Source organism: Stegostoma tigrinum, chromosome 21 (genome assembly GCF_030684315.1).
Source record: "Stegostoma tigrinum isolate sSteTig4 chromosome 21, sSteTig4.hap1, whole genome shotgun sequence".
Lineage (NCBI taxonomy): Eukaryota > Metazoa > Chordata > Chondrichthyes > Orectolobiformes > Stegostomatidae > Stegostoma > Stegostoma tigrinum.
This window is the reverse complement of record NC_081374.1, coordinates 10903156-11191513: the sequence shown is the minus strand read 5'-3', so window position 1 is coordinate 11191513 and position 288358 is coordinate 10903156. Positions and strand designations below refer to the sequence as shown.

Sequence of the window (288358 nt, the reverse complement as noted above, 5' to 3'; positions counted from 1 at the left end):
TGTCCAGAAATCTGTCAGTCATGGACTTGAATATTCTCAATGACTGCAGTCCTCCCAGTCACAGATATCTAAAGATTTGTATTCATTGAGTGAAATTCACCCTCATCTCAATCTCAAATAATCGACCTTTCATCTTGAACTTCTATCTCCTACTTCTAGACTCTCCAACCCGGGAGAAAAAACTCTGTCAAGCCCCTAGAGAATTGTATATATTTCAATGAGATCATCTCATTTCTTCAAAATCACAGACAATATCAAGCCAATCTATTTAATTCTGTTCTGGGTAGCCAATGGTCTAGTGGTATTATCTCTAGACTATGAGTCCAGAACCACAGCTAATGTTCTGGGGACTTGGGTTCAAATCCTGCCTCTGCAGATAGTGGAATTTAAATTCAATACAAAATATCTGGAATAAATCTACTGATGATCATGAAACCATTGTTGGGAAGAACCCTTCTGGTTCACTAATGTCCTTCAGGGAAGGAAATCTGTCATCCTTACCTGGTCTAACCTACATGTGACTCCAAACCCACAACGATGAAATTGACTGTCAACTGTCCTCTGAAATGGCTTAAAAACCCACTCAGTTGTATCAATTGCTCAAGAAGGTTCAAGAGGTTGCTCACCACCACCTTCTGATGGCCAACTAGGAATGGACAACAAACGCTTCCCGACCAGCAGCACCCATGTCCCACGAGTGAATGAAGAAAAGAAATCTTTCCTCAAAGGATAGCAAAGCGAGAGCTGTCTATTTTCTGTAAACAATCGCTTTGGAAATTTGACTATAAGCAAAGCACAGGTGTTACTCACATCTCTGATCTTAGCATATCCTCCTGAGGTGTCAGCCCTATCTCTGAAATGAAATTAACAACATCTTACAAGAGTCAGGTGATAGGTTCGCCATAAATCTTTCTAAACTACAAAAAATGAAGTGAGAAACGTCAGATCATGAAGAAAGATTGTTTTGCACTGCATCGCTTTTTTAATTTGAGGAAATTATTTATTACTTTTTATCAGGAAGGAAATGTTTGCATTGTTGTTCAAATCCTCAGCGTGTTTATATATTTCTCTCTTTCCAAGATGGCCTCTTTGTCAAAGTGTTTTTTTGAACTCTCCATTCACTTACTTTTCCAAATTAAGAAAGTCATTACAAACTGAGCAAGATGTGCTTGCAGTTGGAGACAGAGAATTAAGCCAATGCTTTTGTAGAACGAACCAAATAAACACCATGGCTATAAAAACAGAAGTTGCTGGAAAAGCTCAGCAGGTCTGGCTGAATCTGTGAAGGGAAATCAGAGTGAACGTTTCGGGTCCAGTGACACTTGCTCAGATCAGAACTGATGGCAGCCAGGAAAATGTTAGTTTATATGCAGGAGATAAGGTGGAGAATGAGGATAGAGTCCAAAGAAAGAGAAGAGTATTTGGACAGAGAAAGGAGTGGTCTGACTGGGAGGGTGGGTAGCTGTTAATGGGCACTGCTAATTGCTAACAATAGGTAGTGTGTAATGGCAGACTATGTGATAATAAGGCCTAGTGTGGGGTAGGGGTCTAGGACATGGGAGAGTTCAGGCCCTAAAATTATTGAACTCAATGTCGAGTCCGGATTGCTGAAGGGTCCCCAAGTGGAAAATGAGGGGTCATTTTTCCAGCTTGCATTGAGCTTCGCCAGAACACTGCAGCAAGCCTGAGAGAAAGATGTTGGCCAGGGAGCAGGGTGGTGCATTAAACTGGCAGGCAACTGGAAGCTGAGGGATAATAGGAACTGCAGATGCTGGAGAATCCGAGATAACAAAGTGTAGAGCTGGATGAACACAGCAGGCCAAGCAGCATCTTAGGAGTGGGAAAGCTGACATTTCAGGCCTAGACCTCAGGGTCTTTTTTGCAAGCAGAATGTAGATGTTCTATGAAGCAGTCACCCAGTCTATGTTTTGTTTCCCCAGTGTAGAGGAGACTAGATTCAGGGAAGTGCAGGTGAAGTGTTGCTTCACCTGGAAGGTATGTTTGGGCCCTTGGATACTTGGGAGGGAAGAGGTAAACAGACAGGTGTTGCACCCTCAGCGGTTACAGAGGAAGGTACCGTGGGGCTGTTCAGGGTGGGTGGGTGTTGGGTCTGAAGGAAGAGTGGACCAGGGTGTCCCAGAGGGCACGGTCCCTATGAAGGCAGACAAGGGGGCGGGGGGTGGTGGTGGAATATGTGTGGTGGTGGCATCTCTTTGAAGGGGGTGGAAATGGCGTCTGAGATCTTCTGGATCTGGATGCTGATGGGATGGTAGGTAAGGATAAGGGAAATCCTATCACTGTTGTGGGAGGGAAGCGAGGGGGTGAGAGTTGAAGTGCGGGAGATGGGTTGGACAGGCTTGAGGTCCCTGTTGACAATGGGGCTGGGGAAACATTGGTTAAGGTAGAAGGTGGACATTTCAGAGGCACCCTTGTCGAAGTTTCTGATTTACATCTGCAGTTCTTTCAGTTTTTAAATACAAAGGTTAGCCCAAATGCAGGTTAAAGGCTAAAACTCCTGTAGTAAGTAAATCATCTCCTTACTCCCCAAAGTCATGTCCACCAGCTACAAGGCACAAGGCAGGGGTATGATGGACCACCTTCCACTTGCCTGGATGGTTGCAGCTCCAACTATACTCAAGAAGTTCAACGCCATCCAGGACAATAGGCCCACATCCATAGCCTTCAACATTCACGCCCTCTCCCACCAAAGCATCTACAAGATGCACCACAGCAATTTAGCAAGGCCCCTTAGACATCGTGTTCCAAACCCCTGACCTCTACCATTGAGACAGCAGACAAATGGTACCTTGTCACCTGCATGGTCCCCTCCAAGTCCCACAGCATCCTGACTTGAAACTAAATCACTTTGTTCTCTGTCAACGACTCAGAATGCTGGAACTCACTTCCTAACAGCAACTGTGGGTGTCCCTACACCCCACCGACTGCAGTGTTCAAGAATGCAGCTCAAGAATGGCAATTAGAGGTGAGCAATAAATGCTGTCCCACCCAACAATGCACATAAACCATCAAAGAATTTCAATTCCAAAGTGGATAACCTCTCCTCTACCTGAATCTGTTTGCTATGGCTTTGGCCCTTCCCTTCATTTATCAATATCTTTTTGTGTTGTTATTGTTACTACCTATATTGCTGGCAACATTGCCTATTTTAGAGTCACTGTCAAATTGGATATGTAGCTTTTCATCCCAGCATCTAAGACATTAATAAAAATGGTTAGTGTGACAGCAGCAGCTCAATAGCCTCTCAATGTTAAAATACTCCTAGCTCATGTTCTTCCATAAGCAAACATCATTCTTGTTCTGAGAGTCTATCACTCTCTCCACCAGGCGCGCACACACACACACACACACACACACACACACACACACACACACACACACACACACAATGTTTGGAAGGATGTCTGATTTGTCCATTTGGACAGATATCAGATGACAAATGAACACCGTGCAGCAAAGTTTCTGCATTGAAAGAAAGACTCGCAAGGAATGTAGAGTATTAACCTTCAACACTTATCAATATAATTTGCTACACAGTAGCTCACCTGTCTATAGAAACAGAATATTTTTCAGGCGGGGAAATTCTAAGGAGAAGGGCAGGGATGATGGCATCTGCAGTGGACGTCAGGAATGTTGGCTGGTCCACAGCCACATTTAAATCATCCAAATAAACCTGACACCTGCTCCACTGATACAGTCACGTAGCACCTTGTGAGGCCTGTCATGATTGTTAAAAAAAATCAATTTTCAACTTTAATTATCATTTGATCATCTAGCACTTGAGACAGTTCTTAGGCTATTTGTCATTTTTTTTTGAAAATGGGAGGAGATACATATTAAGAAAGCTTCATTAAGCACCTGACCAAGCTTGTGAAACCAGTATAGGTGAAACAAAGACAGGCTGAGCCAAAATTATTTAAAACCGAAACAAAAGTCAGGTGTGAAGGAATCCTTGGCTACTATTTTTGACTTACACGTTTCTGGAAGTTTTACATACTGGAATGATACCTGGAAGGAGGAAGGAAAGAAATAATTCTGCTCAGTTAGTTAGAAGGATTTGAGCTGGAAATACTGAAGCGTTCTGTAAATTGAACTTGGTCTCCAAAAGCCAGAATGATTCAATCGTATCGAGGTGAAATTTTCGAAGGTTCTCATGGTTTTACCTCATTAATGAGAGACCATTCCTCACACAGTTGGTCATAATGACTTTTCATCTCTCCCTGACACACTCTGCTGCATAATTAAGATCACCAGTCCTTTGGTTTAGCCTCATTAGTTTGTTCAACCAGGCAACATTGATTGAGTTCAGTGAGAAAATGGACTCATGCTCCCTAGTGCCTTGGATATTGTAATGCACCATCCTATTACAGGTATAAATTGAATCAGCTAAATTCAGTGGTAAGTATTTTAAATTGGAATTAGAAATTTGAAAGGAACAAAACTCCTGGAAAGAACTGAGTGACCTTTGGCCTTGCATGGAGTGGACGTGATTGAAAGGCTATGTTTAAAAGAGAGACATTCCTGGTGACACAGCAAGACTGAGACCCTGGGCAGCATGTGACACGCAGCCAAATGCACTGTGAAGATTTCCTACTGGCCTTCTAATTAAAAATGAGACAACTCCATCACGGTCCAGTGTGTTGCAATATTAACGGGCTGGTTTCTCTGTGTTAAAAAAAGGTGGTGTACATGGGAATCTGTAACTCACTGTAAGGGCAGTTGAGACAGAAGCCGTCATAACATTTAAGAAATATTTCGATGTGCACTTGCATTGCCAAGGCATACAAGGCTATGGGCCAAATACTGGAAGATGGGGTTAGAATCGTTAGGTGATAATGGGAACTGCAGATGCTGGAGAATCCAAGATAATAAAATGTGAGGCTGGATGAACACAGCAGGCCCAGCAGCATCTCAGGAGCACAAAAGCTGACGTTTCGGGCCTAGAGCCTTCATCAGAGAGGGTCTAGGCCCGAAACGTCAGCTTTTGTGCTCCTGAGATGTTGCTGGGCCTGCTGTGTTCATCCAGCCTCACATTTTATTATCTTAAAATGGTTAGGTGGTTGTTTTGACCAGTGCACACTCAATGGGGCCAAAGGGCCTTTTCCTCACTGTAGGCCTCAATTCCACCAGGTCTGTCCTGCCATTCAGTTACATCATGGTCAATCTGTACCTAACTACCCTCACTAATGTCACATCCTCTAATATTCTTGCCTCACAAAAATCAATCAGAATTTAGAAATGATCTCTTTATCTCTGCTCGGGCCATCTGTTGGGTCTCAGGGTGAGATTTGACATAGGTTTTTCCAATAGTAATTGTAATTTTAAAGACCAGGAGAGATTCCCAGTTACCCTGAGTCTGTCCTGAGTTAGTTAACGTAAGGTGGCAGTTGAAGATTTCCGGGTGATTCTAGTGAAAGCAAAGCAAAATTCTTGACTCCTAATCATTGTCCAGTCACTCAAAGAGGGCAGGAGTGTGAAGGGTGGATGTGAAGTTTACAGTTCTATGCATATCCCAGCTGGAGTACTGCGTTCTGTTCTGGGCAACAGTTCAGGAAGGATCATTGCCTGACAGTGGGCACTGGACGGATTCATTCACAAAAGGGTTAAGTAATGACGACGCGCATAGACTAAGCTCATGTTCTGTTACATTTTCAGGGCTAAAGTGACACAGCTAAGGGGTTGGTTAGCTCAGTCGGTTGGAAGGCTAGTTTACATTCCAGAGCGATGCTAACAGTAAGGGTTCAGTTCCTGTACTGGCTGAGGTTACCATGAAGGACTCTCTGCCATCTGATGCATGGCAGCCCTCAGGGTAAAGCTACCAGCCACGTTTTCTCTCTCTAAAGAGCGAGGCTATGGGGACTTTTTGTTTTGACAGTGAGGGAATAGGGGCTGACTGAATTGCTCTACAGAGAGCTGGCATGGATTCAATGTGCTGTAATGACTCCATGATCCTGTGATAGAAGAGGAAGGGGTTTTCCTGATGATGAAAGGAGTTCATTAGGTAGGGAGAGAAAAATTTCCTTTGTTAGGAAGCACAGGAGAAGGGGACAGAACTTTAATATTTGAGTCAACTGATGTCAGTAGCAATAAGTTCTTCACATGAAAGAAATCTGGAACACAAATCTGTTGATGTTGTGGATTAATTGATCTGGAAATAATGCAATTGTCTGTACTGTGGAGATCTTTAGCCTGAGTCTGCCCAAACTGGAGAAGAAGTATCTGCAAAGGTGCCAAATGGACCAAGGCACTTCGACAGGCCCAGATGCAGGCCAAGTGCAAACAGTGGTAAGCCTGTAGGAAAGCCCCGAGTATCCCAAGCCACCCACCTACTTTAGCAACCCCCCCCTGCCCACCTGCAGCAGGGTGTCTGCGTCCATCATCGAACTGTTCAGAAACCTCACCTCAATCCCAACAAATGACCCAGGAGACATGGAGACAGCATTTCTAAATTCTCTTCAATTTTTATGAGGAAATGATTATTAAAGGATAGGATACTAATTAAGGCAATTAAGGTACAGATTGGCCATGATTGCCTTGTATGGCTTGGCATTGCAAGTGCACGTTGAAATATTTCTTAAATGCTATGAGAGTTTCTGCCTCTACCCCTTTTCAGGCAATGAGTTACAGATTCCCATCATCCTTTGAATGAAATCAAATTTCCTCGCATCTGCTGTAAACCTCCTAACCCCGGTTCTTTCACCCATTCTTCATTGCTATTTTGTAAATACGTGTGGGGGTTGTTATGATCGCCTGAAATAGCAGCAAAACACTCTCCAGTCCCAGAGCACCATCAAGGAGCTTGAAAGGAGCAGGTCATCTTTAAAGGGTTCCCAGCCTTGCCAAAGTCTCAGACGGAAGGACCACCAGCAACATGTTCTGGGCCGTACTCCATTTTGATGCTCATGTGGAGAGAATTAGGTGCAACATTTACAAAGAAATGCATTTGCACAATTTCAATTCAAGTAACGATAAAATGCCGCAGCTCTATCAGCTGGGACATAATGGGTCACATTCTCCACTTTGAATTGAAGATTGTGGGTTCACATCACAACCTATTGACTTGAGACCAAAATTCAGATTGTCAATCCAACGTAGTGTTGAAGGAGTGCTGCACTGTCAGAGGGGGCATTTTGCTGTTGATGTTAGCCTATGGTGCCTTTCTCCCCCTCAGGTAGACATTGTACTGCCATTTTGGAAAGGAATATAAGAACTATCCCTGGAATCCTGGACAAATATTTATCCTTCTGCTAACAATTGTAAAATAAGAACAAATTGTCTAGTTGTTATCGCATTGCTGTTAGTTAGACTTTACTACACGTAAGTATATTGCTGAAATTCAGGCGTGCTTTTGTTGGCTGTAATATGCTTTGGAATCTGTTGAGGGCATAAATGGTGCTATATAAACGCAATTTGTTTTCACATTGGTTCATCCAAAGTTCCACATGTGATAGGAATCAAATAAGACAGTTGTAAAGCTGTTGGTCAATTTCTAAGATTTACAGGGATCAAACCTGTCAAGAGAATCGTTAGGATTAGTGTCAATTTGTGTGGGACAATGGATCCTTCCAAATGGATAATGACTGCAACAAATATATTTTTTTTTAAATTAAAGACTAACAGCTCTGATGAAGGTTCAGTGGACTCAAAATCTTAAATCTGTCTCTCTTTCTACATAGATGATGCCAGCCCCATTACATTTCTCCAGCATTTCTGTTTTTGTTACAGATTTCCAGCATCCGCAGTTTTTTGCTTTTATTTTATCCATCTCTGACTGTCTGGTTCAGATTTCCACCGCGTGTCCTCGCTGAGACCTCCTGCTTCCTCTGATCAAGGGCTTGTTTGACTGCCATCAAGAGTCACCGTTCCTTCAGCTTGATGAATAATCTCACGAATAACAAATGCACTAACTGTGCAATCACAAGTGATCCATTGAGTATCTGCTCGGCAATTTCCATGACGATGCCTTTATGAATTCTATTTGATATTTTATTTACTTATTGTCATAGAGTCATAGAGATGTACAGCATGGAAACACAAAGTTAAATACAGTGATAAATGTGGTAAAATGGCACCACTCCCTGATGCCAACTTAAAACACAGAAAAACAAACCAAAACATAAAACATAAAGGCAAAAAAATGAAGAAATAAAGAAAAAGCATTCACTTTTACTGTTCTTCTTATTAAGTGCTCTGCCATGGACCTGGTAGCCAGGTGCGAGTCCCTTCCGCCATGCCACTGTCAGTGGAACAAAAGTCACTATTCCTTGGCACCATCTCACCTCTACCGGTGGCCTCACTAGGACCTCACCAACACCGATGCCACCGATGCCTCCAGCAGCCCAAACTCGACTCCACTGCTGCCATGAGCCTGGTTCAGGCCCACCTCGCTGATGCAGCAGAATACAGTGCTTCTTACAAAGCTGACTAACTATTGCCTTTTCTCAACAGGGGATGTGTGCCATCTCTGGCCTCCCAAAGGATTTCTTTAATGAGGGCATCATGAGATGTGACCCTCACAGAATTGTCCTGGATTTTCTATGAATTGAAGACTGGCCCCCAGGGGTCTAAGCTGCAGTGAGCAAACCTGGAGATAAATCAGCAGGACTCTGAACCAGATTATAAGTAGAATGGATGTACATATTATAGTTTTGCAAAACCTCTCTTTGAACACTTTCCACTAACAAGGTATAAAAAGGCACAGAGGGATAGGTTAAAGGGGCTGTGCACTAAAGTCGACAATCAGTTAATGATGGTCTGATTGTTTTTTTGAAGAAGAACATTAACTCTGACTCTTCCTCTCTTTCTCTCCACAGGTAGCATGGCGGTTCAGTGTTTAGCACTGTTGCTTCACAGCACCAGGGACCTGGGTTAAATTTCCAGCCTTGGGGTGACTGTGTGGAGTTTGCACATTCTCCCTGTGTCTGCATGCATTTCCTCCAACAATCCAAAGATGCTCAAGTTAGGTAGATTAGCCATACTAAGTTTTCCATAGTGTTCAGGGATGTGTAATTTAGCTGGATTAGCCATGGGAAATGCAGGATTAGAGGGTATATGGATGGGGAATGCTCTTTGGAGAGTCAGTGTGAACTTGTTGGGCCAAATGGCCTGTTTTCACACTGTAGGGATTGTATAAGGTGCTGCCATACCTGCTGAATTTCTCCAAGAATTTCTGTCTTTGTTTGTATCAGATCTTCGGCAAATGTAGTTCTTTGTTTTAGTGTTTGACAATCATCTGGTTAGATAAAGAAGCATCTCCACCAGCAGGATGATACCAGAAGAGAGACCGTGTGTTACGAGGGTGAATGGGTTAGTAGACCAGTAGCACGAGAGGTGGCAAGTTATCGAAAAGGGTGCCAAAACCTTATATCGAACCAGTGACGATATTCTCACTAACACCTCCCGGCAGATTATTATTGCTGCTTCAGTTTGGTATTGATTCTGCTGAGAGATTTGCCATCATGAAATTTCACATTTTTTTTCCTGCCCCATCCTCACGTAACCTCTATACCTTGTCTACAACTGCTGTCTGATATCCATCATCCAACAACTAGGTTGAATCCTCTTTCTGCTGCCCTCCATTGGGATATTGGGAGCTTTTTCCCCTCTGCTCAAAAGACTGAAATACTGCATTTTCTTCCACGGATGTCAATTTTTTAAAAGTTCTTTCTTTCTTGCAATTTCAAGCACCTTGTTATCTATCTTGTTGTCAATATATGGAATTTTTCTTTTATCAGACAAAGGCCTTTACTATAACGCCTTGCTTAAATCTTTACACATTGTCCAGATTGTTGCAGGGTGTAGGAAAGGGGATTGAATGTAGCACCTTATGATTTTGTTTCTTGTTGTTAACATGCATGTTTCCGTGTAGGTTAAATGGGCATCAGTTTGGTTTCACAGGTCAGCGCAACATCGAGGGCCAAAGGGCTTATACTGCACTGTAGTGTTCTATGTTCTATGTTTCAATTTCACAAAAGTGCTTCAAACTATCTCTACTCTTCCTCAATGCTCTAAAATCACAGCCATACTCTATCATTTGTCCAAAATGAACAAAGTTATGAACTTGTTCCAATGTGACATTGTCCACTTCAATCTTCGCTCTGGTTTCTGCTAATGTGTTCCTTCTAACTATCATTGTTCATGTTATTTTTGAGCGTTCATTCTGAAAGGGCAACTGGGGGAGTAAGCGTTGGATTTGCATACATAAGAATGAGTTTTCAAAAATACGAACATCAATTTCTGAAATGTGTTTTGCATTGACGTAATTTACAATAAATTAAATAGCTGAACTTGGCAAGTGGAAGAGATGAAATAGTGATCTTCTACCAGACGCAATAAGACAGGGGAAAGCATACAGCCTCTTTCTAAAAAATATATATATTTTGATTATTGAGACAGAATCGTTTGTTGGATGGTGCAGAAGCTCATTAAAGGAAGTGTGATCTAATCTCTCGCACCTTAGGCAGGAGGTAGTAGGGAGGAAACAGCTGGGGATGTGCTCTGTAGCAGCAGCAGCATGTGTTAGAAATGAACCTGCACCGGAGGGCACAGCTCTTTGAACAACTTCCCTAACACCATTATGTATCAAATCAACCAAATTACCGAGAACGAGCTGATCGAAGGATTACAGCAGGCAGATCTGCATCAGTAACCCTCACAGATCTAGTGTGTATTAACTACCAGCAAGGAGACAATGTCATTGTCTTTTTGTTAGTGAAAGATTTCAGGGGTAGGATCAATGTCACTTCTATCAGTGATCAGTCCTGCATCAGTAACCTCCACATTTGGTGACCTATCAGTCAGAGACCCATGTCCCTTCGGAGAAAACACAATTGTTATAACTGTTGGGGGGGGAAGTATGATTTTTGTCAACACAAAGTCATAGAAATATCAGCACAATAGGCCTCTCAACCCCTCACACTGCATACTAGCATCTCTGACCTAATAGAGGTTTATGAAGTCATGAGGGGCATGGATAGGATGAATGGGCAAGGTTTTTTTCCCCAGCCTGAGGAAGTCCAAAACTAGAGGGGATAGGTTCAAAGTGAGAGGGGAAAGATTTAAAAGGGGACCTAAGGGGCGACTTCTTCATGCAGAGGGTGATGTGTGTTTGATATGAACTACCAGAGGAAGTAGTGGAGGCTGGTACAATTACAACATTTAAAAGGTATCTCAATGGGTACACGAATAGGAAGAGTTTAGAAGGATATGGGCCAAATGCTGGCAAATGGGACTGGATTAATTTAGGGTATCTGGTCAGCATGGACGTGTTGGACCGAAGGGCCTGCTTCTGCACTGTACAGCTCTATGAATCAATAATCCCCTTTTCTGGGGTGATCTGAGATCCAAATCAGTACTGGAACTTTGCACATTTTCCCTGTTATTTGTATTCGTTCTGCAAACTGCAGATTGAACCCTCTCCTAGATCATAAAATCATTCCTGTTTTCAGATCCAGTCCCACTCATCTGTCATTTTCTCTGTAATCCCCTCCAATCCCACAATCCACTGAGATTCCTACAATCCTGAATTCTGCCGTCATTACACCATAAGATATAAGGGCAGAACTAGGCCATTCATCCCACCAAATCTGCTCTGCTATCACTGAAATCATGGCTGATCTAATAATCTTCAACTCTATTTTCCAATCTTTTCACTGGATTCCCTTAGTGGTTAAAAATTTCAGCCCTGAATACACTTAACAACACAGCCTCAGCAGCTCTCTCCAGTAAAGAATTCCATGAACTTATTGTCTTCCGAGAGAAGAAATTCTACTTCATCTCTGCCTTAAAAATGTAACTCCTTACTCTGAGACGATGCTATGTGGTCCCAAACTCTCTCACAAGGGGAAACAACATTTCTACATCTATCTTGTAAAACTCCCTAAGAGTCTTAAACAAAAATCAGAAATTGCTGCAAAAACTCAGCAGGTCTGGCAGCATCTGTGGAGTGAAAGCAGAGTTAATGTTGCGGGTCCAGTGGCCCTTCTTCAGAAAGGCAGTGTCGGCTTTTGCTTCAGACCTCCAGCATCTCGCAGTTCTTTGGTTTAATTTACCCTTAAGAATCTCATTTATTTCAGTAAGGTAGCCTCTTGTTCTTTCAGGATTTAAATGCTGCACAGTCAGCAACTGTGCCTTGAGTTGCAACGGCACTAAACTCTGGAATGCTCCACCCTTTCATTTCTTGCCTCTCCACCTCACACTCCTCTTTTAAAGCTTTCCTAAAACCTACCTCTTTGACCAACCTTTTGTGCTCCTGTCCCTTATCTCTCCTTATGTTCATGAGTGTCAAATGTTACGTCATAATGTACCTGTGAAGTGCTATGAGGCATTTAATGTAGTTAAAGGGCCATTTAAATACAAGTCTTTGTATAAATGCGCATGAATGCTATATGGTTATATTTGTTGCATTAAATTTATGCATGTATATGTTCCTGATCAAAAGTGGAATGTTAGCAAATGCAGACACTTTCTACCTTTCTGTTATCAGTCACAATATCTTGTTGAATAAGAACTACTTCACAACATTTTTTCTGAATCTTCTGTAGAAACTATTCACAGCAGTTTTATCGCATTGCAATGCAAAACTTGCTTGTTGCAGTGCAGGGAGGCAGTTTGGATGGGGGGGATCTCAGGGCTAGAATGGAGCCTGTCTCTGATTCTCTATCACAGTCCTTTACAAACAAGCACTGAAAGAGAAAGATCTTATCATCTTCTTGCGCACTGGTTTTCTAGGCCATTGTGAAGTGTGCTGATTTCAGAATGTAGTGCGCAGAAATACAACTCGATATTAAGCTGGGTGTCACTCACATCTTGTGACAAATAGTGAATCTTGTTCAATCTGTCTCTCTCAAACACATCAAGTTGTATGAAGACAAGTGTGATATTTTACAGAGCCAGGCCTGGGTGATTCCTTTAACACTGGACTTTATATAAAGACCTCCTGCTATTTTTGTACTAAAGTGAGAATTTTCCCTCACTGGTGCCAAACAAATCCATCACTAATAATCGAGATCACAGATAAGTGCATTCCCTGCAACTTTGACACCAAAGAGTATTAATCTTCCCAAAAGATGCTGGAAGTGTGACACATTATAGAACAAAGGATACTGGAAAGTACAGAGAGATATATGAGGTATATGAAAAACATTTATATCAAACAATTTATGAAATATCATTGTGATTGTTTGTACATCCATTCACTTTCCGTGAAAACTGTGCATTTTTTAATAATTCGACTTTGATGCTGTTTGCCTTGAATGTGTGCATATGTTGTATTTCCAAGAGCAAAAGACATATCAACATAGCAGCTAACTGTTGGGCAGAACATCATCTGTTTCAAGGCAATTCAGTCTGCTATCTGCTCAAAGCCACACAGTTTCACATAAAAAACAAAAGTCCTTGACTCTGAAATAATGCATGGGGTTTCACAAGAGAAATAACGGCACCGTTCTCCTCAAAGAACACCAACCAAGTCGCACCACGCTGTCTGGATATTGGGAATTGCAATTTTAGAACTCAGAAGGACATAAACATGCTGGTGGAGTGGGTAGATAGATGACAAATGGATACAGAGATGTGTGATGTGATTCATTTCTGTAGGAAGAACATTGAAAGGCAATATAAAGTAGGAGGTAAAATGTTAAAGGGAGTGCAGGAATGGAGGGACCTGAAATGTAACTGGCAATCACTAAAGGTTACATCCTGGGCATTTTTGTAGAAACATAGAGAACAAAAGCAAGGACATGGTATTGAACTTTTATAAGATCCTGTTAGACCTCAGCTGGGGTATTGTGTACAGAGCTAGGAGTCACATTTTAGGAATGTTGTGAATACATCGGAGAGAGTGCAGAAGCAATTTACAAGAATGTTTCGGGGATTTGAAGTTTCAGTTATGATGATACTTTGAAGAAATTTGGACTGTTCTCCACATAGCAACGAAGGCTAAGAGGTCAAAATCATAACCATGTTTGATAGAGAAGATACAGAGAAACAGTTCCTACTCATAAAGAACCAGAGGGTACAGATTTAAAGTGATCTACAAAAAGTGAAAATGATGCAAGCAAAAACTTTTTCACACTATGAGTAGAGCATGGAATGCACTACCTGGAATATGGAGGAGGTAGGTTCAATTAAGGCATTCAAGAGGACGATTATTTGAAAGAATGTGCAAAGGCATGGGGAGATAACAATGGTGAGCAAGTAATGATGTTTATTTGAAGAGCTGGTATCTTGATTGGCCAAATGACCTCCTACTGCACCAAAATATCTCTGTGGGCAATGAATACTAGGCTAGCCAGAGATGCCCATATCCTTTGAATGCTAATTTGTGAAACAAGACTTATGCATTATTTTTACCTTAATGGATCAAAGTTTCAATTAATTTGGTTAGAAGAACTGAAAAATGTGAATATTTTAACATAAAAACGAGACCTCATCAATAATGATTCGATGACAGTTGGATGGAGTTCTCTCTGTTGTGTGGTAAGGGCAATTGAGAGAAAGTCAGGAAAATACAGCAAGAATGAAAAAAAAACAAAGTCTCAATGTCAAGAAGAAGTTTTCCAATTTTCCTCAAAATCTCCAAATGATGACTTCAGAACATTAATATTCAGCGGTCACTATCTTATGAGATGATTCATATCTCATGACTAGCCCAATCCACCTTATTTTCACTTCACATCCCAATCTTATCTCTTTCTCCAAGATGGTGCAAATTCCTGACATAAATCTCAGCTGGTATCCAGCGGCTGCATTTCACCAGTTCCTTGTCTTGGGCCATCATCCAACTGTGTCTTCATCACGATATCACTGCACTTCATGCTCCATGATCACCATCCACTTTGAACTTCACCTGCACAAGTCAACAGTGACAAATGACCAAATTCGCAATCTCACTAATGCCCACTCTTGGGGCCAACTCACACATTACTTCATCCCTGCAAACCTTTGGAGCTCAGGGGCATGTGTACTTCTGCCTGATCACCTTACATTCTGAGACACAAACACTCATCTCATGTCTCTATGAACAATATTCCTTATTAAAACTTATAGCTTGTTCTCTTAGCCATCTCTCACTTTGCACTTATTTGGAGGCTTGTTGCCTCTGTGACTTGCATTGTTTTTTAGTGGCAGGCAGGAAAACACCAGGGTGGACACTGAACAGTCAATGAGCCCAAATGGCATGGAGACGTACTGCATGGAAATAGGCTCTTCAGTCCAATTTGAAATGCCTCTCAGATCCCTTTTAAATCTTTCCCCCCCACATCTGAAACCTATGCCCTATAGTTTTGGACTCTCCTACCCCAGGAAAAACACCTTGGCTATTCACCCTATTCATTCCCCTCATGGTTTTATAAGCCTCCATATTGTCACCCCTCAGCCTCCGACGATCCAGGGAAAAAAGCCCCAGCCTGTTCAGCCGCTCCCTATAGCTCAAACCCTCCAATCCCATCAACATCCTAGCAATTTCAAGTTTAACGACATCTTCCCCAAAGCAAGGAGACCAGAATTGAATGCAGTACTCTAAAAGTGGCCTTACCAATGTCCTGTACAGCCACAACATGACATCCCAACTCTTATGCTCAATGCATTGATCAATGAAGGCAAGCATGCCAAATGCCTTCTTTAACCCCCTGTCTATCTGCAACCCCATTTTCAAGGAGCAATGCACCTGCACCCTTAAATCTGTTTGTTCAGCAACATTTGCCCAGGCCCTTACTATTAACTATATAAGTCCTGCCCTGATTTGTTTTACCAATATGAAACATCTCATATTTATCTAAATTAAACTCCATCGGCCACTCCTCGGCCCATTGGACCGTCTGATCAAGATCCTGTTGTACTCTGAGATAACCCGCTTCACTGTCCATTACACCACCAATTTTAGTGTCATCTGCAAACTAACTAACCAGACCTCCTATATTCACATCCAAATCATTTACATAAATGATGAAAAGACATGGACCCAGCACAAAGTCTTGCGGCACACTGTTGGTGACAGGCCTACAGTCCGAAAAACAACCTTCCACTACCATCCTCTGTCTTCTCTGTCTACCTTCAAGCCAATTTTGAAACCAATTGGCTAGCCCCCCTCTGGATTCAATGTGATCTAACCTTGCTGACCAGGCTACCATGCAGAACCTTGGTGAATGCCTTACTGAAGTCTGTACAAACAATGTCCACCATTCTGTCTTCATCAGTCTTCTTCGTCACTTCTTCAAAAAACTAAATCAATTTAGTGAGACACAATTTCCCACACACAAACCCATGTTGACTATCTCTAATCAGCCCATGATTTTCCAAATGCACATAAATCCTGTCCCTCTGAATCCCCTCCAACAACTTGCCAACCACTGATGTCAGGCTCACTGGTCTATAGTTCCCTGGCTTTTCCTTACCAACTTTCTTAAATAATGACACCATATTAGCCAATCTCATTTTCCAGCACCACACCCACGGCTATCAATGATACAAATATGTCAGCATGGGACAAAAACCAAAGTTGCTGGAAAAATTCAGCAGGGCTAGAAGCATCTGGCAACTTCTGTTTTTGGTTCTGATTTATAGCATCTGCAGTTCTTTCGGTTTTTATATCAGCAAGGGGCCCAGCAATCACTTCCCTAGCTTCCCGCAATGTTCAGGGATACACCTGATCAGTTCCTAGGGATTTATCCAACTTTATGCGATTTAATACTTCCACCACTTCCTCTTCTGTAATGTAGACACTTTTCAAGGCATCACTATTTATTTTCCCAAGTTCTTGAGCTTCCATGTCCTTCTCCACAGTGAATACTGACATGAAATACTTGTTTTGTATTTGAGCCATCTCCTCTGGTTCCACACATAGGCCACCTTGCTGATCTATTCTCTCCCTAGTTCCTCTTTTGTTTTTCTTGATCAGAGTCTCAATTTCTCTAGTCATTGCATTTTCCCTACACCTACCAACCCTACCCTTCACATTAACAGGAACATACTGTCTCTGAACACTCATTAGCTCATTTTTGAAGACCTCCCACTGTCCCACCATCCTTTTACCTGTGAATAGCCTCTCCCAATCTACTTTTGAAGATTATTGCATATTACCATCAAAATTGGCCTTACTCCAATTTAAAAATGTAACTTTTACAGCATGTATATCCTTTGCAATAGACATTTTAAAACAAACAGAATAAGGCTTACTGGCCCCAAAGTGCTACCCCATTGACACCTCAGTCACTTGCCCTACCTTATTTCACAAGAGAAGGCCAAGTTTTGCTCCTTCTCGAGTGGGTACATATTGAATAAAAAGATTTTCTTGTACATGCTTAATACATCCAAGCCTTTAACACTATAGCAGTGCCAGATTTGCTCCACACTACATGTGTCAGCAGTTTATGCAGCAAACACTCTGAACATGCTTCAATCAAATGGCCATGTCGGAGAGTGAAATGAAGTAGTCCTTATGTGCATTTGGAAAATCATGGTCAAGGGGGACCATCAGCCATTGAAACTTCCTGAAACAATCTGACTCTGCCAGTATAGTGTGAAGAGTTGCTGCCACAGCTGGCCAAGTGCTCGTCTGATTCCAGTCTAGCAGAAAGCCATGCCAGTCCGACTCTCGCTCCTACAGTAAATCCAGGAAGCTGAGTCTTTGCAGGCTAAAGCTTGGACTACAGTCAACCCTGCAGATCAAGGGCCGCAATCTCATTACCTAACTGTGTTATCTGTTAGTGCAGGATGTGCTCAGAAGACTTGGTGGCTATCCCATCACAATGGCTATCATGGTCACTGCTGACTTATGCTAAAGGGACCTCCTATTCCTTGACCTAGAAACAAATCTAGAATATATCTGATTCCATTTCCTTAGGATCTCAGATGTTCATATCCATTCCCTGTGTTGGTGAGAGGCAAGCAGCCTAGGTAATGGAATTCTTCGCGTTTGTTGGCCTACCCCAAGTGCAGGGAGCATCCGACTGCAGGAATTCACCATGACTTCTTAGACAGCACCACCCAAACCCTTGACCATTTCCATTTAGAAGGACAAGGGCAGCAGATACACCACCAGCTGCAAGCTCCCCTCCAAACTCCTCGCCATCCTGGCTTGGAACAATACCAGCATTCCTTCACTGTTGCTGGGTCATAAACCTAGAATTCCCTCCCTCACAGCACTGCGGGTGCATCTATACTGAATGGTTTAAGAAAGCAGTTTGCCACCACCTTTTCAAGGGGAGCTAGGGGTAGGAGATAAATCCTGGCCCAGCCAAAGATGCCAACATCCCATGAATGATTAAAAAGAAAATTGTTGCAGGACATCTTGTAAGTGATACACACTGCTGCCAAAGACGATGATTTTCCAGCCAGAACCTGAGGCCACAGTTGTAGGGCCATGCCCACAGGGCTTTGCTTGTCGCCTAGGAAGTGTGCTATCAAATTGACTACACAGTTTTACTCTTATCGTATTTTCTCATAGGTCCTCAAAACTGTAAAACGTATTGGCCAAGAGATTAAAAAAATGTTAGACTCCAGCACCCAAGTTGGTGATTTTTGGGATATCCCAGATTTTTATGCTTCAGGCCTGATCTAAGTGAACTCAGTGAACTGGACAGGAGCTGCAACAAAATTAAGGCTAAAGATCAGGTCACTAGTGGCATGATGGGTAACTAGTGGGTGACTAGGCCACAGTGCTGTGAGGGGGTATTGGTAACTGAGAAGGGGTCACTTCTGGTGTGAGGTGGTCAGAGCCACAGGACGCTGTCCTCTTGAGGCTCCACATTCAGCACAAGAGGTCTCCTGGCTGGTTAGCATGTTGTGAGAGCTCAGCAAGTGGCAAGTGAAGCACTCAGATCTTTCAGCCCATGAAGACTACACTAGCCCTTTGCAAGGCAATTCCAACAGCATTATTCAATCTAATCCTATACCTCTGCATGTGATTGAAAAGCAAGAAGTGGTCATACCAGAAATATTGGTCTTGCAAATAAGATTAGTTCCCCCTTTGAAATACCCTCCTGCCTCCACCCCATTGATTTCAGGTGGCATGCTGCCACTGTTGGAACCGTATACATCCTCTTACCACAAAATAACAATTACACAGTCTAGTTCCTTTCCCTTCTCAACCTTCACTCTATATCTGCCACAAAACCAGCTCTAAACACAAGTTCAAAATTAATCTTTCTGACGGATGTTGTGTTTTCTCCTAATCTTTTCAAACTTTGGTGAGGTCCCTGCACTTTGGGCCTTGCACCTTTGTGTACTTTTCTCAATGATCCAAAAGCTCTATCATGTTGTATGTCACTCTGTTCCTGCATCAAGGTTACCTCTCCCTCCAACAGACTGTCTAGGGCCCCACACTCTCTGCCAGTCATTACTTAATTCCATATTTCTCAAATTTTCATTCACAAAGCTCAACATGAACATCACTCCTATACTGTAACAGTTAGGTAAATAACTGATTTGGTTGTCTACTGGAAAGCAAAACTGGAAAGAGCTTCATAAAAAAGTAAAATGAAACGTACCTCTCAGGGAAGCATTCCGGTAAATATTGATCATCGCACTTCCTTTTCAAGTGCAAGGCTAATGCATTTACCTCTCACCTCTCGGATATGACATTCCATGTCAGCTGCAAAAACAAATCTGCTTCTATCTTCAATTTAAGGGTTGTTAAGTTTGAAACCACAGCAGCTCCATAATTCAACACAAATTGGCAATCTCACATCACAAAACCAGAAAGATATGTGTGGGGAGTGGAAATTCCTCTGAGCTTGGAGGCAGGGAAATGTTATCGAGTCTGTGTGGAAATAAATAGCTCAGAGAATAATTAGGTTTATTCTTCTCATTTAGTGCTGTGAGGGTTAGTAGGCAACCTAATCGTTGTTGTCAAAACTGTTGAAGATTTGCATTTATGTAGCCTCCTTCATGATTACAGGGTGTCCCAAAGCACTTTACAGCTAGTGAAGTACATCTGAAGTGTGGTCAATAGTGTAATGGTGGGGATCGGTTTAGTTCACATAGCAGGATGGTTGGTTTGCAAAGCAAGGTGATAGTGGCAGTGTGGGTTCAATCCCTGCATTGGCTGAGGTTACCATGGGGCTCTCCTTCACAGCCTCTCTCCTTGCCTGAGGTGTGGTGACCCTCAGGTTAAATCACCACCAGTCACCTGTCTCTAATGAGAGAGCAGCCCTATGGTCTGGTAAGACTGTGGTCACTTGAATGTAATGGCATTTGCCACTGCTGCAAGTATATCTTACTGGACTGGGTTGTTCACTGATACCAATCCTCCTTTGCGTTCAAAGCTTGCCCGAGATTGATATTGATGACAGGGCTGCTGGTGAGTTTTAACAGAACAAGAACTCAGCTTGTTTCACAAGATGATTCATAGGAATAAACACAGCTTATATTACTGAACAGGCAGGTTACTAAGGACAGAAGTGGGATTTTCAGTAATTATAAAGTTAAAATGATTTTTAGAGCCAGGCACAAAATGTACAGAGCAGGAACATGCTGAAATTGAGAATGTGGAAAGAAAACAATGGGCCAGGGGATCTTTGATGAACACTGATTTCAAAACAAGATAAGAAGCAACAAGGTTCACAGAGAACAATGGGTTTTGACTTGAGGTGCAGGTGGATTAATCTAATCATGCAAAACTTGCTGGTGGCTGATCGATGGTCATGGTAGGTGGGACTATGAATATTGTTAAGAGCTAGAGTCCAACACCCGAAAGGATAATTAAATCAGATTCAATTGGAACTTTCAAAGGTCATCCACTTGGCCAGATCATATTTGCAGGTTGTTTTGCTTCTTGTTTGAATACTCACCACCAAATCATGCAGTTTGAAAAATTAAACAATTAACAACCACTAACCACGAGTGTAGCAACAATGTAAATAGGGGAGGGTAGGAAGGAAGGGAGGGATTAAATTAAAATTGAGTTGGAGGGGGAGATAATGCAGCCCGTCCTCATGGTGTCCACCTCTCTCTAAAGGCATCAAGCTAATTGTAGGGTTATGAGGAAAAACGTGTGAGTACCACTAATGTGAGTTCTGAAGAAGGGTCATTGGACCTAAAACGCTAAGTTATAGAGTCATAAAGTCATAGAGATATACAACACAGAAATGGACCCATTGGTCCAACTTGTTCACACTGGCCAAATAACCTATATTAATCTAGTCTCATTCGCTAGCATTTGGCCCATATCCCTCTAAACCCTTCCTGTTCATATAGAGAGGGTTTAAAGGGATACGGGCCAAATCAATCCAGATGCCTTTTAAATGTTATGATTGCGCCAGCCTCTGCCAATTCCTCTGGCACCTCATTCCTTACATGCACCACACTTAGCATGAAAACGTTGCCCCTTAGGTCCCTTTTATATCTTTCCCCTCTCACCTTAAACCTATGCCCTCTAGATTTGGACTCAGGGAAAATACGTTGTCTATTTACCCTATCCATATCCTTCATGATTTTATAAACCTTTATATGGTCAATCCTCAGCCTCTGGCACTCCAGGGAAAATAATCCCAGCCTATTCAAACTCTCCCCAGAGCTCAAACCCTCCAATCCTGGCAACATCCTCATAAATCCTTTCTGAACCCTTTCTAGTATCACACCATTCTTCCTTTGGCAGGGAGACCAGAATTGTACACAATATCCAAAATGGGCAAACCAATGTCCTTTGCCTCTGAAACATGACCTCCCAACTCCTAACTTCAACATGGTGACCAATACAGGGAAGCATACCAAATGCCTCCTTCACTATCCCATCTTTCTGTCTACAGACTCTTGTCGACCTGCTGAGTTTCTCCAGCAATTTCTGATTTCATTTCTAATTTCCCAGCATCTGCAGTTCTTTGGGTTCTTTTTCCCAACAGTTGGATAGTTCTTCCAATGAGCAGTTGGCAAATGGCCTGATTTCATTGCTGCAAGATTCTACAGTCGACACCCTGGATTAGGGTGCATAGCTGCATCTGCAAGGCAGTGTTGGCCAATGCACAAGCTTAGAACAGCTAACTATAAGCCCACTGTCTCATGTTGATTCACTGAGATTGTACGAGCTCCCTCAGCAAATGTGGGAAGTTCACCTCAAGGGGGTGGGTGCTTGGGAACAGGAATCTGTGTGGGAAGAAAATTTCAGGATGAAATGATATCAATGCTACAGACGCGGCAGGAGAAAAGAGCAGCAGGTGCTAGGTGTGATGGTTAGATGGAAATCCAGAATTGTAAACTCAAAGAGATCACCCATGAACTTATTGAATGGCAGACCAGGCATGAAATGCCATAAGAGCAGACATTTCCTCCTAATTAATCTATTCATTTGTCATTCTTTTTTCACAATCAAGCTCTAGCATACCTTTACAAATTAATACACTTGTATACAGTCTTTATGTGTTTTTTCACATGGGTTCACCTCCTAAGAAGGCAAATTACTACCCAGTGTAATACATGCCACACTATTGACTATTTATCTTGACCTTTGTTTTACTACCATCATTTCTTCCAAACTTTATAACTGTTCCTTTTCATTAAGTTATAACGTGTAAACTGTAAAGACTGTGTCTTTTAATCTTTGAGTATTTTTGATTGTGAATGGGAAAAGAACAATTTTAAAACCAACGTTTGCTGAATAATTGCCTCACGTTGTTTGAAAGTAAGTAAACTGGCACTCACTGTGAGCACTGTTTACACAGCTGCTGGTTCCAACACGAATAGGAGAAGGTGCAAACAAGTTGGAGCCAAGATGTGTCCAAATGGATGTTCAGCTGGCAACAAGTAGATGATTGATCTGGGAGCTACAGACAAGCTACTGATGCTAAAGGCTGGTGCCTGCCAACAATGGTTCTCAGGTAGTTGAATGGCTTGGGGATGTGAACAAGATACAGAGAAACTATCCAATCTCCATGGTCCAGGAGCTGGCTCATTTCTGTGCAATAAAAAAAACTCTTTAACTCTGAAGAAAACCAATTTATTTTACCTTTTGTAGTTGCTTTAAGCTCCGAATATTAATGATTAAGTCAAAGGCCTTTGAAAAGTTTGAACCAGCCACACTGTGCTTTCTGCAAACCAGTGAAAGTATCCAGAGAAGGAAGAGCGAGAAATAGCATTCTGTTCAGCTAATGAATCATCTGAGCAAATCCTGTGAACTGAAACCATTGAACTGCCTTCCTAGACTCTCCCTCTGCCAATAGCTTTGTAAGTACTTGCGTGTGTGTGTGTGTGTGTGTGTGTGTGTGTGTGTGTGTGTGTGTGTGTGTGTGTGTGTGTGTGTGTGAGAGAGAAAGAGAGAGAGAAGGGAGGAGTTTTTGGGGATGTTAGAGGTAAAAAGTTTCAACCAGCACAGTAGTATGTTGATGGTTCATAATTGTTTATCTATGGTCTATTTAGTTATAATAAATAATAATTCCCTTTAAGTACAGAAACATGGTCTGTGCTTTCTGTCAATCTGAGTCAATAACAGGTAAATTGGGAAATTTTTAACTTCTGCACCACTCCAAGAATAAGAGGACTTGATTTTCAGTGTACAACTCCTGTAAGGTAAAATGAAACTTCCATCACTACGTTCAATCTATGTTTTAGTATCTGGAGATATGCTGCTCTAGTAGCCACTTCAGGTATCTTGACAGGGTACTAGACTGATTCCAGATGACCAGAAAGGCTTTCACAGGTTTTCTTTGTCCCTGGCTGCAGAAAATGTGGGAATCACAGTCAGGGAAGGACTTCCTTTTTAGGAATCCAAATAATGTACTGCCTCTTGAAATTATTGAGCAGTAACATGGCTCTGTTCTCTTTAGGCAGACAATTATTTCTTCCCTCATTCCACTACACACTGAACCTAAAACATTTCAAAAGCCCCTGCAGGAGCAGTAGAGGCCTCCCTGGTGTCCAGAACCAATAATTATCTGTAAACTGGCATTGCCAAAACTGAAGATCTGTCACAATCACCTTGCTACGTATGGGAAACTGCAGTGTGCGAATTCATTCCTGTGTTTTCTACATTAACGTGGCCATAGTCCCATGGGAACTGCAGGGCTGCTCTCTCGTTAGATGGAGAGAGAGACAATTGGCGGTGGTTCAATATGTGGATGACCATGCTGCAGGGAAGGGGAGAGATTGAGAAGGAGAGTTCTCCTGGCATCCTCAGCCAGTGTGGAAAATTGAACCCTCACAATTGGCATCACTCTGCATCACAAACCAGCTATCCAAATTAACTGCCCCACCCCCACCCCACAAAAATGTTCAAACGTAATTCATTGACTGTAATGTACTTTAGGACATCCTGAATTGAGCAAAGGCATGATGTAAATGAAAGTGCTTTGTTTTCTCTATACCTGGCACTGCACCTGAGCTTGGTCTTCGTGTATATATTGCTACCTTGGCAGAGCATTGCCTTCTGTTTGGCATGTACTTGTAACATGACTTACTGCTTTCTGTAAACTCAGTGAATGGTACCTCCAGGACCAACATCGGTGGTGCTTTTACTGTACACGATTACTACACAAACATATGAATTAGGAACAGGAGTAGGTCACTCAGCACCTCAAAGCCTGCTCCATCATTCAATGAGATCATAGCTGTAGCGACTATCATGAGGTCAACCAGGTGGGCCTCATAGTATATGAGTTCCATGATTCAGGCTGTTAATCTGGTCCAATGTGGGAGCCCTGGCTGACAGATTTGAGCAGGAGTGTCAGACATCTTGTTCCCTTTTGGAGTACTATGTGCAGTTCTGGTCTCTCTGTTGGAGGAAGGGTACTATTAAGCTGGACAGGGTTCAGAAGGGATTTGCCTGAATGTTGCTGGGAAGGACAGTTTCAGTTATAAGTAGAGGCTGGATAGGCTGGAATGTTTTACACTGGAGTGTAGGAGGTTGAGAGAAGACCTTATTGAGGTTTATAAAATCATGAGAGCTACAGATGAGGCGAGTGGCTGTCTTTTCTCTAGAGTGGGGGATTTTAAGGCTAGGGGCCATATTTTAAGGTGAGAGGAGAGAGATTTAAAAAGGACATGAGGAGCAATTTTTTTTACTGAGAAGTGGCTCGTGTGTAGAATGAACTTCTAGAGGAAGTGATGGATGCAGATACAGTTGCAACATTTCAAAGACAATAGGATAAGTGTTTGAATAAGAAAGGTTTGGAGGGATATGGGTCAAGCGCAGGCAGATGGTACCAGTTTAGTTTGGGATTATGGTTAACATAGACTTGTTGGATCAAAAAGTCTGTTTCTGTGCTGAATGGCTCTATAACTATATGACTCTGAGAGCTGGCTCTGATGGAGCTGGATCAGTGTCAAGGGCTCTCCAAGTGTAAATAAGGGGTGACTTGGTGATGGGATACTGGCTTCTGTGCAGTTATTTCAATGCTTAATGTGATTACTATGCATTTCTACCTAGGCCCATTAATCTCTCATCTCCTTCCCACCCCACCCCCTTCCTTATCAAGACCCTGCCTATTCTTACCTTAAAAATACTGAAAGATTCTACTTCTGCTGCCAGTTGAGGAAGAAAATGCCAAAGCCTTATTTGTAGCCCATTCCAGAATTTCCCACAAGAGAAAACATCCTTTTCAGATGTACTTTTTCATGACCCCTCAGGAATGTTTCAGCCAAGTTGCTTTTTATGAATGTAATTGGGAGCCGAGTTTTTGGGGATTCACTTCAGTCTGGAAAATGTGGTGCTGGATAATAATCTCATTTGGCTTGTAAATGCCAATCCCTCCCCACTGGTAATTCTTGGAGAAGACAATTTGACATGGAGTACCTCAATTCTAGCTTGAAAAGAGAGGTTCCTAGGACAGGGTTGAGGGACAGCGGTATAGATTAGTGGTCAACATTTAAACCCTGGGGACTGAATGCAGTTTAGGTCATTCTGACCTGCTCAATGTGAACTCTACCTGACTGCAAGTAGAGCTGGAACTGCAGTGTTAATTATTGCTACCAGTTTGATGAAAGGCTTTAGCTAGTTCAGGTTGGCTAGAGCAGCACAGGCTATTGTCCGAATGTGTTAGCTACATGAACCAGCTTCATCTCCATCCAAAAAACACACAGATAACATCTCACTGGTAATTGAGCTTGTCAGTCTGATGAAAGCCTTTAAAGTTCACAACAGCCAGAGAAACAAAGGCCACATGAGTAACTTCACATAGGATTGAAAACACAGAGCTCTGACATAAATCCTGGGCCTTAATTGAAATTTTTAAACTCATTCTTTCTTTCCTTCTGAACAATTAAGCATGATGGTTATAAACGGCTTTTGCCGCAGTGGATATAATTACTAATGCATGAAAAGAAGTTGTGAGGGAAATCTGGGACAAGAGATGCATGGCAGACTTACACGAGGGAAGGTTATGCATTTGCCTACAGGGATAGCTCTTAAATTTCAAAAAGGAATAGGGTGATCCAATGTAAAATTGACATCAATAGAACATACACAGGGTGGGCCACTTGCCAACACTAATAACACATGTCTCAAATAACACCTTCAATACTCTTCACCCCCTCTCAGTTGCTGTCCCTCATCTTTGGCCTCTTGTATTTTTCTGAAATTCTTTGTCACTGCTGGCAGTTACACCTTAAGTCGCCCATGTCCTAACTTCTCGAGATTTTTTCTTATTCACGCATGAGATGTTGCAAGCTTCTCTTGCCCATCTCTAGTGCCCTTGAAAAGGTGGTGGTGAGCTGCTTTCTTGAACCGTTGCAGTCCTCCTGCTGTGAGTTGACCCACAATACCATTAGGGAGGGAATTGCAGGATTTTGACCCAGTGATGGTGAAGGAGTGGCCAATGTGTTTCTAAGTCAGAAAAGTGAACGGCTTGAAGGGGAACCTGCAGGTAGTGATGAACCCAGGCACCTGCTACCCTTGTCCTTCCAAGTGGAAGTGGTTATGGGTTTGGAAGCTGTTGCCCAAGGAATTTTGATGAATTTCTGCAGTGCATCCTGTAGCAGTGCACACTACTATTGTGGGTTGGTGGCGCAGGGAATGGATACTTGTGGACGTGGTGCCAATCAGGCAGACTGCTTTGTTCTGGATGGTGTCAAGCTTCTTGAGCATTGTTCGAGCTGTACCCATCTAGGTACCCAAAACTCTCCACTTCTCTATTACGGCTAAATGAAGACAGCTCCTTAAAACCTGCCTCTTTCACCAATCTTTTGCTTAACTACCCTAATATCACCTGATATTGCTCACATAGTGACTGTAATGAGATCAACTATGTGGACATCACAGAATGTGAGTTCCCTGATTGGGGCTGTGGCCTGAGTTATTTCAGCTCAGTGTTGAATTTTGTCTGATAGTGCACTTGTGAAACACCCTTGAACAGTCTACTGTGCTAAAGATGGTATATAAATGTAATATGGTGCTGCTACTGGAGTTGAATTAGAAGGAACAAGAGGGAATATTATGTGGCAGCGGATTATGTAAAGGTTTTCAAGAACAGGGATTTTGACTCAAAGAAAAAGTCAGAGCGATGAATATGTTTTGAATTTAGGATGGTCTTTGACATGTAAAGGAACGTGTAGGAGCTGGTGCTCCCATTCATCTGATGTCCTGACTCCTCTGCATTGCAGCATCAGGAATTTGCATGGTGTTGTGGAAGGAGCCTTTGTGAACTCCTGGAATGCATAGCTCTGTATGATACTGATAAAACTTAATGGGGTGAATTTTCAGTGCCTTTACTTGGAATATAGGTTTACATGTTCCTTTACTTCTAGCTGTCCAGTTAATTCAATGCTTGCATTGGAAGGCTAATTACAGATAGCAGCACATTACACCACGAGACTTGCTTTATCCGCAACCACTGAAGCAGATGAAAGCAAAATGCTGTGGATACTGGAAATCAGAAACAGAGAATGTTGAAGAAACCTACCGTATCTGACAGAGTTAATGTTTCAAGTCCACTGTGAGTCTTTTTAAGAATAGGACTTGAAACATTAGTTCTGTTTCTCTCTCTACAGATGCTGCCAGGCCCACTGAGCTCTTCCAGAATTCTGTTTGTCATTGAGTCAGTTGTTCTGCTTTTCCGAGATGGACCATTATTCAGGCAGACTTACTGTTACCAATAGCACTTTTTTGAGCATTGCTGAAGAAGGCACATTTTGTTGAATCTTTTCATTTTGAACTCATTAGGACAATTTGCAAGAATACGAGCGCCAAGAGAAAACAACATTTACACTGTATACAAGGAGTTCTGGTCACCACAGTACCAGAAGGATGTGGATGCTTTGGAGTGGGTACTGAAAAGGTTTACCGGGATGTTGTCTGGTCTGGGAGATTTTAGCTATCCTAGTTGGATAGGTTGTGTTTGTTTTCACTGGAGTGCAGGAGGCCGAGGGGTGGCCTAATAGAAGTTTATAAGATTGCGAATGGTATGGATCCATTGAAAAGTATGAGGCTTTTTCCCAGGGTAGAGGGGTCAATTACCAGGGAACACAGGTTCAAGATGCGAGGGGGAATGTTTAAAAGAGATGCGCGAGGCAAGTTTTTTACACAAAAGGTGGTGAGTGCCTGGAAAACACTGCCCAAAGAGGTGTGGAAGCAGGCACAATAGTAGCGTTTAAGAAGCACATGGATGCATACCTGATAAGAAGGGAATAGAGGAATTTAGATCCTGTAAGTGAAGACAGTTCTAGTAAGGAAAAGCAAAGTGTTGGTACAGGTTTGGAGAGCCGAAGGGACTGTGCTGTATTGTTCTTTATTCTTACTGTTCTTTGAGTGCGTTGATCAGTCTGCAAGTAGTCGGTGATTGATTGAAGTGCAGCCATGGGAAGTGCAGCAGTTTGTGACGACTAATAAAATTAGCAGCTTCATTATTTTAGTTATGACCCATTGATAAGGTGGTGGTGAACCACGTTCTTGAACCGACATGATTCAAAATCTATTGCAGTTGTGTGTAGAAAGTTGTTAGTGCCGATTTGTATCTTGATTATCGCTGCATCCCTCAGGTTAACAAAGTTGGGTGGAGGAGGATATGGTGATTTCTATTTAATTACAAAAGAATATTTCTAAGCTTTGTTTCTATTACCAATGTATTTTGCAGCACAGTTCCATGTGCGGTCTTACATGCACATCTATCATCCATTACTTCAGGGTTGGCCAAGTGAATGTCATCAGGTGACATGGAGGTAGAGGTAAGTCCAGAAGAGGTGAACACTCAGTAGAAATTGATCCTGCTCTCGCTTGTGTTTCAGCATTAATGCAACGGCAATTAGGAGCAGGAAGCGAGGCTGATTTCTTCCTCTCTATTACTGGCTCACTGAGGTAAATTAACCTGCAGTCACCTTCCCCATGACCCACTCAGTCAGGGTGGAGTGTAAGCTTAGATTTTTTTTAAATCAATCTAGAGTTGTAGCATGGAAGCAAACCCTTTGGTCCAACTCATCCATGCTGACCAAATATCCAAAAGTAATTTGGGCCCAATTTGCCAGCATTTGGCCCATATCCCTCTAAACACTTCCTATTCATATACCCACCCAAATGCCTTTTAAATGTAATAATTGCCCCAGCCTCCATCATACACACAACACCCTCTGCATGATAAGGTTGCTCCTAAGGTCCGTTTTAACGTTCCCCTCTCACCTTAAAACTGTGCCCTCTAATTTTGGACTCTGCTAGGCAAAGACCTTGGCTATTCACCCTATCCATGCCGTCCTGATTTTATAAATCTCTGTAATGTCACCGCTCAGCATCTGATGCTCCAGAGGAAATAGCCCCAGCCTATTCATCGTGCCCCTATAGCTGGATGGCAGTGAACTTGGGTTAGAGGTAAGGACACTGCCATTACGCCATGCGAGCCCTTGGTCAGAGTGTAAGCTTCATTTCCAAATGGATGGAAAGTGCCCTGTGTCAACCCCTCAAGAGTTAATGATGGTTGCCTCTTTGTTTCATGGGAATGGATTGGGCTCAGCAGCTGTACAGGGTAAAGATTCTGTGATATCTGTGTTGCTTGTCCAATTCAAACAGACATTTTAGGAGCGGGATTTATTTTTCCATTGACCCCATGTGTATTTAAAGTGACAGGATTCCCATTGTTGGTACAGACAGGCTGTATTTCAAAAAAAATAAAAACTAAATTAACTGTAAATCAGTTGGAAAGAACCAACAATGAGGGCCCAGCTGGTTGGTTTGCCGCTTTAACCCCCCCCCCCCCCCCCCCCACCCCCCGCCCCAGCTCTGCCCTGACATTGCTCAGAGAGCGGTTTGTGTAACTTCACTCCTTTGTTCTTACTCTCCCTCTGTTTAGTGCAGGGCATTGCAAAGTATGATCTTATCCAGGAGGGTGTATAACATGTTGGTATAAGCAGCCACACAATCACGTCTGCTTATATGTGTCTGAAGGTTATTAGTTTTGTGAGTGTTTTTGCAAGTGAAAGTAGTATTTGATCTGTGTCCATAATTAAACCCTCAAATTCTTTTCAGATGGAGTCAGTGTCCTGGCATTGTTCAGTTCTATCTAAACAAGCTTTTATAATATATCTTACGGAGATGAGTGAAGTCTATTGCAATGTTTTCTAATTTTTACCATCAAAACCAAGAACTCAGATATTAAGATGCAGCAGAGAAGTGAATTGGATTTCAAAATTCTACCACTATCTTGTGGAGGGCCAGAGGAGGCTCAGGAGTCTGAGTGGCCTACCCTGTCCTATTCTCCATTCTGTTAGAAAGAGAAACTTGAAAGGGGTCTGAAAAGAATTACAAGGATGTTGCCAGGGTTGGACAGTTTGAGCTATAGGGAAAGGATGAATTGGCTGGGGCTATTTTCCCTGGATATTGAGGAGTGACCTTATAGAAGCTTATAAAATCATGAGGGGCACAGATAAGGTGAATTGTCGAGGTTTCTTTTTCCTAGGGTCGGGGAATCTAAAACTAGAGAACATAGGTTTAAGTCGAGAAGAGAAGGATTTAAAAGGGACCTGAAGGGCAATTTGTTTACACAGAGGGTGGATCATGTATGGAATCAGCTGCCAGAGGAAGTGGTGGAGGCTGGTACAATTTCAACATTTAAAAGGCATCTGGATGGGTATATCCATAGAAAGCGTTTAGAGGGATATGGGTCAAATGCTGGCAAATGAGACAAACTTGGGCAATTTTCCACATTGTCAGATAGATACCAGTGGTCTAACTGTACTGGAATGGCTTGGCAAGGAGAGTGGCAAGTTCTGGAGCACAAGTCTTCAGTATTATTGCTGGAATGTTGTCAAGGCCCATAGCCTTTGCAGTATCCAGTGTCGCCAACCATTTCTTGATATCACATGGAGTGAATTGAATTGGCTGAAGACAGGTATCTGTAATGCTAGGGGCCACTGGAGAAGCCTGAGATGGATCATCCACTCGGCACTTCTGGCTGAAAATTGCTGCAAAGCTTCAACCTTATCTTTTGCACTGATGTGCTGAGTTCTTCCATCATTGAGGCCGGGGATATTTGTGGAGCCTCCTCCCCTAATTTAATCATCCACCAACATTCACAACTACATGTGGCAGGACTGCAGAGCTTAGATCTGATTCGTTGGTTTTGGGATTGCTTAGCTCTGTCTATTACTTGCTGTTTTCACTGTTTGACATAATCCTGTTTGGCGGCTTCACCAGGTTGACACCTCATCTTCAGGTATGCCTGGTGCTGCTCCTGGTATGCCCTCCTGCACTCTTCATTGTACCAAGGTTGATCCCCTGGCTTGTTGGTAATGGTTGAGTAGGGAATATGCTGGGCCATGAGGTTACTGAGTGTGTTGGAGTACAATCCTGCTGCTGTCGATGGACCGCAGCACCTTGAGATGTTACATCTGTGCGAAGTCTGTCCCATTTAGCATGGTGATAGTGCCACACAACACATTGGAGGTTGTTCTCAATGTGAACTTCATCTCCACAAGGACTGTGTGACAGTCACTCTTATCAATACTGTCATGGATAGATGCAACTGCAGCTGGCAGATTGGTAAGGATGAGCTCGAGTATGACTTTCCCCCTTGTCAGTTCCCTCATCACGTGCCACAGACCCAGTCTCAGATAACAAGGTGTGGAGCTGGATGAACACAGCAGGCCAAGCAGCATCAGAGGAGCAGGGAAGCTGACGTTTCGGGCCTACACCCTTCTTCAGAAGGGTCACAGACCCAGTCACTCCCAGACCCAGTCTAACGGCTATGTCCTTTAGGAACTGACCAGTTCAATCAGTAGCACTGCTGCTGAGCCACTCTTGGTGGTGGACATTGAGATCCCCCACCCAGAGCATATATTATGCACTGCCATCCTCGGTGCTCTGTCCAAGTGTTGTTCAACATTGAGGAGTACCGATTCATCAACTGCGGGAGGATGGTATCTGGTAATCAGCAGGAGGTTCCCTTGCCAATGCTTAACCTGAAGATAATGTTGAGGACTCCCTGAGCAACACCCTCCAGACTGTATCCCACTGAGCTACCACCTCTGCTGGATCTGTCCTGCCGGTGAGACAGAACATATCCAGGGATGGTGATGGTGGTGTGTGGGACATTGTCTGTAAGGTATGATTCTATGAGTATGACTATGTCAGACTGTTGCATGACTAGTCTGTGGAACAGCTCTCCCAGTTTTGGCACTAACCCCTAGATATTAGCAAGGAGGACTTTGCAGGGTCAACAGGGCAGCTTCTGCTGTCACCTTTTCCAGTCCTTAAGTCAATGTCGGATGATCCATCCGGTTTCATTTCTTTGAGACTTTATAGTGATTTGCATAACTGAGAGGCTTGCTAGGCCATTTCAGAAGGAAATTGAGATTCAGCCACATTGCTGTGGGTCTGGAGTCACATGTAGGCCAGACCAGGTGAGGATGGCAGATTTCCCTTCCCTAAAGGACATTAGTAAGCCAGATGGGTTTTTTCGACAATTGACAATGGTCATCAGTAGATTCTCAAATCCAGATTTCTTTTCATGGCAGGATTCGAGCCCAGGTTCCCAGAACATTATCTGGGTATCTGTATTACTGGCCTAATGATAATACTACCAAGCCATTGGCTTCTGTTTGGATGCCTTAGAGAGGGTACTGTAAAAGTTTACCAGGATGTTGTCTGGTTTGAGGGATTTTAGCTATGAAGAAAGGTTGGATAGGCTGTAATCAGAGATAATGGGAACTGCAGATGCTGTAGAATCCAAGATAATAAAGTGTGAAGCAGGATGAACACAGCAGGCCAAGCAGCATCTTAGGAGCACAAAAGCTGACGTTTCGGGCCAAGACCCTTCATCAGAGAGGATGGATAGGCTGTGTTCATTTTCATTGGAGTGCAGAAGGTTGAGGGGTGGCCTAATAGAAGTTTATAGGATTGTGAATGGTATGGATACAGTGGAAAGTATGCAGCTTTTTCCGAGGGTAAAGGGTCAATTTCCAAGGGACATAGGTTCAAGGTAAGAGGAGAAAAGTTTAAAAGAGATCTGCAAGGCAAGTTTTTCACACAATGGGTGCTGTATACCTGGAACACGTTGCCACAGGAGGTGGTGGAGGCAGACACAATAGCAGCGTTTAAGAAACACCTGGATGAATATATGAATACGAAGGGAATAGAGGGATACAGATCCTGTAAGTGAAGACAGTTTTAGTATGGAAGGGCAAAATGTATCCGCATAGCTTTGGAGGGCCAAAGGGCCTGTTCCTGTGCTGTGTTGTTCTTTGTTCTTTGATATCTGCAGGAGTTCCTCGGGGAGTGTTTGAGGCCCAAACATCTTCAGCTGCTTCAGAAAAGACCTTCCATCTGATTGCACAATGTTCAGCACCATTTGCAACTCCTCAGTTATGAAGCAGACCATTTAATGTGCAGAAAGATCTGGACAATATTTAGGCTTGGGTTAAGGGGCAAGTAACGCACGAATGTGAGGCAATAGCAATTTCCAACAAGTGTGAATTCAGCCATTGTCCTTTGAAATCTAATGGACACAAAGTCTGGTAAAGACAATCTCAAACGATGGAGTCATATTACTTCATCTTCTAAGCTTTTGACAAATGGTACTGCAGATTCTTGATGGGCATTGGCAAGTTACCACTTAAGGGAGATTATTCTTTTTTAAATGACTTTCTGATGACCCAATTCACTTCATTAAAATTCACCTCCCTATCTTACCCAAAACACCAAACAAGCTGGTTGCTGAGAAAACTGGAAATGGAAGTCAGAGTGGGCATGTGGTGATTTCAGTTTGTTGCTTGCCCCAAAGGACATCCGTGTTGGACACCAGGCTCCAACATCTCAGGGCAAGCTTAATGGACACTAATCATGTTGTTATGGACCAGACTAAACCTCCTCAAAGTATATTAAGAAGATAACTAGACCCTAACCTTTTAGTTATATGAAAGGGAGATGCCATGTGCTGTGTTCTGGATGCAATTCAATTGGTCGAACTACAAGATTTGAAGTAAAATGCGCTTTATTCACACACTGTAGTTAAAATACAATTAAAGAAAGTAGAAATTGGATTGACATAACTTTAATGGAAAACTTAACAGAATAATACATTATTTAATCGCTAAACAGTAACTTTTCCAATATAGTAGCTTCCCATAAACACATCCTTGGCAAAAGGCACAATTCAGTATAACAGATTGTCTCACAGGGAATTCTGCAGTTCAGGAGAGAAAACATCAAGAGAAAACTCTGAGAGAGAGAGAGTAGCACAGAGAGAAGTACTGTAGCTCCTAAACCCACGTTCAAAACTCCAACAACTGCTACTGAGATACTGAAACTAAAAATCTTGGTTCTGTGGGAGTTGGCCCCACCATTCAGGCTACTTCTTTTATTCCAACCTTCAGGAAAAAAAGCCCAACGCTTCACAAACTATTTATTCTAGTGGCTCTGAGTAGATTCTCTCTCAATCTTTCTTCATTAAATAAACAACCCAGGACAAAATACACTTCTCAAAGCCATAGTATTGTAACTATATGCATCCCACTTCTGTGGAAATTAGCATCTGACATGTGACCGCTGGAAAGAACCTTCTCGCTACATCTCCACTCAACTTACAGCACACTTTTGTATTTCAGTGCTGCACTGCAGGCTACACCAGCAACTCTCATTGTAATGCTATAGTCGGTGTTCTGTGTGCTCTGGGACATGTACCCAGCTTATGGTTTTTTTTTTAATTCATTCACAGGATGAGGGCATCACTGACAAGGTTAGCATTTATTGCCTGTCCCTAATTGCCCAGAGGGTAGTTAAGAGTCAATCATATTGCGGTGGGTCTGGAGTCACATGTAGACCAGATCAGGTAAGGATGGCAGTTTCCTTCCCTAAAGGGCATTAGTAAACCAAATGGACTTTTCCTGACAATCACTAATGCATTCATGATCATCCCTAGATTCTTGCTTCCAGATATTTTTATTGAATTCAAATTCCATATAATCTACTATAGCAGGATTCGAACCCGGGTCCCCAGGACGTTATCTGGGCCTCTGGATTGACAGTCCAGTGATAATACCACTAGGTCGTTGCCTCCCTAGGCTGTCCCGAATCTTCACTTGCTGTCATAACACTCACTCACTCTGCTGGTACCTGGATGCTCACAGCATCCTTGCATTGCATTGCACTGCATTGCCTTTTTGCACTATTTTCCCTTAGCCAGAGATTCTGGCTTTATGTTATTTCTGTCTTGTTGCATTTAGCACAGGCACAAAGGAGGGAACATTGTTGCGATTGTCAGCACACCTCAGCCAAGTTAAATGAGTAAACAAATTCTCCCATTCCCATCCAGACAGAAGACCCCATATTAACCTCCCTCACAAGGGCAAATATCCTTTCAGCATCCATCGTATCAAATTCTCTCAGGATCTTTTATACCTCAATAAGATCACCTCTCATTCTTCTAAACTAAAATAGATACAGGGCCAGCCTGTCCAATCTTTCTTCATAAAACTCCCAACCCAGGTATGATTCCAGTGAGTCTCCTGAATGCAAGCCAGGAGTGAAACCCTTGATAACAAAGCAGTCAAAGTAAATTGAGTGTGTTTTGATTACACTGGAAACCTTCCTCTCCTGATTTGAGTGTAAAGCTATTAGAGACTGGGTATGGGAAGTCATGTGATAAAACTTCTAGGAAGACATAGAATCAGAAGTGGCAACCTCAACCTCAATCGTCAATGAGCAAAATCTTTGACACCCCTGCTCTTTGGTCAGTAAGGCAAGATCAAATCCAGAATGAGGCACAGCCTGAGTGAGTACGTATTTATGAGATTGTGGAGAAGCGTGGAAATTCGGTGCAGAGGGAAAGATAGACTTTTGCTTGCTACTTTGGTTCATAGTCTGTAAGGTCTTTTTTAACAGGATCAGTTGAAGCCCGGTGTTGGGACCCAGTAGAAATAGAGAGAAAGCCATATGTCCATTGGTTGGTAATAGCTGCTAATTTGACAATTTTATCAGGCTACTTTCAGATTAAAGGTAAAAATATTTTATAGATTAAAAACTAAAAGACAAATAGGAGCTTTTTCAAGAAACAAATTAAGACCTTAAAAACTAAAATAGAGATGTGGGACCAGGCTATGTGTTGTGCTTGCATGATGTGTGAACAGGTGAACATCGTTGTGGTTCATAGTGACCACACCTGTCATGAATGTTGATTGGTAAATTAACTCTAGCTCAGCATTCATGAGCTGGAGTCCAAATTTGAATAATGCAACACATCTGGGAGGGGGAGAGTTACCTGGATGCTGCATTCAGGAGGCAGTCACACCCCTTAGATTAATGATCTCAAATTCGGTCAGTGTGCAGGGATAGAAGGATGTGACTATGTGTGAAGCAGGTAGAGGGATCCAGGAGGTAGTGTTGAAGGATCTTCAGCTCTTGATCTTGTCTAACAGGCTTGAGATTCTTGCTTCCTGTGTGGACAAGAGCTGGGGCTATTGGGAGGATAAGCAAATTGGCCATGGTGCCTTGGTACAGGGAGTCATTCAAGATGGGGAAAAAGAGAAATGTAATCGTAATCAAGGATTGTATAGTAAGGGGAATTGACGCTGTTCTCTGTGGCCAGGATCGAGAGCCCCAAAGACTGTGTTAACTGCCTGCAGCCTGTGTTCAGAATATCTCAGCTGGGGGCTACAGAGGAATGTGGAGTGGGAGGAGGAAGATCCGGTTCTCGTGATCTACATAAGTATCAATGATATAGGTAGAAAGAGGAAAGTGGTTCTGTTGAGGGAATATGAGCAGCTAAGGCCTAAACTAGAAAGCAGGACAAAATGGTAATAACCTCTGGATTACTATCTGACCAATGAACTACTTGCACAGTGTCAGTGAGAGGAAAGATGTAAACATATGGGTCAAAGAGTGATTTGGGAGAAATGTGTTCAAATTCATTGGACACTGGCACCATTTCTGGGGAAGGAAGGAGCATCCCGATGGAATGGGTTCCACCTAATTGTATGGAGACCAGAATCCTGGCGAATTGCATAACTATGGCTGTGGATAGCACTTTAAACTAAATTGTGGGGGGCAGGGTTCAGTCACATAGAAAATTCAAAACTCAAAGATAAAGGAGAAGGTGGAATCACTGGTTAGTGGTGGACTGATTGTTACCAAAATATAAAAGGAAGGGACAGAACATGTGAATGTCATATTGTACAAAGGATCCATAAAGGTGTAGGGAAAGTTGATAATAGAACAAACCTAAAGGCTTTGTATCTTAATGCATGAAGCATTCTGAATAACATAGGCAATTTGATGGTGCAAATTGTGGTAAACCGATATAATCTCATTGTCAATGCAGAAATATGGTTAAAAGGAGATCAAACTGGGAAATTGATATTGAGGGATATTTGACCTCTTGGAGAGACAGGAGAGATGGAAAAGATCATAGGGTTAATAAGTGATGAAACATGGACAGCTGTGGGAGATGATCTAGGCTCAGCGGAAATTGAATCTACTTGGCCACAGGTAAAAACAGCAAGGTTAAGAAGACATTGGTAGGACTAGTATACAGAACCCAAAGCTATAGCCATTCTGTAGGAAAGACTATAAATCAACAAATTACAGGACCTTGTAAAAAGAACAGAACAATAATTATGAGTAACTTTAATCTTCATGTTGATTGGGTCAATCAAGTTGGAAAGGGCACCTATGATGAGAACTTCATTGACTGCATTAGGGGTCATTTCCAAGAGCAATATATCATGGAGCTAACTAGGGAGCAGGTTATCCTGAATCTGGTGATGGGTAATGAAGCAGCTTCAATGCATGACCTCTAAATAAAAGAAAACCCAAAGAAGTCATGATCATAATATGACAGAACTTAATATTCAGTTTGAGAGTGAGAAACTTGGATTGGGAACAACTGTGTTTAACTTAAGTAAAAGGAATTACAATGAAATGAGGATAGTATTAGCTAAAGTGAACTAGGCAGACAGATTTACAGGAATTACAGTAAGTAAGCAGTGGTGGACATTTAAGGAGCTAATCCATGACTGTCAGCAAAGTTGAAAGAGAAAAGCATGAATGGAGGCCAAAATCAGTGATAGCCCGGAAGACTGTGATAAATTCAAAATTCAACAAAGAAGGACTAAAGAGATAATAAAGACGGAGAAAATAAACTACAACGACAAATGAACAAAGAATACAAAAACTGGCAAGAAGAGCTTCTTTAAATATATAAAAAGGAAGAGAGAGATCAAAATGAACATAGGCCCCTTTGAAAATGAATCTGGATAAACAGTTATGGAGACAAGGAAATGGCCGAGGAATTAAACAAATATTTTGCATCAGTCTTTATGACAGCAAATTCTATGAACATCCCATTAGTACTAAATAATACAGGGGAACAATTAATTACCATCACGGTCACTACAGAAGTAGTGTTAGACAAACTGATAGGGCTAACAGCAAATCAGTCCTTTGGCCCTGATGGTTTGTATCTTAGGATCCTAAAAGATGTAGTTACAGAGATACTGGATGTATTAGTTGTAATTTTCCAAACATCCTTGGATTCTGGAGAAGTGCTAGAGGATTGTAAAAATGCTAATGTGATTCTCCTGATTAAAAAGAGAGGGAGGCTAAATGTAAGTAACTATAGGCTGGTTAGTCTAACAGCTGTTGTTAGAAAATCATTAGAATCAATTAGTAAGGAATTAATAACAAAACATGGCAAAATCATAATTCAATCAAGCTGAGTTAGCATGGCTTCATAAAAGGGAAATTGTGCATGACTAAGTTATTTGAAGTTTTTGAGGAAGTCTCAACCAGAGAGGATATAAGGGAACCAGTAAATGTGATGTCTTTGGATTTCCAGAAGGTATACAAAAAAAATCTCACAAAAGGCCAAATCATAAGAGTGCATGGTAGTAGAGAGGCATGAGTAAAGAATTGGCTAACAGACAGATAACAGCAATTGGGGATAAAGTTTTCTTTTTCAGATCAGCAGGCAGTGAAGTTATACAGGGACCAGTTCTGGGACTTGGAGGAAGGAAGTGAAACCAAATCTGCACAAGACACAAAAATAAATGGAAAGGCAAGTTGTTAGAGTGATACAAACAGTTTACAGATGGATTTTGATAGATTAAGTGAGTGAGCAAAGAGTCGGTAAATGGAATATATGGGGAAAATATGAAGTCGCTCATTTTGGGAGGGAGAACAAAAGAAGAATATTGTCCAACTGGGAAAAAATCTGCAGAACGGCGCAACACAAAGGGACTTGGGGAGGGTGATACATGAAACACAGAAAGCTAACACCCAGGCTCATGAAATGTTGGCCCTTATTTCAAGAGAGTTGGAATATAGGAGTGGGGAAGTCGTATTACAACTAAAAAAGGTGTTAGTGAGACCACATCTGGAGTACTGTGAGCAGTCTTGGTGCCCTGATTTAAAGGAAGATGTAATTTCATTGAAGGCAGTTCAGAGAAGTTTCACTAGGATGATCCCTGGTATGAAGGGATTTCTTATGAGCAAAGGCTAAACACGTTGGGACTCTATTCAGTGGAGTTTAGAAGAAAGAGAGGTGATCTTGTTAAAGTATATTGGATTCTTAAGGAACTTGATGGGCTAAATGATGAGTGGATGTTTCCCCTAATGGAAGAGTCTAGGAACAAAGGGTATAGTCTCAGAGATAAAACGTGCCAATTTAAGATGATGTGAGGAGAAATTTCTTCTGTCAAAAGGTTGTGAGCCTTTGGAAGCCCCTGCCACAGAGACCTGTGGGAGCAGAGTCCTTGTATATATTGATGGCTGAGTTAAATTCTAGATCAGTCAGTAATTCAAGGGTAATGGGGAAAGGGCAGGAATGTGGTTAGGAGGAATGTCAAATCAACCATAATCTTACTGAATGATGGAACAGGCTCAAGGAGCTAAACAGTCTACTCCTACTCCTATTTTCTATGGTCTTATGGTGACTTTATTTGTGGGAATGGCAACTATGTCCCTCCTAACTGGATGGTTGCTCATTCTTGAATAATGGCCATTTGGGTTATGACATGAGTCATAATTCTGTCCCTCATTCTGTTTCAGGTTCTATTTTCTCACTAACCTGTTTTTTTTCCACAGCTGACAATATGAGTGAAGCTTGGAGCAAAGACTTGCATGAAAATAATCAAACACTTTATATCACTTTCAGCTATAAGGTCGCTGAGTAACATTAACAATGAACTGCTTAATGTTCACCAGACAAGAATTTGGAGTCAATCAATTCAGACGTTGTCACAGTTGGGTAGACAATAACCTAAAAGCTTTCTCACCTCTCTGTGGGATTCCTGTTGATGATTATCCTGAATCCTAAGGGGACTAAACTGATAATCTGATCGTTTTAAATCCATCTTGATATAACTATTACCATCACAGTATGTTATCATCACCGGGTTCACCAATCTAAAAGCGTTATCGTTCCCAGATGGGCAAAAGATGTTTCCTGTAATCACTAACTCACTTCCTGTAAGTGCAATGAACAACTCATAAACGCGAACTTTCAATAACTCTTGAGAGGGGCTTCATAATTGGGAAGATGTAAAAGGGGAATTTTCTTTTCCCTCAACTTCAACGTGAGATGGTGATTTCACTGTTCCGTGAGAAATAATTCCTCAAGTGAGCTTCACTTTGCTAAAAAGGGACATGAAGTGGAAACTTTCCATCTTGCACTCATCAGGACCGAGACACCAGGAAATCAAACTAGATTGGAACGGTCAATCTATGCAGCATGGGGAGAATGTGCTGATTGACTGAATTACGCTCCTTACAGAGATACAGCAGGATTGGACTGTCACAGTAGGCCTTCTCTGTTGAAAACCATGGAACATCTGGAGAAGAGTGTATAGCAAGAACCTTCTATATGTTGCACCTTTCTCAATGAGAAGGAGCTACGAGACAATGAATCTCTGCTCTTGCCCCTGGCAATGCCCTGACCCATCATGGTTGACTTGCCTTCATTGAATTTAATTGGGTAACTAAAATTGACAGTTAATAGCTCCCCTGCCTCTCTTGGCCTTAGCACCCTCTTCTCATACTGCACGAATTGTTCGTTCCTATCTGTCATTAATTGTCTTTAGTTTCAGCCCTGTGCAACATTTCCTCTCAGCATTTCTTGATTGCCAAGGCGATCAAGGGTTGCAGGGAAAAAGCGGGAAAATGAGTTTGAGAAACCTATCAGCCGTGATTGCATTAGCACTGTAGCCTCACAGCACCAGGAGCCTGCGTTTGATACCACCCTCGGATGACTGCCTGTGTGGGGTTTGCACATTCTCTCCCTGTCTGCGCGGGTTTCCTCTGTGTGCTCCAGTTTCCTTCCACAGTCCAAAGATGTGCAGGCTAGGTGGATTGGCCATGCTAAATTGCTCATAGTGTTCAGGGATGTGTAGATTAGATGGGTTACCGGGGAATGTCTGGGTGGCATACACTGAGGGTCAGTGTGAACTTGTTGGGCTGAAGGGCCTGTTTCCAAACTGTAGGGATTCTATGAATCGTGGAGCAGACACGATGGGCCGAATGACCTAATTTCTGCTCCTATGTCAAATGGTCTTATGGTCTTAAGGCTTACGCATGTCAAACAACATGATGACATAAGCATAGCATTAACTTCCGATTCCAGATATTGCTGTAACACATGGACCCCCGCTATCTGCACAGAAGAAAGGGGATGTTGGTACAACAACAAAAGCTTCAAGTTCAAGTCTCTTTTAACAATGATCATAAGAAGTTCTTCTGATACATTATGCATCGAAATTGCACCTTCCTCACTGAAAATTCTCAAAGACATTAAAAGTCTAAAGCAAAAGTCTAAGCAAATACAAAACCAGACTTTCTTAACAACCTCTTAAATTCAGTAGCTGCAGCTGTTTGCATCGAAACCTGAGGAAGATTGTATCTATTTAGCACTGCTTTGTCAGAAGTATGTTGGTATTTACTCACTCCTCCATCTTCCCCAATAAACAAGAATTTGTAATGTATATCAGTACCTTTGATGATCATGATTTATTATTGCCTTCTCTCTATTAGAACTCCAAATTATTTCAAAACATTTTTGCTTTAATTTCAAAGTGTGGTGTCTTTCTTTTTAAAAAAAGGGAACGTTACAGAGAAAGAGAAACTCCAAGTGTATCTAGCTGCAAAATCCTGTGTGAAATCCTTGGGATCTCGCATCATTAAAGTGTCAGTGAAATTTCAAACAGGAAGGGACTTGACAAGAAGAGATAACAGGATGATTGGCTACCCCAGTCCTTTACAGAAGGAAGCCAGCTGTTTTAGCCTCTGTCTGGTACTATGGAATTAGAACTTACTACAAAAAAAATATGAAATAGTAAGAACTGCCGATGCTGGAGTCTGAGATAACACAGTGTGGAGCTGGAGGAACACAGCAGGCCAGGCAGCATCAGAGGAGCAGGAAAGCTGACGTTTTGACCCAAAAATGTTTTATTGGCAGGGCACCTGGGGGCTAGAGTGTTGTGAGAACCACAGCTTTGAGAACAGCCTTTTAAACATCCCTGCACTGCAGGTGAAATAGAGACACAAACTCTTCCTCTTATTCTGAGTACTGAATTTAATCACTTGCAAAAGGAATTGGAATGAATAGAATTTCAATCAAGCTGCAAAACCAAAAATCTCCAAATCTCAAGTGCTCATATCAGGGCACCAGCCGATAACAGCTGCAATATCTTGATATTTCTCTCTTCATGTACAATTCAGAGACCGAATTTTTTTTTAACTTGTTATCTTAGCTTATTACTACTCTGTGTATATACGTGCTCTGTTATCATTTATTTTCACAGTTATTAGTTAATAAACTCACTCTTTTGTTCATTCAGGATCTCTGGATTGGCTCTGTTTAAAACACCAAGTTCATTCTGGTCTGAGACAACGGTACCCAGGAGGAAGTGATCTTTAATTTAACCTTGTTGCCACCAACCAAGGGTACACGTGAATAACCAAGGGGTGCCAGTTCATCCCTCTCTCACTGCAGCTTAACAATGTAGGTGTCCAGTCTGGAACTGTAGCAAATTAGAGAATCTTGCCCAAGGTCTACGTCATCATTTTGGACACTGTGAACAAAAGCTCAAAGCAAAACTCAAGCAAGTGTGATTTTAAATCACTGTATAGAGCGCACTGTGAAAACTGGATCCACTCATTTTTTTCTGATCCATTCGTAACAAATAATTGGCAAACAATTTGACTACATCATGCAAAATGTGTTTCTATGAGGGTTTTTACAGTGTTGACTCATGTTTGGGTTTTGTACCTGAGCTGTTTCTTTGTAAAGTCGTGAACATGTGACATGGTTAAGATTCAGGAGCCAGACCTGAGGGATCATTGACCTGAAACATTAAGTCAATTCTCCCTTCCCAAATGCTGCCTGATCTGCTGATTATATCTAGCATTCTGTGTTTTTATTTTAGATTTCCAGCCTCTGCAGTATTTCATGTGCATTAAACTTTATGTAAATGATTGGCACAAACTTGTACAACTTTCCCAATGTGGAGATTGGGTCTTTGAATCTGACATTCAAAATTGAAATGGCTTTCCAGGTGTTGCTTTCCTTCTTGAAGTGAGATCCCATAGTTCTACTCTCCAACTGCAAAGTTCTTTTCTTCCCCAATGTCCTCTTCTTCTAAGATATAGTAAGTCTACCAGTTGTAAGGCCTCAATTATTGAAAACTTTGGCTTTGTTGATGGATTTACTTTAAAAGATTGATGGGTTAGTCAATTGAGGCTGGGCAAACTGCTGTCATAGGACTCCACAAACTGAACATTTGTTTTCTAATTCTATTATCCAACAATTCTTCTTAACCATCTTGCTTGACAGAGCTCCCTGGCCTCTTAGCTGCCACTTTACCAGACTCAATCCTTTACCTATTATCAGATTGCATTGCCTCTGTAATCCCTTAACTGTTCTTTTAGTGTGGTGACCTCCTATTGTCAACAACACCAAAACCAGTTGGGGAACCTCTGGCAGATTCTGTTGACAGTTTTAAACTGACCTCAGCTTTTAAATTGTTCACTTTTCAACAGCATTACTTTAATATGATTTTGTCTTTGGTCAATCAATCAGTCTCCAATGCATATCTGAATCAATACTACTTCACCATTTGAAAGTAATAGGGGCTTTCCCCATTGATTGATGTTGTTTCATCTATAGCCACATGCATGGAAGATGCTTAATAGATGCGAGTTGGGCTTGGTACAAAGGCCATTTGCCAACAAGTATGACAACAAACAAGGAAGCTCCCACACAAACCATATCTCATTGTCTTGTGACTTCTCCAAAGATCCTCAACAGGCTTCTCCCTGAGTCTGTTTAAACATCATTTATTTTTGTTAATTCATGGAATTAATACATTTATTACCCAGGGGATAGTTAAGAATCTGTCAACATTGTTGTGGGTCTGGGGCCCCATCTAGGCCAGACCAGGAAAGATCAGCAGTTTCCTTCCCTAAAGGAGCATTAGTTAAGAAAATTCTCCTCCTACAATCATTTCACGTTCATCGTTAGACATGTATTACAGTTTGTTTACAAAAACTGAATTCAAACCTCACAATTTGCATGTTGGGATTTGAACTCAAGTCCCAAAGCCTCATCCTCAGCGTCTGGAATTATTGTCTAGCAATAGTATCACTTGGCCACTGTTGGCTTTGTGTACTGCACATCGCTGAAGTAATAGTCAAGAACCATAAAATAGTAATTCAATATGTGAATGAATCAGCTTTGACATTTTTGGTAGGCACAATGTGGTATTGAGTGAATTTTGTGGCTTCGCTTGTCGGTTTGGCTGATATTTTATCCTGGTGAGCAATTTGCTACAACACGGGAAACCTGATTGACTCTGGGCCAGTACATGATCTCATTCGTTTCATTTTAAAAATATTTCCAGTGCCTTTTTTTTGTGAATCTTCAGCAATCCTCCTCTGTGTAATTATGATCTAACTCTATTTGAGACAATTTTATCTTCTACTGGTTCTTCCTCTCTTTAACACAAATTCTGGGCAGTACTTGTCTTGCTTGTGCATTTTGCTCACTTGCCATTTATTTGGGAATCCCACAGGTCTCAGACTTTTCAGTTATCTTCCGTTTCTGGGACAAAACTGATCTATGGACAATTACATGCAATTATTGTGCTGAAACAAACCATTTAGTCCAAACTACGCTGAGCTAGCATTTAAACATCACACCCTCCTATTATATTTACCAAAGAATAGCCTTCCAGCATAACCTTCGATTGGTCTTTCTCTCACTTACTTGCCAAGTTGCCTTTTGGAAGTATTTAAGGGTTGGTGATGGCCTAGTAGTATTATGGCTAGATTATTATTCTGGAAACCCAATTAATATTCTGGGGAGCTGAGTTTGGTAGATGGTGACATTTGAATTCATTGAAAGTCTGGAATTAAGAGACTAATGATGACCATGAAACTATTATCAATTAACCCCATCATGTTCACTGATGTCCTTTAGGGAAGGAGGCTGCTGTCCTTTCCTGGTCTGGCTTACATGTGACTCCAGACACAAAGCAATGTGGTTGACTTTCTAATGGCCTGACAGGCAATAAATACTGGCCTAGACAATGATGCCTACATCACAGGAATGAATTAAAACAGGCTGCAATCTAACCTGCTGGATTATTTACTGCATTTTCCGGTGGTGGTGTTGTTAGCAAAGAGTGACAGCTTTGTTTGGTAGCAAGGTTCACTTTCTATCCAACTTCTGAGCTAAGAAATTTCTGCTCAATTTCCTATTGGTTATTTTAGTGGCCATTGCTTGCCGATCAGAGGCAATACTCGCTCTATGTTTTTTTGTGTGTGCAGACCTATGAGGCCTGTGTGCAGCAGTGATTTTTTTACGCACTGATCATCGCTTATAGTGCTTCTGAACAACTGAGAGGGAATGCTGCTCAGAAGTTCTTGGATGCAGCAGTAGTTACCCTACCTCCAGTTTCAAGTCCTGCTGGTACTTGTTGCCTATGGGACGTGTGTGGGTAATGTGGCCAAACATTGTCTTCCCATAAATCCTTCCAATACACCTGATTGCAGGTGGTAGGAAGTGGAGAATCTCCTGGTCAGCCAGCAGGAGGCAATGGTAAACCACTGAAATACATTACCTGACCTCGATAAATGTGGATGGGGAAAAAGACAGATAATATCATCATTTGTATTTGAAAAGTGAAAGCCAGATCTAGGTAAATAGCGAAGAGGAAGGCCATTCAATGATCACCATACTCCTGAAGTTGCAAAGACTTTACACTGTCTTTTGATGCATTTACTAAATCATTAACAATCTTCCGAAGTTATGGAACTACTGTGATTTTACTCTGGCATTTCTTCCCATTCATAATTCCAGACTTATCAGTATTTCTTTCAAGCTATTTCCAAAGAGATAATATATTTTTTCAAAAGATTTTTGTTGTCAATATTTTTAGCCAATTAATTCACAAATTCTAGGATTCTGTACCAACTTTCTTGCCTTCTGGCCATAAAGAAAGAGGAACTTGCATTTATATAGCAACTTTTATGATCACGAGATGTCTCCAAGTGCTTCAGCCTTCCTTTTACAGTGCAGGTAGTACTGTATTTGTAGGAAACACCATGTAAGAAATTTCAGGTCATTGATAATTTTATTGACCTTAATCCTTTCGAGAGTGACAATTTCCACAATAAACACCTGCTCTGTGACCAGCCACATACACACTTGGTTTGAATAAATTTGGTATATCAAAAAGTCTGATTTCACATCTCTCTTTGGGAGAAACTTTTGCAGTTAATTCATCTATCAATTGATACATCAGTACCCCTGCTGTGTTTGAATATAATGTGGATAGTCATGTGGTACGTTTCTAAAATTGAACCAATGTCAAGTTAGATAGTAGGAACTGCAGATGATGGAGAATCTGAGATAACAAGGTGTAGAGCTTGATGAACACAGCAGGCCAAGCAGCATCAGAGGAGCAGAAAGGCTGGCATTTTGGGCCTAAACCCTTCTTCATTTCTGAAGAAGGGTCTAGGCCCGAAACATCAGCTTTCCTGCTCCTCTGATGCTGCTTGGCCTGCTGTGTTCATCCAACTCTACACTTTGTTATCTCCCCCGATGCCAAGTTGTAACTGTGTACTTCCACTTAGGAGTACTGTTATGGGTTTGACTTAGAACTTCATCTAATCTTGCTGGGGGGGATCCAAAGTATTTATCAAACTTGCTAAAATATTTTAGACTAATAAACTGTACTATAACTTGCAGATGAATTATAAGTTTCAAATGTTGTCTTTTAAAGAATTAATTCATTGGTGGCCAAGAAAATTTGTAATTTGTTTCATTTCATTGGTTGCCAAGGAATTTTTTAGATTTATCATTCCTAATGTGAATATTTACTAGTAACTTCACAGAGGTCAGTTAGTTCAGTTGGCTGGACAGCTGGAAAGTGATGCCAACAGCATGGATTCCGAGATAACGGAAACTGCAGATGCTGGAGAATCCGAGATAACAAAGTGTGGAACTGGATGAACGCAACAAGCCAAGCAGCATCTTAGGAGCACAAAAGCTGACTTTTCAGGCCTAGATCTTTTCTGATGAAGGGTCTAGGCCCGAGATGTCAGCTTTTGTGCTCTTAAGATGCTGCTTGGCCTGCAGTGTTCATCCAGCTCCACACTTTGTTATCTTAACATGGATTCAGATACAGCTGAGATTACTGTGAAGGTCACTCCCTCTTAACTTGCCTGAGGCATAGTGACCTACAGGTTGAGTGTCCACCAGTTGGCGCTCCCTGATGAGGGAGTAGGGCTATGGTGACTTTACCTTTCATAATTTCACACATTCTACCTGCTTCTTATTTCTCCATTCATTCCCTTTTTGGTTTTTTGTTGGGTTGAATAGACTGTTTCCACACTATAGGGATTCTAGACTTTGCAGAACACCTCCGCTCAGTTCGCAACAAACAACTGCACCTCCCAGTCGCAAACCATTTCCACTCCCCCTCCCATTCTCTTGATGACATGTCCATCATGGGCCTCCTGCACTGCCACAATGATGCCACCCGAAGGTTGCAGGAACAGCAACTCATATTCCGCCTGGGAACCCTGCAGCCTAATGGTATCAATGTGGACTTCACCAGTTTCAAAATCTCCCCTGCCCCTACTGCATCCCTAAACCAGCCCAGTTCGTCCCCTCCCCCCACTGCACCACACAACCAGCCCAGCTCTTCCCCCCCGCCCACTGCATCCCAAAACCAGTCCAACCTGTCTCTGCCTCCCTAACCGGTTCTTCCTCTCACCCATCCCTTCCTCCCACCCCAAGCCGCACCCCCATCTACCTACTAACCTCATCCCACCTCCTTGACCTGTCCGTCTTCCCTGGACTGACCTAACCCCTCCCTACCTCCCCACCTATACTCTCTCCACCTATCTTCTTTACTCTCCATCTTCGGTCCACCTCCCCCTCTCTCCCTATTTATTCCAGTTCCCTCTCCCCATCCCCCTCTCTGATGAAGGGTCTAGGCCCGAAACGTCAGCTTTTGTGCTCCTGAGATGCTGCTTGGCCTGCTGTGTTCATCCAGCCTCACATTTTATTATCTTGGAACATCCTCATAAATCTTTCCTGAATCCTTTCAAGTTTAACAAACATCTTTCCTATTGTGTTTCAGTGGCCTATGCTGTGTACCACCCTCATTGTTTAGAGAAGGCTTTTTGCTGGATCAAAAATTCCCACAAACAGTAAGATGTAAAACTGGCTGGAGATCAAATGCAATTGGATAGCACTGCTGTCCATAGGGAGGATAGTCCTGGGAATACTTATAGAATCCCTATAGTGTGGAAACAGTCTATTCAACCCAACAACCCTCTGAACAGCATCCCACCCAGACCCATTCCCACACCACCCACCCCCTTTGGCCAACAGACTTAACTTACACATCCCTGAACACAATGGGTAATTTTGTGCGCCCAATACACCTAACTTGCACATATTTGTACTGTGGGAGGAAACCAAAGCACCCAGCCAAAATGGGGAGAACATGCAAACTCCAACTCAGTTCGCCCAAGGGTGGAATCAAAACCAGGTCGCTGGCAGGGGAAGGCAGCAGTAGTGCACACTGAACCATTTGGGTGGGATTGAGAAATCAGAAAGGGATGATCAGCTCATTGGGATTGTACTTTAGATCCCCCAGTAGTTAGCAGGAAATTGAGAAACAAATTTGTAAGGAGATCTCAGTTATTTCTAAGAATAATAGGGTTGTTGGGCGTTTAATTTTCCAAATTTTGGCTGGGACTGCCATTGCATTAAGGAATTTGATGGTGAGCAATTTGTTAAGTGTGTACAAGTAAATGTTCTGGTTCAGTATGTGGATGTAGCTATTAGAGAAGGTGCTAAAACTTGATCTGCTCTTGGGAAATAAGGCAGGGCAGGTGGGTGAGGTGTCAGTGGGGGAGCACTTTGGAGCCAGCAACCATAATTCTATGAGTTTTAAAATAGTGATAAAAAGAATAGACAGGGCCTAAAAGTTAAAGTTCTAAATTTGAACGAGGCCAATTTTGATGGTATTAGGCAAGAAATTTCAAAAGTTGATTGGGGTGGATGTTCGCAGGTAAAGAGATGGTTAGAAAATGGGAAGCCTTCAAAAATGAGATAATGAGAGCCCAGGGACAGTATGTTCTGGTTAGGGTGAAGGCCAAAGCTGGTAAGTGTAGGGAATGCTGGATGAGGAGAGAAATTGAGATTTTTGTCAAGAAAAAGAAGGAAGAATATGTCAGTTATAGACAGTATGGATCGAGTGAATCCTTTGGAGAGTATAAAGGCAGTAGGAGTATACTTAAGAGGGAAATCAGGGGGGCGAAAAGGGGACATGAAATAGATTTCACAAATAGGATTAAGGAGAAACCAAAGGGATTCTACAAATACATTAAGCGCAAAAGGGTAACTAGGGAGAGAACAGGTATCCTTAAAGATCACGAAGGCCACCCACATATGGAGCCTCAAGAGATAGGCAAGATATTAAACCAGTATTTTGTGTCAGTGTTTACTGTGGAGAAGAATATGGAAGATATAGAACGTGGGGAAATAAATAGTGACATCATGAAAAAATGTTCATGCGACAACAGGGGTTGCTGGTTGCCTTAAAATGCATAGAGTGGATAAATCCGCAGGACTTGATCAGGCTTAGAACTCTGTGGGAAGTAAGGGAAGGGATCGCTGGGCCGCTCGCTGAAATATTTTGTATTATTGATAGCTGCAGGTGAGGTGCCAGAACACTGGAGGCTGGCTAACATTGTGCCATAATTTAAGAAAGGTGGTAAGAAAAAGTCAGGAAACTATAGACCAGTGACCCTGACACCAGTGGTGGGCAAGTTGTTGGAGGGAATCCTGAGGAACACAATCTACATGTATTTGGAAAGGCAAGGACTGATTAGGGATAGTCAACATAGCTTTCTGCAGGGGAATTTATGTCTCACTAACTTGATTGAAGTTTTTGAAGAAGTAACAAATGCGACTGATGAGGGCAGAGTGGTGGATGTGATCTATATGGACTTCAGTAAGGCATTCGACAATGTCCCTCATAGTAGACTGTTTGGCAAGGTTAGATCACATGGAGTATAGGGAGAACTAGCTATTTTGATACAGAACTGGCTCAAAGAAAGAAACAGGGGGTGGTGGTGGTGAGTTGTTTTTCGGGTTGGAGACCTGCGACCAGTGATGTGTCAGAAGGGTCGGTGCTGGGTTCACTGTTTTTTGTCATTTATATAAATGATTTAGATGAGAACATAAGGAAGTATGGGCAGATAAGTTTGCAGATGACATCAAAATTGGAGGGGTAGTGGACAGCGCAGAAGGTTACCTCAGAGTACAACAGAATCTTGATTAGATGGGCCAATGGGCCGAGGAGTGGCAGACGGAATTTAGTTTAGATAAATGTGAAGTGCTGTATTTTGGAAAGGCAAATCAGGACAGGACTAATACACTCGGAGGTAACATGAACTGCAAATGCTGGAGTCAGAGTCTATACAGTGTGGAGTTGGAGAAACGCAACAAGTCAGGCAGCATCAGAGGAGAAGGGAAGTTAACATTTCAGGTTGGGCCCGGTCCAGACTGGGCTTTGAAGTGCATGTTCATATTTCCTTGAAAGTGGAGTTGTAGGTAGATAGGATACTGAAGAAGCCATTTGGTACATTTCACTTATTGGTGAGTACATTGAGAATAGGAGTTGGGAGGCCATGTTGTTTGGCCACTTTTGGAGTATTGCATACAATTCTGGTCTCCCTCCGAAAGGAAGGAGGTTGTGAAAACTTGAAACGATTCACATCAGCATCTTGAATATATATAACTAGATATGAGCATTGATGTCCAAATATTTGTTCAAAGAGCTAGTTTTTAAGGAGGGAAAAAAGCAAGAGAGTTGTAGTGGTATAAACCCACAGCTTTGGGATAAAGGGATATCTGATTAAAATTTATGCTGTACAGGAAGCCAGAGTTGGGGGAGTATAGATATAATGCAGCAAGACCCAAACAATATCCAGACTCTTCTGACAAGTGTCAAGTAACAATGTTCCACAATATTTGCAACTCACTCAATGCCCAAATGCCACAAGGTGTGGGCAGCTACCAGCTGACAAGTAACATTCGCACCACATAGGTACCAGGCAATAGCCATTTTCAATGAGTGAGTCTAGCCATTGCCCCTTGATTTTCAATGACATCACCATCATTGAATTGCCCATGACCAATATACTGGTAGTTACCATTAGATGAAACTGGACCTGGCTTGTCACACGAATACTATGGCTACGAGAACAGGTAGATTCTAGGAATACTGCAGTGAGGAACTCATCTCCTGACTCCCCAAAGACTGTCCATGATCTACAAGGCACAAGTCAGGATTGTGTGGAATCCCTCCCATTTGCTTGGATGGGCCCAACTCCAACAAGAAGCTTGACACAATTCAGGACAAGGGACTATATTTGTTTGACACCACATCCACAAACATTCATGCCCTCCACCACCATTGCTCAGTAGCAGCAAGGTCAAAGGCAGCAAATACATGGGAACACTACCATCACAGGTCATTGTTGCTAATGAGATTTTGAAATGGCCAAATCAACCCCATTGTTTCCTAAGTCACAGCGGTAACTAAAGTTTGGGCATCGTGACGTCATGAAAGACACTATATAAATACAAGTCTTTCAATGTATATGTTACAAGAATTATTTTGTCTGTTATTTATCTCGTCTGTTATTAGTCATTTTGTCTTCTAACAAATTGTTAGGCCTTGCAAGTTTTTAATTCCTTTTGCTTAGTTTATTTATTAATGGGATGGGGCCATCACTGGCTAGGATAGCATTTATTGTCCATCCCAGAGGCCAGTTAAGAGTGAATACATTGCTGTGGGTCTGAGGTCACATGTAGTCCAGACCAGGTAAAGAGGCAGTTGCCTTAGTTAAAGGACATTAGTGAGTTTGTGTTTATTCCTCTGTGTGTGTGCTGTATATATATATGGTAATTTTAAAAGGAGTAAAGTTTAAGTTACATATATTAGAAATTGTGGTGTCGTCATACTTAAGAACATTATAATATAGTTATTTTTACTGTTACTGAAGAAGCCTGGTATAGTTTGCTTGTTAAAATTAAAACAAAACGCTCAAAATACTCCACAGGCCTGACAGTATCTGCAGAGAGAGAAACAGTATTAACATTTTGAGTCCATTGACTCTTCTTCAGTTTGCATTTATTCTGGATGACAGTAAGTCAAAGGCAAACAGGATTCACAGTAGTTTCAATAAATCTTCACATTTACCATGACTCTGGAAATAGTAGGGCTTGACTCCCAGTGTATTAACCCAGTGAGGCATGGAAATTCTATACTTATCAATGGTTTCTTCCATTTCTGCAAAGGACATTCTTTATATAATGTATTTCAATCAGTGTCTCCCATTAAATTGTAAGCAGATAATGCAGGAAGGTGGTTTTGAGGTAGATGACCTAACTGAATGATGTAACAAGCTTGATGGGCTGAATGGACTGTTTGTGTTCCTACTCATTATTGTATCCCTTGCAAAAGTCTCTCTCCAGGCATAAATTATTAATGTAGCATGTGGAACACCACCAACTGCAGGTTCCCTATCAAGCCATTCATCATCCTGATTTGGAAATATATTGCCATTCCCTCAGAGTTGCTGGCACAAAATCCTGGCACTTCCTCCCAAACAGCATCGTGGATGGTATCCATCAGATGGCCCACAACAGTTCAGAAGAGTAGATCACCACCACCTTCTCAAAGTCAGAAATCACACGACACCAGGTTATAGTCCAACAGGTTTATTTGAAAACACAAATAAACCTGTTGGACTATAACCTGGAGTTGTGCGATTTTTGATCTTGTACGCCCCAATCCAACACCAGCACTTTCACATCATGGGTCTTCTCAAAGGCAATTAGACATGAGAAAGAAATGCTGGACAGTCAGCAAAACATCATGATCATAAATCATAAATCTAGATCAGTAGTGGGCATAATGAGCTTTAATGACGATACACATTCTTCAATTAAAAGATAATATAGCTAAAAGTTGCCTCCAGATCTAAATTTAGTGAGTAACTGGGGAAAGAGATACTGGAATGTCACACCTGGTGGGTGTCAAAGAAACTTGAATTTCTAATCTCCTGGGATCTAATGGCAAGAAAAAGATAGCAGTCTGGACAAAAGTCATACTTGCACCCTCATCCCTTTTTCAAAAATACACCAACAGGGTTTAAAAACAAGCCTCAGCCTTGTTCCATGTGTGTTAGTGACCTGACATTCCAGCATGTTAACCTGTGTGTGTGAGGGTCACCATTCTGAGAACAGCTATTTAAACACTTCTGCATTGCATGTGAAGAAAGAACAGGGTGTCTCTGACACATAGCATGTTCCTAGTCAGCCACCACCAAAAGGAATCAAGACCAAAGTGCTTCAATCAAATGACAAAGAAAAGGATTGAGAAATCAACTGTTCAACTATTAATGTCCATGCTATCAGTAACATCTTGTAGAGCTGCAACATTTAACTATCTGCTATTCACAAATAATTCGGTGTACATTTTTTTTAACTTTTATCTTTTTGGACTCAGGCACCAACTTGAAATAAGAAATATATGCATTGCGTTACTAATTCTTCTTGTATTTGGAATTAATAAACTCACTTTTTTGTTAATTCAAGAAAATCTGGTTAAATTGTCTCCTTTCAAAAACATGAGCCTGAAAGAAAGGTATCTACAGGCAGAGGGATCCTTCTAAAATTAACCATGTTGTGACCAACCGAGAGGCTGGGTGAACAACCAAGGGTGGCTGGTTTATTCCTCCTCACTAGGGTTTGAGGTATCCTATCTGGAACCATAACAAATTGGGGAGCATTGCCTGGGGACCAGTCATCACAGCCACATAAAGTTATCAGTCATAGAATCTACAGCACGGAAAAAGCCCCTACAGCCTATCGTGCCCACACTGGTCAAAATCAATCATCTAACCAGGACTTGGCCCATAGCCTTGTATGCCTTGGCGTTGCAAGTGCATATCTAAATACTCCTTAAGTGTTATGAGGCTTCCTGCCTTTACCACCCTTACCTCACCCTGTATGGGAATGTTTTTCAAATATTAAATATCAAATAAAAGCTTGTAGCTATATAATGTTGCAGTAATGTAATAACAAAATTCCCAAAGTTACTCAGGGTGTTAGCAGTTAAAATGTGACATGAAGCAAAACAAGGAGATATTAGGATGGGGGAGGAAAAATTTGGTGAATGATTTAGAATACAGGTTTCGATGGGAGGGGTGGTTCTTACTCAGGAGGGAGAGATAGATAAATGTTGCATATGCTACAGCCAGTATTTTAAGGTCTACCTCAAAGATGGAGGTTCCCTCTCTCTCCTTTACCCGAATGGCAGGGTGAAGTCTTTTCTTGATGGAGAGCCTCCTATTCGTCCTTCCAATGTACACTGCAGGAATTCACCAAGGCTCCTTCAGACAATACCTTCCAAACCCATAACCACTTCACCTAGATGGACAAGGGCAACAGATACATAGCAATGCTAGCATGTGTAAGTTCCCCTCCAAGCCACTCAACATCCTGACTTGGAATTATACTGCCATTCCTTCACTGTCACCGGATCAAAATCCTGGAATTCCTTCATTAAGGTCATTGTGGGTTTACCCACAGCATGTGGACTGCAGCGGTTCAAGAAGGCAGCTCACCATCTCCTTCTCGAGGGCAACTAGGGACGGGCAATAAATGCTGGCCCAGCCAGAGATGCCCACATTCCACAGGTGAATTTTAAAAAAGTTCTTTATTGGACGGTAAGCATGTCCTTTGGCCACTCTGGTGAAACTATCAAATTGCCGTTAGTTTGCTGCTCCCTGCATGGTGTGGGATTGTGACCTTCATTGTGTCACAACATTGGAGTTCCGATGTGAAAGACAAATCCTAACTGGGATTTCCATCACGCTCACAGTGTCAAAGGCAGACAGCTTTTGTACATCTGACGTCCTTGCAAAAAAATGAGGCCAACAGGTAAATTGAACTTGGTTTTGCCATCAATGGCATGGGAGCCTGCCCTGTACCAAGATCACAAGCCAATTTGACCAGGATCTGATTCTCAGCTATAGCAGGAACTGCAGATGCTGGAGAATCTGAGGTAACAAGGTGGAGAGCTGGATGAACACAACAGGCCAAGCAGCATCAGAGGAGCAGGAAAGCTGATGCTTTGGGCCTAGACCCTTCTTCAGAGCCTGAAGAAGGGTCTAGGCTGGATATGTCATCTTTCCTCCTCCTCTGATGCTGCTTGGCCTGCTGTGTTCATCCAGCTCTACACCTTGTTATCTCTGATTCTCAGCTCCATGTTTCCCTTCAACATTTCCATCCCACAAACACATAACTAGAAGCTGGAAAAGAACAACAGTATCTTTCTTTACTCAGTAATAATCCCTTTTCACATCATGTTGTTGGTTACTGAACAACAATAACTTACATTTGTATGATGCTTTTGACTGAACATCCTAAGGCACTTCATGGGCCTGTTATCAGGCAAATTTTGACTTGAGACCTCCATCAATCTCTGGAAATAACTGTTCATTAGCACTGGCTTTCAGGGCATGATCCTGTGTTTACAAAAAAACAAAACAACTATGGATGCTGGAAATCAGAAACAAAAGCAGATATTGCTGGCAAAACTCAGTAGGTCTGGCAGCATCTGTGGAGAGAAATTAGTGTTGATGTTTCAGATGCAGCAACCCTTCCTCAGAACAGATCTGAAGTCTTCTGAAGAATGGCTCACTGGGCGCGAAACGTTGACTTTTTCTGTCCACAGATGCTGCTGAGCTTTTCCAGCAATTTCTATTTTTGCTTTTAAACCTGTGTTTTGGCAGGTTGTAATATATTTGCTGAATGACAATGTCAGTGTACAACTGTGTGTTTGCAAAACTATAGCCTCTCACTGTATATAGCTCTGTGATTATTAAGTAACAATCCCTCCTTTTAGCTGCTGAAACCCAGTGATCTAGCAATGTGAGCATCAATAACATCGTTAAATGAGCCGACTTATTGGGAGAGGGGAGGCTGTGAGTGGAGGTAAAGGTCTGGGGCACAGTAATTGTGTTATATCTAAAATGTAATAGTTTGTCTCTGAGAATAACTCAGTCATTATTTCAGAAGGAACATTAACTGTTGGCATTCCATTCCCTGCATACTGAAAAACAATTTTTATGGCTTTGTTTATAGTGAGTCTGATTGGTTAACGATCTCTGTCTGAATGTGAACTCTGTTCACTGAATGTTTAACTGGGTGAGGTTCTCTGTCTCCAAATAAACTGGTTAATTGCTTGACGCCATCTCCCAAATGTAACTCAATGGACAAAGGTCTCTGCCTAAATCATATATAACAGACCAACTGCGATCATGCAATCTCGCTGAATCACAATAGGCCTTGTATCGGAAACCTCTGAGATCCTGTGATCTGTAACCACACGGGACTTGGCAGGAAGTTCCAATATTGTTGTGGTATGTGGGCACCAACTGAGATTTTGTTATCTATTGTCTAGAACTTTGGTTGTCTCACTGCAAGGCTTTGTGTGCCAGCTACTAGCCCAAGATCAGTTACCAGAGTGAAGTGAAAAAAGGAAAGACTGGCAATTAAATAACACTTTTCACAACTCCCACAGGTCTCAGATACATTCACAGTGAATGAAACACTTATTGAAGCTGTTGTACCATTGAAAATGTGGTAGCCAATTTGTGCACAGCAAAATCCCACAAGCACAATGACCAGATTACCTGCTTATTGTGATATTGACTGAGGGATAAATACTTGCCAGGACACCAGATAACTCTCCAGCTCTATTCGCACTTCACCTGATGAAGGAGCTACGCTTTGAAAGCTTGTGATTTCAAATAAACCCCATTGGACTATACCCTAGCATTGTGCGACATCTGACTCCGAACATATCTAGACAGGGTAGGTGTAAGAAGGGTTTCCTCAATGCCCAGCGAGTCCGGAAACAGGGGTCATAGCCCAAGTATCAGGACTCAGAACAACCCTAGCCACAATCAGTCCTGAAGAAGGATCGCTGGACCAGAAACATTAACTTTGCTTTCTCTCTACAGATGCTGCCAGACCTGATAAGTTTCACCAACAATTTCTGTTTTTGTTTCTGATTTCCAGTATCTGCAGATCTTTTGTGTTTTTTTTATATATAAGAGGTAGTAGGCCTTTCTGGACAGAGCTCAGAAGAAATTTCTTCACCCAGAGAATGGTGGAATTCTCAACCATAAGAAATTGTTGAGGCTGAGTGTTGCAGACTTTCAAGAAACGTGTTGGTTTAGCTGTTAGGACTAAAAGGATCAAAGGGTATGGAGAGAAAGTGAGAACGGAGGTCTGAGTAGAATGATCAGCCATGATCATGATGAATGGCAGAGCAGGTTTGAAGGGCTGAATGGCCTACTTCTGTTCATATTTCCATTGCTTCTATATTTCTAAAATTGTGCCATAGGATCTTTTAATTGCAGCTACCTGTGCAGGCAGATAGAGTGTGACATTCGAGGCTTGGGATAGGGGCTTGGCGGGAGGTGGTTATTAGGGTTGGGGTGTGTGTCTGGGGTGGGATGGGGTTCCTATTGAAGGAGCCTCGGTGAGTTACTGTTTGCATTCAGTAGATGGCACAAACTACAGTCAGGATGCACCAGTATTAGAGAGGGTGAGTGAACAGAAGATTTTAAATGTGATTGAATCCATCAGATCACAGTCAAAATAACTAACTAGCTTTCATTTTGATATATATTACAGATTTTCTATGCATGGAAACATTAATATTGATTCTGACTTTTCCTGTTGTTTGCACAGCATCATGACTGGAAAGTTATATGTAAGAACAAGTCATGGGGAATGCCAATGACAGAAAATCCTGATGAACTCAAAGACCTTGAGAGGTGCCAATTCTGAAGACAAAGCTGAGACTGTCCAAAGGAACAGAGCTTCTTTAGGCAGGCACAGTGTTTTCCTGTCTCACCAAGTGTCCCCATAAATACTTTAGAGACCAAACTGGTAAAGACAGGGAGAATTTGCACTGATACAGGACGTTATTATACCCTCAAGACATCCCAAAATACTTTACAGCCAATGACATGCCATTTGGAAAATGATCTCTGAGAGAAATAGGGAACTGTACCTCACAGAGGCTATCTCAGTCACGCCTGGCATGTACAAGAATCATAGAATCCATACTGTGAGGAGGCAAGCCATTTGGTCCATCAAGTGCACACTAACTCTCTGAAGAGCATCCCACCCAGACCCCCACCCCATCCCTATAACCCTGCATTTCCACTTAACCTGCACTGTGGAAGGAAACTGGAGCACCCAGAGAAAACCCACACAGACGTGGGGAGAATGTACAAACCTCCACGCAGACAAGTGGTCCGAGAATGGAATCGAACCCAAATCCCTGATGCAATGAGGAAGTAGCGCTAACCACTAAGCCACTGTGCCACACACTCGAACACCACTGCAGACTTCAGAGTGAGGCTTTGACTGACTGTACTAGACTAGGCATATGGCAGTCTGTATTTCAGCTGGTACCTCGCTTAACTTTGAGCCCAGAAGATTGTGAGCTCAAGACCTATTTGAGTCGCAAACTGCAGATATTTCCCTCCGATGACACACAGGCAGAGTGCTGCCTAATGTAATGTAACAAAGTGTGAAGCCGGATGAACACAGCAGGCCAAGCAGCATCTTCAGCAGCACAAAAGCTGACGTTTCGGGCCTAGACCCTTCAGCAGAAAAGGGGGATAGGGAGACGATTCTGAAATAAATAGGGAGAGGGGGGAGGCGGACTGAAGATAGATGGAGGAGAAGATACGTGCAGAGGAGAGTATGGGTGGGGAGGTAGGGAGGGGATAGGTCAGTCTGGGGAGGACGGACAGGCCAAGGGGATGGGATGAGGTTAGTAGGTAGGAAATGGAGGTGCGGCTTGAGGTGGGAGGAAGGGGTGGGCGAGAGGAAGAACAGGTTAGGGAGGCAGAGACAGGCTGGGCTGGTTTTGGGATGCAGTGGGTGGAGGGGAAGAGCTGGGCTGGTTGTGTGGTGCAGTGGGGGGAGGGGATGAACTGGACTGGTTTTGGGATGTGGTAGGGGGAGGGGAGATTTTGAAACTGGTGAAGTCCACATTGATACCATTGGGCTGCAGGGTTCCCAAGCGGAATATGAGTTGCTGTTCCTGCAACCTTCGGGTGGCATCATTATGGCACTGCAGGAGGCCCAGGATGGACGTGACGTCTGAGGAATGGGAGGGGGAGTGGAAATGGTTCGCGAGTGGGAGGTGCAGTTGTTTATTGCGAACCGAGCGGAGGTGTTCTGCAAAGCGGTCCCCAAGCCTCCGCTTGGTTTCCCCAATGTAGAGGCAGCCACAACTGGCACAGCGGGTGCAGTATACCACACTGGCGGATGTGCAGGTGAACATCTGCTTGATGTGGAAAGTCTTCTTGGGGCCTGGGATGGGGGTGAGGGAGGAGGTGTGGGGGCAAGTGTAGCACTTCCTGCGGTTGCAGGGGAAGGTGCTGGGTGTGGTGGGGTTGAAGGGGAGTGTGGAGCGGACAAGGGAGTCCCGGAGAGAGTTGTATCAATGGAAGGTGGACAAGGGTGGGGTTGGAAAAATGTCTTTAGTGGTGGGGTCGGATTGTAGATGGCGGAAGTGTCGGAGGATGATCCTTCAGAGCAATCATTAAAACTAAGGCGCCATATGTCATCACACATCAACATTAAAGATCTTATGATCGTATCTTGGAAAAGAGCAAAGGGATTCTGGTCACTATTTATCCCTCAAGCAACCGCACAAAACAATTTATCAGACATCCTGACTTTACTGTTAATTGGGATTTTGCTGTAATTTTTTACAGTAAAGGGAGGCAGTGGTGTAGTGGTAATGACAATGGATTAAAAGTCCAGTAATGTCCCATGTTGCTGTTCTGGCGACATGTGTTCAAGTCTCACTGGGGCAAATAGTGACATTTGAATTAATAAAAAATAATTTGGAACTAAAAATGCTAGCATAGCCATCATCGTTAAAAACTCAACACATTCATTAATGTCACTAAAAATCATCTCACCCGGTCTGCATGTGACTCCAGATACACAGCAATGTGGTTGACTCTTAACAGGCCTCTGAAATGGCCCAGTCAGGAATTCAGTTCAAGGGCATTTACAGGTAGCGCAGTAAAAGTCTTTGGTAAGCGACCTTCCCAGCAAAACTTGCATCTTAGCAATGAATAAGGGAACAAGAAAGACATATATTACGGTGGCTCAGTGGTTAGAACTGCTACCTTACAGCAGCAGGGACCCAGGTTCGATTCTACCCTCTGCCTCTGTGTGGAGTTTGCACATTCTCCCCGTGTCTGTGTGGGCGTCCTCTGGGTTTGCTCTGGTTTCCTCCCACAGTCCAAAAATGTACACACTAGGTGGATTGGCCATGCTGAATTGCCTGTAGTGTTCAGGGATGTTTGGGCCAGGGTGATGGGTCTGGGGAGGATGCTCTGAGGGTTGGTGTGGACTTGTTGGGCTGAAGGGCCTATTTCCACACTGCAGAGATTCTATGATGTAACACAGGTTTAATATAACTAGTTGGGAGCACTATGTGATACACATATCGTGTTTAACACAGGCTGGCCTTACTTCTAAGATGTTAGTTGGGCATCATTTCCCACATGGTGCGGCTGTCCTTGCCTGATGGAGACAATATGGGTCGGTAGTGGCAAACCTACCCAAAATATCTCAGGTGGTTGTAGTAGAAACTGACAAATACAGAAGAACCTGATTGTGGACAAAGCCTGCCACTGACCTTGGTACAGAGATAATGGGAACTGCAGATGCTGGAGAATCCAAGCTAACGAAGTGTGGTGCTGGATAATGCATCAGGCCAAGCAGCAGCTTAGGAGCACAAAAGCTGACTTCCAGGCCTAGACTCTTTATCAGTAAAGGGGGATGGGGAGAGGGTTCTGAAATAAATAGGGAGAGAGGGCTTGGTGATGTGATAATGGGAACTGCAGATGCTGGAGAATCCAAGATAACAGAGTGTGAAGCTGGATGAACACAGCAGGCCCAGCAGCATCACAGGAGCACAAAAGCTGACGTTTCAGGCCTAGACCCTTCATCAGAGAGGGGGATGGGGTGAGGGTTCTGGAATAAATAGGGAGAGAGAGGGGGAGGCGGACCGAAGATGGAGAGAAAAGAAGATAGGTGGAGAGGAGAGTATAGGTGGGGAGGTAGGGAGGGGATAGGTCAGTCCAGGGAAGATGGACAGGTCAAGGAGGTGGGATGAGGTTAGTAGGTAGGAGATGGAGGTGAGGCTTGGGGGGGGAGGAAGGGATGGGTGAGAGGAAGAACAGGTTAGGGAGGCAGAGACAGGTTGGACTGGTTTTGGGATGCAGTGGGTGGAGGGGAAGAGCTGGGCTGGTTGTGTGGTGCAGTGGGGGGAGGGGACAAACTGGGCTGGTTTTGGGATGCGGTGGGGGAAGGGGAGATTTTGAAGCTGGTGAAGTCCACATTGGTACCATTGGGCTGGTGGGTTCCCAAGCGGAATATGAGTTGCCGTTCCTGCAACCTTCGGGTGGCATCATTGTGGCACTGCAGGAGGGCCATGGTTTGCGACTGGGAGGTGCAGTTGTTTATTGCGCACCGAGCGGAGATGTTCTGCAAAGCCGTCCCCAAGCCTCCGCTTGGTTTCCACAATGTAGAGGAAGCCATACTGGGTACAATGGATGCAGTATATCACATTGGCAGATGTGCAGGTGAACCTCTGCTTAATATGGAAAGTCATCTTGGGGCCTGGGATAGGGGTGAGGAAGGAGGTGTGGGGGCAAGTGTAGCATTTCCTGCGGTTGCAGGGGAAGGTGCCGGGTGTGGTGGGGTTGGAGGGCAGTGTGGAGCGAACAAGGGAGTCACGGAGAGAGTGGTCTCTCCGGAAAGCAGACAAGGGTGGGGATGGAAAAATGTCTTGGGTGGTGCGGTCGGATTGTAGATGGTGGAAGTGTTGGAGGATGATACGTTGTATCCGGAGGTTGGTGGGATGGTATGTGAGAACGAGGGGGATCCTCTTTGGGCAGTTGTGGCGGGGGCGGGGTGTGAGGGATGTGTTGCGGGAAATGTGGGAGACGTGGTCAAGGGCGTTCTCGACCACTGTGGGGGGAAAGTTGCGGTTCTTGAAGAACTTGGACATTTGGGATGTGTGGGAGTGGAATGCCTCATCGTGGGAGCAGATGTGGCGGAGGCGGAGGAATTGGGAATAGGGGATGGAATTTTTGCAGGAGGGTGGGTGGGAGGAGGTGTATTCTAGGTAGCTGTGGGAGTCGGTGGGCTTGAAATGGACATCAGTTACAAGCTGGTTGCCTGAGATGGAGACTGAGAGATCCAGGAAGGTGAGGGATGTGCTGGAGATGGCCCAGGTGAATTGAAGGTTGGGGTGGAATGTGTTGGTGAGGTGGATGAACTGTTCGAGCTCCTCTGGGGAGCAAGAGGCGGCGCCGATACAGTCATCAATGTAACGGAGGAAGAGGTGGGGTTTGGGGCCTGTGTAGGTGTGGAAGAGGGACTGTTCCACGTAACCTACAAAGAGGCAGGCATAGCTGGGGCCCATGTGGGTACTGCCTGCTGGACAGGATCTCCAATGGTCCTTAGGAAACACTGTGAGGATCTCTCACTCATTTCTCAGCCACATCCAAAACGCAGACTGCAGTTGTGGAATAGAGATAACAAAGTGTGGAGCTGGATGAACACAGCAGGCCAAGCAGCATCTCAGGAGCACAAAAGCTGACGTTTCACGCCTAGACCCTTCATCAGAGAGCTCTCTTTATTATCTTGGATTCTTCAGCATCTGCAGTTCCCATTATCTCTGATGCAGTTGTGGAATATTTTGCCCAATGTTTCAAGTCAAATATGATTATTCTTTAGAACAATTAGTGAGAGTGGGTCCTGATTGCCCTGGTTAAAATATGTTGCATTTTCCTAATATACTAATGGAAACCCCTGTACTATATTGTACACCATGACTGTGGCATTGCACATTTGCCTCATGTTTATTTTTAGTGGGATGATGTATTTAAAATCCTTTCTATTGACGCAAGGCTGCAACCTTTAACAAAAAGAGACATTGCACAAACGCATGACACTTGAGAGCTGGGCACGGTAAGAAGGCAGCTTTGAAAGTACAGTACTGCAGTATTCTAATCCCTTCTGCAATGGCTCCTGTCCAACGTTATCAGAGCACTCAAGCTAAGTGCCGCAGCAAGGAAGAAGTTAAACTCTGTAAAAATAATGACAGTGCACAAATCAAACAAAAGGACACTGAACAAAGAATGAACAGACAAAAGGGGTGAGTTAACAATCGAAGAGAGACAAAAGAGTCTCTGGACAAAGGAAACAAAACAATAGCCCCATTGGCAATGCAAGGCAATACAAAGGGTTCCATGACAGCAAGACAATGGCTCCACTATATTTACTCCAACATTATCTCTTTACAGCTGCTGGCAGTTCCATTTTTGCAGCTTCTATTTTTAATAGCCCCTTTGTTTGACATTGCCCAGCTTTTTTCTTTTGTTGGGTGCCTTTGTCTGTTTGAAGATAAACGAATTCTGTTCAACCAGAAATAAATTAAGTCTTTCTTTGAGACACACTAATAGTTTCCAGAGCAAAGTATCTCTGTCCGTTCTCTTTTTTTTCATCTTTTCCTCTCTCTCTACCTCTCCGCCTGTGTTTTCTTATTTTATTTCCACTTTGCCAAAATCATTTTAGAGTTTCACATAGAATTTGGATTTTTTTTCTCACCTTAAAAGACTGTTTTATGTAATACTTTTGGACTTGTATCAGTACTGATCATTCTGCCAGGACAGTTTACTTTTCGTCTTTAATTAATTTATTGTTTAGTTAACGATCTAGACAGCACAGGCTAAACTGCTAGACTGCTTCGAGAGATTGATTGAATTAGCAGTAATTTTCATTCGAAAAGGGACAAAAGAACACAAGAGCTTCAAGTGATCTATTCAGTCCCTCAGGCCTGCTCTGCCATTCAGTAATGTCATGGCTAGTCCAACTGGGGCCATACCTTCACTTTTCCACCTGTCACCCAAAACTCTTCCCTCCTTTGTCAATCGAAATCAGTTATTCACAGCATTCAATATATTTTGCATCCTCCTCTACTCACAGGGGAAGACAATTCCAAACACAAATGGCCCAGTATGAGATATATCCATCTTAAATGGTGCTACGTCCTATTTTAAACTGTGCCTCCTGCTTCCGGATTCGCCCAGAACAGGAAGCATACTTACAGCATTTCACCAATGAGTATAGACCCAAACCTATCATCACAGCTTCATTGACCTTCTCTGAACTGCCTCCAACCTGAATTCCCTTTAATTCCTGCATGGGCCTCTGAAGTCCGCACATTTTAGCAGAGGGAGGGTTTGGAAGTGATAGCATGGGCACATTGATCGGAGTGCACAGACCCTCAGAGCCACTGCGCAACTTAGAAGGAATGTTGTTTTCAACACAGCAAATGTGAGTATATTTCATTGTGAAGATTTATTCATTAGATGCCAACTTGAAAAGTTTTCACATCCTCCAGGATATTCAGCTTATGCCTATTACTGATCAGAAAATAAAAATACCCTCAAGACGTCACTAGCAAAGTGTGGTATTCCCACCTGCACCTGGGAATCACCAGCCGGAGACAATCCCAAGTGGAGGAGGAGCATCTGTGGCAGGTGTCGAGCACCTTGAACCTTGCCTTGAGGGAGGAAGCAGAAAACAGGCGAAAGTAGCAGAGGGCCATGTCACTGCCACACCCACTCCCTCCTGCAACACCCCTTCCGCCCCCCCGGTGTAACAGAGCCTGTGGAAGCCCCATCAGATTGTACAGCCACCTACAGACTCACCCTGAGAGTGGAAGAGCGTCACCCTCGTCTACGAGGGCCCGTTGATGACTACTGATCATAGAATTGCAGAGTCACATCACATAGAAATACCATGCCCAGGCCGACCAACAAACGCAAATTATATCAATCCCATTTACCTGCTTTTGATCCATAGCCTACTATGGTCTAGCATTTTAAGAATAGAATCCATACAGTGTGAAAACAGGCCCCTCAGCCCAACAAGTCAACACCAACCCTTGGGTCATCCACCCAGATCCATCCCCTATAACCCACCTAATCTACACATCCCTGGACACTACGGGCAATTTAGCACAGCCAATCCACCTCGTCTGCACATCTTTGGACAGTGGGAGAAAACCAGAGCACCCAAAGGAAATCCACACCGACACGCAGAGAATGTGTAAACTCCACACAGACAATCGCCCGAGGGTGGAATCGAACCAAGGTCCCTGGTGCTGTGAGGCCGCAGTGCTAACTGCTGAGCCACCGTGCCGCCATCCACATGCACATCCCATTGCTTGTTAAATGTTGCAAGAGTGTATATCCCTACCACCCTCACAGGCAGGATGCTCCCTCTTTCTGTCACCCTCTGGGTTTAAGAAATCTTTCTCAGATCTCCGCTAAACCACTTGCTCCTCACCTTAAACTTCTGCCCTCTGGCCTTCAATATATCTGCCATGGGGGAAGGATTATCTCAATCTACTCTGTCCTTGCCTCTCATAATTTTGAATACCTTAATCAGCTCGTCCCTCAGCCTCCTCTGCTCCAAGGAAAATAGACCTAGCCAACCCAGTCTCTGCTCATAACTGAGACTTTCCATTCTGGGCAATAGCCTGGTGAATCTCCCCAGCACCCTCACCGATGTAATCACATCCTTTAGAGAGTGCAATGACCAGAACAGCACACAGTGTTCCAGCTGTGGCCCAATCAATGTTTCATAATATCTCTTTTGATGCTGTCTTGATGATATCTCATTTCCCCATTGTTAGTTGTCAAGTATTTTCGATGCAGAAGAGGAGCTGTTACATCAAAAGAGTTCATAAAAATGTTCATTTTTTGACAGATAAAGTACTAAAACAGGAATTTTAAACAGTGCATGAATTGCATTGAAAAAGAGGCTTTACTCCACATTGGGCAATTTTTGTCACAATGACTGTCATGATCACAGGATGGCCAAAAAACCTTTATCACCATTGACATGCCTCTGAAGTGTAGCCATGTTGTAATTTAGGAAACATGGCAGCCAAAATCTGCACAGAAAGATCCCACAATTAGCAGTGAGTGAGCACCCTGATAATCCATTTTAGTGTAAGTAGGGAAATTGCTAACCCATTCATCCTAAGATGTTATGTGGGCATCTCTTCTCACATGGTACTGGCATCCTTGACAAATGGTAACAAGATGGGAAAATCTGCTGGAAGGATATAGATTTAAGATTGAAAGAGCTTAGGTTCATGCACAGGAATAACTGTTGGCCACCAGGTTCCAACATCTCAAAGAAGACTTCTTATTCTCTACTATTCTCCATCTCTCATTCTCTTGTTCTCAATCATGTTTGTACCAGATTAGGTTTGGATTAATATCAGATCCAGCAAACATAGTTTTACAGAAGGTAATCAAATTAATATTGTAAGTAATACACTGTCCAACCGTATTATATGTCCGTACAATGGTCTCAGATACTATCCACCATATGGCCACTATTGTTGCTGTTCCATAATTGGATAAAATACCTTCTTGCATTGCTGAAATGAGGGTCATTAGTGCTAGGAAAGGAATTTTGTTTTGCATTTTAAATATCTACTAGTGGAATTTAACAATTTCCAGTCTGGTAGAGTAATTTAGATGCAGAGTAAAACTGCCCGTGCTGTGCTCCAACAATCATCCCAGACCCACTCTGAAAAACACAGCCCTTACTGTACCTGTATAGCATGGCCTTTCCATTTCTCCCACTGTATATCTTTAGTCAGATGAGGGTCAAATTAGCACAAACCAGTGTGTAATATAGATCCAGGTATCTGTGGGCTTGACTGAAATTGCTTGAACTCTTCTGGGCCCTGTATAGGCAGCAGACAGAGAAGACAATTAACATGTTATCTGTTTGGATTGGAACTGATAGGTCAGTATCTGACCCAATGATGCTCATACTGGAGTCCAGCTGTCCCTGGGAGGGTCTGCAGGAACTTCGTCATGAATCTGTAAAATACTACAGAAATTTGAGCAAAAGAGATGGGAAAAATGTGAGAGAGGGGTGACAGGAGCAGTGTATGAACACCATTCATGCAGTGTGTTATGATTGTCTCATTTGGGACAGGCAGTGTTGCACATTGTGATATGAACTACAGGTGGCACGAGCTGCTGTCAATCTTCCTTTCCAGTCAAACAAAAACATTAATTGTTTAAAAAGCTCCTGTTGGGGTGCTGCAAAAAAAAACAAAATCAAATGGTCAACAGTTTCTTAACTATTGTTATCTAAGGTGATGATGCACTCCAGGTTGAACTTTAGGTTTGAGATCTGGATGAGTAGCTCAGTCACATCATCACAACTGCCCATTCCTGGATATCGGTAAAAGCAGCCTGATCAGATTCACTTCTGCGGTCTATCGGTATGAGGCTGGAAAAGGACAGCAGGTCAGACAGCATCAGAGGAGCAGGAAGGTCAATGTTTCGGCTTCCAGCATCTGCAGTCCTTTTTGTCTCCCGGACACACCTCTGGAGCAGGTCAGACTTGAACTGAGGCTACCTGCCCAGAGGTGGAGACGCAACCGCAGAGCTGCAAGACCCCTCCACTTCCTTGCTATGCTGAGTCAAATGGTTTGCAGTGATAGAGGATAATGGGAATAGGCACTTAACTGATCACGAGAGATAATTTATTGCTTGATAGCAGTAAGGTATGAGTTACATCAACTAGTTAGGCATAATTATAAGGACTATCAGAAGCAAGGGATGTCTCATTTGGCCCTTTGCATCTTCTCCTCTCAAAGACTGTGTGAGCTCATCAGGTTGGGTGGAGCTTAATACAAGTTCAACATGAACTCTTTTAGAACATTATCTTAAGCCTGTTTTTATAAAGCATTATTCAGGCATAGTCTTTATGGAGGACTTCTTTATTCTCAGCATTATTAAGTATTCTAATTTACATGAAAGAGTTGTAGGTGGGGACAGGCCCATGATTACTCATCCATTTGAAATGAGGGTCCTTAAACGAAGGCACATTTATAAACTGGTGGACCAGCCCAACATGTTAGCTAATTCTCCAGCTAAACTGTTTCTAAGGAAACCAAGGTAAAAGAGCTTGGCAGGTATGCAGGGCACGGAAGGTGATCCGGCATGAGCCACAAAGGAACAAAGAAACAAGGATTAGAGACAGACATTCAGCATATTGAAGTTTATCTCTCTAAAGGCCCTCCCATTAGATAGAGACAACTAGTAGTGGTTTAACCTGACACTCCCAACGCTTCAAGTGAGCAGGAGGTTGGGGCAGAGAGTCCTTGAAGGTAAACTCAAGCAATGCAGGAATTGGACCCTGAATAATGAAATGTGAGGCTGGATGAACACAGCAGGCCCAGCAGCATCTCAGGAGCACAAAGGCTGACGTTTCGGGCCTAGACCCTTCATCAGAGAGGGGGATGGGGTGAGGGTTCTGGAATAAATAGGGAGAGAGGGGGAGGCAGACCGAAGATGGAGAGAAAAGAAGATAGGTGGAGAGGAGAGTATAGGTGGGGAGGTAGGGAGGGGATAGGTCAGTCCAGGGAAGACGGACAGGTCAAGGAGGTGGGATGAGGTTAGTAGGTAGGAGATGGAGGTGCGGCTTGGAGTGGGAGGAAGGGATGGGTGAGAGGAAGAACAGGTTAGGGAGGCAGAGACAGGCTGGGCTGGTTTTGGGATGCAGTGGGGGGAGGGGACGAGTTGGGCTGGTTGTGTGGTGCAATGGGGGGAGGGGACAAACTGGGCTGGTTTTGGGATGCGGTGGGGGAAGGGGAGATTTTGAAGCCGGTGAAGTCCACATTGATACCATTGGGCTGCAGGGTTCCCAAGCGGAATATGAGTTGCTGTTCCTGCAACCTTCGGGTGGCATCATTGTGGCACTGCAGGAGGCCCATGATGGACATGTCATCTAAAGAATGGGAGGAGGAGTGGAAATGGTTTGCGACTGGGAGGTGCAGTTGTTTATTGCGAACCGAGCGGAGGTGTTCTGCAAAGCGGTCCCCAAGGCTCCGCTTGGTTTCCCCAATGTAGAGGAAGCCACACCGGGTACAGTGGATGCAGTATACCACATTGGCAGATGTGCACTCCGCCTCCGCCGCATCTGCTCCCACGATGAGGCATTCCACTCCTGCACATCCCAGATGTCCAAGTTCTTCAAGGACCGCAACGTTCCCCCCACAGTGGTCGAGAACGCCCTTGACCGCGTCTCCCGCATTTCCCGCAACACATCCCTCACACCCCGCCCCCGCCACAACTGCCCAAAGAGGATCCCCCTCGTTCTCACAAACCACCCCACCAACCTCCGGATACAACGCATCATCCTCCGACACTTCCGCCATCTACAATCCGACCCCACCACCCAAGACATTCTTCCATCCCCACCCCTGTCTGCTTTCCGGAGAGACCACGCTCTCCGTGACTCCCTTGTTCGCTCCACACTGCCCTCCAACTCCACCACACCCGGCACCTTCCCCTGCAACCGCAGGAAATGCTACACTTGCCCTCACACCTCCTCCCTCACCCCTATCCCAGGCCCCAGGATGACTTTCCACATTAAGCAGAGGTTCACCTGCACATCTGCCAATGTGGTATACTGCATCCACTGTACCTGGTGTGGCTTCCTCTACATTGTGGAAACCAAGCGGAGCCTTGGGGACCGCTTTGCAGAACACCTCCGCTCGGTTCGCAATAAACAACTGCACCTCCCAGTCGCAAACCATTTCCACTCCCCCTCCCATTCTTTAAATGACATGTCCATCATGGGTCTCCTGCAGTGCCAAAATGATGCCACTCAAAGGTTGCAGGAACAGCAACTCATATTCCGCTTGGGAACCCTGCAGCCCAATGGTATCAATGTGGACTTCACCAGCTTCAAAATCTCCCCTTCCCCCACCGCATCCCAAAACCAGCCCAGTTTGTCCCCTCCCCACACTGCACCACACAACCAGCCCAGCTCTTCCCCTCCACCCACTGCATCCCAAAACCAGTCCAACCTGTCTCTGCCTCCCTAACCTGTTCTTCCTCTCACCCATCCCTTCCTCCCACTCCAAGCCGCACCTCCATCTCCTACCTACTAACCTCATCCCACCTCCTTGACCTGTCCGTCTTCCCTGGACTGACCTATCCCCTCCCTACCTCCCCACCTATACTCTCCTCTCCACGTATCTTCTTTTCTCTCCATCTTCGGTCTGCCTCCCCCTCTCTCCCTATTTATTCCAGAGCCCTCACCCCATCCCCCTCTCTGATGAAGGGTCTAGGCCCGAAACGTCAGCTTTTGTGCTCCTGAGATGCTGCTGGGCCTGCTGTGTTCATCCATCCTCACATTTCATTATCTTGGATTCTCCAGCACCTGCAGTTCCCATTATCACAGGAATTAGACCCTTACTGGTAGCGTCACCCACCAGCTTTACAGCCAACTGAACTAACTAATCCCTCTTATCGCTCTGGATCTTACCTCAAGCAGCCCAAAATCCACTGTAGTTTACAACCTCTGAATATTTGGAATATTTCAGCCTTTGTTGAAAGGTTTTTCCAACTATTTTGCCATCTTTTATGAATACAGTCTTAAAATTGATTAGATTTCATTTAAATTTACTTACTTTCGTTTTGATAGTTTGATAACCTGATAACATGAAGGAATAATTCTGGTTTATGTTTGTGCACCTCAGTGGGAGATGATGGTCTGGTGGTATTATCACTGGACTATTATTCCAGAGACCCGGGTAATGTTTTGAGGAGTGATAATGGGAACTGCAGGTGCTGGAGAATCCAAGACAACAAAGTGAGAAGCTGGATGAACACAGCAGGCCAAGCAGCATCTCAGGAGCACAAAAGCTGATGTTTCAGGCCTAGACCCTTCATCTAGAAGGATGAAGGGTGTAGGCCCGAAACATCAGCTTTTGTGCTCCTGAGATGCTGCTTGGCCTGCTGTGTTCATCCAGCTTCACACAATGTCTTGGACAATGTCCCGGTTGGGCGGAGTCAGTGTCACTTTAGTGGGTGAAAATGCAAGATCCATGTCTGCTGAATGTTACAGTATTGAAAGAGCAAATACATGAAGCACATGTTTGGTGAGAGTGCAGTGGGCATTCTCTTTTTGAGTAATGCTTTGCTCAATCAGCTGGCGTGGCACCATCACTGAGTTGGTGCGCAATCTGTGTCCAGTGCCACGGTGGATCTGATGATGGGACAGCTGAAGATATGGTTCTAAGCTTGGACTAGCCTGGGGTGTGCCCTCCTGTGTAGTCCAGGTAGAGTATGCCACATCATCCTGGTATGCTGTGCTATCCACACAATTGGAGCTGGCAATAAGGTGATGTGGTGGATGCTGAGGAGCAAAAGAAGTGGGAGCAGTTATTGGAGGAAAAGGAAAACGACATTGAGCTGAAGGAAGCTCTCCTTGAGGATAACAGAGCTCAGCTAGATTAGTTGATACAAGGCAGACAGGACCTGGCTGATACCCAACCCTAGTGGATGCCAACTGGATGCAGAAGACCACCATGGATTGTCAAGTCAAGATTCCAGCATTTAGTTTGCATTATGGAGGTGCACTGCAGCCTCAATTCATTTCCTTTCCATACCCCTTTGCTGAATGGAAGTGAAAGCTCCTGTTTCAGGCCTTCCTGATTAATTGTCTGCAATGTGATGTTCCCATACAGGATATCCAGTGGGCACAGGGGACCAAAGAGCAGTGATTTAGAGAGTGTTTTGAAAGTACACAACTAAGAACATAGAACAGTACAGCACAGTACAGGCCCTTCAGCCCACAATGTTGAGCCGACCTATTGTCCTACTAAGATCAAACTACCCTGCATACATTACATTTTACTATCATCCATGTGCCTATCCAAGTGTCGCTTGAAAGTCTCTAATGTATCAGGCTCCACTACCACTGCCGGCAGCTCATTCCATGCTCCCACCACTCTCTGAACCTACCCCTGATATCTCCCCTTAATTTACTGAGTGTGCTCAATAACCAATTTGATAGGAGAGAGCAGAGAGTTGGGAAGAGGCTCCTGGAGTTTGCAGATGGAAGATCTGCGCCAGCGCAATTTCCTCCTATTTTGCCAACCAATAAACAGAAGTTGCCATTGTAAATGTGAAGGACTCGGCCTGTGGTTCATGTTTACCAACTCTGGGTTTTGGTGCTTTGAATGTTCACCAAAGGGCAACTGTCCTTGGAAAGTAAGAGACAGGTAAACTGTATGGGATGGTGGTTTAATAGCGATTAGCTGAGAAACCAGGGCTGTATGCATGACCGAGTGTCGCCCATGCCAGGTATATACGGTGGGCAGCGTGGCTTTGTGTCGCTACCCTGCCAGTGTGGGGCTACACTGTGTTGCACAGATAAGGTCTGCCTTTCAAAAATAGCATGGGCACATGGCTATCTGGAATGGTGAGCTGTTCAGGAAACGGGGCACGGTAACTCAGGGCTACAATCAGACGTAAGAGTAGGTAGTTGAGTGTGTTTAGTAAGATTGAGCAAGACGTCTCGCTGGGCGTTAGGAGAAAGTCCCCCAGATAAAACTGGATGCTATTGGCAATTAGCCAGAAAAAAAAGTAAGGTTCGGCCCTTAGCTTTCTCAATGAAATCACTGCTTCTGGCTGGCTGAGATCCCTTTCTATTGGACAAATTACTTTCAGGAAAGTTGAAACCCATGCTGCAGAGCTACATGAGATTGCTGTCATCAGCTGACTTTGAGATCAGTCATGAGGAATGTGACTTTATTGCTGACCGCAAAATTGAGGGCATAGAATTTACAGCACAGAAAGAGGTCACTAAGTCTGAGGCCACAACTCACCAAACCCCCTCCTCACTTAGGTTTAACAGTGTCAGCTCCAAGAGGCTGATTGTCTTTTCTGAACTCCTACTCCTGGGCCTCAGTATGAAAGTGGTTGGTGGTACTCAATCAATCACTCTTCTCATCCCTCAGATCTTCACAATCCTCGTTTTTGTAACGTTCAGATATGCTGCTTTTCATGTAACCACTTCCGGTCGTCACTCATTAAGTAAATATACAGTCTGCTGAACATTCTTATCATCCAATGAACTTGACATCCTTTTTGCTATATTTGGTTACAGCTATAACAAAATCCATCTGCTCTCTTATCTTTCAGCTTATCCTCATTTTCAGATTTCAAAAGAAAAGCAACTAACTTTGACTGCAGTCAACAACACAAAGGGCTGCCACAAGGACAAAATAATATTAATTCTATTTTACATTTCTGGGTGAAGTATCCAACAGTTGATCTCTCTCAGATTGTTTTGTCTCTTTATATGGAAAATCTGTGTTTTCTTATGTTGGATGTGGCTGTCCTCAGGTGAGTTTTGACACCACAATTTATATGAGATATAAACTGGGTTGAGGGATCCTATTCAGTCATATCAGAAGTTTGAGTACTTTACATGATTTTGCAACACCTGATCTCTGCTTCCTGAAAGGACAAGACAGCCTTAGGAACACCACCACCACGCAAGTTTCCTTCTAAAATCGCACCTATGCCAACCTGGAAAATTCCCGGATTTTCTTTCCAAACAGCTCTCTCCACATCATCTGTAGTGGTTCAAGAAAGCAATAGGGTTACGGTTAGTCTGCTGAATTTCCCTGTTAGCCTTTATCCACTTGTACAGCTTGTGGAATTTAATAACATGAGTATGTAGTCCCTGTTCCATCTCATTCACCCATTGTTCAGAACAAATTCGGTTCCAAATCTGATCATTACAAGTATTTTTCATCACCAACAGCTTCCCCCATAACCCCACACCCAGCTAATTTGCCATTCTGTAGTCAAATCCATTCTTAATCCATCAAGACAATTTGCAACTGGTCAGGGCCACTTACAGAAATAATGTTGATAAGAGGTAACAAGCACAATAATTTGCATTTATATTGGATCTTTAATGTAATAACACCTCTCAATGTTTTTCACAGAAGTATTAGCTACCAAAGTATGACAGAATAACAACAACTTATATTTACATTACACCCTTAACAGAATGTAAGTTTCTACATTGGAGAATAATAGGATAAGGCTTGGCAGTGAATTCTGTGAGGTGTCATGAGGATGGGTCAAGTAGATATTCAGCTTTGTTAGAAAGGAAGAAGGTAGAAGCTGATAAGCCCAGAGTGGGCATATGTCAGCTTGGATTGGTTTCCCCAGGATGTCCTGAGGCACTATAGAAATGTAAGTTTTCCTTTTTTCTTTAAGCAATTGGCAGTAAAAAATAATTTAAACAGGTGGTGAAAGTGGAGCCGTTGAGCAACTACTAACCTATAATAAGTTTTTACTTAAAAGACTCAGTAAGGAAAGGGAAAGGAAGCAAACAATGGGAATACAAACAAAATGTTTGTGTTACAGAATAGATGCAAAAAAGTTGACGCAAGAAGAAATTGCAGGAATAGACACTGGAATGAGGGAAACTAACTGGAGTGAATAAACTATGGCCAGTAGGATAAAAGTACAAATCCCTGCAGCCTGTAACTGATTTGCACCAGTTTTTGGTGTGACCATATACAGAATACTTTGTAAATGAACACAATACTCCATTGGAATCATTGACAAAGAAGGTAAAAAATACAAATGCATAACTTAAGACATTAGAGCCCAACAGGAATATTCAGGAGCCTATAATCAGGAAGGGAATCAAGTGATATAGGCAACTGGAGTTGAGGATTATAAGATCATCCATTGAATGCCAGAGCAGATGAAAATCAAAGGAAACTAAAGCAGCACACAGTATTTGAGATGTGGTCTCACCAATGACTTGCATAACTGTAGCAACACCTCCTTAATCTTATATTCAATTCCTTTCATAATAAAAGATAACATCCCATTAGCCACCTTAAGCCCTGCTGTACCTGCATTCTAACTTCTTCTGGCTCATGCACACTTAGATCCCTCTGTACCTTGGCATTCTGCAATCATTTTCTATTTAAGTACAACTCTGCATTTATGTTAAACATTTCAGTGTTTTATTTGCAGTTTGTAGATCACATTCCACGACCTGATGTAACACCAATATAGGAGCATTTTCCTGCTGCAAAGCTTCAACCAGAAATTTCAAAGAACTGTGGACCTTGAGATTGGTGGCAGACTTCAGCCATGTCAGAAATGGCCATATTATGGGAATTAATAAATTGTTTCAAATGTTGCTGGATGTTGGCAGTTGAAGGATGTTGCATGTTTTTCATGAATGAATATGGCACCACATTTGGCTTTGGTTGCCCATTAATGATCTGTTGTTAGCTCACTGGCTCACAACATCAAGGAACTGGGTATGATTCCGGTCTTGGGTGACTGTCTGTGTGGAGCTTGCACTATCTTTCTACATCTGCTTGGGGGTCCTCTCATTTCCCCTCACAGCCCAAAGATGTGCAGGTTAGGTGGATTGGCTATGCCAAATTGTCCTTGCGTACAAGGATGCTCCAGGTTGGGGAGATTACCCAGGGGAAATGCAGGGATGGGGGAGGTCTGGGTGGTATGCTCTATGAAGGGCCAGCATGGGCTTGATGGGCTGAATGGCCAGCTTCCACAGAGTAGGGATTCTATGATTTTAGCTGTTGACAAACTAGAAGTTAATGTGGGTTGAAACTGATTGTTGACATTGTTATGCATGGTTGTGGTCTGCCTTTACCGATCACAAGTTATTCTAGCTGGTTGCATACATATTGTTGAGCTTAGTTGCATACATATAGTCAGAGATTGTTACATGCTGCTACAGATCATTTTGGACTGTTGTATTCTTTTATGAATTATTGCTGACTGCAGCACATGTTGCTGCATTTGGTTGTTAGCTGCAGGATCCAGTTAACAGCTTGTTTCTCTTACTTTGCCTGACCTAATGTACTGTCAAAAACCTTAAGTCAAAGCAATAATGTGAAGAGTTGCTGATTGGACACTCAGTCGTCGAGAAAATTGCCTGATGAGTGATTGTCACACTTCCCAGTTGAGTGGTTCCTCTCAAACGTCCCTCAGAGGCATTGGGAAAGCATTTGGGAGTATGGAGTAGGTGACATGTGAAATCAACTCAATCTAGCAACAATACATGCGATACAAATATAGCACCTTTAACATAATGTACCTTATATACTGAACTCCACAGCACCATTATAAAACAAAATATAGCACTGATTGACATAAGGATGTATTGGCTCAGAAGATCCAGAGCTCGGCCAGAAAGATAGACTTTAATGAGTGTCTTTGCAGTGATTGAAACAAGAGCCAGGTGGATATTGACTATGAGTTGTTCACTGGGGTCATTAACCCGGTCCAATCAGAAAGCCATGGCTGACAGATGTAAACAGGAGTGCAGAACCACCCCAGTCCAGACTGGCCTACAGGAGGACAGTGAGGGTGAGGGTGAAGGTATTACAAGATAGGTGCCATGGAAAGGTGTGGTGGTCTGAAAGGGCTCATGCTAAGGAGGACTTTAAGCTCTGCCTGATATGATAATGCCACACAAACTCAGCAAAGGGAGAGTTTTGGATCCCAGAGGAGTAAGGTCATGTGTCAGAGTTTCTTCCAAGTACTTAAGTAACGATCTGTGTTGGATCAAAGTAACATGTACCTGATTGCTATTCTTCAACAAATAACATCTTATTGAATACAAGTGCCTCTTTTCAGATATTAACAAGTGATTTTCCTCTCCCACACTAAATGGAGCAGACGTTGTAGATCCCCATCAGCAAAGAGAACGGTGGCAGAGAGTCTACCGGATGGATCTTGCACCATATTGAGAATTCATTTTTTAAAAAAGTGCCCACGTAAACAATGTAGACTTGCATTTCTTAACCATCACTAATTGCCCAGTTAGCAGTCAACCTCACATTGCTGTCAATCTGAAGTCACATGTAGGCCAGACCAGGTAAGGAAGGCAGATTTTGCTTCCTAAAATAAATTTAATAGGACTTTTTACAAAAAAATGGCTAAATGGTCATCATTTGTCTCGTATTTATTTCTCACTGTTTAATGATTCCAAATTTTATCATCTGCCATGATGGGATTTGAACTTATATCGCTAGAACATTAACCTGCAGTTGTGGATTAATAGTCCAGCAAAGTTACTGCCGTGCCACTGCTTTCGCCATCAAAAAGCAATAGGAAAGAGTGAGGCCATGGAGGGTTTTGAAAATGGGATTCTGAATTTTAATAATGTTTTGTTTCTTGACCTGAAGCCAATGAGGTTCAGCTGGCACAGCCTGCTGTGATTGGAAAGTGATCAGCCCAGTAGACCCTCATAGGATACGAGTTCCCTGATTGGGGCTGTTAACCTATTCTAATCAGGGAGCCCAGGCTGATAGATATAAACAGGAGTGTCAGAGGTTCTGCTCAGTCTGGGAGTTGGCTCTGTGCTCGCTGAGTCAGTGTCATGTACCGGGTGTGTGTAAATAAGGGGTGACTTGGTGATGGGATAATGACCTTTTCTGAGCTATTTCACAGACAGTGATAGGGGAAGGAAAGGTTTTGCTATGAGTTAAATCACAGGCAACAGAGTTCTAAATGACAGTGAAACTGTTATGTTCTGCTCAGAGCAGGAAGGAATGTCAAAACATTGAGAACATAGATTAATATTTGAATTCTAGAGACTACTTCTAGTCAAGCCTGCAACTGTAGCACTCAGAATGAAACAAATGAATGGGAAATAAAATTTGGGATATACCAGCTATGACATGGGACACCAGGTAACGCATGTTCAGAATGGAGTTACCACCAGTCGCTAGAGAAAGAGAGCAATGCAACATGAGGAAATGGAAAGGGATGTAGAAGCCTCTATTATCAACACAAATGCAGCCGCAATTATCTGCAGAAACACAAACTGCGATATTGCCACAAATGCAACCTCAAATATCAATAAACACAGACTCTAATATCAACACAAACTGCCTCTGTAACAGCATTTCCCAAACATTTTCCCACTGCAATTCCTTTTATCAGGCTCGAATTTTGTCGCAGCTACTTGCTGAGAAATGTGAAGGCAGGGCATAGGGGTGGGTGGAAAAGGCTGTGAACAGAAGCTTTGTGAGACCCCCGGAAGGAGACGGTTGGGTGTCAGGCCCCAATGGATGTCACAACTGCCTCAGGATTTGCAAACTCCAAAATCTCTGTTTGTGGCACCACACAGGGGTCACGGCTTACTTTGAGAAACACTGCCCTAATATCAGCAGAAACACTTCTTTTATCATCGGCAATAGCACATCCGGTGGTCCCCTATTGTGCAAGGTTTAGGAAGTACCCAAAGGAACCAGAAGCACTGCATTAATACAAATACCAAGGTTCTAATTCAGTTCACATTGTAATGTCTGTGAGAATAGGAATAAACGACTTCCTGAAATATGCCCTAATGTAAAAGTTAGTGGGACATTGCCACTGATAGTTTAACCCAGATTGATATGCATTAACTCCAGGTTGTGAATTCCAGTAGAAGGCCCAACTCTGAAAGTCTGAGATCTTCTGATTGTGCTTTCATAAAATTGAAAGACAATGGGACTTTGGTATCCATGGTAACTTTGATTATGTTGCTCCATATCTTTTCATTGGTATGAGAGGTTTTGAGTGTTAACCAACTCAATATTTACTCTCTGAAATAAAAACAGAAATATAACATGGGAGCGCTGGCAGCATCAGTGGAGAGAAGAACAGAAAACAGAAATTACTGGAAAAGCTGAGCAGCAGCTGTGGAGAGAAATCAGAGTTAACATTTCAGGTTGAGTGACCCTTGCACAGAACCGATGGTAGTTAGGAAATTGAGATAACAAAGTGTGAAGTTGGATGAACACAGCAGGCCAAGCAGCATCTTAGGAGCACAAAAGCTGACATTTTGGGCCTAGACTCTTCATCAGCTTTTGTACTCCTCTGATGCTGCTTGGCCTGCTGTGTTCATCCAGCTCCACACTTTGTTATCTTGGATTCTCCAGCATCTGCAGTTCCCATTATCTCTGTAGTTAGGAAACCGTTGGTTTACATATAGAAGATAGGGTGGGGGGAGGGGGAAAGGAGTAAGAACAGGAGGAGACAGAGCCCAAATAGAGAAAAAAACAGCTGGACAGACAAAGGAACGGGTAACGAAATGACTAGGAGAGTAAAAGCTATTAATGGGGACTGTTAGTTGCTAACAATGGATTGTGTGTAATACCAGATTATCAAGGCCTGGGGTGTGGGGTAGGGGGCCGGGACATGGTAGAGCTCAAGCCCCAAAATTATTGAACTCGATACTGAACCCAGGAGGCTGCAGGGTCCCCAAGTGGAAAATGAGGTACTGTTCTTTCAGCTTGTGCTGAGCTTTGTTGGAGCACTTCGGCAAGGCTCAGATGGAAATGTTGGCTAGGGAACAAGGTGGTGTGTTGAAGTGGAAGGCAACTGGAAATTCAGGGTCATAACACTGTTACAGTTGCACTAACAACTTTTCAGGTCAATGATCTTTCACCAGAACTGGGAGAAGCTGGAGACTGAGTTTTTTTTCACATAAGTTCAGAGACACGGATATAGATGGGGAAGGGAGGAGATGTGGAAGATAGACCACAAGGAAAGGTTTGTGATTAGGTGGAAGGAAATAGCAATTAAAATGCAGATCTAACATGCATTGAACTGCAGTTAAGTCTGCTCCTCTACCTGTACATGCTGCCTGATCTGCTGAAAATTTTCACCATTTTGTTCTTTTCAGTTCTGGAAAGTAAATTGTCCATTTTTTATTTTGCCTTTCCTCATTCCAATGTCTGGTTATATCAGAGGTGTTTGAAGGTATGCTGATAAAGTTTATGTCTATCTATTCACTGTTTGGAAAGGAGCCAAGTGTTACAAAACGTACATAAAAACATAGAAGATTGAGGGAGGCCATTTGGCCCTTCATCATGATCATAGCTGATTGTCCAACTCAATAGCCTAATCCTGCTTTCTCCCATAACTTTGCTCCAATTCGTCCCAAGTGCTATATCTGACTGCCTCTTGAATACATTCAACGTTTTGGCATCAGATACTTCCTGTGGTAATGAATTCCACAGGCTCATCACTCTTTGGGTGAAGAAATGTCTCCTCATGCCCGTCCTAAATGGTCTACCCCAAATCCTCATACTGTGACCCCTGGTTTTGGAGACACCCATCATTGGGGACATTCTCCCTGTATCTACCCTGTCTAGTACTGTTAGAATTTTATAAGTCTCTATGAGATCCCCCCTCATTAATCTGAACTCCAGTAAAAACAATCCTAACGTAGTCAATCTCTCCTCATACGTCAGTCCCACCGTCCCCAGAATCAGCCTGATAAATCTTCGCTGCACTCTTGAGAGAATTAGAGCATCCTTCCTCAAAAAGGGAGATGAAAACTGCGCATAATATTTTAGATGTGGCCTTACTGAGGCCCTGCATAACTGCAACAACAAAACCCTGCTCCTGAACTCGAAACGTCTCGCAATTTTCCTAGAAGGAATACTATAGGGTATGAACAACTATTACCTTAAATGAACATTGCTTTTCTTCAAGACTAATTTAGCAACTTGTTGGCATATGAGGAATATTCCCTGACGCACAAGCCATAACTAGTTTTAGTTAAACATTCCTCCAATAATTCTTCTTTCGTTTTGCATGTTTGGTGAAACCTGTCATACTGAAACATACCATTTTGTACATAATGAATTACTGTTCTCTTGACCAGCCTATGCGTTGACCTAACTAGATAGAATAAAGTATACACAACATTCTGAGGTAGACTGAACAACATGTAGCTAATTTTCCCTTCTGCACCACTCCCTGTTTCTTAGGGTACTACTTGTCAATGACATGATTCCCATTTTCCAAATTTGTCTGGATGAGATTGAACCTGTGGGCGGAATCCGTGCAGGCCCTGAATAGCCTTGGTCAAGGTGGGAAATCTCATCAAATTGGAGTGAAGTATACAGTGAGCCTTTTCCTAACACCAAGAGCAAAACATCGCATTTTCCAACCCAGTGATGGACAGCAAAATGAGATTTCCACCAGTGAGCAGTGAGAGGTCAATTTGCATGGATTATTGTTCATTACCATCCTGTTTCTACCTAATTCTTGCCTTGTTCTCTGATACTGAACTGACCTGGGTGGTAACCTCAGACCAGCCTGGCAAGATCTGTTGTCTTTACTTTCTCTGAACCCTCCTCCATACCACTTCATCCACCAGAATATCCAGGTCCCTGTCCATAAGTCAAGGCAACAGTATCCCCTTGCTATTATTTCTGGAACAAGTTAACTGAATCATGCAGAGCATCTCCACACTGGCTGTTCTCACCTCGGGGCATCAGGGCCTTCTTAATATGGTGCCAGCAGCATAGATCCCAAGATATCCTGGCAGTGATGAACTGGGCTAGCATCAGATAAATGGGGAGCCATAGGGATGTGGTGCACAGTTAATGAGTTGAGTCTAGGATGGTGTGTGAGAGAACTCATTTGGCTTCAGAGAGCAAATCCTCTGCAACGCTCTACAAAATGACACTTAGTCTATTTATGGTTAGGCTCAGCTTAGTGATTCTGTCTCAGGAAGTTTCAGCCCCAAACATTGGTAGGGACACAATGCATGTTGTTCAGGACTCAATCAACCCATTACACAGCCCATTTTTCATCAAACTCTCACCTTGTAGTACTCCATTTCAACTGCCAGTGTTCTCATTATGGACAGAAGGCTGTTTTCCTGAAGATCGAACTAGATCTCGTGGATGCCACTCTTTTCATCTTTCTTTCTGAGGAACACCCAATTACCTGCACCACAAGTGGCACCAGAAGCTCGCATCCAAAGTAGATTTACACAAAAGACTAGATTCTCCCTCTAAGATCCAAGTTATACTCTTTCACTGTTTCCCATAAAAAATTTCAAATACCTTGGTCAAAAGGAAACAGTACTTCTACTCTAAGTATAGCTACTGAGTATGTATGATGGAGGTGAATTAAATTGACCAGGTCTCATGGAACTGGAACCTGGATCTATATGGCTTTTCCCATGCTCTATATATTGTTATATTCAATAGGGAGAGGCTGGATAGGTCGGGACTTTTCTTCCCTAGCGTGTAGGAGGTTGAGGGGTGACCTTATAGAGGCTTATAAAATTGTGAGGAGTATAGATAAGGAAAATAGCAAAAGTGTTGTCCCTAGGGTAGGGGAGTTGAAAACTAGCGAGCATAGTTTTAAGGTGAGAGGACAAAGATTTAAAAGGGACCTGACGGAGCAACATTTTCACAGAGAGAGTGGCTTGTATGTGAAATGAACTGCCAGAGGAAGTGGTAGATGCAGGTCCAATTACAATGTTTGAAAGGCATTTGGGCAGGCGCAAGAATAGTAAGTGTTTAGAGGGATATGGGCTAAATGCAGGCAAATGGGACTAGTTAAGTTTGGAAAACCTGGTTGGCGTAGGCAAATTGGACCGAAGGCTATATAGCTCTATGACTCCATGAAAATCCGTTAATGTTCACTCACAAGAATATAGCTGTCACATTACTGCATCAAGAATGACCAAACTTTCAACACAATCTTTGCATGAAACTGCCTATAGAATCCTACAACACTTCAATGTGAGCCAACTGCCAAAACGCCCCATCCCATAACCTCATGAATATTCCTCCAATCCCCAACAGCCCCTGTAGTCACATCTCTGTCTTGCATGTGATATTGAAATTGTATCCCATGGAATTTAAAACGTTAAGGGGTGATGTGATTGAAACTTTCAAGATATGAAGGGGCATTGATAAGGCAGAAAGTAAGAAACTATTTCCAATGTTTTTGGGAAATCTACAACACTGGGCCTAGTCTAAACATCAGGGCCTTCCGGGAGTGAAATTAGGAAAACTTCTATACACAAATTAAGGCAGCTGTCTGGAGCTCCCTTCAATGAATGGGAATTGATGCTGCATCAAACATTATTTTAACACTGAGTTTGATTGTTTTTTTTACTGGTGCTATGCAATGTTGGATCATTTGTGCCTTCTCTCACTCCTTGGCTGGTTGCAACAAGAAGTATTTGAGACAAGGCATCAAATGTTAGAGAAGCCTCAGAATGAGAGCTAGTACATGTCATTTGGGAGCTGAGAGCGCCATCGGGTTCAGAACCATATCCTTAATTCTGGAACCTGCAGAAAATGTGCAGACTCCAAGCTTGAGCTTAGCCATGCATCAATGTTACACAGGAGCTTCATCAATGTCAGTGCTCCATTCCAAAAAAACAGATCCCCTGACATACTCATTATGATGAAGCACCATAGGCTAAAGGGTAATTCAATGGAGATGTTTAAAATCATGAAGTGCTTAGATAGTGTAAATAACAAAAAAACCTGTGAGAGGACACAGATTCAAGATGCTCATTAAAAAAAAATGCACTATTTATGCAATGAGTGGTTGGAGGATAAAATGTACTGTCCAGTAGTCAAATAAAAACATGTATAGGCTATGTAGCATTTGGAGCCCATACTACCATTCAATGTGATCACGACTGATCTGTGACCTATATCCATATACTCACCTTTACCTCATCTCCCTTGGTCAGTGTATGCCTGTAAAACTGATTAGGTGCATTGGTGTCAGGTGATTTCCTTCAGACAGGCAAGGACAAACATGACCACAAAAATCACATGAAAATACATCTTTCAAATTGACTTTCTTGCAAAGTGAAAGAACCTTTTCAAATGAATTCCATCTCAATCAATGGAGAGAAGCAAGATTACAGTTCTTCATTATACACATTTGATATCAGTTTTGACCAAAAATCTAAAAATCTAAACTCTGTTTGCCTTTAAGGAATCAGGACAAAATTGTGAAACATTCGAGCCACAACTTAAAGACTGTAAATAAATGGCCAATTTCTGCTTTACCTTTCTCTTACTCTACGTACATATTACATCGCCAGAACCCAGGCTGTGTCCGTACATTTTTAAGTGTTTTTTTTACTGCCTTTAATTTTGGGCATTGTGGAAATAAATGTTTATCTCACTTTTGATTTAAATACATAATAAAGCCCGTTCTTGTCTGTACTTTATCATCACTACACTCAAGGGGTTAAAATACTACCCTTCTTCAAATACTTCTTGTTGCAACCAGCCAAGGAGTGAGAGAAGGCACAAATGATCCAACATTGCATAGCACCAGTAAAAAAAACAATCAAACTCAGTGTTAAAATAATGTTTGATGCAGCATCAATTCCCATTCATTGAGGGGAGCTCCAGACAGCTGCCTTAATTTGTGTATAGAAGTTTTCCTAATTTCACTCCCGGAAGGTCCTGATGGTTAGACGAGGCCCAGTGTTGTAGATTTCCCAAAAACATTGGAAATAGTTTCTTACTTTCTGCCTTATCAATGCCCCTTCATATCTTGAAAGTTTCAATCGCATCACCCCTTAACGTTTTAAATTCCATGGGATACAATTTCATTTTGTATAAGCTCACCTCAAACGTTAACCATTAGATTAGACTAGATTCCCTACAGTGTGGAAACAGGCCCTTCAGCCCAACAAGTCCACACCGCCCCATAAAGCATCCCACCCAGACCCATCCCCCTATAACCCACACACCCCTGAACACTACGGGCAATTTAGCATAGCCAATCCACCCAGCCTGCGCGTCTTTGGACTGTGGGAGGAAACCGGAGCACCCGGAGGAAACCCACGCGGACACGGGGAGAATGTGCAAACTCCACACAGACAGTCGACCGAGGCTGGAATTGAACCCTGGTCCCTGGTGCTGTGAGGCTGCAGTGCTAACCGCTGAGCCACTGTGCCGCCCCTAGTGAGGTATCATCCTACAGTAAGTCTATATTGTACACCTTCCACAGGCAATATCTCCTTTCCAAGATGTGGTTCTTCTCAGGTGTTATATAACTGTGACTTTACATAGCAGCAGCATGATTTCTCCTCCTTGTATTCTGAGGTGGTGAGTACAGGCTTAACAGTGACTTGGGAATAGCTGCATTACTCTTTGTAAGAGTTCATTCAAACTGAATTGCCTCCTTCTGTGGTGCACTGTTATATGAGTGTACATCTCAGCATCTAGCCTTCTTAATTGGAATTCTCTAAGGCCCTGATACATCTTGAATCCCTGAGGACACTGCTGAGCATTCATCAGCCTTTCCCATGGGACAATGAGGACTGCCCTTAGCACCCAGGCTGGTACAAGCCTCATTATTAGCTGCAAGAAAGTGCACCCATCACACGTTGTCCCTTCCTTATGGTTCCATTCAATAAACAAGATAGTCGAAAAATATGTGAAACTGATCTCAAGTCCATTGACTAATGTTTGGCCTTTGTGTGGTAGGCACAGTGGCTCTGCAGTTAGCACTGCTGCCTCACAGCACCAGATGCCTGCGTTCGATTCCACTCTCAGGCGATTGTCTGTGTGGACTTTACACATTCTCCCTGTGTCTGCGTGGGCTTCCTCCAGGTGCTCCGGTTTCCTCCCACAGTCCAAAGATGTGCAGGTTGGGTGGATTGCCATGCTAAATTGTCCTTAGCGTTCAGGGATGTGTAGATCAGGTGGGTTATAGGAGAATGTTTCTGGGTGGGATGCTCTAAGAGTCGGTATGGACTTGTTGGGCCGAAGGGCCTGGTTCCACACGGCAGGGAGTCTAAGTCTAAGCACATGGACTCTCAGTCGTTAAGACAAAACAAGTTACCTAATCTGCATTACTCTTAATGCAAACTGAATCAAGCTAAGACCGTAGGGTATATCAATGCACTCCCACTGTAAGCAAGTAAAGTACACAATAGCCTCATAAAATACATACATAAGTGTATGCTTCAATGTTCAAGGCCTTCACCTGTGCTAAGGCGCATACAAATTTTTGAGAAGTCAATAAAATGATGTTTTAATGTGCATTGCAGGCCAACCCTCATTCAGGGGAAGAAAGGAATGGTTAACACTATCACCGCGACCCCTCAACACAGTTTGATTCCATGTTTCAATCATGTTGGCTCAACCATGACATCTTACAATAATTTATATCAAAATTACATGTGGTTTGATGGAAAAAGTGATGGTAGGCTCAGAAGCCAATGGACACATTGGTTTAAGTGGGCTGGTAAAGGGACAAGAGGGGATATTTAGGGAAATGCCCTTGGGATTTAGGGAGTCGTTGTGACCTGATTGAAAGGGTGGCAGCAATTTTCAGAAAGGAAGCTCAAGAAGGAATCACTTGCAGCTTATGGAAGTAGAACAGTGAGTGACTCCAATTGAACAATGGTTTCGCCAGCACAGATGGTTCAAATAGCACCATATCACCAAAATCAACGTATCATCAATCGGAGTAATACCTGCCACCAGCTCCTCTAATCTGTGAGAAGTGTAAGGGTCTGAGATGGGCATAGATTTTGCCTTGCAACATGTTGGCAGACAAGATTATCGTAGCTATCTGTCTTAAAATATTTCAGTAATGTATCTGTGGTTAGAATAGCAGAAAAAGGAAGCTAATTGAGCTTCCTAAAAGAAATTTTATTTTCCGTTTAAAGCATCTGAGGATTCCAGGATCAAATACTTGTAGCTCTAAAGCTCAAATTGAACAGGCAAGGTGGTAAATTATTTTCTCAGACTCCTTTACACTTTGAATGTTTGCACCTCGCACTTCGTAATCTCTTAAATCTACACTGCTGCAAACTGCCTGTTTGAGTGGTACCTCGCTTTTCATCTGTCTCACCACACTTTCAGTCTCACTCCTTGTCCTTAGATGGCACGGGTGTGCAGTAGGTACTGTTTGCAAGTTGGAAATTGTGGCTTTTTTTTTAACCAGTCAATAGTTAGTCATCTGTGTAGATGGGCCATATGGCTTTGAGCCATACGGTCCTGTTGGATAGACCCGCTGCATCATTTCTCTATTCCTACTGCCTGATCCCCATTCCCAAAGAGCTTCCCAGAAAGCAAGAGGGAGATCGAATGTGGGTGAAAGAGCAGTGCTCTTTGGAACTCTGCAGGCCCAACACAGCGACACTGAACATTACTGCCACACTTTGCAAAGATTTCATAGATGGCACCTTTGAATCTGTTTATCATTAGGGGCAGTCAATCTGGTAATCTCTGAAAGGAAGAAATGTGCTTCTCATTTCCTCCAGTGCTTCCAGTCTTCTAACTAACTACTGAGATTACTGAAAAATGGTTCCATACAGCTTTAGAGCTTTTGGCTAGAGTCTTGAGGTTTACATGTGCTGATAGAGACAGTTGTGATTTATTAAGAGTACCTGTATTCACTGTGGGCTACAACTGTATAGACATGTTAGCTGCCCCACCAAGTCTCACTCATTCTCAGAGGGTCATTTTATGTTTCCTAGGATTACTTAGATCTCTAGTTCTGGAAACAACGTTCCTTTGTTGTTTATCTGTTTTTGATTTTACTTCCCAAGTAGCTGCCAGGAAACAAATTGAAAAGAAAAATACAAACACTCTGAGACTGCTGCGCTGCCAATGTCAATGAATCCCAATTCTGAAATCATTTTCAGCTCATGTTGCAAATCAGGCACACCCTTTGTTTCAGAAACACATTCATTGTATGTATATTGATTGTAAATTTCTACTACTTAAAACATATTGGCAAGGAATAGGGGGAAAGAGCGAGAAAAGCAAAATGTGAGTGGGAAAGAGAGAGTGGCAGAACGAAAACAGGAAAATAAGAGAATGAAAAGGATGACAGAGAAATGAAGAGAAAAAAAGGAGAAAGGAGAACGATAGAAATGGAAACAGTAGGGCAAGAAAGAGGATTACTCAAAGTGTTAAAAAGTCAATGTTGTAATGATGTTACATACAAATGAGCAAATACAGAGACAGGCAGGCTTATGTATTTATACGTAGAGACAGACAGAAATAAGTGCAAATACATGATTGTGGGACACTGCCTAGTTTACACAGGTTTTACTTATTGGACATCTGACCAGTCCAACATAATTTCAAGGATGTGTAGAAAAACGTAAATGTTTCAGCAGATTGTTGGCATTTCTGACTCACTGTGTTCAGGGTGTAGTCAGGATGGAGAATAAGCCTGAACAAAAACAAAGTTGCTAGAAAAGCTCAGCAGGTCTGGCAGCATCTGTGAAGGAGAAAACAGAGTTAATGTTTCTGGTTCGCTGACCCTTCCTCAGAGCCGGTCCTAAGGAAAGGTCACCAGACCCGAAGCGTTAACTCTGTTTTCTCCCTCACAGATGCTGCCAGACCTGCTGAGGTTTTCCAGCAACTTTGTTTCTGTTCCTGATTTACAGTATCCTCAGTTCTTTTGGTTTTTAGGAGAATAGGCCTGGTCCAGTAAATGTAGCATTACTTTTTTTTCAGGTGTACTGTTTTCATAAAGGCTCACCAGTTTACTTCAGAATCAATGACACTACACGTACGATTCTGTTGACAACATTAAAGACTCTTCAGAATGTGCATGTGCTCTCAATTCTTCTCAGTTCCTGTGCAGAAAGTCTATTTTAAAAACTACGTCAAACTCTGCTGAACACTTAATTTTCCACTCATATCTACTATTCAAAGTACCAACTCAGGTGGGAAGATGGACAAAAACCTTAGATACACTAACACTGAAAGAAAATCAGAATTGACAAGTTCAATAACATTGAATCTTACTAAATGAGACTCCCATGTGTATGCAGAGCAGTCCACACATTTATATAAATTCTTAGACATTGACATCAATGGCATTCAAAAGTAGTCAATTTCCCAAATTAATATTGTTGATGGGTTTTGTTGTCTTCTTTGCAATCTGTGCAGTTTGTAAACCTATAGGATTTTGAGCAGAACAGACTGTTTCAAGACCAAAAATATGCATGTATCATTTTCCATTGTTTGAGTTTGCTAAGCCTACGTTGTGGAAACACCAGAGACCTCAGTGATGTAAATGGCAAATGAAGAAAAATAAAGCCAACCATTAAGCATATGTCACACTAACTTGTTCATGCACCTTATACTGAACAGATGATGTGGAGATTGGAAAAATAGTAGCCATGTCTGGCTCTTGCTAAGTAGTGGTCACCTGACTGGATGAGAAATCTAAAGGAATGGACTAATGATCTGGAGATCTAGGCTCAAAATCCCTCATGACATCAGGGGAGTTTGAATTCTGTTAATAATTAAATCTGGATTGAAGGTAAACATGCAATTACAGAATTGTTGCAAAACCCATCAGCTTCACAGATGCTCTTTAAGGAAGGAAATCTGCTGTCCTCACCTGGTCTGGCTGATAGGTGACTCCAGGTGCAAAGCAGTGTAATTGACTCTTAATTTCTATCCAACTTGGCCTAGAAAGTCACTCAATGGTATTCAAGAAAATAGCTCACCACTCAGGGGCAGGTTGGTCAACTAGGATTGCCTCCACCAAACAACCAGCAACTAATGAATAAAAGAAATATTTGGGAGCAGTTGTACAATTTGACAGGATGGACTGCTAGGAATTTTCCCCAGCTCCACTGAATTCAGACAAGTAATAAATTCAACATGGCACGGTGGCTCAGTAGTTGGCACTGTTGCCCAGGGACCCAGGTTCAATTCCACTCTCGGGCAACTGACTGTGTGGAATTTGCACCTTCTCCTCGTGTTTGCATGGATACCCTCTAGGCATTCTGGTTTCCTCCCACAGTCCAAAGATGTGCAGGCTAGGGGGATTGGCCATGCCAAATTACCCATAGTGTTCAGGGATGTGGATTACAGGTGGATGGGTCTGGTTGGGATGCTCCAAGGCTTGGTGTGGACTTGTTAGGCTGAAGGACCTGTTTCCATACTGTTGGGATTCTAATAGCACCAACTTCCCCGAGGTTAATAGTATCATAGAATGACATAGCAATGAGAAGTCCATTCAGTCTCTCTTAGCAAGTTAGCTGTTTGGTAGGACTGATCAATTTGTCCCAGAACCCTTCAAGGATTTATGAAATAGGGTGGGGCAAGGTTGGCCAGGTGGAGTGTGTAGTGATTATAATGAGGTCAGCCAGCTGGACCTCATAGACTATGAGTTCCTTGACTGGGCAGTTAATCTGGTCTAATCAGGGAGTCCTGACTGACATAGAAAAAGGGCAGTGTCAGAGATGATGACACTTTGGTAGCTGACTCTGAATGGGGCAGTAATAAAGTCAGAGGCTGTTCATGCTTATGTAAAGATGGTATACTGGCCTCTGTGGTGTTATTTCAGGTGAGGCAAGTTGGCAGGGGGTGTGTTGAGATGGGTGGGGCAAAATGGGGTCAGAAGAGATTAATTGGGGTGTGCTTGACTATGACTGGCAATTAAAGGGAAAATCTCTGACAATATTAAGGTTGTGGTGGTGGAGGTGGTGAGAATATTCAAAGGCTTACATTCTTCAGATCAAATGCACTCATAAATGATGTCCAGTGGCAGGCTGCTGTAACTCATTTGGCTGGAGGGTTGGCTTGAGAGGCAGATTGATGCCAATAAAGTGGGTTCAATGCCTGTACCAGCTGAGTTCACCATGAAGGCCCTGCATTCTCAACCTCAGCCCCCCCACCCTTAACTCTGGTGACCCTCAGATTAAACTCACTACCAGTTGTTCCCCTTAATGAGAGAACAGCCTATGGTTCTATGGACTTCAGTGACTTTTGCTTTCACCTGATCAGGTAAAATGTAACTTACAGGTCACCTAAAAGGATCCCAATCACTTCAGGGAGCTTCCAATTCTAGATGCTGGAGACAATCTTTACAGGTGCCATACTTTACACAAGGCTAGGCTGGTACAGATGATTTGCATCTTGAAAGGATCAGAAAAACAGTAAAATGTGTCAAAAGACATAACAAAAATTGAGCTTTTGTGTGTTCTTAATGCTTGAGATATGGCCTGTGGTATGTGGCAGTATCCTCAACCATATAAGCACACATGCAGGAGATGTTGCAGATGGGATTTATTGGCTGGACTGCTGAGTCTTAGCTATGTGGAGGGTTTGAGCAGACTGAGGTTATTTTCCATGAGGTGTAGCAGTCTGAGGGGAGGACATGATTGAGATGTGTAAAATTATGGGGGCACAGACAGTATGGACCATGGGGAATAGATTCAAGGTCATGGGCAGGAGGGTTAGAGGACATGTGAGGAAAACCTTTTCCACCCAGAGGGTGGTGAGAATCTGGAACTCACTGCCTGTAGTAGGTGGAGAGGCAGAAATCTTCACATTTAAGAAGTATTAGATGTATGCTCATGATGCCAAGCCATAGAAGGCAATGGGCCAAGCGTTGGTTAATAGGATTAGAACAATTGAATGGTTGTTTTTGACAGGAATAGGTTCATTGGACTGAAGGACCATTTTCTCTGCTGTAGAACTCTATGACTTAAGAATTAAGAGCAGGAATAAGCCATCCAGCTCATTGAGTTGCTCTGCCACTCAATACGTTCATAGCTGACCACTCAATAAGATCATAGCTGACCTGATTGTGACTTTAACTCCAAATTCCCACCTGTCTCCAATAGCCATTGACTCCCTTGTTAGTCAAACATCTATTCACCTCTGTCTTAAAAATACTTAACAACCTCCACCTTTACTTCTCACTGGAGAAGAGTTCCAAAAGCCCCTGACCCTCTGAGAGAAAAGTGTCCTCATTATCTTAAATGATGAACACCTTTTTAAACAGTGCCCCTAATTCTACAGGCTCCTCGGATGGAAATACCTAATTTTGATTTCTTTTCATGAAGAGGAAAGACTTGTATTTTATTTTAAATCCTCTCACAGTCGATGAACTGGCTCAAAGCATTTTACAGTCTGCTGGCTCTCTTTTAAACTGTAGTCACTAATGTGGAAAAGTAACAGCTAACTTGGACAGAGCAGACTCCCACAAATAACATTGTGCGAACGACCAGATAATCTGTCATGTGATGTTCATTGAGGAATAAATATTGGTTTGGATGTAGACAACAACTCTCCCACCTCTTCAAAATAGGATCACAGAAACTTTCATTCCCAGTCAAGGAGGGCCATGCTTTGCATTCGCATTGGGAGGATGACAATTCTGATAGTGCAGCATTCCCTTAATTCTGCACAGGGATGTCATTCTTGATTTTTGTACTTTGGGTGGCACGGTGGCTCAGTGGTGAGCACTGCAACCTCACAGTACCAGGGACCCGGGTTCAATTCAAGCCTCGGGCGACTGCCTGTGTGGAGGTGGCACATTCTCCCCGTGTCTGCATGGGTTTCCTCCGGGTGCTCCGGTTTCCTTCCACAGTCCAAAGATGTGCAGGCTAGGTGGATCGGCCATGCTAAATTGCCCGTAGTGTTCGGGGGTGTGTGGGTTATAGGGGGATGGGTCTGGGTGGGATGCTTCAATGGGTGGTGCGGACTTGATGGGCCGAAGGGCCTGTTTCCACACTGTAGGGAATCTAATCTAAATCTGGAGTGGACTTGAACTGAAAACCAAGCAACCCAGAGATAAAAATGATACCAATGCTGCCACAGCTAATATACTCAAACGAGGTATTCACAAATAAAAGTTACATAAATTTATTTCTAGAAATAACTTTTTGGGGTGCATTATGCAATTACAAGATTATGTACTACTGTATAACATATAAAAGAATAAAAAAAACTGATGTTGGATCTATGGGTCCCAGGGCTCCCTGTTTTCTCATTTCTATGTCTGTTGTAAAGTAATTGACAGAGATTGATTGCTATGATCAATCAACAACTCTATTATCATAATTTGCAGGAAAGTAGAAGGCAAACTAGATGGACCTTGGACTTTCCAAGATAACAAAGTGTGAAGCTGGATGAACACAGCAGGCCAAGCAGACCCCTCAAGTCTGCTGCATAAGAACATATGGGTTAGGAGTTACAATAGGCTGTTTGACTATTCATAATCTCTATCATTAAGATCACAGCTGATCAGTTTCTGTAGTGAATACTGCATTTCTTCCTGGCCTGACAAGAATTTGCCCCACTTCTATAGAATATAGAACACAACGGCACAGTACAGGTCCTCTGGCCCTCAATATTGCGCCGACCTGTGAAACCAAACTGAAGCCCATCTAACCTACACTATTCCATTATTATCCATATGTTTATCCAAAGACCTTTTAAATGCCCTTAAACTTGGCAAGTCTACTACAGTTGAATGGAGGGCATTCCACATCCTTACTACTCTGAGTAAAGCACCTACCTCTGACATCTGTCGTGTATCTATGTGCTCCTGAGATGCTGCTCGGCCTGCTGTGTTCATCCAGCTTCACGCTTTGTTATCTTGGATTCTCCAGCATCTGCAGTTCCCATTATCTCGGACCTTGGACTTTTATTGTGTATGTTCCTATAAGCAAATTATCAGCAGTAGTAACTGGGATTCACTTGAGGCTGCAAGAGTTTTAATCAGCTTTACAATTGTAAGGTGTAATTGTAGACGATTGTTTCTGATTATAGACAAATTGTCTATTGATCAAGGAGGTACGCTGACCCATACAGGCACGTTATCTGAGGCATTGTTATGTTAAACAACTGTGGGTGATGGAGATCTGAAACAAATAAAAACAGAAATTGCTGGAGAAACTCAGCAGATTCGGCATCATCTGTAAAGAGATAATAGGGCTAATGTTTCAAGTCCAGTGACTCTTCTTCAGACCATTGTAATGTTAAATATTGGTGACTGGCAGCTGCTGAGAGTCAAGGCAGAGCTGTGGGGCCAAATTACGCCTCAACTCAATTTACAACTTTGCTGACAACACCATTATTGTAAGGCGGATCAAACATTGATGAGGCACAGTGCAGTGAAGAGGTTGAGTGTTTAGCAGCGTGGTATAAAGACAACAATCTCTCCATCAACAAAAAGCAAAATGAAGAAAGTGGTCATTGACTTCAGGAAGCAGAATGGAGGGCACGTCCCTGCCTACATCAAAGGTGCTGAGGTGGAGATGGTTGAGATTGTCAAGTTTCTGGGACTGACGTTGGTCCTGGTCCGCCCACATTGATGCGGCATTCAAGAAACTACAACAATGCTTCTACTTCGTCTGGAGGCTAAGGAAATTCATCATGTCCTCAAGGGCTTTTACCAATTTTTATAGATACATCACAGAAAGCATTCAGTCTGGATGCATCTGCTCTTCCCACGACTACAGAGAGCTATGAACATAGTCCAGTCCATTACACAAACCAGCCTCCCATCGACTGAGAAACCAAAGCGTATACACCCTGGTATCTCAGATTCTCCAGCATCTGCAGTTCCCACTATCTCTTCCATCGGTTGACTCTATCTATACTTGCCCCTGTCTTGGGAAAGCAGTCAACATAATCAAAGACTCCGTTCACTCTGGTTATGCTCTTTTCCACCCTCTTCCATCATGCAGAAGATATAAAAGTTTGTGTACACATATGAATAGATTTGATAACAGATTATTCCCTACTGTTATCAGACCTTTGAACAGGCCTCTGAAATTTTAAATTTAATGTTGATTTCACTCTCTGTTCACCTTCTCTGCACCCATAACATTGTATTCCTTGCTTTATTCGATTACCCTAATGCACTTTGTATGGTATGATCTGCCTTTTCTGCAAACATGACAAAGCTTTTCACTGTAGCTAGGTACATGTGAAAATAATAAATCAAGTCAAATCAGACTTGAGTTACACCATTAGGGCTGCATGTTTCTCTCTGAAATGTTGAAGGTTTTCACTTAGATGCAGTTATACATCAACTGAATTTTCATGTTTGTGGCATTCAACCCAGTGATAGTTCTCAGTTTTTATTAGAAACAAAGTTTTCAAGATGAGTCTATATGCACTGCTTTTAAAAATGTTTTGCTTTGTGAGGGTCTTACAAGACTGAGTGCAGAATCTGAATGATGGTAACACCTCATGCTGCTTCAACTGGCAGCTCATCTGGTGTTATTGCAAAGCCAACATTTGATTTGATTTTGATTTGATTTATTATTGTCACACCTGCCTAGATACATTGAAAAGTTTCATTTTGCACGGGGTACAGGCAGATCATAACACACACAGATCCTTAACTGCCCTTCAGAAGGTGGTGGTGAGCTGCCTTCTTGTACATCTGCAGTGTGTGTCTTACGGGGACACTTGGTCTGTTGTAGCCTTCTCTTGTTCAAGGTAGGCATAGACAATGAAATTCATTGTTGCCTTTAATTGTGTCAATTCGGCCCTTGGCTGATAAGGAAATGTGCTTTTGAGAACTGAGATATCAAACCTGAGATGATAGCATCATATAGTCCAGTGCCACTATTGTCATAATTTACTGGGTAGCTACGATCTCCATGCTCCTATGGGCTCCTGAGATTTGTACAGCCTGCAGTAGGCACCTCAAAATACCATTGAATTGCCAGCGATTTGTGCCTTTGCAAGATGTTCGAAATTCATGGCAAGAAAGATGGTCCAATAACAGCATCCTCTCCAGAGATTACCTGTCTGGATCCAAGGTGGTAATCATATAAAAGCATTTCTACCAGCTGGCCCAGATTGTTCATGTGCCTGATGCCAGTCCCTCGAAACAACTCTCTCACTCCACAATAGATTGTGACAAGAGACACCCAATGGGACAGTGAAAACACCTCCTGCAGGAGGACTAATATTCCCACTGTCTTGTGGGAAACCCAGGTTGGCAACTAAACACTTTACAGAAGGTCCATCTGGGAAGGCACTAAAAACTCCATGAGACTTTGTCCCAAATATGCATAGGTGAACTTAAAGCTTTGGAAGGAGTGACAAACCTTCCAACAGTTCATCTGCTGCCTGATATGGGGTTCTGCTGCTGATCACAATGGAAAGGAAGCTGGGATTGCAAGAAGGTGGCTGCATTCAGGGACTCTGCACTAGATTTACCAGCTCTCTCTGAGCCCATTGAACCAGAGAGGAACCAAACCATTCTTCCCCCCCAAGAAATGGCAATAGAAGGAAAAGGGGGTGTTTGTGAGAGAAATGTATCATTGAATGTGGTTGGACGTTAATCTGATGTTACAATACACTCTATGATGTGGTCTGTAGGTAAGTGGTGACTGTTAGCTGTGGTATGGTTAGTAACACACTAACCTTCGGGTCAGAAAGTTCAATTCCCACTCTAATCTAAGTTGACTATTAAGAACAGTATCAGCAGACCGGGAAGGCTGACGTTTCGGGCCTAGATCCTTCTTCAGATTTTCTAGACCTGAAACGTCAGCCTTCCTGTTCCTCTGATGCTGCTTGGCCTGCTGTGTTCATCCAGCTCTACACCTTTTTATCTCAGATTCTCCAGCATCTGCAGTTCCTACTATCTCTGGCTATTAAGAAGTTCTTGCTTTCTGCCAGACCAAGGCTGTGCTCTTGCATGGGTACTGGTGAGATCTACTTCATGTCCTGTTCAATATTTATCACTCATTCGACATCAGCGGAGAACAATAAAACAGATTATATTCATATACTCATAGAAGTTGGCAGCACAGGAGGTGGTCAATCAAGCTATCATGTCTGTGTGGTGAACGAAGATCTGCTTATACTAACCCTAATTCCCAGCTATTGGCTCATCACCCTGGACGCTGTAGCAACTCAAGTGAATATCTAAATACTGTCTACATATTACGAGAGTTTCTGACTCAACCACTTTATTATGCAATGAGTTGCAGACTTCCAACACTCTCTTGAGTGAAAAAAAACTCAACTCTTTTATTAGTGATAATGGGAACTGCAGATGCTGGAGAATCCAAGATAACAAAGTGTGGAGCTGGATGAACACAGCAGGCCAAGCAGCATCACAGGAGCAGGAAAGCTGACGTTTCGGGCCTAGACCCTTCATCAGAGATTGTTATCTTCAACTCTTTTATTATCTCTCACTGAGTGGAGGAACCTCTTTACCCACAGAGTCGTGAATCTGTGGAATTCCCTGCCCAGTTGAATGTTTTTAAGGCAAAGCTAGACAGATTTTTGTAGAGTAAAGGAATTAATGGTTATGGTGAGCGGGAAGCTAAGTGGAGCTGAGTCCGTGAAAAGGTGGTCTTATTGAAGGGTAGAGCTGGCTCAATGGGCCAGATGCTCCTATGTTCTTATATCTATGCTTGTTATTTATTGACTTCTGTAATACATTATTCTTTGTTTATCTAGTATATGTTAATTACACAGACCCCTCCAAACATTATTGTTTGTGGGAGCTTGCTGTGTGCAAATTAGCTGGCGCACTTCGTACATCAGCTCAGTAACGAAAATACTTCAGCCTGGAAGTTCTGAAAGGTGCTATATAAATGCACGTTGAGAGGTTCAGGTTTGACGAATTTGACAAAGTCTTTGGCAGAGAGCTGGACGCTAATATCCTCACGGTTTAGACTCCAGGATCCGTATTACATGAAAATACGCCTTTGTACAGGTTTAAATAGTAAGTCATGTAGCTTTACTATTAATTCTCATACTTTTTCACGTTGGGTTGAGTTAAATCATGATTTACAACCAAGACTTTTTGTAATATTAGAAAGTTCAAACAAAGAATTTAGTGGAGGAAAATAAACGATGATTTCTCCGCAATGCATGTTCTTTCCTCTTTTCGAAATGAGAGCGCCTTTAACGAGCTAGCTGTCGGCCAAAGGGCTGCGGACCTGCCCCTTTAAGTGCCGGCGAGTGGGTTCCGCTGTTGGTTACAATGGAAAGGGAGCCGGGATCGCAAGAAGGCGGCTGCATTCGGGGAGCGTTGCTCTGAACCCCTCCCGCTGACACACTGAGCTGAGTGCTCACGGATCAGGCAGCACTGTCCAACACCCCCCCCCCCCCCTCGCCCCCCCCACCCTCTAGACCCAGAGCCTGGAGCAGACGCCGAGCCACGGGAACAAAAGGACGGAAGAGAGAGAGAGAGAGAGGAGTGTCCGCTGTAAGTGGGGCTGTGAACTCGCGGGGGTCCCAGAAGGGTCGGTGGGTTTACGAGGGGGAAAAGGAAAAGGTGCAATCGGGGCACCTTCAGCAACATTCCAGATTTAAGTGGTCACCTACCTCCTCCCTCCCGTGGGAGAGCGAGAGTCACAGTTCCCCGAAAGTTCTCCCCCACTTTCCTCACCCTCTCTGCGATCCCCAGTACTGGATCCTGAAATCCGTGTACATTTTTATTTTCACTTTCAGTGGTTCATCACTGTATGCTGCTTTAAAGTTCACACTTGCCTCTTCGACAACATCTGCACTTTTTTAAAAAAAACGTAGTATCCTCCCATTATCTCTCCACGTACAGAATGAAGCTGTGTGCTTTTTTTTGTTTCCAGCCGTTTTTCCTTTTTCCCCCCCCCCCTGTTTTTAAACAGTCAACAGTGAATTTTGACTTGAGCGCCGGTCAGTTGCGTTTTAAGGATTTTACTTAAAAGTTAGTCCCTGAAAACTTCTGAGCAATTCTATTTTTCCTTTGGCAAACGCGCACAAACAGGGATTTCACAAGCGGGGCTGGATGTTGGCAAGATCCTATTCAGTCATTTAAAATTGCCAGCGTTTTTTTTCCGAAAAAAGTTACAAACCAGGCGACTGCAAAGAGGGAAAAAAAAAGTTGACAGGACATTTGGCGCCAACATTATCTACGGAAACCAGTTTATTATATATTAAAACTTTCTCCCCCCTCTGTTCGCTTTCTTTCTGTATAAATGGAGCGATTGTTAGTGTGTTAATTCTTGTTGGTCTATTGACAGACCACAGAGTGAGTCTGTTCTATAGCACATTCCAACCTCTGTTTTGAGGTAATATAGGCTTTCAGTCCGGAGCTGTGTGGTACAGAAAGAGTGAACAAGGAGTGTCACTGTATTAATCTTGTCTTGAATGAAATAACTAAGTGATTTCTGATCAAAGCTAGTGACAGAATGAGATGTGAGGATTTCAAGTAATCGTCTTCTATCTGAATTGGCTGCCTTTTATCTTGTCTGTTATCTTATTATTTATATTACTTATATATGCTTCGATCATTAAATTTTCTCCTTGGATCTGATGACCAGACCCTGGTGAACACATTCTCTATAAATTGGCAGCCAGCTTAAATTCTTGAACATACTAGCTTGCAAGTGAGTGGCTTTTTTTTAAAAATCGAAGGGCTTTTATTTAAATTGAGCGATGGTTCCTCTTAAAGCTTGTATTGTCTTTCTGCTTGAGGGACACTGTCATTTCAGATTTAAACTTATGTTTTATTCTGCAGCCAATAACATTGGAGGGGTTTGTGGACAGTATCCTATATTCTTATGTCTGCAGCCCTGCTTAATTCTGCAGATGTACAGCAAATTTGGTTGGATTTAGGCCCAATATTGAAGCATAGATTTTGTCTCTGTACTCTCTCTGTTTATGGGGAGCACGATATTGTGTTTCTGACAATATGCTTTAGCTTTAACATGTATATATGCTGCACCTGAGCTCTTAAGGTCATCAGTGAGTATCAGAATTTGTTTTTATAATGTTGGTAGTGAGTTGTACTTTTTAATTTTGTTCACTGGACAGCCAGAACAAAGAATTCTTGCCAATTACACCATGCATTCAGACAAAGAGTCTTTATAGATTTGCTGAATTAACCACAGTAAAAGCTAATGTGCGGCAAATTGTGGTGCCCAGTGTATTGAACACAAGGACTAAAGCAGTTCATCACACAGTAGGGGCACCTATGGAATCTTCTCAGCCTGACCTGAGAGTGGGGAAGTTCAAGAAGAACTGAGTCCTGGATAGTCACACTAGAATATGAAATACTTTTGTTCTTCTGACGCCAACTTCCCTGTTTATTTTTGGAAAATGTTGATTTTAGAGTCTCAGTCAGCCAGCGTTTTGTTTGTATTGTAAGACTGAGTGGATTCCTTGTCTTGATGTGTAGAAGTGAATCTCTCGTTACCTGTTAAATGTTCCCCAAACACCTCTGAAAACATGTCTCCCTTCCATAGAAACTGAGAAAGGGACATGACTAATTAACTTGTGAAGCAAATTGTACCCATCTCTAAGTTTATGGGTGATTTGGAAAATAAATAAGGTTTGAATTTAAATGTGATTTTTTTTTGCTTTTAATATGCTTTTCTAAGGCGTGAGCTTGCCTATTCAGGACAAGGGTACAGTGGAAGTCAATATTGGATTTAACACATCAAATATTGGATTGTGTACTTTTGAAATGTGGTGTCCACTATAATCAATGTTACGTGTAATGTTCATCACTACTCTTCTACAAATGCAATACTTTTTTGGTCAAAAGTTTGCTGAGAGCAATATAAATTCTGTATTGACGACCTGGGCTCAAGATAGAAGCGCTGTGTACTTTTGTATTATTTAAAAGAAAGGTCTGCAACAGTTTTCTATAGGTTTCCATTTCTGGATATCATTCTCAGCATTATTATTTACTGTTTACACAGGGCTTCTTATCAAGTTCAAATAAAAAAAATACATTTAATCTTTCTAAGCTTCCATTGGATAAATGAATCTCGGTTACAGGCTGATTTTAAAACAGCATCAAGGCCCTTCTTTCAAAATTATGTTTAAATTGAAAGGAAACTAAAAAGATCAATCTGCAAGTGGGGAACTCACTTGTAACCTCCCAAGCAAGAATAACATTCTGTCAGGAAGGCTTTGTTAACTAATCTGAAAAGGCCGTAACTTTTTAATACATTTTAATTCAGTCCCTGTGTAGAGTCTGCTGTTTGCTGCCCTGTCTTGGGGTTTCTTTATTGCGATGTTGTTTTGAAATTCTCTGCCTCGCTGTGAAACCTGTAGATTTTGAGGGTACAAGTATATTATTTGTATAAAAGAAAAGAATTTCTTCAACTCCACAGTTATATTTTCCCCATCAGTGTTGGTGGAACTCAGTTATTCAAATTTACTGCCTTGACAGATAAATTTTTAAGAAGTTGTTGCACAAAAATCACTGTAAACCTACTTTGGGACCGATGGGCCTATTTTTCTGCATTGCTGCTTGCAGCCATATTTTGTTTCAAGGCTGTCATATGATTACTTAGGACTTCTTTTCAGATGTCTGAAAAGACCTCTTTCTCCATTGTGGAAATCAGTAGGTGTTGAAAGACTAGGATAATGGTCGGAAAGGTCATGGAGTAATCTCGCTTCAGCACCGAGAACAATAGGAATAGGAATGCACATTCTGTGCATTTCTGAAAGTGCAATTCTACAAACTGTTGGCGTAGGTGGTTGTGGCATCGGTATCATCCACCTTTTTGAAGCACTGGTCAAATTTGAGACCCAGCAGCATGAGGAATTTTGAGATTCCGTGACAGCTCATTGATTGTCCAGGTCAAAATGTTCTTGGTTTTAATTAATTTTAAAATTGGAAGTTGCATGAACGCTGTGCACGTGTGGAACTGTTGGAAACTACTCTGAAAATGGAGATTGTGATGAGCTTATGTAATGTTTGTATTGGGGACGAGTAGCACTGAATGATGGATTTTTTTTAATTAAAGAGAAGAATCGGAAATGTTCAGGTGGTTAAATGTTTTCACCTGAATTTGTTTAAAATGTTGTCACCTTTCCTGACAAGGTGCTTTATTTTGACAATTGTGGTCAGGCTGTGTAAAGCAACCTTATTTCATCGCGAAGGTTTCTGTGAAGCTGGGGTTGGGAAAAGGATTTTGTAAAAGTGCCCTGATGGAAAATTAGAGATGTCACTGAGCACTGAAATAGGGATAATTTTTATGACAGTTGCTGCATTGAATGTCATCAAAAGACTTATGTGCTGAGGTCAACCCAGGTGTGTGTGTGTGTGTGTGTGTGTGTGTGTGTGTGAGAGAGAGAGAGAGAGAGAGATATGGCTACTCACACTCGGTGCTCCCTGTTTCAGATCCAGGCTTGTGGGTAGGGTTAATTTTTAATAGAAGTATTCATCTTAATGAAATTAATTGGTACTTTTATGAGGTAATTTGGATTGAGGGATTTAGGCTTTGCCTAATTTGGTGGTGAGGGTACTGGTCAGGCTGGAACTTTAGGTGGAGGGGAGGGGGAAGAGTGGTTTGTAATATCTGTAGTACAATGTGTAGGGAAAAACCATACCAGAAAAGGGACAGAGAGTGGGTCAGCGTGAAGGCCTTTCAGAATAGCAAGACACCGCAGGTTGGCTATTGGAGTGGAAAAAGAACATGTCAGTGCCTGGTATCACTAGAAAATTGATGGAAGATTTGATGACATTACAAAGCAGTATAGTGAAGTGGGTTTTTGGTTATCACTGAGAGTTGGCTGTATGGGACTGACTTACCATGCTGGTAGTTTAATATTGAAAAACACTATCATGTCAAGCGAAGCACTGAAGGACTTGTTGCTATCTGGCAGAGTTACTATCCTATACATTGTATACAGTGGCATCCTGTTTTCTGTGGCCAGGTATCTAGTGATCAGCACACCTCCTGACACTCTGACAAGAAGCCACTTTATTCTGGGTAACCATTAGGCTCACTCAGCCCTAGCATTGCTGCTTTTGTGTGATTTATAAAGCGTCCCACCATGTCAGCAAGTTCTGCCTCGTCCCCATCTGATTTAAACAGTGTTACAGATGATCAGTTGAATTAATCACAAACTATGTAAGGGAGAACTTCAAAGAGATCTTGCCAACACTTGGGATTTTATTTAGTCCGTTTTGTTGGTTGGTAAGTAAGGTGGGGTTTGGTTGAGTGGTGGTCGGTAGGGTAAGGATTTAAGGGTAGATTTGGTTTGATTTCCAACTTGCATTTCACTGTCTGATATCAGCTCTCTTGGTTCAAAGTGATCTTTTACATTGAAAACCAGTTTTAGAGAAGTTAACATTTTGAGTGGGTTTTGTTTCCATAGAGTGAGGGAGGGTCATCTTTGAGTTTGGTTTAGATACTTTGTAGATGCAATTGAACTTTGTGGTTCTCAATACATGTTGTAAATTCACTGAATTATGATGCCTTTTTAACTCTCATAATTGTTCCCAGTTTTGTTTCAGAGTAATCTCCTAAGTGTTGGGGCCACAAAAATGACATTTGTTTAAACAAATTATAACAAGACTGGAACGTGTAGTTGTTTGTGACTAGGAGCCCAAGTTTGGTTGTGTCCATTACCATTTGCAACTCAAAACAGTTCTTTAATTTTTTCGATATAGACTGGAAAGAATAAGCTGCAGAATCTAAAAGTTGGGTGTAATTATTTATTCCCAGCTCGTTCTTGGGCACTCCTCTTTATAGAGTTTGCCTTATCAGAGTATTCCAATGAGGGCTGAGGGAGTGAGTTGCACTTTTGATTTAAAAGGGGAAAAGAACACTCCCTTTGGGATCTACCTGTTGGAGATAAAAGTGAGCTGTGAATTTGGGTTTTGTACTTATTTTGCAAAAGGGGCTCCCTGCTTGCATCAGGTATCATGGTGATATTGTTAGTGTTGGCTCGGCCTGCTCAGAGCTGTGTGGCTGTCGAAGAGAGTCCCATTCAAAGTTTAAATGATAGGATTGCTCCCCTTTTTCTGCAGTTAAAGCCGTACGTGCAAAGAACACGCAGTGTAACATTATTGTTTGACGGAAGCAATGTGGAGCGGACAAAAGGAGCCGTCCACACTTTGAGCCCATGCGTTTCTATTATTTATACGATGTCCGATATAGCCTCTTATCAGCAGCGTTCATTTCCCTTCTGTTATTTAATGATTCTCGCGAACCTTTTCTTCCTCCTCCTTTTCTCTTTGAAATCAGACAGGAACGGTGATGGGAGCAAACTGCAGCAGTTGTACACACTGAGATTGGAAGGTCCAGCATGTTGGTCAGCAGTGTGCGTGACCCAGTCGGAAACAATTCAGGAGACTTCATTTTGAACGGCGATGGTGTGTGTGATGAGCTTTTTGTAAATCAATCAAAAATGTCCAGTTTCCCTCTTTGCAAATAGTGGTTGAGGGGCCTGCGAGGCCTCTTCCAGGGATGCCTAACCTGAAGAAGTTGCCCTCTTCCCTCCGCTTGGCCCGAAACGTCAGCTTTCCTGCTCCTAAAACGCTGCTTGGCCTGCTGTGTTCATCCAGCTCTACACCTTGTTATCTCCCGTTCAGAGAATATTCTTGTTTCTTCTTCAGGATAGGTGGTACAGCAGTGACGCTCACTTGTCAGTGTTTCATTCTGTGGTGTGTGATGTGTATCCTGGTGAAATTTTGTGGGCAGGAATTCTCCGCTGGACGTTGGGCTGATTGTGGAACATTTGGGGGAATAAAAATCATATTTTTGCAAGCAGAGAGTTTTAAAACTCCTGTTGTGTTAGTCGGTGAAAAGGGGAGGACAGTGTGTCCATGATTTTTGGTCTAGTGGCAACACTGCTCAGAGCTTGGATTCTGGTTTTTGAGATTCCTCTAAGCTGGGGCTGGAAAAGGTTGAATTTTTATTTTTATTAATTCTTGGGATGTGGGTGTTGCTGGCTGGGCCAATGTTTATTACCCATTCCCTGATTGCTGGCAGTGAAGAGTCAACTGTGAGTGGCATGTAGGCCAGACCCAGGTAAGGATGGCAGATTTCCTTTTTCTAAAAGGCAATACAAGATGATTAGAGGATTAGATAGGGTGGACAGTGGGAGTCTTTTTCCGAGGATCATGACATCAGCTTGTACAAGGGGACTTAGCTACAAATTGAGGGGGGAAGGATTTAAGACAGATGTCAGAGGCAGGTTCTTTACTCGGAGAGTGGTAAGGGCGTGGAACGTCCTGCCTGCCAATGTAGCTAACTCAGCCACATGAGGGGCATTTAAACAGTCCTTGGATAATCATATGGATAATGATGGGATAGTGTAGGGGGAGGGGCTTAGATTAGTTCACAGGTCGGTGTAACATCGAGAGCCAAAGGGCCTGCTCTGCGCTACGTTCAATGTTCTATGTAGTGATTCCAGGATGGGTTGTTCCCGAGAATGGTCTCATGTTCACTAATAGATGACTCTTGATTCCAAATGTTTCAGTGAATTTAAATTCCACCATCTGCCATGATGGGTTTCGAACCTCGGTCCCCTGACCCTTACCTGATTTTCTAGATTAATAGTCTAGCCATAATACCAATAGGCCACCAGCTTCCACTTGTGAGCAAATTTAGTTCTGCTCAGGCCACAGGAGGCAATGACCTAGTAATATTGTTGCTAGGCTGTTAATCTAGAGACCCAGGTAATGTTCCAGGGACTTGGGCTGAAATCCCACTGCAGCATATGGTGGGGATTGTAGGAACTGCCGACGCTGGAGAATCTGAGATAACAAGGCGTACAGCTGGATGAACACAGCAAGCCAAGCAGCATCAGAGGAGCAGGAAAGCTGACTTTTCGGCTCTGGACCCTTCTTCATTTTCTGAAGAAGGGTCCAGACCCGAAACGTAAGCTGTGCTGCTTGGCCTGCTGTGTTCATCCAGCTCTACACCTTGTTATTGCAGCATATGGTGGAATTTGACACAATAAAAATCTGGAACTAAAAGTGCCTAATGATGACTGTTAACCCTTGTTTGAGCCTATATGGCTCACTAATGCCTGTTAGGAAGGGAAACTGCCTTCCTTATCTCGTCTGGCCAACAGACCCGCATCAATATGGTTGTTTCCTAACTGTCCTGTGGGCAATAAATGTTGGATGTTAGTCCAGCCAGCAAGGCCAATATCCCACAAGTGTGTTTATGTTTAAAAAAAATTCTCCGTAATGCATTGAAGGGAAGGGTGGCATTGTGAAAATTTGATTAACTTCCCTCTTATCTTGACCTCAGTTTGTGTTTATGAGAGGCCAAGGGCAGCCAGCCAGTGATGGTGTGCATGAAATTGTCATTATTGTTTTGGGGGAAAAAAATTCCATCTAGTTCACTAATGTCCCTTTTAGGGAAGGAAATCAGTCATCACCTACCTGGTCTGGCCTACATGTGACTGCAGACCCACATCAGGTTGACTCCTGACTGCTCTCTGAGATGATCTCTAACAAGCCTCCCCGTGACAAATGGGCAACAGTGCCTGGTGTGGGTCGCAATCCAAGCATTGGATTAAATAACAATAGAAAAGACTTCTGATTCTTGGTGGTCTGAATCAGTATCGAATAAGTGGTCTCTCTCTCTTTAGCCATTGTATAAATAACAATAATTGTACTTCTATGATACAGGATTAAATAAATTCAACAACTATCCTTAGATAGCAAACCCACAACCACTTCCATGTTTTCTGATGAAGGGTCTAGGCCCGAAACATCAGCTTTTGTGCTCCTAAGATGCTTCTTGGCCTGCAGTGTTCATCCAGCTCCACACTTTGTTATCACCACTTCCATTTAGACAATCAAGAGCAGTAGGTATGTGGGAACACCACCCCCTGCAAGTTCCTCTCCAAGCCACTCCCCATTCTGACTTGGAAATATGTCGCCGTTCCTTCAGTGTCACGAGGTCAAAATCCTAGAATTCTCTGCCTGGCAGCATTGCGGGTTTACCTACATCAGATGGACTTTGGCCCGTCAACTCTGTCCTGCTAAGGATCCAGTTTTGTAGTGTATGATTCTGTGACTGCAGGGGTTCAGGAGAGCAGCTCACCACCACATTCTCAAGGGGAACTATGGACAGGAGCTAAATGCTGACCCTGCCAGCAACACCCTGGTCTAGCAAGTGAATAAAAACAAAATAATTTCTCTTCACCCTCCTGTGTGACATTGATTGCATGTATTGGGGATGCTTGCTATAGCCATTGTGTATGTTTGCGATGTATCTGCATGTGCCCTGACACATCTAGCTGCTGATACTTTGCATAAGGGGCATCTTTTTGCCTGAAACATAGTTGTTCTAAGAGGAAATGATATGCGGCATTTTGCGCCATTTAAAGTTTTGATGCTGTTTGAGGTGCTTTGAATAAGCCCCTAACTGCAGCTCTGAATGTTTTGTTTTTTGTTTATGTACATTGACACCTAAAGCTAGACTTGTACTTAATTCATTCTCTTTCCCAACCTGTGCCCTTAGTTTTTCATTTTTGGCCAGCTAGTGGGGTCAGTTGTTAGTTAAATGTACTGCTGTGTTAGGGGAGATCTGGTCTTGTAGAATCCATAGAAACTGGACAAATTGGCATTTGCCATTTCTCTTTGAATCAAGAGGCATCCGTTACATTTTTTTTGTTGATTTGAACTGTGGTGGTTGTGTTGTATAGCATGATAAAGAAAGTAAACATTAGCTTGGTTACTAGGTGCAGGATGAATTGTTGGAATATGGGAATATTTCATTACCAGGTGGTGCTGAGGCACTTTTTTTTTAAATTGGATAAGCCTTTGGGATGTTGGATTGACAGTTTTGGAGATAGGCTGATGCAGTGGGCTTGAATCTTGATTTAAAAATGATAAGGACTGTGGCAATATGCTGAATGGTCTCCATCTGTTCTGTGATCTCCCCTGGATCTGATAATGACCCTGGAATCCAAATGGTCCAGTTAGTATTTTCTACTGATAATGGGAACTGCAGATGCTGGAGATTCCAAGATAATAAAATGTGAGGCTGGATGAACACAGCAGGCCAAGCAGCATCTCAGGAGCACAAAAGCTGACGTTTCGGGCCTAGACCCTTCATCAGAGAGGAAGAGATGCACTTGTGAAGATCAGCTTAAAGACAGATTCTTGTTAAACACAACATTATAACCCAGCAAGAATGCTGCAAGTCTTCTCAACTGCCTTAGAAAGGTCTCAAAAGGATGTTCCCATCTAAATGGCTAAATGCTGCTACAACACAAGGAAGGTGCAGGAGAAAAAGGCTAATATTTCTGCTTCAACCCTGAGAAATACTGAGATTCAATACTGATGAAGGGTCTAGGCCCGAAACGTCAGCTTTTGTGCTCCTGAGATGCTGCTTGGCCTGCTGTGTTCATCCAGCCTCACATTTTATTATCTTAGTATTTTCTACTGTTGCTTTTATTCAAATGTTGTTCCTACACCCCAAGTGTGTTTGCTCTTATAATGTTTGGCCATTTATTAATGGCTAATTTTGCACTCTGTAGTATTGAATCTCAGTATTTCTCAGGGTTGAAGCAGAAATATTAGCCTTTTTCTCCTGCACCTTCCTTGTGTTGTAGCAGCATTTAGCCATTTAGATGGGAACATCCTTTTGAGACCTTTCTAAGGCAGTTGAGAAGACTTGCAGCATTCTTGCTGGGTTATAATGTTGTGTTTAACAAGAATCTGTCTTTAAGCTGATCTTCACAAGTGCATCTCTTCAAACTTGCTCTGTTTTGAGATTTGGAATTTGTGTTCAGACTAAATGTAAATGTTTCTTTGATTACTTCTAATTACTTCTAATTACTCTTAACTTGGATTATCTAACGTCCTCCTAACATCACAGCTTTAATGACCTACTTACCCACAGTTTAATTCCTCCTAAATTGGCAACCTCCCCGATGTAGAAAGGAAAGGATTCAGGTACATGGTGTCACCACCACTTCTGAGGTTCCCAGAAATCCGACATGGGCATGTGTCACCTTGTTCCTTTCCTACATCAGAATCTTGGAATTCACGTCCCTGAAAGCTTTGCATAAGTGCCTTCGCCACATAGATGGCCCACCACAGCTTTATCAACAGCAGCTGGAGATGGCAAAGAACAAGCTCCGAGGTGTAGCTGCTCTTGCGACGTAGGAAATCTGGTCGCAAAGTTGTGCGCTGCATTGGCTGCAAACAATGCAATAATGAGCAGATAAATGAGGGATTAGTATCGGTGAGGGCTCCTCTTTGAATCTTTTACAACTATGTGGTAGGCAGATGGGGCCTTGGCTTAATCTCTGTAACACAGTGCCGCCAACAGTGCAGCGTTGTGTCAGTGCTACAGTGGAGTCTTAGCATTGATCCATTTGTGCTCTATTTCTGGAAATGAGACTCGAACCCAGAATGCTGTGACTCGGATGTGAATGTGCTACCTTCTAAGCCATGGCTAAGGTCTTGAGGAAGTGGAGATAATGTGTGCCTAATAGGAATTGACCTGGACTTGGTCTGTCTTGTACCTCTGTCTTCTGGAGCTGGATTATCAGAGTTTATTTTTTTGGCCTCTTTGAAGTTTACAGTGGCTCATTGACCATGCCACCCGAAATCCCTCAGAATCTTCACTTCCAATGTTACAGCTCTGAAGGGTATTATGGCAAAAGTACAACAAAAGCTACTGTCCACTTTTTGTTTGCAGTAACTAAGTGGCTGAGCTTCATTTAGTTTGAGCATAGGGAGGATATCCGCTTTGTATCTTTCTGTTAGCAAAGCAAATGTCTTTGTCTCCACCAGTGAATCGAGAGATACTTGTTGTATTTACCTATGCTCTGTAACCACTGAAACCAGGGTGTGTTGAAAGATACTATTCTATAGAGATAAGTAAGTAATGAAGTGCCAAAGCAGCTGTTTGGTGCTAAATATGAGCCAATACTGTTTGTGACAAACCACAGGTGAGAGTTACATGTAGAATTTCTCAGTTGCAAGTCAGGAATTCCAGGTTATGGATAGTGGCCAATTCTCCAGGATGAAGATTGAAACCTGAGTTTCAAAATGCTCCAGTGCTGTAGTGATTTTGGGCTGCGCTTGTAGAACTCATTTTTTGTGAAATGCTTATTAATGTCCTCTGTCCAGAATGTCCTCTGAAGACGTTGTGTAGTCTTAATGTTGTTTTACTCCAGAAGATGGTGAGTGTGAGCTTCAATATTTAAGCATCGGAAGGTGCGAGATTCCACTGTGTAAAGAAGGGAAGTCAGTATTAAGAAAATTGGGCACTTTGCTTAAATTTGCCATTGCTCAAGAGAACATTAATAGAGTTTGGATTACTCAAATTAGAAGTGCCCAGGTTTACTGTTTGCTCAGACACTTTGATGTGCTACACATCCCCATCTTCCAACCTCTTGCATTAGGCAAAAGATACAGAAGCTGGAACACATGCACCCACAGGTTCAAGAACAGCTTCTTCCCTGCTGAATGGAAATTAAAGATGTCTAATCTAATTCTGACCTTGCTTTTGTGCACCTCCTGTGCAGTTGTAACCTTGCATACTTTGCTCTATCTAAGCACCCATGCTCTGTACACCCTTGTTTGCTATGATCTGCCTGTACTGCTTGCGAAATAAAGCTTTTCAGTGTACTTGGGCACATGTGACAACAATACATCAAATCAAAATCGATTGTTAATGGTGTGAAAGTCAGATGGCGGATTTGGAACAATGAAAATAAGCTCCAAGATATTGGTAGGATGAAGACAATGGGAAGGACAAAATGGGCTATGACCTGGGACTTCCATTCTTCTGTATCATTTGTTAAAATCTTTAAACATAGAATTTATGAAGTTTATAAGACATTCCTTCAATCTAAAAGTGAAGTGAAAGGGGTCACATGAGCTATTGAGGTCTGCTGACTGTAAACTTAGCTGCTTTTAGTTTTGAAGATCAAATTGCAGGGGGGCGGGGTTTAGGTTTGTTATTGTTTGTTTTACTTGGAAGATGGTGCAAGGTATTTAGGTTTGGAGGCACTGGCAGCAGTGTCTGAGTTCACTGAGTAGATGTTGAGCCTTCCATGATCCCAGAAAGCTGTTGAAAATATCAAGTTGTGAACAGTTTTGCTGTAAACAGTCCACTGACTTCAAAGGTACGAGATTAGTTGGTATCAACATTAGGTAATCAGCATTTCTACTTGATGCAAGGAAAATATGTTTCACGTAGCCGTGGGAAGAGAGAGCCATATTTAGGATTTAGTCACATGCTTCTATTTAGATAAGTGACTGTCACACACAGGCTGTAGTTCGTGCAGTTAGCAAAGAGAAGAGACTAGGCTTTGAAATGCTATAGCCAGATGCAGAAAAGGAAGTGGTATCTACAGGCAGCTATGTAAGGACTCCAGCAGATTCATCCTGACCATGGTTGCAAGGGAACACAGGGCAGGTTTTACTGCTGGAAATAGGATTTAGGAAATTATCTAGAAATTATAGGAAGCGCCAGGAGGTGATCACTTAAAAATACTATTCAACAAATCTGAGAAATATGAATCCATTGGAAGTCGAGAACAATTCTAGACTATTTGCTGTAAAGAATGTGATTCGTTGGACAGTATGTTGGGTGATGATTGTAAAAGTGGAACATTCCATTCTGTTACTTAATTTCTCTCTGTAGGAAACTCATTTTAAGATTTATTCAATCGTACTTTTTAAAATTTGTTACAGTAAATGTCTTAAGTGAATTTGTTATTCTTTTAGCTACTAATTGCAAGCTGACTATTTTAAACTTCAGTCTCATCAGAGATCACAACGGATTTTAAAAGAAGTGCTTATTTTCAGTAAAGAGTTTGATTTTTGTTCAGAGGAAAGGTTTGAAGCAGTAGAACTTGGTCACACTCTGTCCATCTTCACTTCTCATGACTGTTTATACAGATGAGTGCTTACAATAGCATTTGAATGAGGAGGTTCTGCCTTTTTGAATTCTGGAGAAGTGAGTGAATTGGTAAGGACTTGGGTATAATGAGGTACTTTTGGGATATGCGATGTCTGATTCTTCATTCCGGGTGCAGGTATGAAGAAGGTGAAATCCGCCGGAATCGGATCTGGGGCACAGGTGCATCTGTGCAACAGAGTCACGTCACCACTACCTACCTGGGCAATTAGCGTATGAATTCTTGTGGGAACAGAGGACAATACCCACAATGGTTGGGTATGAAGCAAGCCAACTCCAAAACAACATGAAGGCAATGAATATGAATCAGCCGTTTGTTAAAGGATTGGAGCAATAACGAAAAAGCTCTTTTTATCTCCAACAATCAGAATAAATTGTGGCTGCAATTATGCAAATAGTGTGATTGAAGGTGGGGGTGGCGTTAATTTGCATTTGTGATTTATTAATTTGTACATTTTGCACCTTCCACCTGCAATTGACAGGGGCACATTGCACATTTAAAAAAAAATTCTGTGGCTTTATGTGGGACAGTTGCAAATTTGGGTTAAGCTATTTGGCTTTGGTGTCTGATTTCAGCTCAGGTGCTTGGTAACCCTTGTTTAATTCTGTTGGCTGGAGCATAAGAATGGGTGCACCCCTTTTGCACCTCCCTGTTCTACCATCCAATTAGGTCATGACTGATCTGTATCTTAATCCCATTGACCCAGCTTTGCCTCATTTCCAGAAGTTCACTTTGAAAGCATAATTGAACCAACATCCTGGGAGCGATTTCCAGATCTGTACAGTTCTCTGCCTGGGAAACAGGATCTCCAATTTCACTATTAAATGGCCAAGCATGAATTTAAGAAAACCTTCCCCTTTTTTGTGCTGGATTTCTCCCATCAGACAAGTTGCCCTGTTGCCGTATTGCTTCTATTTATTTTTCATTGTGTAGAACTAAACTCAAAGTGAGTATAACCTCCCAACCTGCCCTTGGAGTCAGCTGAGACTAGCTTGACTTGTCTGCTGGTGGATCGTTCTTATTTCATATTACGCCCTATGAGATAATCTGTGGAAAAAGTACAACTATGCAGGACTCCGATGAGACCATACTTGGAGTTGTGTCTGCCTCTTTTGGTCATTTAAGGAAGAATGTAGTGTATTGGAGGTAGTAGAAAGAAGGTTCTCCCAGCTGTTTTCTAAGATGAAGAGTCTATCTTGTGAGCAAAGATTGAGCAGGTTGGGCTTCTACTCGCTGGAGTTTAGATGGATGGGGGTGTGGGGGCGCTTGGTGCCTTTCGTTAAAATCTCGACGCTGAGCAAGTTTGATGCTGAGAGGATGTTTCTTCTTGTTCGGGTTCAGTTGAGGCTTCACTTATGATGAAACATCCGGCAGTTTTTGGTCTCACACTTGTACGCGTGTGACTACTGGGAATGAAGATTTGCCTAAATGTGACCTCTTATTTCCTGAAATTGTCATCATTCACACCAAGGCTTGTTCATTTGTCATGCTGCATTAAGTTACGTACTTTGATTCCTGCTCTGGCTGCAAAATTTTGTTCATTGGTTTCGAATCCCTTTTATAGTCTAGTCCTTCTCCAGTCCAAAACTTTCCTCTGACTGTTCTTAAATTTTCTGGTCTCTGTGCTCATCCAATTCTGTTTACTTATGCATCCCTAAGTTCCTTCTCTGTGGCATTTGCAGCTAGTTGCCTTGGCATTAAGATCTTTTTAATTACCTTCCTGAACCCTTTTTTTGTCTGTCTCTGCCTCGCGCTCTCTCTGCCTCGCGCTCTCTCTGCCTCGCGCTCTCTCTGCCTCGCGCTCTCTCTGCCTCGCGCTCTCTCTGCCTCGCGCTCTCTCTGCCTCGCGCTCTCTCTGCCTCGCGCTCTCTCTGCCTCGCGCTCTCCTCCATTAAAACTCTTGTTAAAACCTTGTTTGAAAAGCTACCTGCCTTAATATCAAGCCCTTTCCCCCAGGGTGGGGGAATCCAAAACTAGAGAGCATAGGTTTAAGGGGAGAAGGGAAAGATTTAAGAGACCTAAGGGGCAACTTTTTCACATGGAGGGTCGTGTGTGTGTGTGGAATGAATTTCCAGAGGAAGTGGTGGAGGTTGGTACAATTACAACTTTTAAAAGGCATCTGGATGGGTACATGAATTGAATGGGTTTATGAGGGATATGGGCCAAATGCCGGCAAATGGGTCTAGATTAATATATTATATCTCATTGGCGTTGACGAGTTGGACTGAAGGGTCTGTTTCTTTACTGTGCAGCTCTGTGACTATATCTTGTAGTTTGCTGTCCAACTTTGTTGGATAATGCTTTTGTAAAGCATCTTGGGTCATCTCACTGTGTTAAAGTCTCTGTATAAATGCATCACTTTATTTTTGAAGTATGTTATTCGTTCCCTGTGATCTAGGTCCTGCGTGCTTTTGGTACTTGAAAGGCAGCTGGCAGTGGCATTGATTTGGAAAGCCTTCTGCTTGGACTAAAGCTCCTTGATGGATGTTTAACATTAAATGAAAGAACTTCTTCGTAAGCAAAGTGAAGGTGATCGTTTGGCTGGGACTTTCTCACCTGGCAATGTCTGTCTCCGCAAACCCCTTCCCAGAGGCAATGCCTTAAAATTGGGAATTCCACGTGGAGTGGGTATGGCTTGCCAGCTGAAAGAATTCAGAAGCTGTCGGGTGCAGTATATGGCAGGTCAGAGGTCATGCCCAGTGCTCCCCTTTTTGTCGTGGGGATAAAAATAAGCATTAAAACAAAAACCAGCTGTCTAGCCCCTCACACATCCCCCATTGCTCTCCTGTATCCTTCATGCCAACCCAAGTCCTCCCACAATCATCCCTTTGCCTTGCACTTAGAAGACCAACTAACCTGGAATCCACCATGGGCGTACCACAGGAACCATGCTGAGATTAAATAAAACTCTAAGTATCTATAGAGACAAAAAAACTGCAGATGCTGGAATCCAAGGTAGACAAACAGGAGGCTGGAAGAACACAGCAGACCAGGCAGCATCTGAAGGAAAGGAGCAGTCAATGTTTCTTTACTCCAGAAGCTGCCTGGCTTGCTGTGTTCTTTCAGCCTCCTGTTTGTCTATATTTAAATATCCATAGATGAATTTGCTGTCTTTAAATATGGCTCTTGTTGGTTTTAAAAAATATTGCATTTAACAGCCTATAAAAAGAAACATTTCAGTTCATAGTTCCACATTGAAGAGGTTACAATTATTTGTAGCCTTCAATCAAACAATGAATTGACAGATACCCCACTGTGATAATGTAGTGAAATCCGTTATATAGCACTATATTTTTCTAATGAGACCCTGTAGCAGATGGAGAAAGATTAAGCACTGGTTTCTTTAAGACTGCAGACATGGTTTTTTTTCACCCCTTTAGACAGGAGATTAAGTGCCTGTGGAGGTGGAGGAACACAGCGGGTCAGGCAGCATCAGAGGAGGAGGAAAGTTGACATTTTGGGTCGGGACTCTTAATCAGAACCTGACCCGAAACATTGACTTCCCTGACCTTCTGTGTGCCTTCAGCCCCACACTGTATTGACTCTGATTCCAACATCTGCAGTTCTTGCTATCTCCAAGATTAAATGCCTTGCAGTTTTCTTGACAGTTCCAAAGAAAGTGATGCTTGCAATGAGTTCATGCATTTGTATCTACTTAGAATAATTCCAAAAGACAGCTTGCCTCTCCCAAAAGGTGGCCATCCTGTCCAGGAATGTATCCAAACATTCCACTACCTTTACAAGAAACACAAGCGTAGATCTGCTCCTACAATGTCTAAGGTGTGCAAATCAGGTTTTAGACATTCCACTAGCACCATTCAGACTGGTCTAAGGCAGATACCTTAACTTGTGCAGGTGACTCCACGATCCATGGCTGTACAAATGCAACTGACTCTATCCTTCTCCTCTGTGGAAATTGTTGTTAGACATAGAATATTACAGCACAGTACAGGCCCTTCGGCCCTCGATGTTGTGCCAACCTGTCATACCGATCTCAAGCCCAGCTAACCTACACTATTCCATGTACGTCCATATGCTTATCCAATGACGACTTAAACGTACCTCAAGTTGGCGAATCTACTACCGTTGCAGGCAAAGCATTCCATTCCCTTACTACTCTCTGAGTAAAGAAACTACCTCTGACATCTGTCCGATATCTTTCACCCCTCAATTTAAAGCTGTGCCCCCTCGTGCTCGCCGTCACCATCCTAGGAAAAAGGCTCTCTCTATCCACCCTATCTAACCCTCTGATTATTTTATATGTTTCAATTGAGTCACCTCTCAACCTTCTTCTCTCTAATGAAAACAGCTTCAAGTCCCTCAGCCTTTCCTCGTAAGACCTTCCCTCCATACCAGGCAACATCCTAGTAAATCTCCTCTGCACCCTTTCCAAAGCTTCCACATCCGTCTTAGAATGAGGTGACCAGAACTGTACGCAATACTCCAAGTGCGGCCGCAGAGTCTTGTACAGCTGCAGCATAATCTCTTGGTTCCGGAACTCGCTCCCTCTATTAATAAAAGCTAAAACACTGTATGCCTTCTTAACAGCCCTGTCAACCTGGGTGGCAACTTTCAAGGATCTGTGTACATGGACACCGAGATCTCTCTGCTCATCTACACTGCTAAGAATCTTACCATTAGCACTGTACTTTGCCTTCTGGTTACTCCTACCAAAGTGCATCACCTCACACTTGTCTGCATTAAACTCCATTTGCCACCTCTCAGCCTAGCTCTACAGCTTAGCTATGACACTCTGCAACGTACAGCATCCTTCGTCACTATCCACAACTCCACCGACTTTAGTGTAGTCTACAAATTTACTAACCCATCCTTCTACGCCCTCATTCAGGTCATTTATAAGAATGACAAACAGCAGTGGACCCAACACCGACCCTTGCGGTACACCACTAGTAACTGGTCTCCAGGATGAACATTTCCCATCAACTACCACCCTCTGTCTTCTTTCAGCAAACCAATTTCTGATCCAAACTGCTATATCTCCCACAATTCCATTCCTCCGCATTTCGTACAATAGCCTATTGTGGGGAACCTTATCGAACGCTTTGCTGAAATCCATACACAGCACATCAACCGGTTTACTCTCATCTACCTGTTTGGTCACCTTCTCAAAAGAACTCAATAAAGGTTTGTGAGGCATGACCTTCCCTTCACAAAACCGTGCTGACTAGCCCTAATCAATTTATTCTTTTCCAGATGATTATAAATCCTATCCCTTATAACCTTTTCCAACACTTCAACAACTGAGGTAAGGCTCACAGGTCTATAATTACCAGGGTTGTCTCGACTCCCCTTCTTGAACAGGGGAACCACATTTGCTATCCTCCAGTCATCTGGCACTATTCCTGTAGACAATGATGAGTTAAAGATCAATGCCAAAGGCTCGGCAATCTCCTCCCTGGCTTCCCAGAGGATTACTCCCATCCGGCCCAGGGGACTCATCTATCTTCACCTTCTGAAGGATTTCTAATACCTCTTCCGTGTGAACCTCAATCCCACCTAGTCTAGTAGCCTGTATCTCAGTAGTCTCCTCGACAACATTGTCGTTTTCTAGAGTGATCTGTGTTCATGCATAAGAGAAGTCCAATGAATCAAGCAAGGTTAAACTGAACCTTAAAATGCACGAAAGTTCATGGAATTATTCAAAACAAAGAAACACAAAGTCTGCTGTACCTGCTTTTAATATTATATTAAAGCTCAGGTACAACACTGAGCAACATATTTAGAGTTGAGTTACATGAAAAAAATCATATGCTTGCTTTTTCTCTCCACCTATGAGAGTTTGGAGAATAAATAACAAACTCACTGACAATCCATAATTAAACTAGAAAGTACATCCTACAGACTTATTTCTTCCCCGATTAGGTGTTTCAAGCCGAATGTAGAGTACCCAACCACTTTTCCAACAAAAAGCAAGGAACTTAAACTTCTAAATTTTCCGATCTAGACAACAGAAACACTATAATAGATGTACAAATCGCTTTCTGATGAATAAATCTAAGATACTGCAAATGGTGCTATGCAATGAACTAGTGAACCATACAAATAAACCAACAGCTGAGGAATATAAACCTAAACTTCTATAAATTCTTATGAACTGCTTTCCTAGCCAGTTTAACATAAAATTGTCAAAATTTAAAAAAATGAAGAACTGTAGGAAAGCTATAATCTTCTTTTCGGGTTTAGGTTTCGTTCACCAAAATAACAGATTTATGCCTTGACTGCTATTCAACCTACGTTAATTCATGACACAATGTGATAAAGTATGTACATGGTAAGCACATTACATCCATTGGCTCTGCTTAATCGACCCTACTAGTTAGAAACAAATAATTCCTAGCAAGTTCATTCCCTAGGACATTGACAGGCAGATAGGGCAGCAGAGTGGTTCGCACTGCTGTCTCAACACTAGCGACCCGGATTCGGTTCCACCCTCGGGCGACTGTCTGTGTGGAGTTTACACATTCTCCCAGTGTCTGCGTGGGTTTCCTCCGGTTGCTCTGGTTTCCTCCCACAGTCCAGATGCACAGGCTAGGGGGATTGGCCATGCTAAATTGCCCATAATATTCAGGGGTATGTTGGTTAGGTGGGTTACAGGGAAATGGGGAAGGAACATGGGTCTGGGTGGGATGCTCAGAGTCAGTGTGGACTCGTTGGGCCGAAAGGCCTGTTTCTCACTGTACAGATTCTATGATTGTATTTGATCGATATTTGGAACTGGGTTTACTTCTATGTAAAATTAGTTGGTCAAGTTTTATTCCAATTATTTACAAAACCTCAACACACATTGTGAACAGTTATTCTCAGCTTGTACCCCATTGGCTGTGAATACTGGCTTATGAGAGGATGAAACGTTGAGTCTGTAAATCATTGGAGTTTAGATGAAAAAGGCAACCTTATTCCCACACCCAGGATTTTCAGTGAACCTCCTCTGAATTGTTATACACAAGTGCAGTTTGGGTGACAGTGTTGACACTTCAGAATTCCTGTAGCTGTATAGTATGTTATAAAATGATCTGTTTTGCTTATTTAAGCTAGGAAAGAACAATGTTGCACATATATGATGCAATAATTCAACTTGTACACAATATTTCTTACCCAGAGAAAATCAAAGCAAACCAAAAACAAACAAAAAAAACCTGAAACAAGGCAAAAAGGGATACAGCTGCTGGAAACCTGAGACAGAAACAGAAATTGCTGGAGTAACTGAGGACATCTATTAGCGTCTGTGGAGAGAATGCAGATTTTGAGAAGATTTGCTCAGGTTGAGTTTCTGGATGAGAGTTTGCTCGCTGAGCTGCAAGGTCAGCCCTCAGACGCCTCGCCACCACCCCAGGCAACATCACCAGTGAGCCTCCGATGACACGCTGGTGCCATAGAAAGCGGGACATAACACCAGCGCGTCATCGGAGGCTCACCGATGATGCCACCCAGAATGGCGACGAAACGTCCGAAAACCAACCTTCCAGCTCAGCGAGCAAACTCACATCCAGAGAATGCAGACGTAAAATTTTGGGTTCAGTGACCATTCTACAGAACGACTCCGAAGGAGGGTCGCAGGACTTGCAACTCCGTTCAGTTTCTCTAGCAATTCCCGTTTTTGTGCCAAAGAAATCCAACTCAGGAACCGCTGGTTTGCTTAGTCATTTCGCTTAGGCATGATTTTCAGGACTCAACCTTCAGTTTTAAATGATAATACCTTTTGTCAAGTATGGGGAGTTGTCATCAATATAGCAGTAGCCTTCGTAAACTATGAACTAACTACATCATCCCCATGTACAAACTAACTCTAGTACCACAGCATTGCTGTGTAGCAAGCCAGATATTTGCACATCAAGAACATTTCCCTGACTGACTTTACCACGTTACACATTAGTATCTGGAATTAAAATCAAACGATAAATCACCATTACAGACCAAGTTTGTTTCTGAAGTTATGCTTTAATGACCATCAGTTTCTGTGCTTTTTTGGCATAAAATGGAAAAGTGGACTATTCTAAAACCAACCACAGTGGAAGGAATCATTGCACTTAAGAATCTGCAGACGCTAGAGTCAGAAACAGAGGCAACAGTGTGCAGCTGGGAGGAACACAGCAAGCCAGCAGCAGAGCAGGAAAGCTGACGTTTCAGGTTGGGAACCTTCTTCAGAATTGGTCTCCGCACTAAAAAAAATTATCTAAAGCCACTTAATTTTCTTTTACCTACTCCTTTAAGCTCGTGCCTTTAACCAGTAACTAGTATAGTGTAGTGTATCGAACACACTTTGCTAGGGGATAGCACTTCCAGATTCATGACTTTGCAAAACAGGATGGCTGCAAAGACAGGACCCTGTCGATCCCCGTGAATATTCAGTGCCATATTTCGGTGCATGAACAGCACAGAACTGTACTATTCAGCCATCAGCTCTGTGTCACCTTTTATGGTTTGCACAAGTCTCCTTTCATCCTTTGTCATCTCACCCCTCTTGTAAGCCCTCTACACTTCATCAAAATGTGCAAAGGTGGATGGACTAAAATTCCTCATATCATTAATTAATCTTAACAAATAAATGAAACTTCCAAATAACCATTCCTTAAGATTAAAGTAGTTAATCTTAAGCTCCGCATGTGACCAAACAACTTTGTCAACAAATCTACCTACCATCAGTGATCATTTTAAAATGTGTGATCACCAAACCTTTGTGGAAGTGGTAACTCACTGGCAAGAGGGGCTGGACTGTCTTTCATTCTGGCTTTACTCAAGAGTGTTGACTGCTTTTCCCTTTTAGTAACTTTCTGTTTGGATTGTAAGACTGAGAGTCTTTTAGGGCTTGCATGCTATTTCAACATTCAGGCAAAATTTAAGACACCTCCATAGATGTGTACATTGCTGTTATGATAAACTCCTATCCTCCTGTGAGTTTTTTTACTGTGAATATGTGTCTGGCTGATTATATAAAGACTTTGTATCTTCTAGACGTCCCATTCCAAAGCTTTGTGGGGTTTTTTTTTGCAGGAACTAACTATTTTTAAGATACATGAATATATAAAATTTGAAAGCTAATGTTGGTTCTTCTAACCTGGGAGCAGAGATCTTCAAGTAGCTTAAATTGCCCATGAAAGTTTACAAAGTTTAAAGTTTAGTGGGTTTCCCTGTTCAGATCATACCTCATCAGGATGTGCTTGAATGGACAAAGAAGGATGGGAATTTGTTTCTGATTTTGATTTGTTTTTGAATTAGATTTGTTGTTTATTCTTTGCAGTTCAATGTTCTAACCATGCTTGGGGTCAACTCAGTTGGTTTGACTCCTGCCTCTTGAGTCACATGCTTAAAGATTCCTATCCCAGTCTGGGACATGAGCACAAAAAGCAAATCTTGATTATCGAACACCAAGGGAACACGGTTGGGGCAGGGAAATGGAATATCAGGCCTGATCTTTTGGATTGTTCAAGCAGCTTGACTGATCATGTCTGATTGTGAATTTAGATGTTGAGGTTTGGCTGTTCAGTGACTGAAGGTGCATGCTTTCAGCCTTTTCCTCACTCAGGATTAACCTGTAGAAACCTTTCAGATGTGAGAGATGTCAATAGGTACCTTTTTTTAAAATTCACTTTTAAAAGTAGTCTTTCGGAGTCAAGTCATTGTAGCCCAGAATGAGGCCATTTAGCCCATTGAGTCCATGCTAGCTCTCTGTAGAATGATTTTATTCATTTTCATCACAGCCCTGAAGGTGTCTCTTCCTCGAGTTCCTCTTCAATTTGCACTGACATCATTGTTTCTACTTGCACCTCTTCCCTACACAGCAATTTCCAGGTTGTTACCATGTTGTGTAAATGGAGGGTAAAGAATACATATATTCCTCATGTTCCTGACATACCTCTTGGCCATGTATCCTTGTAGTGTTAGCGAATGGGAACAACTTATCTTTGTAAATCTTAGTTATGTCTGTCATAGTCTTGTATACCCCTATCCAATCTCCCATCAATCTCCCTTTATACCAAGGAGGACAACCCTTAGGCTCTTCAATCTCACCTTTTTTTTTGCTAAAATTCTTCCCTGAGAGACCCAGGTTGTGCTGAATATAGAATTTTGTTTGGATTGCAAAAGGACGTGAGATGGTGGTATGAATGGAAAATTTCAGAACTTCAAAGAGCTCTTCATGACGAAATAAAAATTGGCTAAATACTTCTGTTAGATGGTGACCAGAATGGCTGAGGCATAGTGTGTGGAATGAATGGAATTGAACTTGTACGCGCACATATTTTGCAAGCTATACAAAGAACTAGCGTATACGCAGCGCCTTATGGACAACTCAAAATTACCTGATAATAAGGAAATACTTTTAGAATGTAGTAATTGTCGCACCAGGAAAGGTTGCAAACTATTTTACATTTTGCACAGCCCCACAATGTGATGAATGACCAGATAACCTGCTAAAGTATTGGAGGTTCCAGTAAAAATACTGGCATATTGTGAACTGCCAGGACAAGTCAGTGGACCTTCTGGCTTAGAAAGCGCGAGAATGCAAACATTTCTCATCAATCATAGTGTTCTTTTATTCTTGTTCGATTATGTATGGCCTTTGACGCAGTTGTGTGAAGGTTCTGGATGACGATACCCCTTTAAGGGTCCAGTAATATCCGGGTTTACAGCACTTGATTTCTGTCGCGCACAAAAAGTTTCCTTTTGTTCACCAACAATAGGAACGTTATCTCGCCAAAGAATCTGAACAGCAGCATTTTTTCTGTCACAACCGTAAATCTATGATTATTTTTCCCTGGTGAAGCGTGGAGACTCGAGATGACTATCTTTCCTTTCTGAGGGAGTGGAGCGTGTTTTTACAGAATACTGCTGCAATTCTTTAGAGTGAGAAATGCTTTAAATGTCAAGACTAATCCTTTTGAACCTGTTGGTGCTGGCTTTCTTTTTTACAGTCTGTGGGTGCCCTCTGCTATATTTTAGCCTGCACAAATGGACCAAAGGATGTCTATTGTTCTACCATATTGGGCTGTGCATCACTGATTGTTTCTCACGCTGCAGCTTAGTACGAACATGATCTGCTTTTTAATCTTTCTTTCCCATTTTTAAAGCGCACACATAGTCAACAGGATCTTCTCAACCAATTGATGCCTCAATTTTTATTTTAAGCAGGAAAGATTATGTACCATGTGTTCAAATGATGCCTCCCTCTCCTTGGAAGTTATGGTGCAAACTGAGGAGAATTGAACCGTTTTTGTGTTAAATCTGTGACTCGCAAGAACACTCTGTAGTCAGGGTGTTCAAAAGCAGAGGTGCTGGATGTGCCATCAGGGGAATTCTTTGACCCCCTCATTTGAAGTGTAAAGTAAGTGTGTGTTTGTTACCAACATGGGACCTGCACTTGTGGGTCAAGTCGAAAAGAGTGGGTTGCAAGAAAGACACACATGCTTGCTCTCTCATTCCTTGCCCTATCTACATTCTTAAGTCATGCCACTTCACTGCCACAAGTGTTTCTGTTTGCTTCTCCAAGGGAAATGAGCATTTTATTGCTTACTCCTAACTGCCCTTCAGATGCTGGTAGGGTTAGTTGCAATTGATGTGAAATTAAGGGCGATTTTGTTTTGTGCCTTCGGTGCACATAAACATGGGAACTTTTGGGCTGACTGAACTCATTTTTATCCAGAGCCAGTACAGCGAAAGGGAGTTTTCCACCTCATTAATCTGAGTTGGATTTAAGTTTTCCAACATGACTGAACTGATATCTACACATCAGTAACATCTGGTTTCCCTTTTAGCTATCTTGATTTCCAAAAGTGGCCTTTTGCAGTGACTCCTAAAATGTAGCAAACGAGCAACCTCAAGAAAATGAGCTTCAAAGGAATGAGACTTCTTACAAACATGCGCAGTAATGTAAAATGTTGCTGACAGCACTTAATGTGAGTCTTCTTGCTGCAAGGTCATTCACAGTGCACATACCTGCCTAGCTACTGTACTGCAGAACAAGCAAATACCTGTTCCATTGGATGCTGTTGTAAACCATTTTCTGATACCACTGGTATCTTATTGGCTGGCACTCTTCCACCTCCACCCCCACCCACGCCACTCCACCCCACCCTGAGGTCATGGGTTTAGCTCAGCACTTGAGGCTGACCCTCCAGTGCAGCCCGAAGGGACTTGTGGCCTGATGGCACTCTGCACCATCTCCAAGGTGTACTGTACTGACTTGTCAGAGTGAGATTGTCAGTACCTTTTCAAAATCCACAGCCTTCACAAGGACAAGAGGAGCAGGCACATGGGGAGGCTTTCCCTCCAAGTCATGCACCATGCTCTCTCAGGAGTGATATCACCTTTTGTGTCACTGGGTCAGAATTTTGGAAGTTCTTTTCCAATGGCACTCTGTACAGCGTATGGATTGTAGCAGTTCAAGAACACAGTTCACCACCAAGGGCAATCTGAGATGGGTACTAATTGCTCACATCCCCTGAATAAAATTTTAAAGTCTTCTTTCTGGTGTTAAACCATTGTCAAAGTTGAATGTCTAATATCCCATGGCACCATTTGAAGAAGAGTAAAAGAATTATTTTCTTGAGTTCTCTAGTTGTCTGAGGAAGCGCTGACTCTCATTGCATTGATGGTGTTTTTTTTCCTGGGAAATTCCTGTGTGCAAATTGGCTTCTGTATTTCCTACCTTTTTTTGAATCATGGAATCCCTACGGGAGGGTATTCAGCCCATCAAGTCTGCACCGACCATCTGACCAGCATGCCCATCAGAGTCAGCTTCCCCCCGCGCCCCCCCCCCCCCCCCAACCCTTGCATTTAGCACAGCCAATCCACCTAACCTGCGCATCTTTTGGAATGTGGGACCAAGTAGGAGCCCCGCAGAGATGGGGAGAATGTGCAAATACCACACAGTTGTCAGAGGGTAGAATTGAACCCAGCTCCCTGGCGCTGTTAGGCAGCAGTGCTAACCACGGAGCCACCCTTGGCAACAGTAGTTACAATTCATAATCTCTTCTTTGGTTATAAAGTGCAAGTTTGTCTTTTTCTTCATTCATCAAGTTAACAAGTGAAATAATGAAGGATTTGTCGAATTGATAATCTACATTGTGTTGACACTCACTTCTCTTCTGTCATGCGAATTGTGTGGCGGGTAAAACCGTGACCAGATTAGATATTTGAACATGGGTAAACATGCTGCCTGGGGTGTATCTGCAGTCTGGTCTGTCTTCTTCATTCTACCCCAGGTTGTTAGCTCTTCAGGATCTTGACTGAAGTACCACAATGGCATAGTCAGCTCTTCCTGATCAACTGGGTACCACCACTGAGGAAACCAATAGGATTTACCCTGAGCAGCAGTGAGGAAGACGCTGGCTCCTTGTCTGGTCCACAGGGTCTGAACAGATCGGGCAAAGAACTGGAAAACCCAGTGTTCACCTGCTGCAGGAAGTGGCTGCGTGTTTGTTTGAAGGCTATTATTTTCATTTAACAATGAGTTCCCTCTGGCCAGTACAGGATAGGCCCGATTGTTTGCATCATTTAAAAAAAAACAAACAATAGATGAGTCAGAAATACAGAACTACATGGTACGGTTCTGAGAGGAGTATGGACTTGGAAGGAAGAGTCAAAGTGGATGTAGCTTTGCTTCGATTAATGAAGGATCAATTGAGTCTTTTAATCACTGACAAGATGGAGATGTATTAGCTGATGGTGTACGTGATGAGGGTGTGTTGGGGCAGGGGGATATGCGCGAGGCCCTGCTGCCAATGACTAGGAACACAAGTTGAGTTTCTCTAAGGGTTATTGTGTATTTGAATGAGTGTGACCAAGGACAGCGTTGTGAACTGTCTAGGCTTGGCCTGCAGTCTTCAGAAATTTGATGATTAATTGTCGAGTGCATTGTCATATGCATGCTTGGAAGGAAATGACAGGGACACTGAGAAAGAGGGATTTCTTTTTCGTCCTTGTTTTTGAATGTCACTCCTCACTTGGTTTCAAAACAGGCTGTTGGGCTGTTAGTCAGACATCACCCAACAAGACGATGAGCCTGAGATAGTGGAACTGCCGATGCTGGAGAATCTGTGATAACATTGTGTAGAGCTGGATGAACACAGCAGGCCAAGCAGCATCTTAGAAACACAAAGGCTGACGTTACTGGCCGAGACTTTTCATCAGAAAACCCCTTTTCTGAAGAAGGGTCTAGGCCCGTAACGTCAGCTTTTGTGTTCCTAAGATGCTGCTTGGCCTGCTGTGTTCATCCAGCTCTATAACTTGTTATCTCAGGACACTGAGCCTGAATGCTTTCTGATTTTAGTTTGATGGTAGAGCACCACGAGGATAGATCTGTTGGCTGGAGAAAATTGATTTGCTGGCTCACTCTTGCTCACTCTTTCACACTGATTTTTTTTGTTGCTATTGCTCTTGTTTGTGCGCTGTCTCTCGTTTGCACACGTTTGCTTGCGCTTCGTTCGCACATGTTCATTTGCGTGCCCTCTCTCATTTCCATGCACACTCGCTTGCTTTTTTTTTCTCTCTCTCTTGCTTGTGCGCTCTTCTCTGTTGGCTCTCTTAAGCATTCTTGCTCATTTGCTGTCTCTTATGATTTCGTTCATGCATCGATCTCTCTTTGCTGCTCTTACTTGCTTTTTCTGTACACTCTGCTCGCTACCTCACTCTCTGCTCGCTACCTCACTCTCTGTCACTCATCTGGCATGTACAACAGCAGCTTCAGTGATAGGACCCGTTGCTGAGATCCACAGCCCATGGAAAACGTTACTGTTGTTTGAATCGTTTGGCTGCCATGTTTCCTCAAAGCAATTTGTACACAGCAGAACCCATGAAACAGCAATGTGAAAATGACCAAATGATGGGGTTTTTTTCCTAAGTGACACTTGTTGAGGATTAGATATTGACCAGGACACTGGTGATAATTCCCCAGCTCTTTTAAATCCACTGAACGGGCACATGCAGGACTGATACAAGAGGCTTTTAGGACCTGCTGTGTATGGGCCAGGAGTGGGGCCAGGGATCTGGGCCAGGAGCAGCATCGAGGTTCGTGATCTCTGTCCCTGACCCAGTTGTCTCATCCAAAAGTTGGCACCCCTGACCGTTTAGCACTAGAAAGTCAGCCTTGGTTTTTGTCCTTGAGTCTCTGAAATGGGCAGTTTGATTGTAACTTGAAGGTGGCAGTGCCACCAGCTGAATCCCTGATATAAAATCGGCAGGAGCTGCTTTCTGCATGTGTGCACACTGATCGAGTGGCTCTGTGCTTGTGGATTGAGTGTCTGGGTTGTAAAATCTAGCTGCGGTTCATCACAGATCTGGGAAAGTGTAACTTGGCTTTGAAAGCCAACAACAGACTCCTGTCAGTCCTGGTGCCAGGGGAGGTCCAGTTACCTATTACTCCTTTTGATCTCCTGATTAGCCTGACATAGTATCAAGACATCAAAGGAAATCCTGCAGCCAGTATTTGAACTTAGATGGCAGTGTAACGTGAGGGGGTCTAAAGAAGGAAAGAGGGGACTTTACTACTGTCCACATTTCTAATATGTTTTTCTTAAAAACATAGTCATCATGCATTTCTTTTAAACACAGTCCCTGTTGTTGAAAGGATTTGTTCTGTGACAAAATTTTCAGGTGATTCCAATATGTGATTCTGTAAGAATACTGACCATCGACAGCAGTGGCTTGTTTCTGTATAGTGCCTTTAACTTAGTTCAATGTCCTGTGGCACTTCACAAACATCATTTTAAGCAAATTGGCACCAAATTATGTTAAATATCAATGTCTTTTAACACAAATATATTGTCCAGAATGCTGCAGTCTTTAAAAGGAGTTCTTGCACTGAGGCAGGTTAGGTAATACTAGGTGAGATGATCAAAGGTTTTTGTCTGTAAGCAGGTTTTAAGGAGTGCATTTAAAGAGGAAAGGAAGGCCGAGAGCATTTCAGAGCCTGGGAGCGAGGCAACTGAAGATGCTGTCACTAATGAAGAAGTGATCAAAGTTGGGGATACAGTAGAGGCTAGACTTTGAGGGGTACAGCTATCTCGGAGCGTTGTAGGAGCTGGTGAGTTGAGTCAGAAGGATGTGATTGGAGTGCAGAGGAGATTCACCAGGATGTTGCCTGGTGGGTTAGTCTAGATAGGTTGGTGCGGACTCAATGGGCAGATGGTGCTGTCTGTCACGTGTGATATAAAATAAAGCAAAGAACGGTGGATGCTGAGGATATGTGACCAAAGTTGTAGGAAAAACTCAGCTGGTCTAGCTAAACAGAGTTAATGTTGAGTTCAGTGACCGTTGTTGAGAAGTTCTGGATCTAGTAACTCTTCAATGCTAACTCTACTTTCCCTCCACAGATGCTATGGGCACTGCTGAGTTTCTCCAGCAATTTCTGTTTCTATTTCGAACAATATAAGTGTGTTGCCTCCACTGTGATCATGTGCTTGATAGTTGGAAACTACAGGGCTGTAACATGGTCCTACAGTTATGTTGCTGGGGTAAAGGAATGTGTAGAGCAATGGGTAACTGGGGAATGCAAACTTGGTTCAAGCATTTGATTTTGCTAGCTTTGTGAAAGTGGAATCTTTGCTCCCACACTCTTTGAAAAGTGTTAGCCTTGTCCTTGACATTTTATTACTGTTGATGGCGCCTGGAGGGTTTTGCATATTTTACTGAATGTTTGTGTTGTGTGTAAAGGTCATCAATAAAACGGCTGCAGTGGATCAGTCCTTTGGTCAAAATCCAAGAAAAATGAGTTGTAGGTTTGGGATCATGCAGGGGACAGAGGAGCGGAAGAAGAGGGTTACATTTAGTTACTTCACTATTGGGTCCTGAGTTTCCAAAGCAGTGTTTCCCTTCAGTGTGCTGATTAATAATATCTATTTATCCACCCTTTGTGACCAACTGTATGGTTTGACAGTGTTCTGCACAGACCTATAAAATAGCTCTAGTGTCTAAACATTAGGTCAAGGAGAATAGATTTTGCTTTCACAAAGTGAAGCCTATCAGACCGTTGCAGGACACTAGGAACAGGGTTGGGTGTGGAGACAGCGCTGTGGTGATATTGTCATTGCTCTGGTAATCCATAACCTAATGCTAGTGTTCTGAAAAGATGCGTTTAAATCCCATAATGGCAGAGGGTGAAATTAGAATTTGGGGAAAATCTGGACTTGAAAGCGAGCCTGCTAGAGACTTTGTAACGATTAGTCACTTGTTGTAAGGACCTATCTGGTTCACTCATTTCGTTTTAGGGAAGGAAATATGCCCTTCCTTATGCAATCTTGTCTATATGTGACTCTAGATCCACAGTACCACTCACCCTTCGCTGTGCCCTGGTTATTGGGGATGGGCAATAAATGTTGGCCTTGCCACATCCCACAAACAATTTTTTTTTAAAAAGTAACAAGCAGTTTTAGACCGCATTGTGTTTGGCTGGCCCCTGTGCTATATAGAGCAATTTGTGATTTGATAGAGGGTTTTGACATCATGAAGAGTTTAGATAGCATAAATCGAGTTGTAAAGCTATACAGCTCAGAAGCAGACCCTTTGTTCCAACTTATCCATGTTGACCAGATGTCCTAAATAAATCTAGGCCCATATCCTTCTGAACTCTTCCTATTCATGTACCCTCTAGATGCCTTCTAAATGTTGTAATTGTACCAGCCTCCATCACTTCCTCTGATAGTTAGTTCCATACATGCACCACCCTCAGTGTGAAAATGTTGCCCCTTTAAGTCCCTTTTAAATCTTTGCCTTCTCATTTTAAACCTATGTCCTCTAGCTTTGGATTCCCCTACCCCAGGGAAAAGACTTTGACTATTCACCCTATCCTGTACCCCTCACAATTTTTTAAACCTGTGTAAGGTCATCCCCTCAGCCTCTGATGCTCCAGGGAAAACTCCCCAAGCCTATTCAGCCTTTACCAATGGCAACGTCCTTGTAAATCTTGTCTGCACTCTTTCAAGTTTCACAACATCTCTCCTTTAGCAGGGAGACCAGAGTTGAATGCAGTAATCTAAAAGTTGCCTAATCAATGTCCTGTACAGCCACAAAAAAATTGCTTATCAACCTGTCAGACATTACATAAGGTCTAGATTTATGATGATTAGCAGAAGAACAAAAGTTGAAAACTATTTTGACAACCGGTTAAAAATTGGACTAGATTGTCTGGGAGAGCAAGTGGAATCAGAATCATTAGTAGCCCTCAAAAGAGAGGTGGCATAATGCTTAAAGGTGAAAAATTTACAAGGTTAAGGGGTGAGAGGAGGGAGCAAGATCCTCTCTTGCTTGCCTCATCTATTTCATACGTTCCAAAAAACACCACATTCAATTTGTATACAGCCATGGCAATCACCAAATAATCTATTTTTGATTCTGGTTATGAAGTAAATATTAGGGCAGTGGAATACCCTGTTAGTTTAGTACCTAATTGCCAAGACTACCCCTCCAACTATGCGACACTCACTTTGGACTGCGCTGGGAATGTCAGCTTTGGTTTCACAAATGGGTTCCCTTTTTGAAGTCCAGCCAAATAGATCAGGTTGGAAATGTGTCTCAAGATTGGACCACAACAACAGTGTTTGTTGGTGTAGCACCTTTTTAAAAATGCCCTAAAGTACGTCACGGCAGCATTATAAAGCAAAATACCATGTTGGGTCAGTTGAGCTCAAGATTGGTTCAAGAGTTTTGTAGAGCACCTTAAAGGAAAAAAAGTGAATTTGAGAGGGTTTGGCAGGGAATTTGAGTACTGTGGTCATAGATAACTGACGCTAGAGCCATTAATGGTGGAGCAATTAAAGCTAGGGAGATTCGAGAGACCAGATGCTGAAGGATTGAGGGGCTGGCGAAGATTATAAGACCTAAGGGAGGAGGTAAGGTGAGGAGGATTTGAAAGCAATGGAGTGGGGGCAAAAAAAAAATCAAGACCTTGCTTGTTTGGCAGCCGTTCTTAGTTGATGAGCGTAATGGTGCTGGGCGAATGGGATTTGCTAGTAGTTAAGATTTGGACAGCAGCGTTTTAAATAATGACAAGCTGGCAGAGAGTAGAATGTTGTAGACCAACCAGGAGTATGGCAGAATAGTCAAAGTAACAAAAAGCATGTGTGCGTGTGTTTTTTTAACGCTATCCCATTAATTTATTCCTGTTTCATCTACATGGTACATGAGTTGGCCTGATGACATTGTCAATCTTCCCAAGGAGTTTGTAGTGATGATCTTAACACAACCCAGTGATAATCTGTGAAAACATCCATTCACCATTGGACCAATCAAGAAGTCCCATAGGAATTTACTAGAGTTACATCGTTCCGTAATGCTGTCTCAGAGCCGTATCTGGGGACAAATGAATCATGCTGGTAATAAACAGAAGGGCTCCTTACCCTGACTGACCTTAAACCATCACTGTTTAGATTTTGTATAGAAAGAAGCAGCTGAACTCTTATCACTTATCTGCTTATTCTGAATTCCAAAATGTTAAACCAATTTTTAAAAAAAATTTCCCTTTTGTGAAAGCTAGGAGACCAGCATCTAATATCGTAGCATTGCTTGAGATCAAACACTGCCCATCAGCTGCAGCACCTCTGGGTATCCTGGCCAAAACAAAGTTTTCTCTCATCTCTGCTAGATTTGTGTTTCCTTGCAGCCAACTGCTCCTGTCTGTCCAGTCAGCCAGTGATTTAGTCAATGTTGGGGAGCTCTAGGAGCTTTTGTGAAGAGCACCATACCTGGACTTTTCTAGTTAGTGTAGGTGACCAAGGAATTTGTTGTTCAGACTGTGGTTTAATTCTTGTCAGACAAGCCTTGCCACTACTTCCGCTCATCTCCCGTGATTAATGTTGCAACCAGTTTTATTTCAAAGCCTTCATTCCATCAGTGGCCAACCGATCAGCTCAGTCAAATCAGGAAGCAATTTGAGATCAGTCAGCAAAGATTCATATAATGTGCAGTCTTCTCCACACAGTCTCTTGTTCTGTATGAGATTGCTATTCCCTTTTGTGGCTAGGGTAATTCCTTCAGGGTCAGGGAAGAGGCACTTTCAAGTTGTTAACCAGAGAGCAGCACAGCGACGTACTGCAAGCAAATGAAGTACAATGAGACATTGCTATTGGATTACAATCTACTCCCCACTGTCCACGTACTTAATTCAACCACCTGATCATTATGTCTATTAAATTCTCACTTCCTGTGATTTATAAGACTTTATTTAACAATTTTAAAAAAATAAGATGTGAAAAATGACTTGGAATTGTAAATGCTGGACTGTGACCTGCCATTTCTGAGGCAAAATACTTCAGTTGCTAGAAATCTAAAGTGTAGGCATTCAATGGCAAAAGATTTAAACTCTCTGATCTCTGGCATGAGCAATTCTCATCACATCCCTGTTGTATGAAGCTCTCTGCACCTTTGCTCTGTGTGGGTGGCTTTACTGACCCCATTCTCTTGCATAAAGTGGGGATCTGCAGAGTACTGTTTGGAGTGGTTTAATAAAGGAAAACCACTTGGTCATCTAATGAGGAGGTCCTTGTCTTAAACAAGGTTTTGCTTATTGCCCTTTCACAGTGATGTAAGTCGCACAGCTGTTGTTACAGAGCTTGAAGAAGAACCAGATGGTTGGTCTTAATTCTTCAGGGTCCTAAGCCATTCTCCACCAGGTCTGCGTGATGTCATCTTTGTGGGTAATGTTTAAGACCTGCCTTGGCAGTAAGCCTTTCAGACTGTTGCATCCTTTTATATAATACTACCCTCAGGGTCTTGTGGCACAGTAGTAGTGCCCCTGCCTCTGAGCCAGGAGGCCCAAGTTCACATCCTACCTGCAGCAGAGCTGTCACAATGTATCTGAACAGGTTGATTTTTTTTTTAGAAAATCTATCTCTTACCACCGCCTGCCCAACCTGGTCACTGCCCTTCTGTCCCGTCACTCTCCTTTAACACTTACTCAAAACCTATTACATCCCTGCCTGATTCTCAGTTCTGATGAATGGTCATTATTGTGAGCCCTATTTCTCAACTCCAGACTTTGGCAGACCTGAGAAGAATTTTCATCATTGTTTGACTTGATTTCAGATTGCCAGGATCTGGAGTATTTTACTTTAGCACCTGTGCTGAACTGGAGAATTGTGAGAGAAATAGTGACTTAGCCTTGATTTGTGGGCTTGACCTACAGGTTATTCAGTGTTGACGTGCTAAATGTTTTGGATGGCTCATAACTTGTTTCATCTGAAAGCTCTTCATATCACTGTTCATGCACTGAATGTTGGCCATTTATAATTTGTAACGTACTGATTTTGTGTCAGACAACTGTTCTCACGAGGGTACAGTTGGATTGTTAAATGACACTGCTATCTGGGCTATTAACACTGCCCCTGGTTGACATTCAGTAACTGTGTGCCAAGCGAATTTTGTTTTTAGGTGAAATTTAAATCTAGGAATTTTGCCTATCCTGCAGCCACTGGCACCATATAACTATCACCAAATATGTAGTGCTAAAATGGTTTGATCTCTGTGATTGGTCAGTGGCCTGTAGATAACAGTGAGCAGTTGTAGCAAGAAATTGAGCCACCTTTTCCATTTTCAATGATGCAATGGGACTTTTAAATACAGGATAATTTTCTGCAGAGTGAAATCCATTGGCTGAAGTAAGCAAGTTGAGCTCTGGAAAGCATGCAAGTTCAAAATGGAACAAAATGTGGTTGCTGGATTTCATTATCACAAGGTGGGTTGTATCACGTCAAAACTTTGGCGAGCTGCTTGTTTGGAAATTCTGAGTGCTCTTTAGTAAGCTCTGCTGGTTTCCTGTAAGCATCAACTTGGAGAGAGGGGTCTTCAAATGGTTCCACCCCAGAAGGGGTGGGGTTACACATCAGAGGCTGTTGTCCTATTGCTTGTTGAATTAGGCTATTCCTGTCTGACTGAAGAGGCTTACGGTGGCATTAATGCAGTGCAAAGTGCCTGTGTGCACGGTAACCCTTTTTTTTCCTTTGCACCTAATGTGACCTGTCTCCCTGGTGACCATTACCATTGAGCTGTGGATATGCACCAGTATTCCAGGATGTAATTGTTCTCGTGTCAGAACTGGAAGACTAGTTCCAAAGTAAATGCAAGCAAGAATTTTAGCAATGGGTCAAAGTTTCTTGATTCAGCAACACCTCTCTAACCCTTGCTCTCCCACCACCTTTCACTGAGTAAAACGCATTCTGTCAGCTTGCAGATTGCTGGTGAGTGCCCTGGACTTCAGTTACTGGGGATAGCGTACAAAAGAAATTGGATTGACAATTATTTGAAAACTTTGCTGCGCTAATCATGTCATTCCCTTGCTGAGTAATGAGTTGAATGGAGTTGGCAGTGTTTTGCTGGAATTACTGATGCCGTACGGCGTAAAGATGGAACCTTACATAAGGCGAGTTGGGTTGTGTTGAGGTTTTCCATTCTGTGTGCTTTCCATCCTTTGAGAGTCACAGCCTTGTCAACAAATGGAATGTTGAAGTATTTTTTTTCAACGAATGTCTGAAGGTTTTTTAATGGGCTGATCAGGTGTTTTGTGTTTATTTATATAGCTCAGCTTGGCAAATGCGTGAGAAATTTGTATTACTCATTCTGAGTCAAAATTCAACTTGCAATTTATCGGAACTTTTGTTTTTCTTTCCTCCTAACGGTTATGGCCTTTTTTATGGGGCTTGCGTATTTTTATCTATCATCGTATACTAACAATTTTCTTAAGATCCTAGGATGTCGTAGAAGTGGGCCATTCATCCCATTGGTGCTGCTCTATCTCTCCCTGAGATCATGCTTCTTCTGAGGATCCTCAAATCCCCATTCCTGCCTTTTTTTGCCCATAACCCTTGATTCCCTTCCTGATGTTTTTTTAAAATCTGTCTGTTGCAACTGTGAATATTCTTAATGATTCAGCTTCAGCAGCCCTCCGTGGTGAAGATTTTCGCAGATTCTTCTCTCAGACCACAGTGAAAATCCTGCTCACCTGTGTTTTAATGTCTAACCCCTTATTCTGTGATTGTTCACTCCGGTCTCAGACGTTCCTATATCTACCGTATCAAGTTCACGAAGAATCTTTGTAGGTTTCAATAAGGCCACCTCTCATTCTGCTGTATTCCAATGGTTACAGGTTCAGTCTATTCAACCTCTCCTCATAACACACTCCGTCCATACCTGTTGTCAGCCAAGTGAACCATCTCTGGGCAGCCTCTAATGTCTGTGTATCTTTCCCTTGGATACTTTCTGATAAGGGGACTAGCAGGGATGGCAGTGCAGGCCGAGGAATGTTCCTCTTGCATGATGTTTGAGGTGAGGGATGCCTTTAGTGTCCCATCCAAGTACATCTGCAGGAAGTGCGCCCAACTCTTGCTCCTCCAAGACCACGTTAGGGAACTGGAGCGGGAGCTGGATGAACTTCGGATCATTCGGGAGGCAGAGTCTGTGATAGGCAAGAGTTACAGGGAATTAGTTACTCCTAAGCATGAAGAAAGCTGGGTAACTGTTAGAAGGGGGGAAAAAGCAGTCAGCGCAGGGATCCCCTGTGATCGTTCCCCTGAAAAACAAGTATACCCATTTTGGATACTGATGGGGGGGAGGTGGGGGGGTACTTATCAGAGGCATGCACTGGGTGCAGGTCTCTGGCACAGTCTGTCCGTTTTGCACAGAAGGGAAGGGGGGATAGGAAGAGAGTGTTAGTCATTGGGGACTCAATAGTTAGAGGGACAGATAGAAGGTTTGTTGGGAACAAAAGAGACTCACGGTTGGTGTGTTGCCTCCCAGGTGCTAGGGTCTGTGATGTCTCGGATTGTGTCTTTGGGGTCCTGAAGGGAGTGGGTGACCAGCCCCAAGTTGTGGTCCACGTAGGCACCAATGACATAGGTAGAAAGAGGGGTAGGGATATCAGGCAGGATTTCAGGGAGCTGGGTTGGAAGCTGAGAGCTAGAATAAACAGCTGCTTATCTCTGGGTTGTTACCCGTTCCACGTGATAGAGGCAAAGAACAGGGGAGAGATTTCAGCTGAGCACTTGGCTGCAGGGATGGTGCAGGAGGGAGGGCTTCAGGTATATGGACAATTGGGGCTCATTCTGGAGAAGGTGGGACCTCTACAAACAGGACGGTCTGCACTTGAAGCAGAGGGGCACTAATATCCTGGGTGGGAAATTTGCTATTGCTATTCGGATGGATTTAAACTAGCTCAGCAGGGGGATGGGAAACTGAGGTTTAGTTCCAGTGCACAGGAGGATGAGCATAGGGAGGACATGGACAGGACCTCACTGTCACAGGAGTGTGCTGGCAGACAGCAAGCTGGTTTGAAGTATGTCTACTTCAACGCCAGGACTATCCGGAATAAGGTAGGTGAGCTTGCAGCATGGATAGGTACCTGGGACTTCAATGTTGTGGCTGTTTCGGAGACATGGATAGAGCAGGGTCAGGAATGGATGTTGCAGGTTCCAGGGTTTAGATCTTTCATTAAGGTCAGGGAAGGTGGTAAAGGAGGAGCAGGCGTGGCTTTGTTAGTCAAGGACAGTATAACGGTGGCTGAAAGAACTTTTGACGAGGACTCGTCTACTGAGGTGGTATGGGCTGAGGTCAGAAACAGGAGAGGAGAGGTCACACTGCTGTGAGTTTTTTTATAGGCCTCCACAAAATTCCAGGGATGTGGAAGAGAGGATTGGCAAAACGATTCTCGGCAGGAGTGAAAGGAACAGGGTGATCATTATGGGAGACTTTAACTTCCCTAACATTGACTGGAAATGCTGTAACTCTAGTACGTCGGATGGATCAGTTTTGTCCAATGTGTGCAGGAGGGTTTCCTGATACAGTATGTCAAAGGGCTGACAAGAGGGGAGGCCACACTGGATCTGGTTCTATGTTCTATAAGTGGCCCAAAACTGTTTGAACTGTGGTCTGATGAGTGCTTTGTATAGTGTGAGCAAAACCTTCCTACCTTTATACTCCACTCCTTTGGAAATGAAGGCCAACATTCTGTTTCCCTTCCCTACTACCTGCTGAATGTGGATATTAGCTCTTTTTGATTGATGGATGAGGACACTCCTATCTCTCTGTTCCATAGCTTTCTGCAGTCTTTATCCATTTTAAGTAATAATCATTTGCTCTAATCAGTTACGTGGAATGAGTAACAGTGAAATCTATTGGAGGTGTTCAGCATTGTTTCTATATCGAATAATAAATACCAGGGACTGTGAATTACTTGTACATGTCTAATTGTGGGAGCCAGGTTATGATCACCTATTTAATTTTGCTTTATTTCACTCCCACACATTATTCTGCGTCCACAATTGTTTCATCCTTCTGTTCCTTCCATTGTTTTCAAAATTTTTCTTTTCTTCCCCTCACCTCCCCGACCAACTGCGCGCGCGCACACACACACACACACACCTTCCTTCTACAGTCTCTCCCTCGCTCCTTCACTTGTTATCATAATGAAGGCTGCTAATATGACTATTATGTGAGAGTTTGGGGTCTAGAGTAGAAGAAAAATGGATTTTTAAGTTTTCAGTTTGGGAAGACGTCTTTGTCCTGAAAGTCAGTCATTTCTGAATAGCAAGTTTGAAACAACATTTGCAATAATTCATACCATTTAAGCTAAATGACAACAAGCTTTCCAAGGATATGTTTGCTTATAATGTCTGCTGAATCATGTTTTATGCAAAATCACAGAGGAGGAAGGGACCAGATACCAGCTTGTGCAGGAAGAAGAGGCCCATAACAGCAGCTGTGCTGTCAATATTTTTTTCCCTAGTTAGTCAAGGCTGGAGGGGAGTGCTGAGTTGCTTCAAGGTCTATGAGAAGAAAGCTTCAGAAGCAGAAGGCTGTGGAGATGTCAGAAAGCAAGACATCATACAAGATTGTTGAAGACTTGAGTTTAGGGAAACCGTGTCGGATAAGTTAGCAGTTGATTAGCTGTCCCAGGCTCAGACATGAATTGAAGAAAGTAGCAAATTTCCTGCATGAGGAAACTGATTGATTATAGATGAGCAAAAAGGCTGTGTGGAGATGGGATGACTCTTCACTGAGGTTTGAGTTTTCTGTAAGCGTATTTGTTTTTGATAAAAGGGATGAATCTTTCTGATGTTTGCGATGAGATTGTTCCAGTAGTTCTTGCGCAGCACAGTTTGTGTTTTTCATTTGCTTTGTGAGATGAGGACATCACAGACCAGGCCAGCATTTATTGCCCATCCCTCATTATCCAGAGGGCAGTTGAGAGTCAACCACATTGCTGTGGGTCTGGTGTCACATGTAAGCCAGACCAAGTAAGGATGGCAAGTTTCCTTCCCTGAAGGACACTAGTGGACCAGCTGAGTATTTACAACAATCACCAGGGGTTACATGGTGTCATTAGGCCAGCTTTTATTTCAAGTTTTTATTAAGCTCATGTCCTGCCATCTACTGTGGTGGGATTTGAGACTAATGTCACGAGAACGTTAGGCTGGAGTTCTGGATTGCTATGTCACCGCCTCCTCAAAATAAACAAGTGTTTGTTCATTCATTAAACGTACATTGACATCCTCTTAGGAATAGTTCACAGCAAAGAGGTAGGAAAACGAACCTGGACTGTCACTCGGGGATCTGACTTCTGCAGTATTTGAGAAGCAGAGATCATTGTACTAAGTTCCTGCTGTGTCCTTTGGGCTGTTTACCTACAGTCATTGGCGATTTTGATTTGCCTTGCAATTGAAGAATTGATACATGAAGAATTTTCGTCTTTTGATTTTGGTTCTAGTTTCTAGTATCAACAGTCTTCGCCTGCCTTTTATTGTGGCATCTATTTGGATGCATGGTATGACATCTGCTCTGACCAGGAGCATAAAAAACTTCAGAGAGTTGTGAACACAGCCCAGTCCATCAAGAAAGCCAACCTTCCATCGATTTGACTCCATCTATACTTCTCAGTGCTGCCTTAGAAGGGCAACCAGCATCATCAAAGACCCCTCCCAGCTCTGGCATAATCCCTTCCATCAGGCAGGAGATATGAAAGCTTCAACACAGGGAGCAACAGATTCAAGAACAGCTTCGCGCCCACCCCCACCCCACCGTTTATTAGGCTTCTGATTGGACCTGTTTAATGTTGACCTCACTCTTTGCACAGCTTTTCTGCACCCGTAATATTTGTATTCTTCGCTCTGTTCTATTACCCTATTGCACTTTGTACACTATGATCTGCCTGTACTGCACACAGAGCAAAACATCTCACTGTACCTAGTTACATGTGACAATAATAAATCCAATCAAATCGAAGCCTCTGGTTCTGAGAGTTCCTACTCCACACCAAAAACCTAAGGATACAGTCTAATGTCAGCACTTCAGGGTCTCATGGGAGGGGTGCTACACACTCGAGGGTGTTTCTATTCTGATGTTAAGCCAAAGCCTATTTGCTTTGATTATATAAATACATCTCTGTGCTAGTAGAATAGTGAACTATTCTGCACCTCACCGTTCCTCCCTCAACCAGCACTTGCGGAACCACATTAGTTGACAATTTATCTCTTTCTTTTTAACATTGTCATGTCACGGTCAATAGTGACTAAACCTCCAAAGTGGCTGTGAATGTTCTTTAGACCATCCTGAGGAAATGGAAGATGATTACGTAAATACAATTCTGAACATGATCAATTTGCAGCTCTTGAAATTCTTTGTTCCAGTCTTCCTCTGGTTGCTGCTCATCTGCTTCCAATATTTGCAAAGTGCTTTTCACAATTATCGGTATTGGTGGAAGTAAAATCAATCCACTTGTCTGAATTGACCAACTGGCAACACAGAAAGCAGCAGGCTATTATCATCTGTTTTGAAGCCAATATAATAAAAGTATGTACTTTCTATGAGTAAAAGCATTGGCTGATTTGAATACTGTAAGATTGGAGATAATTGTGTTTTTGCTGTGAGGATGTGTCTCTGAACTAGAAGCCCAGAACTCGAGTCCCACTGCAGGCTTTGACAACCCAGGAGGAGATGTTCATAACACAACCAAATAGTTTGAATATTAACCAGTAAGTGCTCTCCCACTCTCACCTTTTGCTATTGCAAGCTGTAGGAAGCAATGTGACGGAAAGCAAGTCAGAATAAAATGCTCGAGAAACTCAGCAGGTTTGGCAGCATCTGTGCAGAGAGAAACCGTAAATGTTTTGAATCCTCTTTGGACTAAAGAGTCGTACCAGACTCACAACGTTAACTCTGTTTCTTTCTCCACAGATGCTGCCAGACCTGCTGAGTTCCCCCAGCGTGTAGTTTTTATTTCAGATTTCTGGCATCTGCTACAGTTTGCTTTAATTGGAAGGAAAGTTGGACACAGTACTCTCACTATCCAGAGCTCCAGACCAAAGCCAATGACCGGAGCAACTCAGAGTAAACACGCCAGTCCTCTATTTGCCCTGGGAAGGAATTGTAATTAACACTAAAAGACAGAATTTTTTGGCAAACCTTTTTAATTATCTGTCTGTGGTAAAGTTATATTTCCTATAAAGAAATTTTGTATATGGAAGAGAAGATTAATTAGGCTGAAACCAAGTGTAGAACGAGGTTTCTTATGAGAAGTGTTTGAGTAGGTTAGGCCTATATGCATTAGAATGTAGGAGAATGCAGACAAACATTATTGACATATACAAGATTGTTAGGGGACTTGACAAGGTAGATATGGAAGGGTTGTTTTCCCCTTTATGGGCAGGGTCTAAAATCAGAGGGCATAATCTCAGCGTGAGGAGTTGCACGTTTTAAACACTGAAATGAGGAGGAATCTTGTATCTTAGGGGCAGCAAATCTGTGTAATTCTTTTACTGCAGAGGACGGTTGAGGCTGGTCATTGGGTACGTGCAGTGCTGAGAGATTTTTTTTTAATCAGCAAAAGGATTCAGGGTTATGGGTTTTGGGGGAAAGTGGGAGTTGAGGATTATCAGGTCAGCCATTATCTCATTGAATGGCAGAGTAGACTTGATGGGCTCAATGGTCTACTATTGTTCTTTGTGTCTCATGGTCTTTGCCGTGGCTGATCGTGACTGAAGAAAGTGAAAAACCAGCTGAACTGTTTGCCCCTTCCCGTTTGTGTGCAAGTTATCTGCAGTCTCTAACCTTGTGCATTTCCAGCTTTTCCTTTAGGGTTGCACTATAATCCTGATCTAAAATTTCATAGTCCATTTACTGAATGTGTGATTTCTGAGCATGCATAGAGTTGCACAGAATCTACTGCAGAGGAACAGCTCATTTAGCTGGTTAATCTACACTGCTGTTTATATTTCACATGAATCAGTTCCTGATTTAATTGCCCATGCTCTGTCTGCTTCTGCAGCTCCTTACTCCCCTCTCCTTCAAGTCTGCATCCAACTGTTTCCTAAATCCATCCACTGTCTGTTTCAATTTGTCCATGTGGCAGTGAACTCTGTGTGTTTTTGTTGCTTCAAGAAAATAAATTCCCTCTAAATTGGCCAATTAGCTATTAGTGCCTGTTTTTATATTTATTCACCAGTGTTTTTCGTCATCCACTCTACCTCATGATTTTCATAGAATCATACAGAGCAGAAAAGGCCCTTCAGCCAATTATGACTGCACTGACATAGCTATGACTCAGTGTGGTAATCCCAATTTCCTGCATTTATCCCTTGAAGGATACAATATTTGAACTACTCGTTGAGTTTTGTTTTAAAAGTTGTCAATTTTCCATCTTCCACTGCCTTCCCAGGCAATGCATTCCGGATTCCCACCAATCGCTGAGTGAAAATGTATTTTCCCAAATCCCCTTTGAATCTCCTGCCCCTTCCCCTAAATCTATACTGTCTTGTGTATAGATTGTCCCCTGAACCAAGGGTTTTTTTCTCCTCTGTTTCTATCAGATTTAATCATCATCCTCCTGTTCCAGAGAAACAAACTGCCTGACTTTTCCCATTTGTTGCATCCTCTCCATTCTACCGATGGCCTTATGAACTTTTTTTTTGGTCACAATTGAAAGAAGGCCACAATCTGCACAAATTTGGTCTCTCTGTACTGCACGGTGGCTCAGTGGTTTGCACTGCTGCCTCACAGCAACAGGGCCTCAGGTTCAATTCGGCCTCGGGTTCAATTCCAGCCTCAGGTGACTCCCTGGAGTTTACACATTCTCCCTGTGTCTCCATGGGTTTCCTGTGGATGCTCTGGTTTCCTCCCACAGGTCCAAAGATGTGCAGGCTAGGTGGACTGCCGTTGTTAAATTGCTCGTAATATCCAGGAATGTGCAGGCAACATGGATTTGCCATGGGAAATGCAGGATTACTGGGAGAGAGTAGCGAAAGGTGGTGTGCTATTCAGAGGGTCAGTGTGGACTCTCTGTGGGCTGAATGGCCTGCTTCCACACTGCAGTGATGATTCTGTTATGTATAGGAGAAGTGATCAGCTGGCTCCATTTTAGTTTTGTGCAGGGCCTGTGAGGTTGCGCTAGCCAAAGTGAGCAAACGTACCTTAACATGTTCTTACATATTGCAGTAGAACTTTCTCACTTAGAGCAGGATTCCACACGCCCCCCCCCCCCCCCCCCCCCCGCCTTGCTCCTAAGTAAATTGCCTCATTTAGAGAAGGTTCAAGATTTCTGGCCTTTCAAGCTGACCCTGAGGCACCTGCTGAGAGTTCACGAGCCCAATGCACGCCGAAGAATTGTGGAAAATTTTAGCGGCGCTTAAAAAGGGAAATCCTAGGCTCCGACAGACCTTGTGTACAATATGCTGAACACAATTCAGTTTTATCACTGCATCTGCACAGGAAAAGCTGGTTTTGTAGTGAATGCTTGCTTATCACTGGGCAGAGATTAAAAGCCTCCAGTCTCCAACTCAGTGCAACACACTGGCTGAATTTGTATGGCAGCCTGGGAGCTGAGCATGTATTGTATAAAGTTAACTCTTCTGTAAACCTGTCAATGTTGATTGGTTATGAGGTCTTGCAAATTTTATAGTTGCTTGTTACGACTGGATCGCTGATGAAATTCTCCTAAGTTATTCTGGTTTTGGATGGATGCCTCATTGCTGGATAAGGAGGGATGAACTGGGTCTCCTTTATTCACTTGCTCCACTCAATTTGTCACAACAAGGTTATCTGAAAATGATCTCTCTTTTGGATGTCTTCGTCCCAGAGCAAATGAGTTTGTTTTAAATGAACCGATTTAATTAAGCTTTGAGTTATCAAAAGAGTAAGTTTGTTAGTTACTAATCATGAGATGAAATAATAATGTCACACACAGATGGAAAGATGAGCGCAGACGGGCTTGCGCACGCACGCGCACAGAGTAAGAATGATTAAGATTATACAATATATAGATTAGTGTCTTTAGGTCATTCATGGAGAGGAGATGGTGCAACGTTAATAGTTGAATAGTCAATTTTTGGGATCTGTTGGCTTTGCAGGTGAGCTGAAACCTTTGTCTCGTTTCTTTTCGATGGTTGTTGGTTGGTAATATTTTGAGGCAAATCACTCCTCCCTGTCCTGTTTCTTTCAGATTGGTTTGCTAACTAGTTGGATTCTAATACTCAGTGAGAGAATCCTTTTACCTGGAATGCAAGTGTGACTAGTGGGTGGTTATTTGACTGTTACCTTTAAAGCACAACATGCTCAAACCCATAGACCCTCAGTTCACTAGCACACCTACTTTCACTAACATACCATCTTTCACCTAACACAGTCAAGTAGATCACAGGTGATGAACACTCAGCTCTGTGTGTTCCATATCCTTTGACACTATTGTTGATAAAAAGCCACCCATCTCAGTTTTCGGACCACCATTAAACCATTGCATCATCCTGTCCTTCAGTTTGAACCTTATTTTAAGTGAAAAGCCTTTTAATTGTTAACCTCCATTGGTTCTGGTATTATTACCCTGTAGTCCTGCGGCTTCTTGATGTGTCAGGACTGCCAACAATTCCTGTAAAGCAATAAAGCCCTGGGCTGTGAAACTTGTTTGTCCTGTGGAGCTGATGTAATCAAAGTAAATTGATACAAGGCATAACTATGAGAGGAATGTTCGTATGGAAGATGTATAGGCGATTTGATGCTTCCTTTATAAACGAACTGTCAAATTCTTCATGGTGTGCCTGGATTCCACTTGGTACATTCTTTAATGGCAAGCCACTACCCATCACTGTGTCTGTTTAATTGTTGACAATATATTTTACACTACTGTTTTGGGAACCATGGTGTGATGGGCTGGATCAGCAATCTTTTTTGCCTTTTATTTTTGTAGAGAATGAGCTTGGATTGTGTTTTGTTCATCAGTGAATTTCCTCGTCTCTAGAAATGAAATTGACGGCTTGAGTGCAATGTAAAGATGCTTGTGAGAACAGGAAGTGTTGTCGCAGGAATTTGGCATTGAATTTGATTTCTGAGGAACTTAGTATTCCGACTGTGTTTTGAGGTTGCCCGAGACAGACTTCAGTAAATAATGATCTGACCTTTCTATTGTCCATTGCTGACACTGCAGATGCTCCCAGCACTGAGGCTGAGAGGTGTCTATTGTGACACTGCCAACTGATGTTCTTGCTTTCCTTTCTGTGTTGATTTGTAGTTAGTGAGAAGAAGTTGTTCAGCTGAATTATACAGCAATTGAGCAAAATCTGGGAAAAATGGATGTCTGGGTCACTGGAGCAAAATGTTATTTAAACTGCGGATATGCCTGGTGTAAATAAAGGTTAATGTTGTGTATGTAGAACACAGGTTTGATTGAATGTGGGGTAGTTGCATTTTTGAAAGGGGGAAGGTCAACTCTCAAATGACACTGTCTCAGTGGAGGTCAACCTTTGACTCAAATTGCAGGGCTTTTTGGGTATTTTGTATTTTAATTTTGTATGTGGGAGAGGTCCTAGATATCTTTTTAGAGTTGCAGTGTGACCAATATTTTGGGTAGTATCCACACTTTTTTTCTTTTAAAGGTGAATTTTCAGTATAAATACTCCTTCAATGACCTTTTTGCCTTCAACCCACTCTCACCGTCACTTAATTAACCAAATAAAAGCAGTCGATTGACACACGCTCATTGGGATTTTTCATAGCGTACTGAAAACATGTCTTGATGATGCTTCAGTGCAATCGGAAAAGCAAGGGCTCAAAACATGTTTGGCCTTACAGTTCACACACAAAGTAGTTGCTGGAGTATTGCACTGCGACAACTGGCCAAAGCTTCCCCTTCCAAACCCTTGACCTCCTCCAACACCTAGAGGGCAGCAAAGGTACACTTGGGCTGCACCATCCTCTCCTAGGGGCACAGTGTCCTGATCTGAAACTAGAATGCCATTCCTTCATTGTCATTGAGGTCAGAGTCCTGGGACATCCTTCCTAACCGCACTGTGTGCGTCTACTATATAGAGCAGCACGAGGCAGCTTGCCGTGTTGTTGAGGGGCAGTTAGAGATGGGCAATAAATGCTGGCCTGGCCCGTGATGTCCACATCCTGTGAATTAATTAAGGGATTCAGCTCCATATTGAAATGAGCTGCAACAATGCATGAGTTTGTAAACACCAAAACCCATGTGTCAGCCCTGTGTTTTTGCAGAGGAATTCATAGAATCAATACATTGTGGCAGTGTACCTATCGAGTCCCATAGATCCTCCAAAGAGCATCCCAACCAGACCTAACTCCCTTACCCCATAAACCTACACTCCCCAAAGCTGGCCAACCTAGCCTGCACATCCCCGGACACTATATGAGCAATTTAGTACGGCCTATCCACCTAACCTGCCCATCTTTGGACGGTGGGAGGAAACCGGAGCACTCGGAGGAAACCCTCGTGGACTCGGGGAGAATGTGCAAACACTGCAGACGATTGTTTGACGGCGGAATCGAACCTGGGTCCCCAATGCTCATTCCAACTCATTCCAAATTATATTATTTGATGACACACAAGTTACCTTGGTCCAGTTGTCTTTGGATTTTTAAAAAGACCATTTATAGGATATGTGTGTCAATGACAAGGCCCAGCTTTTCTTGTCCATCATAACCACCCTTAACTGAAAGACTCCCTACTATCTCCCTCCAGAGAGCAATTAGGACTAAGTACATTGTAGATTTAGAATACAGACCAAGTAAGAACTGTAGGGTGTCCTTTCCTACAGGACAGAAACAAAGCAAGTGGGCTTTGAGGACAATTCCGTAATCCAGTACTCTTGATGAATGTCTTTGCCTTGCTATGACTGAGGGGTGTATGACACTTCTTTCCCAGTCTGCTTTGGGATCACAGCATAAAGCAGAAATGCAAGCAGAAAATGCAAGGGAAACTTGACAGCTTGTGGCAGCATCTGTTGCAAAAAAGAAGGTAAAGTATCCAGTCATGGAGTTTTGAGATCAGTCTGGAGGGGATTATGTGTGGAAGCTGGAGCTGTAGTTGAGTAGGAGTAATACATAAGTATCCTTGTTGTCCTGATGCTCCAGGGATGAGTGCAGGACTAAGGACATGGCGTCTGCTGTGGACCTGTTACATCGGTAGGCAAATTGCAGGGGATTGAGGCAGGCTGGGAGACTGGCCTTCAACTTATTTGATTATTTCAAAAATCTATCCAGCTCTTGTTCATATACTTCTGAGTGATCTAGCCACAACTCTCTAGGGTAGAACATTGCAGACATTCACTACCCTCTGGGGGAAGAAATGCCTTCACATTCTTGTTTTAAATGAATGTCAGCTTATTTTGTAACTATATTTCCTGGTTTGAGATTCCCCACTGGTAGAAATACCATCTCAAACTGTACCTTGTCAGACTCCTACTTCTTGTTAGAGTCGTGTGTTTTTCAATAAGATCACCCTCATACTTCTAAACTCTAATAAATAAAGGCCTAAACTGTTTAGCCATTCTTGATGAGCCACCTCCTTCATTCCAGGAAAGCACCTTGTGAATCTCTTGGACGGCTTTCAATGTCTGTATATCGTTATGAAAATAATATTGTCCAAAACTGTACACAGTATTCATGTTTGTGGCTGCTTAACACTGTATACACTTTAAAAAGGCGTTCCTATTTTTAATCTGCACCCCCTTATCAATTAGGCCAAAATCTCGTTCACTTTCTTGATTATTGCTGTACCTGCAAACTAACATTTTTGCGTTGCATGCACAAGGGCATTCAGATTTCTTTCTGCTGTACTTCTATTTTTAATAGTTTGCCTTTTGATTCTTCCTAGCAAAGTGCATGATCTCCCCCTTTCCTGTATTGACCTCCATTTTGCCAAGGTTTTGCCCATCTTTTCAACCTATTTATCTCTTCTTGCAGATTGCTCATGAACTCACTACAACACACACTCCCACCTATTTTACTTTATCAGTGAGTATGGATACATTATATTCTGTCCCTTTCTCCAAGTAATTAATAAAGATGGTGAGTCACTGAGGCCTTACAACTCATTCGGTGTGGCAGTCCATTAGTTATGGTCTGTACAACCTGAAAAAGTCCATTAATCCTGATGCCCAGCCTTCTATGTATTAACCAACCATTAGTCCCTCAATAGTGTGAGCTCTTTTATAAACAATAACCTTCTGTGTGGCACAGTATTTTAATTCCTTCTGGAAATCCAAATACAATGCATTCACTGGTTCCCCCTTTATCTATACTACTTATTACATCCTTAAAGAATTCTAGTGGAAATTTCAAACATGACTCCGCTTTCACAAAGCAGTGTTGATTGTGTTTGATTTTATTAAACTTTTCTGAATGCCCTTCTATTTCTTCCATTAATATGGACTCTAGCATTCACCCAGCAATGGATGTTAGGCTGTCTTGCGTGTAGATTTCTGCCTTCTGACTGCCTCCTTCTTATACAGGGTATCACATTAGCAGTTTTCCAATCTGCTGGAATCCTCCTGAAATATATTACTACTTGGGCCTACACTATCTCTGTAGCAACTTCTTTTAAAAACTCTTGGATGTAGTCTGTGATGTGCTGGTGACTTGGCTGCTTTCAGTCCTATTGGTTTGTCAAGTACATTGTAATAGAGACTGTTTCCAAGACTTGCCCCCCACTAGCATTTTGCTTATGTTATCTTTGTTATTTATCACGTTCTCTGCCATAGATGTTTTAAATTTATATGTAGTTTCCCTGCTCTGCATTATCCATCTTCAGGTGTATTCTCCAAGAGCCCTGCACTCACTCTCTAGCTATTCTTTCTGTACACATGTACAAACTCTTGTGATTTGTTCTTATATTTCTTGCCAGTTTAATTTCCAACTTAATTTTCTCCATCTTAGCTTTCTAGTTGTCAACTTCTGGTGCCTAAAAACAATTACTTCATACCTATAGCCTACCACTAGTTTTCACTGCTTTGTATGCATTTAGTTTTTAATTGGCTACACTCCTTGACTACCTTTTTTGTTAACCAAGAGTGGTTCATCCTTCTCATTGAGAACTTCTTTTTGACTAGAATCTCCAGTTTTTTGCAGAATGTTTTGAAATACCTGCTGAAATGTCTGCCATTGCTCTTCCCCTGACTTCCCCTTTTTTTATCTATTTTCCCAGCATACTTTTAGACCAGTCTATCTTCATATTTCTGGCATTTCCTTTTATTTAAGTTGAGGACACTGGTTTGAAACTCGAGTTGCTGTCCCTGAATTTGAATTTCAAATTCTACCATGAGATATTAGGAACTGCCGATGCTGGAGAATCTGAGGTAACAAGGTGTAGAGCTGGATGAACACAGCAGGCCAAGCAGCATCAGAGGAGCAGGAAAGCTGATGTTTTGGGTCTGGAAACAGACCGGAAACATCAGCTTTCATCCAGCTGTACAACTTGTTATCTCAATTTCTACCATGTTGTGATCCCTAATGTCCCTGCAGGGGGGCCCATAACTCCATGAACTCCTATTAATGCTCCCTGCATTACACATTATTAAATCTGAAATATCTTTTTTCCCAGGAAGGTTGTACAACATATTTTTCTGAGGAATAATCACTGACGCGCCTTTTTTTTTTAACCCTTGTCCGTCTGAGCTGTCAGGTCAATATGCAGATTAAAATAGCCCATAACAACTGTCGTGCCTTCCTTGCACACCTCTATTTCCTGTGCTAAACTTTTTGTTTTACATTGAGCCAGCTCTTCAAGGGCCTGTAGAAGATTCCCAGCCATGACTTTTTACCCCTGCTGTTCCTTCTTGCCATCAAAACTGATTCTAACTCCCGATGTAATCCTCCTGTATTAATACTAGCCACTACACTGATGCTATCCTTTCTTACTATCACTACTCCACCTCCTTTTTCCCTCTGTGTTTTCCCTATTCTGGAATGTTGAATAACCCTGAATATTGAGTTCCCAGTTTTGGTCACCCCGTCACTGTATCTCTGTAATAATGATCAAGTTACATTCATTTATTTGTAATTGAGCCATCAGTTTACCTATCTTATTGCAAATGCTGCATGTACAACTTCTATCTTTGAGTTGTTGCTACTGTTATTAATTGTAATTCCAATTTCTGTGCCTTTCTGTCACATTTTCCTTCTCTTTCGCACCTTCATTTTCCTGTACCTCTGCTGTAGTTTGTTTTAATGAAAAATTGTTTTAAAGTTTGCTTTCACTTGAAGACCCATCCCAGCACTAATTAAAGTCCCATCTACATCCTAAGTTGTTGAGTTTGCCAAGATTCTGATCTCGTTTAGTTCAAATGAAGCCCCTCCCAGTGGAATAGCTCTTTCTTATCCCAGTATTGGAATGCTGCTCGTGCCTCATGAATCTGAATCCATTTCTCTCATACCAATCTTTGAGCCATGCATTTACCACTGTAATCTTATTTAGTGTATACAAATTTGTATGTGCCTCTGATAATAATCCTGAGATTATTATCTTTATGGCTCTGCTTATTAATTTAGCCTGAGCTGTCAATCACTTAAATTTCTTTGTTTGTCCCACCTATGTTGCTGTACCTACGTGGATTATGTTAACTGGAACTGTCACTTCCCATCCTGAGTTCTTCTCCAGCCCAGAAGAGAGATCCTTAACTTCAGTATGTCCGGTATTACTACCACATTACTCTTCCATTCCCCTATTATATGTGGCTCTGTACAATGTGTTTTAGTCAATTTGCTGATTCTCCCTACAACACTTGGCATAGATGTGGACACCATGGATCATGCCAGTGTCGAGCAGCTCCCACATACTACAGCTGCAGCACATCACCTACCCAGCTATCTCATTTCTATTTAATTGATTAAAAGTTGTAAATGCATTTCCTAACTAGTCCAGCCATAATAAGGTCTCCTCCTGATTTTAAGTCTTTGGCCTCTCAAAAGAATAAAGCATAGAGTGTGCTCACACGTGTGCTCAAATCATCAGTCGTGTTTATCTGGACAATCTGCAGACACAGCTTGCTCAGGAAGTACAAGTGCAGTCTTTCAGAAGAACAAATCCGTTTCACTCTGAGGTCGATGAGTGAGTGTGTTTTCTTTTTGTAAATAGATGAGATTAGCTGGGCAGGCCTTCCTTGCAGCCTTCTGTCCGTTAACTAAAGACCAGATCAAACTAGCTTCTCTCCAAGCCAGTCATCGCTCAAACAGCCCCACATGGTCTACAGCAAAGTTACCAGTAGTTGTTTGAACCATGTTTGAAAAATATACTTCTAACGTCGACAGTAACTTTTTCAAATCCCTTCTTTTCCAGAACCACTTCAGGCGTTTCCATAAAACTTGAAGGACTGTAGAAAACGTGAGCTGGAAATAAGTCCATTGTTATATCCATAGACCATCAAAACTCAAGTCGTCCAAGCAATAGTAAGTGTCTTCTTTTTCTCCTATTTTTTAACTGATTGCTGAATTAGGATTTGAATCTCTGTGTCTAGTCAAATAGTCTAAGCCATTGTACTATGAGTCAAGTTAAATAACCACTAGCCCACTAGTTGCCGTATTCTGGGCCCCGCTGGAGTTGGGCCATGTAGGCATCTTTATAGTTCCACGTGGGATTGAATCATGGAACAGTTCTGGCCCTTTGGCCCACCGTGTCTGTGCCAGCCATGTTGCCATTCTCAACTTAACCCCTCTACCTGAACATCCAGCTAAATCTCTTTTGCACTTTCTCTATAAAGTCTCTGCATTCTTCCTATACTGTAGCAACCAGAACTGCATACAATATTGCAAAAGTGGCCTAACTGAAGTTTTATAGAGCTGCAACATGACTTGCCAACTTTTGTACACAATGCTCTACATCGTGAAGACAAGCATGCGTAAAAATTCTTTACCACGTTTATGGACTTGGTGTTTCCATTTTCAGGGAGTTATGCACTAGCACTGCAAGAATAAATCTGTAAATCAGTACTCCTAAGGGTCCTGCCATTTACTGTGTACTTTCCTCTTGTATTTTACCTTCCAAAATGCATATTCTTGCACTTTTCTGGATTAAACTCCATTTGCCATTTCTCTGCCCAACTTTCTGACTGATTTACAACCTGATATATCCTTCGTGTGCATAACTGCTGAACTGCATAGTTAACCACGTTGTTTCAATGACAAACGGATCAAATCTGGAGATCAAGGATGGGCAAGATTTCAGGAACTCTTATTTGGTGGTCATGATTTTCAGACGTAAGAGTCAATACCTTTGACAAATTTGAATTGTGACCTCAGGCACTCATCCTATGCTTTAAACTGTAAAGACGCTTGGTATATTTCAAGCTGCATGTGGTTCATGACTTGAGTGCCCACAAAGTGCCTCTCGTATATCTCTGAATGCAAGATACTTGAGATAATTGGGAATGTTTTCCAGTTGTCTGTTTTGTGGGTGTGTATCTGTTCATATGGGTTTTTAAATTATTGTAAGGAAAGCAATTGGGTAAAATCCCATTGCTGTTTGAATAAAAGCAATCTACTTTTTAAGGTAAATTTACTCACTATTAAATTTTAAAAGTCTTATTTGTGCATCTTGCATTGAAACATCTTGACCTTTGCTCTATTTATGGTGGTTATGGAGAGTAGGTGGGTTCGTTGTAATGTCACTAGACTAGTTAACCAGAACCCCCAGGCTAACAGATAGTAGAATTTGAATTGAATCCAAAACAAATAGTCTGGAATGAGGAGCTTACCTAATCGTGACCATGTACCAACTGTCAATTATTGTAAAAACCCATGTAGCTCACCGATGACCATGAGGGAAGGAAATCTGTCCTTACCCAGCCTGGCCTATAGGTGACTCCAGACCCATAATAATGTGGTTGACTCATAATTGCCCTCTGGGTAATTGGGGATGAGAAATAAATGTTGGTGTTTGCAACAGCACCCACATCCCATGAAGGTTTGAAACAAAACTTTTTCCACAATGATCAGAAGTCTCTGTCCCTTCTGTGACAAACCCATTATTCATCAGTTTTTTTGTTTAGCAGATTTGCCTTGAGGTTTTTCTTTAGACCCTAGCTCCAACCAGCTATGCTAACAAAATAGCTGCTTCTGAGATCTGGGGTTTTGATAAAACCTGTTTATATTAAGAACATTTCTTGGTAAGTGTTCACCTGGAGATACGCTTCCAATGTCTGAGCCGCATAAGGCATTACAGCGCACATCCACAAATTATTCTGTCAGCTAATTCTGTTTTCTAGGGAGTGATTTCTTTTATGATATTCCTGTTATTTGTTCTCGCCTGAACTTTTGCCTCATACTTTAGCTTTGAATATATGCGTCCTTCCTGTAGTTGGTATCTTAATCTTATTGCAGTCAGAATACGTTGTTCAATTCTCATGACAGGAAACAAGAATGGATCGTTGTGTTGGCTTTTAACTGAGACAGGATTTTATTAGGAGAGGGGGCATGGAGTGACAGGGAAGAGGAGGATAAAATTAATCCTGAGATGGTGGTGACTTGTGTGAAGATCTGACATGCAGAAGGATGATGTTTAATGTATTGTTCCAAAGAAGAACCATTTGATACCTTGCTGCCTAATGTGATTCTACACATGTTGCACAAGGTTGTTCGTAGACTATATGTTTCATGAATCTCTGCCTATTCGATGAAAATTGAAATGTCTTCAGCTGCTTGGACAGATCTCGAGGATCTACTGCAATTTGAGAAATGCAGTGATCTGTTCCTGTCTCTGAGGTTAATCTTCAAATGAAGCTGAAAGACATATCTGAGTTGACTTCATGTGAGTGAGCAGTTTTCAGCTTTTCTAACCAACGGAAAATAAAAAGGATTTTGTTTAAAGTTGTCTTTTATGTTCATGCCGTAATGCTGGGAAGAGTTGTCACCATTTAAGAATGTAGCTTCTTTTTTTAAGTTCATGTATTGTGAACTAGGTTGTCATTAATTATATCCCTATGATGTTCATTGGTGTTCATATACATAGCACTAGATCCTATGGCCTCACTGGTCTGAATACTCCTCATCTCATTTAATTCTTGGATACCGACATCCTTGGGCCTGGTTAAAACTTGGATAGTAAAGATCAAGTTACCATAGTCTCACCAAACCATAGGCCAGCTCTTTCATTAGAGAGAGACAGTTGGTGGCAGTTTAACCTGAGGCTCACCATGCCTTGGGTCAGGGGCAAGATTTGAGAAGGTTAATCCTTTTATGTTAACCTCAGCTAGCGTGGGAATTGCACCTATACTATTGGCATCGTAAACCCACCATCCAGCCTCCGAGGAATACCAGGCATAGTTGTCTGGCTCTTGTGTTGCAGTAACGGTGTTCCTACCTCTGGACCAGAAGGAAGAAGGGCTCGATCCCACTGCAGAATGTGATGGCTACAGAAGTGCACTGTGACTTGTCCTAGCAGGTTAATGGAACAGAAATTATACAACAACAGAGGGATAAAAGAGAATATGTTGAAAGATTACAATATTCAGTGTGTCCCAAATAAAAGTGTGTATGGAAGGAAGGAAGGACTGGGCTCCAGTATATTTTTTTTTCCACCCTCATCACCTGAGATTGAGAAATTTAATCTTATATTTTTATGTAGAAAAGCAACAAATTCCCAATACGCATTCCAGTATAAATTTTACTGATGCTGTGATTGGTTTAGAGACCAGGTCATAGTCTGAGAGTACATTTAGTCTGATTGTTATGAAGAGCGATATCACATGGTAGATCCAGCTGTGAGTGGACTATGGGATTTTTCCCAACCAATATCTAGATATTGGGCTGAAAACTTCTTATGCTTCACATTTTGGAAGTGAATGATTATAAGTCTCTACGGTTCTGAACTGGTGAAAATAACTAGGATTTAAAAACACTAAAACTCATCCTTCTCATGACCTTTGAAACGATAGAAACTCCTTTTGCTTCCTCAACCTCCACATCATCCTGGAACAGATTTAGCATTACACTGTTATCATTAGTCCATCTTAGGATGTTAAAAGTTTTCTTATCCTGGTCCCCGAGTGATTTGCTATAAAGGGGAAGGACCAGTTTAGCATTTCCTAGTTTTGCCTGAAATAACTAGTTACTTCAAGTCAATCTTGTGAATTGAGGTGCTGAAAGTAGCTGCTGAGCTGACAGATCTGAAGGAATTAATCCTGATTAGATTTAGATTTCATTACCTTCCATGATCAGATGGCACGCTCACTGCAAAGGGGCTAGTTTTGGAGCTTGGTTGACGTAATGCAGTGTTCTGGTGTTGGACTCTACATCATTGTATTATAAGGCAGATTACTGTCTGAATGGCTGTAAATTGGGAGAGGGGAGTGTGCAGTAGGATCTGGCGTCCTTGTGCTGAAGGTGAGCCTGCAGGCGCAGCAGGCAGTAAATGAGGCAAATGATATGTTGGACTTCATTGTGAGAGGGCTTGAGTACAGGAGCAGGGATGTGTTGTTGTAGTTATACCGGGCCTTGGTGAGACCACACCTGGAATATTGTGTGCAGTTTTGGGCTCCCTTTCTGAGGAAGGATGCTTTTGCTCTCAAGGGAGTGCAGCGAAGATTTACCAGGGTGATTCCAGGGATGGTGGGACTGGCGTATGAGGAGAGATTGGCTATGTTAGGATTGTTTTTCTGGAGTTCAGCTAAATGAGGGGTATTTCGTAGAGACATAAAATTCTGACAGGACGGGACATGGTAGATGCAGGATGTTCCCGATGGTGGGTGCGTGCAGAAACCAGGGGTCATGATCTGAGGATTCAGAATAGACAATTTAGGACAGAGATGTGGAGACATTTCTTCATCCAGAGAGTGGTGACCCAAAGGAATTTGTTACTACTGGGTGTAGTTGATGCCAAAACATTGAATGTATTTAAGAGTTGGCTAGTTATAACACTTAAGAAGAATGGGATCAAAGGTTGTGGGGAGAAAGCCGGATCAGGCTGTTGAGTTGGACAGTCAGCCATGATTGCAATGAATGTTGCAGCAGGCTGGCAGGACCGGACGTCTTTCTCCTGATCCTGTCTTCTGAGTTTCTCTGCCTTTTATGGTTCTACTGGGTTCCTGAGAGTGTCTATCTGTGTGGTGTCACAGCACTACCAATGTCCCTCTGCACAGTGCCTTCAGGGCAGTAAATTGCCCTGACACACACAGCATTGTAACAACCTGCCCGTGAAAGATTTAGAAGAAGCCTAGATTAAACCTGCAATGTTCCTGGCTTGCTCCTGCAGAAAGGTTTATTTGGGGGGTTTAGGTGGGTGGATGGTGTGGTTACTGTGCGTGCCGCCTTTTATGGCACTAGTTGGTGTGAGGTATGTTTTTCAATGTTCAGTGTGCAAACCAGTGAATAGATGAGTAAGTGGAATGGAGTGAGGAGGATAGTCCTTGTTCATCTTCATTGTTTTCTATTTCCTTTTAACAACAAAAAAGTTGCCTTCCTCAAGAGCCTTCATCATAATTGGAAATAGTTAGAAGTGTGCAAGGTCTTTGGCTGAAATGTTAACTCCGTTTCCCTCTCTGTGCAGGGACTGCTAGACCTGCTGAGTAGAACATAGAACATAGAACATAGAATATTACAGCACAGTACAGGCCCTTCGGCCCTCGATGTTGTGCCGACCTGTCATACCGATCTCAAGCCCATCTAACCTACACTATACCATGTACGTCCATATGCTTGTCCAATGACGACTTAAATGTATCTAAAGTTGGTGAATCTACTACCGTTGCAGGCAAAGCGTTCCATTCCCTTACTACTCTGAGTAAAGAAACTACCTCTGACATCTGTCCTATATCTTTCACCTCTCAATTTAAAGCTATGCCCCCTCGTGCTCGCCGTCACCATCCTAGGAAAAAGGCTCTCCCTATCCACCCTACCTAACCCTCTGATTATTTTATATGTTTCAATTAAGTCACCTCTCAACCTTCTTCTCTCTAATGAAAACAGCCTCAAGTCCCTCAGCCTTTCCTTGTAATACCTTCCCTCCATACCAGGCAACATCCTAGTAAATCTCCTCTGCACCCTTTCCAAAGTTTCCACATCCTTCTTATAATGCGGTGACCAGAACTGTACACAATACTCCAAATGCAGCCGCACCAGAGTTTTGTACAGCTTCACCATAACCTCTTGGTTCCAGAACTCGATCCTTCTATTAATAAAAGCTAAAACACTGTGTGCCTTCTTAACAACCCTGTCAACCTGGGTGGCAACTTTCAAGGATCTGTGTACATGGACACCACTGCTAAGAATCTTACCATTAGGCCTGTATTTTGCCTTCCTGTTACTCCTACCAAAGTGCATCACCTCACACTTGTCTGCATTAAAGTACTTCTGTTTTTGGCCTGGCACAGAAATTGGTCATTTAACTGCTTGAACCTGTTTGGCCATTCATTGCATACATGGCTGGTCTGCAACTTGAATCCATATTCTCCCCTTTTTTTTCCCTCTGCCTGAAATTACTTTGGCTAATCTTAGATCAGTTGTTAGCTTGGAATCTAGGACCATGTGTCTTTTCAGAGCTGCCTCCTAAGCTTTGACCGAATTTTGTGTGTGTGTGTGTGGAAATAGTTCTTAATATTGGTCCTGGAAGTCTTGGCTTTTCATTTTAGGTGCCACAGAGTCCTGTATCCATGGACCATTAGAAATGTCTTGTCTTGACCTTTTTGTTTTATCCCCGCAATACCTTAAACTTTGATCAAAATTGCCCTTTAAACCTTCTAAATAGAGCAACAGTTTCGACTTGTCATTTAACCTTAGCAATTTGGGTATCGTTATGGTAAATCTATTCTGCTGCCCGAAAGCTTAATGTTCTTCCTAAAGTGTGATGCCTACAACTGCTCATCAGTTTGATTTAACCAAGGCTTCTTATCGCTGCAACATACTCTCTTGACCTCTGAATTCTAGATCTTTGGATATAAAGGCTAATGCTCCATGAGGTTTTTTTTGATCATTGTCACTATTGTTTATGCTATTTTAATGATCTGCATGCGTGGGCAATCACTTTGGTTGTACACTGTTTCACCAGTGGCTCAGTTGGTAGTACTCTCGCTTCAGAGTCAGAAGGTAAAGGGTTCAAATCCCACTGTTGTACATGAGCATATAAATCAATGTTGGTACTCCTTGAAATACTGAAGGAGTGCTGCATTATTGTTGGAAGTGCTTTGGTGTTTCATGATCATAACTGTACTAGGTGCTAAAGAGATCACTTGTTTCCCTCAACTTAATATCCTCCCTTAAACTAGAGGGAACCAGATTCCAGGGCTAATGGAATCAATCTTGGGCCCTATCCAAGGGAGAAAACCAGCCAATAGTGCTTCCTTTTTCCCAATTGTCTAAAATCCAAAATGAAAACCAAAAGAACAAGGAACAAAAACAGAAGTTGCTAGAAATGCTCAATAGGTCTGGCAGCATCTGTGAAGAAAACTTCAGAATTAATGTTTTGGAACTGGTGACTCTTCCTCAGAACCAGACCCAAGACGTTATCAATGATCAGAGATAATGGGAACTGCAGATGCCGGAGAATCCAAGATAACAAAATGCTAAGCTGGATGAACACAGCACTGCTCCTGAGATGCTGCTTGGCCTGCTGTGTTCATCCAGCTTCATATTTTGTTATCTTGGATTCTCCAGCATCTGCAGTTTCCATTATCTCTGAGCACAATTTTAACTTCACTGCGAATCCTCGCTCTGATGAAGGGCCTAGGCCCGAAACGTCAGCTTTTGTGCTCCTGAGATGCTACTTGGCCTGCTGTGTTCATCCAGCTTCACACTTTGTCATCCACGTTATCAATGAAGTGTTTTTTTCCACAGAAGCTGCCAGATCGGAGCATTTCCAGCAACAACTTCTGTTTAATGTGTCTAAAATCCAACTTTGTTTTTTGACTAGACTTCAGCTTTCCTGGATAAGGATCGTTTTCCTGGATCATTTGAGAATCTCTTCAATAGATAATGTTCAGTATAACACGAGGAAATAGAAGTTGGGTTGACTGAGTGTTTTGAATAGTTTTCTGTATTAAAACAACTTAAGTTTAAAGTATACATATGGATTTATTGTAGTAAGAAAGATGCAACTTTGGTTATATCAAGAGTATAAATTGGATAACTAAATAAATTCCAAACAGAAGAAAAAATGGCTAATTCTTGTAGCTGAGAGAATCCAACATTTTATTCCCTACAGATACCAAGCTTTAAAAAGAAGTAAGAATATCCATCAAACATCACAGTAAGGTTGCCTTTATCCCCAAAAGTGAGTCTCATTAGCTTCAGAATGAATCTGAAGTGGACAAGACTAAATCCATTGCACCTCCACATTATTCAAATTATGTTGAGGTATTTGGAATGGATTTTAGTTTGGTAGCGTAGAGTGTAGGGGTTGCATGGAAAATAGTCATTCAACTGGTCGGCATGGGCAAGTTGGGCCAAAGGATCTGTTGCCATGCTGCATGACTCTAACTCTAATCAGTTATAGGCGACCCTATTCATTCAGCTACATTAAGTGAAAGGGTTCAGAGACTGCATGAGGCTGAAAATTGTTCAGTTTTTATGAAACGTTATTTTGAATTTATCCTTTGTGCTAAGTAGCAGTCACGTTGGTCAGTTTTTATTTGAGTGAGTCAAGTTCGTACATTCAACAAGACAGGAAGACATAGCGACTGAAAGTTACTTTATCTGACTTTTTAAAAATTGTTAGAGCTGGTAATGTGTTGTTAGTGTGAGCGTCATCATAAAATTCCCTAGGATATTTTTCTTTTTTGTTAGGTATAATCCTTTATCAGCACCTTCACATTATTGTGAAGGGAGTTGACCATGCTCTATTTGCAAGCCGGCTTTGTCCTTTTTAACAAAAATGTTTTTTAAGTAATTTCTTTTTACCGGAAAAAATGACTTTTTAAGCAAGTCTTTCTACATCAATCCTATATATTTTGAGACTTGTGTCTCAGCAGTGCATCTTTCAGGTGAGATGTTAAACCAAGGCTTTGGGAGTGGATGGAAAAATGTTCCCTATCGCTAAATTTGAAGAGGAATGAGGAAGTTTTTCGTGGTGCCTTAGCCAGCATCATAAATATGTTTTTAGAATGTAGATTGAGATAAGTAACTTGCGGTTATCATGGTGTTTTTGTTTTGTGGGAACTTACTGTGTGTAAATTAATTGTGGTGTTTGCTGCAATTCCACTGTGTTCCTCATTTGGCCACAAGGTGCTTTGGGGTGTCCTGAGTTTCTGAAACACTCTGTAAAAATGCAACTGCATCTTTCTGATTGGAACATTTAGAAAATACCTGGCTCTATCCATTTTAGGTACAAATACGGAAAAAGAAAAGATGTATTGCACAGTTCTGGTCTGGGGTGCACTGCCTGAAACAGTGGTTGAAGCAGATTGAGAGCTATGTTTCATGTAGGAATTTGAATGCCCACTTGTAAAGGAACAATATGCAGGGCCATGGGAAAGAGCAAGTAAGTAACACTCATTGGATTGCGTTTTTCAGACAGCTAGAAGGCGTATAACAAATAAAAGTTGCTGGAAAAGCTCAACAGGTCTGGCAGCATCTGTGAAGGAGAAAACAGAGTTAATGTTTCAGATCCAGTGACCCTTCTGAAGAAGAGTTACCAGACCTGAAACGTTAACTCTGTTTTTCCTTCACAGATGCTGCCAGACCTGTTGAGATTTTCCAGCAACTTTGTATTTGTTCCTGATTTACAGCATCCGCATTTTTTTTAGTTTTCAGCTAGAAGGTATATGATGGGTCTGAATGACCTCCTTTTCTTGTTGTACAGCCGTAAGACTTGGTTGTAATGGATTTTATTTTGCTCAATATTTTAGTTAATTATGCAATTTGTAACAGCTTTTGAACTGAAATGTTGCTCAGAACGTGTTCTTTTTTTTGTTTCGAACTGCTGTTCGTAATTGTATTGCCGAGAACTGCTTCCGTTTCCTTTGCAGATGTAAAGATACGTTATGTTCAAACAGCATATTTCTGTCCTTATACCAAACCTAGTCTTCAATCTTCCCATTAGATAAAGCCATAAACTTGTTTATTTAATATTGCTTATCTTTGTTCCATTAGGTACAATCATGTACTGTTGATCCAAATGAAATTAATTGAAAAAGATGAACATTTTGCTTCCGATGCTTTCAATGATATATTAAATACTGTATTTTCCACATGTAGCAAACAAGTTGGATGTATTTACTGCATTACAGGTGACTGTGCTACAATATATACTTTTAGTCATTTGCTTGCACAGAACTTGAAAATTGCCGGGGGGAGAATGCTAAATAATGACTGACAGTTAACTGCCAAATTTTAGCAATGCTTGGCAGTTAATGGTCAATCATCACCAAACTGGCACAGTTGTCATTGCAAATTCCTCTATAAATCTGCATACACTTCCAAATGACGAGCACTCTCTTTTCGTACAAAGTGCTGGTACAAATGAGGCTGAAAATTGTTCAGTTTTTATGAAACGTTATTTTGAATTTATCCTTATCTCTTTTTGTACAAAATGCTGGTTTCCCTTTACATTAGCATTTCTTGCACACTGTCACAGTGAGCAGAAGAGTAAATGCCTCGATTAAAATGTCACCTTTTTAGCAAAATGCATATTGTTTAAAACCATGAGAACTTTAGGTAGAGTAAACAGAATATTTTTCTAGTAGCCAAAGAGTTGATAACAAAGAACATGTTTTTTTTTAGTTCATTCATAGGACATAGACATCACTGGCCAGGCCAACATTCATTGCCCATCTCTGTTCACCTGGTTAAGAGTCAAACACGTTGCTGTGGGTCTGGAGTCACTTGTAGGCCAGACCAGGTAAGGATGGCAGTTTCTTGCCCTAAAAGACATTGGTGAGTCACACAGGTTTTCCCAACAATCAACAATGGATTCATGGTTATCACGGGACTCTTTTAGTTCCAGATTTAAAGTGAATTTAAATTCCACCTTCTGCCATGTTGAGATTTGAACCTGGGTTCTGAGGATGATATCTGAGTCTCTGGATGAATAGCCAAGTGAAAATACCATTAGGCCATCGCCTAGGTGACACTGGTGGATTTTAGGTGAGATTCTTTAAATTTGAGATTGAGGAAGGGAAACATTTAGCACCTGCGAGCATTAAGAGAGCAACTTGCTGTGTGGTGCCAATGAGCATAATCTCATTAATGTGCTGTAATGAAGTTTGTGATACAGTAACACGCCACTGATTATATCTGGTGTGAATTCCTTCCCTTCTGCTGAACTGAATAAATGCATATGTTGCGAAAGAGCTCTCTCTGCAAAACGGTCTTGTCTTTATTGTTGGCGATGTAGCTACAGTGACTTGTCTTTGGCCTTCAGCAAGATAATGGGGGAGAGGGGAACATTGTCTGAGAACTAAATAGTACAGTTAAAATAACTTGTTGGAGGCCCAAGGCTGATGTGTGCTGTTGTTATTTTTTTTTCCACAGTGTATAATCTGTTTAGCCTTCAAGGATCTATTCTAGTCTTATGCCCAAGATCTAAGAGCTCTTTCGAGCCTCCCAATGGAACTATCCGATGAGTAGTCAACAGGCAGCAGTTGCTCCAAGTTCAATTTTCAGTCTGGATTGAGTTAACTGCACCAGGGATAACACAATAGGAGTTAGAAATGTTCTCCATGTCTTGTATTGGGAAAGGGAAAATTGACCAGCATTTCTGCTCCTCTGTGGCAGCAGCATGTCTTGCTGGAATAGCCACTGCGCCGACATTGGGAGGGCCGGCATTGGGATCTCTGAGTAATGACCTGGCCTGCTAGATGTCCTGCCCCTACTTGTAGCCAACACCTGGACGTGTAAAGCATTTTTGAGTGAGGAACGGGAGAGTGTCAGGCTTGAGATTAGAAGAAACACTGCAATAATTCTTGCTTGTGAATGCTGCAGAATTTCTCTGTTTCTTTATGTGGCTTTTGTAAAGCCACTATACATAGGGTCACAACCCCGCACGGCCCGTTTCTATCTTCTTCCCAAAATCCACAAACCTGCCTGCCCTGGTCGACCCATCGTCTCAGCCTGCTCCTGCCCCACCGAACTCATCTCCACCTATCTGGACTCCATTTTCTCCCCTTTGGTCCAGGAACTCCCCACCTACGTCCGTGACACCACCCACGCCCTCCACCTCCTCCAGGACTTCCAATTCCCTGGCCCCCAACGCCTCATATTCACCATGGACGTCCAGTCCCTGTACACCTGCATTCCGCATGGAGATGGCCTCAAGGCCGTCCGCTTCTTCCTGTCCCGCAGGCCCGACCAGTCCCCCTCCACCGACACTCTCATCCGCCTAGCTGAACTCGTCCTCACACTCAACAACTTCTCTTTTGACTCCTCCCACTTCCTACAGACTAAGGGGGTGGCCATGGGCACCCGCATGGGCCCCAGCTATGCCTGTCTCTTTGTAGGTTACGTGGAACAGTCCCTCTTCCGCACCTACACAGGCCCCAAACCCCACCTCTTCCTCCGGTACATTGATGACTGTATCGGCGCCGCCTCTTGCTCCCCAGAGGAGCTCGAACAGTTCATCCACTTCACCAACACCTTCCACCCCAACCTTCAGTTCACCTGGGCCATCTCCAGCACACCCCTCACCTTCCTGGACCCCTCAGTCTCCATCTCAGGCAACCAGCTTGTAACTGATGTCCATTTCAAGCCCACCGACTCCCACAGCTACCTGGAATACACCTCCTCCCACCCACCCTCCTGCAAAAATTCCATCCCCTATTCCCAATTCCTCCGCTTCCGCCGCATCTGCTCCCACGATAAGACATTCCACTCCCGCACATCCCAGATGTCCAAGTTCTTCAAGGACCGCAACTTTCCCCCCACAGTGATCGAGAACGCCCTTGACCGCGTCTCCTGTATTTCCCGCAACACATCCCTCACACCCCGCCCCCACCACAACCGCCCCAAGAGGATCCCCCTCGTTCTCACACACCACCCTACCAACCTCCGGATACAACGCATTGTCCTCCGACACTTCCGCCATTTACAATCCGACCCCACCACCCAAGACATTTTTCCATCCCCTCCCCTGTCTGCTTTCCGGAGAGACCACTCTCTCCGTGACTCCCTTGTTCGCTCCACACTGCCCTCCAACCCCACCACACCCGGCACCTTCCCCTGCAACCGCAGGAAATGCTACACTTGTCCCCACACCTCCTCCCTCACCCCCATCCCAGGCCCCAAGATGACATTCCACATTAAGCAGAGGTTCACCTGCACATCTGCCAATGTGGCATACTGCATCCACTGTACCCGGTGCGGCTTCCTCTACATTGGGGAAACCAAGCGGAGGCTTGGGGACCGCTTTGCAGAACACCTCCGCTCAGTCCGCAACAAACAACTGCATCTCCCAGTTGCAAACCATTTCCACTCCCCCTCCCATTCTCTAGATGACATGTCCATCATGGGCCTCCTGCAGTGCCACAATGATGCCACCCGAAGGTTGCAGGAACAGCAACTCATATTCCGCCTGGGAACCCTGCAGCCATATGGTATCAATGTGGACTTCACCAGTTTCAAAATCTCCCCTTCTCCTACTGCATCCCTAAACCAGCCCAGTTCGTCCCCTCCCCCCACTGCACCACACAACCAGCCCAGCTCTTCCCCCCCCCCCCCACCCACTGCATCCCAAAACCAGTCCAACCTGTCTCTGCCTCCCTAACCTGTTCTTCCTCTCACCCATCCCTTCCTCCCACCCCAAGCCGCACCCCCAGCTACCTACTAACCTCATCCCACCTCCTAGACCTGTCCATCTTCCCTGGACTGACCTATCCCCTCCCTACCTCCCCACCTACACTCTCTCCACCTATCTTCTTTACTCTCCATCTTCGGTCCGCCTCCCCCTCTCTCCCTACTTATTCCAGTTCCCTCTCCCCATCCCCCTCTCTGATGAAGGGTCTAGGCCCGAAACGTCAGCTTTTGTGCTCCTGAGATGCTGCTTGGCCTGCTGTGTTCATCCAGCCTCACATTTTATTATCTTGGAATTCTCCAGCATCTGCAGTTCCCATTATCTCTGATACATAGGGTCACAAACTGCTGTACCCACAGAAGCCTATGCAGCCTGGGTAGAATTCTGCATCTTGCCATTGGCAGTTTAGCAGACTGGGCAATATTAGTGGGCTGAAGACTCCAGCTATCTTTTAAACCAGGAAAATGGCATCTTCCTATCATCTCAAATTCCTGGGCGATTCTGTAGGTTCGTTTACTTTCTCAGGCAAATGTGGTAGCCTCATTCACGTGTATGTTTCCATTGACATCGTAGTGAGATAAAGACAGTTGGATTGCCTGGAGCAGTGTGTGATAATGATAGTGATAGAATGACACTAACTCTGAAGGACTGAGTGCCTGATTTGAGCTGAGAGATTACCAGTGGAGGAGAATTGCCGTGAGACTTTAATTCACAGTGGCTTCCATTCATTGTTGGGCAGGCTGTAACAATTACAGAAATGAAGGATACCAGCTCTTTAACCTGCATTATTTCATTGGCCAACGATTTCTGTCTAATTAATACCATTTCTTTCTCTCTGATTTGCCATATCTGGGCTCAAAAGACCATTTAGTCTACCCTATAGAATTCTTGGAAATGTCAGGGTTAAAATTCTGCTTTGTGCTATGAAGAAGGTCAACATTTTACATTACTAATGTGCGTGGGAATTTTACACAACCCCATTAACCAATACTCTAAAAATAACAATCAGTGGAATTTCAGCCCATTAATGTATCCAAACCAGACTCTGATTTAAATAAAATTTCAGCTGCTTTAGCTGCCTGATCGGCCATGCAGTAAGTCTGTACTTTCAGGGATTGGAAATGTGAACTACATCAATGAAACTATTGCTTGAAGAAGTGAGAAACGGAATTGAGTGAAAGAATGAATCGTACAATAGAATCCCTACAGTGTGGAAGCAGGCCTTTCGGCCCATTGAGGCCACACCAACCCTCTGAAGAGCATCCCACCCAGATTTTGCCACGAGGTAATACATTTTGGACACCTTCCATGTCATGTCCACTCAGGAGTTTTTGTATGTCTCAATTAAGTCACCTCTGACCCGCCTAAACCCCAGAGGATACAACTCCAGCCTGTCTTACTTTTTTCCTCATAAGGCAATCTTCACATTTTTCAGGAATCAGTAAACTTTCTCTGAACTGCTGCCATAACCTCTCCGCTGTCTTGAGAATGGGGTTGCATTTCATGCAGCAGCCCCCACCTTGCCTTTTCCCTGCATTTCCCTCTGGTGGCCGAACTTGGTTTTTGGGTTGACAGCGGGAGCAGGAGGGGAGTGGTAAAGAAGGGAGCACAGGTGTTCTTGAGCACTGAGCTCCTTCTGAAAGGGGTCATCCAATAACATTTGTGAACCACTGATTTCATGTGACCACTCTTTCCTTAACCCAAATTCACAAGAAGCCAGGGGTAATATTGTTTTAGTGGAGTGAAGCTGATGCAGGGATTGAACTTGGGACCCTTCTGATTTGTAGTTCAGTGCTACAATGTGCAGTGCGTTAACTGACTTTGCCATGGGGAACGAGAGAGAGCCCATGTCTGGACCTTCCAACTCCTTCTGTTAATGGAAAATGACACTTTTTTTTGAGCAGTTCTTGGCTTCTAGCGTCTAAGAACACCGTATCTGTTTGAGAGGTTGATGATTAACCTTACATGAGGCAGATACTATCATGGTAAAGACTGCAAGAGGATGGTGTGGAGATGAGGTCTCAGATAGTTGTGTGTGAGCGAGTAAAGGATGGATTGTTACTTCCTTAATACTGTTACTTGCATGGCAAAAAATGAACAAAAACATTGTTGATAAGAGTTTGTGGTTACAGTTTAACAAGCTCTTGTCCCTCCCTGCTTATTCTAGTTATTTAGTATGCTTTTTTATGTATTTCTTCCCATCAGAAATCTGAATTTGAATTCCTTTTGTAATTCCTCATCTCATCCTGCCATTTGGCAGCCTTGCCTTACATTCTCTGATTCCCACCAGCAAGCTCCCCTCTTCCTCCCCCGCCACCCCCCTCTCTCGATCTTTCTAGAAATCCATCTCTTTTTGCCAAGCCTGATTGTCACCCCCTTAAAGCTCTTTGCCACGGAAGGAAATCATTTGTTGCAAAGTATGAAGCTTTATTGAGCCCAGCTAATCCATTGGCGTTGTTCCCTGTGTCTGAATGTGCTGCCTCTGTTCCTTATCCTACACTATTGACCTATCAGAAGTGAAATAGTGCAGATGCTTAAAATGTGAAATAAAAACAGAAAACGGTAGGAATACTTCCTTCAATGGTGTGTGTGTGTGTAGTGTGGGAAATGTTTTCAGTTGATAACTTCTCAAAACACCTTTCTCATCCCTTTCACTTGTTTTAAATCTATTTATGTTTTTAATTTTGCCCCCTTCTGACAAAACACATTTTTTAATTAGGCACTTTCCTGCTATCCAGACTGTATGTCCACTAAATGAACAGTTTTGAACTTTAACCTCTCCTCCGATAATATTTTGTTGCTTTTGGTTTGCTTTTATATTTTGGATGGCAGCTGTTCCTTATTCTACCATTCACACCACCTCGAAGTCAGTACAAAAAGCATGGGACTGGAGATTTGGAATAAAAGCAAAGCGATGGGTAAAGTCAGTGGGCCTGGCAGCTTTTGTGGACAGCGTAACAGTTAAAATTTATTAAACTTGAAAATGTCAACTCTGTTTCTCCTCTCCACCTATTCTTCTCCTCTATCCATCTTCGATCCGCCTCCCCCTCTCCCTATTTATTTCAGAACCCTCTTCCCCTTCCCCCTCTCTGAAGGGTCTAGGCCCGAAACGTCTGTTTTCCTGCACCTAAGATGCTGCTTGGCCTGCTGTGTTCATCCAGCTTTACACCTCGTTATCTCGGATAGATCTCCAGCATCTGTAGTTCCTATTATCTCTGTTTCTCCACTACTTGGCCTGCTGAGTTTCTCCAGCACTTCCTTCCTTCTGTTCCTTTGTATTTAACTTTTTATCACTATCATATTGTACTATTAGCGCTCTCTTTTCTCCTGTCTTTGACCTTTTCACTCTTTTTCGCCCAAACGAAGAGAGATTGAGCAGTTTGGGCCTGTACTCTTGAGTTCAGAAGAAACGGAGGAGATCCAGTTGCGATGTATAAGATATTAAAGAGGATATTTCCCCTATTGGGGCAATCTAGAACGAGAGTTTTAGGATAAGGATTGGCAGATTTAAAACAGATGAGGTGAAATTACTTCTTTCTCAGAATTGGGATCTGTAGGATTGGATATCCCAGAGTGTGGTGGATGTAGGAACATTGAGAAAATTTAAGGAGATAGACATTTTTAATTCATAATGGCTTGAAGGCTTAAGGGGGAAAGGAAAGGAAAATGTAGCTGAGACTGAAATGCGATCAGCCGTCATCATATTAAATGGCAGATCATGCTCGAGGGGCTGTGTTCTTGTGTGTTTTGTCATTTGCTTGATGCGCCTCTTTGCTGCTGTAACGTTGTATTATTCGCTCTGTTCTGTTGCCCGAGTGCACTTTGTATCGTATGATCTGCAGGAAAAACCAAACTCTTCTCTGTATCTGCGCATATGTGACAATCAGAAGTCAAATCAAAAGGTTCTGACAAAAGATCAGCAACATGATATGCTAGTCGCTGTCTTGCTCCTCACAGATGCTATCTGCCCTGTGAGATATTTTCAGCTGCTTATTCCCAGTAACGCATCCTTCTGCCGCCTTTATTTGCTCGACTCGGGGCTGGCCAGCCTTCTTGCGAGGATTGGAATTATGGGCGCCCAATTCAATGTGTCTCTTTCTTGGGTAGGGAGGAAACTTTCAGACAGCTATGGGTTGCCACAATAGGAAATACAAGCACAAATTTCAAAAATCAATGTATTAATTGTTTAAATGAGTAATGACCATTTTAAAAAGTGCCAAGCAGCAATGCCACTTAAAGTAAAAATTTTTGACTGTTTAGTTAAGAAGCAGAGCAAGGAGAGGAAAAGCATCCACTCAAATTCATGAGTGGGAGAGGAGATAGGGTGGCTCAGTAGTTGGCTCTGATGCCTCACAACACCAGCGACACAGGTTTGATTCCATCCTCTGGTGAATGGCTGCTTTGGAGTTTGCACATTGTCCCTGTGTCTGCATGGGTTTCTGCCGGGTGCTCCGGTTTCCTCCCACGGGCAAAGATTTGCAGTTTAGGTAGTTAGACATGCTAAATGTGGGGTTATTGGGATAGGGAAGGGCACTGGCTCTGGGTGGGATGCTCTTTTGGGATCAGTATGGCTTTGATGGGCCAAATAGTCTCTTTATACACTGAAGGGTTTCTGTAATCACCAGGGAAAGGGGGTAATGATTGGGACTGAGCTAAGGAGTTTGGTTAAACTAGTATTGACCTCAGAAGGGCCAGAATTGACATGAAAGCATCGGTTGGAAATGAGTTGAGTTTCACTCCTTGAATGCATCCATATGATTCTGTCCAGTTACACTGAATAGTATAAACAATTCTTGGGTAAAGAAGTTTCACCTGAACTCATCTTTGGATTTCTGACTTTTTTTTATCTTTTAGACAGTTCTTCTAGCAGTTGAGCATCAAAAATCTAACGCTGTACTTTGGCATAATACTCTTATAGAGTTTGTACAGCCTCGCATCCTCTTCCGCAGGCAGAAGGTATTAAAGTTTGAATACGTGTACAACAAATTCATGAACAGCTTTTTCTCTGTCTTTCAGACTTTTGAACAGACCTCTCAAATGTTAATTCTGATCTCTTTGTCTGTGCAACACTGTATTCTGCACTCTGCTCTACCCTGATGCACTTTGGATGGTACAATTTGCCTGTACAGCACACAAAACAGCAATTCTCACTGCATCTCAGTACATGTGACAACAATAAATGAAACTTATACAATATGCTCCCCTTTGCCACCTCCCTCATCTCCCTGTCTGAGGTTACCGATTGATGTTGAAATGTCTAGTTTTTCCACACCCAGCTGGAAATCCCAGAGAATGCTATTTGTAGCCAGAATCCTTTATTACGGACTGATAAAGATTTTCTTCCTACTTCTCTCAGTTGAAATACTGTCCAAATTGCAGAAGTTGAGAATATAGGGAAAGTAGCCATTTGAGGAGGTAAGATATTCTATGTTAGCACATTGTGACTTGAAAATAACAGCCATTCCTTCCAAATATCTTCCAATAATTCCATGGTTTTTTTTGGGTCCACTTCCCAGATTCACCAAATGTTCCTCATTTTGTGTGAAGATTGCTGTCATCAATAGGATGATTTCATCCTGTACCTTTTTTTGTCTTCATTAATTCATGGTTTAAAAGACATGAATACTTTGATAATGTCATTCAGAGCCTCAGGATATTTGAAACTGTTCCACAGCCATTTGAATTGTAATTACTGATGTGTATTGTAGGGACTATGGCAGGGCTCTTGTGGTGCAGTGGTAATGTAACTGCCTACCTGTGTTCAAGTCCAGCTTGTTTCAGAGAAAGTAATAGTCTCACTGAACAGATCTTTGGCTGCAGTGTTTTTATAGAATATCGCCCCTCTCTTGTACCTGGTTAAGACATGTTGCCTGACATGATCATTTGTTTAACTATAGTTAGCCTATTCAACTAACCTGTGAGAGCACAGCAACACCATTCAGCCCCCTAAGCTTCTCTCTTTCTTGAAGGCCTCGAGTCACTTTTATACAACTCCCACAATCTCTTATTAATCACCGAGATGATTGCATCTGATCTCAAAATCTGTCTCATGAGTGAGATTCCATAGATGTATTATCACTGCAACTGGAATTATTCAAATTTGTTTAATATGTTAAAGCTGAATATTTAAATCAGTTACTGTAAATCAGCACATGATCAACCAAGGTATTACAGTCTCAAAGTTAATTAACCTTAAATGTAGAAGAATGAAAAACTGATTCAGAACTCACTACCGTTTTTCAAAACAAAATCAGCGAGTTCAAAAATAATCACATATTTTGAGAATGAAAGCAACTTTTAAATACAATTAAACACTAACATTTTTTCTGAATTTTGACATTTCCTGGGTCACTTTGGTAGAGAAATGATATCTTGCATTTGTAGTCCACCTTACATGACCACAGATGGTCCAAGTGCTTTGTATTCAATGAATTACTTTTGAAAGTGTGGCCACAGTAGCAATGTAAGAGACCTGAAAGCTGCGAGATCCCAGAAACCAGTGACGCTCCACAGTAGCTGGACAAACTAAATGCAGAGGTGATAACCTTTTCTAAAGGACTTTGTGGCAGCCGTGGATCTGTTGATAGTACACTTAGCTGTCAGGTCTGAAGGCTGTGGGCTCAAGTTCCACTTCAGAAGTTTGTATGAATGTTCCAGTGTAGTGCTGAGCTACTGCTACCGTGTTCGTAGAATCATAGGTCCCCAACAGTGTGGAAGCAGGCCATTTGGTCCATCAAGTTCACAGCAACACTCTGAAGGGCATCCCACCCAGACCCAACCTATTCCTGTAACCCTGTATTTGATTTGATTCGATTCCATTCCGTACAGTGTGGAAACAGGCCCTTCGGCCCAACAAGTCCACCCTGCCATGGCAAATCCTCCTAACCTACACATCCCTGGACACTTCAGGCAATTTAGCACAGCCGATCCACTCAGTCTTCACATCACTGTGACAGGAAATCGGAGGAAATCAGTGCAGGCACAGAGAATGTGCAAACTCCACACGCCGTTGCCTGTCCAGAGGTGGAATTGAACTTGGGTTCTTGGCACTGTCAGGCAGCAGCGCTAACCACTGAGCCATCGTCCTGCCCTGGAGACCACTGTTGCATTTTGACTGTCATGTTAGAAGTGTTGTCTTTCTGAGCTCTGACCTTTTATTTATCCCCTTAGATCCTTTGGGGAGAATTTCTTTCGCATTACTTTGATGTCCTGGTCAATATTTAGTATTTAATCAGAATCATACAGATTATTTGGCCATAACTAACTTCTGGTTAATGCATTGCCCGACATTTCATGTCTTTGTAAAGTACATGTTTCCAGTCGTGTTTATATTTCAGATTTCCTGTAACCACAGTATGACCAGTTTCTGGGATGTTAAGTGCTTTATTAGTCCCGTGGCTACCCTTCAAAAGTAATTCATCGGATATGAAGTGCTTGGACCAATCTATGCTCTTTAAGGTGCCGTATAATGTCATGAGCGGCACAATGGCTTAGTGGTTAGCGCTGCTGCTTCACAGTGCCAGGGACCCCAGTTCAATTCTGTCCTCTGACAACTGTCTGCCTATGTGGGGGTTTCTTCTGATACTCCAGTTTCCTCCCAAATCCAAAGATATTTGGTAGATTGACCACGCTAAATTACTCAGTGTCCAGTGATGTGCAGGTTAGGTGGATTGACTGTGCTAAGTTACCCATGGTGTCTCGGATGGTGCAGGTGAGATGGATTAGCCATGGAAAATATAGAGTTTTAAGGACAGGGTGGGATGCCCTTTGAAGGGTCGCTGTACTATTGATGGGCTGAATGGCCTGCTACCATATAGTATGGATTCTATAAATATATCTTCCTTTCTCTTCCAAAGTAATCCATTGTTCATCCAAAGGCATGTCCAAGTTTAGAAGAAAAAAAAATTAATGTTTAATTGTATGTAAAGTTGACTTAATTCCCACAAAAAGTGATAATTCTTGAATTGAGTTGGTTGTTTTAGAGAAAAGGTCATCAGCTATGAATCAGTTTTATTTTTTCTACATTTGAATATTTACTAACTTTGAGAATCTGATACCTTGGTTTGCTGATTTGCAGCCACTGTTTTAAATACCCAGCTTTTAATACTGTAAACAAATTTGGATCATTGCATATGTAGCAATAATACTTCTGTGACACGTCATTTGAGACAGAATTGAGATTAGATGTAACTAGTTTCATCTCTTTGCAATTTGATAAGGGATCGTAGAAGAATCATGTATGAAGTGATTTGGTCAGAATTCACATGACACCAGGTTCTCGTCCAACAGGGTTATTTGAAATCACAAGCTTTCGATGCACTGTCCCTTTTGTCACCACCTGACAAAGGGGCAGTGCTTCAAAAGCTTGTGATTTCAAATAAACCTGTTGGACGAGAACCTGGTGTCATGTGAATTCTGACTTTGCCCACCCTGATCCAACACCGACCCCTCCACTTCAAGGTGCCTTGGGACATCCAGGGAAGTTGCTAGCTTATAGAATGAATGAATGGTGCTGTTCATAGAATCATCGAATCCCTACAGTGTGGAAACGGGTCATTCAGCCCAGCAAGTCCACACTGACCCTCTTAAGAGCATCCAACCCAGGTCCATTCCCCTACCCCTGTACTCCCCATATTTAACCTACCTTACTTAAACATCCCTGAACACCATGGGCAATTTAGCATAGCCAACCCGCCTAGCACATCTTTGGACTGTGGGAGGAAACCGGAGCACCCGGAGGAAACTCGTGCAGACATTGGGAGAATGCACAAACTGCCGCCTGAGGCTGGAATCGAACCTGGGTCCCTCTGACGCAGCAGTGCCAACCACTGAGCCACTGTGCCGCCCACTTTTTTTTTTTGAAATTTTTTTTCACACTTAAGCCATGTATTTTATTGACTTATTGTTTTAATTTACTATTACACAGATGCAGCTATAAACAAGATAATAAAATGTGAGGCTGGATGAACACAGCAGGCCAAGCAGCATCTCAGGCGGACAAGAGCTTTTGTGCTCCTGAGATGCTGCTTGGCCTGCTGTGTTCATCCAGCCTCACATTTTATTATCTTGGAATTCTCCAGCATCTGCAGTTCCCATTATCTCTGCAGCTATAAACAGTCTAGAATCCTACACATAATAAAATAGAAAGTGAATGTCTCCAAATTTGGGCCTAGATCCTCCATCAGAAGTGGGGGGAGAGGAAGGGGGTTCTGGAATAAGTACTTGTAGTTAAAAAACTAAATTCATAATTATAAAGTTTCAATGTATTTTTCAGCGTGATGTTTTTGAAAACTTCAGTAACTACAGGAATGTTGACCAAATACGTATAATGTTTGTTATGTATGCATGGCAGTCAGAAATTTGTGAGTAACTTAACGTACACACTGCTGATATATCACACGACAAGCCCTGGGAATTATCTTACTGAACCCATTCACAACAGTTTCGCAGAAGGAAAGAAGAAATCCAAGAAATACTATCAAGACAACATTGCCACAGCTTATGAGGGGAACCCATGAATAAAACAAATTTTGAGGCAAAGTTTTATCTATCAAAATTTCAATCAATGGGCACAAGTTACAAAAAGATTTTTATTTAACATGGGTCCAAAATATTTTCAGAAAAGCCAAAGTTATTTTTTTTTTCCTCCTTTTTAAGTGTCTGTGACAGTCACAATAACAAATTGCTCCACTCTCTTGCCCATGGAATGTTAAATTATATTTGGATTAAAAAACTGACTTTTGTGACCACCTTTTGTTGATTTGAGCAAGGTAACTGAGGTCCAAAGGAATTGAATGCACCCCCACTTAAGAGTTTAGGAGATGTGTTTTGTTTTGTGAATCTGATAATTTCGCAAGAGTGGAAAAAGCAACCAAAGCATCATAAATAACAAGGTGTAGAGCTGGATGAACACAGCAGGCCAAGCAGCATCTTAGGAACAGAAAAGCTGACATTTTGGGCCTAGACCCTTCATCAGAAGTGGATGGTGACAGAGGCCCAACCCAGTTGTGTCCTTAGTCCTGTATCATGCCAAGCTCTTGACAGTTGAAGGAGCTGTGCCCATCTAAGGCATCTGGAGAAGTCTAAAGATATGGTCAGAGTTGGTGTCATCTTTCCCCAACCCCTCACGTCCCGCTTCTATCTCCTTCCCAAAATCCACAAACCCGCCTGCCCTGGTCGACTCATTGTCTTCGCCTGCTCCTGCCCCACCGAACTCATCTCCACCTATCTGGATTCCATTTTCTCCCCCACTGAAAGACATGTTGACACTCACTGCTTCAATCTCTGTATTAAGAATGGCCACATGAATGAGCTATGAAAGCGATATCAGTAGGAGTGTCACCTGATGAGCTCTTGTGCATAAGAGGAAAGAAATCCTGAAGAGATAAACCTGCTCCTTTAATAATTTCATTAGCTTATTGACATTTCTTGTTGATGCTTATTCATTCATCTAGAAAATTCAGCAATGCCCTTCATATCCTATCCCCTTTGGATTTCCAATGAGATTTTGGACAGCTTTTTTTTGCATCAGTAATCATTCTTTACCAGTAACAGAATTTCCTGGTGATTCAAGATTTTCCTTAAGCCTCTCTTCTATTGTTTTGTTGCTTTCAGCAAGATGATGCTCCTAATTTGTACTTCCATATCATTTAGTATCTTTGTATACACTCCTATAAGAACAACCTTCAACCATGCCCTCAGGAGCCAACCTTTCTCTAGTCTGTGTCTTAAATAAATCCTTTTATAATACGAGAGTCATCCTCATCGACTTTTATTTGCACCGTCCATTTAAGTTTTGCCCTGATCGTTCGTTGAACCCAGCAAGTTTTTTTTCCTCAACGTTTCAACTGATATAGCATATTTTAAGATCAAACTGTATTGCTATTTTTTGTGGTGCTCACTTTAGCAGTATGTTTTAAACATCAGATATTTCTGCAAATCGCTTTTAATTATTATAGTATCATTCAGAGTAGTGATGTGTGTTTTCTCCCAGTGTGCATACTTTGTGCTAATATTAGCACTTCATTTGTCTTTGTTCCATTCCATTTGGAGATAACCACTCGGCTCCTGACTCCATCTTGTTGGTGTTGTCCAAGTAATGTGTATTATATCAAAGTCGTTAAATGAAAGCCTTTAGGAAATTCCCTGAAACGCAGCCCTCAATATTGCCAAAGATCTGTTCATTATTACATTACTTCAAACCTTAGCTTTTTATGTTGTTTTTTATCCATTCTGACTTCCCACTATCTTGGATTCATTTATCAATCTTCTCCGAGATGGGTTTTTGTGACTGGCTTCCTAACAAACTATACCACATAATTCATCACTGTCCATTTGACATGGAGCATGTTCAGAAAGTCAAGAAGTTAGGACAACTTCATTTTTTTTATTTAAATGAACTGTTTTAGGAGCTGCCTACTTGCTTAGATTGATCATTATGCAGATACCTTTGAGATTGTTCCATTCAATATTTCGGAAATTTTTATAATAGATCTGTATTTTCTGTGTCAGGTTTGTTGCCTAATTTTAGTGTAATTTTGATTCCAGTGGACTAGTTACTTAAAGTCAAATTTTGAAAGTAAACCACTGACTGCAACAGTCATTTGAGTTGAGCTAGTCATAAGTGAAAGCAAAACACTTTAAATTAGGATATTTCCAATCCAGAAGGAGCTCCCAACATTTGCTTGACTACCTCACCCACTGGTTGATTTTTCTCTGCAGGATAAATCCCATCCAGCCTTGGGAGTGTGTTTGTCTTCAGCTCTTGTCTCCAACTCATTGAAATTGTAAGTGGTTAAATCTCTTTGGATTATCTGATAATCAAGAACAGGCTTCTCCTGTTTCATCTGTTCTGACACTTCTGGGATATAATCATTGAATATCTTAACTGTTTTGCATTCATTCTCCACTTCAAACACTTTGCAGGGGTTCTCAATCCTTCATGAACAATCATTGGCGACTTTTTTTTTGGTGGCCCTGCTGTTAAACATCACTTTCTTTTTGAGTTTCAGAAGTGGGTGATGGTTTCAGAATCTGAAACCAAATCCTCTTTTATTTGGACATTTCAATAAAACAGTTTATAGCACAGAGCTTTATAATGTCAGCAAATTGAGAACCTTCAGTAGCAAGGTATGTATTCTTATTTGCATTTGCAATTTGGTAACTGTGTCTGGTAACCGTCAGGAAAACTTTGTTATTGCTGCTGAATGGAATAAATCTAAACTATATCCTTTATCCAAGTTGGTGGTGGCTGGAGCTTCTTAATTAAATTGCTCCTACCTGCACTGATGGGCTGTTTGAGACCTGGCAGGTTTTTATTTTGAAATGCCAAAGCTCATTAAGAGCCAGTTCTCAAAATCTGATGTTTGAGTGTAACTTGTAGTGCACTTCCAGCATTTCTCAAAAGCACTGTTCAAAAGTCCTATATCTGGAGTGTTCAATTAACCTTTGTTTAATTACTGATCACAAGAAATCGGCAACCAGAGAGATAAAATGTAGCGCTCTAAAGACCCAATTATAAACCTCAGCCATATATTCTATTTGAGTGCCTGTCTGTATCTTTCATATTTTTCCCCACTGTTCCAGTAATATTTCAACTGTTATACCTAAAAGTTTGGCTCTCTTTTCACTCCGAGGACAGTTTATTTTAAATGCTAGGGAATTCCCTAGAATTTAAAAAGAAATGTTAATAATACTGAATGCATGTATAAATTTGGATTCCCCATAACCCGACACACAGCTCTATACAGCCTGCCTGTATGCCGTGCATTATGCCAGACGATACCAGAAATATACAGAATACAAACTGATGTTGTACAATACAAAAATTAACTGACCAATAGCTCCAAAGTAAACCATTTTAATAGTAAAGCAAATAAGCTCATTACAATTTGAAATATGTGTCATTGAACTCACATTATATTGAAAATATTAAAATGTCAAATTCTTTGACATTTATATCTAAATGTATAAGTTTTTGTGAAATTTGTTTTTGTTCTGTATTTTGTCATTTTTTCCCCCTTATTCTATTGTGAAAATAGTCTCACTGTCTCTTTCATTGCGTCTTTAATATTACGGAGATAAATTATCTGGTCATTCATCACATTTACTGTGTGTGGAATGTTGAAGTGTGAAAATCAGCTACTTGTAAGTAATGACCATGTTGTTGACTAATTAGCTGTAGTGTAATTTTGGAAATCCAAAGATTATGAAAGGATTTTTTTGTTGCTGTTTCATTAGAATGGACAAATATGTTTATATGCAAGGAAAAACCATGAGAATTCAGAAAGGTGTTTTTTTGATAGTGATCTTCTGGCATGTATAAGTTATTCTCTAACAGAAATTGAACACACGGGACTGAATAAAGGACCAGGCTGTTTGATTAATGCTTTATCCTTATCTTTATCCTTTGGGAACAAATAATAAGGAGCAATAATGGAATCTGCCGACTACTGGGCCACTTTTCTTGAGTTTATCAGGTGAGCCATTATGGCAATGAATATTCGCAGATTAATTTTAAAGCAACAAGGCTTGTATTCATATCGTGTAAAAAAAGAAAGAAACACCGAAATGTTTCAGAGTTAAGGTTGCTGTAGTCCCAGGGGATTACTCTCTCATTAGACAGCACGAGAGATGTCTGGTGGTGAATGTAACCTGAGGGTCTCTGTACCTCAAGTAAGGAGTGAGGTTGAGAAGATGGGATCTTCATGGTTGCATCATTTGGTGCGAGCTAGGATTATTGTTTAAACCAAATTTGGCATTGAAGCTCCGAGGTTGTTTGTAAACGCTGGAAGTGCTCAGCAGGCCCGGAAATATCTTTGGAAGGGGAAACCAGAATTAATGTTTTCAGGACTGTGGCCTTTCACTGAACTGAAAACAGACGTGAATGGCATTTTTGAAGAGGCAGGGAAATGACAGATGACGTTGTGATTTAATCACTCTGCCTTCTACCCTACACAGCCCTCTTGTTCTTTCCACAACTCTCTTCCCCCATTTTGTTTTGATTGAAAACCTGTTTTATCCTCGAACTTGTTCCAGATCTGAGGAAAGGTGCCCTTTCACAGATGCTACCAGGCCTGCCAAGGATTATTAGGCTTTTACTGCGATCTTTCACTTCTCTGGTTTGTGCCCTGGTAAGACTATATTAGGATAGTTGGCCAGTGCTGTGTTGGAGAGAGATGTTTTGAGGAGAGGAAAATACAGAACCAGTGAGGTTTAGAACCAGTGAAGGCCCAAGCTGAGTGCTCTGGCAGCTGAAGGCTGTGACGTAATGAACACGAGGGATGCATAAGAGGCCACATTTGGAGCCGTGCAGTGAGGAAATGGAACATTTGACCATCTCGTGACGCACCTCTTTGCCAGAAGTTCTGGGTTCAATATACATGCACCACAGAAATTGGGACACTACCACCGTCTGTCAGATCCCCAAGAGTACGGACTAGACTTTGGATTACAGGCCTCAAGGAAGCTACAGAGGAGGAAAGGACCAGGCAAGATTCTTTATTTCAGGAAAAAACACCCAAGTGGCCAGCTAACTATTAACATGCAAAGTCAGATAAAGGCAGTGCTTGTGTGAAGAAAGTGAAGGGAGAAAGTAGGCAGACAAGATTGTCCTGTATTTTGCAGGAACTTCTATTAAATCTCATTAGGAATTATCGAAAGGATTTCGATCGTTACATTTAAATAGTGATAATTAAGCCTCAATTAATTCTTACCAAATAGAAAGTTGCTTAAATAGTACTTGCTACCAAGTGAATCTGTAACTTTGTTTTTGTCTTTGTCATAATCTCCCTACACTCTTACACGCTGTTTTGTAGCACGGTTCATTTTTCCATTTACTCCACCAGATACCTGTATGTCCTCTCAGCTTCCCTTGTTTGGCTCCTTTTGTATGGCCCTGGTTCTCGGGTAAAGGGATATTCTCCTCTGTTGTGAGGTCCAACGTAATTAAAGATTGGGTGGGTGACTCATTTTGATGATTTTGATCTGTTTGATTTGACCAAGCTCTTCACCAAGATTCAAGTTTTAAAAAAAAGAGAAAAAAGGCAAAACGGAAAGGGGGGAAAGAAAGAAGTAAAGAAAGAAAGAAGAAGAATAGAGCGGAAAAGAGAAACGAAAGGAGGAGTGGACATGCCCTGGCTTCAGAAGCCTGACAGCACTGCCATCTTACTGGAATTTTTTATTCATTGTAAGGGCCCTTGTTTCATTGCTTACCTCTGATTAAAGACCAGCTTCCATTCCCTGCCCTCCTCGCCTCTGGAAAGTGTCTGACCTCTGACATACCACCCTGAGAGTTCTTCCTCCCTATGATTGATTCTGGGCAACAGTTGTCTCCAAACGTTTTCCCCAGTGTTCTGCCTGTCTCAGGGGTGGGTCTCTGCGCCGGTAGCTGATCGTCATGGAATATATCACAAGCTCCACATACTGCCTTTTGTGAATGAGTCCAATGTGTTGAGTTTTCCGTTCCCACAGAAAACAGTGGAGCATTATTGAAAGAGTCCTCCTGCCAACAGTGGAGTGGGAACTCTGTCGTCTTGAGTTTCAGTGGCAATGAACAACTCTGCTCTGTGGTTAAACTTACCCCGTGACATGAATCAGAGGGGGAATGAATGCATATTTTCTCACTTTCGCATTCTTCTGGTTGCTAAGGACCAGTGTTGAACCAGCAAATTCCATGAATTGGGATAATTGTTCTTTGAGAAATTAGTGATATTTGTTCCAGTTTGGATCCTTATGATTCAGGTAGTCTGCATTTTTAAAATATGAAATAAAATGCATTAAAAGAGTGGAAAAAAATGCCCTGGTCTTTGTCTGTTGTCTTGAAGTGAACATCAATTGTTTCCTTGTGTCAGTGACAGAGGATGCCAACAGATGTGTTTATTAAGTGTTCCCTTGTCGTCTGGTGGGTCTGTGCTAATCTTAACAACTTATTTTCCCTGGCATTCAAATTCTGCCTGATACTGTCAGTCTAACATTTAGGAAGAGATGCATTGAATTACTCTCTGGATCTTGGAAGTCTGTTTTCCTTGGGTTTTCTGCTTTCCGCGGGCACCAAAGAACAAACTCTGCATCGGAGGTCAACTAATCCTAATGGGTGCGGCATAAAAACCAGTGCATTAGTTTGCCCCGTTATAAGCTTGTATCTTATCTGAATTTCCTCAGGACGTTCTACTCCTTGTCAGAGCTGATGACTACTCCCATGTAACTCATCCTTGCAAGGATCATCTCCTGAGGATATCAGTAGTGATTGCTGTTGGGACAATGTTAACAATGTTTGTTTATTTAATCTTAATTATCAGATAATGATCTGATTGCCGTCACTCATAGCTGACTAACGGAAGTTATAGAAAATGAATGAACAGGGTAGACAGGAAGAGATGGTCCTCCTTTTAATAGAGGGGGTCAGTAAACAGGGGCATAGATTTCTGGTAAGGGGCAGGTTTGAGGCAATGTTGAGGAAAACATTTTTCAACCAGAGGGTGGAAAGTGTCTGGCACCCACTGCCCGAAAGAATGGTAGAGGTGGGAACCTGTGCAACATTTAGGGAACATTTGGATGAATATCTAAAATGCTGTAAGTACACGAGGCGACGGGGCACTTGTTGGGAAATGGGGTCAGAGTAAATACATGTTTGATGACTGGCATGGACACAGTGGGTGTCTCTTTCCAATCTCTAAAGCAGCTTTCAGGCTGTACAGCAACACCTTGCATTTTGACAGGTGGGAGATTACCAAACAAAATTTGATATTGAGCAACAAAAGCAAGGAGTTAGGAGTGCTGAATGAAATGGATACATTTTCAGGCAAAATGTATGTTAGGAAGGGAGTTCCTGAGTGCAGGGTGGCCTCACAACTGAAAGCATGGCTGCACACAGAGAGGTGTAATTTAAATAGAGGATTGTAGGTGGCCCTAACCTGAGCAATGAGGAGATCTTGGAAGATTGTTGATAGGGATGATCTGTGATTTTGAAAAGTAATGGACAAGCGTGACAATGGGACAAATTTCTGTCAGCGCTGTAAAGGTGGTTTTTGAGTTTTGATCTGTATCCCTTTTGGCTAGGGGCATCACTGAGGGAGAGAAAGCAGAATATTTTGAGCCTGTATGCTACAGTTAGAACTTTTTTTAGAGTCCTGCTTCAAAGTCTAAATCTATAGCGCACAATTAGAGCGGCATGGTGGCTCAGTGGTTAGTACTGCGACATCACCATCACTGCACCAGGGATCTGGGTTTGATTCCAGCCTCAGGTGACTGTCTGTCTGTGTGGAGTTTGCACATTCACCCCGGGTCTGTGTCGGCTTCCTCCAGGTGCACTGGTTTCTTTGCACGATCTCAAGATTAGGTGAATTGGCCATGTTAAATTGACCATAGTATTCAGAGATGTGTAGGTTAGCGAGATTAGCCATGGGAAATGCAGGGACAACGCTGAACGGGTTTATTAGAAACTAAATAGCATCCAAAGGTAACAAAGTGTGGAGCTGGATGAACACAGCAGGCCAAGCAGCATCTTAGGATCACAAAAGCTGACGTTTCAGGCCTAGAACCTTCATCAAAAAAAGGGTCTAGGCCCAAAACGTCAGCTTTTGTGCTCCTGAGATGTTGCTTGGCCTGCTGTGTTCATCCAGCCTCACACTTTGTTATCTCGGATTCTCCAGCATCTGCAGTTCCCCTTGTCTCTCAGCATCCAAAGGTGATGTAGTGTTGGGATTTCTGTGATGAAGGAGATAAACGAGGGACATCGTGTATGTATAGCACAGCATTAAAATGTGTAGGGTTGTGTTTTTCTCCTTGTTACATATTAGTGAAGGATAAAATCAAGCTAGCAATGCTATAGCATTGAAATTGAATATCCACTTGTTAGATAGGACAAAATGGTTGTGTTACATCAACCAGATGGGAAATGTCGTTTTGGCAGAAGTCTGATGCAGGTCTTTTATGCAGACAGGTTCATGTGTGCAATTGTTCAGAAAGATCCTGCCTGTCTGACTGACCTCCATGGCATCATTATTATTGATTTCTCCATGTGGTGAATGGCTTCCTGACCTATTGTGGATAGAATGTCTTTCAGCTTTTCCAAACAGCATCTTTACAATTGAAATGATTTGGTCATTTTTCTTGCACACCCCTCGATTTTCTCCAGGCAGCGATCAATGTACCTCTCACAGGAGAGTGAGAAATGAGAACTAAAGTCTGTCCAGAGTTGACACACAAGTTGCAACACAGATAGCTGTCGAGGACTCTGGACAGGACAACAAGTCACGTTGCTGCTTATCATCCAAAAGCATTCGGACCAGATCAGTCATAATCAGCAACATGCTTGAAGTGTTGAATGTCCTACTCCTCTTAATTTGTACGTTTGTATGTAATCCAATGTGCCTGACCTGTTTCCCCGGTCTACCTTTTGTCTCTTCAACTACTAAGTTCCACTATTATTAAATTTTGACCTGGTTTCTTTTTACAATCACTAACCAGACTCATTATATTGCCCAAAACAAAAGGTGTTGTTGTCTTAAACCTCTTTCTTTTAATCTTGTAGCCTCTTAGGTTTATCCCTTCACTAACAATAACAGCTAGTATTTATATAGTGGTATTAGTATCAAAAATTTCTTCAAGGCACTTTTATAGCAGCATTATCAAGTCAAGGTTTAACACTGAGCGATATAAGGAGATGTTGGGGCGAGAGAACCAAAAGTTTGGCCCAAGAGGGAGCTTTTAATGGAGGCCTTACAGGAGGCAAGAGAGTTTGGGAGATGACGCAGGCTTAAGTGATAGATATTCAAGTTAAACTCCCCATCAGTCATCTCTCTCACTCACTCTCAAATGAGAGAACAGCCCTGGGACTATGGTGATTTTACCTTCACAATGCATAGGAAGGACACCCAACCCATCACTCCCATTCTGGATTTTTAAGAGCTGTCCCAGTTGACAACTACTTCCCTGCTCTTTCCGTGCAATATTTTACTTTTCAAATATTTACCCCGTTAGAAGGGCTTTACGTGATGCTAATAGGATAGTGAGTTGTAGGCTCATCAGTTAGTCAAAAATGTCATACCATCACCTCAGGAAGCTGTTCAGCCCATCAAGTTACCATGCCAACTCGCCTAGCTTGGATCAGTAGTAATGGTCTCACTGCTGAGTGAGAAGTTTTGGGAATAGATACTGCTCCAGTATCTGATTGCACAATGACTTCTTGGGATAGTACCGAGCAAACATGCCTCGTCAGAAATGCCATTCTTTTTAAATTGAGGCTGGTTCTAATGGGCGTATAATATCTTTACTCAGAGAGTGGTAAGGGCATGGAACGCCCAGCCTGCCAATGTAGTTAACTCAGCCACATTAGGGGCATTTAAACAGTCCTTGGATAAGCCTATGGATGATGATGTAGGGGGATGGGCTTAGATTAGTTCACAGGTCGGTGAAACATCAAGGGCCGAAGGGCCTGTTCTGTGCTGTATTGTTCTATGTTCTATATTCCTTCAAAGAACAGCAAAGAAGTTCTCCAAGTGTCTTGACTGAGATTTGTGCTTCCACCAGCAGAAGCAGCCATGCTCGCCATGTCTCTCATTACTGTTTGTTGGACCTTGCAAATTGACTGCTGTTTTTACCTCCAATAAATAACAATGTGGCTGTAAAATTATTTTGGAAATGTCAGTAACATGGAAAGCACTATCCAACTGTGAGTTACTACTTCTTACTTGTGACACTGCTATTCAGTGATGGTTACCCAGGTTTTCTGCCAGGTATTTTTTCGTTCCTCCTTGCTTTGAATTACAGGCATTATAAATTGTTCAACTTCATGGTGCAGATGACAGGTAATGATAATACTTATTTTGAGGTAGAATGATTTCTCAGGTACACTAAACCGAGATAGCAAGACAGCTATTTATGCAATAGTTGACTTAACACAATATTGAAGCAAATCGATAAGCAGCAACTTAGTTTTATCCATTCATGGGATGTGGGCATGGCTGGCAAGACCAGCATTTATTGTCCATCCCTAACGACCCAGAAAGAAGGCATTTAAGAGTCAACCACATTGCTGTGGGTCTGAAGTCACACAACGTGAGTGAAACAGATGGGATTTCAAGATGAACAACATTGGCTACGTGGTCACTGTTAGGATAAGTTTATATTCAAATTTTACCTTTTATCTTGGTGGGATTTGCAACTGTGTCCCAGATCATTAACATAAATTATTAGTTCAGTGACATTACAACTTTGCCACCAATTGTTCAACTTGAATTTAGCCTCTTAATGAAACATGTATAATTTCTACCTTGGGACCCTGACAACTGGCAACAGGTCTTCAGTGTTGATTATTGTACCAAAGATATTGGAAACTCAGTGTCTCTAAGGTTACAAAAGACAAAATTCCTTGGGATCAAAAGGCTGGTGTTGTTGGTTGGTATGCTAACCTGACTGGTTTTCATGGAAACACTTCATTTCCTATCTAGGTGATGTTGTCAGTGCTGTGTAGCCTCCTTTTGAAGCGCTGTTGTTCCATCCCACTCTGAATTTATGTGGTCTGGTCCGTCACGGGCAGGTTTGTACTGTAGTGGTATGCAGATGGGGTCTATTTTAACACGTTTGTTAATTGCATCTGTGGTTGAAAACCAGGCCTCCAGGAATTCTCGTGCTTGTCTTTGTCTCGCTTGTCCTAGTCCTGTAACTTTGTCCCAGTCAACTCAATGTCCTTCTAGGTCGAAGTGTATTGAAATAAGGGAGAATTGGCTGTGCCAATGTCACCTAGAAGAAGATAAAGCGTTTGCCAGAAAACCAGTCAGCTCGGTGATCCAACTGCAACCCAAGCCACAGATCTTCATTAAATCATTAATCTAAAGGCTTCTTGTTCAATATGCCAGCAGTTTAATATATTAATGACTTCTCCTTCAATAAATTCACAGTACAGTTGCTTGGTTGTTGGTTGGCTTGTACACTCACGACATGAGGTTGCAGCAGAGTTGATTGTACCTCCCCATGTCCTGTAAGTTTGTTATATTAGTTCACCCATTGTCTTTGCAATCAACTTGGTCTGATTAGTGATAATGGGAACTGCAGATGCTGGAGAATCCAAGATAATGAAATGTGAGGCTGGATGAACACAGCAGGCCCAGCAGCATCTCAGGAGCACAAAATCTGACGTTTCGGGCCTAGACCCTTCATCAGAGAGGGGGATGGGGTGAGGGTGCTGGAATAAATAGGGAGAGAGGGGGAGGCGGACCGAAGATGGAGAGAAAAGAAGGTAGGTGGAGAGGAGCGTATAGGTAGGGAGGGGATAGGTCAGTCCAGGGAAGACGGACAGGTCAAGGAGGTGGGATGAGGTTAGTAGGTAGGAGATGGAGGTGCGGCTTGGAGTGAGAGGAAGGGATGGGTGAGAGGAAGAACAGGTTAGGGAGGCAGAGACAGGTTGGACTGGTTTTGGGATGCAGTAGGTGGAGGGGAAGAGCTGGGCTGGTTTTGGGATGCGGTGGGGGAAGGGGAGATTTTGAAGCTGGTGAAGTCCACATCGATACCATTGGGCTGCAGGGTTCCCAAGCGGAATATGAGTTGCTGTTCCTCCGACACTTCCGCCATCTACAATCCGACCCCACCACCCAAGACGTTTTTTCCATCCCCACCCCTGTCTGCTTTCCGGAGAGACCACTCTCTCCGTGACTCCCTTGTTTGCTCCACACTGCCCTCCAAACCCACCACACCCGGCACCTTCCCCTGCAACCGCAGGAAATGCTACACTTGCCCCCACACCTCCTCCCTCGCCCCTATCCCAGGCCCCAAGATGACTTTCCACATTAAGCAGAGGTTCACCTGCACATCTGCCAATGTGGTATACTGCATCCACTGTACCCAGCGTGGCTTCCTCTACATTGGGGAAACCAAGCGGAGCCTTGGGGTCGGCTTTGCAGAACGCCTCCGCTCGGTTCGCAATAAACAACTGCACCTCCCAGTTGCAAACCATTTCCACTCCCCCTCCCATTCTTTAGATGACATGTCCATCATGGGCCTCCTGCAGTGCCACAATGATGCCACCCGAAGGTTGCAGGAACAGCAACTCATATTCCGCTTGGGAACCCTGCAGCCCAATGGTATCAATGTGGATTTCACCAGCTTCAAAATGTCCCTTTCCCCCACCGCATCCCAAAACCAGCCCAGTTCATCCCCTCCCCCTACTGCACCACACAACCAGCCCAGCTCTTCCCCTCCACCCACTGCATCCCAAAACCAGTCAAACCTGTCTCTGCCTCCCTAACCTGTTCTTCCTCCCACCCACCCCTTCCTCCCATCCCAAGCCGCACATCCATCTCCTACCTACTAACCTCATCCCACCTCCTTGACCTGTCCGTCTTCCCTGGACTGACCTATCCCCTCCCTACCTCCCCACCTGTACTCTCCTCTCCACCTATCTTCTCTCCATCTTTGGTCCGCCTCCCCCTCTCTCCCTATTTATTCCAGAACCCTCACCCCATCCCCCTCTCTGATGAAGGGCCTAGGCCCGAAACGCCAGCTTTTGTGCTCCTGAGATGCTGCTGGGCCTGCTGTGTTCATCCAGTCTCAAATTTCATTATCTTGGTCTGATTAGGCCCTGTTTTGGCTGTAACATCAAAGACGATGGCTGACCATTTCCCTGTGAAAATAAGTGTTTTAGCAGCTTGATGTTTTGCATCGTGTCAAGAGTGCAGTGATTTTCTTTTTTTGAGAACGTTAACCAAGGCCAGTTTGAAATGTCGTGACCCTATCTGACCAAACCATTCAGCTCAGAAATGCCCATATTGGAAGCTTGGCTGAACTTTCTCACCTGTGGGAAAGTCAGTTGTTTATCTTTCAATCTCCACATTGCATTGCCACAGTGACTACGTTTCAAAGCTATTTCTTTGGCTTTGAGGGTCATTAGTGGCACAATGTAGTAAAAACACAGCTCAATATCTGAGTTGTACAGGGTCCCAAGTAGGCAGAAAAATGCAACTGCTCATTTGGAGAGTCGATATAGACTGAATAGGTCAAATGGCCTTAATTTGCATTACAATCTGCTGAGTGATTCTGTACTAAACGTTCTACAATGAGAAAGTAATCACAGGAGGTTATACTTGAGGAGAACGGACGTGTATTCCTTGCTTCTGTTTGCTGTTAGATGCTCCCTTCTTAAGTTTGCTAGTTACCAGATGATGAGCCCTCACTCTCCATGCCTGGATCGCAGACTGTGTTGATTTTTAAGTTCTTTTGCATTGCATTAGCATTTCATGGTGAAGAAAGAGAGTCTGCATTTGTTTCGGAATTGGTTCACCCTTGCTTTAACCCCACACCTTTTTACACCCAAAATTGAAGTGTCACTCTCTTAATTAAGAGAGGCAACCTATTCGTTCACAGCAAATTCCCACAAACTACAATATTGTCAAAACCAAACGATTTGTTCTTGATATTGATTTGAGGGGTGAGTTATGGACCAGACAATAAGAGTGGTCCATCACCCCTCTTCGAAGTAGAACCATGGGAGCTATCAAGGCCATTGAGCAGCCCCAGTTCTGTGTCCTGGGATATCAAAGGAGTGATACTTCCCCTATTTAAATTGCAACCTTTTTTTCATAGTTTGAATTCCTTTGTACTGCTGACAGAAGCACCTCCCACAGTTATTTTGGGACAAGAACTCTTAAGATTGCCATGCGACTGTTTCTGTTCTGGTCCTGTGCAGACACTTGAGGCTCTGATCTTTTTTGCCTGAAATGGGGCGGCAAAGCACGAGAGATGCCTGTGGCAGTCGTGCCAGTTTACTAGCTCTCTTGTGGGCTCTGTTGGCTTTCCTAAGGATGGTGGCAGTGCCAGCAGGTTGGCAAGGTGCAGTCAGACTGTGAAGCCATCTACCTTGTTGATTGAGCGCCTTGAGGTTATAAGAGCACTCAGAAGGCGAATACATAGAACAGTACAGCACAGAACAGGCCCTTCAGCCCACAGTGTTGTGCCAAACGATTATCCTACTAAGATCAATCTATCCTGCATACCGTACATTATGCATTCATCTATGCGCCTACCCAAGAGTCACTTAAAAGTCTCTAAAGTATCTGAAACCATGACCACTGCTGGCAGCGCATTCCACATGCCCACCACTATTTTGACATCTCTATTTCTGTTGGGTTTGGTCATGTTGAGGAGCTCTATGGAACTGACCACCTTCATTATTGGACTTTATTTTATTTGATGGGGAGACATTATGATTCTTTTGGTTTGGACAAAAAAAACTAGGGAGCAACAGTGACATTTTTTGTACTGTATTCCAACTCCAGTTCTGTTAACCCTACCTGATTTCAAGATGAAGATGCTTCTTAAAACATAGTACAAGAAGTTAGCCATTCAGCCCATCAAGTCTGCTCTGCCATTCAATTAGATTTTTGTGCAGTTGTGATGAACCTCAATTCCACTTTCCAACATATTCCCTATAATCCTTGATTCGCTTAGTGATTTTAAAAATCCATCTCAGTCATGAATAAACTTTAATGCCCCAGTCTCAACAGCAGTATTTTGGCAAAGAATTCCACAGATTCTCTTCTCCTCCCTTTCTTAAATGGGCAGTTCCTTACCCTTACTCTGGCCTCTGGTCCTAGACTCTCCCACAAGTGGTTACAGCCTTTCTGCATCTACCCTAAGAATCTTGTAGGTTTCAATAAAGTTGCTTTTCTTTCTTCTGTATTTCAACAAATGCAGACCCAACCTACTCAACCTCCTCTCAGAAGACAGTCCCTTCATAACTCATATCAGCCCTAGTGAACTTTCTCTGGACTGCCTCCACTGCCAGTCTATCTTAAGTTGGTTAAGGGGCCTAGAACTATTTGCGGTATTCTGGCTATGATCTGACTAGTGACATGTACGGTGTTAGCAAAACCTAGTACTCCAAATACTCCACTCCCTTTAGAAATAAAGGTCAAAATTCTACTTGTCTTCCTTATTACCTGCTGAACTTCGATGCTAGTTTTTTTTTATTGCGGCTTGTGGACAAGGATTCCCAAATCTTCCTGTAGCTTTCTGCAGTCTTTGTCCTTTGGTGTATGATCTTTCAAAAAACAATTGGACCCACAGCAGTGGGTGCTGAGACCACCTGCTGGCCTCCCTTTGAAAATAATTGGGCATCAAACCCATCTTTATAGTCATGATTCTGTCCCCTGAAAATTGTGGCAGGATGGCAACATGGGCAAGAGTGCAAACTGGGATCGTTCCCGTCTCCTGTTCCCTGCTCTAGACCAGGAAATGCAGCTCCTAACATGCCATCAAATCGTCTCTTTCTCTCCAGCAGTTCCAGCTTAGTTGCTTCTGAAAATTCTGCTGGGATCAGAAATACCTTTTTAATGACATGCTCGTCAGCGAGAGCGGTATTCCCGTGTTGTCAAATATTTGCCCGTGGAGAGGGGAGGTATTCCCAGGTGCCCTGGTATCTCCGTTCAAACTCTGCTGTGTGCCACTTTTGTCAAATGAAAATATACGCTAAGCATCTAAAATGAAACTTCGCCCCAACGGTAACTGTCGGTGAGTTGTAATGCAAGTGTCAAAGGCTTAATCAAGGAAACGTTATAGTGCACTTTAGCATTCACCCTGCTGTGAGAAAAGGGAAATGGAAAGGCCTGTAATTTGAATAGCAACCTTGTTACAGGGAGAGTAGTATCGAGAGTGCCTCTGCAGGCATGGGATTGATTCCTGGCCTTCTGCCCAGTATGAGGCTGTAGCTATTTCTAGAACAGTATGCTTGGCATCGGCAAGAGGTTTTTCTCTGGGGCATAGAATGATACTGTCTGAATTGGTGCTTGCACAGGATGGGCGCTGCCCTGACAGGAATGGGCATTTAAAAGAATTCCAGGATGCTGACTGGTAAAAGAGCTGTTTGCTTACAGTCTGCGAGAAGGACCGGACAATACAGCTAGTTTGGGCCTGATTTTGACCCAGGGTATAGTGCCAAAGCTGTGTAAATCACCAGCAAGTCAATCTTATGCCACAGAAAAATAGTTAAAAGTGTGATATTAACTCTGTTGCTTATGGAATGACCATGTCTAAACCTCAGTCGGGTTCTGTTGTGGAGTCGTATTGGACTTAAAACATTAACTCTATTTTCGTTCTCCCAGATTTTGCCAAATCTGCTGAGTTTCTCTGTCATAGATTCAGACTGCGACAGCATGGAAATGGACCTTTCTGTCCAACTAGTCCACTCTGACAATGTCCCAAACTAAACTAGTCCCACCAGCCTGCATTTGGTCCATTTTCCCTCCAAACCCTTTCCTATTCATGTACTCATCCAAATGTCTTTTAAATGTAGTGACTGTACCTGCGTCCACCGCTTCCTCTAGCAGTTCGTTCCTCACACAAACCTCTCTGTGTGAAAACATTTCCCGTCATGTCTTTTTTTCAAACCTTTCTTCTCTCACCTTTTTAAAACAAAAATGTCCCCTAGTTTTTATTTCTGGCTGCTGAGTCAGCTGAACAATACCATGGGGCCAGTTTAGAAAGGTTTCATTTGTTGAGGGAAGGAAAGGGTGATAGATGTGGAGAGAATCGATCATTTGAAATGTAAATTGGACGGGCACTTGAAGGAAGTAAGTTTACCATGGCATGGGCCCCAACTGGGGCAGAACTGACTGGATTGTTCTTCAGAAAAGTGGGAATGAAGGACTGATTGGCCCCTCTCTGTGCTATAAATGACTCAGCAGTTGTAATTGCTATTTGTTTTCTCTATTTGACTAGCTGCATGATTTGAAGAGAATGGACAGAGTTATCCACTGAAACTTCATGTGAGTTTCAACTTTTGTAATGTTACCCAATATTGAAAATGTTTGATCTTACTCAACAAATCTTGTTATCTTCTTTTTTCATCTTTGACCCTATGTTTCACCATATCAGCATTAATGTCTGTCCAATTTTCACAGTTTTGGTGTTGTTTTTGAATCTTGTGCCAATTGTGTAATCTTGTAAGTTTAATCAAATCAGAAAATGTTACAAACCTGATTCAATTAATATCCAGGAAGATCGCAAAGTACAAGAGGGAAATTTAGCATAGTATTGGAAGCAAAGAGGTTTATGTAAAAGGATTAACCAGAAAAATAAAATGGACTCCTAAGGCATACTTATAAATTTAAGATTTAAACAATTAGGTGGGAATAAAGTTAGATGCAAACAAATGTAAAAAATTAATTAAATGAATGTTTTGCTCTTGTCTTTACAAAAGAAGTGAATGATGTGAAGGTGAGGGGGACAGTTAGTTCAGTTGGCTGAATGACAGGTTCGCAAAACAGGTGTGGGTTCAGTTCTTGCATGGGCTGAGATGACTGAAGGACTGTCCCCCTCGACCTCTGCCCTCACCTGATCTGAGGTGACCCTCAGGTTAAGCCAACACAGTTGGCTCTCTCGCGCGCGCTGTCTCCCTCTGCGCATGCGCTCTCTCTTGCGCGTGCTCTCCAACGAGCGAGCAGCCCTGTGATCTGTGGGATTAGGGTGACTTTATGCTAAAGAGGAGGTGGAAGGTATGAACAAGATCGTGGTGCATCAAAAAGGTCACCATGTCTCAAAGTTGTTCTGTCACCTGGTCCAAGTAGAGTGCATCCTTGGTTCGTGAAAGAAGCAATGGTAGAAAGACCAGAGGTATCGGTCATTATGATTCAATCCCAGAGATAATGGGAACTGCAGATGCTGGAGAATTCCAAGATAATAAAATGTGAGGCTGGATGAACACAGCAGGCCAAGCAGCATCTCAGGAGCACAAAAGCTGACGTTTCGGGCCTAGACCCTTCATCAGAGAGAGGGATGGGGAGAGGGAACTGGAATAAATAGGGAGAGAGGGGGAGGCGGACCGAAGATGGAGAGTAAAGAAGATAGGTGGAGAGAGTATAGGTGGGGAGGTAGGGAGGGGATAGGTCAGTCCAGGGAAGTGCTTCAGGACATGGTCGAGCAGTTTATGATTCAATCCCAGTTGGTTACTGAAATAATGCCAGAGAGTTGCTCACATTACTTCACTTCTCGAGATGGTGCTGAGAGAAGAGGAGGTCATTAGAAAGGATAGTGAATGGACAAAATGAACTTTCATTTGTAAAGTGTGGATTAGCCAAATTTTGATTTGAAATATTTGAGGTAGCCAGAAAGTTGGATCATGGTAGAAGAGTAGGTGTTGTCTATGTGTTGACTGTGTATTTCTGTACAGTTCCTCTGGACTTGGAAAGGACAAGATTTACTTAATGATCAAAGAAGTTCTTTCTCAACAGTCAGGCAATTGGAATATAATATTTGACCACTCCAGCTGTTGAAATGAGAACAAGTCTATGGATTTGTCTCAGCCAGGTGCCATATGCTTCAAGAGGAATGTCTAATTGTCTAAAACATGCGTGGATTAGCACGTCAGTGATAAGGCAGACTAGCCAAACAACAGTGATCTAAATTCTTTCTCATTGTTTCTAATGAATAAAGGGAAATGGCTAGTTCCCCATGGAAGCTAAAGGTCATCGCTAGACAATTTTATTGTTTCTCTGTGTGATTAACTATTTTCAACCTAATCCTGTACTAAGGAACACACACATTACAGATTTCTGTTCCTTGTCAAAGTAATTCTGATTTCTGACTGCTACATGTTATGTAACAGCACTGTGGCTTTAAGAGGTGTGTTTTGTTATGTTTTTCTTTGCAGAAAGGTTGAGATACTGTGGCCTGCTCAAAATCAAAAATGTAAACAGCTTGAGGCCTTATTTTTAAAGTTGTAACAATAAAAGCAGCCTGAATAGCTGGGGTGGAGCTCCTGTAGACCCAGGAATATTTAATTTTACTTTCTGTAGTTGCTGGGGCTTTGAAGCTGCATGTGGATGCTCTCTTATTCCTTGCTCTGTTACGCTTACAATCTAGAGTTCTCTTCCTGCTGCTAGAGTTGCATGTGAGACAATCTATTTTACTGAATTTCCCTTTGCCGAGGGTATGTTTGTGGGTAGTTGCTGTATTGGAATGGTTAATTAGTAGTAACTAATATAGTTATTATTTTATTAAGCATTTCATTAGAGTTATAGTTAAGCTAGTATTTTTCTTGAATTCTTGTTTTGTCCATATTTTACCTGTAGTGGAAAATAATATTTTGCCTTAAAATGTGTAGTTTGACCAATGGAATTGCACTTGGAATGCAATGCCTGACACTCAAACTTTAAAAAAGAAAAGGCTAGGGCCTAGGTTATCTTTAATATATTTTGAGGGGGTTTGGCCTAACTTATAACAAACTGGGGGCTCTTGTCAGTATCAAAATCTCTAATTCCAAATTGGATTTAGGATTATTGGACCCAAAGGAAGTGAGTGGTGTGTGTTGGTGTTCTGTTTTTGGGCGTGAATTCAGTTGGTTCAAATAGGGAATGCCTTGTGTACTAATGGCTCTTTCAGTTTCCTGGGGGTGCAAGAAGTTAGTTCGGGAGTTTTACAGAAAGTGAACACGGCAAAGCTTTTGGAATTAGCAGACAAGCTGGGGTCGGGGCTGGCTTTCTCCGTGTAATTACCTCCCTTATTGCAGCAATAGCTCAACATTTATGATTATCGGAAATGCGATCAGAATCTTTGGAAATGGCTAAAAGTCAGTAGCAAGCAAAGCAGCTTGATCAGGAAGAGGAAATGAAAGAGTTTGAACTGTGATTGAAAGCAGAGAGAGAGAGAATAGCTTTAGCTGAGGAAAAAGAAAAGGATGGCACTAGCAGAAGTAAGGGAGAGAGTTTTTTTGAACTATAGAGGTTGGAACTGAAAACTCAACTCAAAGCCGACTAAAATGGCAGAAGTAGAGATGAAAGGTAGGAGTAGTGATAAAGACAGTGATGGAGAGCAACCCCATCATAGCCAAAGGCCCAGTAGAGGTCTGATTATATATGTCCAAGTATTGCCTAAGTTCAATGAGAAGGATATCAAAGCTTTTTCCCTTTCGTTGGAGAAAGTAGCTAAACAAATGAAATGGCTGGTGACTATCTGGAATTGTTGATCCACTCGAGGCTGCTGGGTAGAGCTAGTGAGGTATTTGCATGACTATCAGAGGAGGTATCTGGAGAGTATGAGGAGGTGTAAAAAGACTTCTCAAGTGCATATGAGCTAGTACCAGAAGCCTACAGACAGCGTTTTAAGAATCAAAGGAGGGACCCTGGTCAAATACATGCTTTGTTTGAAAGAATCAAACAAAGTGTTTCTGATTGGAGGTAAAGGGCATTGAAAATAGATTAAATATATGATGCTTTTAGAGAGACTATTATTTTGGAGGAGTTCAAAAATTCACTTCCCAAAGTAGTGCAAACTCAAGTGGAAGAGCAGAGGGTGAAGACTGCAAGATTAGCTGCAGCAATGGCCAATGATTGATTTGGTTCACAAATCAAAGTTTTTGTCTTCCAACACCAATTTCAATCTGTGACAGATAGAAATTGGGGAAAAGGGAAATCCTCAGGGAGGAAGGGAAATGGTGATCTCACTGAAGGTAGTGAAGATAGTTTACCACAACTGAAAAGGAAAACCTTAAGGTGAAAAGAGCATTGAAAACTGTGAAGCTGGATGAACACAGCAGGCCAAGCAGCATCTCAGGAGCACAAAAGCTGAAGTTTCGGGTCTAGACCCTGATGAAGGGTCCAGGCCCAAAACATCAGCTTTTGTGCTCCTGAGATGCTGCTTGGCCTGCTGTGTTCATCCAGCTTCACACTTTGTTATCTTGGATTCTCCAGCATCTGCAGTTCCCATTATCTCTGACCAGTAAAAAGGCTCAGGTGTTTTCACTGTAATAAAGTGGGCTACATGAAGTCATACTTTTTCTAAACCACCAATAGTATTGGGAAGATGTGAGAAAACAGGACATGCCAGTGAGTTTTGTTTGAAGTAGTAAAGGAGAGTGCAGTGGGAGTTAAAGAATATGCAGCCTGGTCTGGGGTTGATTGAGGAGAAAGTGTCAGATGTCTTTGAAGAACTTACTTGCGTGGGTCAGGTTTACTCATGTGTGCCAGGAGGAGTAGGTAAAGAAATTTAAGATTTTAAGAGATATTGGAGCAAGTCAATCTTTGATGGTGAGAGATGAGGAGATAAATAATTCAGAGGAGTATTGTCAGAAAGAAGTGTTAATGTGTGGAATTCATAGTAAGAAGAGCAGTGTTCCATTATGTAATATGAGATTAGAGAATCTGGTGAAAAATGGAAACATGGTTGTGGGAGTAAAGGAGGAAATCTTGGTTCCAGAGATACAGTTTGTTCTTGGTAATGATATAGCTGGATCATGGGTGGGAGTGATGCCTACTGTGGATGATAAGCCAGTGGAAAATCAGGTAACTGAGGTGTTACAGGAAGTGACTGTGTGGTAACAAGGTCATAAAGCCACAAGTGGAAACAGGAGGAGAAATCAAAGATTAAAGATAAGGAAGTTGAAGTTTGATTATCAGAAACTGTTTGATCGAGTGGTTGAGAAAAAACAAGAAGAGGTGGAGGACAAAGTGGATAATTTTAGTTCAGAGAAATTAACTTAATTGCAACAGGAAGAAGAAAAACTAAAACAGTTGTATCAAAAGGCATACACAGAAGGAGAATCTGAGTCTATGCTAGAATGTTATTGTCTTAAAAATGAAGTCTTGATTGGGAAATGGAGAGACCATCACGCATTCAGATGGATGAAAAATAGAAGTTCATCAGGTTGTATAACCGGTGGGTTATAGAAAGGTGGTGTTGCAGGTGGTACGTGAATTACCAGTATAGGGTCATTTGGGTGTAGGGAAAACTCCAGGCAAAATACAAAAACTTTTCATCGGCCTGGACTGTATAAGGAAATGGGTGAATTTTGCTGGACATGTCGTACTTGTCAAGTGATCAGAAAGCCTCAAGCAGTGTTGAAACCAGCACCTCAATACTTATTCCTGCATTTTGAAGAACCTTTTGCAAGAGTCTTAATTGATTGCCTAGGACCCCTACCTAAAACAAAAAGTGGGAATCAGTATTTGTTGACCATAATGGATGCATCTGCTAGATTTCTAAAGCCTATTCCATTAGGCAGAATCACCGTTAAAATGATTGTCAAAGAGCCATTCAACTTTATTACTTGGTACAGCCTTACACACAGAAATACAATTCGATCAAGGGTCAAGTTTTCCAATAAAATTATTTAACAAAGTTATGGATGCTTAGGAATAAAACAATTCAAATCCACAGTATCATCCAGAATTACAGGGAGCATTAGAATGGTGGCATCAAACTTTGCAGATCATGTTGAGGGATTACAGTCAAGACCATCCAGAGGACTGGGTTAAAGGGATTCTATTTGTACGTTTTGCAATTAGGGATGCACCTAATGAATCAACTAAATTTAGTTCATTTGAATTAGTTCTTGGGCTTGAGTTGAGAGGTCCACTGAAATTAATTAAGGCGAAACTTGTATGTTAGAGTTTAGCGATGATCACAAATTTGGACTGTGTGTCAAATTTTAGGAAAAGATTACACAAAGCAAGTGTGTTGGCTAAACAGCATTTGAAAGTAGCACAGCATGAAACAGGAAGTAGACAAGAAATCAATAATTCATAACTTTGGTGGAGATAAAGTGTTCATGTTGCTCTCAGTGGTAGGCGAACTTTCAAAGGCATGGTTTAGTGTGCCTTATCTAATCAAAGGAAATTGAACAAGGTGAATTATTGGATAAGAATTCCAGATAGAAAAAAATCTCCGTGAATATGCTGGAAAAGTATTTTGATAGGGAAGGAAAGCAGAAGGAGAATGTGTCGCTGGTTACAAAACACAGTGAAGAACCAAATTCAGATGATTCTAAATTAGATGTTCCTCAGATTAAACTGGACAAATCAGGAAGTTCTCAAATTGGGATAAATCATTGAGTTACTTTCAAGAGGAAAAATCAAAATGACCTGAAAGAGTTAATACAATCACTTAGAGGGAGATATGTGAGAATAAGCTGGGAGGTACAAATCTGATTATACATGATGCAGACATAGAAAATGCTGTTCCAATTAAGCAACATCCTTATAGATGTAGCCCTCTAAAGTTGGCAAAGGTTCAAAAAGAGATTTGAAATCCTGCTTAAAGACAATATCATGAAAGTGAGTTGCAGCAAATGGTTCTCACTCATAGTAATGGTGTAATAGTCCACCATCTGCTTTTGGCAATGTCAGTGCAGTTACAAAATCTGATTCTGATTCATGTCCTATTCCATGTTTGGAAGACTGTATTGAGAAGGTAAGACACTCAACTTGTATTCTTGCAATGGACTTACTCAGAAGATACTAGCAGGTACTTTTTATCCAAAAGAGCAAAGGAAATGTCAACTTTCATGACGCCAAATGGACTCAAACAGGCCACAACACACTGCAGCAACCCAGAATTGTGCAAAGCTGAACAGGGGCGCTTATATGGAGTTATTGAAAAGAATGGATACCCAGAAAGCACAATCCGCCATTATCTCCGTGACAGACCTCAACAAGAGTACGCAACACGGCCAGACAAACCAGTCACCCTACCGTACATCAGAGCAGACTGCTCAGACCCCTAGGTATTAGGGTAGCCCCCAAACCAACAGCCGCCCCATGACAGCTACCTATGAACGTAAAGTATCCCATACCCACAACCAGTAAAACTAACATAATATACAAAAAAAATCATGCCGTAACTATCAGAAGCATCTTTTGATTCTATTCTTTGATTGTATTACATTGGCCAAACTGGAAGAAGACCGACAATAAGGATACACGAGCAATGACTAGCCGCCAAGAGACATGACCAATTCTTACTGACCTCACTATACATGGACAAAGAAGGACACAAATTCAGCTGGACCAACACATCTATAATAGCACAAGCCAAACAGAGACATGCCAGGGAATTCCCTAGAGGCCTGGTATTCCAACTGGAACTCCATCAACAAACACATTGAACTGGACCTGATATACAAACCACTGAAAAACAGAATTAGAAGTAGTGATGCCAACCACCCGAGCAAACCGAGGCATAAGAACAACAAGCGGGACAGAACACCAACACTTCACCAGAGATGTACTGACAATGTTACCTGGCAATGTTACCCAGGGTGATGAAACGTCAACAATCAAACACACCAGCTTGGTGAGCATGTCTGCAACCTCATGGACTGTACTACGATTACTGGGGAGTTTCCCATAGCATCAACTAAGATGGACATTCTATACCTCCTGGGACTGAGTGGTTTTTATCACAAATTTGTACCAAATTTCAGCAATGTGGTTGGTCAACTGACTGACTTGTGGAAGACGTGGAACATTTCAGTGGACAGAACGCTTAATTATGCAAAGCCATTCAAAGTGACTATCGATGTGAGTGATGTAATTATTGGTGTTGTACACTTACGAGAAGGTGATGTGATTTGATTTGATTTATTACTGCTATGTGTACTGAAGTACAGTGAGAAGAATTATCTTTTGCTTTATAAGCAGATTGTACCAAACAAATGCATCAGGGTAACAGAACAGAGTGCAGGATACAGTGTTACAGCTGCCGAGAAGGTGAGGAAAGAGACCAACACTAACATTAACATTAAAGAGTCTGATAACAGCAGGGTAGAAACTGTTCTTGAAACTGGATCCCGAAGCTCTTTCTTCCTCCCTCTCTTTTTATAGCTAAAAGCTGGGGTTTTCTTTCTGCTAGAATTGCATGTGAGACAATCTAATTTACTGAATTTGCCTTTGCCAAGGGTGTGTTTAGGTGATGTTACTATATTGGAGCAGTTAATTGGTGGTAGTTAATGCTTAACAAAATAACAGACAGACATATTTCGACAGTTACAGTTGAGCCAATTGTTTTGTTTTCTTGTTATTTTATCTGTGGTGTCAAAATAAAGTGAGGTTTGCTTAAAGATGAGTAGTTTGACAAATCGAATTGAATCTGGAATGCAACACCTTGCACTTACCCTTAAAATATGGAAAGGTTAGAGCCTAGGCTGGTTCTTTAATATATTTTGAAGGGGATTGGTCTGGTCCATAACAATTAAGTGGGATGGGTGAAAGGCAAAAATGCCAATAGTTCTGAAATTCACTGAAGCCAAATCTGCAGCAAGATTTTGCTAAATTGTTCTGTCCAACCTCTTGACACCAACGTGGACAGGGAATCAAATAACAAACCAAAGATTACCATCTGACCTTGTAATGGAGGTTCGTATCCGAGGGAGTGGGAGTTGGTGAGGGTGGGTGTATGGGAGAGACATCACTGAAGATTAGAAATGAATTGTGGCTCGTTTATTAAAGGGAAGCCATGCTATGTGGATGCTGATGTTGGACTGGCATGGTCAAAATCAAAAGCCACGACAGCAGGTTACAGTCTAACAGATTAAAATCACAAGCTTTCTTAGCGCTGCTCCTTCTTCAAGTAAAAGCTGCAAAAGCTTGTTATTTTAAATATATCTGTTGGACTGTAACCTGGTGTTGTGTGACTTTTGAATTTATTGAATGGACTTCACATGGCATTGTTGTATTTCTGTAAGAAAGGATTGCCTAATGTCTTTGATTTTGTTTTAGATTTGTGTTTCTCCTGCTGTGCCTCAATTTAAACCCACAAGCAAAAAGAAACTTCTGATTTATTGATATTTTGTTGCTTTCTCCCCTGTTTTTACTATATGTACCTAGCAGGGAGAAACTTGATTGTGTATTTATTATTCGGCCAATTGTAAAATCCCACTTAAAAACAGCTGTACAATGCAGAAGTAGTTCTATTTTCCTGACTAGATGTTTTCATCACATTCCCATTACTTTTTAAACTGTTACCCTGATGAATAACTAAACGCTCCAATCAGTCACACAACAGTGACTAGCCCTTGCAGTAAAAGGAAACGAATGGACAGGGCACAAGGTTAAATCACTTCTACCTAGTGATTTCCAATGTAGTTTCTATGGCAACCAAACTACACAGAGCTGAGTGCCAATATTGGATCAGTGAAAATCTCTCTCACTGTCTCATTTGCTTTTTATTTTATTGAGCAGTAACAAAGCATTGGTTCCCTCACAACAATGTGTGTCACATCCCTCCCTTTGTATTTTAGTATCTTATGTCTCTACTTCAAACTATACACCAAATAAGCACCCTCACACATGGAATAACACAAGGCAAGAAATGGGAGCGAGAGAGCTGTTGCCCTTATGTCTGCTGTACCACTAAACACGATCATTGCTGATCTCCTACTTCACCTTCCTGTACTCTTCCAAATAGCCCATTCCTCCAGTATCTACAATTATATCGACCTTTCTGTCTCGATTAAAGTCAAAAAATGGTAGCCACAACCCTCTGGGCAGACCATTCCAGAGATTTGTGACCATTCGAATGAAGAAATTGTTCTTCTAAGCCCTGAATGACTAATATCTTGAGCGAAGATTGTGACCCTGTATTTTAAGATTTCCAAGCCAGAGGAAATGTTTTCTCAGCATCGAGCTTGTCAGGCCCCTTTTAAATATTTTATATGTTTCAATCTGATAACTCCTCATTCTTCTCAATTTTAGAAGGCCCTGCCAGTGTCTAGGAAGTGGTATTGAAAGAGGCTGATATGTAGGTGTAAAAGCATGCGTCTGACTTTGTGCCATTTACGTCAGGGACACTTTATTGTTCCATGGCTATTGGATCAGTCACTGTTGCACCCTTTGTCCCACAGAGGGTTGTATTTCCATTCACATAGGTCATTTCTTTTTTTAAGACATATGGTGGCCCTGATACTGCATCTCAGGATCCTAAATTACGAAAACCAGTTTGGATCGAGCACTGAGCAGCAATATGGGATCTTTTCTATTTTTCAGCCACCATCACTGACTCTAGCCACGTGTCAGGCCTGTTGTCCCAGTTGACACCATGTTCTGCTTTTGGCATTAAGTTTGAATTTGCTGTGCAGAGATTTTGACAGGGCACAGCATGGGCTAATATCGATTTTGTTTTTTTTGTTTCCTCCCTCTCTGTAATTGTGTGGATATTCTGCACATACAGGAACAACATTTAATGCTTTGCATCAGCCACAATGCAGGTGCACGGAGTCTGTGCTTGTTATTTTAAATGCACTATTTGGTGACTATCCGCTGGTGTTTTGCACCCCTCCCAGAATGGATATGTGAGTCAACAGATGTAGAAATGTTGCATTTTTATAAGACCAAGCTGTCAGTAACTTTCATTCTGAGAATTAGAAGTTGTGGCACTTTTGATCGTGCAAATGCCTTCCAAATGAATACATTTGCATCACAACCTGTTTGATTTCAGACAATTTCTTATCTTATTTTTTCCTTTATTCATTCATGGTATGAGGTTTGCTGTCTGGGCAGCATTTACCGCCCATCCCTAATTGCCCAGAGGGCAGTTAAGAGTCAACCACATTCCTGTGGGTCTGGAGTCAGGGGAAGGCAAGGTAAGGATGGTAGTTTTTTGTCCCTAAAGGACATCAGAGAACCAGATGGGTTTTTCCCGACAATCAACAATGGACTTATGGTCATCATTAGAATCTTAATTCCAGGAATTTATTGAATTCCAATTCCACCATCTGCTGTGGCAGGATTCGAACCCAGGTCCCCAGAACACTATCTGGATCTGTAGATTAACAGTCCAGTGACAATATCACTGGGCCATCACCCACCCCCCTGCAACTTGTTCTGGGCCTAAATAATTGAAGGTCATACAACAATCATTTTGCCAGTTTGAGATGTTCAGCATTCTTCTCCTATCCTATCTTGTGCAAATCACAGGGTTTAACCTTTTTCTTTCAAATCCTATACCAAGCTATTGCAATAGACAGCGTTGACAAGGTCAAGAGAAAAGTGCTAGTAAGATCATAACCAGCTTGTGTTCTTTCAGTAAATTTATAGATGGTCAGTGGAATAAAATCCTCAGTAGATCAAGAGTCCTTTGATTATGATGTCCTAACAGAGTTCAAATAGAAGGTAAATCTCCTTTTATTCTTTTATTCATTAATGGGATTAGGGCATTGCTGCCTAGGCAGCATTTATTGCCCATCCCTAATTGCCCAGAGGGCAGTTGAGAGTCAACCACATTGCTGTGGGTCTGGAGTCACATGTAGGCCTGACCAGGTAAGGATGGCAGTTTCCTTACCTAAAGGACATTAGTGATCCAGATGAGTTTTTCTGACAACTGGCAATGGATTCATGGTCATCATTTAGGCTTTTAATTGCAGATATTTCGTTGAATTCAAATTCCACCATCTGCCATGGCAGGATTGAACCCGGGTCCTCAGGACATTATCAGGCCCTCTGGATTAACAGTCCAGAGATTTAATACCACGAGGCCATCACCACCCTTCCCCTTTTTAAGTTTTTTTGTCTATTTATTCATGGTATGTGGGTATTGTCTGTCTAGTATCTATGGTTCATCCCTAATTGCTGTAGAGAAGGTGATGGTGAGCTATCTTCTTGACTTTTGCAGTCTTTGCTTTGTAGGGACACTTAGTATTGTTGGGGATGGTGGTGCAGGAGTTCAACTTCATGGTAGGTAAGGAATAGTGATATATTTCTAAGTTGTTACAGAGACAGTAGGAACTGCCGATGCTGGAGAATCTGAGACAAGAGGTGCAGAGCTGGATGAGCACGGCAGGCCGAGCAGCATCAGAGGAGCAGGAAGCTCACGCTTTGGGTCTAGACCCATCTTCAGAAATGGGGAAGGGGAAGGCAATTCTGAAACAAATAGGGAGAAAGGGGGAGACGGATAGAAGATGGATAAAGAACAAGATAGGTGGAGAGGAGACAGACAGGTCAAGAAGGTGGGTTTGGAGCCACTAAGAGGTGAGTGTAGGTGTGGAGGTAGGGAGGGGACAGGTCGGTCCAGGGAGGACAGACAGGTCAAGAATGCTGGATGAGGCTAGTAGGTAGATGGGGGGGTGGGGCTTGAAGTGGGAGGAGTGAATAGGTGGGAGGATAGGTCAGGGAGGCGGGTACGAGCCCGGCTGGCTTTGGGATGCGGTCGGGTGAGGGGAGATTTTAAAGCTTGTGAAGTCCATATTGATGCCATTGGGCTGGGGGGTTCCCAAGCGGAATATGAGATGCTGTTCCTGCAACCTTCAGCTGGCATCATTGTGGCACTGAAGAGGCCCAGGATGGGCATGTCGTCCAAGGAGTAGGAGTGGGAGGGGGAGTTGAAATGGTTCACGACTGGGAGGTGCAGTTGTTTGGTGCAAAACAAATGTGCCTCCCCCTTTCTGCCTATTTATTTCAGAATGGCCTTCCCCTCCCCCATTTCTGAAGAAGGGTCTAGACCCGAAACGTCAGCTTTCCTCCTCCCCGATGCTGCTTGACCTGCAGTGTTCATCCGGCTCTGCACCTTGTCTCATATTTCTAAATTGGCAAGGTCTGAAGTTTGGAGGGGAACTTGAAGGTGGTGGTGTTCCCATGTATCGGCTGTCCTTGCTCTTCTAAATGGGAAAGCTGATAGGTTTGGAAGGTGCTGTTGGAGGAGCATTCATGAATTCCTTTAGTACAATGTCAGGCTGGTTTACCCGACTGCGACTCTGGTGCTGCATTCACCACCTTCGATGTTCATTCCCTCCATTGTCAATGCAATCAAGAAGCCTGCTTATTCCTGGATAGTGTGAAGCTTCTTAAGTGTTGTTGGAGCTGCACTCATCCAAACAATGGGGAGTATTCCACCACATCTTGATTTATAGATGGTGGACAGGATTTGGGGAGTCGGGAGGTGAGTTACTTTTGAGTCATAGAGATGTGCAGCATAGAAACTGACCCCTCAGTCCAACTCGCCCGTGCTGACCAGATATCCTATATTAATCTAGTCCCATTTGCCAGCATTTGGCCCATGTCCTCCTAAACCTTTCAGATCCATGTACCTATCCAGATGCTTTGTAAATGTTGTAATTGCACCAGCCTCCTCCACTTCCTCTGGCGCATCATTCCATACAGGCACCACCCTCTGTGTTTAAATGTTGCCCCTTAGATTCCTTTTAAATCTTTCCTCTCTCAACTTAAACCTATGCCGTCTCATTTTAGATTTCCCCATCCCAGGGAAAAGACCTTGGCTGTTCACCCAATCCATGCCCCTCATTACATTTCATCCAGCTCTACACCTTGTTATCCCACATTACTTGCTGTAGGGCTTCTAGCCTCAGATCAGCCTTGCAGTCACCTGCATTTATGTGCTGAATCTAGTTCAGATTCTGATTAATGGTAACCCCCAGGATGTTGACAGTACGTGATAGTAATACCATTAAATTCGATGCAAAGGTGGTTAAAATCTGTCTTATTGGAAATGGCCATTGTCTGTCATTTGTGTGGTTGAATGTTACTTGCCATTTTGCCAGCTGGATATTGTCAGGATTTTGCTGACTACGGGCACAGAGGACTTCAGACACTTAGGAGTCAAAAATGGTGCTGAACCTTGTGCCATCGTCAGCAAACATCCCAACTTCTGACCTTATGCTGGAGGGCAGGTCATTTCTGAAGCAGCTGAAGAGGGTTGGGCCTAGGACACTACCCTGAGGAACACCTGCAGAGATGTCCTGGGGCTGAGATGATTGACCTCCAACACCCACAAACATCTTACTTTGTGCCAGGTATGACTCCACTGAGTGGAGAGCTTCTCCCAATTCCCATTAACTCCAGTTTTGCTCATGCACCTTGCTGCCACACTCTATCACCTGCAGCCTTGATGCTAAGGGAATCTCTGGACTTCATTTTTGTTTTGTCCATGTTTGGACCAAGATTGTAATGAAGTCAGGAGCTGAGTAGCCCTGGTGGAACCCAATCTGTGTGTGGGTGAGCCAGTTATTGTAAAGCAAGCGCTGCTGGAGAACACCAGTGATGAAATCCTCTATCACTTTAATGGCAAATAGACTGAAATCAATTAGTCAGATTGGATTTATTCTGGTTTTTGGGATGTGCCAGGCAATTTTCCACATTATTATTGTTTGGGATGTTGTGTACTTAAATGGTGATAAATGGGTTTTTTGGTTTACAGTTCTGTATAGGTGACTTTGTAAAAACAAAATCACCTTTTTTGAATAGTGAGTCAAAATTAGGATTTCTAAGAAATCATGTGACCTGAGGTAAGTGAATAGAGAAGGTACCTAGTAGAATAATTACTGAAATGTTTATTACTTTAAACTTTAGTGATAAGGCCTAAAGAATAGCTTCATGCCAGCAGATGTGCCATTTAGCATCCTAATAGTACTTAGAATAGCTCTAAAGAATCTTCCACTTTTTGTTTCTTAGAGCTCAGTAAGAAAAGTCAGAGAATTAGCTTGTACCTTTGTCTCGAAATGACAACAGGGAGAAAATCCTATCTGGAAATGAGCTGAAATCACTGATTGGAAACAGTTCCGACCTTGTCAATTGGGTAAGATGTTTTAAAGTAAAGATAGGAATGATATTTCACCAGGATTGAGGGTCTATAAAGGATATTTCTTGGGAAAAGGGTTGAATATTTTTGCTGTCTGTGGTGAAGCCTTACCAAATTGTCCTTATTTTGTATTTTTCTTGTGCATAATAAATTTTGTTCTTTTGATTTGTAAGTGCATCAGCAGCTTTTTGGTGACAATGTACAGCGACTGCCCAGCACGGTAATCAAATTGCAAAAGTAAAGCTTTTGGTCTAAGTTACACTCTGAAACTTGACTTGCCCAGTATTGATATCAGCCAGGATCATATCACAAACAACAAGAGGCAGTAGACCAAATCTCTACCATCATCCCATGAGAGACACAACTTGTAGTCTATGTTGTTTTTCTAACTGGAAAGGGTATTGAATATTGAATGTCTTGAATATAGAATGTGGCAGTAGTTTCGGTACAACTCATGGTGATGATGAGATAGCTCGTTTGCCAGTCATACATGCTGAAAGTCTTGGTGATCAAAAGTTGCGGTCTTTAGAAAACAACATAATAGGGTGGAGGGGAGTGAAGGGATGTGACTATAACAAAATAACACCTCAGATTTTGAGCATCAGCAGAAACAAAATCGTCACTGCAACCTTTTGAAGAAATGTCTCAGAGGCATAGTCTTATTTTGATATCTTTCCCCTTTCATTCAACGAAAATCTTTTGAGATGATCTTGATGACAAATACATTTTTCTGCTTTCAGTGCACTTTCTACTGCAAAATCCCACTAAATGCGAGGAGATAAATCACTTTTTTAATGAGATCTATTTGAGAGATAACACCACTTGCTTTTCTTTGAATAGTGCAGTGAAATCTTTCATGGTCAACTCAGCCCAACAAATAGGATCTTGGCTCAACATCCCCGCCAAAATAAAAATAGCATTTCGCAAATGTGGAACGCTCCCCGACACTCCACTAGTGTGTTGTTTTAGTTCTTTAAGAGCTGTGTTGCTTTAAGAGCTTAATGCGCTAACGCCTTGAGGACCAGGATGTAAATGACATGACCAACTGCCTTATGCGGTCCAGCAGGAGGTTTGCAAGCAAGAGGATGCATATATTGTTCTGTAGCAACAAGTTGCTGTTAGTAGGTCTGTTTTAAGCTTTTCCAGTCAATTGAAACCATACCACTCAATCTCTGTGTAACTTACTGGCATCAAAAGAAAATGCAAATGTGAAGTACCAGCACAAGGTATGTATGCAGGTCGCATAGGTAAGGCTTGAGGCCAGGACCTTTAGATTCAGAGGTTTTAATGCTGCCACTTTACCAAGGCTGAATTTTACTTCATGATGTGTACCTACTTTATCTGTTTTTATCATTTTTATTTATTCAGTCGTAAAGCATGGGCGTCTCTGGCGGGCCAGCATTTATTGCCTGTCTGTGGTCACCCATGAGAAGGTGGTGGTGAGTTGCCTTCTTGAACCAGTGCAGACCACAAGCTGTTGGGCAGGGAATTCCGGGATTTTGACCCAAAGACAGTAAAGGAATGTCAGTGTATTTCATGATGGTGAGAGGCTTGGAGGGGAACTTTGTAGGTGGTAGTATAACCGTGTACTTGCTGTTCTTGTCCTTCTGGATGTATGTGGTTAGGAGTTTGGAAGGTAGTGTCTAAGGATTTTTAGTGAATTTCTGCAGTGCGTCTTGTAGATATTACACATTACTGCTACTGTGCATCATTGGTGACGGGAGTGTATGTTTGTGGATGAGGTGCCAATCAAGTGGGCTGCTTTGTTCTGGGTAGTATCAACCTTCTTGAGCATTGTTGGAACTGTACCCATCAGGCAAGTGGGGAGTGTTCCAGCACACTTCTGACTTGTGCATGTACATGGTGTTCAGGCTTTGGGGAATCACTTTCTGCAGGACTCCTAGCCTCCAACCCACTGTGGTAGCCACTGTCTGTTTAAATAGGTGAGTCCAGTTCAGTTTCTAGTCCTTGCTAACTTTCAGATTGTTGATCTTGGGGGGCCTCATTAATGGTAACACCATTAAATGTAAAGGGATGATGGTTAGATTGTCTCTTATTGGGGATGTTCATTACCTGACATTTGTGTAGTGTGAATGTTAGTTATCACTGGTCAGCCCAAGCCTGAACATTGTCCAAATCTTACTGCACCTCCGTATCATCACTTGACCTCACCCGCTGCCTCACCTGTTCTGCTTCTGAAGCATTTATTCCAGGCTTTGCTTCATGTGGACTTGACCATTTTAGCACACAGCTGCTGGTCTCCCACACTCCACGCTCTGAAACAGGCAGCAGGTGTTTTAACACTCCAGCAAGCTCCGATCCCCACCACTTCTGAGCTCATAGACCTTAATGATCGAGCGAATTCTTGATTTAAACGTTTCTATTGTTGTTTTCAAACGATTATGTAGCCTGAAACTTCCATCAAACTGTAATCTGCTCCACAATATCTACTCTCCACTAATTCTAGCCTCATGTTTTAATTGCTGCCCGTGCCCTTCAGTTGTCCAGGCCCAAAGCCTTCACTGCTTTCATTCTCTCCTTTTTTTTGAAAGAGATTCCTTTAAAACATAATTCTTTATCTAAACTTCTGGTTACCTGTTGTAATATTATTGTATTCAGCTTGATAAGGAATTTTATTGTATAATCTGCCTATTAGAGGCCTTTGGACATTATATTTACTCAAAAGGTATTATTCCTTTCTCCCTCCAATGGAATGTAAAGGAGTGCATGAATATATTAATATGTTTGAATGAAGAGAGGTAGGAGGAGGGTCACCAAGGACATGATTACCAATATAGATCTGTTTGGCCAAATTACCCATTCTTGTTTGATTTTGAAGTGCTTTCATTGTTGTTACCACACATGTCTGGGCTAGATCAGACTTGAAGCTGGACCCTCTGGCCCAGAGGCAGGGACGCTATCATAGTGCCACAAGAAATTAAAGGTGACTGCACCTTGTACTCTTGGGCTGTCTTCCACCCAAGCACTAACATGACTTAAGTCTACAGGGTTCTGAGGAAGGGTCTCTTGACCCAAAGTGTTAACTCTGCTCTCTGTCCAATGATGCTGCCAGACCTACTGAGCTTTTCCAGCAATTTCTGTTTTTGTTTCGGAGTCTACTTAGCTTCTGAGTGCAGAAAGGTTTGGGCATTTTTCAGACTGGTATAACAGTAGACAAAATAATTTGACTTAATAGCTTTGACAATTCTGCCAGCTTGAAAGTTTAGACTGGAAGACGAGAAGTCAACAACCTAACAGCTAATCAAGTGGGTAACAATGTTTATAGCATAGATAAGGAATTAAGTGTAATAGGGGTGGATGATGTGCCTCAGAACATGCTGGAGAAATTGGATTTGAGAATGAGGATGAGAATTTTAAATAATATCCCTGTGTGGCCGTGTAACTGTGCGGTGGAGGACCTGTGTAATGGATTGTAAGGTGCTACAAAGAGGGAAACATGAAGAGGCATTTTGCAGAAGTTAAAACATTTCGTAGAATTGAAAGGCAAGTGTGGAGAAAATTGGCCTCTGCGTAGGTTTCAAAGACGAGGCAAGAGCTGATGTGAATCTGGTGGGTGGCCTTGGTAATGGAGAGAACCAGGATATAACTGCTGAGTGGATATAACTGCTGAGTGTCAGGTGGAGCTGTACATGAGGTTCTACACCTCCTGGACTAGCTTGGTAAACAGAAAATAGTTGCATGGACTTCAGACCCGCAGGAATATAATACAAAAACGTCAAAAGCCCCTTCCAAACTCCATGGTGTTATTATAGCTGATGAAATGATCTATGGCACTGGATTGCACTGAAAAGACCATCTGATTTTGGTAAGGTTACAGTCCTGGAAGTTATTCATTCCACGGTAACTCCCTTATCACTGCTCGGAATGGATATTGTTGCTAAATGGTAATAGTGTTGTAGCTTTCAGTATCAAATATCAGCAAATGACGTGTGTGGAGAGGTTTTACCTTGTGACCCGTTCTATTTTTAGCGTTGCTCTCACTTACAGTCTTTGAATTATTTGAAGTCGCCTGAAGACTCCTCTCACATCCATGTTGTTTCCTTTCCCCTTTACGTCTGTTGTTTAAAACCTCCACACTTTCTACCCTACTGCTGTCTCCAAGCTGACTCTAACCTGTAACTTCTCTTTCCTCTCAAGTCCTTGAAAACAACCCGACCGTGTGTGCACGACTCTCAAATCATTTTATCTTTGAATGCTTTTGGGTTTGATCACCAGACAATCTCAAGACTGGCCCAGTGTCCCACAGTGACCATGGGGTGTTCACATCTCCTTGTTCTTTTGCAGCCTCCCCTAGTCTCTCCATTCAAATCCATCCTACCTATCAGGCACACCACTTCTATTATCTCAACATCTCATCTTCACTGTTCAAGGGACACTTATCTGAGCTTCCATTTTCTACAGACTGTCTATGGAGTCATAGAGTTATATAGCACAGAAACAGACCCTTCAGCCCAACTTGTCCATGCCGACCAGACAGCCTCAACTGATCTTGTTCCATTTGCCAGCATTTGGTCCATATTCTGCTCAACCATTCCTATTCATATACCCATCCATATGCCCTTTTAAATGATGTAATTATACCCCTTCTGCCACCTTCACTGGTGGCTCATTTCAAACATCCACCACCCTCTGCAGTTGGCGAAATTTGACTTCCGTTAAATCCTAATATAATAAGCTGTTACAATTGCCATAAAGACCCACCTGGTTCATCAGTGCCCATTGGGGAAGGAAATCTGCTCCTGGTCTGGCCAACATGTGACTCCACTCACATAGCAATGTAGTTGATTCTTGCCTCTGAACAATTAGGAATAGATAATAAATGCTGGCCTAGCCAACAGTGCCATATCCCATGAATAAATAAGGAAAAGTATTTGTCCAGTGGTTGCAGTGAGTGTGTCTGAGAATGTGACGTTATATGCCAGTGTAAGTTCTTTTGACCTTCCAGTGTGGTCCTGGTGGTTGAGTGTTTTTTTTTTTGATGCAATTTGAATTGAGGCTCTCGCTGCTGGCTGCAGTGACTTAAGTCATCACAAAAGACCTCAGACTGCTCTGAGCAACGTTTCCCCTTGAACCAATATGATGAAAACCATTCTTGTTTGTGGCATCTTACTGCACACAGTACGAAATCCAGGCTGGCCGCGGTAAAGAGAGTGACTGCAAGCAAAATAATTTAGAGTATACCAAATGGCTTGCACACTCCTGAGAATTGCACAGACCACTTTGGAAAAAGGGATGGGAAGTTGAAGCTTTTGCACCCTGAAGGGCTAAAACATAAGAAAACCACCCATTGAAAGGAAACAACAGCTTGAGTAGAGAATGCTGATTTGATGGACTTTGGTCAATACACAGATGCGGCTTGAGCTGTCAAGTGTTTTATTTATTTTCTAATCAACCTGTTCAGAGTTGCTGTCATGCAACACCTGGAGAATGTGGGACTTGGAAGTTGGGATACTACCATTGCACTGCAAGAAGCCTCTGCCAAACGTTTTGGGTGATTGATTAAATTCAAACCAAACACTGACTCTGGCATATCAGGGCATTGCGCCACCAGGATTAGCCATTTCTATTTCTGTTTTCTCAGTGAAAAAGGCTCAATATGCAGAGATATTGGACATTTCTCTTTTTTTTTCAGCAATGTTTAGAATTGTACCCTGCTGAGCAATTATCAGAACTGTATATGGTCCAAAATGGAAGCATTTTCCTTGCATGTGACTATGCAGCTAAATGAACATTCTCATCTAAATTCAGGCCTGTGACCAGAATTTGACGCAACCTCAACCCAAAGACGAAACGTTCCAAAGACTAATTGGTGGTACACCTCAGAAGAAGAAATAAGTGAGATTTGGAAAGCGAGGATTCTCCATTTATTCACTTAGAGAAACAGGAGTTTCCTGATTTGCTCTGGTCATAGTAAAATAGATTTACGGAGTCCCTGGAGGAGCTCAATGCACAGTTATGGAGCAGCATTCTGAGAGATGACCATTTGATAGAGCAGGGAGACTAGCTCACCTGTCACAAAATGACCTGAAGGATTCCCCTTTTCATCCTCCCCAGGGTAAGACCTTTGAAAATGCTGGTGTACAGACATGAACTGCAAGCTCTGTTTCCCTTATCCCCAATTTTGATGCCCATTGTCACTGAACCTTTTGTGGACTGTGTATAGTAACAGCAGAGAGCCTTCTATTTTGTATTGAGTTACTAATGCCATACTGAGCATTGTTGTTTTGGACAAGCAGGCCAAGCAAATAATCCTTTAAACTTTTAGAGTATGGATTTGGGAAAATTGATCCATTTCATGATTGAGACTCCATTGTTCTCTGAAACAAAACCATATGCTGGTGAAAGGCTGGTCTATAAGGTTTCTTTGTAATTTATCCTTTTCAAAGGATTTCACTGCCTTGATCAACGTTTTTTTTAAAAACCTATTTTTAAAGAGTGGACAAGAAATAAGCTGACGATAAACTGAAAAAAAAAAGTGCATTCCTAGGAGCAAGTTACTTTGAGAGATGCCTTGGATATCCTGACCTATGCATTGGTCAATGTTACATTGTTGGCAATGAAAAGGTTTTAAGAAAGGGCAGTCAAACTAATTACAAGCTCATCTTTATTGATCAGAGCATTTTGTAATCCTCAAATAACTGCTCAAGGACAGCGTTTGTCGAAGAGTTTGACAGTATGTAAATTTTGACAACTTGATAATTCTGTTGGTGCTGGTTTTGTTTTCTTTTCCCAACAGTTTTCTGTCCTGTACAGTGTCTGCATACCTCGGGCCCATGGCTCCATTGTCTCGCCAATGCAGTGGATATGCAGAGCCCTGGGTCAACACCCAGGTTGCATATGTTCCCACTGTACAGAGTGCAGCAGAGAGCAATGATAATTGTTGGCTGTGTGTGGAACAGGAAAGCCTTGATTCTGCACATATGCTCCAGATCTGGAGACTGCACCTCCCCACAAGCTCGTACACATTGTGTATCATTCAGAGTGCATCATTAGCCACCACCAAGTCTCCAAGGATTAGACTGCAACAGAATCCTTCCTGCTGTATAATGCAGTGTGCGGACCATGTGATGGCGACATCTGGTGGCAGCAACAGTAGTAACTAAAATTTTAAAGTTAATGGGGTCCTAGACCTATACAACATGGAAACAGACCATTTTAACTCCCCCTCCCATTCCTCAGACGACATGTCCATCATGGGCCTCCTGCAGTGCCACAATGATGCCACCCGAAGGTTGCAGGAACAGCAACTCATATTCCACTTGGAAACCCTGCAGCCCAATGGTATCAATGTGGACTTCACCAGCTTCAAAATCTCCCCTCCCCCCACTGCATCCCAAAACCAGCCCAGCTCGACCCCCCCCCCCCCACTGCATCCCAAAACCAGCCCAGCCTGTTTCCGCCTCCCTAACCTGTTCTTCCTCTCACCCATCCCTTCCTCCTACCTCAAGCCGCACCTCCATTTCCTACCTACCACCTCATCCTGCCTCCTTGACCTGTCTTCCCTGGACTGACCTATCCCCTCCCTACCTCCTCACCTATACTCTCCTCTCTACTTATCATCTTTTTTTCTCCATCTTCGGTCCGCCTCCCCCTCTCTCCCTATTTATTCCAGTTCCCTCTCCCCATCCCCCTCTCTGATGAAGGGTCTAGGCCCGAAACGTCGGCTTTTGTGCTCCTGAGATGCTGCTTGGCCTGCTGTGTTCATCCAGCTTCACGCTTTGTTATCATGGAAACAGACCCTTCGGCCTAACCCATCCATGCCAACCACATATGCTCAACTCACCCCCTGCAATCAAGTAGCATCCATCCCACTTTAGAACCAGTAGTTAGTATCAGAATATGGCCCAGGCCATTTCAGAGATGTCAACGAATTCCATCACTCCATTTTGCCAAAATTTGGCCTGTGTCCCTCTAAACATTTCCTATTCATGTATATATCCAGATGGCTTTTAAATGTTAGAATCATTCCAAGCTTCCACCACTTCTCTGGCTGCTTGTTCCATACTCTCATCACCTTTTGTGTGAAAAAGCTGCCCTTTGGATCCCTTTTGTTTTAATCTTTCCCCCTCGCCTTGGGGCTATGCCCTCTAGTTTTCAACTCCCCTACCCTTGGCTATTTACCTTATCCATGCCCCTCACAATTTTATAAACCTCTATAAGGTCACCTCTCTGTTTTTGATGCTCCAGGGAAAATAGCCCCAGCCTATTCAGCCTCTCCTTGCAGCTCAAACCCTCCAACCCTGGCAACAAATTTGTAAAATCTTTTCTGCACCCTTTCAAGTATAACAATATTTTTCCTGTAGCAGGGAGACCAGAATTGAACGCAGTAATCCGTAAGCGGCCTCACCAATGTCCAGCAACATGACCTCCCAACTCCTATGCTCAATACACTGACCAATAAAGGCAAGTGTACCACTGCCTCCTTCACCCTGTCTACCTGTGACTCCACCTTCAAGGAACTATGAGCCTCATTGTTCATCAGCACTCACCAATAAAGTTAGAATAGATTTGTTTATAGAAATTGTGGTCTCTGATATACTCAAGGCAATAAATTACGTGCATTTTTCATGTACAAAACAGAGTTGTACCTTGGATAAAAGGGCGATATTTTCATGCTAAGCTGTTCTTGCAGCTATTCTAGGTTCATCAGCCAAAGTGTGTGCACTGTCTTTCCAGGTGTAGATTGAAAATCTTAACAAACCTCTTCTGATAGTTATGGATAAACATTAAATGTACAGTTGCAAATAGTATGCTCAACTCACCCTCTGCAATCAAGTAGCTCCATCCCACTTTAGAAATAGTTGTTAGTCTCAGAATGTGGCCCAAGCCATTTCAGACTGAGATGTCAAAGAATTCCATCACTCATTGTCCTGAATCTTTGGAATTCTTTCCTCACTCCCCTCAGAAGGCCTTGGATCCTCAGTCATTGTGTATATTGACAAGAAAGATTGATAGTTTCTAGCTACTAAAGTTATCCAGGATATGCAGATAGTGTAGTAAAACGTTTTGGTGTTTGAACTCCAGAAGCTTGATGCTATCCAGGACAAAGCAACCCGCTTGATTAGCACCACACCCACAAGCATCTGCTCCCTCCACCACCGATGCTGGGTAGCAGCAGCGTATATTGTCTGATTGATACGCTGCAGAAATTCACCAAGACCCTTAAACAATACCTTCCAAACCTACAACCACATCTCTGTAGAAGGACATGGGCAGTAGATAATGGGAACATCAGCATCTGCAAGTTCCCTACTAAGCTACTCACCATTCTGACTTCCTTCATTGTCAATAGGTCACAATCCTGGAATTCCATCTCTAACGTCGCTGCGGGCCAACCTACAGCAGGTGGATTGCAGTGGTTCAGGGAGGCAGCTCACCACCACCTTCTCAAGGGCAACGAGGGAAGGGCAAGAAATGCTGGCCCATACAGTGATGCACAAGTCCCATGAATGCATTAAAATAAAGACAATATGTGGTATTATTGAATAGCAGAGTGGGCTTGAGTGGGGGAGCTGAATGGCTGACTCCTGGACATATTTCTCATGTTCAGATCGAAACATTGATTCTTTAAATAGACAGGAAGGATAGTGCTAGAGTTGTCCTTGTGACTACCTTAGGGGATGAATGTATGTTTGCCGATGACACAATGATGGGTAGGAAGGTAACTTCTCAAAAAGGTCTTCAAAGGGTCAGAGATTGGTTCAGTGGAGTGGGTAAAAATTTGTCCGGTTACAGTACACTCTCACTTCTTGTTATAGGTGGATTTGCTACCTGTGGATCCATATGCACAAGGTCCACCCCAGACCCAATCCCTTTACTCTTCTTCCCAATTGACAGATCCCAATGAAACAGTCAGCCCTTTGTGCTGGATGGGAGATTCCTTTAGATTAGAGCATTATCTGCAGGAGTTCTGTGCCCCCTGTCTCCCACAGATAACAAGGATTTGGCGTATAATGCGGTCGTAAATGTGAACTAGTTTTCTCTTTGGCCGGAGGAATAAAAAGAAATGTGTAGTGAAGCATTGAAGTAGACAGTTTGTAAGACTCCAACAGAGAGGAATCCAGACGTCCTGGTGCAATTTATAACATGAAGTTAGTTTGCAAGTTTAGGACAGCAAATGACACTTTCTCAGCTATGACCAGGAGAATGGAATACAAAAGTAGTGAAGTTTTGCTAAAACTACACAAGTTTGGAAAGACCACATGAGTTTTGTTTTTTTTTAGAAAGAAATCTAATTGCTTTAGAAATGAATCAGAGAAGGTTCTTGTGACTTATTCCATGGATGAAGGATTTGTCTTGTGAAGGAAGGCTGTACAGATTCAGGGAGGTGATGGCCTAGTGGTGTTATCGCTGGACTGTTAATCCAGAGACCCAGATAATGTTCTTGGGACCCAGTTCGGATCCCACCATGACAGATGGTGAAATTTGATTTCATAAAATATCTGGAATTAAGAATCTAATGACCGTGAATCCATTGTTGATTGTCAGGAAAAACCCATGCAGTTCACTCATGTCTTTTGAGGGAAGGAAACTGCCATCCTTACCCGGTCTGGTCTCCATGTGACTCCAAACCCACAGCAATGTGGTTGACTCTTAACTGCCCTTTGGGCAATTAGGGATGGGCAATAAATGCTGCCTAGCCAGCAACACCTCACCCGTGAATGAATTTTTTAAAAACTGTACCCATTTGGAGATTAGCAGAATGAGAGGTGATCTTATTGAAATATAGAATCTCAAGACACCACTTGACAGAATGGATACCAGGAGCATTTTCCTGTTGTGGGGCAGATGAGAAATGAGGGCACACAATTTAAGGATAAGATGTCTCTCCTGTTGAGACTGAGAGGAATATTTTCTTTCACTGCCAGGATCATTCTTTTTGCAAAAAGGGAATTAGAGGCTGGGTCATGGAATGCCTTTAAGGCAGAGATAGAGATGTTTTGATATTCAAGGGGATTGAGGATTATGGGAGATAGACAGGCAAGTGAAGCTGAGGCCATAATGAGATCAGCAAGGATCTCTTCTGAATTGTGGAGCAGGCTCAAAGGCCCAGATGGCCTTGAAAGTACATGGTGTAAATCCTACTTTCCTAAAGGACTTGTACAGATCCAAGTTGTTGTTGAAACATGTTGCACTGAAACGATGATCTTGCTGAAGTACAGTTTCTCCCCTTTTTTTAAGTCACTTTGGGAATGTTTCATCATTAAGTGGGAGACAGCAAAGCAGTTCCTGTCCATTTTCAGGTCATCATGATGGTCTTGTTTTATTCTGCCTCAGTCCTTTGCTTGCATGGCTGATGAACTCCATCTTCTATTGTCCCATCATGAGGAAACAGCTTAGCTCTGTTCTAGGTTCCCTTCCCACTGGGACTCCGGGGCTGTGTGTTGACCAGGGAACATTTACTGAAACCAGGCAAGAACCTTAGTGGTGACACCAAGTCTGCCTGATGCCGTGAGGAATTCATTTCTGAGGATCTGTTGCAGAGGGGTGATTTAACAAAGAATGTTTCTGGACAGTTACCTCCTACAATTGGCAGTTCCAAGTATCTTGTAAGGGATGTTCAGAAACTCAATGATGTGTGCGCATCTGTGTGTTTCAGACTATTCCTTACTGCTGATCAATTTGGAATTCACACCTCTAACAGCTTGTTGCATCAGGCACATCTTCTTTTGAAATATTAGAATCTCACTGCTGTAGAAAAGGATCATTCTTGGGTAGTCCAAGCAGACTCCTGTCATTCAGTTTGTAGCTTCCCATGGATGCTTTCGATGAAATGATTTCATTGCCTCCAGCTTCTCTCATTTCCACAGATATTTGAAACTCCCATTGGCTAATCTGAGCCTATACAACTAGAAGTGCAACTCTTTCCCTTTGGTTTTCTCCTCTGTGGGCAAAAATTGACTGGCTGCTTACTCATTTGAAATAGGTTTTCAGAGTATTGATGTGTTTTTGACTGAGTGCACAGATAAGACCCTGTTTCAGCACATTTTCTGAAGACCATCTTCTCTTGCTTCAGTGACAATGCCTGATTGTCCTTCATTGAATGGAAAGTCTGGGTACGAGAGTGAGACCATTGTGCTTTCTTGCCAAATTCCTCCCTCCTGTTCTTTATGCACACTGAACAAAACAAAGAATTGATAGCATATTGTCAATCCTAAGCTTTCATTACAAAGCTCATTTGTTGGGTTCAGAGGCCATATTATCACTACTATGGTCACCAGTACCTTATTTCTTCGAGTACGGACCTTCAGTTCCAGATGTTGATTTTATCGCAAGAAACATCAAGCCTGTGTTTGGTGTTTTGATCTAACAATCCCAGAGCAGCACCTCATTTTAAAAATAAGAGATTGGCTAGGAAAGATTTAGTTTAGCAACTTCTAATATTTGTCATCTCTCTCAAAGCTGTTTACAAAATCTTTTCACCTTTTATTACAAAATCCACATTGTTTTATAGTCACCATAGGGGCCATTTTATGAACAGTAAGATCCCACGAACAGCATTGAGATTGAGAGCAGTGGAAAGGTTTTACTTGATGTTGGTTAACTGAGGAATGTTAGCTGTCAATGTTGGTGTGAGACACTGTTGGGTGGGTTGGGGGTTCCCAGAAAATTTTGACACCAATCTTGGTAGGAAAATGGGGCTTTAATTTTACCATCTCATTTAAAGAGTGGAGACAAACCAGCTTAACTTTAGTTCTCACAGCAGAAATTTGATTTCAAAACTCAACTTCTCCCTGGCTTCCTTTTTTCTCCTCTCACCTTACTCTGTCCTCGTTTAGGAGAGTCAGGTTAGCTCAGTTGGCTGAGCAGAGTAATGCCACTAGTTGAATTCCCACACAGGCTGAGGTTACCCTGAAGGATTCCTCAACCTCTCTTGGTGACCCTCTGGTTAAATCTGTTGCGTGCTGTCTCACACATACCACTCTGTCTCGTGCTCCCTGGCTCACCTGCTCTCTGACGCTTGCCTGTGCGCTTGCTCCCTCACACCCGCTCTCACTCACCTGCACTTACACGCCCCTTTGCTCTAGCTTGCTCACTCTAATGAGAGAGCAACCTTTTTACTATCTGGCAGGACTGTGGCAGCCTTATTTAGATTAGATTAGATTCCCTACAGCGTGGAAACGGGCTCTTCGGCCAACAAGTCCGCAACAACCCTGAGGGCATCTCCCAGACCCATCCCAACCAGTAACCCACCTAATCTACACATCCCTGAACACCATGGGCCATTTAGCATGGCCAATCCACCTAGCCTGCACATCTTTGGACTGGGGGGGGGGAGGAGGAGAGAACTGGAGCTCCTGGAGAAAACCCACACAGTCACAGGAAGAATATACAGACTCCACACAGACAGGTGCCCGAGGGTGGAATCGAACCTAGATTCCTGGCACTGTGAGGCAGCAGTGCTAACTACTATGCCACCGTACCGCCCAATAGTACTGGCAATAGTACTGAAAATTGGTGCTCCAAACCTTGCTGCCTTCCCTAGCTAAGCTGTGCCAGTACAGTTACAACACTGCCATGTATCCAACAATGTGGAAATTTGCCTAGTTTTGTCCTGTACACAGAATGCAGGACAAATCCAACCTGGCCAATTATTGGCTCAGCAACCTACTCTCGATCATCAGTAAAGTGATGGAAGGTGTCATCAATAGTACTATCAAGCAGGACCTGCTCAGGAATAACCTGCTCAGTTTGCATTCTGCCATAGCCACTCAGCTCCTGATTTCAGTACAGTTTTAATCCAATCATGAACAAAAGAGCTGAATTCCAGAGTGGGTAGGAGCTGCTGATGCTGGAGAATCTGAGATAGCAAGGTGTAGAGCTGGATGAACACAGCAGGCCAAGCAGCATCGGAGGAGCAGGGAAGCTGATGTTTCGGGTCTGGAATCGTCTTGACCCGAAATGTCAGCTTTCCTGCTCCTCTGATGCTGCGTGGCCTGCTGTGTCCATTCAGCTCGACATCTTGTTATCGCTGAATTCCAGAGTGACTGCCCTCCAAATCAAGGCTGCTTTGAGTGAGTATGGCATCAAAGAGCTTTAGGAAAACTGGGATCAACAGTAACCATGGGTAAGTGTCTCTGTTGGTTTGGATCATTCTAGGCACTTAGTTTTGTGGTTGCTGAAAGTCAATCATCTCTGCTCAAGCTTTCTCTGCAGGAGATCTTCCAGGGTAGATGTTTTCTAAACAACTGATTTAAAGATATTGATATAACAAGGTGTAGGGCTGGATGGACACAGTAGGCCAAGCAGCATCAGAGGAGTAGGAAGGCTGATGTTTCGGCCTAGACCTCCCTTCAGAAAATCCTACTATCTCTGAAACTATTTAGAGATGTTATTTTGATTTTTGGAGCATGTGGAACTTGAACCCTGTCCTTCTTACTCAGAGGTAAGGACACTACCAATGCTTGTATCTAGGCCCAGTTCCTTTTGTGCTTCGTCAATGGCCTTCCCTCCCTCATAAGGTCAAGTTCACCTTCAAGTTCCCCTCACCTTCCGGACTTGGAAATATATAATTGTCCCTTCACTCTTGCTGGCTCAAACTCCTGGAATTGCATCCCTAATGACATTCAGTCTACATACATCAAGTGGACTGCAGTGGTTCAAGAAGGCAACTCACCATCATCTTCTCAAGGCCAAATAGGGATGGATAATAAATTTCAGCCTAGAATGAGATGCCCACATTGCATGAATGAATACAAAGTTAGAATTGGGTTGGGGATGTTGGGGCATGTTCCAGGAAATCTCATTTTTCAGATACGCCTTATTTTGGGGCTCTGGTCAAGGGTAAGCTCCTTTTTCTTTTTTACCACCCCCCCCCTCCCCCCCCCTCCCCCCCTCTCCCCTCCCCCTCCCCCCCCCTCCCCTCCCCCTCCCCCCCCCTCCCCTCCCCCTCCCCCCCCCCCTTTGACAAGCGCTGAGTGACCAAAGTCGTCAGTTTTCTTGAATTTCTCTGCCCCAGGAAACAAATTCCCCCTTCTACTCTGAGCAAACCTCCACCTGACATTGGAGGCAGTCCACAGAAGACTCACTAGACCATGAGCAGGTGTGGCAGAACAGTCTTATGAGGAGATATTGAGTAGGTAGGCTTGTACTTATTGGAGTTTAGAGGATTGAGAGGTAAGCTTATTGAAGTTTACAAGCTTCTTAGTCAACTTGACAGGGTAGATGTATTGGGAGAGTCTAGCACCAGAGGAAATAATTGCAGACTGTGGGGCTTGTCCATTTAAGACTGAGATGAGGAGGAATTTCTTCTCGGGTGGTAAATCTGAGGAATTCGTTATTTCAGAGGGCTGTAGAGCCTGAATCATTAAGTATATTCCAGGCTGAATGAGAGATTTGTAACTGAGGGGTATGGGATGGAGAGTGAGTTGAGGATTATGAAATCAAACATGATCTCATTGAGTGGTAGAGCACTATTGATGGGCTGAATGGCCTACTTATGCTGTTACCTTTTAGTCTTAAGAGAATAGTCCCATTTGAAATCTCAATTCTCCTTTTTGCCCTAACTGCAGAGCTCTGCATTTGCCCACTCATGATGATGACACGAGTGGCACAGTTCAATTTCCCACATACACTGCATTTATTAGCTCTGTGAGGGAGGTTACTAATTATTGCACCTTTTGTGGTTTGGGCTGTTCCTCACTCTCACAGCTGGTTCTAATGCTGCCTAATTCCATGTGGTGTTTTTGCAGCATTAACAGACAGAATTGTGATTCTCTCACTATAGCCTGAATTCCATTCCAGTTCAATCTGTCAGCTATCACTGTCAACATGCTTTGTGTGACTCCTGTCATTTTCAACATTTTCATTTTCAACCTGATTCTGATATCAAGAAACAGTTGGAGGCACTGGATACTACAAAGGCTAATGAGCCCTGACAACACTCCTTCAGTAGTGCTAAAGACTTGTGCTCCAGTACTTGTTACTCCCCTCGCCAAGCTCTTCCAGTGCAGTTACAACACTGGCATCTACCTGACATTTGGAAATTTGCCCAGGTATGTCCTGTATACAGAAAGCAAGACAATTCCAACCCAGCCAACTTTTGGACAGTTTTCGTTGTCTGTGGAATGAGCAAACCTTTGTTTGAGAATTTCCCACTGCTTCTGTTGGACAATACAGACCTTGTGAGCACTCCACTCACCTTCCTGAAAGTATTTGGATGATGGTTGCCCACACCGTACTCATCTACCACAGATCCAGCTGCCCAGAGTTCCCACAACACTCCAAGGCTGGAATCTTTACAATCTGAGCCAGGCGGGCTAATATTACACAATGTTAAAGGATCCAACGATTCTTGAGAAATATAATAACCCTGCACAATGGCTATGCAACTTCAGTAATGTGGAGTCTGATTTTTAGTTTGCATCTGCTTTGTAAATGTTCGTTCCTGTTAGGTTGCTATGCAAACTGCATTGTAATGATGCTTTTGAATTTGCAATGGTAATCGTCAGAAGAACTATTGACATCTCCATATTTTCTTTCACATTTTTTCAGAGTGAGAGGAAAAATCTAGGTCACTTTATTCTTGCTCTTTCTGCTGGTTTTAGGAATTCACTGCTTGTTTCTTATTCCTTTAAAACGAGAACATTCCATTTGGTGTTGATAGCTTACCAAATTTTTATGCATTGAGCCACACCCTCACGCTCTTCGGTCAGAGTTTGAGGGCTCAAGCCTGACCCTTGGAGGGCGGAGTTGGGTGGAAGGGAGCAGTGGTGCTATTGAGTCAGCCTGAATCTCTCAATTGAGTGCAGTACTGGGAGGGTGCTGCACACTTGGAGGTACCATAGTTTTGGATGGGATGACCTTCAAGTGGTTATTGAAAGTCCCATAGTCAAAAGAAATGAGTGGTGTTTTGCTTTAATTGTAGAGGTAGTGATGTAAATGAGAGTAAAGAGAAAGCCACACCTGGAGAATTGTGTGCTATTTTGGTCTCCTTACCTCAGAAATGGACAATTCAGTGTGAAGCTGGAGGCACACAGCAGGTCAGGCAGCATCAGAGGAGCAGAAAAGTTGACATTTTGAGCTTACACCCTTTGTCCTTTTGTGAGCCCTGGTGAAGGGTGTGAAGCCAAAAGGTCAACTTTGCTCCTCTGATGCTGCCTGGCCTGCTGTGTTCCTCCAGCTCCACACTTGTTATCTCAGACTCGTGTTTGCAGTTCTCACTATGTCTAAAAATGGACATTTCTCGCCCTGTAGGACTTGCATCAGAAGTTCATCGGACAGTTTCCTGGAATGGCCTTATCACGTGTGGAGGAATAAAACAGACTTTAAACTGAAGGGAACTATAGAATTAACGAGATGTGATCTAGTGTTGTACAGATCTGTGTTCGATGTTCTATTTAAAATTCTTAAGGGGTCTGACAGTGGACAATAAGAAAATGTTTCCTTGTCTGCAGAATGGAGACCGTTAGGTCACATTCACAAAATAAAGAGTTGGCTATTTTGTCACCATAGATGAGAAATCTTGCCTCTAAAAGGATGGCAAGTCTTCAGAATTGGCAGGCTCAGAGACTGGGGGTCACTCAGTTTTTGACTATATGTAAAGCGTTCAATAAAGTTTTGAGCACCAAGTGAGTTAAGGGTGTGCGAGCATGGGGCTGCCATGGAGGTAATCTTGTTGATTGGAGAAGTAGGCTTCCTTAGCAGCTGTTCATTCCTCAACCAACGTTACTGAAGCAGATTCCTGGTGGTTTATCTACCTGCTGCTTGTGGCATCACCGTATGACATTTAGTTGCTGCTTTTCTATCGCAATCCCAGTTTAGTCCCTCCCCTAGCTGTGAGGTCCCAGTGAATGCACAGTTGTTGACTCTATCATGTGCATTAATATGGAGTCCCAATGTGTACAGTTGTCACTTTAATCATTACTTTGTTTAAAATTGCATGAGTGAGCGGTTTTACGCCCAGATGCCTCTGCATTCCACCCCCCCCCCCCCCAGTAGCCTAGGGTCGGCAACAGCAGTCTGCATTTCCGTAGCACCTTTTTTAACAGAGCAAGTCATCCATGGCACATCACAGGAGCGATTGTCAGACAAATATTGATTCCGAGCCACCCGAGAAAATACAAACAGGCAAAGAGGCTGTAAGATTTAGAGCATGGGGAGGACTCAGCGTGTAGGCAGAAGTGATTCTCAAAATCTCCAGAGAGCCAAAACTGTGCGGAAAGCATTCAAAACAGAGCATTTTTTTTAAGAAAAAGAAAAGGGGTCTGGGCATTTGGTGTGTCAAGCAGTTGCGGCTTATGTGGTTCTGTAATCCACAATACTCGTTGAGATGTTATTAAGCAATGAAAGAGTTAATAGTTGCCTTCAATTCTGTGATTACTGTTGAGTCACACAAGAGCTTAAATTAAAACTCGCATTAACTCGATCACAGATTAAATCCAGTCCAGTGGACAAAGGAGTCTGTTGAAAGGAAACGAGATATGATGAAATCCAAACAGGAGGCTTTGGAACGGGAAGGAAAGAGAGATAAACCTGCTCCTGAAAGCAGGAATGACGGATCAAACTGTATGCCATTGTCCTCTTGTCACATTTCCCTTTTGTTTGATTTCTTTTGTCTTAAGGCCCATTGTGCCACTTCCTTTCGTCCCCAGTTCAGTCTGTTCTCTTTCCATTACAAAACACATTCTGTTATTTCGCTACTTTTTTTTTGGTTGGAGCTGCTCTAACTGCCACTTTGCTGAGAACTGTGTTTTGACTTGTAGGTTGAATTATTTGAGTTACTTTTTGTTTATGGCGATTATTATTGTCGCCAGAAATCTCCTTTTGCACGTCAATGTTCCAACTCTTTCCCTTTCTCCCCCCCCCCCACCTCCGACCTTCCCAACCCATTCACTCAAGGTGAATCACGTGGTCCATCTCTCCCTCTTTCTTTCTCTCTCCCCCCTCTCGTTCTCTCTCTCACACTCTTCCCCCTGTCTCTCTTCCCCTCTCTCCCCCTCTGTCTCTCTCCCCCTCTGTCTCTCTCCCCCTCTGTCTCTCTCCCCCTCTGTCTCTCTCTCCCCCTCTGTCTCTCTCTCCCCCTCTGTCTCTCTCTTTCCCTCTCCCTCTCTCTTTCTCTCTCCCTCTCTCTCTCTCTTTCTCTCTCCCTCTCTCTTTCTTTCTCTCTCCCCCCTCTCTCTCGTTCTCTCTCTCACTCTCTCCCCCTCTCTCCCCCTCTGTCTCTCTCCCCCTCTGTCTCTCTCCCCCTCTGTCTCTCTCCCCCTCTGTCTCTCTCCCCCTCTGTCTCTCTCTTTCTCTCTCCCTCTCTCTTTCTGTCTCTCTCCCCCTCTCTCATCTGTGAAGAGATGAATCCAACATTCGCTTTTGTTGAGCGCAGGCTTGTGTGTTCCCGGCAACAATCCAGTAGCTCGCGTTCTGCTGGACAGCTACTGGCCGACAGAAAACCACGTCCCCAAAAGGGTTCGCGACGATGCCTATGGGGCCGGAGGAAGAAGCATTTTCTGGCTTTAGTCCTGCTGTAGAGGTTTCGAAGCGAGTGTCCCTGGCGCACCAGTCCAGCGACAGTGTTTCCAAATGCAGAGGGTGAATTCCTCAAAATTTGAAGCCCATTTTCCCCCCAACTCTTTTGTGGTGAGGCACGTGACTTCTCAGATGCCGTCACTTGTTTAACTTTTTTAAAACTTTCTTGTCAAGGGGGTTGAGCTTTTATTTTAAAGTGAACAGATGTCACATCTTATGCTTGAACTTTCTCTTCCTTCCACCCTCCCTCCCTCTCCCAAACGCCTTGCCCTGTAGAATGTCCACACGGCAGCTGCCCTCTTGTATGGAAGTGGTGAATGGAGACGTGATCATGGTCCACGACCAGGTGAAGGTGGAGGAGGTGGAGGAGGAGCGGAGTGGGTACGGATCCCTCAGCATGTCCTTTCCCAACAACCCTCAATGCGATGGGCTTCAGAGCAAGGCAGCGCCCGGGAGGGAGAACCCCGACTTCGAGAAGTCGGGGGTCGTGAAGCCAACACAGGTAAGTTGCGACCGTGAGCGTACGGCGGCTCCTCACCTCCAACCCGAACCTGCTGAGGCCCACCCTTCCTCACCTGGGAACAGATGTCTGGTAAAAGCGGAGTTGGTCACATTCCCATAACGTGCAGGCAATCGACTGGGGCCTTCAGATCAATAGCTGGAGTGAGAGGCCACGTACATACTTGCAATCTCACTAAGAACCTGCAAATGCTTTTGTCATTCACTGCCACTCGTTCCAGAGTTCATTGCATGGCGGCTGGTGGGGGCGAGGTAAATCATAGAATCCCTGCAGCTTGGAAGGAGGTCATTCCGCCCATTGAGTCTACACTGACTCTCCAAAGAGCATCCACCCAGATCCACCCCTCTACCCTATCCCTCTAACCCTGCATTTACCCATGGCTAATCCACCTACCCTGCACATCCCTGGACACCATGGGCAATTTAGCACAGCCAGTTCACTTAGCCTTGCACATCTGGTCTATGGGAGGAAACCGGAGCACCTGGAGGAAACCCATGCAGACGCAGGGAGAATGTGCAAACTCCACACACTGCTCTGAGACAGTAGTACTAACCACTGAACCACTGTGCCATCCTTCCCCAAAGTCTCACTTACAAGTAGAGGCAATTCTTCAAGTGGAAATATAAGTTTGCAAAATACACCACTGAAATGAGCCATTCAACCAATTGCTTCATGGCACTAAAAGCAAAGTTGCTGGTAAAGCTCAGCAGATCTGGCAGCGTCTGTGAAGGAAAAAAACCAAGTTAACATTTTGGGTCCCGGTGACCCTTCCTCAGAACTATTTATGCTCAAGCTGACCTCTTCTTTGTTTAATGCTGTCAACGTCTCCTTCGTTTCCAACATGTTTATCAAGTTTTCCCTTCATGCACCTCTACTGTTGAACTCCCCTATTCCTTATGGGAGCAGGTTCCACATTTCTCAATGTTCTGGGTAAAGAGGCATCTCCTGAACTGCTTGGTTTATCAGTGACACATTTGTCCCCTAGTTCTACTCTTGTTCAAAAGTCGAAAAATATTTTTGAAGTCCTATCAAACCCTATCATATCGATAACCCCTCTCTATCGGGTCACCGTTCAGTTTCTTTTAAGACAAAAAGTGCAGTATGTCCAATCTTTCTTGATATCTCTCTGTTCTAGCGTCATTCTGAGAAATAATGTTTGCACCATCTCCAGTGCGCCTCAATTGTTCTTGCAACCTGGAGATTAACGCTCTTAAGAGTACCTAAAGTGTATTCTAGCACACGTTCCAGCTATGACTCACTGAAAAACAAAAGATGCTGAAAATTGGCAATAGAAACAGGAAATACTGTATGTATGATGAGCTGCAGCTATGGGAGAGAGGAGCCTGGAAGATCTTTTGAGGTCAATGACATTTCATTACTGTTTACTTTCCTTGAGTGTAAAATATCATTACTTTATCCTCACGTTGTCTGCCAACATTCTTGGGGTTACCTTTGATCAGAATCTCAGCAAGTGTCAACTGCATAATTAGTGGGTACAAGAACAGATCAGAGACTGAAAATCCTTCAGTGAATAACTCCCCATATCATTTCCCCAAAGTCATTTCACTATCAACAAGGCATAAGTCAGGAGTGTGGTGGAATACTCCCCCACTTGACCCGATTGGTGCAGCCCCAACGACTCTCGAAGTTTGACACGTTCCAGGACGGAGGGAAACGTTTGATGAGATCCTTATCCACTAGCAATGCACAACAGCAGCAGTGTATACCACCTACGAGATGCACACCGGGAACTTGCCACTCGCTCTTCAACAGTACCTTCCAAACTTAGTTTCCAGGAGGACAAGGGCAGCGAATGCATGGGGGAGCCACCATCAGCTACAGGTTCTCCTGCAACTTAGAGCATCCTGGTTTCGAACTTTGTCACCATTTTGTGTGTGTGTGTGTGTGTGTATACGTGCGCATCTGTCACCGCATGGAAAACAGTGGTTTGAGAATGTGTCCCACCACCACTTTTTTTAAGGGCAGTCAGGGATTGCAGTAAATGCTAGTCTAGCCAGCGACACACCCCATCTCCTGAAAGAATAAAGAAAAACAATCCAGTGTGGTCAAAAGACAGGAACCATAACATTGTCGTAAGTTGCCTGAGGTTCTTATTTTGTGAATTGCCTTGATGTTTCCTGGATGATAGCTGAAAGAATAGACCATACCAGGAGCAGATACCTGTATTAGATGTTTCATTCGTCACACCCCCAGTCACCCATCCCCCTCAAGATTTGTGCATTCCCTAGAAACCATACATTGATGTGCTTAATGAGAGAGTAGCAGAGAAATTAGATGAGTGTTTAAAGGAAATCATCTTCTATTGATGAGCAGCTGAGGGTGTTGACAGATCCTTGAAGCCCACTTGAATACATAGAAAGTGTTTGTAACCCATGAATATCACAGTGTGCTGACTCTAATGCAATTAACTGCGACTTGAAACAGGTCATGCATTGGGAGGTGATGAAAGGAGTTATAGAAATATGTGGAGAGCAAGGTGGGAGAGATTAAGTGACAAAAAGGATGATGATGCAAGGCAAAAGGATGGGTCATGTGGAGAAAGATAGATTAATCCATCCTTCCACCTTTTCACACAGCTTCCTTTTTAGTACTTTCTAACTTCTCCTTTCTACCCTGCCTATGTACTTGGTGAAAACTGTTTGCAACCTCTAATTCCTTTTTGTTCTGGCAAAGGTTCATTGACTTGAGCTGTTGGGCGGAATGTTATGGAGGTGATGGGAGTGTCAGCTGTGGCTAGAGAGCCAGCAAGATGCCTCCATCCTCCCCCCATCCTCCGAAACAAGGATCATAGACACCAAAGACAGGGGTCAAGCTGCCCAACCAGAAGCTGGCTGCTCCTCTGTACCCAGCAGTGCCACCAGGGGGAAAAGAGCTGGTTGTTGCTGATACTACAAGCTCAAGGAGCCCCAAATGGAGTTGACATCCAAGGCACAGGTGAATGATGGTGGGAAGCGAGATGCTGGGGAGAGGCTTGGACGTGGCAGCAAGGGAGGTATGGTGTCTCTGAGCAGGACCTTCCTTTCCCATTGCCTGTTTCTTGTTCAGCTGCCAAATGCTTTTTAATGAAGGATACCACCCTGGGAGCCACCAAATAAACATGGCACAGGTTACCTGTCATGCTCCCTACCCAACCTGTGGCTGTGTTAATACCAAGAGTAGCAGACTGAAGCCCCTGAAGTTGGCATTATTTACTCACTTGTGCTAATTACAGCGATAGGATGGGCCCTTCAGCCAAACTGCTTCATAGTGCTGCCTATGCTCTCACAAGCCTCGTCTTTGTTAAATGCTGTCAACATCTCCCCCTTCTGTTCCAGACTCCCTTACATGTTTATCTAGGTTGCCCTTTTTGCACCTACACTGTTCAATTCAACTATTCCTTGTGCCTAGCAAGTTTCACATTCCTGTGCTCTGCGTGAAGAGGGTTCTCCTGAACTCCACAGAGATAGTAAGAACTGCTGACGCTGGATTCTGAGATAGCACAGTGTGGAGCTGGGTGAACACAGGAGGCCAGGCAGCATCAGAGGAGCAGGAAAGCTAACGTTTTGGGTCGGAACCCTCCTTCAGATTTAAAGAAAAAGAAGGGCCCTGACCCGAAACGTCAGCTTTCCTGCTCCTCTGATTCTGCTTGGCTTGCTGTGTTCGTCCAGCTCTACAGTGTGCTATCTCCTGAACACCTGGTTGGTTTATTAGTGACTTTATATCCCCTGTGTTCCAGTCTTTCCCAGTAGTGGGAACACTCCCTTAACTTGCACCCGATTGAACCCTTTCACTTCTTAGACTTCTATCAGGCCACAATTCAGTTTTCTTTTCTTTTGAGACAAAAATCCCAGCCTGACTGATCTTTGCTGATATCTCTGTTCTCATGTCATAGTGAGAAGTATTTCGAGCACCACCTCCAGTGCCTCTCTTCTATTTTACATCATGGAAATTAATGATATTAATATATCTCAAGTGTATTCTAGCAAAGGTTCCAGATATGATTCACATAGATTTAAAACAATGCAGCTGCTGGAAGCCAGAAACAAAATAGGAAATACTGTGTATAAGCCGAACTACAACTGTCGACAGAGAAGTTAGTGAGAGGTGTTTCCACAGACCTTCCTGCTATAGACTTGATCAGGATGGAGGCACTCCTTTCCCATCCACCACTAAACTCAATGGGACTGGGATGGGATTAGAGCACAAGAGTCAACCCATTAACTCTGATGAAGGGTTATCTAGACTCACGGTTAGCTTCCTCTCTCTCCCTCCATGGATGCTGCCTGACCCATTGTAATTTCCAGCACTTTTTACTTTCACCCGTTAACTCTGTTGCTCTCTCCATGAATGTTGCATGACGGGCTGAGCATTTTCTGGTTGTGTATTTGTAGAAGTTGGATTACTCCTTTCCTTCCTGTGAATAAGCCAGTTTGAAATACAAAGCATGTACAAACCTTCGCAGCAGAGCATGATTTAAAGGCCAAGGTCCAATAGAAAAAAATAATCATCTTCTGTGGCTTTATTTTGATACAATGGATGCTTAGTGCTTCGATGAGAAATGACGAACGCCTGTAAAGTTTGTGAGGCAACTCTAGTCTCTGAATCAGCAGCTTTCATACTTTTTTTTAACCTGTTCACTGCTAAATAACATCAACTTCACAAGGAGATATTAAGAACTGTTGATGCTGGAGTCAGAGATAACATAGTGTGGAGCTGGAGGAACGCAGCAGAGGAGCAGGAAAGTTGACGTTTTGGGCCGGGACCCTTCTTCAGAATTGGGGGATGGGGCAAAGGAGCTCCAAAATAAATAGAGCCTGGGGGTGAGGCTGGGGAAGGTATGCGGGATGGTGACAGATGAGTGCAGGTAGGGATTGGTCAGTGAGGTGGAGGGGTGGTTAGGTGAGAGAGAAGATGGACAGGTTGTGTCAGGTCAAGGAGGTGGGGATGAGAGGGAGGGTTGGTCATGGGATGAGGCTGGGGGTGGGGAGATTTTGAAACTGGTAAAATACACATTAAGACCATTGGGTTATATGCTTCCAAGCCGGAATATGAGGTGCTGCTCCTCTAGTTTCCAGATGGTGCCATTGTGACACTGGAGGAGGCCCAGGATGGACATGTCACCCATGGAGTGGGAGTGGGGTGGGGAGTTGAAATGGTTCGTGACCGCAAGGTGGTGGTGGTGTTTGTCACGAACAGAGCACAGGTGCTATACAAAATGGTCTCCGAGCCTCCACTTGGTCTCTTCAATGTAGAGGAGGCCACATCAGGAGCAGCAGATGCAACAGATCACTTTATAATCAGGCAAGCTTTGCTTTTTGGATGAAAGAATATGTCATATTATTAAGACCAAAGAGCATTTTGATCTCAAACATAATATACATGGATAACTAGACACTCTTCTCTGTCTGTCATCTCGCCCTTCCACCCCCAGCTCTGCCTCCCTTTCCCCCCATGCCCCCCCCTTACACTTCTCCTACAATTGTTCTAATGATACCATATTCAAAATATTCTTGGTCCTAATGTTTTTGTACTTCCCGGAAGAAGATGCAACTTTGTGGAAGTGTCTAACTGGTTTGTGTTAATCCAAGTGTGAGACTAATCCATTGGAAGCCTCATCAATTAGTAACATTTACAATTTGGGTTGTGCCTTATGTTGTTGGTGAACACTGTTTTGATTGCAAAATTTGGGGAGGAAGAGAGCTTCAAATTGAATGTAATTCCTCTTCAATAAATCACCTATGAATCAGTTCTTTTTGTTTGTTATTGGGAACCTGGTGTTGTATGTGTGTAGGACAGGACACTGTGTCTTGTCAAGTGGAAACTAACTGAGTTTTTTTTTTACATTTTACAACGCAGGCTTCATCCTCACCAAGGGACGAGGGGCAACAGGATCACAGTAAATTCACAAATGCATTAAGCAACTTGGAAAGAATAGATTTCAGTAAGAATTTAACTGAAGGTGAGTATAACCACAGCCAGACACCAAGAGCATGGGCTGGATAGCTGATCTAGACTCACCCCTCTGATTAAAAACTGATTTGCATTGGGTGTTCAAGATAGTAGGAACTGCAGATGCTGGAGAATCTGAAGTAACTAGGTGTAGAGCTGATGAGCACACAATCAGCATCAGAGGAGCAGGAAGGCTGATGTTTCGGGCCTAGACCCTTTTTTTTCTGATAAAGGGTCTAGGCCCGAAATGTCAGCTCTCCTGCTCCTAAGATGCTGCTTGGCCTGCTGTTCGCATCCAGCTCTACATCTTGTTATCTGCATTGGATGTTACATAACTTGCAGGATGAGTTGCAGGAAAGATCAGCTCTCACTTGCTCTCGTGTGGTCTCTCTCTCTCTCTTTCCTTCCCTCCCTATTGATTGTTTGATAGACACCAGAGATTAACAATTGGTTAGACAGGGTTCAGGCATATACTTCTCCCATCAGAGTTTTATTCCACCCGACACAGAAAACTTTAAAACATCAATTACTCGTTTTCCATTTAAGTGTATGTAAACATATATAAAAATATACATCCAGTTCTTACCCAATTATCCCTTAATTAACACACAATCTACCTGCTTCCTAGTTTTGATTTGGTCTCTTGTACTCCCTGCCAGGCTCTGCTGGAGAATAACACTGTCTGCACAATTAGTTAGTCAACAGAACAGGGCAAGTGTTTAACTCCCAAGACTTCTAACCATGCTGCTCTACAGCTGGGTGTTAGGAGACTGACCTTGGATGACAAGTTACCCCTCCTTGCTTTTTGTTCAGCCCTCTCCGTCCTAACTCCTGAGAGACGGTTTGTTGAAGAATCCACAGCTAAGGCAGGCCTGGGTTACACCAGCAGTTACAAGCTTGGAGTGTAGAATTAGCTGGTTGGAAGTGGTGGCTGGAGAAGTTAAGTCTCTTCTCCTTGGAACTCGGAGCATTGCAAGATGATGTAATGGAAGGTTTCCAGATGATAAGAGCTCTGGATAGGAGATAGAAAAACTTTTGAATAGACTGCGGCTATTTTCCCAGGAGCATCCGAGGCTTGAGGGATGACGTTTACAAAATCATGAGGGGCATGGATACGGTGAATAGTCAAGGCCTGTTTCCCAGGGTAGGGGAGTCCAAAACTTCAAGGCATAGGTTTAAGGTGAGAGGGGAAAGATTTAAAAGGGACCTGAGGGGCAGCATCATCATACAGAGGGTGGTATTTGTGTGGAACGAGTTGCCAGAGGAAGTGGTGGAGGCTGGTATAATTATAACAGTTAAAAGGCAGCTGGATGGGTGCACAAATACAAATGGATTAGATGCTTATGGGCCAAATGCTGACTAGATTAATTTAGGATACCTGGTCGGCATGGGTGTGTGGATGGAAGTGTCTGTTTCTGTGCTGTGTATTTCTATGACGCAATTCCCTCTGACAGAGGCTGTAAATATAAAATTGCCGGCAAAGAATTTTTTTGGATTTTGGATTACTTTATCTGGACACCTAATTCCATGAATAATTTCAATGGGCTGTCAGATAGGCCCTCGACTAAAGGACTTAGTAAGGACACACTATCACAGCTGGGTCCAGAGCTAAACACATTAACTCTTTCAAAAAATCAACACCAGAACACGATGGGACTAATGGATTCAGTAGTAAATTTTAAATCTGAGGTTGATGCATGTTTGTTCTTAGTAAGTATTGAGAGACATACTGCAAAGGCGAGGTATATGATCTTGAGCTGCAGAACAGCCATTATTAAGGGCAGAACAATCCTGACAGACTAAGATGGGCAATTTCAAGACTAGGGGGCACGTTTTTAAGGTGAGAGGAGAGAGGTTTAAAAAAGACACGAGACAATTTTTTTTACACCGAGGATGGTTTGCATGTGGAATGTACTTCCTAACAAAGTGATGGATGTGGGTACAATTACAATGTTTAAAAGACATTTGGATGAGTATATGAACAGGGAAGATCTGGAGGGATAGGGGCCATTTGCAGGCATGCGGAACTAGTTTAGTTTGGGATTATGTTCGGCATGGAACGGTTAGACTAAAGGGTCTGTTTCTGTGCTGTATGATTATGATTCCAAAAGTGGCCCCATCCTGTTCCTATGTTATTTATTTCCTGTCACATGATGGGGGAATACTGAAGGGGTGGCAGCTGAAAGTAAGTGATTTTGTTTTGACGGCATACTGGCTGATCATGTGGCCCAAGCATTTAATTACTTCAAAGAGGAAGAGATGAGGCAAAAGAGAGCGAGTATTACATACTCTCCCAGGCCCCCTCCCATGAGGTGCAAACATACTGTGTTTAACAGTAATACATACGATTACCTCCTGCCTGATTTCATTTCTATTTGATCTGTAATCTGATCAATTAAAAAATATTTACACAGATAATTGTGATTGTAATTGGAACAAAGCTGCTGTCATTGTTTTTGCTTCTAAAAGAGTTAATCCCCTTCAGATAGCAGTTGGAAAAAGTGACACACTCACTCATGTTTTCTCACACTGTGGAGATTCAACCTGCTTGAATTAGTTTGTAGCTCCTAAAGAAATTACTTTGGCAATGATGCAGCTAAATGTTGAACTCCTCCATTCTAACAACTGGTAATTGTGTGCTGTGATGGTGACAAGTTTACCTGTGACATTATTGCAAACAGTTATTTCTGAATCAATGACATGATTGGTAAACCTGCCATCTTTTTTGTTTATGACGTTCTTTCCGAAGCAGAGTCTTACTTGACTTGAAACATTACCCCTGTTTCTCTTCTCACAAATGCTGCCAAATCGTCTGAGGTTCTCCAGCACATCTTTTCTGTTTTTTTTTCAAACTTCAAATTTCTAGCATCTGCAGTAAAATTTGGATTGAATGTGGCTCAGGGGTAGCTCTTTGCCCTTTTGAGCCAGATTGACTGAGTTCAAGGCTTACTCTAAGATTTTTAGAACACAACTGACACAAGCTTTTCATTGCACCCAGAAGGAGTGGGAGATTAATCTTGGGCTCTGTCTGCACTCTATAAAAAAAATCCCATATTACTGTTTCAAAGGAGAGTTGTTCCAGTGTCCTGGCCAATATTTATTAAATCACAAAACCAGATTGTCCAGCTATTATTGTTAATTGTATATTAATTGTCACTAATTGTAGACAAGTGGGTAGCTATTAGCTGGGAATTCACTGGTGCCCCTTATTAATAGACTCCAATTAAAACTGAGCGCTCACTTCAGAGGTACAGGCTTGTAATGTGGAATTTTGTAAATATAAAAGTGTGTAAAGATTGGCTCTACTTTGACCCTTCACCTAGTTGCTTGTGGGAATAGAACAATTAGTTTATTGTGAGAGCTTGCTATATGCAAATTAACTGCAAAATGCTGAAAGCAGTTTGGTGGGGGTATCATGCGAAGAAAAAACTGCATTTGTCTTGCACTTTGCACAACCTCACAGTTATCAAAAAATAAACAAAGAACTGCAGATGATGGAAATTAAAAAGCAAAACAGAAATTGCTGGGGAATCTCATCAGGTCTGGCAGCATCATTGGAGAGAAAACAAAGTTTTTTTTAAATTTCAAAAGTGTACTTTATTCATTGAAGATATTTTAGTCACAAATGCAGTTTGGTTCTGTTCTGTAGCATAGCAAGGAAACGAACAAACAATGATGTTTGACTCTATGCAAACAAACCAAAGACATCTCTTACACATACAAAGACAAAAAGAACTGTTGATGTTAGATTCCGGGACAACAGAGTGGTGGTGGAGGAATACAGCAGGCCAGGCAGCATCAGAGGAGCAGGAAAGCTGATGTTTCAAGTTGGAACCCTTCTTCCAAAATGGTTTCAGAATTTCTGAAGAAGGATCCCGACCCAAAACGTCAGCTTTCCGACTCCTTTGTTGCCTGGCCTGCTGTATTCCTCCAGCTCCACGTTGTGTTAACTTGCACAATATACAAGACTATATTTACAATATTTCGGGCCTGGTGACACATCTTCAGAACTGACGGCAGCTGAGAAGAGGTTGGTACATATGCTGGGTGGGAGTAAATTGATAGTTGGAGATAGAACCGAGAGAGAGAGAATAGCAATTGACCAGACAAAGGAAGGACTAAAGCTCTGCCTGGGAATGTCAGTAGCCAGAAGTGTCTGACTATGGGGCATGTGTGTGGTAAACCATGTGATAACAAGAAGTGAGATGTGGGTGTTTGTGGTAAGGCATAGGAGGAAGGTTCTCTGGGGGCCGTAAAATAATTGAACTCCGTTTTGAATGCTGCAGGATCCCCAAGTGGAAAACCTCAATTAGTGCTGTCAGTTTTGTGGTGTGGTTAACGAGTCTGTGTTCACGTGCCAGTTTAAAACAGGCTGAACAGGTTCATGGGAGATAGTAAGGACTGCAGATGCTGGAAGTCAAGAGTCGATGAAATGTGGAGCTGGAGAAGCACAGCTGATCAAACTGCATTGGAGGAACAGGAAAGCCAACATTTCGGGTCTGGACCCTGCATCAGTTCTGATGAAGGTTCCAAACCAAAGTGCAAACTTTCCTGTTCCTCCAATGCTGTCTGATGTGCTGCGCTTCTCCAGCTCCACATTTCATTGACTCTGAATGAATTAATGGGTATCTGTCAGCTCATTCTCTGTACTCACCTTAGTCCCTTTATCTCTCATAATTGTTTTCGTCGTGCCATTATTTTTCCCTGTAACGAAAGCCAGTGAACACTGACAGACATGACACCTTCAGGGCAATTACTTAAGAATGCCAAGAACTTAACTGCAAAGCAGCACACACATTGTTTGTTTATTCTTATTATATTGTCTTTTATGGTCACCCATCTTTCTGTGTCTGTCTACTATTTAGAAGGTACATGCTCTTTAGACCTCTCCTTTACTGTTCATTCCAGTAGCCACCTAATGCAGTTTCCCATCTGCTTCACCTGTAATCCAGTCTCTAGTTATTGATGTGATTCTGAATGTGACTATACGTGGACTTTGAGACTGGTGACTGTTTGCCTAACGCTCAGCAAACAAGATACCTACTGGAGGTTGGGAGTTCTGCATGAGTCGAGGCTGATGCAGAGAAGAAACAGAAAATAGGTGGAGGAGGAGGCCATTCAGCCCCTCCAGCTTGCTGCCCCACTCTACATGTTGGCTGATCGTCCAACAATTCTGGCTTTTGCCTTAAGAACATGGGAGGTTGAAGGGCCCTATGTCGCTGTGTACTGCAAGGTGGTTGATTCAAATTCTAGCCCATTATAGTGAGGCCTTCATTGTCATTGAGATTGTTTTGATTTTGCCAAATGCACGCAGCTCCATGCCACTGAAAATGCAATGCCATTATAATTTAGTAGCAACATCTCTAAGGAATACAGAGCCTAGTGGGCCACTCCTGAATACGTATTGCACAGGCCTTTGTGCAGTGAATGAGATCAGTGATGTGCAATATCCCTCAGGAGATCCAATGACTTTCAGCATGTGCAGCATGACATGTGCTTTAAGATGCTCTGGTACTGCCATTTCATGTTACAAAGCCATAGGGAAGGTGATTTCCAAGTGATAAGGATATGTTTTTTAATAGCAGATCTCTCTTTCTGAAACAATTAAATCGGGACCAGAGGAATAATGACCAACTTTGAACTGTCTCCATTCAGTGAAACATATTCAGCTGGTCCACTGGGACTTCTGCTTGGAAAGGGGCCAGCTAATGAACAATATCCTGGCAAATCCCTGTGCCTGCATCCTGGTTCTGGTCCTTGACAACATAACACGGACCAGAAAATCTGCTGCCAAACCCTAGCTCCTTAGCGAAGCTCCCAGAGAAATGTAGTATCCAGGGGCTTGAGAAGCGCAAAGTGTAATGAGCCCTGGTGCTCACCCAGAGCCCCTTCCTTTAAAAGCCCATAATCCCTTTGCAATGTCCCAACAGTCGGGCACTCGATTTGTCTACTTTTTTCCCCTCCTCCCTTATCACCAGGGCAGCCACTCGTCCATGTCGGAGAGTCTTAGTTACCATTAATCCCTGCTAGTTTTGTCTAACTGTTTGCCGCTCTGCCTTCCTGCAGTTATGCCGAATATTGAGAAGTTGCTGTCCAATGATTGGAAAGACAAGCTGCTGGAGAAATGCTCCTTGAGTAGCAAGGATGTCAAAGGTACAGTCTCAGTGAATATCACCAACAGTTTGCAGTTGTGATAAATGCACTGCCACAGTGTGGATGTTGCCTAATTCCTGTGTCCAATCTTAACTCTGCTGTGTGCAGTCACTCCAACTGTTTGTGCTGGCATACTCCCTTTCACCAGTGAAGGCTCTTGGTGGGGTGGGGGTAGAATAATAACCTTTTGATACATTTTTGGAGAATGCCACTCTCAGCTGGAGAGAGGAATCTGAGCACATTCAAAGTCAAACAGTCTGACAGTAAATTCCTACAAAGACAAACACTAAAGCCTGGAACCACGCCACAGCCTGGCAGTGTCATAGAGAAGGTGCTGTTATTGATGTATCTTTGTGAGAAAAACCGAGCTTTGTCACTATCTCAAAGACAGAAGTTGCTGAAAAAGCTCAGCGGGTCTGGCAGCATCTGTGAAGGGGAAAAAAAATCAGTTAACAATTCAAATCTGAGTTCTGAGGAAGGATCACAGGATCCGAGAAGTTAACTCTGATTTTTTTTTCTGCCAGACCTGCTGAGCTTTCCCAGTAACTTCTGCTTTTTTTTTTTCCCTGATTTACAGCATCAGGAGTTCTTTTGGTTTTTATTCAGAGCTTCGTCAGTCATTGACCCGCACTGGCACGGCTCAACGTAAGCCTGGGGACCGGTGCCTCCCTTTCATTTCAGCATTTTACAGCCTCTGAGCTCAACAGTGTGTTCAATAACTTCAAGCAATAAATTCACCCACCACACAAGTAGGCATACCCCTGACACTCTGGCACACGTGCACACACACTTTCATCTGCACATGCACACGCGCACACTTTCATCTGCATGCGCACGCACACACTTTCATCTGCACACACGCATCAGTACACTTGCATAGACACTCATGCCCACATGCATGCATGCACCATGTTTGCCTCCTCTTTGGTGGTGTCAATTTTTGTCTTGTTATTGTCCCCAGACAGTGCATCTAGGCTCACCTTTGCCTCCTCCCCTTGCCGGATTCTCCCCCCAATCCCTTTGACCCTATAAGATTAACTTTCCTGTCCTTCAGTATTTCCTATCCTCTGCCCTATCATTCCCCATTTTGCCCTTGACCCACACACTCCTTTCTCAAATCTAATCGCATATCGAATGCTTTCCGAGTTCAAATGAAAGGTCATTGACACGAGAAACCGACACTTTTTTACCCACACTGCTGCTGCCAGGCCTGATGAGTATTTTCAGTGTTTTCTGTTTTTAAAACCAAATTGATCTTCACGCTGGTCAACGGTATGTTGTTATTAATCAAAGTGTGGCCAAGCATCAATCTCTGTGAAAGATCCAGATGATGCTCAAACCATGACATATCAAGTGAGTCATTGACACCACTGTGCCATTAAAATGACTTTAGTAATTTAGTGTGTAAATCTTGAATTGATGCTGCTGTTTTTCCAGTAATAATTGTATCAGTTTTAGTCACTTTAATCTTTTAGTTTAACTCCATGTTGTAGACATCTAGCTCAAATACAAATTGCAGGAGTAAGTCAACACTAGTCTGTGTTCTCCAAAATTATTATTGGACTTTGTAAGAAGCTGATTTCTGCCTTCACCTGATTAATAAATAAATCCTTTTTATCTGTTTTAGTTAGAACTTAACAGCCTAATGCTGATGCTAATTTCCTTGTGGTGTCTAGTACCTAATTAATGACAAAAAAATTGATTGCTAGTTTCTGACAAGTAACTTTCTTATATCAGGCATGTAAGGGGCAGAAAAAATACCTTTGCCATTAAAAGAATCTTCTGTAAGATCATCCTGATTACTGGGACAGCGAATGTTAGTAGAATGATTCCAGATCAAGTTGTCAGCTGCAGTCAGTCATTTTCCTGGAGGTGTCACCACACAGGTGTCCCCAGGGAGTCGATAACCTAGTGGTATTATCGCTGAACTAATAATCCTGAGACTCTGAGGATCTGGGCTCAAATCTTGCCACTGCAGATGGTGGAATTTGAATTTAATATTTTTTTTAAATCTGGAATCTTGAGTCTAGTGGGAACCATTGTTGGAAAAGCCCATCTGGTTCACTAATATCCTTTAGGGAAAGAAATCTACCATCCTTGCTATCTAGTGAGACTTGAAGTCCATAGCAACGTGGTGGACTCTTAACTCTCAGTTATGGATGGGCAATAAATGCTTGTCCACATCAAATGTGAATACTCATAGCTTCACCTTGCCCCCACATTCTTGCCGTTGGTTGCTTGACACATCTGTCCCTGTTGGTTTGGCCAATTGGAAGGTGAAATGACTTCTCGTAATCAATTGCTTCTTAACTGACGGAATAGAAAGTGTTTGAAGGCAATAAAAATAAAGCAAAAACCACAACAGACTCCACACAATGTCTTTTCATTTGTGGAGACTCGGTGGCCTTCCTGAAGAATTGGCAACCTTGGCTCCCAAGTGCCTTGGAACAGATGACAATGTCAAAGTGACTTTGAAAGGGCAACTGTCATGTGTGTGTTTTCTTCTATCCCCCCCAAAAAAAAGTTGAATAATTCAGTGTTTTGTGTGTTTTCTGCTTGGCCAGGAACAGCAGAGAGTCTGGCAGAGAAGGAGTTGCAGCTGTTGGTGATGATAAACCAGCTGTCCAGTCTCCGAGAGCAACTGCTGACAGCTCACGCAGAACAGAAGAACATGGCGGCCATGTTGTTTGAGAAACAGCAGCAACAGATGGAACTGGCTCGACAGCAACAGGACCAGGTAGATGGGAAAAAGAACGAGGCAGTGATTAGACATTGGCATGGCCTCGGTAAACGTCAGAAGTAGCACAGACGTTACCCTGTCAAAGATTGAATATCTTTGCAAGGCGTTTTTGTTAGCAGGGGGTTTAATGGGGAAGGGGGATGATACAAATGGGAAAAATGAACTTGAATTACACAGCATTTATCACCTCTCGTGGAAATATCTCAAAAGGCCGCTCAATCCATTAATTACTTGGAAGTGTGTTGACTTTGAAGGTCATGGATGTAGGTAACGTACTCACGGAACCATCTGGTATGCCCTGGTCTGTCATTTTTTAGATGCTCTTGTTACATTCGGTGGATGGGAATTTTGTGAGCACACACTTAACCCACAGACACCAGTGAAATGATTGATCAAGTTCATCAGTCCTTGCTTAAGGCTGGATTTCTGACTGGAAGAATTTCCATTCCCCTTTTTCTTTTAAAATGTGTCCATCTTGCCCCTTCTTTCATTCTAACTCTCTCCTTCCCGCCATCTTGCTTTTTTTTCCCCCTCCTGTTCACTCTTTCTTGTTCTCTTTATCTATCTATCGATCACATTACAGCTTTACTGTTTTGTATTCCTCTCTCCTGCTTCATGTGGGTTTTAAAATAATAATTTTCTGTCATTGTGCGTTTCAATGAAGTAACTTGACTGTAAGCTTCACCCAGTCTATAGCTGATGGTGCTGTTAATCCAACACCAGGAACTTCTGATGAGACACAGATGTGGCATCCCAATCTCACCTCCACCAGGTTTGAGTCTCACTGCAGAACTTCACCAAAAAAGGTGCATCATTACTAGGGCAAACAAGCTGATTTTCGATCTGTAAATCTGTCCAGTTTGCCAATGAAAGAAGGAAATTGAAGCAGAAATTACAGAGAGAGATTCTGGCAGCATCTGCAGAGAAAAAGCACAGTTAACTTTTCAAGTGCAGTGACCCTTCAGAACTGAGCAGGAAACTTTCTGGCCAGCCTGATCATTGTGCTATTGCAGTGCAACACATGCCCATGTGAAAAGGCTTGTGCCCTGTTTCATGGCCTGTTGGCACAGTGGTTAGCACTGTTTCCTCACAACACCCAGGTTCAATTCCAGCCTTGGGCACATTCTGTGTGGAGTTTACACGTCCTCCCAGTGTCTGTGTGCATTTCTGCCGGGTGCTTCAGTTTCCTCCCACAATCCAAAGATTTGCAGATTCAGTGGACTGGCCATGCTAAATTAGCCATAGTGCCCAGGGTGGATCTGGGTGTGATCCTTATAGGATTGGTGTGGACTTGATGGGCAGAGTGGCCTGCTTCCACACTGTAGAGATTCTATGAGCAAACGTATTCATTCTGAAGGACTGCCCCATAATACTCATGCACAAACTGTCTCCCACACTACTCCTGTCTCTCGCTGACCCCTGTTTGACACACTCTCACCTTCTCTGTTTCTCTCCCTCACTCCCTCTGACACTTTGCCCCTTTCTACTGTCTCTCTAGCCTCCCCATCTTTCTCCCCACGTCCCTCTTTCTCTGCCTCTCTGCTCTCTATCTCCTTCCATCACGTTCTCCTGTCTCTCCCTCTCCCTCCCGCTCCCCCGCTCCCCCTCGCTCCCTCTCCCCTTCCTGCCTTTGTCTGTCTCTCACACCCCTTCCTGTCTCTCTCTTCCCCCCCCCCACCATCTCTCTCTGCGCCCCTGTCCCCCCCACCTTTGTATGTCTCTCCCTCTCCCCTTCTCCGCGCCTCTCTCTCCCTCTCAGTATTCCTCTTCCCCCCCCGCCCCATTTGCATTCAATACAAATATAAAATGTAGCTTTTGAATCAGCAAAAAGATAGTTTATTCCAAAATGTAAATTGATAAATGCAGATGCCCTAGGATCCAGATTTTTTTGGAGTTGCTCAATAGGGTAAACCTTATCTCAAGTTTCCATTGGATAAAACTGCTGCAGTTATTAATATCATTTAATACAAATGCAAAATGTTGGAAATCTACAAAGTAAAGAAAAATTTGACATGCTCAAGAATTATCTATGAAGAGAGTGAAACCCATTACCTTCGTCTTTGCCTTGCACTGTCATCCCATTGATAAAATGTAATCAACCTCGTTCTCCACCCTTTCCACAGACCCTCCGTTATGGTCTTTCCCTATCTCTGAACACCTCAACTCCATTCTCCCTGTCTTCAGACTTTCTTTTAAACCTGTTACTTCTCTGACTAAACAGATGACGGCCCTATGATGACCGTTGCTGTCTCTTCACAGATCTTGCCTACCTGCTGAACATTTTGTACTTCAGATATCATTTACCTCTCATGTCATCGAACAATCCATTCCACACCAGGAGCAACTCCGGAATAAATGAGCTTCCCACAAATATCTTTCTTTGGATTTTACATTTATTGACAGCAGTTTTGTTGCTTTCAGTTTTCACCGCCCGCCCCCCCATCAACCCCGGATAATGACCTAAAATATAATCCTTGTTGTTATGAACATCTGTGAGTGTTTCTATTAATACCTGTCCTTCTGTTTCACTTTCCAAAACATCACTGCTGTACAAAATCGCTAGTGCATTCATCAATTTGAATTTAGACAAATCACAGACTGAAAATAGAGCTGCTGTATATGCGCGCGCACACTCCCGACACGCACACTCCTGACAGACACTTACCTCCTACGCATGCACACCCCATGCATTCCCATCCATAAACCTGTCACCCACAGTAAAAATCCCTTCATACCCACAATCAACCATCTCTGGACTGCTTTCAATTCCAGTATAACTTCCCCTTCGATAAGGGGACCAAGTCTGTTTTCTGGGTGTGGTCTGACTAGTTCCTTGTATTGTTGGATTACTGAAGGGTTGCTGTTTTTGGGAGCTTGCTGTGCACACATTGGTTGTTGTCTTTCCTACATTGCAACAGTGACCATGCTTGGGGCAGGGGTGATGTCAGTAATTATTTGTTTGTAAAGTACCTTTGGGCTCCAGATATTTTTGAAAGGTTATAAAACCAAACTAGCAGTCTTCCTCTTTTGGTTACCCAGGACATTAAGTTAACAGAGATTTCTGAACTGAACTTAAGTTAAAGTTCAGAGTGTTCAGAAAGGAGCCACTCCAATTCCACGTTGATGAGGAGTCGAGCACAGAAATGGGATATGAGCAAAGGACTGGCTTCCTCTCAATCATTTTAACGGCATTGTAAATTAACATCATTGTTTGTTCTTAATGACAGATAGCCAGGCAGCAACAGCAACTCATTCAACAACAACACAAAATTAACCTCCTGCAACAGCAGATCCAGGTAAGGGCAAGTGCTCATCATGAGAGGCCTGGCTTTTTGTGGCTGAGATATGGAGGAGGAATCTCTCTTTTCAGAGAGCTATCAGGGTTTGGAATTCTCTCACTCTTCCCCCAAGCAAGCAGTGGAAGACACACACACATTTTATTCCAACCTGAACTGATTTCTGGTTTCCTCCCACAGTCCAAAGATGTGCAGGTGAGGGTGGATTGGCCATGCTAAATTACCCCATAGTGCCCAGGCTGGGTGTTAACCATGGGAAATGCAGGGTTACAGGGACAGGGGGAGATGCTCTTCAAAGAGTCAGTTTGGACTTGATGGGCTGAATGATGTATTTCCACACTGTAGGGATCCTTTGATTGATACAAGAGTTGGGGATACAGGGGACATTCAGGAGAGTGGCTTTTTTATCAGGTCCACCATGATCTCATTGACTGGACTTGGGATGCTGTTTATTTTTATCCATTCTTGGGATGTGGCATCTCTGGCTAGGCCAATGTTTATTGCCCGACTAATTGCCCCACAAGGGAGTAAGTAGTCAACTACATCCATCACACCAGCTAAAGATGGCAGATTCCTTCCCTAAAGGCCATTAGCTCACCAGATGCACTTTTCCAACAATCAACAAGCTTCATAGTCATTATTGGACTCTTAATGCCAGATTTTTGTTGGATTCAAATTCCACCATCTCATGGGATTCGAACCTGGGTTCCCCCGAACTTCACCTGGATTAATAGTCTGCCAATTCAGCAAACTGTTCATTAAGCAGTACCTATAAGACCAGGAGTGTACCTGTTGATCAAATATTCTGGATAATCAAGAGGTCCACATAATCAACAATAAAACACGCAGTATATAATGGCAATATAATACAGGAACTACACACATTACTCTTATACTTTATTGTTTAAGTGATTTATGCTGTAAATAATACATCATCGCCTTAAATAAAACTTAGCAGCAGAGAGCCTTCTCACTTGCACCCTCAGCAGACTACTTGGAGATTGTGATAATACAGTAAATATACGGTATTTGATATATACAATTTTTGGCTTGCTTGTCGAGAGGACTAGTTCATTAATGTGCTGGCTAAAACAAAGTTGACTGTAATACCAGTAGGTCATCACCTCCCCTGCCCCCTGTCACGGTCTTTTTATTGTCAACAATATTTTAGTCCCTGATCTTAGTCTGTGCTTCACACACACACGTGACTGCAGTAGACTCACATAAAACTCTCTGCACATAGTTTTTATTCATGATTACAAAGTTAAATTTCTATTTTGCTTTTGGCCTTCACACTCAGCTCTGCTTTTTGATGGTAGCAGTTCAGCTGCTACCTTTTAAGGCTGGCTTTTGAAATGTCTTACTCTATACTGAGATTGTTTGGTGGGTCGAGGACTGTAGGGACAAATGAATGACTGTCTGTCGTAAATAAAGTTGCAGGTTAATGTAGAAATTTAATTCTAATCATTTTATCCATCTGTGGAGCAGATTTACTGATAACTGATTTTAAAAAAAACTGTAAGAACTGTAGATGCTGGCAATCAGAAACAAAAACAGAAATTGTGACAAACTCTCAGCAGTTCTGGCAGAATCCGTGGACAGAAATCAGCGTTAACATCTTGCGTCAAGTGACCCTTCCTGAGAACTGATAGCAGCTAGAAAAATGTTGCTTTATATGTAGAAGACTGGGTGGGGGTAGTGGGGAGGGGATAAGGAGCTGATAACAAGGCCAGGTGTGTGGGCTTTAGGGAAAGGACATGGGAGAGCTCAAGCACTAAAATAGTTGAACTTGACATTAAGTCCAGAAGGCAGCAGGGTCCTCGAGCAGAAAATACACTCCCACAACCAGGCCTTGTTATCACACAGGGATAGTACGAACTGCTGATCCTGGAATCTGAGATAACAAGGTATTGAGCTGGATGAACGCAACAGACCAGGCAGCATCAGAAGTGCAGGAAAGCTGACATTTCAGGTGTGGACCTTTCCCCAGACCCGAAACATCAGCTTTCCTGCTCCTCTGATGCTGCCTGGCCTGCTGTGTTCATCCAGCTCAATACCTTGTTATCTCTTGTTATCACACAGCCTGCTGTTACACAGAACCCATGGTTAGCCACTAACAATTCCCATTAATAGATGTTCACCCTGCTAACCAGATCGTTATCCACTCCTTTGTCTGTCCAACTGTTTTGTTCTGTCTTTGGGCTCTCTCACCACCTATCGTTTACTACTTACCTTGTCTCCCCCACCACCACCCTATCTTGTGTATATATAAAACAACATTTTCCCAGCTATCCTCAGTACTGAGGAAGGATCACTTGACCCAAGTTGTTAAAAGCTGATTTCTGTCCACAGATGCTGCCAAACCTTGCGAGCTTTTCTAGCAATCTCTGTTTTTGTTTTTGGTTTATGATGTGGTAGCCACACGATGCATTGTCTACAACTTAGTCAAATCATTGTGGGTCAGAACCTAAAAGGAGCCAAAGCTGCATTTAATTGTACAGAAATGTTTACTGTATTCTGCTCGGATGTTTACAGAGTTGAGCAATGTTCATTTTTCCATGATAGTTACTTAGGGGTGGGGGAATCTTGTCTTACAGCTGTACTTTACCTCTGTCAACAAATTGTTTCTCTTTCTGTTTCTTTTAGCAAGTCAACCTGCCTTTTGTGATGATTCCAGCATTTCCCCACAGTCCGCAGCCTCTTCCAGTCACCAGCGATCCCCAGCTGGGTCTTCAAATGCAGCCAGGACTGTCATGCAAGCCAAGTACGTTCCCTACAATCTCATGTAGAGCTCTACATTTAGGGTGAAGGCGCTGCAATCTGCCTGGAGCTTTGGCCCTTGCAAGAGATTTCAGCGAGAGTGTGTGCACGGTTATCTATCCTCACTCATTCACATCCCTTAAATCGGGATGGTTACCTTGGCTGCCAGGAATCGCTATGTCAGCCATGGACTGAACTAACCAATTGAATAACCAAGTTTCTCCTCTTCAAAATTCTCTCTCCCACTGTCTCTTTCTCTATCTGCAAGAATACAAATTCTTCTTGTACGTTAGACTCTGGTTATTAGAGCTCTTATTTCAGAAGTGCAAAATTACAAGATCATGAGAATAATTTTTACTCATTCATGGGGTATGGGCATATCTGGCTGGGCCAGCATTTATTGCTGTTTCTCTCCACTGCCCTGGGGAAGACTATAGTGAGCTGCTGCCTTGAACCACTGTAGTCCATGCGCTGTAGGCGCCCCCACTGAGTGGTTGGGATTTGAGATGCAGGACTCGGTGATATACTTACACGTCAGGGTCATCTCGTTTGGCAGAGAACCTGCCAGTTTTGGTGCTTCCAGCTAGTGGGACAGAGGATGCCGGATCAGGTCAATAATTAGGTGACATAGATTGGCACAAGCTTTAGAGGGGAGTTCAGGAGAATGTTTTCAGCCAGAGCAGAATGAGGATCTGGAAATTATTAAAAAAGGGTGAAGGAGCCTGAACCAAGAGACCCTGAGATGCAAATTCATAGCTCCTTGAATTTGGAGTCGCAGGAAGACTGTAGTGAAGAGGGTGTTTGGTACACTTGCCTTTATTGGACTGTGCATTGAATACAGGAGTTGCGAGGTCATGTTGTGACTGTACTGGACATTGAGGTCACTATTGGAATACTGCATTCAGTTCTGGTCTCTCTGCTATATGAAGAATGTTGTGAAACTCGAAAGGATTCAGAAAAGATTGACGAGGATGTTGCTAGGGTTGGAAGATTTTAGCCACAGGGAGAGGCTGAATAGACTGGGGTTATTTTCTCTGGAGCATCAGAGGCTGAAGTGTCACCTTTATAGAGGTTTATGAAATCATGAGGGGCATGGATAGGATGAATAGTCAAGGTCTTTTCCCCAGGGGTGGGGGAGCCCAAAACTAGAGGGCATTGTTTTAAGGGGAGAGATACAAAAATACCCCAAGAGGCAGAGGGTGGTGTGTGTATGGAAGGAGCTGCCAGAGAAAGTGGTGAAGGCAGGTACAATTACAACATTTAAAAGGTATCTGGATGGCTACATGAATAGGAAGGGTTCAGAGATATATGGGCCAAATGCTGGCAAATGGCACTAGATTAATTTAGGGTATCTGGTTATGTAGTTATCATGGACTAGTTGGACTGATGGATCTGTTTCTGAGCTGTCCAGCTCTGTGATTCTGCCCACTGCCATAACCTGCAAGGCAACAGTCCGAGAGCTATAAAGCAGGATTGGGTTGTATTTTTGGCTAGCAGAGGCACAATTAGCCTCTCTGTGTTATAAATCAAGAGAGGAATATCAGCGATAATTCTTGGCTGTTATCTGGTGACTGGTGCAGACAGTTGGGATATTATCGGAGGATGGGATGTACAGTTTGAAATAATCAAACAGGCTTAAACTGGCCCATTAATGAAGTATTGGGTGCAGTCATTTCTTTCAAACGAGATTTCAAATGCACACCTTTGAAAGGGAATAAAATTGAAGTGAAGAAAAGGGAGAAACTCGATTTTTATTTGTATAACGAGCGGTGGTCTGTTATCTCCATATCCATCTCAGTTATGTTCAGTGGGAGAGGTAGGTTTGCAGCCACGGGTTTGAGTTATTTAGTTCAAAACCCACAGCAATGAAGGAATGTCTCGTGTATCTCCTAGGGCCTTGGGTAAGAAGAAGACTAATGTTACAACATTTAAAGTTGCAGCTTTTTCTATTTATATGTTTGTTTCCTCCACATCCCTAGGTGACTATGGACTGCAGCTGATGCCAACCCCCCCAGCAGCCAGGGGAACTCCAGGATTAAGCCCTGCGAATACACACGTGAGTCCAGTAGGTAATCCATGCTGTGATTGAAGTTGGATAACATGGAATTCATCTCTGGAGTTTGCAAAGTTTAAAATTATAAAGAAAAATTTGTGCCATGTAACACATTTCCCTTCCACGCTGCAAAAACAACAGCAGTAATTTGCATTAATCGGTCTTTAACAGAGCACAATGCCCCAAAATACTTCACAAGATTGCACTGAAGAATCTTCACTTAGAGAGGCCAAACGATCTGGCTTGCAGTGAAGTTTCATAACAAACATCACAGTGGATCAGGCAAAACTGAAATGAGAAAACTGGGCTTTTCAAGCAATCATAATTAATGCCACTCCCCCAAAAAAAACCCAAAAGAACTGAGGGATGCTGGAAAGCAGCAACAAAAACAGAAATTGCTGGAAAAACTCAGGAGGTCTCGAACAGTCACTGGACCCGAAACGTTAACTCTGCTTTCTCTCCAAAAAGATGCTGCCAGACCTGCTGAGTTTTTCCAGCAATTTCTGTTTTTGTTGCTGATTTCTCCCCATTCACTAAAGAGGAGTGAAGTCTAGTTTCACCTCCCTAAGATTTAGGGAGATGAAACTAGAATACTTCTGGGACAGTGCGCTCTGATAAAGACCAATTAATGCAAATACTCCGCGTCCTCCTCCCAGAACTGATACAGCGTGAAATTAAGAAATCCTATTCCATGCCTTGGATGGATTGTTAAATTAGACCAGTGTTTGGATAGACAGAAAAGATTCAGGAATTATAAAAGGTTCTTCTGTCAGTTTGAGCAGAATTCCCATCCCTAATGGTAATGTTAGACCATAAACAAAATAAAATGACCAGTCTATTTGCTTTGTGGGTCAGTGCTGCATTAGAATGGCTGAGCAGTTTTTTTTCTAAATAACGGTCACAACAGTACATGTACAATTAAGTCATATTTCCCACTGCTCATGTGTACAGTGGACTTTGTGCTCCTTTGTTATTGAAGAGAATTCTTCACATAGATCAATGCCTCAGGCAATGTTGTTTACATGAAACCCTAATTAAAACGTCATGGGAACTATCTCCATGTGAGTAAATTGCTTTCATCTCTAGACACTTGAATAGAAACACAAAGTTGCAGTGTAGTTGTTATTTGTGTTAATTCATAGTTTAATCTGCGGTTTTGTTTTGAGTCATGATTTCTACCCTATGATTTTAAGTATGGAAGACGTTAACTACTTCCTCTCTCTCAATTTCATTTAAAGAAAATTGGATATCTCCTGTTAAATACAATCCTGTGTTCGGGCAGTACTTGCTGAACAATCTCATGAAACCGTAACAGATGATTTGAGATAAATTGGTCCTTTTGAGGCTTATTTGTACTGAATGCAAGAGACAGACATTGATTATACTGGGACCCCATCTCTACAGACAAAAGGAATATTTTCGAGTTTTGCAGCTTTTTCAAATTATCCAGGAGCTTGGTAAGCCTAGAGTGTCTTGATGGTGTCACCACTAACAGGGGTATTTCACTGAAATTCAAATTCCCCTATTCACAGAGTTATCACAAAACTCCCAAGTAAGATTTTGAATGCTGATGCGCGCAAATTCTCCTCAACTATCTGTGGATTTACATCCCAGCTGCTTCCAGAAAGTTCCATTGCACTTGGCCTGTTGTTGTAGTCTGGATACTCATAATCATCTATTTTAAATGTGAAATAATTGATACAGTGGCTTTAATCAAGGGAAAATTGAGTAGAATTTATGATTAGAGAGATGTTCTCAACTTCAGAGAGCATTTATTAAAGAAAGTGTTTTTATTTTAACTTTGACATTTTTCACCTGCAGTACATTTGTGGGAAAGGGTGTGACTTTGCTGGAAAGTTACAGTTAATTCTCTCTTCCTTTTTTTTAAAGGAGGAAGCCTCTCAGCCATTGAATTTGACAGCGAAAACTAAAGGTACGGACATGTCAAAATCCCCCTCACCACCCCAGGCCAAACTCCGGAGAGGACCCTCGCCATCCAGCTTTGTGATCCCAGCAGAGTTACAGTCCAGCACACCAACATCCTTGTTGACCAGAGGTAAGGGGAGACTTGTACAACTCTACGTTATCCAGCTCCGGTTGATGATTGCGTATCGGGACAGCCTGGAGAGCAATCTGCTCCTGTCCATGGGACCATTGCTGATGAATGAGGAACATTCGACTTGTCACTTTGTCTCTGGTGGTATGGTCAAAACGCCTGTCAACATCATTCGACGAACACATGACGAAGAGTCCCCACAGTGTAGAAAGAGGCAGTTCAGCCCATTGACTCTGAATCGACCCTCCAAAGAGCATCCCAACCAGATTTACCCTCTCTCATTAAACCTGCATTTCCCATGGCCAAACCACCTAACCTGCACATCTTCAGGCTGTGGGAGCAAACCAGAGAACCCGGAGGAAACCAGCACAGACATGGGGAGAGCGTGCAAACTCCAAACAGCCTGAGGCTGGAATTGAACCAGGGCCCCCTGCGCTGTGACATGGCAGTGCTAACCACTGAGCTACCCCAGGTACTAAAAGGGTAACTGTCACTGCTTGTAGAACCCAAGTTCCAACATAACCCAGTGTCTAAACAACATCAACCAGCTCTTGTTTCTTAAATTTGCTTTTGGCCAACTTTTGACATTTGACATTCCTTGATCTTTCATCCGATCTCTCATACCTCAAAAAGGTCTGCTTCGTCTTTCATAAGCCTTAATTGCCCTTAAAAACTCTTTGCGCCAAACAGGATAGAAGTTAATACAATAATTCAATTTAAACAAAACATGTGTTTCAAATAGCTGCATAATCAATTATTCAAATTCCATTCTCTGCAACAGAACACAAGAAGAGTGAGTAAGAAGCATACATCAGCTGCTGAATGTAACCTTTTCAGAAGGACACTCTTTTGGACAGACTTCTTCATCCAAATTAATTAGTACAAAATCTTCCATTATAAAGTAGCTCTTGCAGACTGCACATATTCTACCAGCTTGTTCAAAACTTTGGCTTTGTAAAGCATATTTTGAGATGTTTTTACACAAATAATATTGCCTTCCTGTGTGAAGTTGCAGGTTTGAATTGTTCATAGCGGGATGTAACACAGAAGTGGAGACAGAAAATGCTGGACAGACTCAGCAGGTCTGGTTGCAACTGTGAAGAAAGAAACAGAGTTAACATTTCGAGTTCCAATATTACCCTTTTGAGGGGAGAGTTGGAAAAGTGATGGGGTTTTTTTGCTGTAGAAAAAAGTGGGGAGGAACAAAGAGGGGTCTGGGGAATTGAGGGTGAGGGAGGTGAGAGATCACCAATATCTCATAACAAAAGGCAAGGGAAATCATTGTTGGGGGAGGGGCAGGGGGAGGGAGAGACAGAGAGAGAGACAGAGAGAGAGACAGAGAAGGCGTTAATAACAGAATATAGGTCAGCTCTGCTGAAAGCAAAACTAAAAGTTGGCAGACTCAGGGGAAACAAAATAGAGGACAGAGTTCATGGCTTGAAGTTGCTGAGCTCCATGTTGAGTCCAGAAGTAGTAAAGGGAATTGGGGAAATGCTGAGGATTGGCACTTGGTCATCGTGCTGTTTTGACAAGATGATACAGGCACAATGGGCCAATTGGCCTCCTGTACCATAACCCTACAGTGAAACCTCTGTAGCATATGCAAATGGAAAATAAGATGCCACTCCTTGTGCATTGGACTTTAATGGAATACTGCAATTGAGCTAGGACAGAAATGTGAGCAAAGTACAGTGAAGGTTAGTTTTATAGAGGGCAGTTTCAGAAGTTTTGACTTGAAAGATTGTGCAGCACAGAGTCGAAATAGGAAATCCCTCTTTAGACATCTGCATATACCAAGGTGCTTCAGTGTCATAAATGTCTTGATCACGTACACTCATTCACAGGATCTCCATTTCCTAAATGACCCCAGTCCTGATCAAAGATAACAAGGTGTAGAGCTGGATGAACACAGCAGGCCAAGCAGCATCAGAGGAGCAGGAAGGCTGATGTTTCGGGCCTAGACCCTCCTTGTCCTGATCATCATCTTTTCCTCTGGGACATCAAAAACCTCATTTTTACAATTTCTCCAAAGTTGGATTTCCTTATCTAACCAAAATCTAGAGGCTTGTAACATTTTAATGAATCTACCACTGGGCAACTTCTATTCACTCACATTCTTGCCTATCTCATCTGCTGTCTAGTGAACTCGCACATAACCTCTAAGTTTGGTCTTTCATTTGTATTGTATTTGCTCTATGCTTGCTGTGCTGGATTGGTTAAGCCTAGGTGTACTGACTCACCTAAACTAAACAGCTAGCCCAGAAGCTGTCATGCGAAGGTACAGCTGAGATAAGCACGAGTACAGGCATTTTGGATCCACAGATAATTCAAGCACTTTGTGCAACTCTTAATTGATCAGAAACTAATCTCGTCTGTGTTACCCTGAAACCTATAAAATATACAACCAACCAAGTGAAATACAATAGCCTTCACACAACCAGAAGTGATAATGCAGTGTCACCATCACTGGACGAGTAATCCAGAGGCCCAGGGTAAAGCTGTCAACACAATTCCCACCATGATATCTGATGGAATTTAAGCTCCATATAAACTGGAATTCAAGGCTAGTCTCACTAATGGCAACCATTATCAATTGTTGTAAAACCCTATCTGGTTCACTCATGCCTTTTAGTAAAGCATAGTTGCCATCTTATCTCATCTGTGGTTGAATCTTAACTGTCCCCGAAATGGCCTTGCAAATTTTGTCTTCTCATGCCAGTCAGCATGCACTGGCATATCAGAGATGGAACAGTCTCTGTGTAGGAGCTCACAATCATTGATCCACATTCCATTGCTTTGTGCGCTTCGAAATTGTCATTAATAGAAGGAGAGATGATTTTCTCAATGCAATGCTTGTAATTAAATGGGTAAACTGGTTCCATTATCATTGTTAGCCATTGTGCACAGGGAGCAGCCCCCACAGAAAGTTACTGATGCACATGATTAAAAACGTCAGCTATTTCTTTAAACCCATTCATAGACTTTGTTTCCCCGAATCATTGCTCCAAGCCCGTGTTGCTATTTTCAACTGTGCTGAAGGCAAATGTGTCTATTATTGACCAACACTTAGCAATGGGTAGCTGTGACTTTGTACCTGACTGAAGTGGTGATATGTTGGTGGGGATGAGGTTAGATCTCTGTGTTTCATAGGGTACTAACTCTCCTTTTCAACTGCCTTTCTTAATAGAAATGATAAGTAAAGAAGTTTTCTGGAGGAATCACTGGGGTCAGTAACTGTTCATTTTTATGTTTTAACCTGCCTTTTAAAGCCAATTGGATCGAGTATTTTATGTTGTTGCTTATTCTGTTGATAAATTGGAGATGTAGCTAACTCCCGTAGCATGCAGACAAAGATCTCTTGTCCAAACATTGTCTAGTAAGCAATCATTAACACTGACTGCCATGTTGCATGAGGCTCTTTGTGCTATTGCTTAGCAATGGGGTAGCTTTGCTTTGCTGTTCCTTTAGAGTGCTGCAGTGCAGGCCCTATTTGGTCTCGTGGTGGAAGAAAACCTGTGCAATAAAAAGCGGCTCTTGTCATGAGCATGTTAGCAAATTCACTACAACTCCTTCCAGTCCTGCTGTAATCGACATGGTTTCAGCTGCTATGAGGAAGACCTGGATGGTAGTTCTTATCCTTTTGAGATCCTGGGCTGTTCCCTCGCTGGATGTGGTGCCATCGTAGCAGGGTGATGCTGAAAGCAGTCTTCCTTGTTAATTCTTCCAGATCCTCAAGCCCCAATATCACAGAGACCTGAGGGTGCAATGTGTGCATTGAACCAAAGGAATTTGAAATGAATATTTCACCTCTCTCTTCACTCGGGAGAAGGAAAATGTAGGTACAGAATTTGGGGAGGAAGACTGTGAGGTTTGTGAGCAGATGGACAGAGGGAGTGAAGAGCATAGGAAGTAGAAGGGTGACCTTTATAGAGGTATATAAAACCATGAGGGGTATAGATAAAGAAATTAGGAAAGGTCTTTTCCCTAGAATGGAGGAGCTCAAAACTAAAGGACATAATTTTAAGGTGACAAGAGAGAGATTTTAAAAGGGACCTGAGGGGCAATTTTCACACAGTTTCTAGTTGGAATGAATTGTCAGAGGAAGTGGTGGAGGCTGGTGCAGTTACAACATTTAAAAGGCATTTGGACAGGTTCGTGACTAGGAAAGGTTTAGAGGGATATGGTTAAATGCAGGCAAGTGAGACTAGTTTAACTTTGGGAAACTTGGTTAGCATGGTCGCGGTGGACCAAAAAGTCTGTTTCCATGCTGTGTGACACTGTGACTCTGTATTCTTGAACAATTCTTCCTTGGACTTTAGCCACTTCAGGTCCCTCAGCTCGTTCTGCAATTTGCCTTATTTTTGCTGAATGACTCATTGTGAAAGGTTACTTCTGTAGTTGATGAGAAATTTTCTTTGTCACTCATACTTACTGATAATCGTGATGAAAACTGTGGTTGTTCTTTCATGGCATTCTACATTATTGTGATTTTTCAATTTTAATTTTCTTTAAAAGCAATTACTTTTTGAAATGTGTGCTTCACTGGCAAAGTTGCCATTTATTCTCCTTTCCCTGACTTGCATTGAGAAACTGGTTGAGTGGCTGCCTTTGTGAGCTACTGGTAGTAATGCTGATGCAGCTCAATGCTGCGATTTGGGTGTCTTGAGAATCAGTTGACCGTCAACTCACCACTGGTATGGGACTTGAGTCACATATTACCTAAACTGGGTAATGACTGCTGGTTCCCATCACTGTCTCTAAAGGCCAGTGGTAATCAATTGATCTTTTACAACAATCCAGTGAGTTTGTGGTCACATTTATCAGTACTAACTTGCAGATATTTTATCGTAAACTTAAGCTTAATTCAAATTCTCAACCAGCCGTGGAGAGTTTTGAATACCATTCTCTGTATTATAATTCCAGGCCACTAGTTCAGTAAACTGAACAGTGCGTTACCAAATCTTGGCAACCTTTCTCTTGCCACTCCAATTTTTTTCGTTCACTGGATTTGGCTGTCTCTGGCTAGGCAGGCATTAATTATTATCCCTTTATAATTTATCCCTAATTGCCCAGAGGGCAGTTAAGAGTCAACCACATTGCTTTGGGTCTGCAGTCACATGTAGGCCAGACCAGGTAAGGATGGCAGATTCCTTCCCTTGGCTTTTCCTGACAATTGACAATGGATTTGTGGTTATCATTAGACTCTCAGTCGCAGATTTTTGTTGAATTCAAATTCTACCATCTGCCATGGCAGTATTCAGATCCCGGTCCCCAGAACATTACCTGGGTCACTGGGTTAGCAGTCCAACAATGAAACGACTAGGCCATCACCTCCCCTTAATTCCTCTCAAGCTTCCCAATGTCCCTTTCTGATGGCGTGCATCCAACTGATATAGATCCAGAGGATGTTGAGAAGCCCACCAGCAAATTGGCAGAGATGCTCATTTTTGTCACAGCAGACAATGCAGACATGTGCTCTGACTGAACCTGATCTTGTTCATAACCACTTTACTGTATATCTCGCTGAATAATACTCTGGTGTATTTCTTCACCAGGAATATCCTTCCCTCCTACCTTGACCGAAACCAATCTTTCACTTGACTTCCAGAAGCCTCAATCTCTGAAGCTCTTGTTGATGAGTGAGGCTATTTCTCCCTTGTTCTAAAATGTTTACTTTTTATATTGATGGCATGAAAAGTCTGGTCATGAATCTCCCCCGATTCAAAGTTTGCTGTGTCTTGTGCCCTCCAGGTTATCCCATTGAGCAGGACGCCATCGGGAAGGTCATGCAGAGCCCAAAGCAGATCTTTCTTGGGAAGAGTCGGTCTGTGGATGGTCCAGCTGTAAATAATAGCAGGAAGGACAAGGTCAGTGTTAGAGTGAAGTTTTTGTTCAAATCTCATGCCTTCAGTAGTTAATCAACAATGTGCTATACTCTTCACCTAAGGAGTGAAACTCGTTGACTTATAGAGTCATTAAGATGTACAGCACAGAAACAGACCCTTCCAAAAAACTCATCCATGCCAATTGGGTACCTTAAAGTAATCTAGACCCATTTGCCAGAATGTGGCCCATATCTTTCTAAACCACTATTATTCGTGTACCCATCCAGATGCCTTGTAAATGTTATGACTGTACCAGCCTCCACCACTTCCTCTGCCCGTTCATTCCATACATGCATCACTGTCTCCATGAAAACACTGCCCTTTAGGTCTCTCTTAAACCTTTCCCCTTTCACATTAAACTATGCCGTACAGTTTTATACTCCCCTATCCTGGGAAGGAGACTTGGCTATTCATTCAATCCAAGGCCCTCATGGATTTGTATATTTCTAGAAGGTCACCCCTCAGCTTCTGATGCTCCCAGGAAAATAGCCCCAGCCCATTCAGCCTCACCCTCCAGTCCCTGCAACATCTTTGTAAATCTTTTCTACACCTTTTCAAATTTAATAACATCTTTCCTATAGCAGGGAGACCAGAACTGGCGTTTGTTCATTCTCTGATGGAATGTATTGTGGTTGCTATCGACATCAGCATTTGGTGCCCATCCTTACCAAACCTTGAAATGAGTGTCTTCCTGGGGCCATCTCAGAGTACAGTAAAGAGTCAGCCATTTTGCTGTGGGTCTGGAGTTACATGTAGACAAGACCAGGGAAGGAAATCTCTTGTTCTTGCCTAATGGGCATTGGTCATGAGATGATAACATTACTGCCATGGTTACCATTACTGAGACTAGTTTAAAGTTCTAGATGTGTTAATTTACGTTCTTCAATTGGCAATGGGGTGACAAAGTGATCAGGAGTTGAACAAGGTTCACTTACAAGAATCGATGGTCCAAGGCAAGCTGGGTAGCAAGGTCCTGACCTTGCACCCTCCAGCCTACCCTCCATTACCATCAGACTTCTAACTGTGCAGAGCAGTAAATTCCAACCAGTATTTTTAAAGTATGTATTAGTAGAGATGAGCAAGAAAGAGAGGCTGAGGGACTTTGGGCCCAGTGGGCTGAAGAGGTGACTGCCAAAGGTGAGGCAGTTAAAAGTGAGGCAGAGGAAAATAAAACTGAGAAAGCCCCCAGTGGTCCCTGTGTAATGACTCACACCACTGTATCTGAGCATTGGTTTTCAATTTTCCCTCTGCAGATGCTTTTCCTGGTTTCCCATGGCACAGGGAATCTGCTTTAAACTTACAATTGATTCCTATTGCTTATACAACTGCTGAAGGGAAAGTAAACTGGTTTTCTTTGGGCATAGAGCTGGTTTTTACTGCAAAGAACAGACAGAACTCCTGAGCTGATGGAAATCTAATGGCTTGTCCCTGTCTTGTTTGCACACCCTTGCTGTGAGCCAATCACATTGTTGTTGGCAGGCAGCAGGCCTTTTGGCTCAATAACTTGTCTGTAGCTCCAAGATCAATCAGCTATTTGTTGTCAGCCAAACATCCAGTTGTACACCTCCTTGGCTCCAGCTCGTCTGCACCTTCTCCTATTCCTGTTGGAACCAGCAGCTATGTAAACAATGCTCACTGTGAGTGCCAGATTACTTACTTTCAAAAATATGCAGTAACCCTTGATTTTAAACAGTTCATTTCCCATTTCAGTCCATAATCAAAAATACAGAAACATATTTTTTAAAAAGTCCTTATACCAGCAATATAAGTATCAGAATGAAAACCAGCAGTCTCCCCTAGACATTGACCTGTTCCTTGAATTATAGGATGCCAGCACAGTGGTACTGCTGCTGGAGTCGAGAGCCAGGCTAATGCTATGAGGACACAGGGTTTAAATCTCACTAGAAAGATTGGTGGAATTTAAACTTTATTCATAAGAATGTTGCATTTAAAGCTAGATTCAGTGATGGTGGTTGTTTATCAATCATCGAATAAAAACCAAAAGAACTGTGGAAGCTGTAAATCAGAAACAAAGACAAAAGTTTCTGGAAAAGCTGATCAGGTCTGGCAGCATCTGTGAAGAGAAAGATCAGAGTTAACGTTTTTGGTCCGGTGCACCGAGAAAGGGTCACCGAACCCGAAACATTAACTCTAATCTCTTTCTTCACAGACGCTGCCAGACCTGCTCAGCTTTTCCAGAAGCTTCTGTCTTTGTTCCTGATTAAACAATCATCGATTGTTGCAAAAACCCTATCTGGTTCGCTAATTCACTTTGAAGAAGGAAACCTACCACTTTTAACTGGTCTGACCTCCATGTGACTCTAGACAAATTACTAACTCTTACCAACCCTCTGAAACAACTTAGTGAGTCATTCAGTTAAAGGCAATAGGGATGGTCAACAAATACTGGCCTTGTCAGCCAAGCCAATATTCCTTGAATTTAAAAACAGAAATACAAAAAAAAAACTCAATGGATTTCTTTTGAGAATATAGGGTTTACATTTCCACAAGTATTTTCTAATGTAAAGATTTTTTTTGTTAACAAAATAAATGGTTAAAGTCATGAGATGCTAATTTAATTGTAAGTTGCGTGTCCTCTTCCTAACCTTAAACATCTTTTGGACAGAAGGGGTTCTGCTGTGTATTTGTGGCTCCGTTGATGGTCTCTCTTTGCTTCGTCCATGTGTGCATCACTGTCTCCCTGTTATAATATGCTGTCACGGTTGCTTATTCCTCAACTTGTTACTTTAGCCGCTGAAAATGTCCTGCCTTTTCAGGATTTGAGAGTTACAGAGTTACCTCTCGTGAAACAAGGAGATGATGGGAAAGCAGCAAGTGGGAATGAAGATTTTAACAGCTGCAATGACTCAGAAGGTGTGTAACACATTAACGTTTCTCCCAGTAGGAATCACTGAGATACAGTAGGGTAGCCATTTTAATTTGCCTCGAAGCAAAGAATGTGTTGTAAAATGGCCGTTTTTTTATATACCGTCTTGATTAGTACATCTTGATGTTTCTACCTGAAAGAATGTATTGTTTTTATCACTCTGTCACAATAATAAAAGTCCTGTGGTATTCTGATTCATTCACTAATGTATTTGTTTGCGTTAGGAAACCTGACTCTGTCAGGGTCAAAAGGCTACGAGGCCAGAAGTGGTAACAACCATGAGCACATTAAGCGGCCAATGAATGCATTCATGGTATGGGCCAAGGATGAGCGAAGGAAGATTCTTCAGACGTACCCAGACATGCACAACTCCAGCATCAGCAAGATCTTGGGTAAGAGAACAGCCTGACTCCAGCTGTTTGGAACATATAGACATAGCGCAAACATATAGAAGACATTGTTCCTTCCCAGGAAACTGTAAGCCTGGAGAATATATTTAATGCTCCAGGGGTTCCAATCAAATGAAGTTCATCTAGACCTCTCTGAAGATGTTGATCATACAATGCCCACTGCCCAGCTTCTTCAGGACCTCGAGAATATATTCACACCCCCACCCCCCACGCTGAGTCGAAAGTGTCACCAAGGGGAATAGAAAACAGTAATATTCGGAAACGAGTATACCGGTCATACTGGACGGCCAGTCAGACTGGTATGTACTGTTCACAAGCTGGATTGTCCACCCTGTTGGAATTCAAAACCTACCCAATATGCAGTCTTCTCCATTGGGGCTCGGAATTGAACAAAAACAGGTTCTTCCCCAGTTCCTATTCTGATCACTTAATGTGTGTTGTATTCAGTGATGTTGCAGAGGGTTTGGGTTCCAGACAATGAGAGTGTTGGATTGAGTTTCTATTGACATTGGATGTAGACTGGTTAGGTGTTACGTTGTCTGGTTCCTATACATTAGGAATAACTGTTTCAGACTCAGAATGCTGAAACCTCATAAATAGTACTTTTGCAACTCTCTATGCGGCTAAACTAATGTGTTGTTTTTGGCTCATGACTACAGCAGCAGTAAATGCAGCACCTTAGGATATATACTCACTTTATAACTAGTTCCTCACTCTTTACAAAAAGCAATAATAAAACAGCAGGGCTAATGCAGTCAGCTGACAATTCAGCAACTCTTAGTTTCCAGAGCATGGGTGTGACAGATTCAGCAATAAGAAGGTTGATCCCAATGAAGAAGGAAAGAACTTGCATCCGTGTGGCACCTTTTTATGACCTCAGGATTTCCCAAAGTACTTCACAGGCAATGCGGCAGTGTTGAAGTTTAGCCATTGTTGTCATACAGGAAAGGCAGAAACCAACAGTAAAATCTCTCAAACCAGCGACATTAATGACCAATTTGCGATGTCGAATGAGGATAAATATTGACCAAATCACCAAGGAGAACCACACTGCTCCTCTTGTGAGATATTGCCATGGAATCTTTTAGATTAACCAGAGTCGTTCAATGACATGTTGTTTTAATGTCTCACTTGAAGAAACAGGACCTCTGACAGTGTTGCACTGGACTGTCTGTCCTGATTTTTATGCACAGCCTTGTTCGGGAATCAAATACTGCTCTTTCTACCTCTTGGATGAAGAGTGCCAGTAACTGAGTTATGGTTGACATCAGATAAAAACAGCAACATGTTATGAGGAAGATCTTGTGCTCTGACTGGGTGCAGTGTATATAAGTGATCAGCTAGTTCAATAAATGTTATCATCAGCATCTAATCCTTGCTATTTTTAATGAGGTGAACATTTTTACCCATGGCTTTGAAGGAAGGTATTTGTTTTGCTTTGTCTATCTCTGGGTGTAACCTTTCACAGAGACAACACCTCCTCTGCCATGGATACCAAATCTTTCCATTGTCTGACAGAACCAGCCCTGCCAATGTGCTGCTGCTGTGAATGAAAGGTTGATCCTTTGTGTGAGAAGTACAAAGCCTTGTATTTACATACCTCCTTCATACACCTTTCAACAACATTTTACAAAGTGCTCCAAGGGCATTAATTAACTTTGAAGAGGAGTGATTGCTGTTGGACAGGCAAATCTGTCAGCCATTATAAACCAAGTATAATCCCACCGAAAGCGGTGACATACATCGTGATAATAAAATGTGAGGCTGGATGAACACAGCAGGCCCAGCAGCATCTCAGGAGCACAAAAGCTGACGTTTCGGGCCTAGACCCTTCATCAGAGAAGGGGATGGGGCGAGGGTTCTGGAATAAATAGGGAGAGAGGGGGAGGCGGACCGAAGATGGAGAGAAAAGAAGATAGGTGGAGAGGAGCGTGCAGGTGGGGAGGTAGGGAGGGGATAGGTCAGTCCAGGGAAGACGGACAGGTCAAGGAGGTGGGATGAGGTTAGTAGGTAGGAGATGGAGGTGCGGCTTGGGGTGGGAGGAAGGGATGGGTGAGAGGAAGAACAGGTTAGGGAGGCAGAGACAGCTGGACTGGTTTTGGGATGCAGTGGGTGGAGGGGAAGAGCTGGGCTGGTTGTGTGGTCCAGTGAGGGGAGGGGACGAACTGGGCTGGTTTTGGGATGCGGTGGGGGAAGCAGAGATTTTGAAGCTGGTGAAGTCCACATTTGATACCATTGGGCTGCAGGGTTCCCATGTGGACTTCACCAGCTTCAAAATCTCCGCTTCCCCCACTGCACCACACAACCAGCCCAGCTCTTCCACTCCCCCCACTGCATCCCAAAACCAGCCCAGCCTGCCTCTGCCTCCCTAACCTGTTCTTCCTCTCACCCATCCCTTCCTCCCACCCCAAGCCGCACTTCCATCTCCTACCTACTAACCTCATCCCACCTCCTTGACCTGTCCGTCTTCCCTGGACTGAACTATCCCCTCCCTACCTCCCCACCTATACTCTCCACTCCACCTATCTTCTTTTCTCTCCATCTTCGGTCCGCCTCCCCCTCTCTCCCTATTTATTCCAGAACCCTCACCCCATCCCCCTCTCTGATGAAGGGTCTAAGGCCCGAAACGTCAGCTTTTGTGCTCCTGAGATGTTGCTGGGCCTGCTGTGTTCATCCAGCCTCACATTTTATTATCTTGGATTCTCCAGCATCTGTAGTTGCCATTATCACCGACATACATCGTGAGTTTGCTGTGCTTCTCATTGCGATGATTGAGGAAGCTAGATGTGCGCCTGGTGCATTGAGGGTAGAAGCATCTCTGGACAGGTGCTTGCTGTATGTCAACCATTGGACATGGGTCACACACTCCTCTCCAAGCCAGATGTTGTGAGCTTCAGCCATGTCGCAGAGATTTGAGTACATTGTGCAGGTTGTCAGTCCAGTACAGAACTGAGACTTTATTAAGATAAAATCATGGGTGCTGTCTTTAGAACAAGCCATTAGTCTGAGACCCAGAGCACCATTGAAGAGGAGGGGAAACAAAAATGTTCTGCTGTGTGCTAAGGTCAAGACTATGACCTATTCGTTATTGCCACTGCCATTTATGGGATCTTGCTGTGTGCAAGTTGACCGCTGCTTTTGCCCACATCACAAAACCGGCAATTCTTCAGAAGTATTCCATTGGCTATGAAGCATCTGAGATGAAGAAAGATATTATTTAAAATGTTAGTTCTTTCCTTGGAACATGGGTCTGTTGGCAATAGCTGAGACTGAGAGGGGATGAGCCCTGGGCTGGGCAGTCGTTCTGGTGTAACTGAGCTGAGGTGGGCCACAGGGGATGGAGATGCATCCTTTCAGAACAATGAACAGAGCCTGGGCAAAGAGAGAATGCAACATTGAATGATGGAACAAAAAGGGGTGACAGATTAGCAGAATTATGTCCATTCCCAAAAACATTTCTAATTGAAATAACTCCGTAACCCAGTGGAATATTACAACGATAATGAATGAATACACAGACAGATCTGTGGAAACATTAGGAGCGGGAGTAGGGCATCTAACTCTTCAAGCTGCTCTGCTGATTGGTCAGATTAGCCACGATCTTACTATTCCACCATCTCGCCAACTCCCAACAACCTTTCTCCCCCCACTTACTAATTGAAAACCATCTACCTCAACCTTAAAAATGTTCAAAGACTCATAACACTGTCTCCATCTCTGCCTTGAATAGGTGACCCTTTACTTGACAACAGTGACCTCTATAGTTGATTCTGGCATAAGAACAAACATCCTCTCCACATAGTCCCTGCATGGATCTCAAATATTTTGGTCAGGACATCTCTTATTCCTCAAATCCCCTGCTAATACAAACCTGGCCTGACACCTTTCATCATAAGCAAACCCACACATTCTGGGTATTAGTCTCGTAAGTCTTCCCTGAGCCACTTCCAACATGTTTACAGCCTGTCTTGGATAAAAAAGTGATGGAGATTAAGAGGACAAGTGGAGGCACAGTGGCGTTCTATTCATGTTACAGAGCTGCAGGCAGTTGCAAATTCTCGTCTGTTATTCTCCCTACTGTTCCCTTTCTGCCCTCCAGATTGAGGTTTTCTGTAGAATGGGTCTCTGCTTTTCCTTTGGTAGAAAAGAGGCAAGTGAAATTTTGTATGACTGTTGAGGAATCGCTGTAGCTCCGCATTGCACTGAAAGCAGATGTCTGCAGCAGTAGGAGATTCCTGTGCCTTGCAACAAAGGGTGATGTGTTTTATTGCATAGAAGTGTTACGAGCAATCCCCCTTGCTTGTACTAGTCTAAGGACTTAATATTGCTCATTGTGAAGAATGAGCCACAGATCAGAGTCAGCAGAATGGACGGCTCCTTAAGAAACAACAAGGGTTTATTGCTTAGTAAAGAACACATCCATTGGTAATATCACAATAATAGAAGCTGTGTGTCTTCTGAGGGATAATAGACTAACCTGCATATTTTCAGAGATATCATTACACCGCTCTGGAGCCTGAGGGCCTTGAACCTGAGCTGGCATGGATCAGAGGTAGGGACACTACCACTACACTATAAAAGCCCCCACCAGTCCAACCTAAATTACTTGGTTGTTCACTGCAGAACGAAAGCTAACAGATGAGGAACTGGCTGACTCCTCCCACGCTCTGTCACACACACATATATATGACAAGGTGAAACTATACCTATTGACCCTTTCAGGCCATCTGTCATACCACAGCTGCTCCTTAGGAAAACATATTGCAGGCTCCGAGCAGGGCATCCCCAGACACTGAGGAGTAAAAACCTGGATTCTCAAAGCATAACTGTTCATCTAATTTCCAGCCAAAAAGCTGTCATGCATCAAATGCTGTCGACAATTACTGTTGTAATTTTACATGTGTGGTTTCACCAGCTGTAAATCCATTAATATTTGTGCAGGGATTAAATAGCTCACTTACAGATCATAATGCCATCTCTTGGGTCTAGGCTGAAACCAACCCCTTTAAGTTCTTGAAAATCTTAATTAGGAAAACAAATGTATTGGCAGAGGAACTGGAGAACATGACAAAACAGGCCTTGCTACTATTGTCAGAGATAGCAAGAACTGCCAATGCTGGAGTCAGAGATAACGCAGCGTGGAGCTGGAGGAACACAGCAGGCCAGGCAGCATCAGAGGAGAAGGAAAGTTGACGACGTTTCGGGCTGGGTCCCTTCGTCAGAAATGGCGCCATTTCTGAAGAAGGTTCCTGACCCGAAATGTCAGCTTTCCTGCTCCTCTGATGTTGCTTGGCCTGCTGTGTTCCTCCAGCTCCACAACTTGCTACTATTGTACAGTGTTTTGCTGAGATCATTCCTGGAATACTGTTTGCTGTTTTGGTCCCCACATTTAAGAAAAAGGTAGCTTTGCATTGGAGGCTTTTCAATGAAGAGTCACTGCAGTAGCCTCTGGGTGAGGGGTTCACCCTGTGATGCGTAAATTGAATACGTATCCTCTGAAGCTTAGAGGAATAAGGAAGTGTCTCATTGTAAAATACGAAATGGTGAAGGGGCTTGACAGAGTCAGTGTTGTGTACTTGTTTCTGCTGGTTGAGAAACATTAAAATTTCAAGATGAGGAGTCAATCATTTAAGGCTGAGAGAGGGGACAGTACTCTGCTCAGAGCATTGTGAATCCTTTTTTTTATTAATTCAGAGGATGAATATTCGTGGCTGAGCCAGCATTTATTGTCAACCCCTAATTGCCCCGTGGGTCTGGCATTACATGTAGGTTAGACCAGGTAAGGACGTTAGTGAACCAGATGGGTTTCCTCATAATAATCAACAATGGATTCATGGCCATTGTTAGGATTTTTTTATTATTGAATACAAATCCCACCTTCTGTCAAAGCAGGATTTGAACCCAGGTCCCCAGAACATTACTTGACTCTCAGATTAATAGTACAGTGATTGTGCCAACTAGGCTACGGCCTCCCCATGGAGATGGAATTCTCTATTCCAGAGTGTTATGGGTACACCACTGTAGAATTCATCTAAGGCTGGCATAGACGGATTTGTGATTTTTCGGGAATCTAGGGATTTTGGGGATTAGATGAGAAAGTGGAGTTGAGACTCCAAGACCAGCCATGATCGTATTGAATGCTGGAGCCTACTTGTGTCTTGTTGTATTGGTGAGAAGCTCCCTGATGTTTTGGTAGCACATCAGTCCAGCCCAGTCTCACTGTGGCAATAGGCCCCTTAATGAAAGCCACTTACAAATGCGAGTTAAACTGTCCCTCTTATTTGTGATGCAGAAATGTGATGATAAATCCCATTCTTCCATCGTCCATGAGTTTGTTAACCTAGATTGGCTCGCCTTGAGATGTAAAATTCTCATCCTTGCAGTCAAAGTCCTTCGTGGATTTTCCCCTCCCTTTCACTGCATCCTCATCCACTACTGCAACTCTTCATGAACCAGTTCCAAGCTCTATGCATCTTTTGCTTTCCTTCACCCAGCACTGGTGGCCAGGATTTCAAGTGTAAACACTAGAGCTTCCTCCCTAAAACCTCTCCATCTGTACCACTATTCCTTTCTTTAAGATACACCTTAGAAAGCACCTCATTAACCATATTCTCTGCTCATCTAACATATCACCTCATGTAGCTTGGTGTCTGATTTTTTTTTTTGAGTCTTGTCTATTTTCTGGCGTGCCTTGGGAGAGAAACATGAAGTCATACAGCGTGGAAAATAGACCCTTAGGTCCAAACTGTCCATGCTGAGCATAATCCCAAACTAAACTAGTCCCATTTACTGTGTTTGGCCCTTATCCCTCTTAAGCCTTTCCTATCCAAGTTTCCATCCAGGTGCCTTTTAAATGTTGTAATTGTGTTTCCCTCTACCACTTTCCCTAGCAGTTCATTCCATATAAGCAACACCCTCTGAGTGAAAGCGTTGCTTCTTGGGACCACCTTAACCCTCTCCTGCTCACCTTGAACCTGTGCCGTCTAGTGTTGGTCTCCTGTGGGTGAAACACCTTTGCTATTCACCTTATCCATGCCCCTCATGATTTTATAAACCTCCATAAGGCCACTCTTCAGCCTCCTACACTCTAGGGGAACAAAAGCCGCAGCCTATTTAGCCTCTCTTTTATAACTCAAATGTGCTAAATGAATGCCGTTTGTTGTGGCACTCTGAGGAGATAGCAGTGGTCTCAGTGGCTTGCTGGACAGTATAAAGCAGTGAGAGTGGAGGTTATGGTAGTGTTGTTGGTGCAGTGCTACAGTAGATTCGCCCCACCTCTGATCTATGCTGCACTGTGCCTCAGTGCCCAGAAACAGCTGTGTGTCTTAGAAATCTAACCACCGTTACGTAGAACCTGTATGGGTGTGCACTGTGCAGACATTTCCCTTGAATTGTTTTGTTCGTGTAAGCTGCTGAGCTAACGGATGAAGTGAATCCAAAGAGCTGCCTTGTCTGGGTTCATCTGCAATCTATAGAATATTTGAACAAAGTAGAACTTCCCATTATCTCTGTCTCAATAGAAGTATGTTTGTGTCTTTTGTCTAGACCTTCCCACCCACCTCAGCTCTTAGTCACAATTTACCTTCCAGACATTATTGCACAAGTTTCACACTGAAAATAAATAATTGATCTCGCATCAACGGCAGTCTACAGAAAGTTACACTTTTCCCATCCTTTCAACTGGAAGATTCTCATTAACTTGGCTTTTGGTTCTTACATTTATGCAATATCCCCCGCTCTCCTCAATCTTGACTCCTCAACAAGTGGAAATGGTTTCCCTCTTATCCACCCAACCCTTGCCTTAACTAGGTTGAAAAGCATCAAATCATGCCCTAGCCTTCTAAATTTCCAAATTTCTAACGTGTGTGGTACAGTGGTTCAGCGGTCAGCACTGCTGCCTCACAGCACCAGGGATGCAGGTTCGATTCCAGCCTCTCTGCAATTGTCTGTGTGGAGTTCATATGTTCTCTTTGTTTCTGTACGGGTTTCCTCCCACAGCCCAAGGATGTGCAGGTTAGGGTGGATTGGCCATGCTAAATTGCCCATAGCGTCTAGGGATGTGCAGGGAAGGTGGATTAGCCATGGAAATGCAGGATTACAGGAATGGGGGCAGATCTGGCAGGCATGCTCTTTGGCACAATAATGTTGAATTAGTGAACTGTATGGCCTGCTTCCAAACTGTAGCGATTCTATGATCCCTGATCCTAATTTGGTCCAGGTATGGTTCTAGAGAGTACATGCTGCATTTTCTCTAAGGCTATTATAACTTTGTCGAGGTATGCTGGTTAGAACTAAACACAGAACTCCACATGTAGTCTAACTAAAGGTTTTGTCTTATCAATAGATCCAGCCTCTTTGCAACAGATTTTTAATTATTGAAAATGCATTTTTTGCCGCCCACAGAAATCTATTGCTGATAGTTGTCTTCTGCTATCTTGTTAGGAATCTATTCCCTATCTGAGAGCAGTCTAATGAATAACCATGCCTTGCTTGTGATGACTCTGGTGCAGTTTGTGTAGATGCTGAAGTATCTGTAATTTTAGGGTCCCGTTGGAAATCAATGTCAAACGTTGAGAAGCAGCCATACTATGAGGAGCAAGCAAGGTTGAGTCGACAACACCTGGAGAAATATCCAGACTACAAGTACAAACCAAGGCCCAAAAGGACCTGTATCGTGGATGGGAAGAGGCTGAGGGTTGGGGAATACAAGGCATTGATGAAGTACAGAAGGCAGGAGGTGCAGCAGTGTTACTCTGCAGGGTAAGTATTTCTGGGTTTGAAGTGGCAACACCAGAAGGTGCATCGTTTGGAGGGACATGCCATACTAAGTTGGCTCGTTGAGGAGCACTGTGCAAAACCACAATCGTGCCAGGTTATTCTGGCATCACTTTCATTGCTGGCTCAAACAATGTGGCATTACAAGTGTATCTTCCTTTGCCATGTCTTACGTGCCCACTTCCACTGGGAGGCACAGATTTGCTTCCTACCTCTGACTGACTGGTTCTGCTTCACCAAAGCGCCTCCTGGCGTCCATAGAGGACACCATTCATTCACTCTAACTTTATTTGTGTGTCGGGCCCACTGTTCACCAGCAATGCCATTACTCCACTGATTTTTTTTTCCCCCAACCACTAGTTGCCTGAAAGGTACATTAAGAACCCTTAGAGAAAACATTATGCACTGGTTAAAGATTTAAATAATGGGGGCACCAGGTCTTTTATTGCATCAAGTGCCTTGCCTAGGGTATACAGCACATCATTGGCCCAGCTAGAGTTATACTGTACAGCTATCTGTGTTAATGCTCATGTAGACCATCTACTTGGAGCTTCTCAGAGTGGGATCAGTAGATCAATACAGTCAAGTTATTAAGAATTAAAGATCAAAAGCTGGTAACTAGTGTTGATTTTTTATTACAAAAATATACTTTACTCATAATTTTATGAGTACAAATAAAAGGTCCGAAAACAGTCCTGTACAGGGAGGTGAAAAAGAACACATCGGAATTTGACATTCCTCAGAACATCTTTGCAGTTACCAAAACACACCTTTTCTCCTCATGCAGGAAACTCTATTGTATTTGAGATAAAAGAAACTGCCTCTGAATTTAACAGACCCTCATTATACTTTGGCTTTTAGTCAGTGCTTGTTTCCCACAGCACCTGCTCCAAGCTTTGGTCTGTCCCTCACATGTGGTCCCACTGGTATTGATAAGCAGAGCAACAAGGATCGAATGGAATTGTGCAGCAGACCCAAGGAGTTGAAGGGCCCTTTCCAGTTCAAAAGTATGCCATCTTGATAAGGATGACGGTGAGGGGGGGGTTAAGTCAAGAGGTGCACTCTCGAAGCTAGTTCAGACCAACCTGGGAGGTGGGAGAGAAGCAAAGAAGTGGAGATCCAGAAGATCTAATGGGTTTTGTTCCCAATTCACGGACCCAGAACTGCCTGGCCATCCAAGCTACCCAGAGTTCCAATACCTGTTGCGAAAACACATGATGCGTGAATGCTAGCATTTTCAGTGAACATTTTGGCTGTCATCGGGCAGCACAGTGGCTCGGTTATCAGCACTGCTCCCTCACAGCGCCAGGGACCCAGGTTCGATTTCACCCTTGTGCGGAGTTTGCACATCCTCCCCGAACCTACTTGGGTTTCCTCCGGGTGCTCTGGTTTCCTCCCACTGTCTAAAAGTGTGTAGGTTAGGGTGTGTTGGCCATGCTAAATTTCCCGTAGTGACAGGGAATGTGCAGGCTAGGCGGATTAGCCATAGGAAATGCAGGGTTACAGGAATAGGTTATAGGGCTGGGTCTGGGTGGAATGCTCATTGGACAGTCAGTGTAGACTTGATAGGCCAAATGGCCTGCCTCCACACTGTAGGGATTCTGAGATAGTAAACAGAGAGTGGGAATAAGTGGGTCATTCCCACTTTAACAGGCTGTAACAAGTGGAGTACTGCAGGCCCCAGCCATTCACAACACACAGCAATATTTCCAAATTTGCAGATGCTACAAAGCTAAATGGGAATATGTGTTGTGAGGAAGATGTAAAGCAGCTTCAGGAGGATTTGAACAAGCTTCGTGAGTGGGCAAGAACGTGGCAGATGGAATGTAATGTGAGGTCATTCACTTCAGTAAGAGAAATAGATGTGTGGAGTGTTCTGTAAGTGTTAAGAGGTTTAAAGTATGGGCGTACAAAGGGACCTAGCTGTCTTTGTTGCGAACTCTCTGAAGGCCAGCACGGAGGTGTAGCAAGCTGATAGAAATGTTGACCTTCGACACGAGAGTTTGAGTACAGGAGTAATGAAGACTTGCTTCAATGAGAGCTTGCTTAGACTGCACCTGGACTAATGCGTGCAGTTTTAGTCTCCTTACTGCTGTTCAAAGGGAACATGGGACATAAAACATTGTTCCAAGTATTAGGAATTTAAGTTATGAAGAATGAGGAAGTTATTTCTTCAGAAGAGATGATTTTGGAAACACATTATTGCTATAGAGGGTATGCAGCAAAGGTTCACCAGACTTGTTCCCAAATGGAGGAATTGTGGAAAGAGCAAGGGAGGGCAAACTGGTACGTTATTCTGTCAAGTTTCAAAGAATGTGAAGTGATCTCATTGAAACCTATGAATACTTAGTGAGAGAGAGCATAGGTGCAGGTAAAATGTTTCCCTTGGTTGGGGAGTCTTAAAATCAGGAGCTCAATTTAAGATTGAGGGGTGTGCCACTTGGAACCAAAATGAGGAACTATTTGACTCAGAGGGCGTTGAAGCTTTGGAATTCTCCTGCTCCAAGAGCAGTGCAGGCTTGGTCTTCTGAGAATGTTTAAGGTAGAGATTGATAAATTTCAGACAGTCAGTGGCATACTGGACCTGGGCAGGAGTGAGGTAAGGAGTATTGAGTGCGCAATCAAAAAAGATTGTATTAAATGGCAAGGCAGAGCCCATGGAGTGAATGGTCTCCCCCTTGCTCTAGTGGGAGCTGCCCAACCACCAAAAGCACAAAGTTGGTCCTTACCACTTAAAATCTGAAGGTTGTAGGGGTGAAGTGAAGTCAGAAGTTCCCACTGATTTGAGTTTTCTGTAGTTGACTCTTCTCTCTTTGCCTTGGAGATGCAGAGCTTCCTTCAAGTCTGCTATCTCTCTGCCCTTGCCTGCTGACTACAAGTACAATGCTTTCTTCTTTCCAACAAGAAAATAACTCCCTGAAGAAGGGTCCAGACCCAAAACGTCAGCTTTCCTGCTCCTTTGATGCTTGATTAGTTCATCCAGCTCCACATGTTGTTATCTCAGATTCTCCATCATCAGCAGTTCCTACTATCTCTAAAAGAATTTTAGTACCAAGTTGTGCACAGCACAGTGGCCTATGGAAGCAGAAACTGATACTCTGGGTCTTTATCCACCATTCGATCCTCTCTTGCTATTACAAAAATCCCTCAATGAGGTCTATCCTAAATAAATGCCTAGAAAGTAAGGCTTGCATTTACGTAGCGTGTCACTTTCCAGCCAATCAGACTTCTAAAACATAGTCATTGTCGTCTCGGAAATGAGCAGGTAATATGCACATAGCAAGCTCCCATTTTCAAAAAAAACCCAAGGTGGTAATGACCAGATAATCTGTCATAGAGTCATACAGCGTGGAAACAGACGTTTCAGTCCAACTTATCCGCACCCACCTGGTTTCCCAAGTTAAACTATTCCCACTTTCCTGTGTTAGCCCATATCCCTCCAAACATTTCCAATTCATGAACCTGTCCAAATGTCTTTTTAAATGTTGTAGCTGTACCTGCAGCTGCCACTTCTTTGGCAGCTCATTCCATATATGAACCACCCTCTGCATGAAGATGTTGGCCCTCAGTTCCCTCTTAAATCTTTCAAAGCAGTGTGGAGCTGGAGGAACACAACAGGCCAGGCAGCATCAGAGGAGCAGGAAAGTCGACGTCATCAGGACTGGGGAGGGGGAAGGGAGCTAAGAAATAGAGGGAGATGGGGTGGGGTTGGGAGAAGGTAGGTGGATACAGGGAGGAGGTAGTGGAGATTGATCATTGAGAGGTGTGGACCGGATTGGTGGGGAAAGAACAAGGACAGGTAGTGTCAGGTCAAGGAGGTAGGGATGTGAAGGAAGGTTGGACGTGGGTTGAGGCCGGATGTGGGGAGATTTTGAAACTGGTGAATTCTACGTTGAAGTCATTGGGCTGTAGGCTCCCTAGGTGCAATATGTGGTATTTTCCAGTTCACATGTGGGTTTCATTGTGGCACTGGAGAAGGTCCAGGATGGACATGTCACCCAGGGAGTGGGAGGAGGAGCTAAAATGGCTGGCAATTGGAAGGGGTTGTTGACTGTAGCGTACAGAGCACAGATGCTCCGTAAATCGGTCACTGCGTCTGCGCTTGGCCTCACCAATGTAGAGGAGACCACATCGGGAGCAACGGACACAGTAGACCAGATTGGAGGATATTTAGGTGAACTCCTGTCAGATATGGAAAGATTGTCTGGGGCCTTGGAGAGGGAGGTATAGGGGCAACTGTAACAACTCTTGTGGTTTCAGGGAAAGGTGCTCGGTATGATGGGAATAGTGGGGAGTGTGGAGCGGACGTGGGAGTGGCAGAGTCAGTGATCCCTATGAAAAGCAGATGGGGTGGGGAGGGAAATATGTGTTTGGTCGGGGGGTCATATTGGAGGAGACACAAGTGGTGGAGGATGATATGCTGGATGCAGAGGTTGGTGAGGTGACATGTCAGGACAAAGGGGGAGGTTCTGACTTTATTTTTATTGGAGGGAAGGTGTTTGAGCGCCAAAGTGCAGGAAGCACAAGAGATGTGGTCGAGGGCATTATGAATCAATTGGGCCAGGGAGGCATGGAGTTGTAGTCCTTGAAGTAATACGACATCTGGGATGTCAAGGAGTGGAATGCTCCTTCTTGGGAGCAGAGGCGGAGGAATTGGGAGCAAAGGATTGCATTCTTGCAGGAGGGTGGGTGAGAGGATGTGTGGTCCAGCTGGCTATGAGAATCCAGAGGTTTGAAATAGATGTCTTGTGTTGAGACAGTTACCAGAGCTGGAGATGGACACGTCCAGGAAGGGGAGGGAGGTATCGGACAAGGCCCAGATGTGTTTGAGGTTGGGGTGAAAGATGTCATGAACTTTTAAATTTTTCCCCTTTTTCAATTTAAAGTTGTGCCCTCTAGTTTATGCCCTACCCTCTGGAAAATACCTTTTCTTTTTGTTGGTTGCAGGATGAATAACACCAGGGAGGGCTTTCATGCTGCGTTTCAGAATTGTGTCCATGATTCTTTTGAGTCTCAGCAGAAAGATGACACCTCTGGCATTGCAGCACTGCCTTGGTATAGCCACAGAGTCTCAGGTTAGACTTTGCGTTCACCCCTCTGGAGGGCGCAAGACTGCCAGCCACTGGGCTTCAACTGGCAAAATGTTGTGGGACTAGGCACCCCCCCCCCCCCCCCCCCCAACACCTTCTATATTTGGAGCCCCAAAACAACCATCTTTGTACTTGCTCATTTTTAAAATTTGTTCATGGAATGAGGGTCTCGCTGGCCAGGCAGCATTTATTGCCCATCCCTAATTGCACAGAGGACAGTTCAGAGTCAACCACATTGCTGTTGGTTTGGAGTCACATGTTGGCCAGACCAGGTAAGAATGGCACTTTGCTTCCCTAAAGAGCATTAGTGAACCTCATGGGTTTTTCCCAACAATTGGCAATGGATTCACTGTCTTCATTAGACTCTTACTTACACCAAGGCAGGATTCGAACCCAGGTCCCCAGAACATTATCTGGGTCTCTGGATTAACAGTCCAGTGATAATACCACCAGGCCAACGCCTCCCCCAATTGCCAATCATAATATAATAACAGGAAGAATTTATCATGATTTTGTTGTGTTTTCAGGCAACAGGACCAAGTCCACTTGCACCCATCAGACGTGATGTACCCTGGGCAGATTGGGATGACGTCCATTCCTGTCCAGCCAGCAGTGTCGGAACACTATCGATCCTGCAGCCCCGATCCCAACATGCCCGTCATCCTCAACACAAGGAGCCTGAAATCCGAACAGGCAGACATGAAGGAATCACACCTAAACGACGCCAACGGGGAAATGTACGAGTATGGTGAAGAGGATGACTCTGATGTTGAATATCGCAGCGATGGTGAGCTGGTGGTCCTTGCGGACTAGCATCCACCCACCACTTTGTCAGGAGAGCTTATGGAAATGAACCTTTTCAGGCACAGGTGGACCAAACATGTCCTCTCATAACCTGGCCAACCATTCAAGCAGAGCTACTGGGGAAGACCTCACTGTTCTGGTTATGGAGCGCATTGGGGAGGGTCAGGGTTGCAGGTTGGATAACCACTCTCTGTCTCATTCTAAATGTGCCCTTTTCATGCACCAATTGATGAATGGAAGAAAAAGGCAGGTGAGCTTGAGCTGGTCTGGGCCTATGTGAATAATACCATCACCCATAGGGAACACTGACTTGTAGTAACCTTTCATGTACTTGTCCACCAAACACCATTGTGGCCCTTCTTCATGACATGTCTTGATTCTGTTGACACCAGCTCCAATTGGAGTGAAAGATTGCACGCTGCCCATGGTATCGCAATGGTTTGCTACTTCCCCCATTAACATCGATGCGGATTCCATTCATTTGTCACATAATCAAACTGACGAAGGTGGAGTCCAGCCTAGACTGGCTGCTCCACAGAACTCTATCTGACCAAGTCTCACTCTGTTACCCCACAACCAGGCAAACTTGTTTTTTTTTTTGAGAAGTCTTCTAGTTATCCTTTGAAAATTACTGTTAAATGTCTTTCCAATAAGTGTTCGGTGCACACATTCCAGATTATCAAATCTCATTGTGTTTTACAAGAGGACTCAGGAGCAGGGGAGTAGGCCATTCTGCCCTTCAATCCTACTCTGCCATTCAATAAGAACATAGCTGATCTGGTTATGGTCTCAACTCCCATTGTTCTGTTTCTTCTCTCAATACCTTGATTCCCTTGCCTAACAAGAATCCATCAAGATCAGCTTTGAATTAAGTCAAAGACCTGGTCTCCGGTGCTCTCCAGGTTAGAGAATTCTGAGAGAAATAAAATTCTCCTCTTCTCTGTTTTAAAAGAGAGATGCCTTACTTATGTTTTGGGGGGAAAAAAACACATTCTCTCCTATGGTTCATTTGCAAAGTGCCATTAGTCTGTGACCTCTGCTTCCTGACCTTCCACCAGTGGAAACTATTTCTGCTTATCCCATTGCCATTCAATTCCAATCATTTCAGTGCAAGATTAATAGCAATTTCTTCATGCAGAAATGTTGGGTAGTCACTGTTACTGAGCGATAAGGGGAATGCTCCCAAGAGTGGATTGCAATCCTGGCTGTTTGGACCAGAATGATCAAGCAATGAGAGGGTGAGACGGAGACAGAGATGCAGAGAGATGGAGACAGAGAATATCTCTGGACTGAACCTGGGGACCATTTGTTCTCCTGCTTTTCCACTGGTTACGAGTTCCATGAAGGAAGAGAGGAGAGAATGTACTGCAGTGTGTTGAAGGACCAAACTTGAGCAGTGGTGTAACCACTAGGGGGCAGGCGGCACCATTTGACCTCCTAACTGCTCCATACCCTGAGACATTGACCAAATTCCATCTTCATGTCCCAGGAATTACACCAGTCGGAGAAGGTTCCATTATTGACTTTGTCGGCTGAGGGCAACATCATAGCCCGAGGTGATGCCAGTGGGTTTTGAGATTTGACTGTTCAGGCTTTATTAACTCATTAGTCAACCAAAGCCACCATTTATAATTCACATAGTAAAACCTGCCTACCATTTGGTCCTTCCATTTGACTCAACCCAAGTAAGATGACGCAAGACTTGACTTTCATTCTGCTGCTGTTGAGGCACACGGGTGCACACATGGGTCCATCAAACATGGCTGCACCCTCACGATAGCTGGAGCACAATGAATGGAACCTGCTTTACGCCTCCTCTGCCAGACCACACCCGCTCTGCCATAATCATCGATTTCCCCCTGGGGTTTGTAAGACTAGTCCACCCTTTGCGATTGTAGAAGGTGTATGTCAACGTTGGTTAAATCACAGCTTGCTACTTGCCTGAAAGGAAAGGGCCTTAGCAGGAGGGTTGGGAGGTGGGCTTGCATTGTGTCTGTCTGCTCCATTGGTCACTCTACGCAAGAAATGGGTTGGCCTGGCTGGGAGGGAAAGGTTCTCACTGCATTTCCCCGGCACAACAACTTTTCTGAAAAACTTCTTACCCCTCAGGTACTCCGTAGTATGTTTTTGAAATAGATGTCAATATTTGTATAAAGTTTTAAGCAAAAATCGTATTACAGTCTGTCTACAGTGTGTGTGTGTGTGTGTGTGTGCATTTTAATAGCAAGAATTTTTCTTGTTCCTTATTCTCACTGAGGTTTCGCTGATCTAAGCTGAGAAACAGCTGGTGACGTGGCTAGGACTTTAATTTATTTTTGTTTGTAAAAAAAACCTTTTTGTTTCTTTCGGGCCTCAAGTCTGTTTTTTCGGGATTGAGGGTCCAAGAGAGTTTCTTGTATTGGGGATTCTTTCAGTCATTTGAAGTAGTAAGGCTCTGAACAGACCCGTTTCAAATCTCGTTGGAAATGGCCAAGGGAGTAGAGTGAGTGACTACAATTACAGAGCTGTCTGTTCTCTGGCAGCGTAACTCTCACAGCTTCAAGTGTTGAAGGTGTACAGTGAAAGGCAGGAAAGGGACAGCAAAAAAAAAATCCACCAATCTTCAAAGAAAAATCTCAACACGACGGTGTTCTGAGGACTGTTTCTGAAATGGCACCATCCTACAGACAAGTATCTAATGTAATCGACACGTGCTTGGAAACACCCTGCAGACTCACCTTCACGTGAAAAGAAACAAATTCCAAAGGTGTAAAAGGGTGGGCCCTCGCTGGTCCCCCTTCCATTCAGTCAAAGTATCTGCTCCCGAAGCTGCTGTGCTGTTGTTAGTGTGCCTACCCTATGTTGTAAGCCATCTCCTGCCCCTGACAGAGGGATTTTGCAAGAGTTTGGGTCTTTTTTTTCCACATCTTAACTTTGTCACCCCAATTGTTCCTCCTTCCTTTTTTTATTTGTTGAAAAATATTGACTACACCAGTTGCTGAGCTGGAATGACGACCTGGATGAGGAGTCAGATGTACAGCTCTTGAGGAGGCTGTGGGAAATTCTGCCGAACATTTCTATTTTTATATCACACTTTTTTTCTTTTCTCTCTCCTTCCCATTTGTCTCAATCTCAGTCTACCTATTTCTGTCATTTTGGATTTTTCTCATTTCCATCTCTCCCTCTCCCTCTCCCATCTAACTCCTTTCTCTGCTTATCTCATTCTCTCTCTTTTTTTCTCTTCTTCAGCCCTCCCTCCCCTCCCCCCCCCCCCCCCCCCCCCCATATGGGCTATTGTACTTGTTTCTGCGCTTGGATATCGCAGGGAACTCCCCGCACTATTTCACAGCGGTCAGGTGGAAGCTCTGGAGACCCAGCTCTCCATTCTTAGATCTCCAAAGACCCACGCTTATTCCTTTTCCCTCGTGCATGATTCCCATAAAAACATCTTTCAGTGTCAAAGCTGCCAAGTTCACAGGTAATTACTTTCTCATCTTCCTTGTGCGTTTTGTAGACTCAAACTGCCCTGTGAAAGGTGTGTGAGCTAGTGCTACAGAAACCATTTGATGCAAGTCATTTCAGGATCATGTTACAAGAACATGGACCTATTATTATAATACTTTTATATTCAACTTTTTTCAGTGTTTTTTGTTAATTTTTTTCTTAGGGAGGGATAGGCAGTGGGAATTATTGGAATTTCTCATACCTTGGAATTCAGGTCTTCTTTTGCGATGCTGAGTTGGGAGGTTAAAATTAGGACTCCCTTGAAATAAGGCAAATGATAAATGGTTAATTTAAATGTACATTCATTTTCCTTGTGACCTGGTCCTCATTGGGGCCAGACAGGTAACTGTACGTGGATCGTACTGAATTCTCCTCTTCAAGCACCATTATGGTGACAAGGCATTTTTGTTTAGGATGGATTTTTTTTAAACAAAAGCAATGTGAATTTGAATTTGATTTATACAGTGTAATATATGACCATGTTTCTGTTAACAAGAGGAGAGATGATCTCCCATTAGGGGTGATTTAAATTGATCAGTGCACCCAAATAAAATGCAATATCACAACCGCACTGTCTGGTTTTCATGTCTCAATTACATGATCTTGGCTACACATGGGAAAGCTGATTTGTATTTCAAAGATCTTTTTAAGGTGAAAGGGCTCTTCCAGTATATTTCACAGCTTGTAAAAATGTATAAAATCATGAGGGGCATGGATGGGGTGAATAGTCGAGGTCCCCCCCCCCCCCCCCCCCCCAGGATAGGGGGGGTCCAAAACTAGAGGGCATAGGTTTAAGGTGAGAGGGGTAAGATGTAAAAGGGACCCAAGGGGCAACTTTTTCAGAGGGTGGTGCATGTATGGAACAATTTCCCAGAGGAAGTGGTGGAGGCTGGTACAATTACATTTTGTAATTCATGGAATGAGGACAGCACTACTGGCCAGGCTAAGAGAGGGCAGTTAAGAATCAACCACACTGTATATGTGGGTCTGGAGTCATGTGTAGGCCAGACCAGGTAAGCATGGCAGCTTCATAGATCATAGTGTTGAACAGGCCATTCAGCCCAACTAGTCCACACTGCCCCTCCAAAGAATATCCCACCTCAGACCGATTTCCCTACCCCTGCATTTCCTCATGTCAAACCCACCTAACCTAAACATCCCTGGACACTATGGGCAATTTAGCATGGCCAATCCATCTAACTTGCACATCTTTGGCCTGTGGGAGGAAACCAGAGCACTCAGAGGAAACCCACGCAGACACGGGGAGAATGTGCAAACTCCACACAGACAGTCACCTGAGGCCATTGGATAGAACCCGGGTCCCTGGTGCTGTGAGGCAGCAGTGTGAACCACTGAGCCACCATGCTGCCTTAAAGAACATTAGTGAACCAGACTGGTTTTTCCCAACAATCAGCAGTGGATTCACAGCAATCATTAGACTCCTAATTCCAGAGTTTTACTGAATTTGAATTTTTCCATCTGTCATGGCAGGATTTGAACCCAAGACCCCAGAACATTATCTGGGTATCTGGACCAACAGTCCACAATGATACTAATAGACCATTCCCCCCAAAATATTTTTAAAAGACATTTGGATGGGTAAATGAATAGGAAGGGTATAGAGGGATATGGCCCAAATGCTGGCAAATGGGACTTAGTCAGCATAGATGAGTTATACTGAAGGACCTCTTTCTGTGCTGTAAATCTCTATGATTCTATGGCAAATGTGAGTAGGCTGGTGAGAGGGATGGGTTCTTGTTTTGTTTTTATTAATGTTTCATGTTTAGTGAAGTATAGAACTCTTACAGAAAAAGTTGTATAAATGCTGGATAGGATCCAACTTATAAAGCCAGTGTAAAAGTGAGTTCTGGTGCTGACTTAATCCTTGTCAGGCAGGCATTGTAGGCCAATGGACTTGTCCATTTTGTAAGTACTTTGGAGAAATTCAGCAGGGCGGGCAGAAACTATGGAGAGAGAAACACAGTAAATGTTTCGAGCACAGTAATTCTTCTGGGCTCATGATTCCTTAGCAGATTCATATCAGACTTGAAATGTTAATTCTGTTTCTCCACAGATGCTTCCAGACCTGCTGAGTTTCTCCAGCATTTTCTCTCTCTTTTTATTTCCAATCTGCAGGATGGCTTTTAGTTTTAAGTTTGTTCATAATTGTACGTAGTTCTGGTTAGATGCCATTGAGAATGATTGTATTCAGTTCTGAGCACCCCACACCTTGGAAAGATGCAAGGCCCTTAGAGTGGGTCAAATGCAGATTCACTATGATTGTACCAGAGCTGAAGGGCTAATTTATAAGGTCCAGTGCACAATTTCAAAGTTTATAGATGACATGAAACTTGGAAACATTGTAAACTGTGAGGAGTTTGTATTTCAAAAGGATGTGAACAAGTTGGTGAAATGGGAGGATGGGCAACAAAGTTTGATGTGCAGAGGTGTGAGGTGATGTATTTTGGAGGAACGAGCTTGAAGAGGCAGTAAATGAATGGTACAACCCTCCTAAGAGTTTAAAAGGAAGAAGGTTAGTGTCGCACTCAATCAGGTAGTGTACTGGAAAGCTACCTCCACTATTCCCAGATTTATACAAATTGAGCGAACCACTGAATTATCCCATTTCCACTCACTGTCTAATTCCAGTTAGAAGAATATACATGCAAGATTTTCCAATAACAAGAAAATAAGTTTATTGTAATCAAACTACTTTTAACCAATGGAATGAAACAAAATATGAATTGCTGACTTAACTCTCCAGCTTAGGCCCTGGCTCCTTTCTAAAAAACACAAAACCCTATACCATGCAAGCAGACTCTGATGGAGACGAGACATCAGTGAATGTGCAAAGTGGGGGGAAGAGAAATCAGTAGCACAGCTCTGGCACCAGTCCGGATAACACGCATTGATGAGTTATTTTCTTTCCGTTTGCTCTTGACTCCTCTTTCTCTGCTAATTATATAACACCAATCACTGGTTGAGGATTCTCTCTTTCAGAGTTCCTCGAAGTGGTTTCCTCCTTTCCCTTTTTAACAAGTGCTGAGAATGCAGTTTACAGACGAATGACGAGTGAGAAAAGCTACAAAGAGAATTTGGTTACTTCTCCTCACGTAACATGAGAAATAGGAGCAGGAGACGACCATCTGGCCCCTTGAGCCTGCTCCACAATTCGATAAGATCATGGCTGATCAATTTGTGGACACAGCTCCACTCACTCACCTGCTCATAACCTTTCATTCCTTTATTATTCAAAAATCTGCCTACCTTTGCCTTCAAAACATTCAACAAGGTAACCTCAACTGCTTCACTGGGCAGGGAATTCCACAGAGCCACAACCTTTTGGGTGAAGAAGTTTCTCCTTGACTCAGTCTTAGATCCGATGCGCCTTATTTTGAGGCTGTGTTCCCCGGTTCTAGTTTCACCCACCAGTGGAAACAGCCTCCTTGCTTCTATCTTAACTGTTCCCTTCAGAATTTTATATGTTTCTGTAAGGTCCCACACAGGAGGGAGAAAGAGTGATTCAGATGCTTTCTTTTTGCAGGCTATGTGCTACTCCGTTGCTCGCCTGTGGGACTGTAGACTTATTTTCAGGAACGAATCAGTCATTGTTACTAAATGAGCTCTAAGCAAATAGTCATAGACAGCCATAGAGTTATACAGCTGGGAAACAGGTCCTTCAGCCCACCATATTTATGCTGACCAGCAAATGCCAAACTACACTGATCCCATTCACCTGCACTTGGTCCATAGCTTACTCGGCCCTGTCATGTTGAATGCTCATCCAGATGGTCCTTAAATGCTGTGGAGTGCCTGCCTCTAGTGCCCTCCCAGGTGGTACTTTCCACATTTCTACCACCCTCTGGGGGATACAAATTCCTTATCACATTTCCTCTGAATCACTTGCTCCTCGCCTTAAACTTATGCCCCGGGTCTTAGACCCATCAGCTATGGGCAAGACATTCCCACAATTTACCCTGTCTATAGCCCCCATATTTTTGCAACCCTCAGTCAGTCTCCCTCCCAAACTCCTCAGTGGCAAGGAAAACAAATCCACCTTTATCCTGCCTTTGCTCATAACTGGAGACTTTTTCATCCCAGGCAACATCCAGTCCACTTTTTTTTGTTCGTCATTTATATAAATGATTAGGATGAGAATATAGGAGGCACGGTAAGTAAGTTTGCAGATGACACCAAAATTGGTGGTATAGTTGACAGTAAAGAAGATGATCCAAGATTACAAAGCAAGTTTTATCAGTTAGGAGAGGCAGAGGGATGTTAATTTGACTAAATGTGATTTTGCATTTTGGCAAAACAAGCAAGGGGACGACTTGTACAATTTATGGTAGGGCCCTGGGTAGTGTTGTAGAACAGAAAGACCTAGGAGTTCAGGTACATAATCCATGAAATACACATCACAGGTAGACGAACTGGTTAAGAAGCCTTTTAGCACACTCATCTTCATTGCTCAGCTCTTTGAGCATAGGAGTTGGGACGTCATGTTGAGGTTGTACAGGACATTAGTGAGACCTCTTCTGGTGTACTTTGTGCAGTTTGGATCATCCTGTTATAGGAAGGATATTATTAAGCTGGAGAGGGTTCAGCAAAGATTTATCAGAATGTTACTGGGAATAGAGGGTTTGAGTTAAAAAGGCAGGCTAGATAGGCTGGGATAACAGGGTGTAAAGCTGGATGAACACTACAGGCCAGGTAGCATCAGAGGAGCAGAGATAATGGGAACTGCAGATGCTGAAGAATCCAATATAACAAAGTATGGGGCTGGATGAACACAGCAGGCCAAGCAGCATCAGAGGAGCAGAAAGGCTGACATTTTGGGCCTAGACCCTTCTTCAGAAATGGCTGGGACTTTTTTTCACCGGAGTGTAGGAGGTTGAGGGGTGACGTTAGAGAGGTTTATAAAATCATGAGGGGCACAGATAAGGTGAGTCGCAAAGTTCTTTTCCCTGAGGTTGGGGAGTTCAAGCTCAGGGGAATTTTTTTTAAAGCGAGAGAAGAAAGATCTAAGAACAGAGGGCATATGTTTAAGGTGAGAACACGAAAGGTAGCTTTTTCACACTCAGTGGTTAGTGTGTGGAATGAACTGCCAGAGGAAGTGGTGGATGCAGGTATAGTTACACATTCACAAGAAATTTGGATAAGTATACGGAAGGGTTTTGCAGAATATAGGTCAAACGCAAGAAGGGGGGACTAATTTAATTTGGTCAACGTGGACTGTTTGGAGCCAAGGGTCTGTTTCTATGCTGTATGACTCTGTGACAATGACTTTAATCTCCTCTGCACCCTTTTTCAGTGCAATCATGTCCTTCCACTAGTGTGGCAATGAGAGTATTCCATCTAATCCTGATTGAAAAAACAATCAAAGTATTGTCAAAACTGCCCTGAAGACACAAGAAGCTGATGAATCTAGCATTCTTCCCCCACTGCTTCAATAAGGCAGTGTTATAGATGCAACTCATGGCATGTTCCAGTAATTCAACTTCCATGGTTTCCTTGATTTAAAGCAGTATCTTTTTCCATCTTTTAGTTCACATTCCACACAAAGACTAAAAGTGACAAAACAGAAGTTGCTGGAAAAGCTCAGCAGGTCTGGCAGCATCTGTGAAGAAAAAAAAAAATCAGAGTTTATGTTTCAAGTCCGGATGACTCTTCCTCAGAACCAACGTTAACGCTGTTTTGTTTTTACAGATGCTGCTGAGCTTTTCCAGAAACTTCTGTTTTGTTCCAGATTTACAGCATCCGAAGTTCTTTCGGTTTTCAATAAAGACTAAAAGTGGTCTTTACACTAGTACCTCAAAGAGGGCTGCTATTTTGGACATGAAAGCTGAGCTTGCTGAGGTGAACTGGGTTAGCAGGCTAGGAGATAAGTCAATAGTGCAGACATTTAAGGAGATTTCTCAGAATAATTACATACTACTGTAAAGAAAAATTCTAATGCACGATCAACCAGTTTTGCTTCACTAAAGACATTAAGAAAGCGTCAACTTGAAAGAAAATAACAGGTAATTGTACCAAGCTAAGTGGTAGGCCAGAGATTGTAAAGAATGGCAGAGAATGACTAAAAGATTAATCTTGAGAAAGAAATTAGAATTGAGATGAAAGTGGCTGGTAATGTAAAAAACAGATCGCCAGAGTTTCCACAGGTATTTAAAAAGGAAAATCACAGATAAAGAGAGTCCTAGTCCTCCTCGGGTAAGAACTGGAGTTAATAGCAGAATGTAAGGAAATGGCAGATGAAGTGAGAAAAGAAATCCGAGTAACAGCTGTACATTAGGAGGAGAAGGGAGAGAGGAACTTAGTAAAATTACGATTGTGAGAATAGCGAGACTGAGCAGGTCCTGAACTTTAACCTAGAATCTTAACAGTGTGGCTGGGGGATAATGCATATGTTGGTGCTAATATTCCAGCACTCACTAGAATTGGAAATGTCCCATCAGGCCTGGAAACATAATCCCAAAGAAAAAGAGGCAGGCAGAAAATGAAAAAGTACATGTTGGTTAATTTAATACCTGTCATTTGGAACATGTTAGGCTTAATGACTAACAAGCAAATAGCTGGGCACTTGGAAAATCTCAAGGTAATTGAGAAGAGTCAGCATGGTTTTGTGGAAGGAAAATAAAGTATTGGAATTTTTTGAAGGAGTAACATATGCACTGTGGATGAAAGGGAGCCTGCAGATCTACTGTACTTCAGTTTCCAGAAGTTATTTAACAAGGTGTCACTAAATGTCATTGGACAAAGTAGAAGCTCAGGGAGAAAGGGGCAATGTATTTGCATGGATAGAAGATTGGCTGGCTGGTGGAAAACAGAGAGAATGCATAAATATGCCTTTTTCTGATTTGGCAGGATGGAGGTACCCAGGCAGAATGCCAGAGTTTTACTCTCCTTAGCGTGAAGGAATGTTTCCTGAGACATCACATCCCACTGCTGCCTCCAATCTGAAGAGGTCTTAGCCACATCCTCTTACCTCATGTTGTGATGTGCAGTCACTCTCCCCAGTCAGTTATGTGTCGAGGGGAGTGTGAGTTTACTGTAGTATTTTTAATCGATCCCACGTAGAAAGTAAAACATGACTTGGCACAATCAGGTGTCAATTTGATCAATGATTCATGATTAATTAATCTACAGTATTACAAAATCGACAGAGTGTGCTATTAAACAATGGATAGCTTATAAATGTACATAAACATTTCAATTCCAGGTTTATTAATAGAACTTAAATACCACGAGCTGACGAGTTGGGATTTGAACCTATGAACCCAGAACGTTACCTTGAGCCTCTAGATTACTACTCCAGTGACATCACCACTACAGGACCAGAAATAGGAGAAAATAGCAGGAGAAATGAAATGACAGGGAAAGGGTGAGGGACTGTGGTCTCTTCTTGTACTATAACTGTTGTACAGTTTACTTAATAATGATCATAAACTGCTTTTTATGCCTGTACTTGTGAAGTATACATTTGAAGAGTGAAAAATGTTGAACAGGACAGCACAGGAACAGGCCCTGCGGCTCACCATGTGTTTGCTGACCATGATCTACCTGCATATGGTTCATATCCCTGTATCCACTGCTGGCTTGTGTGTCTGTCTAAATGCCTCTGAAACATTGCTATCGTATCTGCTTCTACCACCTCCCCCTGGCAGCACGTTCCAGGCACCTATCAGCCTCTGTATAAAAAATGTGCCTTGCACATCTCCTTTAAACATTCCCCCTCTCACGTTAAACCTATCCCCCTGGTATTGACATTTCCATCCTGGGAAAAAGATTCTGGCTTTCTACCCTACTCATGATTCTTGTAATTTTATATACTTCCATCAGGTTGCCCCCTCAGCCTCCAATGCTTAATTAAAAACAATTCAAGTTTGTCCAAATGAGTAATTTCCATAGTAATGAGATTGAGTGCCCAGCCCTTTTTAAGCACCAGGTATTTTCCTGTCATTTGTTTACAGTAGATGACATGAAGGGAAATCATTGCCACTAGAACCAGTTAGATCTGACACCACATGTTCTATGTTGTAGGTATTGTTTCTTAATAAATGTGTTTAAAGTAAAGAGTGGTGTCGTATGACTGGCTTATTCCATGAGATGAGTTACCTGACATTGTGAACCTGGTATTTCCTCAACTGCTATCAGAATAAGCAGCAACTTAAGGAGAGCTGAAATTAGAGGAAAACAGAGATTGAGAGTGTGAGGGGAGTGTGCTGATTGCAGAGGATTGAGGCAGCTTGGATTAGACAAGGCTGAGAAAAAGTGTCACCTGACCCCAACAGTGTGAGGAAACTCTCCAGTGCAGTACCAAAGCTGCCATTTTTCAGGTGAGATGTTAAGCTGTTTTTTTTTTCTGCAGTCAATATAAAAATTTCGATGGCACAATTTTGGAGAAGAGTTAGCGGAGTTATTCCTGGAACCAGGGCCGAGACCTATCAACAAGGCAAGAGTCAGAAGACCCTTATGGCTTTGTTGTTTGTGGGATCATGCTTTGCACGGTTCAGCAGCCCTGTTTCATTCATTACAGCAGTGGCCAAACTTAAAAAGGGCTGCTTTCAAATCTACTCATCACCCAGACTTGGAGCCATCATGACAGTTCCCTCAAAACCCTGGAACTCTTTCCCTGATGGCATGTGGGTCTATCTACAGCACATGGGCTGTGATCATTCAAGAAAGCAGCTCGCCACCATCACCTCAAGGGGCAAGGAATGGGCAATAACTGCTGACCCAGTCAGCGATGCCCACATCCTATGAGAAAGTCTTCACTGTCTGCAAACTACTCTGATATGCCCCAGGGCATGTCGAAGAATCTCATGGAATCTGAGGCTTCTTCTCCCATGAGAGCTCAGAATGATCATTTAATTGAAGTTTTAAGTCTCCGGGAATTGGAGGTGGATGATCTGGACACTGTAGTGTGAGCAACTCAGGGGAAAAGTCATAATTTTAGAAGTATGGGAAAATTCTTCCGCTCTACATCGAAGTAACTGGATTGAGGGCTGAACAAGGAGAAGGTTACGAGGTTAAACCTCTAGGTGTATGTCAGACAAGAGTTGGCAACCCTAACTTCACCTTGTTTGATTGTCATTGATCATTTTGTGGAGACTTTACAGAGGGAGCTCAGTGCTCAGACAAACAGCTTTAACATCCTGAGTGTGACCTTTCAACTCTGGCACAGCATTTCAAACCGCAAACATCTCCCATAATTTCCAAAACTGCTGACTGAAGCATTGCTGCCCTCCAGTGGCAGTGTAGTCAACTACAAGACAAGTTGTAAAAAGATGCTGTAATTGTTAGATAACAAGGTGTAGTGCTGGATGAACGCAGCAGGCCAAGCAGCAGAGGAGCAGGAAGGCTGACGTTTCGAGGGTCTAGGCCCAAAACGTCATCCTTCCTGCTCCTCTGAAGCTGCTTGGCCTGCTGTGTTCTTCCAGCTCTACACCATGGTATCTCAGATTCTCCAGCATCTGCAGTTCCTACCATCTCTGTAAATGTTGATGTGGGAGTCAACGCGTGAGACCTTCCAAAAACAGGGGTTGACTGATACACCCAGGGTAAGAGCGGCATGGGCACTCCTGGGGAGGTGGGCACAAGTCAAGCAGAACAAGACTGTTTCCACTGTTTGATATTTTGCTATTTCTGTCCTGGTCCTGCTGTAATGTTCCATCATCATCATTATCACTGGTGGTCCCTCACAGTCTCCTCCTCTGTCTTCCCCTCTTGAGGTGAGTCCATAGGTGGCTTTACAGACTGATGTGGCTCGGGGCCGAAGGTGGTCGTGGGAAGGGGTGGGTGGGGCATATGGGTGTGACAGCACTCTCCTTTCGCTGTTCAATGTTCCAATGTTTACTGCAGTGTTCCAGTGAAGCACACGCAAGCTGGGAGAACAACACCTCATTTTCCATTTAGATATTTTACAGCTTTGAGGCCTCACCAGGAGCAAGAAACTGCAGGAGCAAGATACTGCAGAAGCTGTTTTCAGGGCAGATTCCAGCAAACGCTGGCGGTCACAGCGGGTCAGGCAACATCCATGGAGAGAGAGAGAGAGAGAGAGGGCAAGTTAACATTTTGAGTCTAGACGTCAGCCTCCAAAATTGACCCTGGTGTATCTGTTACCTACTTTGCTTACATCCTCACCAGCCTCCCTTCACCTCATTCCCCTACAACTGGGTTGTTTTTGTGTTTATTTTGCACTTAAGAGAATGGAGCAATTCTTTCCCTTTTATACTTTAAGTTATATCTTTCTTATATCTCTTTGTTTCTTTCCCCGTTCTTAAAAACTCCTTTGTCCTTTGCACTGGAACACTACAGCAAGGCTCCCCCCTTTTGCTCCTCCTCTGTTTCTGTCAAAAGCATTGAATCAAAATTTTTAAAAAGCCCCATTAGCTGCTTTTCTTTCTCCTGGGTACACCATTGTCCATTTCCTTTGGTCTGCTCCACTGCTGTTCTCACTCTCAGGGCTCCATCTCCATCCATTGTTTATTCCTTATCCCTGCCCTCAGGGTCCCAGCAAATATACTAAACTTTTCACAGCTACGATCAGTTCTGAAGTAGGGTTGCTGGACCCGCAATGTTAACTCTACATTCTTTCCAGTGATGCTGCCAGAGCTTCTGAGTTTCTCCAGCAATTCTGTGTTTATAGCAGATTTTCAACAAGTGCA

General features: G+C 42.9%; 1 protein-coding gene across 8 annotated transcripts; it reads left to right on the top strand.

Annotated features, from left to right (window-relative positions):
• Positions 1-98615: 98615 nt before the first annotated feature.
• Positions 98616-277442, top strand: LOC125462956 (transcription factor SOX-13-like). Of its 8 annotated transcripts, XM_059653338.1 has the most exons (17): positions 98616-98713; positions 150689-150798; positions 175781-175845; positions 225107-225332; positions 231207-231309; positions 237366-237452; positions 240017-240189; positions 243420-243488; positions 246135-246252; positions 248228-248313; positions 250192-250357; positions 253545-253583; positions 256109-256224; positions 259020-259116; positions 259354-259521; positions 268083-268299; positions 273932-277442. In XM_059653338.1, exons 4-17 carry the CDS (start codon positions 225108-225110, stop codon positions 274215-274217), a joined length of 1950 nt encoding a protein of 649 aa, XP_059509321.1. In that variant the 5' UTR covers positions 98616-98713; positions 150689-150798; positions 175781-175845; position 225107; the 3' UTR covers positions 274218-277442. The 8 variants fall into 8 exon arrangements, with proteins under 8 accessions (XP_059509321.1, XP_059509320.1, XP_048409454.1 ...); XM_059653337.1 differs by lacking the exon at positions 175781-175845; XM_048553497.2 differs by lacking the exons at positions 98616-98713; positions 175781-175845 and adding an exon at positions 99833-99875.
• Positions 277443-288358: the final 10916 nt, after the last annotated feature.

Bases quoted from the DNA above. Each gene is read 5' to 3' on its own strand.
- LOC125462956 (XM_048553494.2), top strand. From the start codon at position 224,885: ATGCAGAGGGTGAATTCCTCAAAATTTGAAGCCCATTTTCCCCCCAAC. The intron at 231,310-237,365 runs GTGAGTATAACC...GCCTTCCTGCAG, and splicing joins CAGTAAGAATTTAACTGAAG to TTATGCCGAATATTGAGAAG. The intron at 237,453-240,016 runs GTACAGTCTCAG...CTGCTTGGCCAG, and splicing joins GAGTAGCAAGGATGTCAAAG to GAACAGCAGAGAGTCTGGCA.